Source organism: Ptychodera flava, chromosome 8 (genome assembly GCF_041260155.1).
Source record: "Ptychodera flava strain L36383 chromosome 8, AS_Pfla_20210202, whole genome shotgun sequence".
Taxonomy (NCBI): domain Eukaryota; kingdom Metazoa; phylum Hemichordata; class Enteropneusta; family Ptychoderidae; genus Ptychodera; species Ptychodera flava.
In genome coordinates, this window is record NC_091935.1 from 31,762,347 (window position 1) to 31,977,079 (window position 214,733).

The window sequence follows — 214,733 nt, forward strand, 5'->3', positions numbered from 1 at the left end:
ACTTTACACGGGTAATAAATTTGGGCTCATTCAAGATGCTGAGCAGATGACTTTCGTACAGAGGGGGATTCGAGGCGGTATCAGCCAGTGTAATATTCATTATTTACAGACAAATCATCCGGCTTACGCTGGCCCCGCCGGCGGGAATACTTACGTTAGTTACGATCCAGAGAAGCCGGTGACCGAAATAAAATATCTCGATGCAAACAATCTCTACGGCTGGGCAATGAGTCAGGCAATGCCTACGGGCGGACTTCATTGGATGACGATGGAAGAGTGGGACGAATGGGCCTCCGGCGGGGCCGAGGCGGAGCGGGGGGCGGAACGGGGGGCGGAGCCGGCGGAGCGTGGGGACCTGGTTCCACCTTTCCACCAAGTTTTCTAGAAGTAGACTTAGAATACCCAGCCGAATTACATGAAGAACACAGCGATTTGCCATTAGCACGCATCACTATGAATTTCCGAGGCAGGGCGGTCGACTGATTACAAGTGTGTTGGATAGAGAGTCCTATGTCTTACACTACAAGTTGCTGGAATTCTATCTTCGGATGGGAATGAGATTGAAAAAGATTTATCGGGTGCTTGCTTTCGATGAGGCTCCATGTCTCGCGAAATATATAGACTTTAACACTAAAATGAGGGCAAAGGGGAGGACAGATTTCGAAAAGAATTTCTATAAGCTGATGAATAATGCAATGTTCGGTAAGACAATAGAAGACGTTCGAAAGTACAGAGACTTTAAATTTGTTTCGGACTGGAACGGCACGGATAGTGGACGTAAAAAGATTCAGAAGTATAATCCAAAGATGAAACATATAACTTTCATAACTTCCGAAGAGGATGGTGATTCCTGCGACAGTGCCCTACTGGAACTGAAAACGGATGAGCATAGATATGTAAAACCAGTTTTCATCGGCGCCGCAGTACTGGAACTTTCTAAGCTGCTTATGTATGAGTCGCATTACAATTACTTTCGGGTCAAGTTCCCTGGAATACGATTAGCCTACATGGATACTGACAGTTTTGTTTACAGTGTGCCGATCCCGAACGCCTCCCGGACGGCTCACGCGTCAGCACTTTCAATGATATAGTTCGGGAAGATGTGGAAAAGAATGGTGAGAAGTCTATATATGATACTAGTGGGATGAGCGGACCCATGGTAGCCCCCGATTTCCGAAGATTATAAAAAAGTGATAGGTAAATTTAAAGATGAGTTGAATGGTGAACCTATTCTTGATTTTGTCGGCATACGCTCGAAAGTGTATGCTTTTCGAACTCCAACTTCAGAGACGAAAAAAAATAAAGGGGTGAAAGATGTTTGTGTTAGAAAACATTTGAACTTTGAAGATTATAAAGATCTGTTTGAAACTGGGAAGAAGCCGGAGCCGGCACAGTTTGTACAGTTTGTACGGAAAAAGGCTGGAGAAATCCGTAGTGAAAAGCGCAGTAAAATCATGATGGCGCCAAATGATATCAAACGTGTGCAGTTATACAATCCAGACACGGGCGAATGGCTGGCAGAAACATGGCCGATAGGACGGACGACGGGTCATGGTTATGGTTAATATTGTAAAGACATTAATCTACTATTTTCAACAGTGACCTGGGCATCACTGATAACATAAATGTGGGCAAATATATTATCATTGTGAGCGTCATCGCCACCCCACTCGGTATCTTTCTTCAGGATCTCAAGTTGAATTCCGTCCTTTGTGTTCATTACTTTAAGACCATTTCCATGAAACTCAATATCTTTAAAACTACGCAGATCGATAAACAGACAGAATTTATTCTTCAAATAATCGACCTCATCTATATCAATTTCACACCAATCTTTATCTTCAGCAAAATACCGTCGCACCTCTCGCCAAAATTGTCTTGGTATCATCTTCTGAGCGTACACTTTATTTGCAATGCCTTCGATTGATACAGACACAGATTCAATGGAGGGGTTAAAGAAAAGTTCACTGTTCAGTTCTGCCTGATTCTGATTTTTAGTGAAGAGTATAGCGATACCTCTAATGCTACGTCGTGGTACATTTATATTTTCATTGATAACCGTGTCCGATTCTTTGAATGGGATTGTTCTAAAATAATGTATATGCTCGTAAAGGTAACTTTTTCCACCGTTGTAATAACCAGCAGTTGACCTCGCGAGATTGAGGTCAGAAATTGTTTCGTATTCCATTTGAATGTTTTTAATTTATAATTGGTTGTAACAACCTGATTACTGACAAGTAATTGGGGGGCGGGTGCTAACGTAATTTCCCATTCAATATGACTCCCTAACGCTTTTGGATATGCAACTCCATGACCTGTTATTAGGGGATGAGTAAGACGAATAGCATATTTTGTTCTATATGTGTTGAGAAGTAAAATATCACCCACGACGGCAGCATCTGCATCTTTCGCAACACTTCTCAATTTTCTTAGATTTTCGTTCTGAATTCCGTACAGTGTCATGTTAGTTCTCTCCTTTTTATGTTTGAAGAGATCTCGATAACATTCAATAAGGTTATATTTATTCAAATCGAAAAGTGTCTGACCCTCAAATGTGAGTTTCATACGCTCCACCAAATTTTTTGCAACATTTTGTACTACTCGGTTATATTCATCTCCCATTACTTCGAGATCAAAAACCAGGTCGAAAGTATCTGGAACTAAGAGTACTCCGCTTTCTAACTTCGGACATCGTATGATAAGTGTCTGGCCTGGATCTGCCTCACTTGGATTATGAGCAATCACATGATGAGTTCTTTCTGACTTCGTTCCATTCGGTATTCGGTTGGTGAAAGTCGGTGATAATGTTCTATCGTACCCCATTTTTCGTGTAATGTATATAGTAGAAGAAAAAAAGAAATTACATGTTAAAAAGAAAATTAAGTTTCACTTTGTGTATATAATGACTTAGAAGAAAAAATCACATCTTTACATAAATATTTCCGTCTGACTGAAAGATAAATCGATTGCCTGTGTCGCGAATCAATCGAAGAACCCAATATTCTTGGAGATGATGAGCCTCTTGGTCATCCTCAGTATCCTGGAATACAGCTATGAATTCTAGTCGCTTAAAGAAGTTAGTCTTCTGACATTCCTTAATGAAAGCTAATATGTTATGATATAGATTATCATCTTTGAGTCGGACACCTGGATTTGCTCGAAGTATATGTCGATTTACTCGTCGGAGTTTGCACCATTCCAATTCGACAGAGAAACCAAACAGGTCTTTATTTTTAGAAAGAAACTTTGCAATATTCTTTTCACCAAACATGTTGATGCCGTAGGGAGTGTGATATATTAATACATAATTTTATTTATAATGACTAATGTTAAACCAGTTAAAAATATCCATAGCTGTTCTCCAACAAATCCGACCACCGATCCTGCTGTTTTTAATAGAAAACTGACAAGGGAGCCGATTAAACCTGGTATTGCAGCAGCACTTTTTGCGGCCAAGGTTTTTAACCATTCGCCAAATTGCTTTACAATTTCTTTCGCTTTTGTATATACTTTGGGCGGACCTGAACCAGACCCGCCAGTTCCTGCTCCTCCTCCCCCTGCTCCCGCTCCTCCCCCTCCTCCTCTAGTTACAGCCAGGGCAATTGTTGATATTGTCATTCCAAGGGCAGTCAGTATTGCAGCGATTGTAATACCATTTCGTTTAAATAACTCAGTCAGCTTCAGTCTCAGTGATAATTCTGGATCAGAAATTACATCACGAAGAGACCTAGTCGTAGCCAGACTTTCATGTGCCCCACTGATCATATCATGTTGTACTTCAATTCGATCATCAATTTTAGCTAGTCTTGTTCTGAGTTCGGGTGTAAGTTCTGTCTGCTCTAACAGATTTTCTCTTTCACTGTAAAGCTCATCAAGACGCATATTTGCTATCTTTAATTCATCAACAAAAGCTCTATATTCTGGGTTTAGATTGTTCCATTGTTCGATTTTATTTTCAAAAGCTTGTATTTTGTGTGCATTACCAGAAGCATCTCTTGCCGTAACTCTGTCAGTTTATCTTTGTATATACCCATGTCTTCTGGCGACATCTTCTCAGCCGGTATTTTATCGGTTATCACATCTTCAGAATGCAATTCACGACTCACATTTTCGGGCTCTGCTCTAGAGCGGCCCCCTAATACTTCTCTAATAAATTCATGTCCTCCTTTTTCTCTCATTAATGTGGTGAGCTTATAAAATCCACCTCCTCTATCTTTAGACAGCTTGAGGTTTTTATAATACAGCTTTCCATCCCTAACCTCAGATTCCATAGACAATACACTTAATGCATCCGGATCAGTAATTTTATTCTCCTTTAAGAATTTTTTAACCATTCTTAATTTTTCATCTGCTCTAAGTTCAGTCAAACGATCGACCTGCGGGCTCCGCGCGCTTGAGCTAGCAAGGAAAGGATCAGCTTCTGCAAGGGCATTATCATCGTCTATGAAGTATGTTTCAGCAGTAGCGTCATCATCATCATTCAAATTTGCATCATCGAAATCCTGGATGGTATATCTTCTCCTCCTTCTGCCATATTGTATTTCTATATTACTACAATTATTTTTATCATCCCTTACATATACAGTAAAAAAAAATGCACATCTCAGTTGTTGAAAGCGTTGAACAATTGGCTGATTACATAGAAAGAACAAGTGCTGCATATCGACGAAGTTATAAATTAATGGGTCGAATTGATATGGCTCTCAATATTACTAAGGGAATTCTTGTAAGCTCTGCTGTAATAGCAGCAATTCCAACAGTTCCAGTTCTTTTAGCCTTAACTCCTATACCAGGTGTTGTTATTGATGTGATACAAGGGAAAACTGGTGTAGCAAAGAGACGAGAGAAATATAAACATTATTATGTTCAATATAAACAGCTGCTTACACAAATACAAGAAAAAGCTGCAACCCTTCGGAACGAGGAGGCTCCGGGGTCAGAACTTATTCAGAACATATTTCATCAGGCGCTAGAAATTCAAAAACAAGAAGGATTTAGTCCACCTCTGGAAAGATACCTAAGACATTATGGATTAAATGGATATGAAATTTAGTTCGCCCCGATAGGAACTCCGAGTTCAACATCAGCTAGACTCCGCGACCGGCCGGCCGGACTGACAACACAGGTAAAAAAAAAGCTCCTTTATATAGGGTGATGACTCACACGGAATTTCCCACCTTCCCACCTTCGGAACGTGTATAAACATGCTCAGCAGGCCCGCTTAGTTCAGGACAATGCACTGCTGCGCAAGCTGCTGCGCCAAACCGCTGTTGCGCATGCGTGAGTTCGTATATAGGTCAGGGTTATACTTTAGTTACATGGATGGTTAATTTTTCCTTCGCTTCATGTAGATAAATGAATAAAATGGGTGTAAAAATTCTTACTTCATCCCAGTTGTCCACGCTTACTTTACTACTTTCATTAAAACCAAACAAGGAAACAGTTGAACACTACATGTATGTAAGTGTCATTTGTGCCGGAATTTCTTGTTATGTACGTTTCTTCACACACAGGTGCAAACCATCCTCAGCTTGTAGAACTACCCCTAAAATTGGTTTGACAGGTTTTTGATCATCAAGCGAAAATTCAAAGTGGTGCAGCAGTACGGAGAGGACTATCTTCATCTCGCTCATGGCAAAATTCTGGCCGATGCAGTTCCTGTTGGAAAAACAGCACAAAATTGCACTATTGAGTGGAAGCAAGATTTCCCGAGGCAGCCTGGCATAGTTTTGATCATCACTTCTTAGTTGGTTAACCACATGTCTATATATTATCTTTCTTTCATGACTTTGACTATGTTATGTGTACTGGTACTTCATCATGTACTGTTCTGCGTTCGGTCTATGCTATAACTGTAATACAACTTTTGACTTATGGTTTTTGGATAACAGATTGGTATCAGATTGCTCTTAATATAATCAGTAATGCTGGTTGTAAACTATAAATGTGTCTCGCAAGTCTAGTTAGAATACATCCGGTGCTTTTCATGAGAAATGATTGTTATGCATACACATAAAAAGCATTGTTGGCCTTTTCATCAACTGGGATGGCAGGCCATTGAAGAACCTGACAAGAGCATAAGAGCGGAGGGTTTTCCCTGTACCAGTGGTCTATGAAATCATGATACACATGAAGGGGAATACTCTTTAAAAACTTTGACAAGAAAAACCTTGGATTGTGGTTTAACGAAGCAAAGACATTCATCTTCATATTGCCTACACATTTCCTGAATCCTGCCCAACAAGTTGTAGGTCATCGGAATATCAAGTTTTTTGAAAAAATGTTTGACGTAGCCTGAAAATACTTATTCACAAGTATTTTGATACCCGCATTTAAGTGATAACGTTAAAACTTTGATACAATGAAGTCAAATTTATCCATACAATCACTCTTTCCTGAAAGTATTCCCTGTCCCGAAAACTGCCAGTGAATCCCGGAACTAACCCATAGCAACCCCGGGAATAAAAAGTAATCATTTTCGACCAAATTGAATTTTGTAGATTTATTCTGTTGAGCTCATAACGTCTTCAAAAATGTTGGAAACAAGTTTGTTGTAAACTCCTTCGGATGGTAAGATTTATCTTTGTATTTCAAACATCCATAAAAACATTATTGATAGTATAAGGACATCATAATCAAATAAACACGCATGCGGGGAAGATCGTTTGATCGGCAAGTTCGTCTCGCTTGAACACCCACGGTGAAAAGGTGAGATATCTTTCATTGAATTCAACCTGGTCACTGAAAATATAACCCCCATCCATACCCCCTCCCCAGGAGAAAAGGGCACTAACATGCCTATCGGCATCAACCTACCTTGGTCCAGCGGAAAATGGCACATAGGCGAAGGGTGACCTCTGTTCTGCGTTCTCTTGTCGAAATCTAAACGGATCGTACACTTCTGGGTCTTTCCACACGTGAACGTTTCGATGTAAAGCGAATATGTTTATCCAGATCGATATGCCTATTTAAAGAGACAGACAAAACTATGCTACTATGGTATTGAGAAAATACTACATGGAAGATGACCAAAGTGAATGAGAAAGTATGAACAATATCTCGAATACATATGAATATACATTTTTTCACGTGCGCATTAGTTATGTCAGGTTTTTTGGTTGTACACATCACGAATGCTTGTCATCCGGGTTTCACGCACTCAAAGCAATCATCAGACAAACAATCTGTAAAAAAAAATCAGTTCCTTGATAGCTAGCGTCTATAAAACTCAAGTAACAGGCACGTACATAATGTATGCAAACGTATTTTTTTCCATTTTTATACTACTTTAAGATTCTGCACTCCTCCAGGAAAGCATGCAAGTATGGTGCGCTCTCTCTCTCTCTCTCTCTCTCTCTCTCTCTCTCTCTCTCTCTCACACACACACACACACACACTGACACACATGTGGATACTAACCAATTGGAAATACTCTTCCATCTGGCAACTCCAGTGTTTTCGTTAGTTTCCTACAAATTTCGGGTACTGCTGGTGTTATGCGCAAACTTTCTTTGAGACATATTGTCAGGTACGATAAACTGTTCAGGTCCTCCCTTACAGAAAAATAACGGAACAATCAATGAAGATGGACGGTGAGCTCGCTGAAGATCACGTACGACTTTGTTGAAACGATGGGCTGCAGCCTTAATCTGTATTGAACCCTCAAGGATATCAATGTGAGATTGTCGATCTCTGATATACCTTTTACCAAAAATAGGGCCAACGTCCCTGAAGCTACTACAGACATGGATACAAAATAAAGTATTTCCTGACGTATGAAGTTATCTCACTAATGGACCTGTATACCAAATATCAAAGCTGTCTGACCAGCGCTTTTGAAAGAAAAACAAGCGACCTAACAACCGATAGACCTCCCGCTGTGTTCTGTAGAAAACAACTTTTTTGACATGTGTTGATGAAGAAGCTGGATATATTTGATTGCTCATTTCAGGATGGCCTGACCAAAAGGCAAAATTAGCTGCAAAAATACAAAATTGAAGAAATTCATCATAATTGCAATATATCACATTAAGATAAACCATAGGAAGCTGTATACCAACTATCTAAGCTATCAGATGAGTAACTTTTGAGAAAAGATTTTGACTAAAAATGGTAAAATTGACCCAAAAATACAAAATTGAAGGTTTCATCACAATTTCAATATATCGCACTAAGATAACCCCAAGGAACCTGTATACCAAATATCAAAGGTATCAGACAAGTAGTTTTTGAGAAACAAATTTTTTGACTAAAATGGCAAAAATTGCCCCAAAAGTACAAACTTATAGCTTTCATCATAATTTGAATGTATCACATTTTGATCATCCCTTTGAAGCTGCATACCAAATATCAAAATTGTAAGACAAATGATTTTTGTGAAAAAAATTTCAACCAAAAACAATTTGACTAAAAATGACAAAAATTGCCTTAAAATACAAATTTGCATATTTATACACAATTTGAACAAATCTGATATAGGTTATCCCTAGGGACCTATAACCCAAATATCAAAGCTGTATGACCAGCAGTTGTGAAGAAGACGATTTTAAAAGATTTTTTACCAAAAATGACAATAACTGCCTTAAAAATACAAATTTGCATATTTCATCACAATTTGAACGAATCCAAGTAAAGTCATGTATAGCAACCTGTATACCAAATATCAAAGCTGTCTAACCAGCGGTTATGAAGAAGAACACTTTTTTACTAAATGGCTTTTATGAGCTAATTTGCATATTTTCAACAATATCAAAAACAGAAAAGAGAGAGTTTGTCATAATCATATTTTGCATCTACATAACAAATATCACATCTGTAAGTATTGTGGTTCTCAAAATATTTGAGTGGACAGACATCCTCACAAACTGACATACATATAAAAACAGTAATATGGATATAAAACCATACGCCTCTTCCAAAGATCCATATATATTTTTGAGACAAATTAAACATTTGTGAAATCACATCGAAACAATGTTTCTAGGGTAATATGTAAGCAACAAGCAAATGGACAAACCATTCAACATCAATGCTTCCTTTCTTGAGAAAGAACTCGTCTATTTCTTGCTGGCACTTCCTCTGATGTTCTGGGTGTTTAGCCAGGTTGTATAGACACCATGATATGCCGCTAGCCGTGGTGTCGTGCCCTGCGAACATAAATGTGTCTACTTCATCCTGGATTTCCTCATCCGTCAGACCCTTGCCGTCTTCGTCCTGTCATTCGTAGAGGTAGTATAAATGGACTTTCAAGGCAGCGAAGTCATAGTGAAGTTTAGTTTACATTTTTGCAAGTTACTTATTCGCTTTCAACACTTGCTTAATATGGACACTGTGATCAAGCTATAGGGTTCGTTGATCATCGACCATTTTCCACAGTATATGCACTCATTATCCCATGATATTTTCGGGGGTTGGTGCTCTTCCTCTGTTGGCCTGTCTTTCAGCGGTAAATATACCGGTGTGGTTTTGGTTATCGAGTTAGGATGAAATAAATTATAATTAAGCAAAACAGATTTTAAGTTTTGTTTTCCGTAATCTGTACAAGTATTATCTACTCACCGATCATTAATTAATCTTAAGCAATTAAAGATAATTTTGACATGACTATTATGCGATACGATAACAGTAATATATTTGCTCACCTTAGCAGAAAGCAGGATGTCCAGAAAGTCCACATATCTTTTGTCGTTGACCTTGCCTGTTGCCCTTTCGACTTCTAGGGCTGCTTTTCTCTCTTTGATAACATTTCGCGAATAGTTGTGCAAGCATTCCAAAGAACGTCGATACTTCCTACCATTGGCTGTGAGGTTGTAGTATATGAAATCGTTGTAATGCAGAACGTTAAAATATCTCTTCACAATAAGCTCTGAAACTTCATAAACTGACGTCACATACGGGTTGAATTCTCTGTAAATGAGAATGAACACCGGGCGCATAACAAACTAAGAAGCATATCCCTACAACTTTTACATGCCTATGGCATATTTCCCATGTGAACTCCTCCATTGTGGAGGTTAGAATAATTAGCGAGAACATTCCATTTTTCACAGAGACGGTAAAACAAACGATCGCAAAACCTTAGAAGATGTTACAGAGGGGCATGAAATAACAATATAAATTGTAAGTGATTCATCAGTTGTTTACTTGGATGACCATTCCGGGTATTTCGGCATTATTGAATTTAGATTTTTCTGGTTCACGAGCAGTGTTGTTGAGGCACCACCTCCACATGACGTTAAGGTGAAGTACTACAAATAACGTCAAAATTAAGTTGTGGTGTCATTTTTTGAAACTTCGCACAAATATTCTTGGAAGCTGTGCAAGTGCAAAAATGAAATAAAAAATGGGGGTCACCACGCTCGTTTCCATGGAAACGGACGTTAAAATGGCGTCGTTAGAAATAAATAAAAATGATATCATTCACTTTAACTAAAGCAAGCAATTATGAAAACCTTAGCAAATGAGTTAATTTAATAAATACCAAGACTTATCATCAGTATCCATCGAATGTATAGTTTTCATGATGTTTGTAAATAAATTTTTACATAAGTATCGATTACAAAATGACGATATCGAAATTATATCACTACATAATTTTCGAACTTTCTTCCTGTCGCTCTGAATGGTGACATTTTGACCATACTTGGCGAATAAAATCCTGACATAATACCATTTAGTTTACACTTTTAATAAAAGGGTGTCACCACGCTACTTTTTACAATATCTCAAGGCGAATGGGTAATATGCGCCTATAAATGGGAGAGAAATGTTAATTTTTCGCTCATATTGAATAAAAACCAGCTTCCTAGGGGGTCAAAATATGACAAGGTTATAGGTCACATGTATTTCTAAGAGACTGGGTCAAAAAATGTGGTAAAAGTGCAATTTCAACAATGACAGGTGATGTTGAATACATGCGCAACAAAATAACCCATTTGCGGCTGGCTGGACTTAAATCTGCGCAGAAACGTTCTAAAGCGTGTGCGCGTCCGAATTCGTCGCCCTTCACCTTAAGCATGTACAGGAACATTTTGTTGTGTTAATGATTCACTTGTATGATTTTCGGAAAATCTTTCATGCTAAAAGTTGTCTTGCAACATCTATCTTGCCCCTATCAACCACCCTTTAACGACATCAAATTGTTTGGTTACACTACACAAAGTATCCTTTCGTAAACATTTTATCCAATATACTACCCCAAGAATTACTCAAAAGAGAGCACCGCAGAAAATAGATCATGGTGTACTGCCAGAGGTACTCAGTGTGCGTTCAATGAAGAAAAGGGAAATACCCCTCCCCTCTAAACTATTACAGTTATGCTCAACGGAAAGTAGACGATGAGATTAAATGATACCTTACTCAATAACTAATTTACATCAGACACTTTATTTCTAAAACTACACTAGTACCTCACAATATTGCTTGCGAGCGGCAAGTTCTCAAAGACAAGAATAACAAATACCAGACCTAAATGATTCCTTAACATAACAGTCGCTTGCCTGCTTCTCTGCCGACATGAGTGCCTTATCTCTTTCCACTGGTTTATTGCCGTAATCTTATACCACATACTAATTACACAGCGACAAAAAGACAACTGTAAGTTGGCTGAAGCATGAAGTAACATATGTGCCTCTCAAAGAGATATATAAAAGGCAAATAATGAAACATCTTCATCATTCATGAATCAAACGTTTTGTCTGAAAAGCTCTTGCAAAGATATCTTGAGACAGACAATAATTATATGGTTTCTCTGGTTTGGCGAGTAAATCTTGTAGAGGATTATACAAATCTGTAATTGACCCTCATCAATTTGAGCCATTGAATAACAGATAGACAAAGTCTCATTTGATTGGATATAATAAACACAAAACGTTTAAACATCCCAATCAAATGTACTTGGAAGAGTATGCATGAGAATAGTTGCACCACTGTTTGACTGCTAGAAGAGATACACAGAACAGTGGACACATAGACAGTATTTCACATTAATCATCAGTAGCTTAGGTAATTGTAAAGTTGGCGATATGGTACATAGCTAGAGACCCCCATGCGTGATAACATTGCCAAATTAAGTCAGTTTTATCCAAATGTTTTTGTCCACACTTATCTTCACTCTAGCACAAATTACAGAGTGGCAGTTGATTGTAACATTTTCACCACCATGGTTTGGCAAAATACCCATTGTTATCAATCGTAAGTGTGGACCTGTTTTACAAAGAATTAGGGGGGTTAGGTCGAGGCATTTTCATACAAAGAATTAGGGGTAATCTGTTTTAAGGCATTTTAGTGTCAAAGAAAATGAAAATTGGCAAAAGCAGAAGTCATGATTTTAAAGATTGAAAAATCCAATCTACTTGACACTTACTGAGCAGTGTCTCAACAATGTCGGCCGGTCTACCCCGGGGATGACGTTCATTTCAGCAAGAACTACAGTTGTCTTTTTGTCGCTGTGTAATTAGTATGGTGGTATAAGATTACGGCAATAAACCAGTGGAAAGAGATAAGGCACTCATGTCGGCAGAGAAGCAGGCAAGCGACTGTTATGTTAAGGAATCATTTAGGTCTGGTATTTGTTATTCTTGTCTTTGAGAACTTGCCGCTCGCAAGCAATATTGTGAGGTACTAGTGTAGTTTTAGAAATAAAGTGTCTGATGTAAATTAGTAATTGAGTAAGGTATCATTTAATCTCATCGTCTACTTTCCGTTGAGCATAACTGTAAAAGGAGTTTGTAAACAAGTATGTGAGGTGAGGATTATGTACAGCAATGAGGCATTCATATTGTGTTTTGATATCTACAAATTTCTACGATTACAGCGAGGTCCAGTCAAACTCACATCCAAAACGTGGACGGGACACATCATTAATAAAGCAGCCATGAAAATTTGCTTTCTTTCTGTATGTTAAACAGCCATTAAAGTAACATATCTGCTGACAGTCATTACTGATGCATGTTATCCCAAAGGATAAGGCTTGCCCCTATTACTCCCAAATCCACTCGGCCTCGCCAGTACCGTGTCTGGTGCACACATACATGTATTCAGCGTGGTCAAAGTAAGATTATTTCATAACACAAACAACACAATCTCATTAAATCGATGTCGTCTCATTTGACTTGTAGACAGGCGACCTTTAATTCGATAACTTATGCTCTCTTAATAAGGAATGCCGTCACTATTTATGACCTCCAGAGCACCCCAGAGCACCCACTGCAGACGCAATTTATGGCATTTTCAGTTGTTTGTATTAGATAGTACATTGTCAGTCACACGCACACAGACACAGACACAGACATATATATATATATATATATAATATATATATATATATATATATATATATATATATATATGTTACACTGTAGACTGAAAGATCCGTCGCTCGAAGACGCTCTCTGCGCTCCCTTATGAGGAGGGGAGCGTAACGCAAATACGCAAGTTGAACAAACAAAATTTATTTACGGTTTTGTCTGGCACTGGCTATCCAAACTGAATATACACTTCATCAATGAATGTAACGTCATCAATCTGATCTGCTGAGATATTTCTATTGAACCTTGGTCACAGAGACCGGACCATTTAGTCTGAAATAGAATGACGTAAAATCATCATAGTTTGTAATATTTCATGTCATATATGAGCTATTTTGATAAAAATGGTGTAATGAGTTTTCAGAATAACCTTTAATCTTATTAGTGAATACGAGTCTGTCGATTTGTTTTCAGGATGTGGAGATTGAAAGGCCAATCAGGTATTGTGTCAGCTATGTTAGTGTGTCGTCTTTTTGCGCCTAAATACTACAGTGCTGACAACGGATTACAGCGGACTACTGCCTTCCCACAGGCGCAATGTGGACTGGGAAATTTTAATAGTGTAAAGTTTATGCTATGTTCCGACGTTCTGATATGTAGACTATCCTAACAGGCTATAGTCTACGTATCAGAACGTAAGAACTTAGCATCAAGTCAGAACCATTAAAATTACTCCAGTCCACATCGCGTCTGTGTTCCTTCCTCAAGTAAGGCTGTTATTCGAAAACTTACGATCAGAATGCTCGCACTGTCGATGAATATCTTAGAATACGATTTTAAGATTTTAAAATGGAAGCCTGGTGTGAGTAGTCTACGGTTTCTCTTCCACTTGGCTCCTTTACTGATTATCAGACCGTCGCCAAGCCAGGGCTTAATAAATGCGTATGTCCAATCATCTTTAGGCTCTGTAAAATGTCATAAGATAAATATATGTATGTAAAATATGTGTACCTTTGTCTGTCTCATTCAACTTGCATGTATGTATGTATGTATGTATGTATGTATGTATGTATGTATGTGTAACGTATCTCTCTCTCTCTCTCTCCTCTCTCTCTCTCTCTCTCTCTCTCTCTTTCTGCATCAATCTATGCATCCATCTATGTATGTGTGGATACACACATACGCATAATACGTATTGCATTGGTTTACACGCAACACCCCCTCCCAATGTAATGTTAGCTAGTGCTCAATGGTGTGTGCAATGCTTGTCAACTCCAGGATTTGCCATTTTTGTTTACGTGTTCGAAGACATGAACTAATGTCGCAGCGATGTCTGTCTGTTAGTCCATCTGTCCGTCTGTCTAGTGTTGGCCCGATATCTCAAAAACGGCTCAAAAATAAGAATCAAATCTGGTACTTAGGTTCAGTTTACAAAAGGCAAGAATTGATTAGTTTAAGGTGTGTGTGGCTTGCTAACCTTTTTCTCATTTGTATAATTAATGATTTAAGAAAAAACGAATATATATTTAGAAGGACTGCACACAATTTGATGAAATTTGCTGCAAATGTTGATCACACCAAGATATATCAGCCGTGAGAGGTATTAATGGGTGACATGAAAGATAAGTGCTAATTTGCAAATTTAACTTTTCTAGTTAGGGATATATGAGAATTGGCTTGATCGAAATTGACGAAACTTGGTATGTATATTGAAGATACTATGATTTAACATTATTGAAAGTAATTAACATTGTTACTACAGACGAGTACTATTTTGCATATCTAATGAACTTTCCTAATTAGTGATAAATATCTGAATTGACTTGACCAAAACGCGATATGTATATTAAAGATACTATAATATAACACTGTTGAAAGTTATTAAGCATTTTCACTTCAGCCAGTTCCTAATTTGCATATTTAATGAACTTTCCTAATATAAGGGATATATACCGGATTTACTTGATCAAAGTTAGCGACTGCAAAATATAATAAAACACGTGAGCATTTTCAGTTCACATCTGGTATTACCTGTGGTCGATGTAATTGCCTTAACTGTGTCGGGATGAGTGCACATGAATCCTGCAGTGAATGGACCATCCCAGACAGGAAACCCATATTCATATTTGTTTGTCCAATCAACCATGACATCTAGGTATGTCTTTGGATCTAACTGATGCAGAAGTGAAAGAAAGACGCAAGTGGTTGGAATACCTTTGTGTGTTAATAGGAAGCTTCTAAAAAGTTAACTCTCGTAAGTATTTTACTGAAGTAAGTCCAAACATATAACTCTCATGTCAAGTAACACCTTTCTTCTTGTTTTAGGGATGTGTTGTAATCATCTATACGCTCTCCCAAGTGCAACTGTTTGAGAAAATAGACACAAAAAAGAAAATATATGTGATTTACACTGTAATAGCTCGCCACTGTCCAAGACAAATGCGCGGAAGAAATCGTCTCTTTCAGAAATTGAAAAATAATGTTTCAATTAAGTTGCACTCCTACCGGGACTGTAGGGCGACCTACTCTTTGACGATGAGCATAAGTGTGCATGCTTCTCAAGAGAAGACAAATACTTGGATTTTAATAAGTTGGCATATAGTTACAGCCTTCTGTTGCGTCCACCTAATTGCTGCACGTAAGGTACCGTTAGGTTTTCCCAGCGTAGGAGACAAATTCTTCTTGATACCCTCCTTTCAAACTAAAAAAATTAAAACTCTACTATAGTAACGAAAAAAGTTAATGACACCCGCCTGGCCATTTCTAGAGCAAAGTCCGGTGACTGTTGCTAAAATTGTGAAACAACGGGGTACTGTGACTATTGCACCATGAAACAGTAGCAACAAATTACCCACAATTCTCTTTAATTCGTACCATATTCTGTTCAACATAGTGACCATAAAATTAAGCAGCTAACTAATTATTTAAATGTGTCTAAAAGCAAGTAAGGATATTAAATTTAAGTTTCAACACAAAATAACAATAAAGGCCATGGTCTGCGGGTACAACAAATGCCCTACTTATTGAAAAGCAAACTATGATTAACTAAACTGGTCCTTTAGAAAGGTTAACGTGTAAATTTTCTTTCTCATTTCCATTGGAAGGAATCATTAAGGATTTGTTTGATGACACAGGTGCAACTAATCTCCCCTGCCCCATGCGGTATTCTGTATGGGCGAACACGCAATTGTTTGCAATTTTGAAGTCAGACATTTTTTTCAACATCATTTACAATGGGCATTGAGAAACCTTTACAAAATTATAAACTTAAGGCGAGAAAGGGTCAATAAACGGTAAGCACGCAAGACTTCGCTGAAGAATACCCATCACACACAAACCAATGGAAGAAGGATATCTTCAATACTGTGTGAAAACACTTTACTCTATGTTCATGTATTTCATATTTATTGAAGGTAGGATGTGCCCTGGTTTATTGGAACCATCAAGTTTTCACAATACTTTGCCGGCCCTCTGTTGTGCGCAGACTCGGAGCAACCTTAGGTGGCATTTGTTCTTGAACTCCAAATTTTTGGTGGTGACCTGCAATTTTCCTTGGCGATCAGTACGTTAAAAGAGGCTGGGTTAAAATTACCATGTGGAAAGTTTGAGTTGAATGAAAACTGTCAGTTTCCAGGCTAGTAATATCAAGGAGAAAGCATGCACGCTTAGCGTAGTGACATCGTGACATAAACATTTATGATAACTGACGATAAAAACAATGTCAAAAAGTATCATTTCGTGTTTTTATAAGTTTTATGCATCGGTTGAATAGCAATTAGTTATCATCAGTACAGCTATCCAGCAGAGCAAAGTGGGCTTCTTAACAGACGCCAGGCCGTCCTTGCACATGTGACTTGCCTAACATCAACCAAAGCGTGCCAGAAACCCATCTTTTCTCTCTGCTGGTGCAATAATGGCAGGCTGGCCTTTAGGCAGTGTTTACACACCCTCCGACTACGAAAACTGAACTGTCCCGAGTAAAATTCACAGCGACAGACATTCACTTCGGCAGCACATAGTCTCGGTTACCCAGACTGCTCTGCGGGTCTCTCACCCGGCCGCCAAACCACAGTCACTTGTGATCTATTCAGCTCTTGGACTATGCGCCCCATAGACGTGTGTACATATGTTTCTCAGGCATATATACACATGTCTATAGGGTGCATAGTCCAAGAGCTGAATAGATCACAAGTGACTGTGGCCAGACAAAGAAGGCGACCTCGAACGACGATCGGCGAGTGCGATTTTGCAGTGACTGCATGTATGCCCTGTACATTGCAGGTAAAATGCCCACCAACTGATATTTTACACATATTATGTAACTTTTGAGCTGTGTCTTTGGCATTCAGTTATCGGCAACAATATTACAGACTGGCGCGTTATGATGAGACCCTAATCGATCACTAATCCTTCACATAGGGCCTATAAAGATTCCATATTACATATACCTCCCTTTTGATGTATATATATATATATATATATATATATATATATATATATATATATATATATATATATATATATATATATATATATATATATATATATATATATATGTAGGCCTAAAAGTGTGAGAATTTACAATTAAATTTAAACTTACACTATTTAGATGCCCTAACAACCAGTGCCGAGGTTCTCCAGGAAAGCAGTTGAGTGCCTTCTCCAGCTGTCGTCTCGTCGCCATGCTCTTCAATAAAACTGACACCATCTTGACAAGGACAATGGCAACGGCAAAGGTTAATATTACCTGCATTGAGGTGGTTTCTGCCGTTACAGCTCGAAGAGACGAGAACAGATGCCGCCATGTTTCTGCAACGCCGTTCACGATCGAATGCTGGGTAGCCATTTTGCCAATCACTGATTGTACGGTTGAATGATAAACTATTTAGGCCTACCAGAAGAGAATGCACAACGCGACGTAGTACGTATTTGAACTATGATCTCATAAGACAAAGGTTACATCCAACCAACGAAACAGCATACACAACCTTATAACAAACATAGAACGGTGCTGACTCGCCACTCAGCTGGCGCTGACTCATCAGTAGCATATTAGAACACAGACAACATAAGCTTATCATGATTAGCATACATGTAAATTATAGCTCTACATGGTAGGGTATGTTACCGGCTAGAGGTGGGAGGCCTAAAGTCGGTAACACACAGCGCAGTCGCCTGTCTTCTAAAATTCTGCTCTGCGCCTAGGCGCACCATAGACGTGTGTAGACTTGCGTATCTACTCACGTCTAGGGCAGAATTTTAGAAGACGGGCGACTGTACGTGCGCTCAGCCATGCCACGCAGGGCAACATAAATCACTGCTAGACAATGACCTTATGACCGCTGTAGGCGAAGAACGATCGAGAACGGTACCACAGACTCTCCATAACTTAAAAGTGACCACTTAAATTTATTGCATGCCATTATCTGCTGACCATAATATGCAATAGAAGTATTACTCCTCAGAAATGATATTAGAGGCATAATCAGTTAGTCAAGGAAAACAAAATATGAACTGAAAATGCTCACGTGTTTCATTACATATTACATGCAGTTGTGTGTAAATTTAATCTCTGGCCATTTGCACTTCCTTGAAGGAGTTATGATCAATATATCATAAACAATATTTACCACGTTTTAATTCTGAAAGGTTATTAAATATACACATGTAATAAGTTGAAATAAAAATACTAAATGTGTTTTTCTGCCGCATTGTAGTACCACTTTATATAGCGACGTAATTACTTTTGGTCAAGTCCTTCAAGATATATATTCTAAACTGTGAAACCTTATTAGATATGTAAATTATAAATTAGCTGACATACAAGTGTTAAATGACTTTGAATAATGTTGTATCGAAGTATCTTCAATGCACAAAGCAAGTTTCGTCAACTTTGGTCGAGTCAATTCAGATGTATATCCCTAATTAGGAAAATTTATTAAATATACAAAGTAGGAATCGGCCGAAGTAAAAATGCTGGAAGACTTTCAATATATGTAGCAAGTGTCGTCAATTTTTATCAAGTCAATTCAGATGTGTATCCCTAATTAGGAAAGTTCGTTAAATATATATATATATATATATATATATATATATATATATATATATATATATATATATATATATATATATATATATTAGGAATTGGCTGAAGTGAAAATGCTTAAAGACTTTCAATCATATTAAATCATAGCATCTTCAATATATATATCAAGTTTCGTCAATTTAGATAGACTCAATTCAGATATATGTCTCTAAGTATGCAAAGTTAGCACTTATCTTTCATGTCACCCCTTTATACCTTTCGCGGCTGATATATCCTGGTGTGATCAACATTTGCAACAAATCTCATCAAATTGTGTGCAGTCGTTCTCGATGTATATCTGTTTTTCCTAAATGATTAATTATGCAAATGAGCAAAAAGTATGCAAGCCACACCAACAAAAACTATTCAGTTCATGCCTTTTGTAAACTGAATCTATGTACCAGATTTAATTCTGATCAGATACACCGTTTTTTAGATATTGGGCCCACACAGACAGACACAAAGACACACAGACATCGCTGCGACATTACTGAGCTCAGGTGTGTGAACACGTGAGCTAAAAATGACTGAAGCCATTGTTTTGGGTTTTTGGGATTACGCCATTTGTAACCTGTTGTCTTTTTATGAACATGTTTTGTGTTTTTCCTGTTCCTTTTTCGTATTTTAATGTATATATTTTACACTTTTGTTACATCTCGACACTGTGGAGAGCCTTAGGCTCAACAGTCTATCGAGTTTAAATGAAGTCTAATAATAATAAATAAATTACGAGAATTCGCGTCGGATATTCAACGATACATTAGTTATAACATCGCCGTCACTCTCCATGAAATATATTGAATACATATCGGAACTCCGAAGGGTGGACGTGTGTTAATGACAAATTATGCCATGTTTGTTTGTTTTCTTTGAAAACAATAAACCCACATTTTATAAAACGCTTTGTGTTAAGTTGAAAAAACTGTCAATAAATTGAAAGTCTATTAGAGTGTATTTTGCAGACTAGACTACACTAAAGTACACTGCAGTGCACTTCACTACATTCCCATACACTGCACTACGCCTCGCTACACTTCACTACACGCAACGCACAACACTAAACTCACTACACTCAATTTCTCTGCACTACACAATCAAAATCACAGCTGCAGAGTATGATGATCTTTCGAATCATCTCTTACGAAAATACTTTGATTTTGCCGCCCACAAACCTCATCCAGTCAGTTTGACAATAAAAGTGAAGGGAAAAAAGTGAAAATCAGTGTTATGAGACATGTTTCAAAAGATAAAAAATTTAGTATGATGGCGGAACTGTCCAGGAAATGCTCTTCATGCACGAAAGTACATTACTTTTGACTGCCTCTGACCAACATTACATTAACAACAAACACGTTGATTTTTATTTGTAGAGTTGTTATTTATTAAAGATATAATGACACCTGTTCCAATTTTGCCACAGTTACGATGGAAAGAGAAAAATCTAACCAATCACAGATTTTAAGCGGGTGGCCGCTGTTTAAAAACAGCGCCCTCACATGGGTATTTTGAATACCAAGGAACGCCCTTTTGACCATATATGGGCATATTTATTTATTTATTTATTTATTCGAAATCCTTACGGGATCAAGTCCCATTTACAGGTTCCTCAAAAGCTCAAAAGAAAACGGTTAAAAAACACTGAACAAGACAGCACCAAACAGAAAGTATTTACAAAACTAAAATCAAGTGTAGGACACACACAGACAAAGAACAAAGCAAACAACTCAACAAGAACAGCCATTAAAAAATAACTTGTCTAATGTCAGACATAAATGAGTCATTAAAAATATCAATATTATGATTGTTACTGAACAATTCATTAAAATTACTTATACATCTATTAAGAGGAGAAAATTTAAAAACATTGATACGGCTATGAGGTGGTCTGAACGTGGGACAGGTGCGCAAAAGTTTGCCAGGTGCATTAAAGCATAGCTTTGATAAAACATCTGGTAAATTATAAACTCCAGTTGCACACTTGTGTAAAAACATCATATCAAGATAACAGCGACGTTTCTCCAAAGTTGGTAAGTTGAACAAGGTACAGAGAGCTTCATACTGGTCAGCATGATATGAAATATGTGTTTTGAAACACAAGTATTTTATTAATTTACGTTGAACATTTTCAAGTAATTCCATATCTGATTTTTGCCAAGGGTTCCAGACAACAGAACCATACTCGAGACAGCTCCTTACAAGAGAACTATAAAGAGATTTAAAAGTTTGAACCTGAGTAAAATTTTGAGAGTTTCGTTTTATAAAACCCAGCATTCTAAAAGATTTATTTACAGTAAAAGAAATATGATCTGAAAAACTTAAGTTTGAGGTTAAAATAACTCCCAAATCTTTAACTTTTTGCTGCCTATTAAGAATGATATCTAAAATACAATAGTCAAAATGAATTAAAGTCCTCTTGTTGGTAAAAGAGATCACAGAACACTTTTTGACATTTAAATCGAGTTTCCAAGATCGACACCAGAAGGCTACTCTATCAACATCTTCTTGAAGTTTTAAACAATCTGAAATAGTTTTAATAGGTCTAAAGATTTTAGCATCGTCTGCATATAAGAGACATTGTGAATCTATACAAACACCTGGTAAATCATTGACATAAATACGAATAACAGTGGACCAAGTAGTGACCCCTGGGTACACCCGATGACCACATTTAGATCGCAAGTGACTGTATGACTATAAGTATACTTTTTACACTACCATGACTTGCAGAGGTAACTGATTAATGGATGATTGTTCACCTGTTTCGACACCTTTACTAGCTTGATGATAAGTAGGCAGACATAACCAATTTACATATCGCAATGCCGGACAAAATGTGCTTGTTTTAAAATATGCGAATCCATTGTGCGATTTAAAGGAAACGACTCATGCCTTTACATAGTTTGGAAACGTCTTGAACTAATTGTGACAGTTACTGTGTGTTGCAGTTTAGTCAGATCTTGCATCGATGAATATTCGTTAAATTTGAAATTAAATATGAGAACATAGATTTACGAAGAAAGGAGAAGGGAACGGACGTGACAGTATTGAAGTTCCTCTTGAGCTTACTTTGTGCAACAATATACCTTAAAACATTATATGAAGAAATGTGGTTTTATTACTGGTAACTTCAAAAATAAACAGCGAAGGAACAGACACGAAGCAAAACATACCTACATCTGACTTCACCTCAATGAGTGAAAAGAAAGCCAATAGGTCTATTTATCTGATCAGTGCCCATCATAGTAAGACTTTGAAATTCCTTCGAATATCTCTAACTTAGCTTATACCAGGCTTCTCTTAACAGTATGCAGGAAAGAAAACGATTTCTTAGTCACTTAGGTTCTACTTGTTAATTATCCACTATGTTACGCATTTGCTTCATAATTTTGAGGAAAATTCAAATAATAATTTAAGTAATTCAAATAATAAATGCTAATACAGTGCTAATGAGATCTGGGTAGTCTGTCCACTGTTGGGCTAAAATATGTCGTTTACTAGATACCGATCGCACATTCCCTCATAATAATCTTCAACTGAATAAATCAATCTAGGAGATAAATGATGTTTGTGCTTTGGCTCCAGTTTACCATACAATGATGTTCGACTTTACTGAACTGTAATTCTCTCCTTGCAGACAGTTCGCAAGTGCATGTAAACAAGAAAGACGTGGATAATGAATATATCTTCAATGTGATTATTTTCAACTATGAACGAGAGGTAAATGCAGCTTATGAATAGGAGAAAATTTGTTATTTTACAGACTTTTTATTCATTTGCGTTTCTTCACGTGTAGATGCAAACCGTCCACAGTTTGGAGGACTAAGCCCAAAAACGGTTTGACAGGTTTTTGATCATCAAGCGAAAATTCAAAGTGGTAGAGCAGCACGGAGAGAACCATCTTCATCTCGCTCATGGCAAAATTCTGGCCGATGCAGTTCCTGTTGGGAAAAAGTGGAATCTATGATAGAGAAGAGTATACAACAGAGCAAAACATCAAGGTTGCCTTGTACGCAAACTGAGAAGAACATAACAACAGACGAGTTTTTTTTTGAAAAAACAAACAAACAAAACAAGATAATAGTGCGTAAAATGCATTTTAGGCCTGTTTGGAACATTATTTATTAAAAAGATTCCTTTACGTAATTGTGGATTTGACATGTATCATTTTTTCTGTTTTAGCCACGGTGTCTATGAAGTGACAACGAGAATGAATTTTCAAACACTTTGACGAAATATTTTATCCGGCATCTATCTTGTCTCATGAGCTGAGGTTCTAGGCGATGCAAAATTCTCGACCTTTTTCAAAAAGTTTCAACCTTCACCGAAGAGTGATTTCTTCTAGCAGTCTTAAGATTCCCAGTCACATATTACCATTAAATCATCAACACTCAGACACAAGTCATTGGGATTTCTTCATGCAATTTACTACTTTCTATCCCTCCTGTCTGTATTCCTTCCATGTAAAGGCGACTCCCAGACCCTTTCATGGCAATCACCAGATAATGTGTTCAAAAACAGTAAGTTGCATGTAGTTCTTGCCTGCAGAATCAACCCACCTTGGACCCGCAGAGAAAGGCACAAAAGCGTACGGTGACTTGTTCTCTAGAGCGTCTTGGTGAAATCTTAATGGGTCGTACACCTCTGGGTCGTCCCAAACGTGGATATTTCGGTGCAAAGCGTATATGTTCAGTGAGATCTGCATGCCTGTAGACATAGAAACACAGGAACAAATAACATTACAGAGTTTATACACTGAGAAAAAACTTTATCGGAACTGACCATTTAATGAACTGTATGTTTCCTAACAACATTTATAAATGTATTGCGTTTGTGGATACGTACCAATTGGAAATACTCTTCCATCCGGCAACTCGACTGGTTTTGTTAGTTCCCGAGCTATCATCGGTACCGCGGGTGTAACACGGAGACTTTCTTTTATGCACATCGTTAAGTAAGGAAAGCTTTTCAGATCATCCCTGGTGCAGGGTGGATAGACAAGAAGATGAAGATTAGTCAAGTAATTATAACAAAGGATTGCTTGAATCGACCGTATAGCCTTACATACAGAATGCCCTATCGAACACATAAACATATTGTAGCCGGAATCTGACATTACCTCTCCATTGTGGTACCTGATCATTACACGATGAGATTTGAATAAATCGTTAAACAAAAGGGGAATTTTCAATGACATTAAACTATTCTTGAGACGAACAATGTTATATGTTGTTACACGTCAAAAGAAAATTGGCATGAAACAATATGTCTTGGCCAGTCGAGGACCATAACAAGAAAGCTGCCCCTAAATATAGGATTCGTAACCTAATGTCACCCAAGTATGGACAAACCATTCGATATGAACGCTCCCTTTATTGAGAAAGAACTCGTCTATCTCTTGCTGACACTTCCTCTGATGTTCTGGGTGTTTAGCCAGGTTGTATAGACACCATGATATGCCGCTAGCCGTGGTGTCGTGTCCTGCGAACATGAATGTGTCTACTTCATCCTGGATTTCCTCATCCGTCAGACCCTTGCCGTCTTCATCCTGCCATTCATTAGAGAAGTTAACAGGCTGTCAAGGCTGATATTCGGCAACACCGGATATATCAAGCTTCTTGCTAATCCATTGTAAATTTGCTTCGGTATATGAGCCGAATATTGATATTACGACCAAGTAGCTATTTTTTCCCATGGTCAGTCTTCAAACTTTTTGTTTTTTACAAAAATCATGCATTCATTATTCTTTTCCTGATGATCCATTCGTTTTTATCATACAGCGATATATAGATAAAACTGTGTAATTTTGTGAAGAGTTACAATAAGCATAGGCCTAATTAATGTCGTATAACCTTTGGGCGTTGTGCCAAAGAAATCTCGATATGTGTATTCATTGTGAGATCTTGTAAAAACAAAACTAAGGATGTTGTCAAAAGAATAATTTTGAAGTCGTGCAATAATATTCAAGTTCTATGGTACATGTACGTTCTCACCTTAGCAGAAAGTAGGATGTCCAAAAAATCAATATATCTTCTGTCGTTCACCTTGCCTTTTGCCTTCTCCACTTGGAGGGCCACCTTCCTCTCCTGGATTACGTTTCGGGAATAATTATGCAAGTGGTCTACTGACTTTCGAAAGTATCTACCATCTGACGTGAAGTTGTTGTATAGAAAATCATTGTAATGCAGAACGTTGAAGAATCTCTTGGATACAAGCGCTGAAACTTCATAAACTGATGTCACATATGGATTGAATTCTCTGGATGAAAAATAATTAACGAATATATATATATATATATATATATATATATATATATATATATATATATATATATATATATATATATATATATATATATATATATATATATATATATATATATATATAGGCGTGGAACTTATCGTGATTAATCGACAGACGTTTCATGCGCTTGGCAATCGTCAGGAGTGATGTTGGCGGCCGGCTCGTCGCTACTCATATATAGGGTCACGTGTATATGCAAAAGAGGCGGTTGTCTTGGGCGTTCAAGTGTTAATGAGAAGGAATTTGCTTCTGTGTCTACATTTCGAAAGAAATTCTGTATGTTTGTTTAGCAGTGTTGATTTGTCTGAGTGGATAATATGAAATTTCTCTGTGGTGCAGACGTTACAGCGTTTTGTCATGGTTGAGTAAGGCTGCTCTCTGTCAATGATAGACCATTGTTGTACTGTGTGTTGCTGTCCTTGAAATTGAGGCATTCGTCTGATGATCGCCACAGAGGACACATGTAGCGTGAAACTCTGAATAACGCCTAAGTCCTGTTCTCAACTTGTTATCAATTTTTACCGTATATATACATATATATATATATATATATATATATATATATATATATATATATATATATATATATATATATATATATATATATATATATATGTATATATTATATATATATAATATATATATATATATATATATATATATATATATATATATATATATATTTATTATGAGTTACAGATATTTACGGTTTTGTCTGGCACTGGCTATCCAAGCTGAATATACACTTCATCAATGAATGTAACGTCATCAATCTGATCTGCTGAGATATTTCTATTGAACCTTGGTCGCAGAGACCGGACCATTTAGTCTGAAATGAAGTATATGAAGAGTTTGTCAATTATTGCACATCTGATGCAAGTTGAAAAAGAACAAAATGCTGTACGAAGAGTTTTAGTAACTTTAATCTGTTTAATATATGCATGATGGTTTCTTACATACAATCTCTTCATTCGATTTTTGGGCTGATAATATATAATTCAAACTGTACCAAACCTTTTTAATTTGACGTTGTTTTCCATTTTGGTTGAATGAAGGGGCGCTGCACCCAACACAGCGTATTTTGCTCAAAATAACGCTTCCACAAATATTCATTGACTTTTAATTAATTTGTTAATCAAAGATTAAAATATTGGCTTGGTTCACCTGTTAGGTATGTCAAGCAGTCGTAAGTTGCGCGATATGAAATGTTAATTTTTGCATTTGTATGCACATCACCCTATTTACTTGCTTCTCTTTCCTCCCAATTTCAAGAATTTAACTCCTTTCTTGCTTTGTCAAATTTTCTGAAATTTTCCTTATGTTCCTATAACGCTATATAATAAAATGGCTATTTTGTTTGGTAAAAAGTTCTTACATCTTTAATAAGAGGCATTTTAACTTTGCAAATTGTGTTTTTAATCACTTTTTGCCTGCCAGTCTTTCAACCCATGTCATGTTAGAAAAAGGACAGATTATGGAAAATAAAAAAGTTGTTTATGCCCTCATATACTCTTGTTGCAAGTAAAATATTATATTTCAGAAAATGGTGTCGAGTTTTTGACTAAAATTTATTTTATCATAACTACTATAATTGAAATTTTTGACCTTTAATATAAAGACCGTCATCCTTCGAGTAAGTTATTGTTACCATACTCAACTTTAGATTCTCTGCTTTTTGAAATTATATAGTATGAGGGGGTTTCTTTGTCATCTTTGATGAGAAATATTCCATTGAAAAAAAAACTGTGTTAATAAACATGCAGCTCCGCATTAATCAGATTGATGTGAATGCAGTTTTAACCCTTTCACCACCATGGTTTGTCCCAAATCCATTGTTTTCTATGGTAAAGTTAGACCTGTACACAGGGAACTGGGGGTGAAAGGGTTAAATCTTGTACACACAACTGTTGAAAAGAGAATGACACTGTTCCCTGTAATTGCGTCTTTCCTATCTGTACTTTCAAGCAGCAGCATTTTTTTCATTACTTACCACTAAAATATTTACGCTGTCGATGAATATCTTGGCATAGGGTTTTAAAATTTGAAAGTGGAAGCCTGGTGTGAGCAGCTTCCGGTTTCTCTTCCACTTGGCTCCTTTACTGATCAACAGACCGTCGCCAAACCAGGGTGTAACGAATGCATATGCCCACTCATCTTTAGGCTCTGTGAAATAATAGTATAGAAATAATGGGCGACGCGCTGACCATTAACGTTTATTTGTGGGCAAGGGCGAGAGGAAAGCCAAAATTTAACGTTAATTTGGCTTTCCTCGAGCCCGCGCCCACAAATAAACGTTAATGGTCAGAGCGGAGTCTGTTATTTCTATTATATTATCAGCGAACCCAAGAAAACCGTCAAAATTTCCGAAAATTTCAGGAGCGAACGACAACTGGGCCCAAGAAACTGAGCATTACGCGACGCACTGTCACGCGCGCTGAAAAAAATTGGCAAATCCGGAGATGTTTTCAGAAAAAAATATCTCAACTTGACCTACAAGTGCTACATTTTATTTTGTGATTGATTAAGATTTACGTTTGAGCTGTAAGTTACGATACTTTGAGTTGTTAATCTTATTATTCATATTCACGGGCATGTAAACAAACCATTACTGTGTATTTGTGGTCAGTCACGTGGTTCAGCTCGACCAATCAAAATGCGACGGGCAGGGCACGGTAATATACACATTAATATGACAACAAATGTCAAAAGTAATATATTATTTTTACCATGAAGGTGTGCAAGTGCCTATGCACGTGCATAGCTATGAATGGATGCATGTGAATCTGTGTACGTACGTACGTACGTATTTATGTATGAATGTATGTATGTATGTAGGTAGGTATGCTCCGCAAAAACTAAAAATATAATGTCAACACACTTGTTAATTTCTCCTTTAATTACCTGAAGTCGATGTAATTGCCTTGATAGTGTCAGGATGAGTGCATTCAAATCCTCCTCGGAACGGACCATACCAGACGGGATACCCATATTTGTATTTGTTTGCCCAATCTACACTGACATCTAAGTATGTGGTCGGGTCTACCTGGAATGTACACGGTGAGAAATACGCTATGGTTAGGTGAAACTCGAAGGCAAACAGAAATTCCTGAAATTTGTGACCCTTGTACTTAAATAAGTCCAAAGATATTTGTATCGGTGTCAAATAACATGGCCCCCTTCTATGCCTCACACACAATTATTGTACCGGTAAGACCTCTTTGGAATAATAAGGATATAAAATTCGGTAAAGTACCAATTTGAATAATATACAATTACCCGCTAATCGTGTAAATAAGATCTATCGATTGGATATTTTACATGGTGTAAGGTTAAGATTTAATTTGACGCATTATAGGTGACAGAATTTGTCTGTGGGATTCAATTTTGCTGTTTTTACAGATAAATGAAATTCGCTGAATCAAATACAAATGAATTTGTTCATAACTGATATAATTGAATTTAAATCTAAGTGAAAAATGTATTGAACGCCTAAAAAGCAATGAAATTAAAACCCGGTGAGAGTTATATCAATGTTCACTCCTGTTATGACTAGGACTTTTGAGTAGGTTGCTTACCTTTCGACTCGGGTTGGGGAAAAGGATGATATCGTATTGATTGACTTTCCAGTTGCAGCCTATTACATAACATTGTAATATTTACATTGTAAATATCACAGCTATCTGACAAAGGACAACTACAGACATAGCTTGGGGGTCACAGTCAGTAGAAGCGACACGCGGTCAGACGTTTGGACAGTCTCTGAAATTTTTACACAATTCGCTTCTGGTCTACCGCTTTTGGGAGCTCATTTTCAAGCTCTTGGAGTAAACGAAGTTTTTACCATCTCAGTTCCGTGAAAATAAATAATTATTTTAGACCATGGAGTTCACATAGGGATTGCGGCCATTTTGAATTGTAAATATCAGTACACATATTGTTATGTATTTGTTTCCCCAGTACCAAAATTTGTACAGTATCCCCTGATTTGTATTCTCATCAGGAGAATAGTTGAACGTCCCATAAATCTTGTTTCTGACTACGTGGTAAAATGGCTGCCATGGAACTCCTATCACGAAGAGTTTGTGCGCCCTTGCACATTGCAAATATGGTGCTAACAATTTTCGACATTTCCAACCGGTTTGATGCTTGCTAAGGTGTGAAGGTTACAGATTGCTTTCCTCAAATACCATGCCCAAGTTTGCATGAATTTTCACAACTTACAAAATTTAGATGGCCGAATAGCCAGTGTTTAGGCTCTCCAGGAAAGCAGCTGAACGCCTTCTCCAGCTGGCGTCTCATCGCCATATTCTTCAGTAATACAGTCACCACCTTAACGACGAAAACGGTGACGGCGAATGCTAGAATTGCCTGTGTCGCAGTGGTTGCTGCCATTACAGCTGTTAGGAAGAAGAACAAGTGCCTCAGTGTTTCAACGACGCCGTTTATCAGCGAACCTAGGGCAGACATTTTCTCTTCACGTTGATCGTGCCGTGCCACTTTGAGCCATACAAGTCAAGTGCAACAAAAAACAATGTGCCGTCATATGTAAAGTACAGTTCTACATAAAGGAGGCAAAGGTTAATCCTACACAACATTAAGAGGGCAAAGGTTACCCCTACTCATGATCACAGCGTAAGTTAGACATTGATCCCTACATACCTGAGTGAGGGACAGTCGCGTTAGTCACAGTATAGCACAGACTCCTCTGAAGCAAACGGGATTCGCTTTCATCATCATCACCACAATCTCAAGGGACTATAATTTACATGAAAAGTGTCAATTTTCATAATTCAGTCATGGAATATACTATTATTAGTATAATTATTTATTTCTTAAAAGCGCACTATTTTACGTCTCAGTGCTCCGAAAAAAAGTAAAATTATAAATAACAAGGCACTATTGCTGAAGGCAATGAGTACTTGGGCCGTGATAGAGTAATTTGAGGACAATATATACTACTATTCAAATATGGTCTTGAATTTCCTCCTGTCAATGAGGCATTTGATTAACTGGTTATTAAACGAAGCAATGGCATGACAACGGCAAAATATGTCTAGCAACTTTTGTGGAGTTTGAGGCAGGGGTTCTTTATTTATAGCGGGAATTGCTTAAACTCCTTAAATATTCAAATTACAGCAAATTTCTTTTGTTCTCGATGGTAGATGTCTAATATTTAGATTTCTACCCTATAGTTATCCCTATATACCAAAAATCGGACATCCAGCTCTATTGGCTTGCTCAGAATTAGATATGCGCATAATTAATGAGGTACAATATGTGGTGTCATAAGGTGTCCCATCATACCATTTATGAAGGGTGTAGCACTTGTGGTTACTGAGTTGTGGACAAATATATATATTTGAGGTCAAAGGTCATCGAGGTCACGTGACATTTTGTCAAAATAATTGTATTGCTAAGTTATTCCTATATACCAAAAATCAGACCTCCAGCTCTATTGGCGCGCTCAAAATTATATATGCGCATAATTAATGAGGTACAATATGTGGTGTCATAAGGTGTCTTATCATACCAAATATGAAGGATGTAGCACTTGTGGTTACTGAGTTGTGGACAAATATATATATTTGAGGTCAAAGGTCATCGAGGTCACGTGACATTTTGTCAAAATAATTGTATTGCTAAGTTATCCTTATATACCAAAAATCAGACCTCCAGCTCTATTGGCGCGCTCAAAATTATATATGCGCATAATTAATGAGGTACAATATGTGGTGTCATAAGGTGTCCCATCATACCAAATATGAAGGATGTAGCACTTGTGGTTACTGAGTTGTGGACAAATATATATATTTGAGGTCAAAGGTCATTGAGGTCACGTCACATTTTGTCATAATAATTGTATTGCTAAGTTATTCCTATATACCAAAAATCAGACCTCTAGTTCTATTGGCTCGCTCAAAATAAGATATGCACATAATTAATGAGGTACAATATATGGTGTCATAAGGTGTCCTTTCATACCAAATATGAAGGGTGTAGCACTTGTGGTTACTGAGTTGTGGACAAATATGTATATTTGAGGTCAAAGGTCATTGAGGTCACGTGAAGTTTTGTCAAACAAATTATATTGTTAACTTATCCCTATATACTAGTACCAGAAATCAGACCTCTTGCTCTATTGGCTCGCTCATAATTATATATGCACATAATTAATGGGGTACAATATCTGGCGTCATAAGGTGTCCCATCATTCCAAATATGAAAGGTTTAGCACTTGTGGTTACTGAGTTATGGACAATAATGTACATTTCAGGTCAAAGGTCACCAAGGTCACATGATATTTTGTCAAAATGTCTGAGATATCTGCGTGAACCGATGGACTCACTGATGGACTCACGGACGGATATGAGCCAATCTATAAGCCCCCTGGACTTTATCCGTGGGGACAAAAAAACTGTGTCACTGCATCCTTTAGGCAATATGAATACAATGAGAAACTAAATTTTTATTTTTCTTGGCATCATACATGCGAGTCTATGGAGAACTGCCTTATACATGGGAGTCTATGGAGGTGTAAACTAAAAAGTCCTCTAACACGGCCAAATTTGATAGCATTGTGAAACAAATCGACGTGCATCTGTATGGGGTTGGGTACTAGGCGTGAACGGACGGACGGACGGACGGACATGACCAAACCTATAAGTCCCCTCGGACTTCGTCCATGGTGATTAAAAACAACGCAACAGTTATTACAGCTACACCGGCGGTAGGTTCATATCCAGAGCCCCGTACGGTCTGCCGCCGTCGCTTGAAAACAATCTCATGCACCCGGCCATATGGGCAGCTGGCCGGATGCATGACTTCCCGGAGAAGGCGAGCTGTCACGTTCAAGCTCAGGATTATTTGTCGATCAAATTTCAATAAATTTACCTTACCTAGATGAAATTTTGTCTATAGGCTGAAATTTCGCCGAAGTTTGACAAAATTACATCGATTTTTCAGGTTCATATGCGACATTTTTTAGTTTTGAGTGCAGACAGAAATAAGTTTTGAGGCAACATGGCTGCGACCCCATGTTGACCCCTAGCCCTGCGTACGATGCTATGTGCTACAGCTAACACACAGCATCGTACGCAGGGCCAGCGAGAGAGTTGCCGACATCGACGGTTATTTACGAGAAGTGAATAAAAGACTGTCATTTTTGGAAGCGATCGAGTAGCTGAGGTAGGCTGGGATACGACTTGGGCCCAAGAACGCTGAATTTCGGCAGTAATTTGGCTTTTTACGTCAAGTCCCAAAATGGATTTGAAGTCACCGACCCAACGTACGGGTCTTTGCAGGGCTGTGGTGAGCGGGGCGGTTAGCTGTAGCGGAACACACAGCATCGTACGCAGGGCTAGTTGACCCCCAAGTGAAAATGTGTTCGCGATCAAATCTTCCTATATTTTTTCAGAATTTTCAACAAAATCATTGCTTCTTACATCTTTTGTAAAATATAAAATACTAAAATAAAACTGCGATGTGCCATGTCTCCAGATTTCTAAAATATCGTTCGTTGACCGTTCGACGCAAACTTGTGACGCAGTTGAAATTCAATACTGACCGCCAAATAATCTTAATGAGACGAGATCAGTCTAGACATCCTCCAAATTATCCAACCATTCGCATTGGAGTTCAGCTCGCTTAGAGTATCATAACATTTTTCGGCCTTCTTTTAGATCGACCCTAATATCTCCCATTTAGGAAATAAATACACAAGCTACCTCGACAAAACTTCGTGCACCATCCAAGACCAAACGCACTACAAATCTGTCTTGACGTCATCATCTCCTTACATGGTAATCGGCATACCGTATTTTTTAGCAAAGGGGACACAGAATACGTCGGAGTATTCAGTTTCAAAACGTATTACATTGTGTGATGTTGTCAAAAAAAAGTCATGTTACTGCAGTGGTATAAATTACAAAACACAAAAGTTCAAATCAGTTTATTTTGGACTGGCTTTACCCAACATTTCATATTGTTTCTTATGCCAGATTTGACCACGTGCTTACTGGCGACCCCTTTTCATGCAAATTTTGTGTCAAATGATGTGTTCCCCTGGAAAAACAAACGTACGATTTCTAAATGAAGGAGGCGAAATTTGCCCTCAAGACTCGAAACCACCCCTTTGGGGTGTACCTAGCTATTTTTAACGAGCTTCTCGAATCTGCAGCTCTATTTCGAAATGATGGTCTGGTTTTCTCAGCTCAAGGATAAGTGTTCTCCATCGCTGTGGGCATTACTATTCTCAACCGGGGGTACAGTTTCCAGTCGTAATGTTTTTCATTGTGTCCGGGATATAAAACCTTTCCTTTTCAAACTTTCTCTTTGATTAACACTAATCCACATCTTGTCAGTGATTAAACATGTTTCAAGTTTAAATGTTAAATTCTGGTCTCGAGCCCTCTTGTTCGACCAAACCGAAATTACCCCTCCCACTTTGGCTCGTCCAGTGGGTGTAGCAAGGGTCGTGCCATCGCCTAGGAAACGGAGGGTGCATTAATTGTTGCATTTCGATGCACATTTTGATTATATTCAGAAGATTTTGTGGCAAAAACTCAGATAGAGAAGCATTTATATTCACATCTCACTTATTCAAGACTGGCTGAGAGCAGCACTTCCATTCAGTTAACATCATTACGCCATTTATTATGCCAAGAAAGATGAAGCCAATACATTTTGCCCTCCTGGTCTCAGCCAGAAATGGTTATACCTTACAGTTTTTTCCCACGGAATGAAAACAAATGTACTTGGGCTGAGGCCCAAGTACAATAAACGATCACAAATAGGTGGCATAACAATCTCTAAAACGACCAGTTTTCAAATAGCGTTTACAAGACGCAATCGAACGATCTCGTACAGCAATATCAAAAGGGAGTTCATTCCACAAATTGGGACAACAACGTAAAAAGCACGTGTATCTTGTATCACGCCCAGTTAAAATAATTTTATTCGATGAACGATGAGTACGACGGGGTGTCTGTATATCGATCAATAATCTCAAGAAATCTGGACAATTGCCACTCAGAAGTTTGAATGTAGGGAGGATTATTTGAAACCTAATCCCTTCCTTTCTTTTAGAGGTAACCAATGAAGTTTAAAAAGAAAAGGCGAAACATGCTCACATTTCTTTGTGCGTTTTGGCATTTTGGTATGGACTGACTTAATTTTTCTAACTTGTAATTTTGAATTCCATAAAGAAGGCTGTTGCGATAATCCAGCCTTGATGTTACAAAAGTATGTAATAATTTCTCTGTCGTTTTTTGAATCAGATATGATACGATTTTTTCACATTTTATGTAAAGCGAAAAATGTAGATTTGCAAATGCTATTAACTTGACTGGTCATGAAACCATCGGAATCAGGCATGATCCCCTGGTTTCTTACGGACGTTGATGGAATTATATCAACCGTGGTGACTCTGAGAGATTTCAGCTTTGTTCCATCTTTTCGGAACCGTGACGAAAACTTGGTTGGATATTTTCGCCATTAGTTTGATGGTTCAATATTCTTTTGAGCTCGGCCATGTCTTTCCAAAGGTCCGACCACACTGTTGTAGGGATAATTCACAGTCCATTTGAGAACAACACATGCTGTTTCCCTCATGACCAGTCAATATGAGTACTCATTTGAAAAATTGCCTTGAAGATATACATTCGCACACATATAGTTACATACTTATATATATATATATATATATATATATATATATATATATATATATATATATATATATATATATATATATATATATATATACGCACGCCACCAACCTACATATAAACTCTTTGGTGTATATATATATATATATATATATATATATATATATATATATATATATATATATATATAATATATATATATATATATATATATATATATATATATATATATATATATATATACATACATATATACATATACTATACATATATATATATATATATATATATATATATATATATATATATATATATATATATAATATATATATATATATATATACATGCCAAAGATGAGCTAAAAATTCAATAAATGCAACTTTGCGATAGTAACGCCGTATCATTTCTGAAGCAAAGTCTGCTGACTGTTGTCAAAATTGTGAAGTATTTTTGTTATCTACAGTCAAGTTGGAAAGACCTGTATTTTAAACCAAATAAAATCTGGAATTGCAAGTATTTTTTTATCCCACGTTACCTTTTTTTACGTAGACTCACACCATATTTACCGAATTCCACACTGAGTTGCCAATGGGGTAATGTGACTACTGAATCGTGAAATCAGTCAGTTCAGTAAAAAATGGCTGGTCTTTTTTTCTTGGAATTTCGCCGTTTGTTACCTGTTGTTTTTTTATGTACATTTTATTCTGTTCCCTTTTTATATTTGTATGTAAATATTTTATATTTTGTTGCATCTCGTCAGTGTTAGGGAAGAACATTTGGCTTAACAGTCTATCATGTTTAATAAAGTCTGATGGGCATACTGATAAATAAATAAATCTACAAAAATTCGTGTCGGATATTACACCATACAATAGTTATAATTCCGCTGTTACTCTCCATAACATATTCAATAGAAATCTACATATCTGAACTCAAAAGGGTGGACGTGTCTTTATCAGAAATTCTGCATTGTTTGTTTAGCCTGTTTTGAAAATAATAACCCCCACCCCACTTTTGTGAAGCATTATGTCTTAAGTTATTTTGCTAGCACAATACATCGAACAAAATGCAAATGTGTTAATGCGAAGGGGAATAGGAAAGCAATTTATTGACAATATATTACTACTGAATAACTAATTATAGCTACAGCCTTGAGCTGAAACCGCTCATAAATACGTCATGCAACTGATGACTTAGTGTATGAATTTTTCGTTCATCGACACCTTGCATAATATCGTTACTTTGAGTTCTGTGCTCAGGCGATAAGACGAAACCTCTATTACTATATCATATCAAAAATTCTGACTCTATGTTAGACTTGCAATGAATTACAGATTGCGCATTAGGTTAATATTAACTATTCACCCCAATTCAAATCAACAGGTTCAATCCTCCATTGATGGCATTTGGTTCGGGCCAAACCATAATGTGGCCAAAGTGTAAGCGTCCCAAGCAACCTTTGCCTTAACACTTATTGGGTATTCTGGAAGAGTGCCAAGTAGTTAACAATCACAATTGTTTCAATTTTACAAACAGTAAAGTAAAAAGTTACTCATTTTTAATATGGGCCTGTCGATGTCTTTGGAAGGAACTCATGGTTTTTCAGCAGCAATGTTCATGTATACCCATTTTATTACTGTATTTAGTGGCGGCACGATACATATCATTTACACTTTATTAGACTACACTTCACGACACTGTACTTGACTACACTACATTATACTGCACTGCACTGCGTACAGTGACTACACAATACACTCTTTGCACTGCACTTCACTCAATGCACTATACTAAACTCACTGCACTCCATTCCACAACACTACACGAACTAAACTACATTACACAATCAAAATCACAGATGATATTACTTTTGAATGTTCGCCTGTTTCTGACGCATTTGCTATCTTTAGTATAGGCAGACATAACTAATTCATGTACATGGTAATGCTGGATATGCCAATCTGTGAGACGATTTGAAGAGAAACCAATCATACCTTTACATAGTTTGAAAACGTATAGAATTGTGACAGTAACTGTGTTTTACGGTTTTATCAGCTTTGCATAGAAGAATATTTGTTAAATTCAAAATGGAATATGAGAAAGATAGATTTACAAAGAAAGAAGAGGGGAACAGATGTGACAGTATTGACGTTCGTCTTGAACTTACTTTGTACAAGAATATGCCTTAAAACATTCTTGGAAGAAATGTGATTTTATTACTGGTAACTTCGAGAGCTAACAGCGAAGGAACACACGGAACAAAATATACCTTCATCTGACTTCACCTCAATCAGTGAAAAGAATTGCCAATAGGACAATTTATCTGATCAGTGTCCATAGTAAGACTGAACTTCCTCCGAATTCCTTTAACTCAGCTCATATCAGACTTCTTCTAACAGTATGCCGGAAAGAAAACTATTTCTTACTCACTTAGGCTCTTTGTTAATTCCCCACTATGTTACGCATTTGCTTCATAATTTTGAGGAAAATTTAAATAAATGTTGATCCAGTGCTTCATAGATACAGGTAATGTGTCCACTGTTGTTGTTAAATATGTCATTTACTGGATACCAGCAGCACATTCCTTCATATTAATCTTCAACTGAATAAAACGGTCTACGAGACAAATGATGTTTGTGCTTTGAATTCAGTTTACCATACGATGATGTTCAGGTTTACTGAGCTGTAATTTTCTCCAAACAGATAGGTCACAAGTGTATACAAACAAGAAAGACGTGCACTGGATATGACTTCAATTTGACTTTTTTTCAACTATCAACGAGATATAAATAAAGCATATGAATGGGAAAATAGTCGTAATTTTACGATTTTTTTCCCCATTCATTTGCGTTTCTTTACGCGTAGATGCAAACCATCCACGGTTTGCAGAACTATCCCTAAAAAAGGTTTAACGGGTTTTTGATCATCAAGCGAAAATTCAAAGTGGTAGAGCAGTACGGAGAGAACTATCTTCATCTCGCTCATGGCAAAATTCTGGCCGATGCAGTTCCTGTTAGGAAAAAGTAGAGATAGGGATTAAGCAATAACAAAATACAAAGATTACCTCGCCCCCATACTGAGAAGCAGCTACCGACAGATGAGCTTTTTAAAAAGTGATAATAGTGCGTTGAAATGCATTGTTTTTCCTGTTTTGAATATTATTCATTGAAAAGATTTCTTTACGTAATAGTAGGTTGGACTTTTATCTATTTTCTGTTTTACTGGCGTGTCTATAGATGACAGAGAGGATGAACTTTCAACAAACACTTTTACGAAATATTTTGAACATTGCCTCACAGAAATAGAGATGTTTTCCGGCATCTACTTCACTGAATCTTGATTGATAAGCTGTGGTTTTGAGCGATGCAAAATTTTCGGCGATCTGCAAAATGTTCCACATTTGCCTAAGAGTGATTATTCCTCAGTCTTAAGGAATCAACCAACCTTGGTCCCGCAGAGAAAGGCACAAAGGCGTAGGGTGACATGTCCTGTAGAGCCTCTTGTCGAAATCTTAATGGGTCGTACACTTCTGGGTTGTCCCAGACGTGGATATTTCGATGCAAAGCGTACAGATTCAGTGTGATCTGCATACCTGTGGACATAGGACAATATGAACGAAAAAACATTGACTTTAAATTATCGGAGATTACCATTTGGCAAACTGTATGTTTCCTAACAAAATATTGTTTTCTAAATGTTTCCTAACATTTACATAATGTACTGAGCTTGCGGATACCTACCAGTTGGAAACACTCTTCCATCCGGCAACTCGACTGGTTTTGTTAGTTCCCGAGCTATAATCGGTACCGCGGGTGTAACACGGAGACTTTCTTTTATGCACATCGTTAAATAATAAAGGCTTTTCAGGTCATCCCTGGTGAAGGATGGATAGACAAAATAATGAAAACTGGTCAAGTAATGATAACAAAGAATTGCGAGAAAATGATTGAATCGACCGTAGCGTCACATGCTAGATTACACGGTCGAACACATACACATAAACTGGAGTCCGAAAGTACCACCCCATTGTGGTTACCTGATCATTCAAAAACGAAACTTGAATGAATCGTAAGACAAAACGGCAATTTTCAAGGATTGTTATCTGTTGTTACACGTCAAAGTAAAATTGGCATGAAACAAGATGTCCAGGACTGCCGAGGGGCATTACCAGAAAGTTGCCCCTCAATATGGAATTCATAACCTTATGTCACCAAGTATGGACAAACCATTCGATATGAACGCTCCCTTTATTGAGAAAGAACTCGTCTATCTCTTGCTGACACTTCCTCTGATGTTCTGGGTGTTTAGCCAGGTTGTATAGACACCATGATATGCCGCTAGCCGTGGTGTCGTGTCCTTCGAACATAAATGTGTCTACTTCATCCTGAATTTCCTCATCCGTCAGACCCTTGCCGTCTTCATCCTACCATTCATTAGAGGAGTTAACAGGCTGTCAAGGATGATATTCGGCAACACCGGACATATCAAGCTTCTTGCTAATCAATTGTAAATAACTTTCGGTATATTCCCCGAATATTGATATTACGACCAAATAACTATTTATGGTCAGTCTCCAAAGTTCGGGTCTTTCATGCTGTTTTTTTCTAAAATAAATCATGCATTCATTATATTTTTGATGATCCATTCCTTTTTAGCTAACGTGTTCAAACACGTGAGCTAATGTCGTAGCGATGTCTGTCTGTCTGTCTGTATGTCTGTCTGTCTGTCTGTCTGTTTATATGATATCTCAAAGACGCCAAAACGGATTCAAGTCAGATTTGGTAAACAGGTACCATATGCTAATTGCAAGAACTGATTAGATTTTGGTTAGTGTGGCTTGCATATTTCATGCTCATTTACATAATTAATGATTTTAGAAAAAACATATACATTAAAACGGCTGTAAGGAATTTGATGAGATTTGCAACAAATCTAGCTCACACAAGAATTTAACCCCCATGAAAGACAAACGTGTGACATGAAAGTTAGTGCTAATTTCCATATTTGTTGAACTTTCCTAATTAGGGATATATATTTGTATTGACTCAATCAAAATTCACAAAACCTGGTATGTATATTGAAGATACTATAAAACAACATTATTAAAAGTCATTAATTAAGCATTTTTACTTCAGGCAATTACTAATTTGCATCTTTATTCACCTTTCTCATTAGGAATATATATCTGGATTGACTTAAGGGGGCGCTGCACTCAACACAGCATAGTTTGCTCAAAAATCACTTTTCTGCAAACATTTATTCAATTTTGATTAATTTGTTAACCTAAGATTAAAATATTAGTTGGGTTCACCGTGTAGCTTGTCAAGCAGTCGAAAGTTGCGTGATAAAGAAGTGTTAATTTATGCAAATGTATGCAAATCACCCGAATTCCTGGCTTCTTTTTCCTCCCAATTTCGAAATTTTCAAAGAATTTAACTCCACTCTGACTCGGTCAAATTTTCTGAAATTTTCACATTATGTTTCTTAGATGCTATATAACAAGACTATTTTGTTTGGCAATAAAATTCTTACATTTTGAATAAGAGGCATTTTAATTTTGCGTATCATGATTTTAATCAATTTTTTTGAGTGTCAGTCTTTAAACCCTTGCCATAATAGAATGACGATAGATAAAGCCAAATAAAATAGTCGTTTTTTCTACATATACTCTTCTTTCAAGTGAAATATAACATTTCAGAAAACAGTGTCCAGTTTTTGACTTAAATTAATTGTTATCATTAATACCAAAGTTGAGTTTTTTTACCCCAAATATACACCCACTTCATCTTTTGAGTAAACTACTACTATCATACTAAACTTTAGAGTCTCTGCTTTTTGAAAATATATAGTATAAGGGGATTTCCTTGTAATCTTTGATGAGAAATATTGCTTTGAAAAAACTTTGTTGGCAACATGCAGCTCCACCTTAATCAAAATTGACAAAAACATGCCTGTATATTGAAACTATATTGACCAAGAGTCGTTGAGATTTTTAGAACATCTAATTAATAACTTGGATATTCAATGAATTTTCCCAATTACAGATATCTGGATTGCCTTACCGGTAATCAAAGTTGAAGAAACGTGCTGTGTACATGGAAGTTACTACGATATAACATTATTAAAGTCATTGAGCATTTTTCTTTAAGCTAATTACTAATTTGCGTTTTCAATAAAATTTCCTAATTAGGAATGTATAACTGGATTGACTTAACCAAAGTTGACGAAACTTGCTATGTATTGCAGATACTATGATATAATATTACAAACAGTCAGTTCTTGCTTTTGTAGAACATCTAACTTGCATATTTAACGGACTTTGCTACTCAGGGATATATCTTGATTGACTTCCATATTTTTCCATATTTCTTCAGTGTACATATAAGGTTTCATTGACTTTGATGAAGACAATTCACAGACAACTGCAATATATACTGAAACGCGTAAGCATTTTCAGTTCACATCTGGTTATCATATCGCGATATATCGAAACAACGGCATAATTCTGTTAAGAGTTCCAATGAGCATAATTAATGTCGTATACCTTTTGGCATTGTGCCGAAGAAATCTCGCTATGTGTATGCATTATGAGTTCTTGTAAAAAATTAATTTAAACTAAGGATATTGTGAAAAGAGTGATTTTGAAGGTGTGCATTAATATTCAAGCTCTATGGTACGTGTATGTGATCACCTTAGCGGAAAGCAGGATGTCCAGAAAATCTATATATCTTCTGTCGTTGACCTTTCCCTGCGCCTTTTCGACTTCGAGGGCTGATTTCCTCTCCTGGATTACATTTCGCGAATAATTGTGCAATCGGTCTACTGACTTTCGAAAGTATCTACCATCTGACGAGAAGTTGTTGTACACGAAATCATTGTAATGCAGAACATTGAAGAATCTCTTGGATACAAGCGCTGAAACTTCATAAACTGACGTCACATATGGATTGAATTCCCTGGATTAAAAATAATCATCGAATATATATATATATATATATATATATATATATATTATATATATATATATATATATATATATATATATATATATATATATATATATATATATATATATATATATATATATATATATATATATATATACCGGAGCTATCCAAGTTGGTCTTGGTTTTTGTCATCTCGTAATCAATTATTGACAAAGCATCAAGTTACTCTTTGCTATCTTTGTATATCAGAAAAGCTACATATTATCAATGCTGACAAATCTGCGTAGATTTGTCAGCATTGATAATATGTAGCTTATCTGATAGGGTGACTTTGGAAGGGATAAACGGTCAATGTCGCTGGACATTTTGGCTTCAAAATGTCGTTACCAAAACAAATATTATTTATCCAATTTAAACACCACTTACAAGGAGAATGGTACATCCCGATCATATCTATCAGAGTTTTGAGCTAAGATTCCCTTCACTTCTTCTGTCTGCAGATTGCAGGATGCATGAAACTACTTAAGTAACAGATATCATTACTTTGTACTTGAAGTAATTTGTGTTATATATATATATATATATATATATATATATATATATATATATATATATATATATATATATATGCACTGATAATGAGTTACAGATATTTACGGTTTTGTCTGGCACTGGCTATCCAAGCTGAATATACACTTCATTAATGAATGTAACGGCAGAAATCTGACTGGCTGAGATATTTCTATTGAACTTTGGTCACAGAGACCGGACCATTTATTCTGAAATGAAGTATATGAACAGATTGTCAATAATTGCACATCTGATGCAAGTTGAAATAGCACAAAATGCTGTACGAAAATTTTTAACACCCTTAATGTATGCATGATGGTTTCATATACATACGGTCTCTCGATTCGATTTTAGGACTGATGATACATAATTCAAACTGTGCCCTCACCTTTTAGATGATGTTGTTTTCCATTTTGGTTAAATTAATCAAATTGGTGTGAATGCAGTTTTAAATCTTGTACACACAACTGTTGAAGACAGAATGACATCGTTCTCTGTAGTTGCTATCTGTTCTTTCGGGCAGCATTACTATTTTCATTACTTACCACTAAAATATTTACGCTGTCGATGAATATCTTGGTATAGGGTTTTAAAATTTGAAAGTGAAAGCCAGGTGTTAGCAGCTTCCGGTTTCTCTTCCACTTGGCTCCTTTACTGATCAACAGACCGTCACCAAACCAGGGTTTTACGAATGCATATGCCCACTCATCTTTAGGCTCTGTGAAAACGTTATCATAATAAACAGTTTATGTATCTTTGAGATAGAACGCGCCTCGGGGACAGATAATCGGACCCTCAAATTTCTACGATTCTTTTCTCATCTACCCCTTGTGGGGTTTCATTTTAAAGCTCTTGGAAAAAGAAAAACTTTAACGGGCTTATTTTTTCAAAAATCCGAAATTTAATTTTCCCTCATAGAGTTAACATAGGAATGGCGGCAATTTTGAATTTCAAATATTGCAAAATGTAGGATAACTTGTTTCGCTAGTTTCAAACTTTGAACGGTATACCCGATTTTTATTCTTGATTTTGAAAGAGAATGGTTGAAAGATTCCTCAAGGAAAGTTTGAGCAAAAGTTTAAGTCTTTCAATTTCGGGGCACTTCTACCTTAATATGTAGAATTTATATGTGCTTGCGTGCGTGCAAATAACTATATTTATGTGTCTGTCTGTCTGTCTGTCTGTCTGTCTTTCTGCCTGTCTGTATTATGTGTGTATGTATGTATGTATGCATGAGACTTGCTCTGCAAAAGCTAAAAATGTAATGTCAACATAAGAGACTTGTTAGGTTCTCCTTTAATTACCTGCAGTCGATGTAATTGCCTTAACAGTGTCAGGATGAGTGCATTGAAATACTCCTCGGAACGGACCATACCAGATGGGATACCCATATTTGTATTTGTTTGCCCAATCTACAGTGACATCTAAGTATGTGGTCGGGTCTACCTGGAATGTACACGGAGAGAAATATTTTACGGTCTCTTGGATTCGAAGGTAAACTGAAATTCCTGAAATTTTTGACCTTGGAACTTACATTAGTAGAAAGATATTTGCATCTGTATCAAATAACATGGCACTTTAACCTTCTCTGCATCACACACAATCATTGTACCGGTAAGGCTGAATTCACAAACATCTCTGGAGGGGCGGGGGCGGGAGATTCCAAAAAAGTTCTCAAAGTTTTTCAAATACCCAACTAACAAACTTGCAGTGTGTTCAACTGCCCCCTCTCCTTTCTGACTTGCTATAATTTTGAAGTCCCCCAACCAAAGGAAAGCAAAATGTGGCAGATATTGTGCTTCGTCTAAAAATATCAAAATATAATACACAGGAGTCTATTGGGCAAGCTATTAACATTTTCCCATAAAAACAAGCTATATCTCTACATTTAAATGTGTGTGATAATTCATGCAAATGCACTTAGATTGAAGTGGCAGGTAAAAAGTGCTTGTGTGTACAAAAATTTTGATTTTGAATTTCATCGATAATCTTGCTTCACTATACTCATGAAAGTCTATGAGAAAACTATGAACGTGTATTTTCCAATACAAAACTAGCAATATCTGTTCATATATAGACGTTTGATAACTGATATAATTGTACTTGCTTAGAAGAGGGTGGTTACATGTGCATATGTGTACAACTGAGAAATTTAATTTTGAAATTTCGCTGAAAATGTTGATCCACTATGCATGCACGTCTATGACAAAACTTTGAATAATTTTTTCTAACTTTAAAACTTGCAATATTTCTGCATATATGAACCCTGAATAATTGACATAATTGCACTTGATTAGAAGAGGGTGGTTACGTGTGCATATGTGTACAAGTAATTTGATTTTGGAATTTCACTGAAAATATTGATTCAATATACATTGTAGGCCATGAGGAAACTACGAATTATACATAACACATAGGTTATTATCTCCCAAATTGTAAAGGTCATTTGACCTGAAGCTTCCAGTTGTTATTGATGACACCGTGCACTATTCTAAATAGTTTGTATTCTGTCAAAGTCCTCAAAAATAAAATGTACATACGGTGACATGAACGTTTGACACTGACCTAGACCCAATGTATTGTCAATGGGAGAATGTTGTCAAATAAGTTATCTCCCAAATTGTTATTGAAAGGTTAAGTTGAAATTTTTAGTCATTATAGAGGACAGTTTTGCACAACAGAGGGGTTTGGTAAGTGACAACCTAAATCTTTTGCCTAAATGTGGCTGCTTTGATCATCAATAATTTGTTTGCACGCCGAAAATGGAAATGGCAATGGTAGGAAATGGAAACGACAGAAAATGTAAGTGTCAGAAGATATTTGAAAAGGAATTTGATATTCAATAAATTTGCAAGTCCCCCTCTTTGCAATGTCAATTTTTTTTTCAGACCCCCCTGGCATGTTGTAAATTTGTTCAAGTCCCCCTGAAATCTCCCGCCCCTCCCCCTCCAGGGGTGTTTGTGAATGTAACATAAGACCTTTGGAATAATGCGATAATGTAGACATAGCGAACGTCAAGATATGGAAGTAAACATAAAATAACCCGCTAACCATGTAAATCAAATTTATCGACGATATGTTCTACATGGTATACAGTAACGATAGAGGTGCACTATAGTGAAAGAATTTGTCTGTGTGATTCAATTTCGCTGTTTTCACTGATAAATTAAGTTCGCCGAATGAAATAAAACTGAATTTGTTAATAACTGATGAAATCAAAGTGAAACATGTCAAAGTAATGAACTTAAGTCCTGACGAAAAGTATTGAGTAGCAATGTTTACTCCTGTTAGGACTTGGGACACACTTATCTGACAAAGGTCACGAAAATTGATAGGGATCATAGATGGCAGAATGCGCCTCGCGGTCAGACGCTTGGACTTTCAAATTTTTACAATTCTTTTCTGATCTATCGCTTGCAGGGGCTAAGTTTCAAGCTCTTAGAGTAAATAAGATTTTCACCGCCTCACTTTCGTGCGGGCATTTTGAATTTCAAATACCAGCTAGTACATAATACGTTATTTGCTTCCCCTGGTAGTACCAAAATTGTATAGTGAGCCCTGATGTTTATTCTATGTATGTCAAGAGAATAATTGAACGTTTTTATTTTGTAAAGCCTCGTTTCTGACTACGTGGTGAAAGCAGGCGGCAGAAGTTGCAACTGAAAAATGACCTGAGGGCAGCGCTGCCCTGAGGGCAGCTCAGAGTTGAGGAAACATGTGCACAACATTCAATGACGTCACTGATGAACTGTATATCTGCCCTGAGGGCAGCTCAGATATATTGCTGCCCTCAGGGCAGATTGGCAGATAGGATAGGAAATGTATGTCTGCCCTGAGGACAGCTCAGATATATTGCTGCCCTCAGGGCAGATTGGTAGATGGGATAGGAAATGTATGTCTGCCCTGAGGGCAGCTCTGATATATTGCTGCCCTCAGGGAAGATTAATAGATGTAAAATTATGCAATGATGTGTGAGCATAGTAAATGTGTGTCTGCCCTGAGGGCAGCTCAGATATATTGCTGCCCTCGGGGCAGATTGGTAGATAGTACAGGAAATGTATGTCTGCCCTCAGGGCAGATTGATAGATATACAATTATGCAATGATGTGTGAGCATAGGAAATGTATGTCTGCCCTGAGGGCAGCTCAGATGTATTGCTGCCCTCAGGGCAGATTGGTAGATGGGATAGGAAATGTATGTCTGCCCTAAGGGCAGCTCTAATAAATTGCTGCCCTCAGGGCAGATCGGTAGATATAGCCTATTGTAATACTTTAAGGATGGGAAATGTATGTCTGCCCTGAGGGCAGCTCTAATATATTGCTGCCCTCAGGGCAGATTGGTAGATATACCCTATGCAATACTTTCAGGATAGGAAATGTATGTCTGCCCTGAGGGCAGCTCAGACATATTGCTGCCCTCAGGGCAGCAATATATCTGAGCTGCCCTCAGGGCAGACATATTTATATATCCCATCCTTAAAGTATTGCATAGTGTAATCTACCAATCTGGACTGAGAGCAGCAATAAGTATTGCATAGGGTATATCTACCGATCTGCCCTGAGGGCAGCAATTTATTAGAGCTGCCCTTAGGGCAGACATACATTTCCTATCCTATCTGCCAATCTGCCCTGGGGGCAGCAAATTGCAATATCTGAGCTGCCCTCAGGGCTGACAAACAGTTCCTCAGTGACGTCATTGGATGTTGTGCACATGTCTACTCCGCTGAACTGCCCTAAGGGCAGCGCTGCCCTAAGGTCATTTTTCAGTAGCAACTTCTGCCGCCTGCCGTGGTGAAATGCCCGCAATGGAACTCGTAGGGTCACGAAGAGTTCGTGCACCCTATCACATTGCAAATATGGTGCTCAAAATCACGGTCCCTCCACAAAAATCTACCATTTTCAATATTTCCAACTGGTTTGTTGCTTGCAAAGGTAAAGGTAGCAGGTTGCCTTGCTCAAATACCATATCATGTTTGCATGAATTTCACAACTTACAAAATTTAGATGGCCGAATAGCCAGTGTTTAGGCTCTCCAGGAAAGCAGCTGAACGCCTTCTCCAGCTGACGTCTCATCGCCATATTCTTCAGTAATACAGTCACCACCTTAGGGACGATTCAGAATTTACTTCCAGGGGGAGGGTGGAGGATTTTCTATTTTCTGGGTGATTTTTTTCCACGGCCCCCCTAGTAAATTATAGAAAAAATCTATGGCCCCCCTCATCTTTCGTTTTTTTTTTCCATGGCCCCCCCCCCCTAATATATACATGCATGCTTATACACTATAGACATATCCAGTCTAACAAGTTGCAGGAACTGTAGTGGACATTTAATCGATGATATAACAAATCATTTCAGGGTTATGTGACAATAAAAAGAATGATTTGCAGGGACTGCAAGTGGCACACTTTGGAAAGGGTAGCAATAAACATATCTGGTTGTAAATTTCTGAAGAAAAGTTAATTACTAAATATGAATACGTTTTTCGTTATGTCTCACTGATACATATGATGCACACAAAGACAAGCAAAGATGTCAGTTAGAAATGGTGAACAGGAAATCAGAGGAGCAGATAATTGGCAAAGTGATATATATCTAGAAGTTTAATTGTACATCATTTGCAGATATCCAGATATTTCTGGAAAGTAAGATGTACCTGTACATGCACAAGTTCAGCATACATTTTCATTTGATGATGCTGAATGCAGACTCACGGTGAAAGTTTTAAACATTAGGAATTAAAATTGGTGAAAGCCAACTTGTTTTTAATTTTCTCTTTTTTTCTAATTTGGTTGTCATAAAACCAAGTAGCTGCCACGGAAAGCAACAATGCTGAGGAATATTTTAGATCATTTCTTGAACAAAACACCTTATCAAAAAATGAATTCACATGTTATTCTGCTCATTCCATTAACAATCCAATGTTCATATTAAAATGCAGATAACCCTGTGTAAGTCAAAGTTCACATTTTGTCAGCAGTATTTTTCAAAATTGACAGAGCATTCATATTTCAAATTTTTTTAACAAACTTTAATCTTAAAATAGTCATGATGCGCATGTTTCAGATGACATGAAACAATACATGTTAATTTGCTTTTTTGCCTTTTCTGCCAGCCGCCACTGAGAAATCTTTGATTATACATATCAGAATGAATGGGACACAAAAGTATTAGCATCAATACACAATGTGTAAGCCTATCCATATTTCTCCTAGCCTCACACACACTGAGATCACTTCTTGGACGACAGCAAATTTCTTGTGTACACAATATTTCAACAATCCGACACCATAGCATTGGTGCAGTGCCACATGATCTTCTGGATGCACATACAGGATTATTGGAAAATCAACCCTTTTGTAAATTTTTCACCATATATTTTTGACAGTAATACATAATATTTTTATTTTCAACATTAAAAAACTATTCGCTGAAAAGCAACTTGAAGATGAGACGGCCATAAATTTATTTTCAAAAAAGTTTATAGTAGATGTAAGCACTGTAAAAAGTTATGTAGAACATTTAAAAAATTTAGAAAGGGTAAAATTGATGAGAATGAAACATAGAAAAAGGAGCAGAAAAGAAGAGAGGATAAATAATACGAGGACTATGACTGGTTAAAGTTGCTCTTGAGTGGGAACCTTCAAAATTTAAACGTAAAAGAATTAGATAAATACCTTGATAAACATAAATTACCAAAACAAAAAAAATTAAAAGCTGAAAAAGTTCAAATTATAACCGCACATATACATGCACAACCTTCATTCAATTTAAGAAAACTGTCAGGGAAAGATGTAACAACTTATGTCACAGATGAGTCAGAGTCAGATAGCAGTGACTCTGAATTGGAAATCTCTGTCAATGGAGTCATTGAGAGTGATGATGATGGTGTTGGTTCTGAATATAATAGTGACACAGACACTGAACTGACGAAATCCCAGAGAACCAACGTGACCATGTTACTTTAAGAAGTGGCAGAGTAGCAAGTCGTTTTGTTTTGAATTAAGGTGGAGCTGCATGTTGCCAACACAGTTTTTTCAAAGCAATATTTCTCATCAAAGATGACAAGGAAACCCCTCATACCATATATTTTCAAAAAGCAGAGACTCTAAAGTTTAGTATGGTAGCAGTAGTTTACTCAAAGGATGAAGTGGGTGTATATTTGGGGTAAAAAACCTCAATTTTGGTATTAATGATAAAAATTAATTTAAGTCAAAAACTAGACAGTATTTTCTGAAATGTAATATTTCACTTGAAAGGAGAGTATATGTAGAATAAAACGACTATTTTATTTGGCATTATCCATCCTCATTTTAAAATTGTAGGGGTTTAAAGACTGACACTCTAATAATTGATTAAAATCATGATCAGCAAAATTAAAATGCCTCTTATTCAAAATGCCTCTTTTTAAAAATGTAAGAGCTTTATTGCCAAACAAAAGCAATTGATAGTCGTTTGTTATATAGCATTTAAAAAACATAATGTGAAATTTCAGAAAATTTGACCCAGTCGGAGTGGAGTTATATTCTTCGGAAATTTTGAAATTGGGAGGCAAAAGAAGCCAAGAAATCGGGTGATTTGCATACATTTGCACAAATTAACACTTCTTTATCATGCAACTTTACACTGCTTTACAAGCTACAAGGTAAACCCAACCTGATGATGCTGAATATTTGCTGTAATTTTTAGCATTTGTTCAATGTTCATCTCTGTGTATCAGCATTTGTTTGTTATTCTATCACTACATAGAACACCCAATGCTGTATTTAGCAACATACCAGTGTGAACATAAATGACCATTGTTATTGTTGATAAATGAATTCTAGCCTGGACTTGATTCGAGATCTCTTTTCAACAAAAACAACCCCGACTGTTTACTGTATGGTTTGTGTTGACATGCTAAATACTGGACATTTCATGACGCTTCAGGGAGGAGAACAAGATACTGCAGTAGATGCATAAAACAAACCACTGTGAATATTACCGAATTTGGCAGCTAAGGAGTTTAACTAAACACGTTGAGTTTATCTGTCACCCAGGTAGCATCTATGGTTCTCTTTTGTAGAGATCAGAAATTCTGGGCAAATATTGAATTGATGATTTTTTTTCCTTGCCCCCCCCCTAAAAGATTGTGGTATTTTTGTCTGGCCCCCCCTAAATTTTCTTGGGAAAAATGGGTGGCCCCCCCCCTGAAAATCCTCCCCCCCCCCCCCCCTGGAAGTATATTCTGAATCGTCCCTTAACGACGAAAACGGTGACGGCGAATGCTAGAATTGCCTGTGTCGCAGTGGTTTCTGCCATTACTGCTGTTAGGTAGAAGAACAAGTGCCTCAGCGTTTCAACGACCCCGTTTACCAGCGAACCTAGGGCAGACATTTTCTCCTCGGCCTCACGCTGATCGTGCCGTGCCACTTTCAGCCTAGCTGTGGAAACGCGGGGTTGACCTTTGACCCGCACTGCGTTTCTACAGCTACTTTCAGCCATACCAGTCAAGTGTGCAACAAGAAAACAATGTGCCGTCATATATAAAGTACAGTTCTACATAAAGGAGGCAAAGGTTAACCACGGTCCCCTTTTGGTGAAGGAACTGTGGGTTAACCCTACACAACATTAAGAGGGCAAAGGTTACCCCTGCACATGATCACAGTGTAAGTCAGACATTGATCCCCAACATACCTGAACTCAAAGGTGCCTGGGTTGCCGTCGCTTTCAAAATAAATATCCGATACGTTTTCTCTGACACATCCCAACGGAGCTACTTCGCCGTTAGCCCATTCCTTTCACAATATTTTCCCTGGCTCATTTGATAGACTTTTAAGGTTTTAAGGTCGGACTTTTTGTTGTTTAGTGTTCTTTTGGGGACTATGGGACCCACAGGACAGTTTTGTCAATGCTCTACTCGCGAGAAATTGTCCATTTTGAAAAGGTAAATGACAGTATTAAAAATTTCACCGGAACGGAAAGGTAAATTGATTTTCCTCATGCGCACCCCAACGTACTTGACACTATATTATGAAGAATTCAGTGACGTTTATTTTTAACGACAAGAGTAAATATTTAAAAAAGCATATATGAGACAACCGGTACATAGAGAGAAATGATACCTAAATGTGACTTCATCTCATACAGTGATAGAATTGCAATTTAGTGATGAAAATCTGTCAACTTTCCATGACATTCTTCTCTTTCGTCCTCCATCTTACCTAATAACAACTTACCATAGAGTTGGATAAGTAAGAGTAAGAAGCATGCAATAAACAGTGCTGACCAGTGAAAGTATACACAGGCACACATACGTCTGAGTGACTGCAGAATGAAAGCTTAAAAGGACATTAGCTGTAACTTTTGACTAATTTTTCACTACTCTGTTTCAATGTATCAACTACAGAATTTTACTATAATCCGATCATCATGACCAATGCTCGATGTCCTGTTGCCAACACGGCTTGCATATGTGAAATGACCATTGTTATTGTTGATAAATGTATTCTAGTCCGGACCTGAATACAAAATTTAAACAATAACAATGCAGATTATACTCATATAGGGTATATTTATGAGCTGAATATTAGGAATTTCTCCATGGTTTAGGGATTCAAACCAGAAACTGCAGATGATACACAGGACAAACAAAATTTTAAAAAATAACCAAAGTTACAGCTAATGAATCTTCAAATTAAAAGTCAGTTTCTCAGAACAGTGAACCACAAAGAAGTTTAACTGAAGAAATGACATCTTTAGTGACAACCCATAATAGCGGCAATGGTTTATCAGAATACTTTCTTACATACATGGCGGTAAAAATTGATATATTTATGCGAATACACTCAATGCAAATGTGTATGAGGCAAAGATGCTAAAGGTAAAGTATAGTCAACGTTTTCTCAAATAAGAAGTAATGCATGTAAAGATTAAAAAGAAAAGTAAAGTAGACATATTGGAGAAGTGATAAAGAAATTATAGGATACATTTCTGAATATAGTATTTTCTACAAAAGTGAGGAAGTTTGCAATGGTCTCATATTTGGACTCTTACATGAAGAAACGTTTTCTACAGAAACTTCAACGTACTTAGGCTTAATTAGCAATAAGCAATAACCATCCGACAACACTGTCAAATTATCGCATTTTTAAAACCAGTTTAATTGACTTACGGATAAAACGCAGTATAAAACAATGGCTACATATCGGGAAACTGCATATATATTGGATTTTTTTAAAACTCTGTACTATATTGTTAATTTACATCTCTTTCCGTCATCGGTCTTTTGCTTTAGTCTTTAATTTTTGCTTTGAATGAATCGAGTACGTGCTATTTCCCCAGCACCAGGGATCCTCAAATATGACATCCTTAGTACCAATATGGTATCAGTGGAATGATGACGAAATCTACAGTGTATGTCTGAACCCCTTGTGATAGCGACTCCAACTAAATGTACAAGATCACATTGCAGTCAGAGAAACCCTGGCCATTTTCACATCTCTGCTTCATCCGACGTCAAGCGTTTCCTGAGACACAGATGCATGCCGTCCACAGTTTGCAAAACCAACCCTAGCATCGGCTTAACGGGTCTGCAGCTGTCTAAAGACAATTCAAAATTGTGCAACACCATTGACAATACTATCTTCATCTCGCTCATGGCAAAATTCTGACCGATGCAGTTTCTGGAGGAGAATAAAAAGCATACACAGCCTAAGTCTAGTCTTGCAAAAGTCAAAAGGACCTGATATATTTGTAAGCTTATCTATGTTTTATATATATATATATATATATATATATATATATATATATATATATATATATATATATATATTTGTAAGCTTATCTATGTTTTATATATATATATATATATATATATATATATATATTACGTGTGTACTCTACGTCTGTCTGCCTGTATGTATGTATGTATGTATGTATGTATGTATGTATGTATGTATGTATGTATGTATGTATGTATGTATGTATGTATGTATGTGTGTGTGTGTAGGCGTATGGATATATCAATCATATCATGTTATTGATTGAATTTATCATTTCTCCCTTCTCTCAAACCTACCGATAATATCATATGACCGATAACAGATAGCCCGGGCGCAAACCAAGTGATATTTTTTTAACCTTCATGTGACCTGTTATCTTATCAGTCTTCTATTGATCTAAGTATTTTGTTACATTTTGTTCCATTGTTTAATAGAATTCCTCTTCTTATGTTGTTCTTCAAATATGTTCGCTGTCATCATTACATTTGTCTCAACTCTGTACAGCTTCATCATCCTGGGTTTTACTGGTTTTACTGTTGCGAACAGTATTCGTATATTGTCCAGTCCTTACCAGATATCGGAGGTACCACGTGACCGTAATACTTGTGTAATTGAAGAAGAACACGCTGGGAGCATTGAGATTGATGGCTTTATTTACAGCACGGGAACACAGCCCGAGTTACAACTTTAAGCTCTCTCATAATCATCTCTCTGAATGAATGTCATTTCTCACTTATCACAATTTTAAGTTTATTCTCTTACGTAATTTACCTTTACTCTAAAAGTAATACACATTGTATTCTATTGACACACCATCTCGTGATACAACGAAATGCTGACTCTTCATGATATGTTGACTCCGCAAACTTATAGTCATTGTCGGCAGTTTTACTGCCATCTGGATTGTCACCTTGAAACATCACGCGTTGTGCATGTGTACAATCATGTCACTTTCTTAAGTTAAGGAAGCTGACGTGTAAAATGCGTGGGAGATATTACAGCATGACCAAAATTAGAAAATCAACATATCATAAAATCCCGTTCGTGTCACCTGGTACTAGGTGGAAAATATACGTTCGGTGTGAGAAATTCAAGACTGTGACACAATTGGTTGCTAGTAGAAATAGGAAGGGGAAGGGAGGGTTCTAGCTCCAGGCCACAGCTATAAGCAATGGTGTCTTAGCCAGTTACTAACCTTGGCCCCGCAGAGAAGGGAACGAATGCATGTGGCGACCGCTTTTGGACGTTCTTTGGTGTAAATCTGGATGGATCGTATTTTTCTGGTTCATCCCACACGTGTTTATTGTGATGCAGATTGTAAATGTTGATTCCAATTGGCGTGTCTGTAAGGTATGGAATGAAAACAGTGTCAGTGTTGTTGAAAGATCTGAGCATTTGATGCTGGCTGCTAATCAATAGTAGTTGTATGCTGTATTTTTATGTCAACTACAATTTCTAATTGTTCTATTCCCGAAGCATGTTGAGATATACAGTATTCAGCTTGTCAACTCAGCTTGAACACGTGACAGGTGAATTCTGGTCCGGACTAGAATTGAAATTTACACAAAAACCAGTGCATTCTACACGTATAGACGCTGTGTGGGTAAATAAATAGCAGGTGTTTGAACATGATTTGAGGAGTAGAACTAGAGCTTACAATTGACATAAGAAACTCAAATAATGAGAAAATCATCAAAATTACAGGTACTGACCCTTAAGGTATACCAAGTAGTCAGAAAATGAAAGTTGCAGTTTTTTCTTTGTATTTTTTTCAACAAAACTCTAAAAGTATATTCTCTCACAATTCGGAAGACACGTATTCTGTCAACATGAAAACAATTTTGGATCAGACGAGACAAAATGTAACGGACATAATGCCTAAAATTTAACGATATTTAAAATTGAAACTAGTGGCGATTCTACGTGTAAACATTGCGGGTCGGAGGGGGATTAAATTTTCGATGGAAACAAATGTAAGACGGCGAAAACTTAATTGTCTACCCAGACTTAAATGAGTGCACGCAAGCTATGGATGAGCAGAATATTGTAAGATTCTGAGACCCCGAAATTCATCCTTTGGCCAAACTGTATGGCGTTACCTTTCGGGAACGTTCTACCATCAGGCAACTCTATAGGTTTTGTAACATCCCGACCAATCATTGGCACTGCTGGTGTGATGCGTAGACTCTCTTTGATGCACATCGTTAGACAAGGAAAATTGACTAAGTCATCCCTAAGGAATGAAAAATGGATCAAAAATAGGAGAAACCAGGAAAACATGTGTATGGTGCAATCACAGGCTTGCAGTAATTATTATGTTGTCGCCGTTTGAATAAAACTGTTGACGACTATATTCCGGTAACACTTTTTTGAATTTTTCAATCAATGGTAGGCTTGGCCAGCCATGCAGTAATTCAGCTGCCGAGGAAAGCCAGGCGACAGGGGTTAGTCTGAATAAATGGGTGCACGAATTTGCTCCAATAGAAACTCCGTAAGGGAGAAAGCTCACCATTTAAGGCATGTGTCCCTTTTCTTGAGAAAGAACTCGTCTATCTCTTGCTGGCACTTCTTCTGATGTTCTGGGTGTTTAGCCAGATTGTATAGACACCATGATATGCCGCTAGCCGTGGTGTCGTGCCCTTCGAACATAAATGTGTCTACTTCATCCTGAATTTCCTCATCCGTCAGACCCTTGCCGTCTTCATCCTACCCTCGGTAAGGAAGCGAAAATACATGTAAAATTGGCAAAGCAACTTAAAAATAAAGCCCTATAACTGTTGACATGCATTATTTGGTAATTTTTCCGCAATCGGTCATTTTATTCGTTATTACTTTTTTCCATTGATTACTTGGCCTTGCAATGCTTGTGTATTGCGTGCATGGATTAACATGTTTGTGATCGAGATCATCTTCTGTATCAATTTATTTCTCGTCGAGCAATCTGGATATATCTCGCAAGAGGGCGAAGTGACTGTGTGAACTTTATCCAAGTGGCGACCTCTGACTACCGGTCATTCGAGTCAAACTTTAGTGAGTTTGCCGGATACACCATTAACTTTTGGGAGGCCACAGTTTAGCACGCATCTTTCGTTAGTAGATTTCCACATTTGCAAAAGCACAAAGGCTGCAAAAATGTTGCAATTTCTGCCTTGCATGTTTTGTTTGTTGGTTCGCTTTTTACCACAACTTCCGAGATGTTATAGGTGACCACTATTTCTGAAGTGGCCGTCGTCGCTTGACCTTCTGAATACAAGACCTAGAGTGACTTTAGTTTAGACTTCGTACAAGGTCAAATATCAAGGCTTTTACCATTTCGGCAAAAACGAGACGAGCACAGAAAGAGGCAATGATTTCCTCCTACCTTGACGGACAGTAATATGTCGAGGAAATCCACATAGTTTCGCTTTGTGACCTCCCCTGTCGTCTTCCTTAACTGCAAAGTCGCCTTCCGCTCCTTGATGACAGTTTGTGAGTATTCATGGAGACATTGCAGGGATCTTTTGAACTTCTTCCCGTTCCGTGTGAAGTTATAGTAAATGAAATCTCCATGGTGGAAGACGTTGAGAAACCTCTCGGCTATCAGATGGGCGGCCTCGTTAACAGCCTGGACATACGGGTTGAACTTCCTAATACAAGAACAATCGGAATGTTTCAAATAGATAAAACGAGCGCAAGGGCAATGATGGTGTGCATAGAATGATTTTGACTCTCGCTGTTAATTATTGAAAATAATTACAAATGCTGGTCACCTAGTGCTCGGTAGTCGTTGGCTTACGTTTAGTTTGGCAGCAAAAACGGATTGACACATCATACTGGAAGAAATACTAGTAGTTCACGTGACATATTTGTAATGTGCCCCTTTATTCGATGATTACAATATACATATTCGGACATCACATTCTTTGGCCAACCAGGGGTCCGCTCCACAGTCGGGGCCTGACATCCAAATAAAACATCAGAAACAGTTTGTTGATGGTAGAATTTGCATGGAATGGTGTAGATTATTTACGGTTTTGTCTGGCACTGGTTGTCCAAGCTGAAAATACACTTCATCAATGAGTCTAGCGTCATCAATCGGATATCCTGAGAGACTTCGATGGAACCTTGATCGCAGCGGTCGGACCATTTTGTCTGAAATATATGGTAGACGATTGTGTTCGAGAATAAAATGTTACACATAATCGCGTGAATTAACTTTACATAGTTGCGTTTGACATGAATCGTCGACCGACACATACGTCATCACATACCACGCTGTCACTCATTACAAACCTTCTACACGTCCATTATCTCCTTCAAAAGAGCAACTTTAATAGCAATGGCAGTCGCAGCTGCATCGATTGTGAGTCGCTTGTCTTCCGCGCGTGCTTCTATAAGCAGGCGTTGATTGATTGATTAATTGATTGATTGATTAAATAAATTATTTAATTTCCATTGTTATAACGTTAAAAGGAGCTAAACAAATGTGTTTTTCCTTTTATTCGTAAGATAATATATTATAATATATATATATATATATATATATATATATATATATATATATATATATATACCTGTATATATATATATATATATATATACATATATATACAGACGCATGTGTAAATGCCTCTCTGTTCTTCAGACTATGTGTCTTTCTGTGTCTCTCTCTGTCTACAGGTGTATATCTCTGTCTCTATCTGTCTCTGTCTGTCTGTCTGTCTGTATGTCTGTCTGCCTCCCCTCCTCTCTCTCTCTCTCTCTCTCTCTCTCTCTCTCAATCTTCCATACTTTGTCTCACTTGCATTCAAAGAAGATGCACTTCATTTATAGTATGCCATGTTACTTACCACAAGTACTTTTGCGCAGTCGTTGAATATCTTGGCGTACGGTTTCAAAATTTCGAAATGAAATCCAGGCGTTAACAGTTTACGGTTTCTGGTCCACTTGGGTCCGTTGCTAATGAGCAAACCATCACCAAGCCAAGGTTTAACAAATCCATACGCCCACTTATCCTTCGGCTCTAGCAAGGAAAAGTACGAAAACACACGGATGGTAAACGGATTTACCTTCTATATCATGTTTGGTTTAAGTAAGTTAAACTTCTTACAAATTATTATTTTTGTCGTTCGGCCTCTTAAACAGGGCTGCTTTCCAATAATTCTCGAGTTCGACCATTCATATCAATCACTATGAGATTTTCGAGGTCAAAAGTATCCTGTGATCCCTTTTCAAGCCGATGTTTATACAGAATTTATGAAAATTACATGCACAGAGTTCCGACCACAAGCTGAAGGGATAGATGTAGGGCAAACAGGCAAAAGTTTCTAGGGGCAGTAAGTGTTACGCGATACTACGATTGCACCTCAGGGTTAGATATTCAGACTGTCAAATTTTGCAATTCGGTATTGGTTTACCGTTCGTAGGGGCTCATTTTAAGCTCGTTGTTTAAGCAAAGTTTTCATAGTTTTATGAAACTTAAAAAATATTGTTTCGCCATAGATTTAACAAAGGGATGGCAACCATTTTGAATATCACATATTGGTAAGATGTCTAGGACAAAAATTTAAACAGTGACCTCTGATTTTATTCTTGCTTTGTTAAGAGCACTGTTGAAAGTTTCGTTGGGGAGAGTTTAAGCAAAAGTTTAAGTCTTTCACTTGCGTAGTGCGTTCTACCTTAAAGCTATTTATTTACTGTATTGCTATTGTAGTCGTGAAATATCGGAATAGGCCACCTAGTCTTCCAACAGAAACTTACTGATAGATTAAAAGCGGTATTGGGATTCGAATGTAATATCTGAAGTCAACTAAACTTCGACAAATACAACGTCATAATATCTCCTGTTTCTTTGCCTTGTTCATACTTTTATGTGTTACGGTAAAAGAATACACAAGTACCCCGCTGCTCTTGTCTCACAGATTTGTAATTAGCCCAGAGCGCTCAAAATGCTTATTCCGACGACGATGTTTTTCCCAGGCCGAGAATAAATATTCCCAACACTGTTTAATTTTGACAATTGCACAACACGAAAGATTCCTCTTTTTACCTGTTGTCGACAAAAGCGCCTTTACCGTCATTGGATGGCAACACTCATATCCCGCACGCGTCGGTCCGTACCAAACTGGAAAACCGTGTACGTATTTCGCCGCCCACTCAACACCAATTCGCATGTAGGATTGTGGGTCTATCTGCATGGAAACACGATGATTAAAACTGGAGTGATCAGTTAATCGACTCTAATAACTGACTGAGTTGACTGACAGGCTTGTTGAGCAAAACACCAATTCGCATGTAGGATTGTGGGTCTATCTGCATGGAAACACGATGATTAAAACTGGAGTGATCAGTTAATCGACTCTAATAACTGACTGAGTTGACTGACAGGCTTGTTGGGTTATCAAGACTTACCTGAGTGGTTGAGATATGTCAATTTGTGATTGATTGATTGATTGAAAATTGATCGTTGGATTGATCGACACAAAACGTGTTACGATCTTTATTTTTGTGACCCTGTATCCCAGAAACTTTAATTCTAGTGCCTTAAGCTCATTTTAAATTTGAATACAACATCAAAAACAGCAAATTAACGTTATCGTACTTTTATCACTATATTCATGAGCCTATGATTCTTGCCGAATACACACTGATCTAATTTCGACTGCTCTGATACTAAAAAAGACCACTCCACATAAAAAACCTATAGATGACAGTGTAACATTTATCCACAAATGTCCTCCATCAAAAGACCATTGCTGAAATATTGAAACAAATGCATTCATCTACTCTTCTCCTAAGTTTGTTGACAATAAACAAGGTAAAAGTTTACACCGTTTACAATGGCATTGTTTGTTCACAGATGAGTCCGAGTCCTAACATGCTATTGTAAACAAAAATATTGAACATTACATATCCAGGCCGTGCTGATCGGACACTTGGCACTTGATTTTGGAAATTGAATAGGACACTTTATTTTACAAACTGAACCGAACTATCGGGAAATAGCGTCAGAATTTAAACTGCTTGCGCTTTATGAATTTCACATAAATGCGGAATGTTTTTGTGGCACTTCATTTATCACCATCAACGAGTGCAATTCAGATTTTAATGCTGTGTCTATTCTCACTAAACTCATGGAAACTTACCATGTGTAGATGTCCAAACAACCAATGTTTTGGCTCGCCCGGAAACTGTTTGAAGGCCCTCAGTAGACGTTGTCGGTTCTCCAGTTCTGCCGATAGCACAGACAATACCTTACCAAATAGGCCGAAACAGATGATCAAGAAAGTTACCCCTAGCATGAGTACGCCGTGTGACATATTGTTGGAAAACGATAGCTGACGATATACGCCGACCGTCGAGTTCAGCACATCACTCAATACCGCCATTTTTGTTCGGCAAACTCTAGACTTTGGGGACCCTATCACCAAACACCTTTGTACGTGAACAGAGTTCGTTGACCTAAACATCTTGTCGCAAACCCGCTACTTTAGTTTAATTTTGCATGCACTTATTTCAGTCATTTATTCCAGTTTGTAAACTCCTCAAATTTTGAATGGTATATAAAATGACTGGTGAATTTATCGTTTGCACAAATGAGAGCAAAGCCGATGCCCCATAATTTTGTTTTGTTCTGCCTCTGAAGCAGATAGCCCTGATTTATAATTACACCGCAGTCTCAACGTTCAGATGCAACACAACGAGGCTCTCAGAAAGTGTGTAACCCTTACAGAAAATGCGACATTGATAGTTTTTACACCAATGTTATATCAAATTTAGAAATATTACATGTAAAGGAACAAGGGACAAACAGACAAAGTGTGTCCCAGCAATCGAGGTAGTGAGCGATCGTGTAATACTTTAAAGGGGGCAGTCGTCGGATTGGGGTCCAGACACTTCGCATGAACCAAAACCAGTTCGCCCCACACAACTTCGTCCCAAAACCATTTCGACCAAAACCACCTCGTCCCAAGCACTACCTCGTCCAACGCCACTTCGCCCCAAGTACCACCTCGTACTAAAACCACTTCGCCAAAAGTATAGTACCATCAACTCGTTCTAAAACAACGATGCTACGATGTATCATAACATTGTTTTTGCTTTAATGTGTCAGGACATTTTGGCTACCACGAACCATTTATTCTTGCATGAAACCATAAACGGTATATAAGAAAAAAGAAAAACGCAAACTACTAAATGCTACAACTCATGTGCCGTGCGCGGAATTGCACGATGTCATTTTCTCAAAAGGTGTACAATTTCAACTTGATAGAAAGATGATGAAAACTTCAATGGCAGTGGTTGGTTATTTTCAGCTTTTAACGGTTGGCGATAAGTTTTGAGCGAATTGGCATTGTTTTGGGGCGAAATGGTTTTGGACGACGTGACTTTTTGGGCAAAGAGGTGTTGATACGAGGTTGTTTTGGCGCGAAGTGGTTTTGCCGCGACATGGTATTGGGCGAGATGGTATGGTGCGAAGTGTCTGGGAACCGTCGGAACTGCGCCTGAGCGGCTTTCTTATTTACAAACAATGTTTTTCATGCATGATATCTAGATGCGTCAAGTCAACCATGTTGCAACAATTAAATTTCAGGATATTCATTGCAAACAGAAATGTTTTAACTTTCATCAATCGCCAACGTACCCTAGATACATCAGTCGTAGCGGTCGTAGCGGTCCCTGGCAACCTTTGAGTAGAGTTCTGACGACTGCCTGCCATTAATTACCATGCAGTAAAACTCAAAATGCGGTGAGTGTTAGCGGGTTCACCTGTTATATCAGGGTCACCGATCGGGCGAAACACCATTTTCAGTTTAATATTGAAGTGCTGCAAGTTTGACTTTTTAAGTTGCAGAACGATTATTACGACTTTTATGACTGAAACGAAAAAGCTTAAATGATGCACAAACACTACATGCATATAAAACAGTTCTTGAAAGAAGAGCTTAAACACTCTCCATTGTGAAAACTAGGAGTGAGAATTGTAAAGCTGCATAAAGGAGCTCCGTGTCATAAGTTAGGTGACATGGTAATTGGTCATGATTGCTTTAAGTTAATTCTCTTGTTTTCTTGTTGGCTATCTAAAAGGGTGCTTCGTGGAACAAAATGTCCGCCTGAGAGAAGACATAATTGATTTTGCAGGGAAAGGGAAGAAAGGATGAGCCATTTTGTTTTTAGATTTTTCAAAGCGTTTGATTCTGTAATACATAATTTAATGTTATTGGCACTGAAGACATTTTTGGAGGAATCCTTTATAAGATGGATTGGAACAATTTACAGTGATTGTAGCAGCGCTTTTATATTATAATCAACGGATGTATTTCAAGGAAGTTAAGTAGAGACTGAAGGTCATTCGGCATGGTTGCCCTCTATCAGCACTGTTTTTTCTTGGTTTTTGCTGAAGAATTAGGACATGTTATAAGAAATGATCTAGAGTTGGAGGGTTTCATCATTACATTGTAAATCGGGGAAGTCAATAAGTCTTCAAAAATCAGAAAAATCATATGCTTGTGGAATTTTTCAACAATCTTGTGGAGAGACGTATATGTGGGAAAATATATGGTGTTTTAAGCTGAGGATTATGCTTACAAAGAAAATTGCCAAGTTTAATTATGTTACATGATAAGTTACCGAATATGTATAACTTTTGGAAACGGAAAATAATAGATCATCTTGAGTGTTAAGCATGTCATAAGAAAGGCGTTTGTGAGCATTTCCTGTTTGTGTATCACGACAATGCGATTCTGGCAAAAAGTGAATGAGATTATTAATATGGTATGGAAAACAAACTTAAAAAAATGTGGAAACTTGTAGTTTGTGGTTATAAGTTAGATTTTGATTTCATTTATTCATTTATTTATTTCGAACTCCAACACAGATATGATACAGTTAAAAACCATATACATCCGCACTTACAGGAGGATTTTAATAAAAAATACAACTAACATGATGTTACACGACAAGAAAGCAAGTTTAAACAAATGACAACAAGGGCAAAGTAAAAATTCAAAAATAAACGCTTTTAGCTTTTCTTTTAAAACTCGAAACATAAATGTTAAAAATTGGTAGACATTAATAAAAACTATTATATAGCTTTGGAATGCGATTAAAAAGTGAATTGCGAGTAAATTTAACTCTACCATCAGGTTCATGAAATGTCCGTTTCTGTCTAGTTCATCGCCAAGGAGTGTGTAAATTAAAAATTCGTTGGCAATCAAGAAGGGTATTAATTGATTTGTGAAGAAAAACAAGATCAAAATAAGTGCGCCTTTTAGACAGCATTGGCACACACACAGATCATCATATGAATAATCATCAAACCTTACTTTTACAAGATAACACAAATATTTAACAAAGTTACGCTGTACAGCGTCTAGTTTGTCTGAGTACACTTTGTCAATGCTGTTCCAAACAACTGATGCATACTCGAGTTTAGTTCTAATGAATGTTTTGTAAACCACGAGCAATGCATCCACTGACAACCGTTTGCCAAATTTTTTTAAAAATAGGGTTATGGAGATGAACATAGTTATAAATATAGCTACTTTTGCAGTATACAAGACAAAGATATTGAATGAAAAATCTACTGAACTTTTTCTAAAGGAAGAATTAATGTATTTCAAAATTACGAAGAAGAGTTCATACAAAGAACAAGTGATAAAGTATTTACGGTGGAATACTTTTGTGAATGTGGTATTTTGTGGTATTTTCTTTTTGTTCATTGTTGTTTGTATTTTTTTTTACAAATAGACTTGATTTGTTAAAGTTATGTAGAGTCAAAAAATAATAGAAATGTTTCCTAAAGTGTTAATAAAGTGTGTTTTTTTCGAAAAAAGTATATTCTCACAACTCGTCAAAGCAAATTTGTGATAACATGATTTATGCTTAACTTTACTACCATACCTGAAAACTGCACATCAACCAACGCTATAGTAGGTACCCGGAATGACTATGTCTACATTTTGTCAATCATTGTTAGAATTTACAGTTTCAAACTTTTGACAACCTTAACTTTTTCAACCCACATTTTCCATACTCTACTTACGACCACCAGTTTCGAAGGCTCACTGAAAATCTGGAATTGGATTTTCAGGTTTCCAATGTGAAAACACTCAGTCATCAATCTCCGATTTCTGTTTCATCTCCTTTTCTTGTCAGCAGACCATCTCCAAGCCATGGCTTTAGAAAGCCGTGCGTTCAACAATCCCTTCGGTTAAAGTTCAGCGAAGAGAAAATGTGAATATGGCGTTTATAAATCAGGGCCTGGTTTCATCATTGACACTTTCAAATGTTATGAACAAGCTGAGCAATTACGTTATTTTCGGGAATCCGTCAATTCAATATTTACATTTATAAAACTAGTATCACATTTCCCTAAACATTGGTTTCTTTAGTACAAGGAGTTGACGAGAACAACTTACAAATGTACATTTACATTTTGATTTATCCATTTTCTAAAGCGCCTTTTCTAACATAAGAGCTTTTCAAAACCGCTGATTATATACTGCAGATAAAATTTCAAAAACACATTAAAAGTTCATCGCACATATAGGCCTATAGTTTTCAAAGTTCCAGCAGGCAATTAAAAATCTGACATCAAGAATTGAAAAATCTTAAGTATAGACGTGCCTTCAGCATGTGCTCAGCTGTTGCAACTCGAAAAATTTCAGACGTTCGATAATAGAATTTCATAGCTAATACGGTTTAACGGAAAAGATAAATACTTTCCAACGAACCGGTAATTCCGAGATGATGCTTTCCCATCTCATGAAACTTGATTTCTATCAAAGTCTTATCGTTTCCTCCATCGATCTCTTTTCTGTCGCTCGTTCACTAAGCTTGCCGTTATCCCCTTAGGGATACAAAGAGCGCCCTCTGTTGCTGAATTGAGCGAAATCTCCCGGTAAACGATTGTTCAGTGTGATTTTGCCAGAACGAGTCACCGGTTTCGGAAGATAGTTCTTATCACGCAGGATATGATCAACTTGTGTAAAAAGATTGTTGGGTCCCTAACTGCTGTCGTTTTTGACATCTTTAAGGCCCTGGGCATATAGGCCCTAAGGGAACAAGCACAAAACGGCAGGGTGGGGCTGCAGAGAAATATTTTGTCTTTTTATCGCAAATCCTCCTTTCCACAAAGTTAACAAAAATTTTAGATTCTCGTAAGAGGGCAAGAACAATTTTGAGCCCCTCGAATACAGATGCCAACTTTAATATCCCCAAGCTGCTACAGGCCTATACACACACACACAAGCGGAAGCTAATGAAGGCTCAATATAGGCCTACACACATATGAAAATAGCAACTGCATGTATACAGATATTAAATGTAAATATACTTCACTAAATGTGGTGGTAAGAAGCGCATGTGACAAAATGATTTATAATTTCACAAAAACGTAATTTCACTATACGTGGACTTAGGCTAATCTCCCTGGGCTTAGTCTATGGGGCAAACTGTGAACAATTTTTCCACCCATACAAATTAGCTAGCTATGAATGTTATACGACAGTTATCAAAATGTATAAAGGGCTAATAGCCAAGACCCTACAGTGATTAAGCCTACTCAATGCTCAGTGATTACTCAATTCATCACAGTTTTTGATGCTGTAGAGCATGTTTAACTTTCATGTTTTGGGACTATTCTGTCTCGAATTCTTCTCATCTTCTCGGATTTGTGTCTATTAAGAACATAAGGGGATCTGGTTCAGTTTCTTCGCCTGGGGGGGGGTGATTATTTTTTGCCGACGTCAAAAAGTGGCTGACCCCCTATTCCAAATTTTGAAAACAGGGTGACCCCCTATTCCAAATTTCGAAAACAGGGTGACCCCCTATTCCAAATTTCGAAAACAGGGTGACCCCCTATTCCAAATTTCGAAAACAGGGTGACCCCCCCCCCCTGCACGCGACAACTGTAAAACAAAAGCTGGACATAAATTATATATATTATATTTTACATACATTTATATTTTAACAGATATTCTGTGTTTTAATGAAATTGTTGACATGTCAGTTGTAAGATAGGAATTTCAAAGTGTCAATCTTAAAGTTTGAATACAGTACATTTTGAATGAGCTGTGAATGTATTTCACACTTTCTATGCTTAACCAGATGTCCTGAACAGAAATGGATGTCAATCATTAATATCAAAGAGGAAAAAAGCAGTAAATCAAAATTTTGATAGGTGTTAAGACTTGCCAGCCATCCAATTTAGATCTCCTGAGCAGCCATAGAGAGGCATTTTAGCCAAATCTGGAGTGTACAGTGTCTGAGATGACCTTTTCTTGTAACATTGAAACCATAAAAGCACAGCTAATAATGACAAAAACTGCCTTTTTTAACTGTTATTTTTGTCATAAAAAAGCATCATTCTACAGAAAACCTGAGACACAAAGGAAAACAGTTGCATCAATGAGAACGAAAGATATCTTGTCATTTTTCTATCTCTAAAATAAGTCACTGTATCAAATATATATTGTGAAATATTTGTGCATGTTGCTTTCTCATACTGAATTCTCATAGAGACAACAGAAAAGTATCAGGAATTTGTCATGCTTTTCATATGAAATGCAGATTTCATAACGGTACACTTTCACTTAGCAAACATCAAGATATCTCTGGCATATATCTCTGATTTATTAAAGTATGGCGCCCGAAGGGCACGGAGAAAAATATGAAACATCCTGATATCTCTGATATATATGTCTTGTATATTAAAGTCATGCACAGGAAGGGCGTGCTGAAAAATGTCTGATATATTAAAGTAATGCTGCTCGAAGAGCACGCTGAAAAATATTGAACATACAGATATCTCTGATATAGGCTATGTAGGCCTATGCCTGATATGTAAAAGTTGGGCGTGCTGAAAAACATGTCTGATTATTAAAGTTACGCGCCCCAAAGGGCGCGCCGAAAAATGCAACTGAATGATGAAATTGTGGCTGACACGATGCATTTTAGGAATGATGAGCCTGTGTCGAAATTCAAAAACACTCTGACCCCCCCCCCATTGGGCATTTCAAAAACATGGTGACCCCCCCTATCACCAAAGTCAAAAACAGGGTGACCCCCAGGAATCCAACCCCCCCCCCCAGGCCGAAGACACTGACCAGTCCCCTAAATGCCTTCTTTTTCTCGAAACATGCACTACTGCCCCCGAAACACTAATTCCGGGATGAAAAAGCGAAACAAACAGCAACTGACCGGATATGTGCAGTATAAGCTTACATGAGTAGGTTAAATTCGTATCTACATTTTCTATTTCTTCTCGTAGTTTGTTCTTGATGTTCAGTTTTCCTTAAACTCCGTTTTCATAACTCCCGTTCAGGGAAGCCAGGATAAACAAAAAAAACAAAAACAAACAAAAACCAAGTTATCAATGTAAAACAACAAACCAATAGGCCCTAAGTTTAAAATAAACTAACAAAAACCAAACACGCACACACAAATTAGGCCTAATGAAAGAATGAACAAACAAATAAATAAGATAAAAAAACAATGAATGAGAATTTAAATAATTGACCGAACGACACATGCAACATACAGTATTCAAGATGCGACTTCATTAGTAGGAGTTACTCCGGGAGTTTACTAAGCAGTTAAACTGCCAATAGTCGGCTAAGCTTGCGTGTAAGCTTAGGCCAACTGACGTCGTCGCATCTTGATTATGTTCCATCCGTGCTTGCGTTCGTTCAATTCTTATTAAATCTATTGTTTTCTCTCATACGAATTTCTTTGCTTGGCGTTTTCTCTTATATTTATTTATTGTTGTCTTTGTTTATGATAGCTTCCCCTGTGTTCATGCAAGTAACTGAAGTAAACGATATACGGGGGAGGAGGCTGCCGGAAGTTCAAGGCAAAAGTAGGTTCGTTGTTACTCACCTCCACAGCATTTTGCGAAACGAAAGTGTAGCTGGTTGGTTACCGTCGTGTGCATACCGTCCAGTTTCCCAGCCTTTCAGAGGTGAGATACGCTTACATCGTTCTTAAATACGTATTTCTCAGTAAACTTCGGTGACTTCCATCCCAGAAAACAATTGTTGTGATCGCGCTGGACCCATTATGATGTCAATTCACAACTCCGTGATCGCGATAACGTAACCTGTAGCTTGGATGTGTGTTCACAGTCGCTTTGTGTCTCCTTGTGCTTTCGCTCACATAAAGTTGACATGGTTACGTTTGACGCGTTTGTCAAGTGTAGACCTAAACCCGTGCCGGTCTTTCATTCCAGGTTTAACCGTTCGTAGAATGTTTTATTTATTGGTGTGAGTTTGTATTTTGTCGTCGGCATCCAAAAGTTGGTGCAGAACTGTTTCAGAATCGTGTGAATGACCAGTAGATTTTTGGCATGGTAGATCATGCAAATATCGTAAAGTGCTATCTCATCCACAGGTAATCGACCACAGACAGTAGCTCTACTGTCTATGATTCGAGTCAATGCAAGCAAACCGTCATGCAACCAGTAAGAAAATTCTTAGTCGTTGCATCAGTGACGGTTTGCTTGCATTGAGTCGAATGCCTGTGATATTTTCCTTTGAAGTTCGAGCGGTCAGCGCGTACACGATCGTGACGATGCGTACGTACACAGTCCCTCGATCCACGGGACTGCGGTACGTATGTATCTTCTGAGGTAAACACCTCCATTATCCATGCTAATCTTACATGTGAACTGTGTCGCCTGTCAGTGGGTCCGGTCTGCTGCTACATTCATGATCTGTTGCAATTCTCGCACAGAATAATAGTATTAACTCAACTTCACAGCTATAGACCTAGGCCACAGTGGAGGGACCGTGTCCAGGCCCACAGTCTCTCAGATTGTTCAGTTAGCTAAGTACCCTACAGTCCAAGGCCCCCCCCCCCCCCCACCACACACACACCATGCAGGATCGGGTATAAACGACATGCTCAACTGGTGATCCACAAATTTGCGACTGTTTGGGACCCACCAGCAGTTGCATTGCAGACATCTCTCTATTACATAAATCACATTTTCAGAAGGTAGAAAAGCTGATAAGCAGACGGTTGCAGCAGTGTTATAATAAATAAACATTTTGAACACTCGGAATCGGAGAAGGGAAGTGAGCCATTTGTGGATAGCTTCTGTAACATTTTTATGTCAGACTTCCCTCTTTCCTGAAAGATCGAATCAAAAATGTTTTATTTCGACTACAATGATTTAGTAATGCGATACACCATATGTTGTTAAAGTTCTGTCCAGAACAGTTTGTTTGTTTTGTGTCAAGTGAGCTGTCAAAGCCATGTAGTGACACTTTTGTCAGGTTGGTTAGTGATTGTTTAGAGTGTCACTTTAACGGAGCAGGTTTCCAGCCAAATTGAATCACTGTGCACAAATTCAAAGGAAAACAAAAAAAAAAAATCACATTAAACAGTCAAAGTCAACGACCACTAATGAAAAAACCAAGGATTGAAAATTGACCCCCAACCCTAATCCTGCCAAGTTCATATATCACCATCACTCAGGTCAAGATGGTTAAAACTAGTGAAGCACAACACATCCCATATGGTGCATTTTAAAAAATATTGAACATTTGAAGACGTTTGAAAACAGAGACACTGTAAACATGATTTTTACAGTGGGGAAGTTATACTGTCTGGCAGTAAGAGGGTTAAAGGTGAATATTTCCTTCAGTGGTATTCACTCCATGTATATTCACAGGTTTGGTTCACCATGGGTTGTGGGTCCTCGCATAACTACAACTACAGTGTGTCGGAAACATGGGAAGAAGTCCACAAAACATGCTCTGTCAAGAAAAGATCTCCTGGTGACAAGCCGGTTATCAAAAGGTCAGGATGGAAAACTATCCGCATATTTGTATCGTCAACTTTCCGGGACTTTTTTGCAGAAAGAGAACTTCTAATAAAACAGGTGAGAATTGCTCAATTACACAACATCCAGTCAAGTTATTATTATTATTATTATTATTTATTTCTTAAAAGCGCACTCCACTTCGTCTCAGTGCTCTGTACATTCTACAATAAAAGGAGGTAAATAAAATCACAGATCACAAAACATACTATAACAATCTCTAAAAAGACAAGTTTTCAAGTATCGTTTAAATGTGTCAATTGAAAACTCTAGGACAGAAACATCTAAAGACAGATCATTCCATAAAATCGGGGAAGCCACTGAAAAAGCCCTAAGACCATAGTTTGTAGTAGTGTACCTGGTATCATGCCTAGTTAAAAGAACTTTATTCGACGAGCGAAGATTGCGATGAGGTACTTGGATATCTATCAATGACGTAAGGTAATCTGGACAGTTGCCAATGAGTATTTTGAAAGTAAGGAGGTTAATTTTGAACTTAATCCTTTCCCTTACTGGCAACCAATGAAGTCTAAATAATACAGGTGTAATATGTTCAAATTTCTTTGTACGAGTAACCAGTCGTGCTGCAGCATTTTGAACAGACTGAATTTTGTCGAGGTGATAATTTTGAATACCATAAAGAAGGCCGTTACAATAGTCTAATTTCGATGTGACAAAAGCATGGACCAATTTCTCTGTCGTAATTGCATCAATCAAGGAACGAATTTTACCTAATTTATACAAGGCAAAAAAGGCCGATTTACATAAGTTATTTACATGACTAGACATAAAACCGTCAGAGTCAAGTAACACTCCTAGGTTTCTAACTGATGTTGATGGAATGATATCACATGAGCCGACGCTCAAAGATTCAAGTTTTGTGCTATCCTTGCGAAAACGTGATGAAAATTGTATGACTTCGGTCTTATTATCATTTAAAAACAACATATTTGACGTCATCCATTGACGAATATTCGCTACACACTGTTCAAGATCTAACCTAACGTCCTCAGGACTCTTACAAACAACATAAATCTGGGAATCGTCTGCGTAAAACATATACTCTAAACCCTGAGCGGAAATAATGTCATCTAAAGGAGTAGTGTACAAAGTGAAAAGGATGGGCCCAGTACAGAACATTGGGGAACACCATACCTTAAAACAGCACATTCTGAAATAGTTGAATTAAGAGAAATACGCTGAACCCGGTCTGTCAAATACGATCTCAGCCACTGAATCACTAGACCGGATATTCCAAACTGAAACTGAAGTGTAGATTTACAACTGTCAATATCATCGCTATTTATTGTATTGAAACAAAGCATTGTATGACAATAATAACATCTTTTGTATTTTAATCATGACGTCGACAGTTCCTTGCTGATTAGTGATTACTGTGATGTAATTACCATGACTAAGACGTGACGTGACGTAATGACCATCACATAATGACTGTGTCACCTTTCATCCTTTGCTGAATGAAGAAAAATATTAGGAAATAATGCGAAGGAAAAGCGGAGGAAATGTTAGGAAATAATATCTAATTTTACCATAACTAAGAATGCATTTACCAATGTAAGTCATAGAGTACACGTATGTACATGAACCATTCAAATTGGAGCCCAGTGTCACTGATGCTATTTTTCAGATTTGAATATTTCCCAAATTGAAATGATAATAATTGCTAGTATTATGTGCAACGTTGATGACAATAAGCTGAACCAATCAGGTCTCTTTCTCTTGTGCATACGTCACAGTATAGTTTATTTAGCCGTACTTTTCATGTAATCAGGGAAATTCATTCCGCCATTTTGAGGTCATCTTGTTACCTCTCTGTTGTGCTTACCCTCCTCCCATCCATCAGGTCTGAAGTTTAGGATTTTGGCTTCCATAAGCTCTTGATGTTTAAGGGTGTGATGCATTTGTTCTTTTGTACACCCGTATCTACCATAAAAAGCCAAGGTTAAATATATAATCTGACAAAAAAAATACATACAATTTGATAGTCTTAACTATTTGCACAATATCTGAAGTATTGCTGATTGAATTAAAATGAAATTCATGACACAGGTGCCTGAAAAATGACCAGAAAATGTAACTTTTAACAAGCATGGTTTTGCACAACTGCCAGGTGCAATGAATTGTAATTTGAAACATGTTAGAAATGAGGGAGAGACTGCACTGCATCGTAAATTTACATTTTATTTACCAATTTATTAAACCTCTGCACTTAAACAGTATATCTTTAGAAGTGTTAGGCCAAAGGGCATCCCATTTGACATAAAGTAGCTTACTTATACATGTGCAAGTTCCATTTTATAGTAGTGTTGTTTATGGTCATCAGTGATGTTTTGGGTGATTTGCTGATTGTAATTAATTGTTTATAGATTATACCACTACATTTATAATTGCGTCGGCTTGACACATGACCTGGTTACTCTGGTAGCATTCCTCTATTGATTCAACCACAAGACTTGGCTGATTTTGTTTTATAAGGATCCTTTGTACTCTACCCACCAAACTTTGTTGTACCCTTGCCAAAAACTGAACATACCATGAAAATTTTTCTGACCGGAACTTTGAACTATAAAAATGTAAGGGTACCTCACTTGGTCAGTAGTCAACCAATTTTGCTCTTTTAATTTATTTCATGACTTATCATGTAACAATTCAAATAAGTAACTTTTTAGTTCACATGTTTCATTTGTTTTGCTGCATGTTTTTAGTGTAATCTTTAAAACTTATGGTATTGAATCCTCCTTGTTCCTGACATCTTGTTCACCTTTTAAAGAAGATGCGCCTTCAAACATTCCTCAAAGAAATTTTCAACCTTTCTCTTTCATAATCAAGAATAAAACTCAGGGGTCACTGTGCAAATCTTGGTACTATGGAAACAAATTACCCTAAATTTACCAATATTTGAAATTTAAATTGGCTGCCATTCCCATGTTAAGTCTATGTGAGAAAATATAATTTTTGATTTTCATAGCAAGGAACATGATGAATAAGTGTACTTTAATACTCCAAGAGCTTCAACATGAGCACACACAAGTGGTAGATCAGAAAAGTATTAAAATATTTGAGAGTTGGAATATCTGTCCCAGTGGTACATTCAACCTTAAGTTAAAATGGAAATTCGAAAGTATACCCATGAACTGTCTGAAATACAAATAAAAAATAAACTCCTTTTATTTTGATTCACCCAGCTTTAATTGGCAGCATTTATTGTTACATCAAAAGCCAGACTTTTCATCATACAGACCAGTCATTTCCGCTATGATAACCATATGGTTTTAACAAATTCTTCCAAAAGAAAAGTCGGAAATGGGTTTCACAGATCCACGTCATAAGTTACATGGTTACGAATGGCAAACTATGTGACCTACAGTGCACTTTAATGCCAGAAAGTTCAGTTTTCAGGAGAGCATGATTTCTAAAATGCTGCAGGAATGAAAGCTCAAGCAATAATCCTACCACACTCATATTGTCCTTGTAATCTTTCAGATATTTCCTGACCTCAGGACATGGTGTGAAAAGAGGAGGTTGCACTTGGTGGACTGTGATCTAAGATGGGTAAGCATGCAAAGTTCCTATAAAACTACACCTTCAAGTACTTTTGAATGCTTTCGTGAAACTATGATATGATTGACAAGAAGAAAAAGCTGTTCTTGAGTTATTTTTTTACTGTCCAAATGATTGCATTGTTGGGCCAAGCAGAATCTAAATTGTATGACAAAGCTTGAAAAATTTATTTTACTAATACTTAGATTCTGTTTTGCTGTTTCGTCCTTCTTGACATTAAAACAATAACATCTATCAAAAGTCACCATGGTTTGACCCAACCCAATTGTTTCAATTGTGATCGTTGCTGTAATCGTTCCCTCCAAAATTTTAGTGCAACACTTTTACCAATTTTTATTTTTTGTAAATTTTTCTGTATTTTTTTGACAATTTTGGACCTATCGGACATCACATTTCATTGGGTACAGTTTATTATCAAAATTTTGACAAAAATCTGAAAAATATTGTTTGGAGTATATTTTCTAAAGGTGACAAAAATTGACTTTGGCGCTCAAAGGGTTAAATGACATGGTCATCTCCGTGTAAAATAGATAGGTTGATATTACTTTCAACAGCGCAGTTAGATTTCCAATTTAACTTAGACACAAAGTCCTGATTGCTATTTGCTTTCTATCACATGGGTAGCAGTGTGTATAGTATGTTTTTGCAACATGGCATTTCAAGTATTTTCAGTCTTTGTTTTACAGTGGCATGTACATCTCTGTATTGTCTTCTTGAAAACACTGGATTTTGCCCAGTGTCAATGACTAAATGTGATGTTAAAGCTGTGAGAAAAGTTTGGTCAAGGTGTCCTTTTGTTTGAAGCTCCAATAATGTTTGCCAGTTTCAGTATTAAGTTTCGATTCAGTGTTTGCTGCTGGATAGTAGACAATGCATTATATCACGTTATTGAGTTGATACTACCGTTCGGTGATCACCACCTCCTGGCACGGGTCTTCTTCTGAGATCAGTGTGTGTGTGTGTGAATCTGCCCAAGTGCCCTATGGCACTGGGCAACCAACTTCAAACAAAGATCAACAGAATCTGAAGTCAGCTTGGATTGAAATGCCATCGTTGACTACAAAGCACCAAAGATCGTATGTCAGTGAGTGATTAATCACAAAAAATCAAGTAGACACACTTCACATGTAAATATCTTTCAAAATGAATTATTGAATGCTGGACAGATGACCATGCCAGGGCAAACAAATGATGCCTTGCTCACACAAAATAAAAAATTATTTTTGTTTGTAGAAGCATGCTTTCAAAAATTAGGGTAGGTACTAAGGTCAGAAAAATTTTTTTATTTTGTTTGCGGAAACCCATAAAATGTGGTAAAATTTACAGAATTCACTTGAATTTTCTTTTGAAAATGCGAAAAAAAAATGTAGGGTTGACAGGCTTTTCTAGGGTCGGTCATGTTACAAGAAACACACATTTTTCGTTTGGCCTAAAACAAATCTGCTTTTGTCTGTCAAAAATATAAAATCTTTGATACTTTTGAAACCATGGAAAAAGAGACATGCTAAAATATCTATTTTTGTAGCCATTAACAAAGTATCCAAAGAGGAGCGCATGTAAGCAGACACAACTGGTCAAAATGTTTCAAATATTTTGTCCTGACATTTATGATGTTGTAATTATTAATGTTTTGGGCATTATCTATGCTGTTTTGGTAATGAACAATATAAATACTTGATAAATCAAATTAAGAGAAAGAAATTCAGAATCAATTTCAATTAATGTACAAGATATGAGTGATCAAAACATAGGTAATACCAGTATGGACTCAAAATACACAATTAGTAAAAATACTAAGTTATGTAATTGGTCCAGTTAATCATTTCATTTTCATTAGATAAGTATCTATTAAGCCAAAACAATTACAGGTACTTAGTGATTCACTGGTTGCTAGGAAACCAAATGCTACTAGTCAAACGTTTTCATTAGTCTGGAGGTCATGAATATGCAAGCTGTAATTTTTCACATTTCATTCAGAAGAGTCATCACATCATAATCACAATTTTACAAATGTAATAGATCTTCTGATCTGTAAAGGTTGTTTCAATCCCATGAAAAGGCTCTCGCAAAGTCTTAAGAATGGCATTGTATTATAGTTGTCCTTTATGTAATTCTTTTACAATAAATTTTCTTTGAAATGTGCTGGTAAAATACTGTCAGATTAGCAATGATGGCATGTAAATGAAACTGTGTTTTTATCGGTATCCAAGTTGTAAACATCTTATTTGATAGATGCCTGGCTGGAGTGAAACATCCCTACATCCCTTTATTTTGAAATTAAATCTCTTTCTGCCAAGTAGAAGCATAGTGTTGTTTTCTGTTTATGCCAAAATATGACAAATTTACATATTGCAAATTCAACTCTCAATTGTAATTTTGATATTTCCAAAATCAATTCCAAGGCAATTGAACAGACCACATCCTCTCAATTCACACTGAACTTGCCTGCAAAAGTCTGCACTGCATCATCATAAAAGTTATGCAGTCAGATATATTGAAATCCGTAATGCATTACACCATTGGGAGAAAGTGGTTCATAAAAATACCCTTTTCATGTCCAAAAACATTTACTGTCTAGATCTTGGACTCCTATCACAATCCATAGATCAGTTCTTAATGAAATTTATTAAAATATTTCCACATCTTCCATAAACAGGGTGTTCCAAAAGATACAACATCAGAAGAAACGCTGAGAATCTGCCTGGTGAGATTGACAGATGCTACACAGATAACATTATGCCATTCTTCCTGAATCTCACAAGGTAATAAAGTGTGACTTGTCCATTTTCTATTCTGTCCTTCAAACCACACATCGCACCAGATGTGGCTGTCGTTTCCTCTGAAAGAAAATCTTCCGTCAAGCATGATTATGCATTGCTTTTGAAGGACTAAAATTGTATTTTTAGCGAGTTTGATAGGAGTCTGTAACGTTTAAAATTGACAATTTTCTGCAAGCTGTATGGATGGGTGCTTTGTGAAAGGTTGTCTTTCTTGTAGCTATGGAGGTAGTAGGAGCTTGTAGCTATGCAATTGCGTAACATAATTCACCTGGTGTGTCGTGCAGACTATTCATTATGCAAACATCCCGTCACTTGGGCATTGTTGTCTGTGAAGTCAGAGGTTTTCAGTATGTGCATTGTCAAGTGTGTTACGTCATTCTACTGTACACTGAACCTCAAGAAAATCAATAAACTCCAAGTCGGGAAGTCAGGAACACAAGCAGTTGCTTTTTGAAATAAAAACCAATTTATTGAACCAACCAAGTTCCTCGTAACTGCTATGACCAACTGAACTAGAAAACAGAATGTAAAATTTCTTCAGAACTTCCAACCAAGAATGACTTTAACAACCTTTCACTACCCTGGTTTGCTCAAACCATGGATGTACAAAAATAGTCTATTTTTGTATATCCATGCCCAAAACCTACTGTTTACACAAATGGTGAGTGAGGACCTGTTAGTAGGGAATAGGAACGATCAGGTGACTGCAAGTCATACTATACATAAACTCATCCCTTACAGACACTGCCGTGGGATAATATCCTTGATCTTTGTTATTTAAAGTAGAACATTTGAAGTATTTCGTCCATTTACTGTGCTCTTTGAAATAACTAGTTTGCATTGAAATGGATTACCCACCCATACTTGTGTTCCAAAGCTAACCAATGCCAGCTATTGAAATTCAAATAAACAGTGTGTTGCCTGGCAACAATCTTGGGTCCTGCTTGGGTCATCAGGGGGCATTTCTCGACAATTGAATGAATGAAAGCTGTCTCCTTAACAATCTCTCAGATTTGTCCCCGTTTAAAAATTAGGTCAATTTGTTCTCCGGAATGTGTACCACTGTAAATTTATCATTGAGAAAAATTTGCCATGTGTGTAGAAATAAATTTATGCACAGGGAAATTAGATTCAGTAATAAATCATATGCTTGATTGATTTACAAATCATATGATATCTTTGCTGCGCGTTATTAGACGTCAAACCTTTTTCATCAAAACCTGAATCTGATGTAAATGGTGGTTCCTGTAAACTTTAAGATATATAAAGTACTTCAAAAAAATGACAAATAAATAAATAAATGTATAGGAGGTAGAATTTTTTAAGTAATCTGGGCACATGGTACCTGTACATAGAGGGTGTATCAAGTATACAGTAATATATTATCATATACCCATGCCCATATACATTGTATCTTCATCCTTACGTTTACCATATAATATCAGCTGTGATATTTTATATGAACGTCGAGATATGCATGGTAAACATCATCAAATTTGGAGCGTTCCCAACAACATTTGCAATTTGAGAGCTGAGAGCTCACACATATGCCAGCCGTGGTATATTGCCAATATACCGCAGTTCTTTTTGCGTCTCGACCAATCAGATTGCTGTATTTGCGCCATCAATATGATATAATATCCAATATCGCCACTTCTCTGCATCATATCAGCATTTGAGTAATCTGTGCTACGAAACAAAGTCGCTCGCATCACAAATAACACCCATGCTGGTGATATTGGGTAACAACCTCTAAATACAGTATATTAAGTCACATCTGAAAGTAATTGTAGACTGTATACCCACTTTAGAATTTATGTCAATGAATTTATAAAATATAGCATTAAATGAGAAGCACAGTATCCAGCAACCGAGAAGGTGTAATCCAAACAAAATCAACCACATTACATGTAGAGCCCTATATAGCTCTGTGTCTTTGCATTTTGCTTACCATTTGATCTTTGGAGGGATGTTTTTGATTCCAGTTATAAAGACATTGTCATTTGGAAATGTCACTATTTCAGTGCTTGGCAAAGGCAGTGGATTCAGTCAATTGTACAGTTTTGTCTGTAGTTGCTCATGACAGCTCCATTTGACTTGCAAGTCGAAAATTATAAAGTCATTAAAACCTATGCTGTGTATTCATCACCAATGTACTGTATTTCTACATGTTGCAGTATTAAAAGGGGTCATCCATTAATCTTTGAAGTAGTTGTAATTTTCCCTTGCTTTCTGCGCATTCTAATTCCTTTTTATGGTGTCATGGGAAAGCAATATTAATATTAGATATCAAATGGAATTAACAGGCATGGAAAATCGAAAATGTAACACCCAGTTTAGTCTGAAATTACAGTCTATTAATATCCAAGCAACTGTGATCAGTACAGCGTGTGAAATTTGAAAATTTACAAGATTCAAGAAATTTCTTCATTTTGTTTTCACTTCTTGCTAATTTATTTTCAGGTTGTTTTTCAAATGCGGAATCTAATTTGAACACTGTCAGTGAACTGTAAATTATAAATTCATGATAAAAATACATTTTGACTTTGGAATGTGTGAATTTAGCAATATTTGTAGATTTTCTTGTTGAAAGTGCTTGAGTGATTGTTTGAATATACTGGTACATATAGTTATATTTTTGAACATTAGTGGTATGTATCCATGATCATTAATTTTTCTAAAGGAAGTACACGCCTCAAAAATTGAAAGGCTTAATCTTTTGATTTAACTTTCAGCAAGGAAACTTATAGCCCTTCCCTTTCAAAATCAAGAAAAATTCAAATTCAAGAAAAGAAATCAGGGGTCACCATGCAAAAAATTTTGTACTATAGAAAGAAATTACCTAATATTTACGGACACATGGAATTTTGAAATGGCTGCAATCCCTTTGGTAACTATATGGAGAAAAATTAAGTTAAAAAATAAGTTGGTAAAAGCTATATTTACTCCATGAGCATCGAAATGAGGCCCCATAAATGGCAGGACCATAAAATTCTTTAAAAGTTTTAGAGCCCAAATATCTGTCCCGAATGTGCATTCTACATTTAATTATACTCCTATTGCCAAATTCTTATACCCTGGTACCTATGGTAATTGTAATTCTGTTATCAAAAGTTTTCTTTTGTGACACTGTATCTTTATGAAGGCCATCTTTATTGTCATTATGTATAGATACTACATTGATACTTGTTTTCGATCGTTTTGTTTTATTAATTTGTACTCGAATCATTAGTCAGCATGCTGTTGTGTTATTACAAATTTTTCACCAACGGCTCATTTTCTACAGTGCAAGATGTGGCTGGATTCCATCCAATGCTGAGGTTCCGTCATCACTGGCCAAGGAATACAAATGGATCAATGGACTGTCCGTCACTGAGATGGAAATCATGCACGGAGCATATCGTATTGACAATCCAAACTGTGAGTTTAAGTGATTAAGTGTCAATCACAAATATATATGTTGTTGTCAAAGGGACTTGTAGAGGTTAAGGTTCTAAAACTCAGGGCTTTGCCTAAATTTTCAACCATAAATACATGTAAGCCTTTCAACTTTTTATCATGCAACAAAATTTGAAAGCCATATGCCCTCTGTGTGTTCAAATCAACGCTTACCAGTATGACAGCTCTAGGAATCTGATGAACAGACTTTAATCAAATCTTAATGCCTTTTATTTTCAGCTTTGTTCTTGATAAGGCAAGATGATTTCCTGAACACCATCCCGGAAGAGCATCAGAAAGACTTTGTAGACCCCAATCCTGTAGCTCCTGAGAAGATGAAGATCCTCAAAGATATGTTGAAAAAGAGATTGGTAAGTTTGTATCCATTGGTTAGCGTCTATTAAAGTGTCTTTCAGAGATTTGAAAGTGTGTGTCAGTCTATTAGATGTGAGAAAAGATTGACAAGTGTGCATGAATTGGTAAGTGTGTGAGTGTCTATCAGACATCAGAGATTTGTATGTGTGTAAATATAATGTCCATCAAACGTAAGAGATTTATAGTCAGTGTATCAAATTATATTTGTGAGTCTATCAAACCTAAGAGTTTGGTATGTGTGTATGACTTGGTAAGTATGTTAGTGTTTATCAGTCAAGAGATTGGTGTGTGTGTAAGTTTCCATCACACAGGGATTGGTAGGTGTGTTTTAGTTTATCAGACATCAGAAGAGCTCGGTCATTGTGTGTCTAGGAATCAAATGACAAGATTCGGTTAGCTATACCGGTACTGTATAAGTAAATCAAAAGAGATTGGTAACTTGGTTTGAGTTTATCAGACTTCACCGGGATTGGTTAGTACGTATGACTCTTGTTACACTTCATGAAAGAGTGAAAAACGGATTGTAAGTGTGTCAGATAATAAATTGATGATAAATTCCTGTAGAGCAATCACATACATATGCAGAAGATGAAACGTTTTTGATTGTTTTCATGTGGCCCTTCTTGCTATCTGTCCTTTTAGCAACAGAGTACTCGAAATCAGGCTCTCTGTGGAGATACTTTCATTACATCCATGGCAACGCGTACTGGTCTGTACCCTCCAATGGCACTGAAATCTTCCCGGCAAAGTCATGACCCTCTGGTCAAAGGTCAATATGTTGTATCACAGATCTACATTTATACATCTTTGTTATTGTTCTCCCTCTTGCATTGATATATTGTTTATTGGCATCAGTGCTGAATACAAACTTTCCATGTTACAGGGCTCCCGGGTGAAGTGGTACAACTGCCAGTTTGATGGACTCAGAGATGATGGAACAGTCCGTCTCAAGGGATTGGACGGTACATTTACCAGTAATGTAAGTTACACAAGAGATCAACATATAGCAAATGAAAAAAGCACAGGTTCAAATTTTATTATCAAACTGTATGCCTTGTCTAAATCCAGCCATAGGATTAGCCCATGCCAGGGTTTACATTTCAAACAACTAGGAGAGTTGAGCCATGCGTGGTGAATAACAAACGTATTAAACTGGAATCTAAGCATTTGATTATACGTGTAGCAAATGTTGGCAAATTCCTATCAGCATCAACATCAAAATCAAAATTCAGCATCAAAATCAAAATTCAAAATTCAACATCAATAAATCAAAGTCCTATTAGCATCGAAATTCTGATAGTTCAATACTCAACACTGCTGGTTGATCCATCATCAAATACCTTCACAAGCTGTTTACAGCCTCTTATTTCACAAAACTACCGGGTACACGTCAATTATAAAAGATTACTTGGATGTGTGTAGAAATTGTATCACATTTGTAAATGTATAATCAACTAAATCTATCATTTTAAAGGAAATAATTGTAAGTGAAAAGTAAAACACTACATACAAGACTAGCTGTATGTTTACTGAGAGAAAAGACAAATACATGTAAAACTATATGCAATTCGAAATTTATTAACACTTATACAAATCTCTCTCTGATGAACATATGTGTGGTTTTTTTTGTCATTTCAGGTGCTAGAATTCTACAAGAAAAGGATTGGTGAGCAGTACCCACTGGATAACACTGAACTTGATCCATATCAACAGGCCAGGGAAGCTCATGAGGTAAGCTGACCAGCAACAGGCTGTCGACCCAATCACTGATGTGCAAGATGTGGTATATTAACGGGAAAAACATTCGGTACATTGCTTGCTCACATTTGTGGCTTGTGGTACTTGCTTTAAATAATTGTGAACATAAGGATATTATTTAAAACCATGAAAAAGTCAAGTATTGTTCCTTAAATTACTGTATCTGCTACTTATTGAATAAAGGATCAACTTTTAGTTCTTCTGCAGTGCTTTTCTTTCTGTCTTTCAGTGGGCAATCTCATTTCATAACACAGAAACAATCGTGAAACAACAACCAATAATTAATTTTCATGTCAATATCATTATGTTTGTTAGTTCTAGTGGCAACATCTTCAGTGGAAATTTAATCGCTAATCTGCAAAAACGATTTCACTTGTTCCTTTGCTATCATGCCAAGAAAAATTTGAGGAACAAATTCATATCCTTTTTGTCCTAAGTACTTGTAAGCATTCTTACCATCTATTTTTCTTCTGCTTGGCTGTAAACTGTATACACATCATGTTTTTTTACCATCTTGTAGTCGTTCATGAAGAGTCGCTGTGTTATGGTTCTTGGAAGGGATAGCATCCTACAGCAGATAGAAGACTATGTGGTCGGTGTGGCGGAAGACAAGGCCTTTGTGTTGCTAGGAGGGCCAGGTGTCGGCAAGTCTTCCCTCATGGCCAGAACAGCTGATGTGGCATGCAGCAAAGCAATCACCAAGGAAATACCTGGGTATTTATGATACAAGTATCCATCTTTTTGGGGAGGGGGTGTATGAGTGACATCAAAACTTGCATGTCGGATATATGTAGAAAATTAAATTGTTGTGGGGGAAATGGATCACTGTAACTTGTGCATAACAAGCTTAACTCATCGCAGTAAGGAAGGTTGGCTCAATTTTGATCTCCATCTGCAAATCTGCACTAAACTACAAACTATACGGAAATCATGTATATGCATGATACTCTACTGCTTGGATTTTTTTTCTTTTAACGTTTGTTATTCAAAAGCCTATCAGTAATTTAAACTTCCAACAACCTATATCAGCAGTCTATTGTGTTTTTGTGTGGGGATGGGGTTAGGGGTGAGGGGTTCAGAGACAATAACTTTGCATTTGAATTTGTTCACTTCCAAACCTTCATAATGGAGTTATTATTGTCCATGCTGTTTTACTTTGGTTATGTGGATTTTGATTTCACCACGAAAGGTTTCTATCCCACAAATCAATTTTATTATTGGAAGAATTAACATTCAAAAAAATAGAAATGCGCATTTTTCAGTTCAACCTCAGTTGATGGAAACTTGAAAATGTGTTTGTAACTGCTCATAATATCTGATTGACCATCATTTGATTAATAATGATGATAGGGGTTTCAATAGGGTTAGGGGAGTTTGGAAGAAATTTTAGGAACTGTATATTTTTTTAATCCTACAATGAACTTTTTACTTAGCATCATGCAATTTTAATTGTGTACCTAGAATCTATAATGGATGTTTACATACTGTCAATGTTAGCTTGTGCCATTGTTTTAAAGGATAAAGTCAAAAAGCCGTGCTGAGGTCGATTTCCAAAATGAAATGGCATTCTATGTAGTACTTTACCTATAACAAATACTGCTGTCTTTCAGTGGTGGAGACAAGGGTTGGTATGTGTTCTATCACTTTGTTGGTGCCATACCTGGATCCACTGACTTAGAGAAATGCCTGAAGAGACTTCTCAAAGAAATTGGAGCAGTTACTGTGAGTACTTGCCCACCAACAATGTAATGGTTCCTCTGTGTTTCCATACTAGTGTCAGGTTCTTTGTGCGCTACATCTACTATTATTGTTCCTCTGTGTATTGAAAATGAAATTGCTGTAATCTTTGGTCCTTTTAACCCTATTATTACAATTGCTTGTCTGTCTATGATACATCAGAGCTGCCCTAAGTTTCACTGTTTATGAAAGGGCCAGACATATTTTCTATGTAAATATGCATTCAACTGTATTAAGATGGATTTTTGTGGTCTGTCATAAAAAATGGAAAATTAGCAATTAGTGGCACCTAATGCAGACTTATGAAAGTTTGAGTAAATTTGATGAATTGCACTCAATTCTACCAGACTTTATGCGAAAATTAGTGATTGTATTCTTTATTTATTTTCTCTCTCAGGATAACACAATGCCTACAGATTTAGAGTCAACTTGTCAGTTGGTTGGCAGTGCACTGACCAACACTAACACCAGACCAACGATCATTGTCATAGATGCTGTCAACCAGGTAGGTCATGTGACCAACAAGTGATCAGGTTACTCGGTAATTTAGGGCATGTTCATTTAGAGTGATTATGATCATGATTGGCCAGCCATAGTGATGATTCTGTGTTTGAATTCGCCCAGTGACAATGATGATCAATGATCACAGCAGAGTCATGACGTAAAGACACACCCATTTTGACCTGACCTTGAACCCCTGATCAGAGGAGATTACAATAGGGCAAATGCTAAACCAGCCTGTTTGAAGAGAACAGTATGCAACTGGGTAAACACAAAATCTCAGTATATCCCCAGTTATTTCGGTACACTCAACCAAAAATGAATACTAGTCGCTGTGTAACAGTTTTGATTTCCAAGCCAAGCATATCTGCTCCAAAATACCAACTTTTCATATACACACATGCAGACCTGTGGAGGCAGTGTTCTATTAAGATGTGAGTATGGAGATAAATGATTGGGCTAACACCTATGTTTATTGTTCTCCCACAATAAGACTACATCAATATACCAAGGGGAACCCTGGTAACATGACTTCTTGTTCAGAACCCAGTAAAGAATTGATTATTGCACTTCAGAAAGAAAGTTAGTCAGTACCTAGACATGCAAACACGATGTTTTGTAGTTTGCTTTATAGGATACCAGTAAAGCCATCGAGGGAATTATGATCATGGGTGTGCAATCAAATCCACTCCTGTCAGTGCTGTTGAAATACACATTGTCAACTTTGATAACATTACATGTTGCATACCTGGTATTGTCGGGTCATTTAGGGCTAATATTCCTGTGACTTATCATTTCCAGTTTGACGAAGACCACCAATCCAAAGCAGTCAGTTGGTTGCCAAAGAAACTAGCTCCCCAAATCCGTGTCATCCTGTCGATGATCGACAACTCGGCTCCACATAAACTCCTCAAGGCGAGGACAACACAACAGACTGAAGTACCGGTGACACCTTTGGATATGCAATCCAGAACTGTGAGTGAGATGATACAGTTTAGTCTGGGTTAGACTTGAAGGTGGAAAATAGACATTGTCTTGGCTTTTAGTTAGTCCCCACGGACACCGTCCGGGGGGACTTGTAGGTTTGGTCATGTCCGTGCGTGCGTCCGTCCGTGCGTCCGCCTGTTCACGCAGATATCTCAGAGATGCCTGGAGCGATTTTATTCAAACTTGGTACAAGGATTACTTCATATGTCATACAGATGCATGTTGATTTGTTTGTGATATGATCCAATATGGCTGCCAGGCGGCCATTTTATTACAATTTTTTCATGTACAGAGCACATAACTCAGGCATGGTTCATCTGATTGTATTCAAAGATGGTACAAGGACATTGACCAATGTCATAGATATGCACTTCAATTTGTTTTGGTGATACAATCCAATATGGCCGCCGTGCGGCCATTTTGTTATGATTTTTTCATGTCAGAGCCATAACTCAGGCATATCTCAACGATTTTATTCAAACTTGGTACAAGGACATTGACCTATGTCATACATATGCACATTGATTTGTTTTGTGATACGATCCAATATGGCCACCGTGTGGCCATTTTATTACGTTTTTTCATGTCCAGAACCATAACTCAGACATGTATCAAGCGAATTTTTCAAAGTTGGTACAAGAAAGATTGACCAATGTCATACATATGCATGTAAATTTGTTTGTGATACGATCCAATATGGCTGCTGTGCGGCCATTTTGTTATGATTTTTTCATGTACAAAGCCATAAGTCAGGCATATTTCAACCAATTTTAATCAAAGTTGGTACAAGGACATTGACCTGTGTCATACATATGCACATTGATTTGTTTTGTGATTCGATGCAATATGGCCACCATGTGGCCATTTTATTACGATTTTTTCATCTCCTGAACTACAACTCAGACATAGTATAAAGAATTTATTCAAAAGTATTTTTATCACAGACCTAATGAAGAGGACTCTATCCTCTCTGAGGACCTGTAATCAAAGTACCCATTAACAAGTGGGGACTGTGTCATCAACGATGACTTGTTTTTGGTATATAGGGATAACTTAGCAATACAATTTTTTTGACAAAATGCCACGTGACCTCGGTGACCTTTGACCTCAAATATACATATTTGTCCATAACTCAGTAACCACAAGTGCTACACCCTTGGTATGATGGGACAGCTTATGATGCCACATATTGTACCTCATTATTATTAATTATGTGCATATCTAATTTTGAGCGAGCCAATAGAGCTAGAGGTCTGATTTTTGGTATATAGGGATAACTTAGCAATACAATTTTTTTGACAAAATGTCACATGACCTCGGTGACCTTTGACCTCAAATATACATATTTGTGCATAACTCAGTAACCACAAGTGGTACACCCTTCATATATGGTATGATGGGAGACCTTATGATGCTTCATACTCTACCTCATTAATTATGCGTACATCTAATTCTGAGCAAGCCCATAGAGCTGGATGTCTGTTTTTTGATATAGGGATAACTATAGGATAGAAATTTTTGACCAAATGTCATGTGACCTCGATGACCTTTGACCTGAAATATACGTTTATGTCGATAAATACGCAACACAAGAGCTATGTCCTTTATATATGGTAGGGTGGGAGACCTTATGACAATACACGCTTTACCTCATTAATTATGCACACATCTAATTCTGGGCAAGCGAATAGAGCTAGAGGTCTGATTTTTTGGCATATAGGGATTAATTAGCAATATAATTTTTTTTTCAAAATGTCACGTGACCTTATGACCTTTGACCTTGATTATACATATATATGCATAACTCAGTAACCACAAGTTCTATACCCTCCAATTCTGATAGGATATTAGACCTTAAGATGTCACATCTTGTACCTCATTATTATGCGCATATGTATTTCTTGGCTGGCCAATACAGCTAGAGGTCTGATCTTCTTTCCCGATTTAGAACCATAACTTAGACATGCCTCATGTGTTTCAAATTGGGAACAATGACATAGACCTATGTGCCCATAGATCTCAACATATACACTCCAGTGATACTTCTTAATGACTATATTTCCCTGCCCCATCAAGACTAATACTCCCCTATTACAAGTGGCGACTATGTCATTGTCAATGACTTGTTTTTCATGTACTGAGCGATGCCATAAACTTCCTTTATATATACAAATTTAATTTATCAACCAAATTGGAACACAAATTATCAATGCTTTGCGCAGTTGTAGTACTTCCTCACCTTTCTATGAAATTCAACAAAATGTTTTCATATTTAAACATGTATTATTGGAAAGCTGTAGACTTTTGAGTAGTTTTGCTGTGAAGTTTTTTCACTTGAAAATTTTCACTGCAATGATCACGTACCAATTATGCATAATGCTTGTGAAAGTTTCAGAACTGAATTTTAAGAGATGCAAAACGTTTTCAGATCAAACCTGCGGTTAAGCAAACTGTTGGCAAGAGATATTTCATTCTGAGTAAAACTCAGAATGTACGGTAAATAGATGGCAGTAAAAAACCAAAATTGTATGTCAGAAAAAGCGTACATGTAGAAATCAAAATTTTGTCACACGCATTTATGTTTTCCACCACTTTATTTCTTTTGTATACTATGTCAGTAGAACAGCATAGTGTATACAATTGACAGCATATATTCTTACGCAAAGTCTTATTTTATGATCATCTTCATTGCCACGTAGGAAATCGTCAAAGGAATGCTGGGTAAATACAACAAGAGATTGGATGCTGAACAGATGAACAATCTTCTATCAAAGGAGTCTTCCCAGAATCCTTTGTGGTTAGCTATTGCCTGTGAAGAGCTGAGAGTATATGGTCTCTTCCATAAAATCAACGATAAAATCAACACGCTAGCCGACGGCTTATTGGAGTAAGTTGTCAAAATTGTATATATTTAAAAAAAGCAGCACTCTCACCCGTAAAAATAAATAGGATAGCCACCAGTAAATTTCTGTGTACAATTTTGAGCAAAGCTCAAAAGTATCAAACCAAACAGTTCCAGATTGACTTTGTTGGAAAGATCCAGACCTGTCTGTCAACTATCTATGTTATTCTCACCCTGTCAAAGATGATATCTGTTTTACGTACTTCACCTGCTTCTGGTAACTATGAACTGTCAGACAGCATGATACTGGTCAGAAGCATCAATATTGGGATTGTATTAATACAAGATCTTTTCTTCCAAAACATACACTTTCATTTACACTTTCATTGACATATTCAGTTTGCTGGCTCAAGTGTTGGCCAGATTTGAGGAAGAGAACGGTGGCCAGTTGCTGGTTGCCACCTTGAGTTTGCTGGAGTGCTCGGCTACCGGTCTTCTGGAGACTGAACTACTGCTCATACTTGGTGATGAAGACAGCCTGATGCCTCAAGACCAGAACGACCAGGAAAAAGGTCAGTCACGGGTACAAATCCAGTGAGAAGGTCTTTATATACGATTCTCATTCTGTTTCATGACATAACGTGTCACAACATATGTCTACATGTAATACACTGTTTTCCAGTGGCTTGAAAAGTTCAAGTTTGAAGATTTATCATGGTGGGTGAGTCGAAAAGAAGTTGAAAGAAAAATTCAGCAGAGATTCTGGATAATATATATGTGTAACATTGCTAAACTTATAGCAATATCAGTGTTCTCCCCAGGCATTTTAGCGTAGCGGCCCCGCTACGCTTTCGCTTCTCCCCGCTATGCTTTGATTCTCCCCGCTACGCTTTAAAATATTCCCGCCATCCTTTAGTTACACACGCTCTGCGTAGCTACCAGCTGTTGCATGCATTGTCTACACATTGCGCTCACTGCAACTTTCAACCTGGTGAAAGAGTGGAAGGTGTGAAGTATGGTATGCGTCAGATAAGTTGTCCGGAAGTGTTGAGAGGAACGTTAAAACAATAGAAGAATCGGCTGGGTTGTTCACAAATTTTCATTCTACAACGACTATTACGACCAACAAAGACAGTATCATCGCGGACAGTGTTCACAGAGGTAGGCGGTGTAGCACTAGCAGGGCCTTTGATCACATCCCATGCTTTGATCAACAAAATGGACCGCAAAAGAAACAAGAGAAGCAGTTGACTAGTGAGGTTGATTATGATTTTACAACGATGATCTTTTTTTTGTCCGAGTACAATCACGATCGCGATCGAGTTCACATTGCATAAATTTCAATATGGCGGCGGCCATGTTGGCCGTCGTGTTTATCATGTTGACATTGATCCTGCGATGGCGTCAGTGTGGTTCCACTCTGACACGTTCTCTGAAAGATTTTACACCTGATTTTCGAGTGATTCTAGTCGTACTTAGTTCATGTCTTGTGATCATCTTGGTGGTATTTTTTAAAATCAAGAATCGAACGACGATGTTCAGTGGCAGTGGCAATGGTAGTTACGTGGGGGGGGGGGAGGGATGGTCGAAATCGATCCCCGTGATGAAAAATTATTCGCGGTGTTTGTCGTTCGAAAATGATATAAAACTCAATTGCATTTGAATGGTGTAAAGCTTAAACTTGTCAATTTTCCTCTTTGTTGGCAATTTTTGACAATTTTATTTGCAATCTATGTTTAATGAAACTCCAATCAGACGAACCATTGCTTGCTTTCAATCTGAACTTGCTGTTACTGTTTGAATCTTCTGTTTTAATTGCAAAATACTGTGATGATTTATTTAAGTGTAATAAATAAAGAGTTTCCATGATGTTCAAACTGCATACTTGTGTGTTACCGTTGCATTTTGTAGTGAGTGTACATGAATGTGGGGTGCATGTGCAAGCTTATATTCGTATGCAAATATAAATTAATGATATGCAAATGATTATGCAAATTAGCCGCTATGCTTTGGCTGGATCTGGGGAGAAACATGAATATGCCGTCTAATGTAAATGATGTTTGTAAACTTTTTGAGTCACATTTCTTGAAATTTCCTTGAGTAAACCCTGTACAAACCCTGTATGTGAATTGCAAGTTCTTATTCTACTCCACATAGCATGATGAAATACCCACTGTTCAGCTTGTCAATGCAGTGCTGTTATCGTTGACACTTGAATTCCAGTCCGGACTAGATACTTAATTTTTGTCAACTTTTTTTTCCTACCATAACTAGGAGCAAGTGGAAAGGAGAGCAAAGGCCAGTTTGATAAACTCCTACCGCCATTCAAGTGGGCTGCTGTCTACAGAGCACTGAAGCCATTCCTGAGACCATTTGGTGACAGTGGAGAGGGCAGACTTGACTTTTACCACAGATCACTCAGCAAGGCTGTCAGACACAAGTAAGTGTACAACTCATTTTGATTCCCTACCTATAGAGGGCGCTGTGCCATTTGTCACTTGCAGGCAACAGCTTTAGCTGATAAAGCATCATTACGTCACAAGAGCTTACGACTTTGAAAGTGACACAATATTACTTTTCGGTTTGTTTGGACAGATAGATGGCCGACTGTACCGTATAAATATCTTTGGATCCAGTATTTTCTTTTACCTCTAGTGAATTTCATCCAATAGTGAATTCATTGTGATTATAATGCATGTACTTTGCACTCTGTAAATGTCAAACCCATGCCCAGGGTTTTTCTATTAATGGTGTTTCACTCCATTCATTGCCTTTCATCGAAGGAAAAATTCTATCTCTGTAGCAGTCATTCATTACTGTATAGTTTCTGTAGCTACTTTGGAATTTTTGTGGTGGGGTTTAGGATACCAATTCTATCCTTGGTGGACGCTGACTTTCCATCGAACCATGCATTACTCAGTATTTCCAAGGATGCTTCTTGGACATTCTGCAATATTCTGCAATACTTGTCTCAAATTTCATAGCAGTGAGAACATCTGAAATGCCAAACATAAAAAATCTGGCCATACATTCTTGCACTGATTTTGTCATCAAAACTGCTCTGGTCTAAAAGTTTAATAAACAACAATGTATGTCACCAGCAATCCACAGGTGGCTGTTAGAATTGAATAAATATGATCAGTTTGTAGGCTCACACCCTGTGTGTCAAAGATTGAAACTGGTGTATCCATTGCCTCATCTTCAAATCTCATGTCTTTGCAGTTTACAAAGTTTTCAATTCATTTACATTTAGATATTTCCTGAACGACGATGATAACGAGACAGATGATGACAGTAAAGATGTTTATTACTGGTGGCACAAGAAGCTGGCCGATTTCTTTGAGCAAATGGAGTACCTAGACAGGAAACTTGAGGTACAGATAGTGGCATAACAATAATTTATGCTGTATAAATTCAGTTTGACCCCATCACCACTATGGTTTAACACAAACCAATGGTTACTGATGGTGATTGTGGACTTTTTTACAAGGAGTTGGTTGAGAGTATGTTTTAAAGGCCAGTCGCTGTAAGTTTGATGATTTTTATTACTCTGCCTCTTTGTTTTTAATGTTAACTATACTTTGTTGGTCTACTCCACAAAGCATATTGAGATATGTAGTGTTCAGCGAGACAACTCAGACTGTACATGCGTAAACTGTATTGTTATTGTTGACAAGTTAATTCTTATCTGGACTAGAATTCATAGGTAAACAAAAACAGTGCATTTTACATGTATAGATGCTGTGTTACCAAGCTGAATAGTTTGTGTTTCAACATGCTTGGGGAGTAGACCAGAACTTACAATTGACATTGAAAAAAACATGTAGTGAAAAAATTATCAAACGCTACAGCTACTGAACCTTTAAATTTATTCTGATTCTAAGATGAACAGACAAAGTGATAAATAGAAACAGTGTAAGAGAATACAGACGTAACATTAGACTCTCCAAAGGTTGCCATGCATGTTGATACCATCTTTTCAGGTGAGGGCAAATAGACATCTTACTTTAGGGTGTCTGAATGGTCTCAGTTAATATGATGTTATACCGGTATATCCCGTCCAAAAATTCCATGGATGAAAGAAAAATCATAGTACCGGTAGTATCGCTGGAGTGACAGGGTTTACTGAAATTGGCATGACTTTCAAGATTTGCACTGCGTCTATGAAGTGTTGCACAGAGCACACTGATGTGAATATTCATACTGTAATCTCAGGGCAAAACTGAGTGCAAAGTTATCTTGTTCATCATGGCCCTGCCTTATGTACACTGATGGGAAATTTCCCTTGTGTATTTTTTTGCCAGGAGTATCCACAGCATCTCATCAAGATAAATGACACCAAGAGGCTGAAGGAATTCCTCACAGAGTGGAGAATTTTTGATAAACTGTACCATGAAGAGTACAGCTCCAAGCTGCTAGCATTCTGGAGAAAGGTAGGTCTTGAAACTTAACTTGAAATGAACACAGTTTTCAATGGCGTGTATTAAAAAATTGTACTATTTTCTGTGTGTAAACATTAACAATCCATTTCAGTGTACATAAATGGAAGTGGGGGCCTTCTACCTACCCTGCCCTGTTGGGCTCTCAACTAACTGCCCCTCCAGTCTTGGGAAATCCCATTCAAAAATCTCTAAGTGGGATGGCACTACCAGGACAAGAGTGATGCGTACTTAGAGCAACTGATTGATGATGTCATCATTATATTTTAAGACAAAGCCACAGAATATGTTGCTTCATGGGGATGCAAAAGTGGCTTTCCATGTGCCTCTTGAGTTATGTCCTACAATACAACTGACCCACCATTTTAATGTCATAGTTCACACTCACTTCTAAGTTTGGACTTCAAAAAGCCACCTCTACATAACCTTGAACATGTTGAAGCTATATTTTCTGTGACATTGTCTCAAAACATAATAATTACATCATAGATTAGTTGCTCCCAGGATGCATTGTTCTTGTCCGTGTCACTCCATCTTACTGGGAGATTTTTGAACAGGATTTCCCCAGACTGTGTTAGGGGGCAGACAGATTAGAGCACCAGAGTACAGTCTGGGTAACCGAGACTAGATCCCTTCTGAGCTGTAGTCAAACTGCCATAATATCACATGACCACTTCTGACCATTCACAAGCCGCCATTCCATACACACACTACTTGGTAATCTGATTGTCTCTATCTTGCTCACTGTGTACCCCCTAGGCTGGTGGTTATGCAGAGATGGAAACCCAATATCAGAACTGTCTTCAAGAGGTGGAAAATGATCCCCATGCTGACAGGGACTTCTTAGCATTGAGATGTGAACACATAGCAAGAGTCTTGTAAGTTTATTGTTACTTTTTTGAACCCTGACTCATGCTGACCTATGACATTATGCAGAGATGTTTCTTGTCTTTTTCCATCTCCCTTCCGAAAGATTTTTGTTTGATTTCAATAAATGAAACCAAATATAGCCTAGAGGTTTCAGTTTAGATATACCGGTATTCTACAATTACCCCTCTTTGATCCCAGGCATTATCAAAGACATTGGTATATGATATCAGCTATCTTTATTTATGTGTGTTCAAACTTCCTCAAACAAGAGAGATGTTCATAAATTTTCCAAACAGATGGCAAAGTGTAATTTATAGGCACTGAAGGCAGGCAACTCACACTCTATCAGTTTATTTCTGCTAATGGAAGGGAAAACTTTAATTAGACCGTAGCTGGCCAGAATTGGTGAATAGACAAACAGTTAGCCTGTTGCCTGGCAAAATATGAACATGTTTACAAATTACAGTCAACATCTTCAGTGCAGATTAGCTACATGTTGAATAAATTGATGAACTTTCTTCTTCTTATCTGCATACCTGTATATGATCGTACCAATCTATATTTTCACACAGCATGCAAGCTGGCCGACACGAGAAGACGTTAGAAGTCCTCCGAAAGGCAATGGACATTGAGGAAAACGAACTTGGTGGACGACCAGAACGGATGGTGGAGCTCTACGACATCTGTGCCAGAACTTACAGTGAGGTAGTTGAGACATGATAATATCTTGAATGTCTGTGCCATTGGTTTCCCGTTTCATCATCAATATTCGGCACCACTTCTATATTAAGGGAATGTAGTACACAATTCCTGACAAAAATGTACAGCTATTATAAATCAACAATGTTGTGAAGCATACGGGTATCCTGAATGGCAGTGCTGGTGGAACAGTGACATTGTCAGTGATAAGGTTTGTGATAGTGGCTACAGTTTTATACATTTCAATACTTTACGTCCTTGAAATACCATAAATAAATTGCCACAAATAACCTAAATGTATGCCTAATTTTACTCACGTCTTACGTGATTTTGTTACAGATCCTGAAGCTGTACAGTTTCATAGAACGTAGGCAAATGAATGAACTGAGACCCGCTATTGAGTATGGTCAAAAAGCAATCAGAATTCGAGAGACCTTACCCCCTGAGCAGCACAAGGTAAGCGAAATGTGATAAATTTACCAAGTGTGGCGCAAATGTGAATGTGAACTTCCTTTGAAGTGTGATAAGTACAGTTTTGTTTTTGCACTTGTTGCAGGCAGTCAACGCTTTGTGAAAATCTTGTGATCGTATGTTTGTTCCTGAAACTGAACGATACAGGTGTGAATGGGTGCTCGGCTACCTCTGACCCTAACCATAACTAAAGTTGTTGAATATCCATTCTCCAACAAAAATCATGTCTGAACCAATCATATTGTACAGTTGAGTTTATTGACAGCATGTTGGAGAAAGGAGGACCGCCCACATGACTCCTGCATAGATGATAAAACTCTTTGTTATTATGCATTCCTTGTTATTGTGCAACCCTACTTTATAACTGTCGAAATTGGGCTGAACTTCATTTTGCATGTTTCATAAGCAGCGACTGTGTCAGACGCGTGTGATACTTCATTTTATTGAGTTCAATCTACGCTGCGTCTTCAGTTGTTGTTTGGGTTGGTGTTGGTGGAGTACCCACACACAACTAAATCTTTCAGTTAAGTTTGTTCTTAAAAACAGAGAAAAAAAACTGCAAGTCAGTATTACTGTTACAGTAAAAGTGTCACAGATCACAACAGTAAAATTGTAGTCAGTAACAGGTAATCGATGATTTATAAAAATCGGACGTGTGATTGTATGTGTTTGTTCCTTAAATTAGAAAAAATACTGTATGATCAAACACATTAACTGCCCCACTGTGTCCTTCAATTATTGCAGTAAAAGTATAGTGACATCATGTTCATGAGTTTTTTTTTCTCTCTCCAGTTTAAGATGGGTTTATCATTGATGTTGTTGGCATTTAATCAAGAATCCTGGCACGGTCTGGGTGGAGACTCCACCCTCTCAAGTGCAGAGGCTTTGAAACAGGGAAAGAAGAATATAGAGGAAGCAATCAAAATCTTCAAAGAGGTCTGTCTAGTTCAGTGTTTTGTAAAACTTTTGTCTCTTGTTTTTAGCTTATTGTCTTCATATAGACTCGGACAGAGACAGTATTCCAGGTTTTGAAGGGATCGGGAAACAAATACTTTTATTCAGATGGCTGCAAAGAAAATTTCATAGAGGGAGTTATTACAACCACTTTACGTACTGAAATAGCTGTTAAAATTTGTGTACAAGAAGTATCAGTTGTTGTGAAGATATGATATTTCTCTAAAAAATGATTCATTTGTTTGATGTTTTGTTATTGTAGCTTGGCGATGATGGCCATGTTGCTGAAGCCATCATGACAAAAGGTGTGTTGCATCAAAGAGGAAGTATAGAACAATTGAAGGTAAGTGTTTTGTTTTCTTCTTATCCAATCGTTATTCATGTTCAAAATGTTGCTAACAGTTATGTTTTTTAGCGTCCATTTTGCCATGTCTATATGGCTATGGAAGTTATTTATATAGGCTAGAAAAACGTCTGTCGTCTCTATCTGTCGTCTCTATGTTTTAAATTTTCAAAAGTCACACACCCACTATAGAAATCTCACAGTTCACAAGCAAATTTTTGGATCAGAATAGAAAGTTAAGTTAGTGTGCACCTCAAAATTGAAAGACTATCTTTTGCTCAAACTTTCAGTAAGTAACCTTATAACCCTTTCACCCCTGTTTTCCTCTCTTGAGGTCCAACCTTACCATAGAAAACTATGGGATTGGTTCATACCACTGTGGTGAAAGGGTTCCCTTTCAAAATCAAGAATAAAAATGAGGGACCACCATGCAAAATTTGGTACTATAGAAACAAGTTACCCAATATTTACTGACCCTTTTAATTCAAAATGGCTACAACCCTTGTGTTAACTCTATTGAGTAAAATAAAAATGTTGATTTTCACAAAAATAAATTGGTGAAAACTTTATTTATTCCATTAGCTTCAAAATGAGCCCCCACTAGTAGTAGACCAAACAAAGTATTGTAACAGTTTGATAGTCAGAGTATCTGTCCCAGGGACACATTCTACCTTAACATTGGTTTGCCAACACTTTGAATTCAAAATGATCACCATTCTTTATGGTAACTTTATTGGCAACGTTATTCTTTTTATTTTCCCAAAAGCAAAATGGTGAAATCAATTATCTTTTAATGAACCCACATAAGGAAAGGATCAACAGGGAATGTTGTGATTTTTAGATAAAACATCTATCCCCAAACTCCAAACTGTATTCCGCTTGATATGAAACTAGAGTTTAATACATTTTTTTCCATTGATGTATGCAGGACTATGAAGATGCAATGGACCTATGTATACAGACCTATGGTGAATACCATGTATTGGTTTCAAGACTATTGCTGAATACTGGTATCTATTATGAAGATAGCGGAGACTATTACACGGCTTATAAATACTTTAAGAGATGGCGTCACACCACAGAGGAGGTTAGTTGTCATTCAAAGTAAAGTTACAAATAGAAAAAGTGTCAAGAGTTTCATATCTCACCAGAATGCCAATTTTGTGTGTTTTGTTTCCAAAGCATGATTGATATTGTCTTCCTCTCAGTCTGTGTGTAGGCATTTTTTAGCAAATATGTGTATGTATGTGTGGGTCTTTTAAGGTGTTGATATTGGTGGGTGTTGGCATAGATGGGTGCAGATGGGTTTTGGCATGAATGGGTGTGGGCATAAATGGGTATGAATGCGGATGGGCTTGGATGTCAATGGCAGTAGGTATGAATGGGTGTAGGCATGAATGGGTATGAATGTTGATGTGTGTGGGTATGAATAGGTATTAATATGTATGGGTGGACGTGAATGGGTTTTTGGTGTGTATTGATTGAGCTGTAGATACATGTTGTTTGGTTGATGTGAGTGAATTTCAAATGGCTACATACTAGCTTCCATATTAGTACAGTTATGTGTCCTATTAAGATGATTATTAAACCCAACCCTTTTCTTTTTCAAAAACAAACATTCATTTCTTTGTTTTTTACAGGTGTTTGGTCTAGAACACCCCAAGACAAAACGTGCAATTGACACTCTGGAGGAGCCCATGTACAGCAGAATTGCAAGAGAGCTTGGTGATCGATAAAAACTGTCAGAGACATTGTATTGAAATCAGGGATCACACACGGTGACATGACAAGGTTTTCTTACCGCACAAGAAATATACCATTCTACACATACCTACAGACACTGTCACACTGAATATAAATACAAAATTTTTTAGAATACAAATCTTAAATAAGCACTTCTGAAGATTTTAAATGACAAAGATACTATCTTTTTACAACATTGTGAATATTAGAAGACCTTTCATGGCATCAGAAAAAAAAATTTAGATTTCTGTTCTGTTCATGAAGTGCTGTTTATATTATTGTTGACTTTATTGGCAATCAGTTTTCTGTTACACTATCATCAGAAATTGGATGTACTGAATGCAGTCTGACATACGTCACATGCCCTTTTGTTTTGTTACAACAGAGCGTTGAGAAATAATGTGTCAAATATTAGGATGCCCACTTAATCTTAAGAATGGTGAGATGTCAAGATGAAACCTTAAAACTTAGAGAAAACCTTGAAATATATATGTGTAATTGTACGACTTGTAATTGTACGCCTACCACATTTGAATGTTGACAGAAAGTTCAGTTCAAGCAAGTGAAAGCCAGGTTGAGCTGTCTTAGACCCTGAGATACAGACAAAATATACAATTATGTGCGTGTATAATTTACCTAATATACATGTTTTCTGATATTTCCTGAAAATGTTTCAATTTTTAAATCAATAGATCTTGCAATTTTTTTGTATGTAAAGGAGAAGTCACATTTACACAATATTATATAACATAATATTTACTGGAATTTACTTTATATTTTCTGTAACTTTTTAAATGTTTTGTCTTTTGAAATTTTGTAGCTTTGTAGTTGATAATGAAAATAGTCTGGAAAGAAATTGAGAAGTAAAATTGTAGAGCTTTGGAAAAATCTGTTAAGTTTTTTAAGAATGTGCAACATCTACAAAAATCATGGCAGGTGATAGCAAAGATGTATTGTTGTGGCTGTGACAAAAGTTGCTGTGATTATAATATCCAAATTGTTGCTGTGGCAAAAGTGGCTGTGATATCCAAATTGTTGTGACAGAGTAAATTCCATGCGAACTGCTGTTACAATTCCACCACAATGGCCAAATATGGAAATCTGTTGTTTCTCATCCTTGCATACATTGATCAAGATAAGATCACCAATGTCAATTTTTTTCACATTATATTATTAGTTTTATGTCATATAAACATTATGTTAATTTTATAATCTTTTAAAATGTTTACATGTTCACCAACCTGGACAACTGGTTGGTATGAGAGAAAGTTCTCTGTTAATGCTCTGTGCAGGCTTAATCTATTGAATCAACACAATGACAGTATAGTTTGTGTGAACCTCCACATGTGCAAAACATTTGCAGTTAAGTGCAAACTACTATGTTGCATTAATATCCCTGAGTTAATGTTTACTGTCTTTCAAACCTTTCATATTTTCATCAAAATTCATGCTCTGTATGAATAAGAGATCAGACTACATATTGTTTTCAAAGAACTGTAGAAAATGTGGTATATCTGAAAACTAATCTGAATCTGAAAATTTGCATGAATCTGAATGTTAGTCTGAATCTGACAGCATAAAACAAAGATCACAGGTTTTACTGTACATCCACCGTCCATTTTTTCTGTGGAAATATTTGAAATTGTTACAAAAATTCACAGAACGAATCATGTCAGGTAAACGTCAAATGCTTGAGATAGTGCCTTTCTGGAGAACTGTGAAAGAGCTTGAAGTGTAAATGTTGAAATTGTATTCTCAGGAATTAGAACATTTTCATTTTGTTTCTCTTTGTAAGATATGTAGTCTAAGCTTTAATTATCTTCGTGGAAGTCTGTTCTGTATATATTTATGAAATTATTGTGTGGGGTTTTGTAAATAAATATAATGGTTGCTTTTCAACAAAAGTTTTGATGTGGCAAATTGAAATCAATACAAAAACTTTGTACGTTTGTACTGAGGAAAACAAACAGAAACAGTACACCAAAAAGTCTCTTAACTTATTTTTCTCTGTCATTATAGCACATATCTCATTGTTTCTGTCATGCCCTGTGCAATGCATCCAGTGTACTGAGCTTTCATCAGTGAGCTGACAGGCTCAGTAATAACTTAATCATCATCTAGGTCGGACACACAATTTTCCCCAAATTTTCTAGTTGTATGAAATGTCGTCTCTCAAAGTGAATGCTCATTACAACTTTTATCTGGGTACAGTGAAAATAGTTCCTCAACACTCATCTGTAGCTGTCTGGAAATGTACAGACATGGATGCATTTGCATGCCTGTCAATATTCTCAGAAGCAGACCACTGTCATAGGAAACTTTTGACCCCTCTTTTGCCTCCAAGACGATTTTTAACCCTCATTTGAAAGAAAATTCGAAGTTTGACACCAGCATTTGGGTCAGAACTTAGACTTTGAGGAAAATTATAGAGTTTGTCCTTTAGATACGGTAGTTTAAAATGTTCAGGGTGCAGATTGGGTTGAATGGACCCCCCCCCCCGAAAAGCTACTTTGATGTTCCATGAGTGAACATGACTGGCACCCCTCTTTTACCATATACAGACAAAAACAGATTTGTACAAAGATGTGCCATTCAAATAGCTTCATACTGCAGGAATGTTGTTTACAAAGCACCTCCCTATAAGAATTACAACTGAAACTGCCCATGCTCAAAGATGGTACATAGTGAGTAGTTGTATTTGGCTCAGAAGGGGTTTAGTTTTCAGAAGAGCCAACACTTTTACAACATTGCAACATTTTAACAAAATGAAAACAAGCAATAATGTAGACAACAGTATTTTGGGAAAACGAAAAAGGGTTCGACAAGGACAAAAGAGAAAGTTATGTAGGTTATGTTTACCTCACTTCTTTAGTTCGTGGAGTGACTGTGCTAGAGTGTGTTGTTGACCAATTAAGTGATCGATTGTAACAATGAAGTAAAAAAACAAACAAAACTGAAAAGCATGTCAAGAACAGTAACCATAGAGATAATGTGTATGTATTTGAGTATACATACATACATACATACATACCTTACACTTGCGTATGTACCAGTATATATATGTAGGCCCATTTATAAGCACAAATCAGTCATTTTCAAGAAATTTCTCTTTTGCCATGTTTACACGCCATTTGATATCTCACTTTATAACCAAAATTAAACACACTCCCATGCAGTTCTCTGAACGCACGGTTTTTCCCCCTTTTTAGAGTATTAAGTTAGCCAGCCAACATGCAGCTGTCTCGACCTCTGGGTACCACCTGTTGATTTGCTTCGTCGGTAAAATAGTTGAGGGCGCTGTTTGACCTAATGTGACCCTTACGCCGCGAAGTTGCTACTGACTACCGACCCAACAATGCAATGGCCATGTAATCACGGGGGTTTGAGCAGGCTGTCAGCTGTAAAGCACGCATTGGCAAACAATTTGCATACTAACAGACGTCCTCATTGACGTCCATTAAACACAACACAAGCATACCAGCACGACGAATCAAACCTCGCGCGAGAGAACAGGTACACAGATTGCACAATTGTTGTCTCATAGCCGGCTCACACCGATATCAAACAACACTAATGTTGTAATTTTAAGTGTGGGATCATTCTATGTCATCGACGATGGACATTTACTGGCGTACGATATGTGGACATGCCTGAAACCACCATACATCACGGATATACTTGTGTGCGCTTTACTGTGTGCGAATGGCCGACAGGTAAGCAGCATGGAGCACATAAATACCATTGACTGCGTAATTCCGTGTATTATTTCGTTTTATTACCAATCAAAATATTTATTGATACCGTCGCCTCTAGCTTGTTTTAAACTGATAAGCAGGGCATGTCACATGTGCAAGATATATTTTTGCATTTGTTCAACAGTTAAACCACAATTAGGCCTAAGTAAATCCTATTTAGGCTTAGGCTAACTAAGTTAACACTATCTCGAACAACCTTAATTTCACCACATGGCAAACCACGGGTCCATACGTAGTTCCTGAGGTCGGTAAGCTTACTATTAATATTTCTCGACATGCACCCGAAGTAAACGCAAACGTTGTTTCGATATATGAAAAATGATCACGTGGAAAATAGAATAGAAAAAAACAAATCGGCGTTGTTTATACGAAACGATTGTCGTCTGCTAGGACAGTGCAAAGTCTGTCAATAATAATGTAGTTATACAAACGTTGTTGTTGTCTTGAATACAACAACGTTTAAAGTGAGACTCTCTCTCTCTCTCTCTTTCTCTCTCTCTCTCTCTCTCTCTCTCTCTCTCTCTCTCTCTCTCTCTATATATATATATATATATAGGCCTATATATATATATATATATATACATACATACATACATACATACATACATACATACATACATACATACATACATACATACATACATACATATATATGTATACATACATATATATATATATATATATATATATATATATATATATATATATATATATATATATATAGGTCTATATATATATATATATATATATATATATATATATATATATATATATATATATAGATATATATATTTATATATATTATATATATATACACATATATATGCTTACAATCCGACTATTTAAATCCCTCAAAGAGTCTTCATGGCAAACAACTGATGAACCCCTATATATATTCTTTCCAAGTTGTATATCATTCTTGCAGCGTATTGTGCTGTCCTTACTAACCTTTGTACTGTACTGATTGTCCTTCTCATTACGATGCGTTATTCTATCTATACTATTTGCCTGAGCCTTCACACTGACACGCTTTTAGTTCTTATTCTTAGACTACTGTCTGATGCCTTTCTAATTATTAAGTCAACATTTCCGAATCAGTACAGTGTAAACATCGATCCCCTCCCATTGTATACGCAGGTTTCGTTGGATAGGCTGTCTACCACAGTGCTGCATGCAAAATCGATCGATACCGTATTGTCCGCAGATGCCGGGGACTTTTTGTGACCTTTTCAGGTCACCATAATTATCATTGTTTACACTTCCTCTTTGCAAATCAGTGCCCGAAATGTTCATTTCATTTGATACGCTTTGTCAACTGATGCCGTACGCCTCGTTGTGGCTCTACTTAAAATCGGCGTATTGGAGCCAGGGCATGGGGCGACACTCAGACCCAGTATCTGTGGTTAAAAATACAAATTTTTGAATGGAATTAGTCCGAAAGAAAATCACTGTAATAGAATTTCATTTAAATAGTTGAGGATGAAGTGTCCATATACCTCTGAGAAAAATGGGAGGCTATAAAAAAAATAAAAGTGCATTAGCTTTCGTGTCATGTCTTCTCAGTTCGCGAGAAAGAGTCGCCTCATGCACTAACGGCGTTGTTACATTTTTATGTAGGACTGGAGTAGCTGAACTCGAACCCATGTGGTTTTTCACGGAACTAACAGTGCATGCAGCAAGTGAATGAGCTCAATGTACGACCACTATGGGCTGTGGAGCGTCAAATATCACAGAGGTGAAGCCCCTATCCATTCAGCAGAGGCGGACAGACTCACGAGCGACGACCAGAATTCGAAATATTTCCGCTGTGGAAAATGGCACCCCGATAGGTCTGCAGTTTTCGGACCCGTACTCCTCTATGATGCCGGACTTTCACACACCGGTGGAGACGCTCGGCACGAACTGGAATTGCGACGACGAAGCAGTGTCGATGATCTCAGAGGTATTCAGGAAATATGAACACACAGAATTCTTTATGAAATACAAAGAACCGCAACGTGTACGTATATGTCCTTCTCATGTCGGTGAAATACATCTCAGTGTAGCTTACAGTAACGCCAACCCCTTCCCGAAAATAACTATTATAAAATGTATACATTTATTTTAAGATTACTTTAAAAATTTTAGTTTTTGTTGGTTCATGTAATTCGTCATTTTTGTGTTTCGAGGAAAGAATGTGTTCACTGAAGAGACACTACTATAAGCTTGATACGCCAATTTTTTAATCAACACGATTGAAACTAATTTGGGATAGTTGGATAGTGAAGTAATGTTGATTTAATCTACAAATGTTATCTCATCTGCTTTTCTTTTTATATTACACACTTGTTTTTATGAGTAATTTACGATATTGCAATATTCAGCTATATGGCACCTAACACTTTTGGGAAATTTACAAAATATGAAAATCCAATTATCTCAAATTAGTTCCCATCGTGTTAATTGCAATACCTTCTGCAGTATGAAGATTTTCAGAGATTACGAACGTGTCCTAAAACTGTGTTATAAAAAAGTGACGACCATACTATTACTTTGTAAGGTTCTGGAAGTGTGTAAAAATTTCTGCCGGACGTACTCTAGCAAAACTGTGGTCTCTGATATGTGACCATCATAAGTATTTGTTAGAGAACAAATTTATTTTCTAAGGCGCTTGACTGGGAACTTCGTCTCCTCAATAACTGTCTAAACTTTCGCTACCACTTCTGTCCTGCTATTACATTCTACATCGATCTGACTCATTTCCAGCCACCAAATCGTGACAAAATTTACTGTCTTTATAAATTGGTAAAGCAACCATACAAAATATATATAAGAAAAGACTATATGCATTTAGACGGAGAGTCATTGGTACACCAGTTTCACATTAACACTTTGAGTGCTGTAAATTTTCCGGCAAAAAAATCAGTGCAAAGTTTTGAACATTTTCATAATTTTTTGTGATTTTTTTGCAAAATTTTGATCAAATGGACTTCACTTTTTATTGGTTACCGTTTTTGATCAATTTTTTGAAAAAAAACTAAAAAAAAAATTGTCTGACTTACATTAATAAAGGCAGCAAAAATTGACTTTAGGCTCAATCGGCATTTCCTTTCTCAGAGCTTTATTACGCAGCTGTCAGAAGAGGTCGTCGGAAGAGATTCCGTCCTTTCCGCCATCAGGAGTTATATCAGCGACACCAATCCACTGTCACAAGTCCCTTTACTTCTTCACAGCGAGGCCGGACGGGGGAAGACAGCTGTGCTGGCTAAATTGGTCACAACGACAGCAACGGAAATTCTACAAAGAATGCAGTCTAGGTGAAAATTTTGTTCTTTTTAGTCCGAGCTGTATAATATATGCTATTTGTATAGTGTCCACTTATACCCTTGAAAGTCGAACACTGAGGTTAGAGGGAAAAGAGTAACTGTTTGTTTCTGCATGGTCAGCGCACGCGTCACTTGAAAGTCTTCGCGTCAACTCTCTTTTCTGTTTTGTGAAACAGAGTTCGACGATAGAGAAAATGAAGTATTAAAGTCTCAAGTGGTATGCTTTTTATCACAAACTACCTCTTTCCCTACCATTTAAATAACCAGAATTCAATACAACACATTTAAAATATCTATTAAATATATGTTCAGAATGTTGAGCAGACTGACTGGCCGGAAACAAAAAAAGTATTTTTTTTTTAATGTGCATAAGCGCATCCTTTTTGGAAAGAAGCCATAACCAGAAACAATGTCTTTTGCCTTATATAATGATCTGAGTGACCTATTCTCTCGTGATTTAAAAACAGTGTGACACTGTGTAGCAGAAGTATTCCCCAAAATTTTAGTTCAATCGGAATTTATGTGTAATTGCTGATGGACAAAAATTCAACTGATACAAACATTTTTCTGGACGCCATCACTAATGAATCCATTCAAAGAGTTTACGGAATTCTTGAAGCAAAAAAAAAGAATAAAGTGAGAAGGTATTGGAACTGTACTGAATTTTACCATTTCACTCTCGTCAAATCTCCAATTTTACTGAGCAGAAACGACAGTGCTATCGTTGTTATTTGATTATGTATGCAAGAGCGAAAAGAATAAACCCCAGGCATTACTGGGGTTTTTTTGAAACTGTTATTGTACCAATGTTTTATCTTCACCTCACTGTCTTTTTTGCAGTTCTTCCGATGGCACCAAGTGGTATCTATTCCATTATTTCGTGCGGTCTGTTCCCAAGTCTTCCAATCTGGAGCATATGCTTCGTTGCCTTCTCATCGAAATTGGTGCAGTCAATGTACGTAGTGTGTCGCATTCCCTGTCTATTACTTTCATTCAACTCGCAAACTACGCTGTTTGACTTTAGTAATTTCCTGTGTGAAGCTAACAGCAAAAGCGAAAGTAAAGAGACATATTTCAAAAAACACAGATGGTAAAAATTGTGTAATTATACTCACCGTGCAATCATATTTTCTTGCATTTACGAGAATAAATTATACATACACTCAGTCAAGCTGGATGTGATAATTCGATAGATAAAGTTTATACACAAGCAAAAATGTATAAACCTGATATTTCTATCATAAAATACACTTGTAATGATATTGAATCTATAAAACAAGTGAATCTTTGATCTGTTCATGATCAAAGTAAGATTATCATGCGAATCCGATGGAATAAAATATAATATAAATATAATCTGAAAGACCTCACAATAAAACTAAAAAAATCGGATGTTAAGACAAAAGATAATTTGTTGGATTCATCATGTTCTCGTTCCAGGAATTTACATTACCGCGAACTTTGACCTCGTTGGTACAACTCACATATGCAATATTATCTCACCCCCATTGTCGACCTATTATCATCATTATCGATTCGCTTGATCAAGTGAGTAACGTTTCACCTCGACTTTTTCTTTCCTTTAATAGTTTCTCGATCACACAATGCACGTGATTAAACCATCACATCACATATTTTTGTGGAGCTTTTGAAACGCCTATAATTTTTATGTTTGTGAATTTTCTCTTCTCAGTAAATTTCACAATTTACACGAATCATGTAAAAGTTCCAATACTCTGAAATTCAGAATTCATCTTCGAGTAAACATCAAATACAAATTATCGTTGTCACTCCTCGTTTTTCAGAATATTAAAGTTTTGCACCGGAAAAAACTCAGAATCTGAATAATACAAGTGAACTAGCTCGAAACAGAATTGTAAATTATGCGAACATGTCCATTTCAGTTCGACGAAGTCTTTGAAGATGACGTCATCAGGTGGATTCCGCGCCGGTTATCGGGTCAAATCAGACTGATATTCTCCATGGAAACCGGTAGCAAGGTGCAATGGCAACTCAAAGACAAAATATCCGCCGTCAAGGAGATGGCACTTCCCAGTCTCAGTAGCAACGATATCAAGGTTGGTTGATGTGCACAACCTCATATATTTTATGCAGTATAGCGAAAGAAATTCAGTGTTTCAGTGTTTCTCATAATGTTAAATGCCATTCATGTTGCAATTTAGACGATGTTCTACCTCAGAGTCTGATGGGCGGACACATCGCATACTTGAGTAGACACGATACTTAGACGTCAACCATTATTACGTAATTTTTTTCGAACTGAAAATGTGTGTTGTTGAAACTTTTCGATTTGAATATTCTAAGCAAAACAAAGCAAGCGATTTTTCTCAAATTATGCCCTAAAATGTCAAATATGTAAATATTGGGTTGTACATACCTTAAAGGGACAGCAGCTGTGATGTTTAGACAATGTTTTCATCATTTTTGTTCCGGCAAAAAAAGGGTACGATAATTACTTGTTCTTTTCCCTAAAATTATGGTGAACTACAAACTACAGTAGCTTTGCATCTTTACGTAACAAATTGTGTACAGTGTACAATTTTGTTCTCGACGTATAAATTCAAGTCCGTACTGAAATTCCGGATGTCAACAATAACATCAGACTTCACATACTAACAGTCAGCGGGCGGCGTTGGAAAGCTGAACACTTGGCATTTCAACACGATTTTTGAGGTAGAAAGACAAATTAGGTTTCACAAACCGAACGAAAAAACATCAAAAGTCAAGAGTAAACGGACCTTTACACACCTTTCATTTGCAAACTTTTCTTTTGAGAAGATCGACAAGATACAAAATCTTGGCTGAAATAGCTTTACTGTGATATTTTTGTGTCATATTTCTTCCAGAAAATAGCAACGAGAAAGTTGCAGCGACACGGGAAGGAACTCAACAAAACTCAGGAGAAATATCTACTCGCAAGGAAATCCTCGGAAAATTTGGCGTGGCTCAACATCGCGTGCGATTATCTCGGCTTCCTTGAAGACGGTGATGAAATCAATAGCCAACTCGAAAGGATGCCCAACAATGTTGACAAGTGAGTAAGAACCCCGGGGGTGAGTGTCCTAGACATAGCACAATACTAACCAAAGTCCAAGCAGTGGGCGGCTCTCGAAGAACGGCACACACAACTGGTGACATGAAAAAACAAAGACGCTCGAACATTTCCGATTGGTGCCTCCCGGTCTACAGGTTTTTATGATACATACCATATTGAAAATTTTCTTTTTTATATAAAATATTTGAAAACAATTTTTTTATATCAGCAAAATTATCGTGTACGTTGAAAAATTGTTGAACAAAGGTCATGTGGTAAGCGTCAACGCTGCAAGTATAATGGCTAGTGGCGGCCGATCCAGCGAGGCGTCATTGCTCGATTTGTATAACTGGTATAATACAATCAAGTTGAGTTTGGTCACGCATTGAAATACCATATTCTAGATTTTCTTAGCGGTTACAAGAGTAGCGTGCATGGCTAATCATCCACACTCGTATTTGAAAAAACTATTTGGCCTAAGACGATGTATAAATGTATATGTACAACCTCGTTGTTTATTAAAGAGGTTCATATTAAGCAGGTTCACATCGCTTTTCTAGGGTAGAACGGCACAATCATCGTTAAATTGTTTATAATTATTTCGCATGACTAGCATTTTTAGGTGTTACACACATAATATTTTCTGGCGAACATTTCACAGTTGTCATATTATTTTTGACCATAACTCCGAGATATCGTACAGTCGTCTTCACCCCATGCCCACAGTAAGTGAGGCTACCCACAATTCTCCATGATCTGTACACACGGAGATCACTCACTGAACTGAAGCAAATTTCTTCTGTACAGAGAACAACTCGGTCCATATTTCAAAATTCTGGCAACATAGTTCTGATCACTATAATTTTCTGATTTCTCACTGTGAATAATGAGAAGATCAACCCCTTTTCCGCGGAGGAGATAGCAATTTTGTAATTTTGTCGACACAGATTTTTGACAGCCATACACAATATTTTCAAGTAAACTAAGGGAATAAGTTGCATCTGTGTTGGCAAAAGAAAGGGTATTGATTTTTTTTAATGTTCGTAACAAAGGAAATTTGCATGTCTGACAGGTGGTATGATGAGACCATCTTAGTTGCTGATAACTTTATCTTGACAAGTGTGCAATTTTTAGCACCTCCAAACATCGACTTCTCAGTCAATTTACTCTTGAATTTTAAGCATAATCAAACATTTTGGAACATAGTTTTAACAAATAATCCTGAACTTAAATTGTAAGTTAAAATTGTTAAGAAACTGATAAAATGAAAAAGCCTTTAGCAAAAAATGTCTGAGTGAACAAATCAAGGGGAATTGTGGGTAGCCTCACTTACTGTGATGCCTTGTGAGTGCAGTGCAATTACTATATTTATGTAAATCATTCAAACATAATGAGTGAGCATCAAACAATTTTGGCAAGTAAAACAAAAGATTTTGTTATTTAAGGTAATGAATCTTATACACTTATGAAAAAAGAAACCGTTTCCTTGCGTTTCAGGTTATTAACTGACGTTATCTCGCGTTTCGAAGACCTTAAGGGAAGACCAGATCGTCTGCTGGCCGGGTTTCTCTTCTTACTTCGGTTTTCAAAAGACGGAATGAAAAACTCGGAATTGAGATGGATACTGGGTGACCAGGAAACCATCTTCCCTATTTACATAGCAGGTCTTGGAGACATCAAAATAAGTAAGACACTCTTTGTTAAAACAATATAAAAAACCTAGATCATATGATTTAGGATGACCAATCATTTATTGAAGACTACGTGACGTGCCGTCAACGTCATCTACTATCTGCGTCGGTATTCTCATGGCCTTCATTGCGAACAATTTCACATTTTATAGGCTGCCATATTGTAAATAAACGGATAAGTAGGCCTAATGATAACCTAAAGTGCTTTGATAAATTTGCAGTGTTCCACAGCAGCTTGTGTCAGCAGATTTACGTTACGCACGCGCACTGGTGGTGTCAAGCTTTGTCATTTGGTTTTGGTCCCACTCGAACACAAGTATTTCGAAATAAAAACGTCAAAAAATCAAGGACACTAAAAAATCGTTTTCTGAAAAAAGTGACGGATAGCCGTCTTCAATAGCAGTTAACATTTTGAATACATTTTCAGCATTTAATAGATTATACGAGCAACTTGCCGACGAGCCGTGGGAGATCATTTTCCGAGCTATGCTTCCATTCATAAGAGAAGTCAAATCAAATGAAGACGACAATGACGACCCCAGATATGTGTTCAAACACCATATTATAGGAAACGCCGTCCAGCAAATGTAAGAACTAAGTTATATTTTCGAGAAGTCAACATTTTACCGTTACTGCACGTTACGTTCATATAAAGATAACACAATATTCCAATGGAAAATATATTGTTCATGGTTCCAAGAATCAAAGGAGATAGTGAAATATAGTCACTTTGGAACGGTCTTTTTGAAACAGTTGCGACGTTTCGATCCGACTACAACGGAGCTTGATCACGCAATGATGTTAATTATTCAGCGTTAATATGTCTCTGTAACTGGCGGAATAATATGTCCGTAAATCAAGCTAATGGAGTTCTGTCTGAAAACCACGTACTTTGTGTACGATGGGACATTCTACCAACAAACCCATGGAGCTGCCATTGGGTCACCTGTGTCGCCTATTGTAGCGAATTTATACATGGAGTATTTCGAAGACCGTGCTATCTCTACAGCTCCCTACCCTCCATCATTGTGGCTGCGATACGTGGACGACACATTTGTGAACACAGAAGAAACAGCTGTAGACTCACTGACACAACATATAAACAGCATAGATCCACATATTCAATTCACCATAGAGCCGGAATCAGACCACAAACTTCCTTTCCTCGACCTCTGTATTATCATGATGTAAATGATGACACTTCCACCAAAATTACGATATACAGAAAACCAACCCACACCGACCAATATTTGAACTTTCAGTCCCATCATCCCCTGATCCACAAGAGATCTGTGGTCCGCACGCTGACCAACCGCGCACTCCAGTAGGTCACTACATCTGACGATAAAAGAGCTGAACTGCAACATATCCATGACGCTCTGAGAGCCAATGGCTACGAGGAGTGGGCACTTGACATACCTACTTATAAGAACAAAACTCCAGCTAAGAATTCAAATATAAACCGTTATGGCAATCCAGCTACCCGCATCTCAGTTGGCCTACCATACCTAAGTGGGTTATCGGAACAGCTGTTCAGGGTATTCCAGTCATATGGCGTTAACTTGTACCACCAACCTAGCAATACCATGCGCAGTATCCTGGTGCATCCCAAAGACAAAACACCGAAGGAAAAACTATGTGGTACAATATACCACATCACCTGTGACCAGGACAGTAGTCACACATACATTGGAGAGTCAAAACGTCCATTGTGTGTCCGCTTTAAAGAACACACCAACAGGGAAAAGACTACTGGAATTGGGGAGCACTGCAACGCCACTGGTCATAGCGTTTCCTGGCATAATACCAAGGTCCTAGCCAGGGAACAGGACTGGTTGAAACGTAAAGTAAAAGAAGCCATCTACATAAAACAACGGAGGCCAATCATGAATAGAGACCAAGGATATCAATTACCATCAATTTACGGACATATTATTCCGCCAGCTACAGAGACATGTTAACGCTGAATAATTAATATCATTGCGTGATCAAGCTCCGTTGTAGCATAGACCCTAAAAACGGAGGGTCTATGGTTGTAGTCGGATCGAAACGTCGCAACTGTTTCAGAATATTCCAAGTTTATGCACTTTCGAGATATATATGAGAACACTAGTTTTCCATATTTAAAAATTTTCTGCATCCCCAGCATCGAATCTCTGGTATGGTGAGAACATGATGACCTTTTCTTCCTGAAGATTGTTCAAGAATGCAAAATATACTTTTTTCCCGTTCATCTTATCTGGCCAAGTCTACTTCATAGTTTAGGCTTGAACTAAGCTGAAGTGAAGCTTTCCGCTTCCATACATGAACATCGGTACATTACTGAAAATTGTATTTTGCAAATAAGGATACGTCTAGGTTAGTGTTGAACCAGTACGATATTTAATTTCATTGAGTCGAAGTTAATTTCATAAATTTTCAAAGCTTATCTATGGTCAACTTTCTGAAATGGTTTCCAGGTCATTTTTGGACGGCGAAGAGGATAAAGTCAACGATGACGAAAGAGAAGAGAACACAAACTGGTGGCATTCGAAACTGGCCGATTACTTCGAACTCGAAAGCAATTTTAAACGTAAAATTGAGGTACGAATGCTTTTGATCTGTTTAGAAACTTCTCAGTGCTCCTTTAAATTGGTATATTTATATTTGTCACTTCGTGCGTAAGGGACCCATATATGCTAATCGCATTTTTGTCAGATGGGTAAGTTACGTTTTTAGTGTCAAAATACACTGCTGGTATTATATGTTGACCTGTATTGTGTAAAAGTCACACAAACGGGTCCGCAAGATTTCAAATGCACACCTCTGTGTCGAACAGCGCCATGGATCAAAGTATGGAAAATATGAGTACGCTGTTGGGATCGTTATGACGTCACGGGTTTAGCTGGCAGACGGGCGGTTTTTAAAACGCTCATCTTAGTCAAAACTTAGTATATACAGTTACTTCAGCTTCAAATAAACATAAAAAAATACGGTATAGTATTTAAACAGCACAGAAGAGCAAGTGACATGTAGGAGTTTTCCTGATTTTGTAATGTCTTTTAGGAGTATCCGTTCCATGTCGCCGAAGTCGGTAACCAAGCTGGCGGCGTATTCAAGTGTTTCACAAACTGGCAGATTTTCCAAGAACTGCTTCAAGAAAATTTACCATGGTTGCTGGCCGTCTGGGACAAGGTATCTGGTTATTCTATTAATCCCTGAAATATTATGCAAATGCAATTGTTGTCGTCACTTAATGTTATTACAGCGTGGTCGTACCATGGCAACAGATATCGATCGATGAGTATGATATTTGGTTTCCTACCAAAATGGAGAAGGCCGTATACAGCTATGCACGCTAGAGACTGTATTTGCAGAATATCTTTATCGATCTACATAACGTTTTTTGAACGCATGCATTGATGCTCGTTCGTGCATATATTCAGAAGTTCGGACGTACATAATTGGTATGCGCACGCTTACAAATCAAAACAACTTTTTATAAATTTTTCGCAGATTTTGACGTAATTTGACCAATATGAAGATTTTCATTCCTTAAAAGACTGAACCTTTTTGTCTTTCTGTGAAGCTGGATAAGAGTGATGATCTGATGCATACTTTTGCATACTTTCTTGTCCACAGACTTGCACTACAGATTATATGGTAGAAATCTACAAAGACGCGCTGCATGATCTTGAAGTGGAAGAGAGCAACAGTCAAGTTGTAGCTACTCGCTATGGCCAAGTTGCTGAGTTCATGTGAGTTGAAAAAAGACAGACATTACAGTTACTTTCCTGCCCGCTGCTTCAGTATTTTTCGGAAACACTGGATATTTGTCTAATTTCACTTAAAATTGGTTTCTTTACGTGGCGATACTATGAGCTCTCACCTTAAATCGGTTACGTTTATTTTCTTGCGTATAGTCATTTCAAAGCTTAAAGAAATCTTTATCGAAGTGTCCGCTAGAATGTTGGGTGAGGGACTATAACATTGATTGACATGACAATAACAAGAATTGCCATGCAAAGAATAGCAATTCTTGCTAGTACTGGTGTAAATACTATTCATATATCAAAGATGCTGGCTAGTACCAAGACACTTCATGAGTTTGGTCACCTAAATGACACCAATGTGAACCTCAATTATGACAACAAATAATTAGACGCAAAAGACTTACAATAAACTTATACCAAAACTTTCCTCAGTGCAACTTTCAATCACTTTCTTCCCAAATCAAGCTAAAAATTAAGGGTCAACGAGCAAAGTTCGGTACGCGAGAAACAAATTATAATTACCTAACATTTACTGATATTTGAAACTTAAAACGGCCGCCATCCTGTGTTAACTCAAAAGGTAAAAACAAAATTTCGAGTTTCGAAAAACTAAAAAGGTAAATATTTCTCTTACTCCCAGAGCTTTAAAATGAGCCCCTATAAGTGGTAGACCAGAAAGCAATTGGAAAAATTTGAGAGTCCGAATATCTGTCCACATGATTTTAGCACAGGAAATGCATGTCCTTCTCTACATGTCTCGTACACGCTGGGCGTATAACTCGTTCCACTAAAATAGCTCCCCTTGATATTCTTAGACGTGATTTCGAATCTCTTTTGGCTTTGACGTCACAGGTTCTATGCAGGAGAGTATGACACTGCAAAGGAATTCATCGCCAAGGCAATCAAGAGTCATCCGGACAACGAAGATTTGGTGCGAATGTACACCCTGGCTGGCGATATATTCCACGAAGTAAGAGACGTAGCCAAAATGTTGTCAAGCAGGAGAAGGGGTTTCACACAATGTTGGGAATCATGTTCTCAATTTTCATTCAAACATTTTCTTTGTAATAGAGCCTTGCATAGAACTGAATATTAGAACATGGGTAAATTATTGATAGAACCTCTTTCAAGTGAATGTTAGCGGCTCGTCAGAATACAAATCAAACGTGATCTTTGCATTCCTGTATCCGTTGAAATATGCAACTTTAACCGAACTTTTAAGTCTCATGATTAACTTTTGCAAACAATGCCATTAAAAGCTTTGAAAAAAATAAACTTTTAAGCGACTGTTTCGTTTTGCTCATCACAAACTAACTCCCATTTCCCGATAAAAATAATCGAGTTAGTGAATTGTCAATGACACAGTGTCTGAATATTTATTCAGTTAGTCAAGTTCAAGTACAGTTGGCCTGGATGGTATTTATCAAGCAGTTGTTCGTTAGACCGTTCGTACCACACAGTATCACTATAGAATTCCACATTTATTTCAGCACTTAGTGTCGATGTCCGATTGTTTAAAACACGATTACAAAGAAGAGTTGAGGGAATTACTGAGGTGCTACAAGAAAGCCATCAAAATTCGACAACGTAATTATCTGGCAGAGGACAAACACAAGGTGAGAAATACTTCAAATTCTATTGCAAAGGTATGGATTTCGTCGAGCAGCGGTGTTACTTTATATTGTGCCAGTAAAGTTAATCTGCTTCTGATTCATTTCATAGTTGGCAAGTAAGCTGAATAAATGGAGCAAGCCGCATATTTATATTTTAAAAATCACCCTGCTTGCATTTTAACCGTAAAGTTACATTTATATGCTCACACTTTCAGAGAGAGAGAGAGAGAGAGAGAGAGAGAGAGAGAGAGAGAAACGATAACAACAAACTTCATGCATTATGCCAATAATCTCGGGCTAAAAGCTAAATGGCACTTATCAACGTTTCGGTACACATTTTCCTACTTTTGATGTATTCTTCAATAAGCATAAACTCGATGACAGACACAGAAATTCAGCACACTGAAGTAGTCAGAGTTTTTCATAACGAACGTTTATTGCAACATTACAGACGGCCAATTCCTTTTCTGTCTCTTTCAGTACTTACTAGTCAGCACTTTGTGCAAGTATGTGGAGAATTTACATCTTTGGTTGGTGATTTTCGACAGTGAACATTCATTTAATGCCAATGAACTACGACAAGAGGCTGACGAGCATATAGCAGAAGCTATTAGAATCAGTAAAGAGGTCAGTTTTTATCATGACACGAGATGAATATCTTTATTATAACAGCCATACGTTTGTGATTCTTTTTAATAGTACCCCAGCATAAGAATAACATTTCCATGTCTGTTGATATAAACTGCCCGTCCGCAAGCCAAGAAACCGCATACGTACAACGTTTTTTTTTGCGAACTTCTGTTTAGCGTCCCCGCGTTTTCTAACAACAATTGATGAGCAAACTGTGGAGCGAGATTTACTTCGTGCGTATCAATTACTCCACCAGGTGAGGAACTACGGAATGTTGGCCGAAGCTTTCACAACCAAAGCATTGCTGAAAAATGAGCTGAAGGTATGTAGGTCAGAGCCAGCCCTTTTGTACTCACAAAGGCGGTTAAGATTACCCCGTGAAACATAAGTATCAAAGTTTCTCGGAACAAAATAAGTTGAAGGTAGAGATTTCGCTGTTATCATTAGGCAGAATAAAATTGACGGAGGCGAAACGATCACCTTTGGAATATTAATATATTTTCTTCGTCCTTTTTCACAGCTATATGCCGAAGCGGTGGAGAGCTGTTTGAGAGCGTATGGTGAGAATCATCCACTTACAGCAAAACTTAATGGCCATATAGCACAGTATTACGAGAGCAGCCATGATTGGAAGAGAGCGGCCAGGCACTACTTACTTCAACTCAGGATACTAACAGAGGTAAGAAACAACAAACAAACTGAGGTAACACAAATTAACAAACCACCTGCTTCATTAATGGCGCATTTTTAAAAAATGGAAGAAACAACAAGCATATTTACAAAAGGATAAAACATGGCCGTAGTAAAGTGATTATTATGCAACAAAACAGAAATAATATTTTTTTTGTAAATAGATTATTTTTGATAAGCTGTTCTGCATTGACTTTTCAGATATACGGGGTTGATCATACAGTTACTAAAGCAACAAAGGAGAAGTTACAACACCCAAGAATTGCAAAATACGTCAAAAAAAGGTAGCAAAACTTGGACATGGACAGTACTCCAAGTCCAAAAACGAAGCTCTGTCACAATACTGAAGTCACAGCCCCAGATCAAACTGAAGGCCATTTTCACAGTCTGGTGTCATGTGAGGAGGGGAGTGTATGGAGCGACCAATCGTTTAGTCTAGTGTTCATGTGAAGATCAAGGTCCATGGGTGTTATAATAACTCTTCCAACCCATTGACAGCACAGTTAGTTGTCCAACTCTTCCCTAGAAAGTGATTTGGCTGTGCAAAAATTGCAATCACGAAAAGCCACATAAGCAACCAAACTTTGTCGAGTTTTGACCTTTTCTAAAAACTCACAAAAACATTGTGGTTTTACATGTACTACATTAAGATTTCCAGGGGGCTATAAACAAGGCTTCTACGATTAACTTTTATCTGTGTTCCAAAAATGTCGTATAGGGCAAGATGCCTCTGACTAAATGTAACTTTAAGCTGTGTCAGTACTATCACATGAGAAATCAAAAGCCAGTTGATTATCTTTGTTCAACAGCTATTCAGCTGACTGGAGGTTGAATGGGTTAAACATTGTCGGAAAAACTGTGACTTGTCCAAATTAAAACTTTCTCTTTGCTGTACTTCCTATCACACAAAGCAATACACCATTTAGTGTATATAACTCAGGAGGAGGAGGGTCACTTGTGAGTCCAATCTTCATTTTCAGAAGTAATGCGCCTGCCCAATGGAGCCTTTTGTAATTAATGAATAGCAACATACACCCCTTAGACACTGTTGATTATTGTAATAGAGATAGTTGTACTTTTGATATTTTCACACATTAACTTTTGTTTCATAAAACATGTACATTGTCTTCTTCCTCTCCCTGGATTATGTTCAACGATAAAGCAACAGTCGCACAAACACAAACGCATCATATACAGTATACAAATGTTGCTGATAACTTGATACAAGTCTAGATTAATTTCCGGTTGCCAACAATAATATTTGATGTTACACATACACACAGAGTGTGGTACATTTTCACAGGAATTTGGGAGTAGAACAATAAGATGCATTAAATGTCACAGCTAATGCTCCTCACACAGTTACTAGGTGACTGCAAATTTGCATATTTCCATATATGGTAAAAGAGGCTGGTGAGTTCTATATACATATGGAATTTTCAGAAGTGCCATACAGTTTTGATGGTGCACTTTTTCTCATGAATCATCCAAGTGAAAATCAGTGATTGTCTGTGATGATACAGTTGACAAAATTCCTTTTCATGAACTCAGTATCCCATTGTTTTTCTGCAACCTTGACTTAACACTTGTTTCTTTGTATATGTATGGTAGTTGCATTTCACATCCCATCATACCCTGGTTTACAGATAAAACAGTACTATGGTAACTAACTCTAATATTGATCTTGTCATGTTTGTGAGGCAATGTGTATATCTAAATATTGATATTATAAATTTCATTTGGAGAATGTATATTTAATGTCTACTTTATATTATATATTTGCGTGCCATTTTAATTTGAGTTTTTGATGTTGTGAGTACTATAGCAGTGTGGATTTCAGAGAATGTTGAACTTATGAAGTATGTGCCAAACTGAAAATCCTTCCATCTTTAAGCCCCATGAGCTGTATCTTTTTGCATATTTTTTAAAGACAGTTTGAAATCAAATGAAACTTATGTAAAAATGCTTACCGAAGTGAGACCGAAGAACATTGTTCAAACACCAATGATGAAAGCACAACTTAGATTTTAACAATGACATAATTTTCAAGCTGCATTTCAAATATGGCTGCTGCGCATACATACATACAGGTAAGCATGAGAATTTAATGGACAAAATCTAGCACTATGATGGAAATGGTAACATTTTCAAAGACAGCAAGGCTTAATAACAGGGATCCAAAATATCTCTCTCAAGATTGGATTGTATTTTTTTGTAAATAAATGCAACAAGATACAGCTAATGGAGCTATACAGTTTATATACCTAAATAGCAGGCTGTGTTTGGTTGGTGTCTAAGAAAACACAATTCACTGTACCACCTTCCTAAAATTGTAGACATGCTTTTTATGGTCATGAGGCATCTAACCATCAATGCAGATGTATCTTATGCCTGATATTTACATTTTTTGACAGAGGAAAATTCTTGGAGAGTGGGGGGATTAAGATTACTATGCTGGTTGTATGTTCATCAGTGCACTATATTTTCACTTTTCTATGATATGAGGCCTTCTGAGATTTAGGAAACAACAGAAACATTTACAGTTTTTTCTGAATGCTAAAAGAAACAAAATTGTTAATAATCATGACACAATATAATCAAGAGATACCAGATGCAACCCTTGACATTTTTCTCAGACATTTTATTGTATCCTTAAAGCAAGGTTACTGTAATTTGTGTAGACCTTACAGATAACTTGCTCTCAGTAGTGCAAATAAGGCATTCACATTGGAGCGATTTAAGTCTTAATTTTAACATTTGGGTTGTTGTTCATTTCATGCAAATGCAATTGACATAAACCTTGTATCACTTTGCTTCATAGTCAATGATAAACCTCCTACCCTTACCAAACAGTCACTACTGATATACTATCTCATTGTCAACCTTGTGCCTGATCCTATTATTTCAATTGTGGTATTTTGACTAGTACACTGGGCAATGAGGGGTGGAGGGGTTACACTAAGTTGCCATATGAGAAACGAATACTCGCTGTTCTGTTATTGTCACAGCTATTGGCACTTCCAGAGTATCATTAATTTCATACAAGGATGTTCAGAGTATCAGGGTAAGTTGTCAACAATAGGGCTAAAATGTGAGGTTTTGTCATGTGACTTTATGGATATCAGGTAAATATTTCTCTTTAAGTTTTTATATGCCTCATAAGTGAAAGACTGAAACTTTTGCTCAAATGTGAGGTTTACTATGCTGGTTGTTTTAGCATTCACACCAACCAACTTTTGCTCAAACTTTCCTCAATGAAACTTTCAACCAAATCAAGAATAAACATCTAGGGTCACCATACGTAGTTTGGTATTACAGAAAAATTTGAAATTCAAAATGGCCAACACCCCTTTGTTAACTCTATGAGGAAAAATTGAATTTTCGATTTTTGATAAAGAGACTGAAAATTTTCCTTACTCCAAAGGCTTTAAAATGAACCCCCACAAGTGGTAGATCAGAAAAGAATTGTAAAAATTTGGGAGTGAATATCTGTCCCCAAGGCGCATTCTACCTTAATTGCTAGCACGAGTATCAGATAAATGTATACAGTTCATGGGAGGCTTACATAAATTACGGTAGAATGCACCTCGGGGACAGATATTCGGACTCTCAAACTTTTACAATTCTCTTCTGATATACCACTTGTGGGGGTTCATTTTAAAGCTCTTGGTGTAAGAAAAATTTTCACTGGCTTAGTTTTTCGAAATTTGAAAGTTCATCTTTTTCTCCATAGAGTTAACACAGGGATGGCAGCCATTTTGAATTTCAAATATTGGTAAATCTTGGGTTATTTGTTTCTCTAGTACCAAAATTTGCACGGTGACCCCCGATTTTTATTCCTGATTTTGAAAGACAATGGTTGAAAGATTCCTCACGGAAAGTTTGAGCAAAAGTTAAAGTCTTTCACTTTCGAGGTGCATACTACCTTAACAGCCATAGCTTGTGATATACTAAGGTGCCAAAACTTGTCCAGGAATGTAATATCACTTAATCTGTGTGTACAACTCAAACAGTATTTTACATAATTTTTAAGAGGTTACATTTAATTTTGAACTATCACCTACAAATTCTGTCAACTCAAAGTTCTCATGTCTAAAAAAGTTTTTAAAATAAGACGAACTGTTGGGTGAGCAATCTTGGAGATTTTTATTTTGTACTGTTACAAGTAAAAATGTTTTTATACAGATCTTTTGAAGAATAAAATGTTGACATTTTGGAAGTACTGACATTAGTTTGTGAATTTTTTCAGATATTCATCACGGAATTGAGTCTGTGAAACCAGTAGGATAAAATGTGGGTTGCCTGCTACCACAAGATACCTGTCAAATGAATAACAACAAAAAATATTACTGGTTTAAACTCTTGTGTCACAGAGAAATGGACTTAAAGTATACAGCATCATAATTTATTTCATTCCAAATTCACCGTCTAAATTCAAGAGAAATCTCACTCTAGTTTCTTGAAAAAATAAATTTTCAGATATTTCATTCATAATATAAAATCTATCATTGTGAAAATGTGGACAACAAAATATGCATATAAGCAATGCACAATTGATATGCAAGTCACACATTTCATACAAATTTTTTCTGACCAATTTTCAGCTCGCTTCAAATGTATGGGAAATTTTGACTAATGTCCTCCTTGCACTGCAATCTAATTACTGGAATGCCCAAATTTACATGAAAGAACAATGACTGATCTCTGTCAATACTGTAATCATATGCTGGAAATGAACTGGTAAAGGGCTGAATCAATACTGGTACGTACTACATATGTTAATTAAAGGCAAGGAGTTTGTTTGAAGTTGCCATGGTGATGTGTACCATTCTGGACCAATTAAATTGCTCTGTGTTATAGGCCCCTTACTGGGGTAATATCATATTCCCTCTACCTGTGTCATATCCAATGCGAAGGGTTCAATGTAATATCTTTATCCTGTGATAATTTACCTGGGATCTGACAAGGTTTCAGCAAGAGTTGCATTCATGGAGACACTGTGCAGCACCCTCTTGTCCATTTCTTCAAAGTATATCTACAAAGAAACCAAAAGTTGACATATTGGAGCAGGGAAGACACACCTGAAACACAATGTACTGGTATTTGTCATTGCTTTACCATATCTATGGCAACAGAAATGACATCAGAGCTACTGATAATTATTGGCTTGAAAAAGTTGTTCAAGCCCTCCATTTCAATGTACTGTGCAGCAGAACGGCATCAAATAAATTCACCTGGAAATATTTCCATGATAATAGCGTGTATAATATTACGATTGCACCCTCTTTTTTCAAAGTGGAAATTTATGTAGGCTATGCAAATAGAATTGTAATCTTGATATCATACACACATCTCTAGTAGATGAGACTGCAAATAATTATTTACCTCTAAATTCTCAGGCTTGTATGTCCTTTCTTCGTCCCATGGAGCAACACTGTCACCTCCAAACATGACATTGACATGATCAATGAATCTGAAATAAACAAGAGAGATGCACCATTAGCTAGATGCCATTCTTCCTTCAACAGTTTACTCTTTCAACCCACTTCCATGTGTAGAGTTCCAACTTTACCATGGAAAACAATGGGGTTGTGTACAAATATTTAGGGTTGTACCAATATTTTGGGGTGAAAGAGTTGAATAGGTGTTAAATGACTTGCACTGGAAATTTTCAAATTCAACTTCCTCTTCAAAAAGAAACACAAAATCACAATTTTTCAGTGATTGGATGTAAACTTTTTCAACTTCTTTGGATTCACTGAAAATTTTATTTTCATTTATGTAGAATTGAGAACAATTGTATCCAATCAGCGGCCTCCTACATCCATTTTTTCTCTGGAAATACAACAGCTAGCTTCTTCTGTGAGTGGGCTAATATATATATTTTCTTGTACAATATGAATTTATCCACTGACAGTGAAAAAGATGATGCTTAAAACAACAAACCTATCATTTTCGTTGAAGTCATTGATCATATCTGTCTGTCCATACTCAGGATACATAAACAAAACTGGCCAATGCAGCACCCCGCTGTCGTCCAGGTAAACTTTATGACCAGTAGGAACACTGCCCTCTATGCTGGACAATGACAATGGATCTTGAGTTGATGGTTCCGCATCTGGGTCTTCTGGAACTGGTGGACTTGCTAGTGTTATTTTCCTTGCCTGTCATGCCGGAAAAAAGGAGTATGGAATGGAAATTGTTTTAAATATTTTTTCCATGTGACCTGACTATGCATGATAGTTCCCTTTCGTTTGATTCAAAAGATACTTTGAGGTGTACACTGTTGACTGAAAATTTGACATCAATTGTCAACTCCAAATCATGGATTTACTTGGATACGGTGTTATGTTTACGAAAGATGTCACACATTTTGTATTGGTACGCTATTTTGACCCACAAAGAAATTGACATACTAAAGTACTCAGCTCACATACATGTAATTCTAATGAAGAATAGACACTTCACTGCACTGCCGTCTAACTTCTAAAGTCTTTTTGACAGAATGTCAATAACTCATTATAATGGCTTGACTTTGATTAAAGCGGAAGTATATCAAGTTTGATGAATTTCTAAAGACTAACTGATCAAATAAAATTCAAATCTAATCATAGTAATCTCACTTTTATTGCAGCTATTAGAGCTTCCTGTTTGGCTTTCTCTTTCTTCTCTGCCACTTTCTGTTTCCTCTTGTCCCGTTCAGCTGTCCTCTGCAAATAAACGATAACATGATCAGACAAGTGGTGATATGATCAGATATACAATTACAATTCACATAGATCAATGCATCTGGCACAAAGATGTATTGAAACATTATTACAAGTCCACCTGATTCCATCTGATTGAAATCTACAGTTGAATTATGAAGTCGATGAATATCAAAATTTTGCAAAGCTGCATCATGTACTTACTTTTTCTTTATCTGCCTTTGCTCTGATGTCGAGAACTTTTTTCTCTGAGGGAGATACGTGCTTACCGTCAAGGAACAAACATTTGAGATTTCAAAAAACATACCGGTAACAGCATTTGTAAGTTAAGCACAGACCAGCTGAACTAGATAACTCGATTCCAATTTAGGAATATTTATATAATGTGTGTTAGAAAGTGATACATATCATTTTACTGGAGATTAAGAAATGACTGTTTTGTCACTCTACCTTGGTATTGTTAAAGAACGTATCAGTGAAAGACAACATACAGCTGTGTATATGACAGCATAATGTACTGAACTTAAATGGATAATTTTTACAACATTTGTTACATTAGGGGGTCCTCTTCATCACATATCATATTAGAGACTATCATTTTAACATGTACAAGTTTTCGAATATTCAAGTCTTCATTGAAATGCAACAAATGGGACATGTTATCCCTCACTGGTTTTCAACCAAGTTGACCTTGATGGTGAAATATGAACAGGGTAGTACAAGGGTCATTTTAAAGCCTTTTGATGTTTCATCAAAAGAAATACTTTCATTCAGCAAAACTGCAAATCTTTCAATGACTGACAGTGGTCTTGGATGTTCAGTTAATTAAAATCGGCCATGTTGATGAATTTTGTTTGATACGAGATACTACTTATATTGTTTGACATGTTGAAAGATACTGAATGAATGGGTGACCACGCATACATTCAACCCTGATTTTAGACAAATTAAATGAAAATTAATGGTCATGACCACTAATTCATTTTTCGCGATGGTTTCATTTATCATGTCTAAAATCGGGGTCGAATATATGCATTGTCACCCATTCATTCAGTATCTTTCAACATGTCAAACAATATAAGTAGTATCCTATATCAAACAAAATTTATGAAAAATGGCCAACTTTGTCCCTTGAACCCTTTGAGCACCAAAGTCAATTTTTGTCGCTCTAATAAAATATATACCAGTCAAATTTTTGTCAGATTTTTGACAAAATTTTCATAAAAAGCTGTAGTCAATGAAATGTGATGTCCTTTTGGTCCAAAATTATCAAAACAATTACAGAAAAATTCATAAAAAATTGGTAAAATGTTGCACCAAAATTGTGGTGGGTAAAAATTACAGCACCCAAAGAGTAAACATTATGCACTTTTATCACATTACTGTGCTAGATCAATTTTTTACAGAATTGAAAACACAAAGGATATTTTCAATGCTTCATCACACCAGGTCATGGCCTCTTCAAAATTTGATAATTTCATACAGCATTCTGCTCCACGGATCAATGCCTTCAGATGATCTGGTTTCAATTTCTTAGCTTCTTTGACGTCATTTAATGAGGATCTGTAATTACCTGAGAAAAAAGTTTCATATCATTGTCCTGTTACCAATTTAAAGATCAACTGAATAAAGACTTTCAAAGTGTTACATTCAACAGCAGTCATGCATGACTGGTGTTTGAAACATAATTGGGTTAATTGAGTTGACAGCTCGTGGACAGATCGGCCCTGAGGCTGTCTTTCACCCAGTCAGGTGATGTATACATTGCTCTGATAAAGATTTTGTGCGATGTGTGATATTGAGTATGTGAGTGCTTCATGAACTCCACAGTGTGTGGATTGGTTGCAGTCAGAATAATTGTAACAATTTAGCTCAGTTAACAAACCACTCTTTTTTTAAAGGTTGGGATTTGGCCGAGTGGTTTTGACTGAGATGTATTTGCCAGATGACTACATGTAGGTGCCGAACATTGTGAGTTGGAATCTGATCGAAAATCTACTGAATTGTAACTAATCAGGTTTTGTTTCCATACTCCTAAATACAATGACAAAATTTGCTGAACCTTGAGAGAACTCTGACTTTTCAATTTTGCAGACTTCACTGGTCTGGCCTATTTACCAGCCTGTCATATATTTTTCTTATATTCATTGAAACTATTGTCAAGAGACTGAACAGAAATTATCAACTCAGATAAAAAGATGGTAAGCCATAATTACTTATTGTCCTTTTGTTTATCAGTATTTGCAGTAACATTTCCCACGTACATTCTAAGCAGAATGCACTCCTGTATCTGGTTTTTGAACCCTGGATATCCTTCATTTCTTTGCTGGTCCACACTGAAGAGAACGCATTTTGAAAGTGAGGAGGAAACTACTTTTTCTCGCCTTGTTTTGTGAAAGTGGAACATTTTACTTTTTTGCACAGGGTTTACACAGATAAAGGCAGCCATTTTTTAAATTTCAAACACTGGTAATACCCAGTACTCCTCTCTTGAGTTACACTTTTTTCATTTTGAGCTCTAATTTTCATTCTTGATGGTGAATAAGAATAGTTTAATGTTGTCTCGGCAAAGAACAAAGTACTGCTGAAAATTTCCGTTTTTGATGAGCAAATCTGACACTTGTTACAACTATTTATCATAGGTGTTCTAGTTTTTTCATTTTTAACCCTTTACCTGCCAGACAGTATCACTTCCCCATCTGCCAAGTCAGTAAAAAGCGGTATTGAGCCAAAACCATTTTTTCACCCACTTGGCTTGGTATGTTGTAGCAGCTTGTCTGTAAAAATCATGTTTACACTTACAGTATCTCTGTCTTCAGAGACCTTCAAATCTTCAAGTCTTTGTAAAAATGCACCATACGGGACATGTTTTACTTTACTAATGTTAACCAGCCTGACCTAATGGGGAAATATGAACTTGGCAGGAAAAGGGTTAAATACAAGCTCAGATGGTTTACCTCCAACTCACCTATGTAGAACTGTGCAGCTGCCCTGTTAGTGAACAGAATGGCATTGAGTTTGACATCGCTGCATTTTTGTTTTATTCCCTCCGTGTAGGCTATAATGGCTTGCTTGTATTTCTTCTTCTTGAAATAATCATTGCCATCTTCTTTGAAATTTGCAGCTTTTTCTAAAGAAACCAAAGACAGGAATCAATGCGTTTATAATCGCAAGTATTATTGCAATGGTTCACATTGTTTTCTGCATCTCTAACACGTTGTTCTTCAGTTTGTTCTTCTTCAGGGTTCTCCATATAAAGATTTTCAGGGCTGGGCCATTGGTCTGTTTTTTCCAGCAGTCTATTCTGATTCATATGTTAATAAGCATATAGAAAAATACACTTTCACAACAAAACATTTTGCAAATTATGTATTGCTGTGTAAATAAGAACCCCTTTGTTTCCAAAGCTGTGGAGAACACTGGTTCTTTCTCAATCCCCCTTAACATTTCTCCTGCTCAGTAAAAATCTCAAGAAAAACTTCAGTAAAAACTGAAAATTATTCCATCTATAAAACTCTAAAACCAAATTGGGTTGATTGCTGAATTTGTGAAGATAAATGGATGATCCTTGTTACAAAATACATTATTTCGCGTTTAGACTTTTTAAATAAAGAGGTACAATACGTCAAGATCATGTCAGCTTTCTTAAACAGTCAGAATAGGTGGTTTGCTGCCTGTAGCTGAGACACACTGCCATTTTCATTAAAGCTTACCCTCTGGGGGCGCTGTCTCTTCATGTTTGATAGCTTGTAGTGCAGCTAATGTAGGATTGTTGGCTATCTCGTCTTCTGTTGGCGCTGTTGTCATGAACGCTGGTATTTGCTCTATTTCCTTCATGAAAGTGAAGAATGAAAGCTATTACATGTAAATGGTAAGGAGAAGATATTCTGGCTGCAGGAATTGCAACCACTTTTGTTAAAAATATTCAAATATTAACATATCATATTAAGGGACACCTTGAAAATCAGACATGATGTGGTATGTTGTGATTCAGGAAGATTGTCTGTACGCGATAAAGGGAAGTTGTTACTGCAAGTTCACCAGTTAAGTCTGTCAGTTTAGCTGTTGCAATGGTACATCAGAAACATTCTGCACACACACACATATACATACATACATACATACATACATACATACATACATACATACATACATACATACATACACACCATATGTGAGCTAAAAATTGGTGAGGTTACAAGAATTATTTTACACGATCTTTTTTAACTCTAACTCTTCCTTTTGCCAAATTTAACAATAAACTCTCTCCCGAGAAGAATTTTGTTTTATCCTCTATTGAACTTTTTTATAATAAGCAAGTTTTTTAGCCAGTGTGAAAACCAACCAAGGGTCCACACACTAAAAGTCACTTAAAATTCAATTACTTTTTCAGAAATTTTCAAGGGCTTCTTGAGATCCAAACTATCAAATAGTATCATTTCCCTGAATCTCAGGTACCAGTAAATTCTCGATAAGATTGGAACTCTCAACGTATGGCACCCAGTCACCCGGTCCAGCAATAGTAGGTGCAGTACTGTAGCTTGAGGTTTTGATTACCTGGCAAAACATCGAGCTGCAGTACCCCTCCCCCTACTAGCTGCAAAATTGTAGCTCTACGGTGAGGCGGTCGGTGAGTTTTGGTTTTTGCGACATCGCTCACCAGTAGAGCTACAATGCCGAAGGCCCTGAAGCATGCAAAACAAGTCATTGTCAATGACATAGTCCGCACTTGTAAAAGGAGTATTAGTCTTGATGGGGCAGGGAAATGTGGCCATTAAAAAGTATCGCTGGAGTGTATAAGTTCACATCTATGGGCACATAGGTTTATGTCATTTTTCCCAATTTATAACAAGAGGCATGTCTAAGTTATGGTTCTAAATCGGGAAAAAAGATCAGACCTCTAGCTGTGTTGGCCAGCCAAGAAATACATATGTGCATAATAAATGAGGTACGAGATGTGAAATCTGAAGGTCTAATATCCAGTGTTTCATCTAGGATGCTACACCAGGGGGGGGGGGATTGGTCCCCCTCTACTGTAATTTTTGAGGGGGATTTTAAAATTTTGGGGGGGATTTAACTAAAACATATAATGGCATCTTATATGTAAGTTGTAATGTTGCAGTGATGTTACTTGTGTTATACATACTACAAGCCATAAATAACTTGCTTACACAATCCAAGCTGCTGGCTGCAAACACCATCTTCTATAAGATTTTTTCAAAAGTCAACAAATTTGCGTATCACTGTTGTGAATGTATAGGGCTTCCAAGAGTGGCAGACAGCTCATTAATATTCATAAGCATTACTATTCCTAAAAAAATTGAAGCATATTCTGTATGCTAAATTATTCTGTTTGTTCGTACATATTCTGTATGTTTGCTTTCTTAGGGCTTAATGTACATTCAAACATAAAAGTTAACAATTATAGTTAGCCATTCCCACTGTACTTTCAAGGGATTTTTTTCATTTTTCACTGAACTGTCTGCACTACAAAAAGCAAGAAAAAACTCTTTTGTAGTTATAAAGGAATGTTTTGTAGCTTCTGAAAAAAATAGTGTACTTGTTTGTCACGTTTTTACAGTGCTTATATCATCCCTCACTACTGTAAGTTTGGATCAACATTGCCCTATACAAACCAGTTAGCTGTATTTTTCTAGTGACCTAGCTGGTCTTGTAATTTTGTGCGCAGACTCAGTAGAATTAAAACGAACAACTTAGAGGGTGGAACCTTAGTAAGCCATGCGGAGTTTCTTGATGTCAGATTCGCTCCAGTTGCTTTTTGTCAGTCATTTTAGAACGGGAAAATAACAAACAGAAAGGTTGGTTGTCACCGACAGTTAACTTTAGGGTTTATTTGCCCCGAAAAATAAGTCAGTGTCTGTTCAATGAACTCAAAAACCGGACCCATTGACACCACAGCATGCTTTAATTGCTTGTGACTTTCATTGCATGCAGTCTGCACTGAACACGTTCCTGTGACAGTAAAGTCCAAATTTTCGTGTCAATTTTGTTATCAGAATTATTTTCAGAGTGTTATGGACATCCATACGATGCATAAAAACTTCAGTTTGTGTCCTTTTCTCAATCGTACAGAGATAATGTGACACAGAAACCTTATCGGGCTAGGGCAATGAACTTTTGTGAACGTAACTCTCAACTGGCTGACAGGCTTTCATATCCAAAATCAGCGTACGGAAATTTACGTGTGGTATTGTTTCAACAGCAATTTATTGAAGCAGTTCAAAAAGTATCAAAATCGAACTAAAATTAGTCCCTTCCATGTAAATGTTCTTGCAACACTATACAATGCCCGTTACCACAGGTGCCGATAATGGGTCAAATGCATCGAAGTGTGACACCCATGATAGCAGCCATTCCAGCCAGCTCAGTGCAGTGCGCGATGGGTTGCCCCTTCTACCTGTGATTGGCGGCGCGCAGCACACAAAAGAGGGGGAATCGCGCAATCGCGCAGCCTAGATGAAACACTGCAATATCCATATCAAAATTGAAGCTTATAGAACTTGTGGTTACTGAGTTATGCATATATATGTATAATCAGGGTCTAAGGTCATCAAGGTCACGTGACATTTTGAAAAAAAATTGTATCGCTAAGTTATCCCTATATACCAAAAATCAGACCTCTAGCTCTATTGGCTCGCTCAAAATTAGATATACACATAATTGATGAGGTACAATATGTGGCGTCATAAGGTGTCCCATCATACCATATATGAAAGGTTTGGCACTTGTGGTTACTGAGTTGTGGACAAATATGTATATTTGAGGTCAAAGGTCACCAAGGTCACATGACATTTTGAAAAAAAATTGTATTGCTAAGTTATCCCTATATACCAAAAATCAGACCTCTAGCTCTATTGGCTCGCTCAAAATTAGATATGTGCATAATTAATGAGGTACAATATGTGGCGTCATAAAGTGTCCCATCATACCATACATGAAGGGTGTAGCACTTGTGGTTACTGAGTTATGGACAAATATATATATTTGAGGTCCAAGATCACCGAGGTCACTGACATTTTGTCAAAAAAATGTATTGCAAAGTTATCCCTATATACCAAAATCAGACCTCTAGCTCGATTGGCTTGCTCAAAATTAGATATGTGCATAATGAATGAGGTACAATATGTGGCGTCATAAGCTGTCCCATCATACCATACAATAAGAAGGGTGTAGCACTTGTGGTTACTGAGCTATGGACAAATATGTATATTTGAGGTCAAAGGTCACCAAGGTCATGTGACATTTTGTCAAAAAAAATGTATTGCTAAATTATCCCTATATACCAAAAATCAGACCTCTAGCTCGATTGGCTAGCTCAAAATTAGATATGTGCATAATTAATAAGGTACAATATGTGGCGTCATAAGCTGTCCCATCATACCATATATGAAGGGTGTAGCACTTGTGGTTACTGAGTTATGGACAAATATATATATTTGAGGTCAAAGGTCACCAAGGTCACGTGACATTTTGTCAAAATATCTGAGATATCTGCGTGAACGGATGGACTCACGGACGGACATGACCCAATCTATAAGCCCCCTGGACTTCATCCATGGGGACTAAAAAACTGTGTCACTGCATCCTTTTTGCAATATGAATACGATGAGAAACTAAATTTTTCTTGGCCTTATACATGGGAGTCTATGGACTGCCTTATACATGGGAGTCTATGGTCTGCCTTATACATGGGAGTCTATGGAGACTGCCTTATACATAGGAGTCTATGGAGATGAAAACTAAAAAGTCCTCTAACACGGCCAAATTTGATCGCATTGTGAAACAAATCGACGTGCATCTGTATGGGGTAGGGTACTATCCTTGTGCAAAGTTTGAAAGAAATTGACCTGGGCATGTCTGAGATATCTGCGCGTGAACGAACGGACGGACGCACACGGACGGACATGACCAAACCTATAAGTCCCCCCGGACGGTGTCCGTGGGGACTAATAAGCACGCTGCACATGGCACGGCATTTTGATGTAAAATCTCATATATTTATTGTGCATTGGTCATACTGATTTATCACTGCTGAAGATTAAACACTATACTACACTAACCTTGTCGTGTATGGGGTTTGGTATTTGTTCAAATACGTCGATCACGTTCCAAAAACATTTCTTGGAGCCGCCATTACCAACTTCTGGTAATGGCCCAGAGACACGCTCAATGTTTATGGAACGCGATCGACGTGTCTGTGCTAATACCAAACCCCATAAACAACAAGGTTAGTGTAGTATAGTGTTTAGTCTTCAGTAGTGATAAATCAGTACGACCAAATGCGGTAAATATGTGGGATTTTACATGAAAATGCCGCGCCATGTGTTGTTGTTGTTGTTGTTGTAAGTGAGATCCCTCCTTTAGATAGAAGCACCCTCAGTCGAGGTAATGTTGTTCTGGTCGTCTGCAGCCATGGATCGTGTACGCAGAACATGGCAATCAAAAATAAAACGTCTAGAGATTAGTTCAATGAAGAAATTAGATTAATCCGGTGCAATGGAAAGCAGGCAGAGGCATCAAGAAGCAGCTGTAACATTTCAATGGGTGAGTCACGGAAACGAGCAATGGACGAGGATACATGTGTGGCGCGCTTATTTTGTATGCTACAGGGCCTCGGCATTGTAGCTCTACTGGTGAGCGATGTCGCAAAAAACCAAAACTCACCGACCGCCTCACCGTAGAGCTACAGTTTTGCAGCTACCCCTCCCCCTACAAGCTGTAGAGTTCATGAGGCAATCACACACATGTAGTATGGCAATACTTTGCTGCGAAAACGAGCCCTGCCACTCCTTGACGTGTTCTGCTACCACTCCAATGACCAACCTACCCGAGTGGCAGAGGCTACGGATTCGCAGTAAGGCAATACTATTCTTAGCTGCAGTATAGTAGCTCGAGGTTTTGCCTGGGTATTTGGGTTGGACGGCAATCTGGTTTTGCCGTCCAACCCAAATACCCAGGCAAAACCTCGAGCTACTGTACTGCAGCTATACTAATACTATTCTATCTTTCAAAACAATAACCCATCGCGCCGCTGAACTTAGACAGCCTCAGGGGCAATAAACGTATTTTTCGATATATTTTGGTACACATACTTCCCGCCAATTTTCCTCTGAAAGCCCATCTTTATATTTAGTCCTTGGTAGCTTGTCTATATAGTCGTCAAGCTGTTGGTCGAGACGTTTTGCAAGTTCCTCCGCATCCTCTCTGCTCGCCGCCATGTTCACAACCTTTAACCCTCGGAGTCACGTGTCTATTCTCATATCCTGATTATTTTTATGGTTGTAAAACTAATATCAACTTGATGCATAGTAGTATTTATGAGGAAAAAAATAAATGTGATTAAATGTGAATTAGACAACTAAATACTAAAGTCACAATATATAAACACTGCAAGGAGGAACACGTGACACTGAAAGTGAAAGGTCAAATTTGAAAAGTATGGCGTCCATCGACAGAGGTACCAGACCAACCCAACAGAGCAAATCCGTCAATTTATACATTCCAACACCAGATCCTCCTGGTCCTCATGTCGACTTTGATCACATTGCAAAGATGCCCGTGTGGGATGAGAATGGGGACATGATTCCATTCGAATATTTATACAGTAAGGAAAAAGCCATAATAGTATTCTTGAGGGTAAGTCGCCGACCTGAGCTGTCACACTGTGTTTGTTTAAAATCTCTGTTTGTTTACTCGTGATTTCGTTTGCCGTCGTTACCATAACAGAAATGCCAAATGTGGCCTGTGTGGGCAAGTAAATGTCTTTCATAAGACTTCATTGCATTGCTCAAAATTGTACATAGTAAACCGACGATATTATTCAGCCGTTGTCCTGGCAACGAGAATAGTTGGTTGATGCTTTGGATAATGTGATTACATAACTAGGCTGGGACCAAACCTGTTGACATTAATACTAATACCAACAAGTATGCAAATTTACAAATGTTATACAACAAAGACGTAGTTTCAATATTTTGACAAAATCATCCTTTTTTTCTACAGTTTTTCCAGTGTTATACATCAATTGAATATGCACAGGGTATGTGGCAATAACTTCTTACTTTTCAACTCAGAACTGCAATATTCACTTTGTTTCTCAAAACCTTGTTTCTCATAACCAGCAACATATGACACTTTAAATAAAATTCTTGTTTGCCGCCCCCTTACTGTTACTAAGGTTTTCAGAGAAAAATAAGAAAGCAAACACGATGTTAACACTATTACACATAAAAATATTATTTTTCCAAATGAAACCAAACAAATTCGAGCTGATATTAATACACTTGTGTCTTTGTCTGTGTTTTTTTTTTCCTGGCTGGCTGGTAGATTTTTCATAAATCCAAGGGCGGCAAACAAATTATTTAAATGGCCTATAATGTTATAATTTTGATATTGACCTTTGTAGTATGCCCTCTGCCAGTTGTTGAAATTGATATTGCAGTGTAAACATATTACCTTGTTTACAGTTTGGTCACAGTAACACAATAATAATCATAAATTTACAACATCAGATGAATGTAAGTGCACACTACAGAGCATTACCTATTCAGATTTGTTGGAGAGCACCTTCATGTTTCAGAGGAAACACAATGGTGAAGATTGAACATTGAACAGACACAATGGTGCTGAATAAGCATCTGGATACACTTGTTCCCAGACTCATAAGTTCATACAATCATATTGCTTGTAACAAAAACATTTTTTTTTTAACTTTCTCACAGATTTAGCTAAAATACCAGTCAATTACTTGAAGGTAAGTGGATAATGCAATTTGTATATAATTCTTTGAAGTAATTTTACATATTCGCATTTTGCACCGAACACTTTAATTCCCTGAGAAGACACCTGTAAGTTTTGTGGTGTGTGTGTGTGTACATAGCCATTACTTGCATTTCATACATATATTAATAGATATAGAAATAATTTTTTTCAATCAAAATCTTGTTATGCAGGAAGCTGGCGTCAGACTTATCGTGATCGGATGTATTCCGTGGAATTATATTAAGGTCAGTGCAAAAAGAGAATGAAACTTACATCAGTGAATCAATGTAAGGTCTGCAAAAATCTTATGATGTCAAAGCTGTACATTGTAATTTTGCTTTTGATATTAAATTAAAGGGCCAGTAATGTTAACTTTTGATAATTTTTTCACCATTTTTGTTTTGAATGTGAACCATAATTCTTTGTTCTATGAATTTGAACCATAATTCCTTGTTCTACTCCACAAGGTATGTTGCTATACACAGTGTTCAGCTTGTCAACTAAGCCCACATGTGTGTAAACTTCATCTTCTGGTCTGGACTAGAAGTCAAATGTAAACAATAACAATGCATTTTACACATAAAGGCGCTAAGTTGACTAGGTAAGTAGTGGGAGTTTCAACATTCTTTTGGGAGTAGAACAAGAAGGTGGATTAATATATAAAATAAACATAATGAAAAAATCATCAAAGTTAGTATTAGTGGCCCTTTAATGTATTTTCTTTTCTAAGTTTTTTGATTTCTTTTATTTACTCAGTCTTTCAAAGGTGATGTCCAGTTTCCCCATGAAGTGTACGTTGATCAAGAGAAAAACATTTACAAAGCATTGAAGCTGCGGACAAGATCTACTGAAGGAGGTCAGGGAAACTTACTTACGCCAGCTTATTATACTGAACTACAGTGGCTGTACCTTTGATATCTTCATTATTTTTTTTCAGTGAAACAAGCTTACTTTCGTCTTGACCCATAGTATGTTGCTCAAATACAAAGTGTCTGTCTTAAAATGTAACACACTGCATACAATAAGCACTGTTATTGTTGACAAAATAACTGAAGTTCATATGAGAATTCAGTTGTCTAAAACAAGACGCAAAGAAGAAAAGTTTTGCATCAGCCTTTCCTTTATCATGTTCACTTAGAAAACTTATAGGGATTCCCTGGAAAAATTACATTTGTTATGCAAAGCAGGAATATAGCATTTATTGTTAGTAAGATCTTGTGCACAGAATGTAGTTCTGAACAATAAAGTTATCACTGTCATCATGCAGTATGTCAGATATACCATTGCATGTAAACATTCCCGATTTGGTTTCTTTTCATTGGTTACCGTATTAGATTCCTGGGCTAAAAAAAACCAAAAACAAATACCAGAAATAAACTGAAAAACCCGTTATTTTTTAAGCCTAACATTGAATCTGGAAATCACACAGTGAACATAGGGAATACCAATATGATTTTTTTAAATAGAGAACAACAAAGGTATTCTGCAGACAGCAGAATTCTGGAAAGAATATTGCAGCAAATAGAGCTTAAAGCTATCACTAAAATACTACAACTTGTCCTATTCCTGATGCAATTCCAGTGCTTTCTATTTAATTCTTATTACTTCCTATCAGGGCCCATGGTCAAGGATGTATGGTAGTTTTAAAGCCTTGTGCATGTTTCTCCTTCTAGCATGATAGCCAAGCTTCTGACAATCGATAGAAAAGGTTGATATTAGATCAACTATTTGTCACAGATACTGAGAGGGCAAGTCTAAAAACATAATATATGAGTGTTTAGAAATGAGCTCTTAACCAGCAAGAAAATGGGAAGTTTTATTTTTACTCTGTTCCTTACTATTTTACTGAAATCTTGCTGTGTGTTACATTAGGCCTTTTTAAATCTTATTTACCAGGTAGCCAAAGCAGCCCTCACGTGAAGTCATCCATTCTGGGTGGAATATTCAAGAGTACATGGAAAATTATGCGGTTCAATAGTTTTAAACCTGATATTAATCAATTAGGGGGTCAGCTAATACTGGGACCAGGTAAGTGTTTCAATACAAGAGAAGGGAGTTTTCAACTTGGGTTTGCTGTTGACAACATACAGCATCTTGGAAAGGAGAGTGTGTCAGCTGGTTGTTGACTCATTGCCAAGGAAAACAACAAAATGGTATTGCTGTGTGCATAGACCATAGTTGGTGTCAAAGTTTGACAACTATTTGGACTGAGCTGCAATTAAGAAAACTAAGAATGCCGTCTGTTTTATGACATTTCTAATCTCATAAAGTCAGTATAGGAATTTCTTGAAATTTCGTTGCATCAACCAGTATACGTTCTTGAGTAAAAGAGAACTCCCCTGAGTCAGTAACATGTCAGTTTGTCTGAGAGGGCACACTGTATGTTTGTCCATTCAAATCAAGTCAATTAGTTTCAGCTGGAATCAAGTGGTCAGTTTTTGAGGAGAGCAGTGTGTTTGTAAATGTTAGCAGAAGGGCAGTTTGTTGGTAAATGTAAGGAGAGTAGCCTAATCATTTCAGTAACCTTTCACCGAGGTTTCTGTTTGGGAATGTTAGAACTATACCTTTGGTTCTAGATTGTATGTGCTCCACAACTGCAGCAAAGCCACAGTTGTTTGCATCAAATACAGTGAACTAAGGGGCCTTCTGCATCTTAGCCTGTGTATTTCAACAGTTTGAAAAACTAGTGAGGTTGTAGATCAGTTGTTTTGGGTGTAAAGATATTTGAAATGTTTAGGAACTTCATCAATATTAATTAGAAGGATGTGTTTTCTCTACATGCCTACAAATGATTTTTTGTGCCATGGAGATCAAATGACTCTTGCTGTTCTACCATCATTGTTTTCTCTATCCAATCTCAGGTCAAGTTGAGAGTTTCTATCATATTGATCGCAACATGCTGGACCACACACCAATCAACAGACTCCTGGCCATTGCAGGTGTACAGCAAGTCAACTTTGACAAGCACAAGAGGATTCTACAACTTTAGATGTGGCTGAAGTAACAGTGACAAATGGATATATCATGCCTTTTCACGACAGGTGAAAAAATTTGAACAATGTACCTAAATCCCAATGGCAAAAGAAAATTTTAAAGAGGCTTATGCACACAAAGATGGGTGTACAAATAGTTGTATGAGATTACCAAATACATGTAATAATTTTCTATTCAGGGTTCTGCAACAAGGAGCATTACAGTATTAATAATTAAAATGATAATTCACACACATTTTCTTCCAAAATTTCAAAAAGGCATATGTCAGTGATAAGTATATATTTCTATTATATTGTCTTTTCCTTGGACTCCCATCGTGAGGTCTATTATTTAACAAGTTAAAGCAACCAGTGGCAGTTTGTATTGTATTCTACAGAGCTGAAAAATTTATGAAACACTGAATACAAAATATGTGTGGCATCATCTCACTGTCCATGTTTTCTCAGAATTTATGTACTGACATCTTGTGCAATTTTTAATTTTCAATTTCTTGACTTTCTGTTTCCTTCATAATTTTCTTATATATAAGATACAAGTACATGATTTTGTGACTGCATACACAGTATGTGAAGGCTGAATCTTATTCTTATATAAGCTAACACAAAATTTTAGCACTTTTGCGTCTTTCATTTAGAGTTTTTGGACAATGACAGTAATGTCTTAACTCTTTCACCAGTAACTGAATTATATATTTGACTGATATGTATTGTATTCCAATGCAAATTTCAATTGTAGATATGTATAGTTTTTTGGTGTATTCAAATTTTATTGAAAATCGGATAATCTGTGTTTACATGAAAGATGGGAAGTCTACAGTCTCCAACCCTGTTCTAATATATAACTTCAGTGTGTGTCAGTGACCGCATCTTGTTTTTTAATATTTATGTAACGGTTTTGATAAAACATATGCAGTCATTTCTACTATTTAATCATAGTATTATCCCAATTCATCAATTCTTATTCACTTTCAAGAAGAAATATTCAATTTTTAAATCTTTGCAAATTTTCCATTTATATTTTCAGTGCTAGATTTAACAATATTTACATTTCTACTGATAAAAGAAATGACAGTTGAAAAACTTGTATGGAATTCTGTGTATCTCAGGCTAAAGGAAAAGAAATTATAGGAATGATAATAAATTGATTGCTAAATTCCTGGTTATAATAAATTTAATCAAGATTGTTTCTGCAATAAATTTCCCCTGCAATTTATTGCTTGCATTTGTTTTGTATTGTCTGTCATGTGGCTGTGTTCATAGTGGAACAAAGTGCTCTGCCAGAAACCCCGTGTACAAATCTCAAGTGTGAAAGACTTCCACAACTGCAGCAATTTCTCACAAAATGACACTAGATTTTAAAAACTACTGTATCAACTCTCGCCCACCATGATCTATTTTAGCAGGGTCTTGGATTTGACAACTGTGAGGTACAGTGCTGTGATAGAGCGCCCCCATACTATGAGATTGTCTTTGACTTTTCAGTTGTGACGTTATACACAGTTTATGTACACACGTCGATGGAGCGCGTAGGAGCAAAGCGGAATTGTAGAAAACAAATAACCGTGCCCGATACTATTAAAAAAAGATGAATGTGTTGAAATATTGATCTCTTGTACAACTACAACCCTTTGCAAGAGCAATGTGTAGCGTATTCATAACGCTAGAACCGCGGCCCGTCTTTCCGTGGGCAATATGACAGCTCAACGAATTCGTACCAAGCACCAAAGCTACTGCACAGTGCGTTGGTTGGATCGATGTTACACGCTTTCAGCAACCTAAACGACACTTCATCGAATGTTGTGTCTATAGGAGGACGCCCGCAGCCCATCTCCCCGGAGTCCTACCTCAGCAAGGCACACTAGACCACAGGGACGCGTTATCTTTCGAATGTAGTCATGCCATGCGCTTCATGAATTGTCACGAGTGTTGGTACTATGAGTACCAATTTTCGAACATTATGACTCGATCTTTTGCAACATTTCCGTGTTCGCTTGTTCATAATAACATATTAATTATTAATAACTATTTATATTTCCATCTGATCGTAAAAATAGTATTTTCAAGATAAAGTGCATTGCCGCTGTTCTTATATAAAACACCAAGGGTGGACACAAACCGGACACCTGAAAGAAAACTACTCTGTACGTCAATCAAATTCAAACAGCAACTGTCATTGGACAGCTGGTGCGTGTTTCATCGGAACGCGTACGGTCTGTACGTTACCGTGTACGACTCGCGCTCCAACCTTAGTAAAAATCACTGAAATATGAAAAAAAATGACCAAAAAGATATTCCACACTTCTCATATTGTTAGACAGGCACTAGGTTTAATTAGTTGTACGCATACGCCTTTCTTTAATGCCATGAAACAGTCGAAAACTGTTCGAGATCCATACTTCCGGGTTGAAACTATGGGACGCCGTTTGCAATGTTTATATTTGCACATACTTACGTCATAGGAAAGCGGACACTTCATAGCCAATCAGTACTCGAGAAATCTATAGTGACGTCGCGATGTGCAATTTGCATACAGAGCAGTTTTCCCTTCGTTCAAGCGGCGAAATTACACTCTGTTTCAAATGACAGACGCACTACTTGGTAAAAATACTTGGAAAATGTTTTATTTGACGTAAGAAATAGCCATAACTATTGGTTTTGTTGGCATATAAGCCGTTACAATGTAGATTTTCCCAAACCGTCTAGTTCGGTGTCCACCCTTGGATTTTCTTATGAGTGAGAGTGTGTGTACAACTATTCATAGTACCCACATTCGCCAGAGGTTGCAGCGTGCGCTCGGTAAATAACGCGTCCCTGTGCACTAGACCAAAAAAAAAGGGGGGGGGGGGGTTCCTTCCCATCGGGAGAAAAATTGACCTCCTGATTAATAAGTGTACCAGTATATTCATTATCAAATTTGAGGGCGGGTTTACCTTTGCTGTGAAAAAGTTCATCATTGCTTTGCTTATTTTCACATTTATTCAATAATAGTGATACCCCTCTGTAGCAAAGACATATAGCAAATTGTCACTTACATGAAAAATGTATTTCCGCAGTGTAAATTAACTCATTAACTCAATACTCCATTTGAACTCAAAGTCATGTCCCGCAATTCATTCATTCTTGAACACTTTGAAACTATCATTTTCGAGAAAAACTGCCATCACTGTGTCATCGAATAGCTGCATCAAAATACATGTAACATTTCTAGGAAGTCTCCCGATAGGGAGAGAATCCCCCTTTTTGTCCGGTGTGTCTTTCTGTGTTCGGTGCTACCTCACAAAACAAGACAACTTAATTCTTCTTAAGATTTCCCAAAATTTTGATCAAAAACTGTAGCCAATGAAAGTGATGTCCATCTGGTCCAAAATGATCAATAAAATTACAGAAAAATTTGGAAAAATTGGAAAACCTTTGCATGAAAAATTTGGTGGGAAAAATTACAGCACTCAAAGGGTTAATAATCAGATTCAAATTACAGATAACTTCACTTAAATTATTGAAATTTTTTTTGCTGAAATTACTGTATAAAGTCATGTTGCAAAAGTTTACACGAATAGGCCGCAGCCAGTGGCTTCTTTAGTTCTTATTTACCATGTTTGTATATAAGTGATGGTTTGTATCTCCTTTTTTATAATATATATTCTGTGATCAGAATCTCAAAGACCTGTCAACGTCAAACAAATCTAACGCCCCTTTATGGCTGGATAACCTCACATTATTGGCTTGAATATGACTCAATTGTAAAACTGCCACGGTAAACCGCAACACAGAAGCCTAAATGCGGCGTGTTGCGTTCTTCAATTTCCTAATATAAAGTATTTCAATCTTTCAATATACGGAATGAATGAATGAAAAGTTAATTTTACATCAAGACTGCGATGGTGTATCAATAATACTATAAGTCGTACATGATACATACATATTACAATTTTTATTTACACTATTTTTGATTGTCGTCGATCTCCATCACACAATCAGCGTTGTACTTTTACAATTACTTTGTTGGTAGATGGAGATATTGAGAGAAAGAAAGGGAAGGTGAAGAAAGAGAGACCGAAAGGAATAACGAAGAACAGACAGACATGGATAAAAACAAACAAACAAGTGAATAGATAAAAATATGATGTGATCCGAAAGGACAAAATTGTACCCAGTAAGTTAATTGGTGAAGATGACCCCGATATCAAAACATGCATACCAGTAAATAAACAAACAAACAAACAAACAAATCAGACAAATGTACATAAAATTTAACAAATTGAAAATCGTGATTCGAATGAAAAACATAGCACAGTATGAAATTTGTTACAGTGATTCATTTATTTTTCAATTGTAAAAGTACGAGCTATTGTCATCGGCAACACCCCGGGCATTAAAAACTTATGAACAGAACGGGTACGTATACCCAAAAGTATTTACTTTGACATGTAAATAGACGCATTGTGTATAAAATCAGCTGTCACGTTGTCATCAACCTTCCTTTGAAGATCAGTCTCACCGTAACAGTCCTAAAACCTTGGAAGAATGTGGAACTGTCGTCGATATACACAATTGAAATACTTTATTGGCCATAATTTCAAAAAGAGACACTTAAACCAACTACGTAACCGCGAGTATTTGTGAATTGAATCACTCATGTGGTTTCACTGTAAATGAAGAAGCGATATACAAATGACGTCACCAATTAACAATACTTCCAGGTCCACTATAGAAATTAGGGGTACATAGAGGATTGGTGGACGTTCTGTTTATTTTCGTCTGCAAAGCATCGATGGTGATTTTAAAAATTTTGGTTGTAGAATGATGTCCAAAGTCCTTCACATCTTTTTTATCATCAATGCAAGAAGAAGTTACTCCGCAATATGTTTTTCTGGTGCATCCCCTAGATACAAAAATGGTCAGGTCCAAAATAGTGTTACTATTTGCCGATGACAACACATTCACACGTAGACAATTTGCATATTCCCGTGACAACGAATTGAAACTCATTTCCCATTGGCTACAAGGTGACACATGACCTGCAACCAGCCCTGTTTTCGAATGCTCTAAAGAAATATGGCCGTTCTAGCTGTCGTCTAAAGTTTACGTTCTTTGGTAAATTTTATTCTCGAATTTTAAGCATTATCAATCAGTAACAGCCTGCATAAACAGCTGGATCGACAAGGGGATTACACTGTTTTCGCACATGTTATTGTAATAGTGGATTCATCGAAATAAGAAATAGGAAGGTACCTTTAACTGACGTGAGTGTAGTCGTGCTTGAACGGGGGAAGTTTCGTGCCCAAGCTAGTGGGCCAGATCGGTACATGGATAATCGCAGTATTTTGGATATGGCGGAAGAAAACGAGTTACTATGCGCATCTGAAATTATCAAAGGTAAGTGTCACTGTCGGTGTATACCGAGTTATTTATGCTTTAGTCTCTTAGCTTGACACCCACCTTGTGTTCGACTGTGTAAGTGTTATATTTATGACTGCCGACAAACCTCCCGTAACTGAAGTGTACACAGATACCATACGGGTGCAATAACATGAATAAGTTAGGACCAAGGGTCCGAAAACAGTTCCGCTAACCCTTCCGTGTCTCTCCCTAACAGATCGTCTGTATTTTGCAACTCTACGAAATAAGCCCAGAAGTACAACAAACACACACTATTTCAGTATCGACGATGAGTTGATATATGAAAAGTAAGTAGAATTTTCCTCTCTATTCAGCCAGTTTTGAATTTATGCAATTTCTTCCATTTCTGAAACCTTTCAACGGGAAAAGCTAAAGATTGCGAGTCTCCAATATCATTAAATGAATGCATGGAGGTTTTTGACAGTTATCTACTCTTTTTGCTTCGCAGTTTTTATGCGGACTTCGGACCGCTGAATCTAGCTATGCTCTACAGGTACTGCTGTAAGCTCAATAAGAAACTAAAGGTAAGAGGAAATAGTGCATACCAAACATAAAGTTTCGACACCAGAATCGCCCTCCGCCAGTGGCCATGGTTGCTAGTTATAAACCAAATAATTACGCCATGGGTGTTTTAATATATTTAGGGGTTACCAGACTCACTTTAATTGTCACTAATCACTCTTAGTCATGAGTAAGTCAATTTTGCTCCGATAAACTAACAAAAAACAAAGGCACTCTTTACTGTACTAACAAGGTCAAATCTCTCTCTGAATCAGTCATCCAGTGAATGATGGCACCTGTTGTAGCTGTCTGTATGAGCTCATATTGTTACAGACTTTCAGTTTCCTTGAAGCTCCTGTTGTTTTTGACAGCTTTTGAAATTTTCTTTCATTATCTTTGATTTTATCCTTCAGCTATTCAGTAATGCAACAAAGTATTTGGTTTACACATTTGTAAAGGAATGCAGTGCGTAAGAAAGGATAGAAGGCAACCAATAATTTTGCAACACCACTATCATGAATACTATTGACTGTATGCGTAAAATCATCATCTTCATGTGATTCACTTTACATGTAACTGTGGTATTTCCATGAATCTTTAGCTAGTTTTGTATGATTACACAGATACATATCTTTAGATGGTATCAACTTGATAATGAATCGGGTGATATATGGTATGAACAGCAAGACCAGTATCACGTGGCTACTTAAATTTTAAATATTGCCAACCAGGGCAGAGGTACATGTATGAAAAATTATTTGCTTCATCAGTTTTGGATTTTTTTGTTGTGTCATTGCCAAATTCGTTTTTACTTGAGTATTTTCCATTACCTAAAAATGGTAGACATTGAAAGCCTGTGCAATACAGCATGCAATGAAGTAATCATTATTTTTCACAAACAGTAAAGGCAGTATCTGTCTACTCAGAGAAATTTGCCTTTAATAATGACAAGTGATGGTACTCGGACGATGCATGGTAATTGATGTTTAAAGGTTAGCTGCATAAACTTGCGATAAGATACTAAAGCAAATGGGAAAAGTTCCATTATGAAGTTTGGTAACTGTTCCACAATCAGGTGATTGTAGTACAGCATATGACCAGTGTCAATTCAGATGATATGCTGAGAATTGAAATACAGACAGGCACTGCAGGGAAGAATTCGGTGAGAGATTGTCAGTTTTGAAGACACCCTTAGAATTCATGCGTTCATCTATATCCAGCCCATTTTAGGATTCAGTAACATTGACATGATTCTAGTTGAGTGTCAGCTATGTATATGAACCAAATAAACAGCCTGAAAGTAGATTGTAATTCTTGAATGTATAATTTGTTGTGACTTTTGCCTTCTGATTCGTGCCAAGTAACCCTATATGTGAACACAAATGTTGTGTATTAGTACTGTTACACAGTCGCAGTGGCAAAACAGAGTCTGTTTGATAACAGGAAATGGTATGTGCTGGACCACAACATCCTGGATTGAAAGTTTTGAATCTCATCATGGTTTCATGCCTGGCCGTTGTATCCATGCTAGCTTTATTGTATCATGGCTCAATAAATTCAGAGTCAGGTCAGGATAATAAATGTCAAATTCTGCACCAACTATAAATTTTTAACTTTTTGTTAGTTTCTGTTGATTAAGTCTAAGGCAGTGTATTTTAGAGATTTTTAAGTATTAACATTGTTGACGTTATATTGTGTAATACAATAATGACTATTAATTATATTAAATTTTATGAGTTCACATTGTCAAAACAACATTGCAGGAATCAAAAGAAAAGCTCCAAAAGTTATAGACTCTATGTCCGGTTCATATACGAGATGATACAGACCATATGAAATGTCAAAATGCACTTCCAGTGTTCAGTGCAAACCTTTGAACAAACACACACAGAAGGGTAGTAACAACTCAGTAGTTGCATGTGAAAATCCAAGGAATGTTACACAGTAGTCAACCATACAAAGCTGTTGGGTAGTATTCTGTGTATTTACTAATACCAGCCACTGGTTCAGAAAATTCACTCAGGACAGCTGGCTAATTCTATAGACAATATAGTGACAGGATGAAAATTGCTACAAGAGTGATGATATTAGTGCTGACGCTCTTGACAAATCCTCTCTGTCTTCCTTCCATTCTCCATTCCGTAGGCATTTACTTTCAGGGATGAGAACTGTTGGAGTCATGTAAGCTGCATCTATCTTTCACTCTTTCTGTACCTTGATTGCCCCATGCTCCTCTGGTCAATGGACTAATCCATAGAGAGAAAAATGGGTTGTTCCATGATCAAGGAACAAAGGGGTGACAGGCTACTAAAAAGTGATGCATGACCCTGTAAACTTCAACTAACTCTTGTCTTGTTCCTCTCCCTCTATGCTACTGATTAGATGCTCACCTAACAATAACATTAGTTTTCTTTTTATCCTGCAAACTTTTCTCTGCATAAATAGAAGTTAGTTGGTGCATGTGCTACCTGTTTAGGCCAGTCATTTGAATTACTGTGATCCTGGTAACATTTGTCACCCAAACTGTGCATGACTAGACCAAATTGACTGTATGTCCATGTTGGCTGCTAAGTTGAAACTGGTCAGAAAAAGTTTAAAGTTCAAGAAGTGATAACCATGAGATTCATGTAGCAAGATCACAATGTATTAAAGAAGAGGTCTTCTATTTCAACTTCTGAAATTTGTCTCATACAAATAACTGTGTGAAATTTACATATTTATATAATTGTTGAATTTTTTTAGCTGTACATGTAGTTTCCTCAGTGAATTTCTGTATATGTGTGTGTGCAGATGTTATAATGCATCAGTTTTGTTAATTACTAACTCCTGTATGTACAAGTTGTCAAAAATAACAGTCATAGTTACAGTAGCATGTAGAGTATAGTGATTTTTGATATTGAAGTCCAAACAATGAATTACATGTATATGTTTACAACGAAGGAAGAAGGATAGCCCAGTGTTATCTTTTTTGTATCAGTGTGCAATACCTATGATGATGTAATTTCTTATAAGGGTTGGGTGTAGTTTTAGTGGGAGTTTTGGTAAGGAGATTTCAAGAAAGATGTACATTTTTAGTGTTGAATCGTTGCACATCCAGGCAATCCGTAACAAATCACCTCTGCATGTGATAATTAGCATGTGTAAGTCCAAGCATGGCACACTGTCACACTAGAAACGTATGCGAGAAAACAAGGGACAAGAGGAAGTGGTAATAAGACTTCAGTAACAGTTACATTCAATCTTATTTCTTTCTCACCAGTGTGCCCTCTCTGAGACAGATTTGTGCGCCATTTTTTGTCAGTTGAAATTTCTGTGAACAGTCCTACAACCCCTCTCACATCCAACCCCTCCAAAATTTTGTGAATTGTTTTATAACCCCCACACCCCACCCATATTAATAAAGCCAAAAAAAAATTGATTTGTGTCTGGTCACTGCCCGAATCACTTCAAAGTGTGCATGTCAACTCTTTATTTTCCTGTTTTTCATTTGCTCCAATGGAAAAAAGGGAAAATGTATCAAAATATTTATCAATATTTATCAAAAATAATTGAAAAAAATCACGTCGCCACATCATTTTTGCCACATGTCGGTGACCAGAAACAGACCTATTAATTTGTTTTGGCCTAACGATATCTTTCTATGTGGGAAAATCTTGTATATCATTATCAGGGATGCATATTATCGTCTTGGAAGGCATACTGTTGAGATACATATACCTCCCTATCCAATAGTTTCTGTCCAATATGTTTAAAACAATTTTATCCAGAGGAGTTATGTGTAATTTATAAAGGTTAATCATTTTGAAATTATGTGTGCAGGCATCAGTATGATTTCAGTGAAAAAGTATTTCGTTGATATTATCTAACATAAAAATTGTTGGGTAATGATATTCAAAAATATTACTACATAGTTGTTATTCATCCATATTATTATCATGTCATGGATGATTATGGTGATTATTTCTCAGTACTTGTAGGGCTTACATTGTACACTTCTTTATTTCAGTCTTTTTCTCTCGCAAAAAAGAAGATAGTTCACTTTACAAGTTTTGATGCTAGGAAACGTGCCAATGCAGCTTTTCTTATAGGAGCCTATTCAGTAAGTACACATATTTATGTTAAAAGATTCAATTTGATGTGATCAGCTCCTGAAATGTGACACGTTCATGTAGTCCTCATGTTATTGATCTGATGCTGTGGTTTGCTGTTGATAACGTTTCACTGCTGTGTTGGGCTAGGCTACTGCACTATAGCAGAAGTATTTATAGACAACTTGATGGAGTGACTATTTCTGTACACATCAGGCATCACATTGGATATTGTCTTGCAAATAGCATCCAAAGCATGCAGCTTACTTATTTAGGAGGACTGTCTGGTCCATGTAAACAAGATTGCACAGCATGGTGTGTCAGATTACGTTGCCTTGTTTGAGGTGACAGATGACGGCCAATGAAATGCAGTGTATGGCATTTGTCATTGATAGGCATCTCAGTCAGTGAGTTACAAGGTCACTTACGGCTAGTGTTTGATTTTGTACAAATTGATCGGTTGACTTCACCAGCAGTCCATGTCCAAGTTTGGATTGTAGGTAGTTCGGTACAACTCTTTCCACACCAGCCATCCTGGAATGAGAAACCGCATACAAACCACAGGTTCCACTCAGGTGCCTGTGTTGACAGCTCAGTTGCCCATATTGACATAACAGGATTAACTGTTCAAATTTTTGGATTACTTACAGAAACAAACTCCCTAAAAAATATACTGATGATTGAAATTCAAAATGGCTGCTCCTCCCTGTGTTTACTCGATAGGGAAACTTGAATTTTAAATTTTCTCAAAGGAGAGACCGAAACATCATTTGCTCCACAGGCTTGAAAATTGAATTCACACCAAAAGCAGACCAGCAAAGTGATGTAAAAATTTGAGTATCAAAGATCTCTCCTCTGAAGGGCACTTTTCCTCAAAGGTTTCAACAAAAAATGGAAGAAAAAAGGAAATTATGTTGTGCTATGCCATTGAGCAAAATTTCTGAGAAAAATAGAATTCACTATAAAAAGTTCCTAAAATTCCAAGGGTTTGATTTACATGTTTATGGTATGAACGTGCCACAAGAATGATGAATTATTTGTTTTCCCGTCAGTAGTTTCCTCTGAGAAGTGATGGATAATGTTCACACCATATTGTTTCAATTGAAAAAGGAGAGGCGGATTAGTAGCGGAGGGATGTTGATTTATTAATAGCCATCCCCCTTGATAGATTCAGTCTGTTATCGTGTATCGCCCTAGTACTCATGAATTTCCTATTAACCTGCAAATCCTCAGACTACAAGATAAATACTACTTTTGCACTATCGCTGACATTTGATTATGTGAAATTTTTCGCCGTAAGCAGAACTGATTCTTTGGCACTGTGAACTTTCCAAATTGCCAACATGACGAATATGCCATATGTCATTTCAAAAGAGTGCTTTCACTGGCAGTGTGTTTGTTTGTTGTGCATATTGACATATTGACGGTAACCTATATATGGATCCATGGGATATGTTCATGTGTAGCATGCAAGGTGTTCATCTCTGTATTAATGTAATAGGTGAATATACGTCTTTACATATATGATGGCTGTACATATCTGATAGTGAGCAGTAGAGATATCTACGGTGTTTTTGCTTTGAATACATGAATGCTCCAGCTGCAAAAAGAAGATAACGGACAGCCATCATTACCCATCAGGTGTCAGTTAGTGTCACCATAGACGGTGATAACAGTCTAGTGACTGTGGATATATGTGCTGTATTTTTTTAACCAAACAATACAACACTGTGCCAATTCCAACATGTATTTTTCTTCTCTGTTGTTCAAGATGGCCTGATATTAATTATCCGGTGGAGACAGACAGCATGACAAAATATTTTCAGAAATGACAATTATTTTACTGCTGTTAGCTCATACAGAGTGACCAAAAGAGAGCGATTCCAGTTCATGTATCCGCAGACCACAATTTTTTACCCCAAAAAAATAGAATTTGTGTATTTTCTTCAATTTTTGCGAATTTATTCTTGTCATTTTCTTCAGTACGTATTTAATTATTTATTAATATAATGAATATAATTCAGTCATTCCAAGGGAATCTATGTGACATTTGCTGCCACTGTTCAGTTACAAAAGGTTAAACTAAGGCATTTTATACAGGTTTGCTCCGACTCTCACTACATGGTGTGCATTTTATTTTTGCAAGTTAGTTAGAACGTACTTATTTTATGACAATGCCTTCCAATTATTGCAACGTTCTGAATGTCAATTCTACGAAAACCTTAATCCATATATGAGAAAATTTCCTCCATCTATTTCATCAAATTGTGTGGCTTGCGATCAAAAATTGAATGCTATTGTTAGAGGCAAACCAAACATTTCATTGCTTCATTTAATGTGCAACTCATTTCGTAGTATTATCGATTCAATTTACAGTATTTGATTGAGTTCATGGTCAAGTTCATGGGGTTATTCACCATGGTTGGTTTGCATATGCAATAAACAAACACACGGTTAAGGTAGATCATGGAACCTCTTGGTTTATTGAAGCCCATCTTGATGCACTGACCCTCACATCCCTATTTCCGCATTATAGCCTGTGCCAAGACAATACAATCAGTAGGATTATACCAAAGCAAAGGGGCAGGTGGTTGGAAAAAATATCCATGATCTCGGGTGACAGCATGGAATATCACACAGTACATATTTTCAGTCACCAGTTCAGCTCATGGAGATTCTGTCTTATTGAATCCATAAATTTTGTAATGTGATTATAACTGTCAAGTAGACTTCCCAATTGAATTACGGGGAAGTATGACTTAATCAAAAAGTTTGGATCAATAAAATGTGTGTGAATTCTTAATGTAAATGGATACATTTTTAAATGGTATGTGGGCATAATATAATGTTCAAATGTGGCATATAGCGTAGGCCCCAGTGGAGGGTGGGGAGGGGGTTGAGGAGGATGTAGCTAACAGGCTTGCCTCCTGCCAGTTTTATGAAGTCAATGGTGGCTGTCCTGTATGGTTTTATATATCAAGTGTGTTTTATGTAATTTTGTTTGATCAGCACAAAAGATTTGGTTAATCTCAGCCTGTGTTTTTGTTAACAGGTACAAATTCTTTATCTCATGTTCGTCTTGATTTTTTTGTCACTTCTTATTTTTTACTTCAAATACAACGATGGTGTTATCTGAGGTTTACTTGTATATGCGAACCTAATGCCTCATTATTCTCAATTACAAAAAGGCCAGTGACGCAGGTACTGGCCTTTTCATTGCAAAGGCTATTCGCCACACATTGTCTATTTGTATTTTACACTGGAACAACCGTTTGCATCGCCATACCTGATGAGTCTCAAACCAAGAATATCTACTCTGCTTTTTCCTTCTTTTTTCTATCCCAAAGATAATCACAACATTCACTGACCTTTTCTTTTCGAGTGCATTAAAATATGTGTTGGCTGTCAAAAATCTAGGTATACGTTATTTCATTTTGTACAACTTTGGTTTGCTTGGTATTATGTTTCCATGATGTAAAATTAGTCAAATATATACCATCATAACCCCCTCCCCTCCCTTTGAAAAAACAAAAAACAAAATAAAACAATAAAAGGAATGGTATACATGTATAATGTTTGTATAGCTTTTTGTTGTTAAAAAAGAATGAGGTAGTTCAGATGTTTAAATTGTATAATCAAGTGTACAGTGATACTAAACTTCCATTGGTTACCATGGTTACAGTGTATGTTTTCAGTTGACGCTCTTTTTCTGTGTAAGTGGCAGAGTGTGTTGAACTGCAGAAGGAATGGAAATAATAATTTCCAATGGCTATTCACGCCCACTGAAGAGAGACCACTTTGATTCATCTGCAATAAGAAAAGAAAGGGAGTGCTGTGACCCTAGCGTTGCCCTCTCCCTAGGAGCTCTATAGAGTTGGGGAATTCAGTGAAGCAGCTGGAACCATAGGCTGGTCCATTTAGCGGCCTGTGTGCGTGCCGTCTATTGTCTGTGCATAGGAATCCATGGACATTGAACCATTTGAACAAAGCTGTCCACAGTGCATATGTCAAGATACACTGGCATTTAAGTTTGAGCAGTATACTGAACTGGATTTCTCACATTTCAAAGCGTTAAATGTAACTTCCATTGGACTTCCAGACAACTATTCATCTGTATACAAGAACTTTCTTTAAAGTTTCTTTCATTTGGGCCAACAGCTGCTCTTTGCGATTGTTCTGAAACTTACTGTACATATACTTTCAGGCCTGAAAAAACAAACCTTTAATATGTCCCTTTAAGGGAAAAACAAATAATGCAAGTTTTAGACAGACAGACGTACATGTAACTGATAGTATTGGAACATTTTAGTATCTTTGCTATTACAAAGGAAAATAACACAGTGCAGTATTCTTTAAAAAATGTAGGTATCAGTCTGATTATTTCAACATTGATACAACTTGTGCTATCCAAGATTATTTTTCACACATGGATGTAAATAAGGAATGCAGGTGTTCAAAGTGAATTCGGGCATCCATGTTGTGTAGTGGTGTTTATGTAAAGCACAGTAGCAAATGGCCAGGAAAGATCGAAAGATCGGCACAAAGCAAATATTGGAAGTGATGCAGTGTCTCAGCAGATATGGCAACTGTGCAATGCTGTGTTTGCCAATCTTATAACCATGAAATGACCATCTGGGTATGCAGTATTGGAACTGACGATGTTCTCTGAGTGAAGCTTGACATTGCAGTACATGCAAAGGCATGTACTTGCACATGTATGATCTATATAATGTTATGAATATTTGAAAGTAAGGCCAAAGATAATGTGAATAATGAATTCAAGGTGATGTTTACTTTCATACCTCACTGTGATTTAGCAACAAAGAACAGGTATTTGTGTGACTTGCACAATGTGCATCATCGTATGCTGTGATATCGTCAATGCCAAAACAACTCACACCTGTGCTCATTACACCTCACTCATTACATTGAGTTGAAATAAACAGATTGACAAAGGTTCATTTTAACCATGATGTTTATACACTGCTATATTTACTGAATATGTTTGTTTATTCATTTTCATTTTATTTGTATTGCAGATTATTTATTTAAAGAGAACTCCTGAAGAAGCATATCGGCCACTTGTAGCTGGCAATAATCCTCCATATTTACCGTTCAGGTAGGTTTGTTAGTGTAACATGTTACCCAGTGTACATAGTCTGCATTGACAATTTTCAGTTGTGTTGTGCTGATGGATGTGGTATCGTTCATATTTTGCCGTGAGTTTATATTTTGTGTTTACCAACAGACATACTGCTACGTGGCTTCATGAACTCTGTTCCACTGTGTAAAGTGTCAGCCTCAATTAGTTTTATCTTGACCAGTGTTCTCTTGCTACATGCGTAGGAAGTATGTTTTGTAATTTGAAACCTGGGAAAGATATCTACAGGGTCGGCGGCTGACCTCTCTCCTGTAGATTTTTAGGCTGTTTGCTATTGAATTGAACGGCTGGTTATGTAAAATGCAGTGTTGATTCTCAGCCTATGAATTTACCCTTGAAGTTGGGTGTCATTGCCCGTTGAAAGATGTGATATTTACACCATGTCCAAGTCCCACTGTAAACAGACCATAGACTTTTTGAATCCAAAAACATGTGTATTTGTGCTGTAAGAGACCTTCCAAACCTTGTAAAATTATACAGTTGTTTTAGCCAGTTAAATATTGACAGTTAGCCCAATGTTCAATTACTTGACAAGGATATTTTAGTCTGTCATTTTGGAAGAAAAAATTTCATGCATTTTTTCAAGTACCTTACCTTATACTGTACAATGTACATCATGTGGAAGATAAGTTGGTCAAGTCATTGGTTTCATAGTTGTAGAGACAGTTTCCTGAATGAGGTTCATATTGTCAGTTTAAAATTATTTTCTTCCAGTTGGCAACTAACATATGTCCCAGAAATACAATTCAAATAGTAGTGGTATTTATTGCATGGTGATGCTGTAATGGTCTTACATTTGACAAATCTTCATGACAGCCTTGTGTAAGATCCATATGTATCTTTGAACATATGGAAGTCACCTGTATTGGATACTCTGACAACTTAGTGAACAATTCCATAATCCCCGTTCCCCTGTATATTTCATAAAGTAGTGGCTTGTATTCCTGTGGCCATGGTGAATTGGCGTCAGTTTAAAGCAACAGACAGCACTAACAGACTGGAGGATGTAATAAGTGTTGAAGAGGAAGTCACCTGACCTCCCTGAAGGAAGGCGAGAAATGAAAATAACACCTCTTGATTTGTACAATGACACTGAAGGGTTGCATAGCCTAGCAACACAAGCTGTTGCAGTGATCGCCAGTAACCTGATTTAATAAAAGCACTTAATTGAAGGGTTTCCCATTTTCTGTAAATACTTGGGGCTGATTTGTACAGGTTCCAAGCTGTCAGCCTGTGGTACATGTATTTTAAATTATTTTCTTGAATGGGCTGGTTGGAGTGGGACAGTCTGCCGTTTGCTGAGTTGATTTCAGTTTTATCAGAAACTCTTTATTCCCTTGCTGCTGTTGTTATTCATCCTAGTGGAAAAAATTAGGTCATGTTGATTTGTCATATCTGATAGAGAGAAGATTGAATGCTGTATCCTATCAGAGGTAGCATGGGTACTTTTTTTTTTACAATCATCCAAGCTTGGTTTTGGCAAGGTTCAGCTGTGTGTGTACAAACATGTTCACCGATGGAAATATACGTATTTAAATTGATGTTGCTGTGATATCATTGGAAATGTGCCTCATCCTGCTTCCTTCCTAGATTCTCTGATGTACCTTTCACCCCAGTCACCCTAGCCCTCCCACTCATTGCAATACTCCCTTAAAAAAACAAACAAACAAAAACAAAAAGACAATCATCGTTACAATAGAGGTTTTATATGCACAATCAACAATAATAGAGCTTTAATCAAGCGTGTAACACTGTGTACCTCTTGCACTGTAATTTGTAAATGTCTGGTGAAAAGGAATGGTCACATTTCAGTGGAACATGTGTACTGGTATACCGGTATGTACATGGACATGGTGCAATACACTGAGAGTACGTAACACAGTATTCTGTTTCGCATGCTTGTTTGTTGCGTAGAGCACTGCAAATACCAACAACTTGAAGCCAATATCACACAACAGTCTCATTACTTTTAATTAATTGTTATCAGATTATGTCGGTTTTGATTTGCACTGGATTTCAATGTGGATGTGGGTGTATATCTTACCAACAAGTGAAAAACACAGAAAAAAAGCGGCAATTTCTAATGCAAATATTGATGTAACCTTAAGCATACATGTGGCAAGTAAACCCATCATAAACATTCCTGACATTTTGCTGGATTTTTTTGATGGGATAGTGGTAGAGCAGGTACAGTTTTCAAACTTTGTCGTCTGATTAATCCTAGTAGCTTATAATGGCGGTTGCTAATGCTCCTTCATATCTTGGAGACTGGCTGAGCACTCTGGAGAGAGAGCGGTGGTGTTGATTTACTCTTAGTGTAACGTGATGGGATTACCTTCCTTGGCTTCCTGATCTTGAAGTGGAGGGTTTCAAAGAAACCTGTTAGAAGTATCGAATAGCTAAAGCTTACTTGAATGCCACCAGTGTGTGGTGAAATAGCTACTGTACACAAGTACTATGTGGACCTGTTATCATTAGGGGAAATTTTCATGATAAAAACAGGTGTTTGAAGGAAGAATCCAAATTTTGAGTGCTATTTAATGTACGTGAACCATTTGCTTTCTGATGTCTTGCTTCAGGGAACATGGGTTTTGTAGTTGAATTATTTTAGTCAATACATGTACCTCTGTGTAGCTTTGTGATAACACTTTTCGTGGTTTGCCATTAAAACCCACAGGAAAATCAGGAGAGAAACATCAATACTGTGTGTGCAGACGTGCTTGTAGAGAACACAACCGAAGGCTATATTTTATTATCCTGTAGGTGTTAATACCTTTTACATGTAGCATCTGATCGAGCTGTCTTTTCATTGGTCGCATCCAAACTGCAGATTCATATCAGAGCTGCCAGGTTTTACTAGCTGAAAAACAGCAATTTAGAGTGTCATTCTGAATCCGAGCCCAGATTTCATATCAGTGTGTGTGGGGCCTAGCTGCATCTTATGATCTCAGAGAGCAGCTCTGCATGTCAGAGTAGGGAGGTCATGTGTCAAATGATAAAATGTGTAGGCACAGTATTGATGAATACCAAACGTCAGCACGTGGGAGTTGTAGCTGCACTTTCTTTGATGCAGTTTTCACAACACAATACACTCGCCAAGCTGATGAATAGGCCCGTTGAAAAAGTCACTGTACCCCAGGGTTGGTTACTTCATTCTTGTTTTGATCTTGGTTTTTCCCCTGCCACAGACATTGTGTCTTCAAGGTGTAGTCTGACATTTGTCATGCACATGTGTGTCAGTGTGTCTTGACACAAGACGTTAACCAATGGAGTCATTGTCCCATGTACTTGAAACTGCAAGGTCAGACTTGTACTGTATGCATGGGAAGTGAGATTGAACTTGAAGGCAACAGCTAGAGCCACTGTCGCTTCACTCAGTACAGTTTAATTAAAGTAACTTTTTTGTGACTTCACTGACTCGGGCCATCTTGTCAAACTCTAAGCAGCTACACTGCTGCCCTTTGCAGGGAAATAATTAGAATATTTCAGTGATGTTATTTATGCAGTCACTGAACTGTGTGATGTTGTGTTTATGGGCACATTATGCATGACAGCTATGTTCAAGAGGCATCCCATTGCAGAAAAATAGACTAGATTCTGCCTCAGTGCAGTGAAAGGGATCTTTCAGTGAAAGTTAAAAAAAATGTCCATAATTTCAGTAAACAAACAGTGTTTCTATATATGAAAGACTCCAAGTTATTTAGGCAAAGAAAAGGGAAAATTTGACGCTGACTTTGTACCAGATGTTGTATACCGGTATCAGCGAAAGAAACACTTGGTTGTATTAATGTTCTCAACTTATTTCAAAAGTCGGCAAGTACTCAGACGTAAAAATAAACACTATGTAAACTGCAAGGGGTTACTTGCCGTAAGCAGTTTTATTACTGTTGTCAAAGATACTCAAGTAACATTTACAAATCATGCCAACAGAGTTTACATGTACAAATGGTAATGATTCATTTTCATAGAATTTTTTTTTAGCTTTTGAGAAATAAACCAATACTGGTAGTAGATGGATGGAAACGTATTTCTGTTTTCGGAATTTTATGGTGCTACTTGTCTGTCAGTTTTGTAGAAGGAGATGTTACAGCTCAGCATTATTTGAACAGGAGATATATATTTAGATTGTGACAGTGAAACTCTTGTCTGTTTGCATGTTTAGTGTATTTGTTGATATGATGAAAAAGTCGTCATTTAATAATTTTACAACTCTATGTGCTGAAAGAAGTGAAAAGTGCTATTGCACATGCCTGAATGAATTTATTACAGTCCTTTCCATCAAATACAAGTCTTTCCAGCTGTCTGTTTCTATGGCAGGCCTGTCTGATAAAGTATCCATGCCATATCTTTTTGGTATTTCATGGACCATAAATTCTAGTGAAATGTGTTGTATCACATAGAGCTCTCAATTTTATGAGTTTTACACGTTTTATATATCTTCTGATTGACTTGATATTTCCATTCCAAAATGCTGCAAGTTATTGGACATTATGAGTTTAGTTTAAATAAAGGAGGGTTTAACTAGATAACTGCTGATATCATGTGCTTCAGTTTGTCGCCCACTGAAGAAATTGATTTCGCCTTTGGTCTCTGAGAATGTTTATGTATGGGGATGTAACAGTGTATCCTTGTCTGCCAAGGGTGGGGGCACCTATAAGTTAAGGACTTGATAAAGACACAAAATATTGGAAACACTTCATTTTGGAACTCCGTGATTGCAAATTGACTCTTTCTTTCTAGTTCGTCTTGTGAAGAAAAGAGGAAAAAACACTAATGCAAAATAAGTAATTTTCTGTATAGTTCAGTCACATAAGGGCCGTTCACATTAGCCAAAAAAGACTAGGCCCTTGTCCTAGCCAGGTTCGTGGCCGACCAAAAAAACAGGTGTGAACGGTTCTGGCGGCCACTGTCCGGACAATTTCTGTCCTAGTCGAGAGCGGTGGTTTGTGGCCGACCCAGGTCTCTGGCCGAGCAGTAAACAGCGTATGTGAACGCGTTTTGTCCGACTCAGGTCCCAGTTGACGCCCTCTGTAGTTGACATGCAGTGTAGTCTTTGACCTATTTGACGATTCAGTATCCTTTTAGGGCACACAGTCCATGTAGCCGACAATGAGATGCAAATGATATGCGGTTAAGGTCTCCTCGACTAACTTTCAGCTGGTTGTTCACTTTCTACTATTTTTATAGTATTTTTTACAAAGGCACAGACTTATTCTACCCGCAACTTAAAAGTGACGGTGATTTTGTAGCTCATTCTTTACTATTTTTCATAGTTTTTGGTAGCCGCTCACAGACACTTCGTGTTCGTGTCGGCTACATGGACGATCTGCCCATTTTAGACATGGCGAGTCGAGGAGTCAACTGGGCTACGGAAGAAATCAAGTGTCTTTTAGGCATTTGGAACGAAGATATGGTGAAAAATCTGATGGACGGCACGTCAAGGGATCGAATCGCCTACAATATCATCTCACAGCGTTTGTCAGAGCATGGGTTTGATCGTAGCTCAGATCAATGCAAACGTAACTGGTTCACCAGTATACCAGATACCTCGTTTTTGCGATCGATGGGTCAAATTGTCCCGTCTCAATCGCAAAAATCGTAAAAACAACCAGAACAGGACGAACATGGTCCTGTTGTCGAAGACAGCCATTGTGACCTGTATAAGCTCAAAGGTTGACTAGACGCTACCAAATGATCTAGGCTAGGACAGCGTTGAACGTAATGTGAACGCGGACAAAAGATTAGCTTATCTTCTCACATTCTGCCGGATTAGTTCTGGCCGGCCCTGGGCCTAGATGTGAACCCCATAATAATCTTAACCAACCCACTTCTCTAACAGTGCATGAAATGTTTATCTTCTTAACATATTTAGAACAAATCAATTCTGTCTAATTTGAACAGATTTTGATTTTAATGTGTAATCGTCCTGACATTTAACCCAACATACGGTACATAGGTAAAATTGTAACATTTTGTAAGGGCGTGTACCGAGCTTTCACATGCTGCAATATTGTAATTGGTACTGATTCTTAGCAAGTGGTGTTCTGACATGCATCAACATTTTAAATCTAGACCACATCAACGGTAGAACGCTTGCTTGGAATTGTCTTCTCTGAGCGTAAATATATTTCGTACTGTTCATTCAGTACCAGAAGCAATATACCCGGTATGACAAAAGATGCATGGTAAATTCTGTAGTGCTTCTGTGAAGCTAGACACAAATATCTGTTCTGCTAGCGCTGATCTAGACTGATGAATTTGAGAATTGACTACAATAGTCTAGACTACACTGCTAATCCTCACAACTCTACGGGTAGATTAGATCCCAGAATACACACCACTCCCACAGGAGTGTTGACCAAATCAAATATGAAATGTTCGGTTTGTTTAGCTGAGTGTCTCAAGAAAAAACATGAACATGGTTCTTCCACTGACATGCACTCAGTAAAGGTTATCCGTGAATGCAGTGGCAGACAATAGAAAGAACTTTGGTGTTGAATTACTGGCTGTCGTAAACAACAGTATCCATAGGTGATAGTCGTACTAGCAGACAATCTAGCTACCTTTGTCAATTATTTATAATTCAGGGTAATGTTCTTTTTTTCACCGGTTTGAAATCTTCTGTATTTTATTTACAGAGTTTAACCACAAATGGTAATGTAAATAATTATTCACACTAGTGCCCATTAAGTATATTTATTTACAGTTCTCAACCATGATGTTTTGTAAATTTTTTCAAAGTTTTCTAAATTTCAAGTGTGCACTTCTAAGTTTTGTAGCGTTATGTTGTATATACGTGCTAAATATTTAACATAGCAGTAATTGTTTGTCTTATTATTGTATCGGCATTTTGGCTTTTTGTCAGTGGTAACAATTTATATGCACAGAGTGACATCAGCAACCGCTATCAGCACCATAACTTAGAGGTTGCCACAGGTCACTTCACTTTCTGCCCCATGCAAACCAGCCTGTGATAGGCAGAGCGTGACCTGACTGTGGGGTCAAGGCATGAATCAGCCAGTCAACTGCCTTCTTGTATATGGCGACCCAGTCATACCAGAGGCAGTGATCGTTACCAAGTGATGGCAGCATAAGAGGCAGAGATGTCAAAACTTTTATCATGCAAAGTAGGCAGCTTTTGTTGTAGTCCACCCCACCTCGCCCATCAGTATTTCACAAATTTTAATAAACAAGTTTTGCAAGGCCTTGTTTCTAATTCACTGAATTGTTTCAAATTCAAATATCAAGGTCGTTGTTTGATAACCTTGGACTACTTACAAACCCTCTCTGATGACCGATCTTTTGAAGTTTCTTTTGCTTTAAAACGCCATGAGACATTTATCAATAAGTCAGACGGACATTAAAGGTCTTGGCAGCTGTCCAGGTAACTCTGTGGCTCTTGAAAATCAATTGAACCTTGTACAGTGTATCATAATGCATGGAGGCCCATCATCGACCATGCACAGCAATTTATACTCGATGACAACTTGCTCTTGTATTTCAGCACTTCCACTATATAAAACGAAACAAAAAAGGAAGTAAAAAATAAGGAAGGAAGGTAAACCCAAAGTAGTCACTGGTGATGGAGGGCTCTTTGAATGGCAATTGATCAGAGAGTTGACTACGGTAGTACCATAAAGATATCGTTTGTCTCTCTCATCACTGAAAAGTCGGCTACCAGGAGAATGCCAGCACTAGGTATTGAGAATGTGCACCTACCAGTCTGGTTTGTATTCAGGGATATTGTGTTTAGATTTACCATGTTCCATTATCAATGCAGGTAACCTAGTGCCCTCTGTACATACCAAAGTTGTTACATCATCGAATAGAGGAGTCAAATATTATAAAAAGTCTCAGCCAAAGTGAAATATCGGTACTACATGTACCGTATGATTATGTGTTGATAAGCAATCAATATGATATTTAAAATTTCTCATGGATTTTTATATTCCAAAAGAGTTAAATGAGTACCATCACAAAGCAAAGTGAATTGAAAGAATTGGTGGAAGAAATTGGATGTACGTGTATCAAGCCTTGTTTAGACTCACAGGGTTTCAATATATGACAATATATTTCCAGAAATTGTTAAATTGATTTGAGGATTTCAAAAATGTTGACACTCAGAGGACACTCTGTATGTGTGACTTTTGTATGCCCAATGGAAAAGGTACTATTGCCTCATAATTTTTTTCTGACAAATCTTACTAATGCGGAATTGAAGTGAAATGTGCCAATGTTATATTTGATGAAAACCTAAAAATAGCCTGATTTTTTTGTAAAAAGTTGCTCTGGTTATGAATAGCAAGCAAGATTTACTGAGATTTGTGTGTCGTAATCATCTTCGCAAGTTATGAACTGACCTAACAAAATTGCGCAATATTTTTGCAAATTATGTATTGGTCTGTCATACTTACATCAGAAAAAGATCCACTGTATCCATTGCATGAAGAATTTTTATTGAAGCCTTATACATGCAAGTGTTTGTGAGTCAATTTCAGAAATGATCGATATAAACTTGGTAAAATATTTCAAGAGAATTTCAAAAGTTGCATTCCACCTTCTTGATGAAAATCACAATTTCAATATTGCTTGGTCAGCGAAATGGACCTTTCACTTAGATCTGATATCCTCTATGGAATCAACTGATAATGCTAAAAATAGAAAATTGATAATAACTTCAATTTATTGAACCTTTTTAATATGATGACGTCAGCTGTTGTTGTGAAGTCCGATGTATTAAAACCAGTTAGCTCTTGACTTAATGCATTGGAAGTGGGTGGGGGAGCAATACTGTTTCGTCATAGGGTTTGAAAGGTATTGAAGTGTGATCATATTTTGCTTGCTAGGAAGCCACGTAGGGTTTTCTGGAATGCTATTGTCATCCTCCATTCAAGCATTGCTCTCATACCGCAATCACTATTTGTCCTTGCCAAGTTGCTCAGTGATAACACAATATCTATGCTTTGTTTGTTTCATCCCTGGGTGGTCCATACTCATTTTCTTTTCTTTTTGTTCGTCTTTTATCAATTTCTGAATCATCCATTGACCCCTGTGGTGAAGGGAACTCAAAGTGTCAAATAATTTTTTTTTAACACAAATTATTTAACATTTGTGAGAGAAATTTGAAAGTTTTTTTAAATTGTAAATGGAACACAGTATAGCATAGAAATAATTTGCAACTTCTGGTCCACTCAAAATGTCAGTGTTAATGTTACTGGAATGTGCAAATTTCCTTACACTGGTTGAAGGAAATAAAAATTGGAGAAAATGTTGAATGGTATGGAATACAAGCCTGGCATCTAGCACAGATAATAATTCATTGTATCGTAAGTTTCAGTCCTCTCCAATGTACATGTAGATTGTACTACATTCCTTGATTGTATAAGAACCACACAATTTTAAAATGAATTGCCAATGACAATGGCCCTTCAAGTCTCTTTTCCACTTGACTTTGGTTCATCCCGTTGTTTTCAATTGAGTGGTTGGGTCTATACATACATGTATACTCAGGCAAACTGAACAATTGAAATCTCATAAAGTCCAACTTTGATGTACAGCACGCCAATAGCAGTACCAATAGTTTTATCAATAGGCACATGGCCACTGAGCAAAAGTTTTTGTTTTTTTCAATAAAATTACGGTATAATATCATCATATGTATATGGAATTTTGATATGACAGTACTGGACAATACTGGTTAGAAGGATCAAAAACCCTTTCTTTTCTATTGTGAAATTATGTTGTCATTTATTTCTGCTCTCAAAACACCCTGAAAAAATTCACCCACCAAATGTGACCGAAATAACAAACCCTGTAACCATTCATGGTTTGATAAAATTAAGTCACACGTACATGCAAATAAAACTGTCACAAATATGAGTCCTGGATAGAAAGCATTACCAGAAGCATTATATCATATGTTACAACAGCCTGAATAATAGAGAACTACATTCATTCTGACACAGCTGGTAGAAATTTTATCATATCATCATTCATATTCTAATAACTGATCTCTATAACAATAAAGGCAATATAAATTATGTCATAGCAATTTTAAAATACCTAATAAACTGACAGTGACACACACAAAAGTACTAAGCAGCTGCATCACGACAAATTTTCATTACACTTTTTTTTAAATGACTTAAATTAAAACGCAGAAGCACAATGAAAAATATACTAGGTACAGGTCCCAATCAAATTCATGTGGTTAAAGATCCAAACATTTCACCACAAAAAGGCATGAAAGTCAGCAGGATTCTTGCTGTCTAGCCCTTGTTAATGATAATGTAACCAGTTTTGTATATGCATATATCTTTGACAAAGAAGAAAGTTGCACATGCAACAGGAGACAGTTGCCCGTACAGAGAGCTATAAAATAGAAAAATTACTGTTGTTAGGCCATCAGGTATGTAATACAAACACATATATGAGGACAGTCAGAAAGGAATCATTGCTAAATTTCCCATTGTTTATCTACAATGGAAGAAGAATGAAATATTTGCAGTCTTTTTATGCATGACTTGCTAAATGAGTTATGTGTGGGACACTTTCTGCCAAATTAGATTGCAGTATCAGAGGACTCTGATATTGGTTCTGTTGTGGCCGTAAGATGTGCAGTGCAGGGCAGCGTACAGCTCTATATTAATTTGACAGGGATGACTTGGCAAAATGCACCAATTCAGTTTGTTCTGTGGGCGCATTGGCAATTAGATGATGACAAACTGCAATTTAATCAATCATATTCGGAAAGGTTAATGACAAAGTACATTGTGAGCTCAATGAAAAATTGCTTGACATGTACAGTCGTAGGGTCTTCCTATGATGTGCAGCATAATAGAAGTTTAAAATAACTGACAAATAGAGTTAAATAACATTTCCTGTTTGAAGCACATTTAAAAATAAGTAAATAAAAATATGGCATTTCTACAAGAGGAAAGTAAATATTAATTTTTATGTGTACACACACACACACACACATGATGCCGTCACAATCATAAATTAGTAATAGAAAACCCAAAATACTTTTTATTACACTGCTGGTATGATTGTGTTTATCTGTATATCTACCTTTGTTAATGGTTAAATATAAATAATAATATCAATGATTAGTAGCATCAGTCTTTTGCTGTTGATGTACGCTGATTGAAATATGATACAAACCTGAATGTAATCTTTTGTGCAATATGTACTTATGATAGAAATCAGTATAAACATACATGTATATGTTTCAGTGTAGTATGTTACCGAATTACCTTGGGTGGAATTGTAGGTGGAATTCTTTGACAAAATCACCACGGTGCTATTTCACTGCTGTTATTCACAGTATGGCAATTGCATTGCTGAGAATACTGTGATACACCACTGGTATGTGAGTAACACCAGTGAAAATACCAGTATATTTCACTGTACTGCCAATTACGCTGGAACAGCTTTCCCACATTCAGCAACACAACCACCTATCTACTTCCTGGGTATTGAATTACAGAGTGGAAAATGCACCAGATATTTTTTTTATTAAAGTCACTGGTTTCATTCAGACTTGAAATTGAATCAAGACAGATTGTATGCATTAGTTATCAGCACCTTGCAGTGTATGTCGTTAACGTGACCAAGGGAGGCGAAACCACAGAAAGTACTTTGTGATTGTCCATGAGGCAAACATGTTCATTTGAAACGTGTGTATACATTCTGTAACACTATCCCTTTTTACACATACCGGTACATGTATCATTGAAAATTGTGCAGCGTTTGTCAGTACAGTATGCTGCCACTTGATTTCATGATCAGGTTGAATAGACTACTGGTACATACACTTGAAGATAGCCTCTGAGTGGAACTATCACGATCAGTACCTGCAGGGTTTTTAACTGAAAATTGAACCTTTCTCCATCAGTGAAATGGATCAGCTGAATTTCATGTAATGAGTTGTGAGTCATGCAGTATGTCTCCTTCCATCACCATCCCCCTTTTCCAAGAATTTGTCCCTCACTGAGACATCATAGACAGCTACTGTAGAATGTATAATCAAATAGTCTATAATTCTCTTCACATCAAAGCATACTAGAGGCAAATATGGTCCATTATAAAATACTGAGTTTTACATAATCGGAAATGTGTTGATACTGGTACTTTTTGTTGTGTCACACAAATCCACATCTGTGAAATTCACTCATCTCTGTTTACTGGAGTGTCACGTCAGGTATTGAACTGTTGTGTAGCATTATTCAGGATAAATGCATATGGAGTCAATTGAAATGATATCATTAAAAAGCAGTTCTGCTTAAAAGGTGTCAATACAAAGGATTTAATGAGTGATAATTGATACGATACAATAATGGTGATAAAAATAACCAAAGGAGAGTAAATGTCAAAGGAAATTCAAACATTTTACATTCTGTAATATTCACATATTTGTCAAGCAATAATATTTAGCATAACATTTTCCACTCCATAGTCTTGATGTTGTTAAGGACTGTAATAATATGACAGAACAGTCAGCTGATGAAAGCTTTGGTTGTCAGGAAACCAGTGTCTTTTAATGATATGCAGGTTTGCGTGTTTGGGTACAGGTTGTTGTTAATTAAAATTCACGATACAGCTTCAGTGTGCTTGTATCAGGTGTTTTACCAACTCTGCTGTTGACTATAAAGTCTAAATAATGACATATGTCTTTGACTACATTTTTATGGCACAAGGCACTCCAAATATACCTATAATTTTCATGCTTCTTGTAATCTGTTAAATTTCTGTCCATATGGACATAAAACATGTGGGCCTATGGTATTGGAGTTTTGTAGGTATATTGTCTGTATCAAAATGCAGTCATTGCTCATTTTTTTCGAGTTATAACAATATTTTTTTCGCTCTTTTATTTTATTTTTCTCTATATCACAGGGATGCCTCATTTGGTACCTGTTCATACAACCTGACACTTCTAGACTGTCTCAAGGCAATAGCTAAAGCTTTAGAACTTGGTTTCTTTCACTTTGATACATTCGATGTAGAGGAATATGAACACTATGAGGTAAGTGTCATTCCATTCGTTTCCTTCCCAACCGTGTACATAGTGGAAAAGCCATGTGGTCATTACAAAACTGTTAAGGGAAAATTAATGAACGATGGGAGCAATTTCAGTGTTTCATATAGAATACACACAGGAGGTTGTCATATTATGTGTGTGTGTTTCACCCTTCACAAGATGTTGCCTGACAACCCAAATGTTTTTGTCAACTTCTGAAACTTTCACAATTGAAATCTAAATACACCACTAGCACAATGATCGATTCCATTGAGAAAGCTAATATTTGCGTGATAACAAGCGCATGCTGTGTTTAATGTTGGCATATTGATTTCAGTGACACTTCACTCAAATTATCAATGTTTCGCAACTCACAGCTCTTTTGAGCAAAAATAACATCTTAAGGTCTTCACACATTTCTATATAAAACTTGATAGTTGACACAATCAATGATTTAGACTAAGGGTTTGACTTTTGAAAAAATCTCATCTAAACACATGAAGTGGAACGTAGTATTTCAGCGTTATTGGAAGTGTGAGAACACAATGTATGGAGCTTTCATTTGAGGAAACACACTTGTTAAAGCACTTGGAAGAATTCAATGTCTTCTTGCAGTGCATGGTGATCAATTAAGCAAACGCTCATTAAAGTAGAAATTCATTGATTGAAAAGCAAATATGTTACTATCTCCATGGCAACTGGTGGGGGAATTTTTTCTCTGTTACTCACAGAAAATTTAATGATGGTGTTTAAACTCACCGCAAAGGTTATTTTTATTTGCCCAACATTTTAAATTCTTGTAAATTTGATTTGTTTTAATTGGCCGGAAGCGATTTCTCACGTCAGCGAAATGTGAACTTTTCAAGTGCTTAGTGATTCTTTTTTTATTGGAAAGCTTAAGCTTATATCTCACAGGCAATTATTTGTTTCCCAAATACATACTTACAGATGAACTCCTAGATCCACATCACTCTGACATTTACATGCTACAGATATAGGAAAATATATAACGTTTTACATGCTGCATTGTACATGCTACATAGGTGCTCTTATGTGTACATACATGCTCATGTATCGAAATGTTCATAGGCGAATACATAACATTGTCTATAATTAAACATCTACATTGATATAATACCTGTATTTATAACAGTAGATCTATACATTCCTATACATCAGTCTATCCGTATGTATATACATGTACTTTTGTATGTATAGGTATACACGTGTTGGTATAATACACACACACAAGATTCATTCAAATATGCACATACCTGTACATACATGCATATTACATTCATTTATACATATACAGTGTATTTCTACACATATACATATGAATCTATATACATAAACACTGTATATGCATGCGTTCATATTTACATACAATACATACACAGATATTTATATAAAATAGATATTTGTCTAATAACATACCGGTATATACACATGGATGTTCTCGTCAAAACTATTATACCAATCGAAGTGCTAATTTTTATAAAAAAATAAAGAAATTATAAAGAAATCCATTTTGCTATTTGAATGACAACTCTTTCAACATCATGGTTACTTTCTGAATCGCAATGTGAAATGAACAAAGCATTTCAAAAATGTGAATTATATAAAATAAAGGAGAGCATCAGGGAATGTTTTCAGAATTGACCATTTCACATCGTTTCTCTTTTGATGCAAAGCACATAAACTACACAGAACAGCGGTCCATTCAACTATAAAATGCATAGTTATTTTGATGTAAAAATTACACATGTGAAATTGACGCAGCAATGAAATATATATTAGGAGTCATTTATGCAGTTGATTAAACAGTCACTTTACATTTGTCATGGCAACAATCGATGAAAATTTCTGTAGCATTTCATTCAACGGACGATTATCGTAATGTGTTACCATAGGAATGGCTTTTAATGAAGGCATTGTTTGAATCCAAGCGGTAATAATGCATCGCTGCAGGCCTTAACCCCCTAGGGATTTCCTCAGCGTAATTAGGATTGTACGTTCTGTAGGCAAGGCTCTTTTCCAAAGAGTAAGCCTTATTGAGCCAACTGAAAATGGTTGATTTTGATGTAATTACTTTACCGAGCAGCATACTGGCACCATCGTAGCAGGTGGTTTGAGTGACTTTGAAAAAAGAAAGAAAGAAAGACCCAGATTTCAGGTGATTTTCATTCATCTGTGATTTGAAAATAATTGAAAGCAGCCATGACGTGGTAGACAGGCACTCTACATGAAAGCCAAGGCGTTCATACCTTTCCACAGTTGCATATGGGAAGGAAGTAGTTCCAAGCAATGAAATGACTTGTGTCAGCTTTGTAACCCCTTTATGACCAAGTGCATCAAATCACGCAATGATGGAGCTGTTACAAATAGTGAAAGGGTTTTATAGTCCAGCAGTAATTATTTCCTTTGATATCTAATCACGCAGCATTTGCCTGTATTCATATCTTTGAAATGGTAAATCCATCAAGAGGTGAATTGTCAATCTGGTTAAATGAGGCAGCTTTTTTCCAGAGGTATCAGGTTGATGTGACTGTAGATTGAGTATTGTATACTGTGGATGCTGACAAAATAGTACATATTTGCCAAGGTGATAGTGCAGTTCTATGCAAATAACCATATGAAATGCAGACCATTTATATACCGGGGGTATACTGGTAGAAGTATGTATCTAATAAACATACTTCAGCCATACATACTTGAGTAGAAGATGTATTTTAATTCATGTATTAATGCTTTTACATGAAATTACATGTGTTATCTGTCAGCTAATATACATGTGTGATCTAAAGAAAGCAAGTCTGTACATAAGTGTTAGATTGATCTTTACAATTTCTGATTTTAATTTCAGCGTGTTGAAAACGGAGATTTCAACTGGATCATTCCTGACAAGTTCCTGGCATTCAGCGGACCCCATAACAAGAGTAAAATAGAAAACGGTGAGTGAAATTTTGATAACAAACTTTTGTAGTACTGAAGAAAAAATGGTGTGTGAAGTTTACATTCTGGCCATTTCTCTTAAGATGATATTCACCTCATGATTGAAAGTGTAAAATAGCGGCTATCAACATGTTAACTCAGTGGGGAAAATTCGATGTTCGATTTTCACACAAAATAGGAATGTAAAAATTTCATTAGGTACTCAGGAACTTCAGAATGAGTTGCGCAAGCAGCATCAATATATTGTAAAAAATTTAGTGTTGTCATACCTGTATTTATCCCCGAGGCACATTCTTTCTTGATATTGAGCAAGCCTTCACTGAGAGACACAATCATTTCCATCTTAGTTTTCTTACTCAGCAATAATGATTGAGTAGAACCAAGTATTGATATTACGGGAAAACAAACTGTTGATTTATCTTGGTTGCATAAAGAGATGTCTGCTAAACAGGAAACAATGTGATGAATAAATAATTCAGTCTGTAATATTAACTTGATAATAGGAAATTGTCTCAGTTTGACAATGGTATTTTGTTTGCTAATGTTATTATTTGGGAGATAGCAATGCAAACTGTATCGTGTACTTTACTGTGGTCATCAATACCTTCATTGTGTGCTTTAGTGTGCATACTTCAGAAAATGTAGATATTACAAAACAAAACAACTGGTACACAGGTACATTTTGACAGCTTATTGTCTTTTGCTTACATCAGAGTTGTTATTTACGTTTTGCATGTACGTTTGTTCCAGTGGTAATATACAACTGTATGTTACCAAGTAGGTGCCAGAATTTGCTTCAGTTTATTTTCTTCTAATGATGTTAGACCTGTGTAGAAAGAAAAATTAAAGGAGGGTTTAACTTTTTCGATAGTTGACTAAATGATCACTGACAGAACAAGGAAACTAAGGAAAACAGTGTATATTATGTAAATTATTTAAGATCTTTGGAACATATCTATATTTCATCTATAGAACATTTACATAGGTACCATTGTTAAGCTGAGAAATTTAATACAGCGCATCTGTTTTGTAATCAGCAGTCTCTTTCAGTATTCAGAGTGGTCCTTTTGTTTTGTTAGCTTCATCATCAGTTTAAATTTATCCTATTTGTGGTAAACTATATTTTTTAGGACGCAAGCTTATCGTGTTTCTGGTTTTTTATTTTGCAACCCAGGTTATCCACTGCATGCACCGGAAGCTTACTTCCCCTATTTCAGGAAGCACAACGTCACGGTGGTTGTGCGGCTCAACAAGAAAATCTATGATGCAAAAAGATTTACAGATGCCGGCTTTGATCATCACGATCTGTTCTTCGTGGATGGCAGCGTTCCAAGCGACGCCCATGTACAGAAATTCTTGTCGCTGTGCGAGAATGCAGAAGGAGCGATTGCTGTACACTGTAAAGGTAGAGTCTGAGGTTTTGTAAATATAAATCATAAGGGAATGTGGCTTGTTAGTTGATATAGAAAGCAGTGTAATAACCTGTGCACCCCAATTTCCTGTGAACAGGTCCACAATCACAATAGATAACAAATTGGGTTTAGGCTTAACCATGGTGGTGAAAGGCTGGTAAAACAGTCTATTATAGTGAATTTTGCTGGTGAACCAGATGAATTTAGGAAACTGTATGTGAATCTTAGGGGCTTAGACAGTGAGATCCTTCAGTGGAGTAAATCAGCTTTATTAAATGATTACTTCCTCATTGTCAGAAAAAATTCATTTTAATATTTTTTATTAAATCAACAGCTGGTCTTGGACGTACGGGGACACTTATAGCATGTTACATGATGAAACACTACAGATTTACAGCAGCCGAGTGTATAGCCTGGCTCCGGACATGTAGACCAGGCTCTGTCATCGGACCCCAGCAGCACTTTCTAGAAGAGTAAGTGTCGCTGTCCTAAAGCACATTTCAGAAAGCTTTCACTGCTCCAGACTTTTTTACGATGAAAAGCACTCTGTTATTTGTAAACTCACATATGGTCATGATGGACAGAATGATATGAGTAGACTTTCCTGGTAAGAACACATGGTGGCGCTTTATTGTTGAGTGTATTATGGCTGTGTGAGTTGAATTTCTTTTCCTCTGTAAGTCAGACTGTAATAGCCTTCGTAGTATTGCCAATATATCTATTCCCCAATAGCAGGAACTTTATCATAAGAAATTGATACTCGCTAAAAATTTTCAGTGGAAGAGAACAGACTGAACAACATTCAAATACCTGTCATCAGTTTGAACAAGTACAAATGTGAAAACCAGGCACTGAGGACTGGCTTTTTAACAATGGCTCATTCCCACATCTGCAGGAAACAGGCAAGCATGTGGGTTCAGGGAGACATTTACAGAAAGAAGCAGAAGGAAGGCAGGCTAACGAACAAATCTAGTGTCACAAATATCTTGTCTGCAGTGGATGATATCTCCATAGAGGATACTGACAGAGGCTACTCCAAAATGGAGGTAGGTACAGTTCAGGTTAATTCAAAACCAGACCCATTCATGACTTAAAAAGCTTTTTAAAACTTTTTCAGCTGTTACAATATGACAGAGTGATTTCCCTTAATGTTTTTGAAAATTTGGAATTGGTACTACCTGTATAGTACATTTTTCTTTTACATAGCCTGATAGGCCTGTGGTGAAGGGCTGGCATGTAGTGACATACCGGCCAACCTTCATTATGTTTCGTAATTTCACTTTTATCAGCAATTGTTACATGACATAGCATCATTGATCTTTATTTTAATTGCTGATATCACAAAAACCTTTTGTGTTCACCAAAGTCAGCTTTATTGCTTTGAACTTTCAACTTTGAAACTGTTAAAGTGATACTGTAATTACTGATGTTACAGCCAGTTCAAACAAAAACATTTGAGAAGGGTTTGTCACCGTGTCAAACACAATCCACAACCTGCATTTCAAAACTCATTAATGTGGCACTCGAATACTGTATTAACATAAAACATTTTTTCGGTGAAACCTTTTACGGTCACTTTCGGGAATTGATGTCCAAATTCATCCCAGAAAAAAAGAGTTTACCAAAATTTTGGTCACGGAAAGGTTGGACTGAGATGAAAAAGCTTTGTACAAAGTTGTGGACAAATTCACAATGAATGGAGTTATTTTTCCAATTATGGTGACAGACTTTCTCATGTAATATGAGGGTACTTTGGTTGGTTCATTGAAGTGTTTTATGTTTGTAACTTTGGTGGCATAGGCCAACAGCTGAGCTACAGTGTTGATCAACTGTGCTCAGTGACTGCTATACCAACCAAAGTTTCATACATTTAAGCGTGGGAGAAATTCTCATTTGCCACCTTGTTTTTAGCTTGAGGATGTGAGCTAAGCAATTCAGAACACACATAGCATTTTCCGTGTTTGAGGGGGTAAAGATACAACAGCAACATTTTTTAGCCACTGATTGTTATTTTCTCTGCAGATACCATCTCAGAAATAAAGGTTTATTAGACAGTTATGTCCATGTTATTTGTTAATGCATACAGCATTTAATTGAGTCATGCAGTGAAGAAGTCTCTCAAACCACAAAAAGCTATGTTTGATTGAGATGGTATCTTGCAGGCTTAGGCTACCAGTGTAGTTATTGAAAAATGGAAAAACATCAGCGAAAGTGAGCCACTCATGCTTAACAGCTGCATGACATGTCTATTTCAAATATAGCTGACAGAAGTTGATTTCATTTGTCTTGTATCTGGCCGTCATTTAAGTTTAAAATGAGGACTAGATACCAGAATATGATTTCATCAGTCAGTGACTGTTTTTAAAAACTGATGACATTGAAGCTCACACTCTGATTGGGTGACCTAGTCAGGTGGCAGATGATTGACACTTTGTCTGTGAAACACTGTAGCAATTTGCTATTCTATACCTTGTTACAGGATGAGAGTGATGCAAACACAGCAGACAGTGATGCTAACCATAATGACCTGTATACATTAGATAAATATCAGGTAAAAAAATGCTTTGCCCACCCCAAACCAACATGAATGTTCAGATCTTTTTTGAAAAATTTTAGGTGAGCTTGGTTTGTGTAGTAGTAGGATAGTCTAGGGGTGTAGGGATAGTGTGGTATCTAAAATAAAAAAATACTAAAAAGGGCAGATGTATAGACTTTACGGGTAGTAATAGAGTGGTGCCATGCTTCTATATGCATGTGTTCTATGGGTATCCTCTCGTTGTGTTTTCTGTGTAGAAACTGCGCAATGTTTGTATGACTGTTGTGTCTTGTGTACATGTTTCATACATTTCCCTGTCTGTGTTTGTTGCAATGAGTTGATGACAACTAATCGTGCAGTGTGCCTTGTAATATATCTTGTACAGACCAAAATGAACACTGAACGTAATGTGAATTTTTGATATTTTAAAAGCCTTTGCACTCAGCTGGAATTATAGATTAAGCAAGGTGGTTTCAATGATGGGGTCTATTTGTAGCATCAAAGAATGTTCATTTCATAGTTTTTCCATCATTTGTTGTTATCACAGGAGGACAGCAAGTCCAAGTTCAAATAGCTGTGTGTGTCAATTTGCTGCATTTTAGCACAATCATTGCCGACATGGCCCAGCATAGTTTGTGACAGTAGAGTCTTTGAACAGGGTATATCATGGAAGTTAGTATCCTGTAAGCATTTGGCAAAAAAATTGAAGGAAAAAGCCTGATAAAATGTCAGAAAATTATTATTCAGTAAACTCAGCTTCTACCACCAAATATTCAGACAAAACATTCCATGTTGTCTGCTTGTTGCAATCATTGAAATGACTGTTACAAACATCCAAACCACAATGAGACACTGAAATATGTACATCCTCATAATATGACAATAAAGGCCATATTGATTGAGACAGGTCAGCAGTGTTGTAGAATGGTATCAATTTGCTTTTATTAGTCTGATGTTCCAACTCTGCCAGTACCCGATGGTTAAATTCCCATAAAAGTATCCATGTCAGGAAACCCTTGTCAGTACATCAGCTCATTTGCTTTGATGTGTGCATGTGTGACCTTTGTCTTTGTCATGTGTTGCTCTCATAGCTTGGTGTGGCATTGGCAAAAAAAAACATTCTGTAACACATAGAAATAATGTGTTTTACTAACATCAGCATTTGTATTGAGCTGTTAAATCAATGAATTTTATGGTGATTCATTTTATTAGAAAGGTAGACTGTAATGCAGGGAAGTGTGCTTGCAAACATCCCCCTCCCCCTCCCACATCCCACTACGCTAAAGGGATGCACAGAGATACTTTTCATTTTCCATTAACTTGGGACATCCAAGTAATGCACTATTTATGCATAACTGTCAAATTTCATTGTGACTTCCATTGTGTAATGTTATCAATAGCATCATTTGTGACTTGCAGCATGATTGTAACAAATTTTGGTGACATTCAACCAATGAAAATGCAGTCTTTCTTAATTCACAGTGCATGGTAACTCTAATGATTGTGTGAGTCATGTGATGCAAATCAACCAATCACCATGTAGATTTCTACGATACTCACACACGAAAGCAGCTTGTACCTGGAAATTGAAAGACTTATTATAAACTTTGCCCAAGCTTTCCTCTATGAAACTTTAAACCAATGTCCCTTGAGATCAAGAATGAAAATCGGAGGTCATTACACAAACTTTAATACTAGAGAAAAAAAAATTACTCAATATTTACTGACTCTTGAAATTCAAAATGGCTACCGTCCCTGTGTTAATTCAGCTTGAGAAAATGAAATTGTCAATTGTCACAATAATAAGCTGGTGAAAACTTTATTTACTACAGGAGCTCAAATGAGCCCACGAGAAGTCGGAGACCAAAAATGCATTTTAAATATTTTTGAGTCCAAATATACCTTAATTTGGACAGATGATGTTCTTTTGCTTGTTAGATCCGTCAGGGCTGGTAACTGAAAGTATGGTACCATAGAAAGCATTACAGCTATATTTCTGTAGAAGGGCTTCGTGTGTGGTTTTGAATAACAACAAATGTGTGTTTTGAAGCCACTAACAACATAACATGTGAATTTCAAGTCTGGCTTACATGTATCATTGTGTGATTTTAAGTTACTCATTTGTTGCTTTATACTGTGATGTGAAAACTCTTCATTTCATTTCACTTCTCTTACCTTCCTCAAACATTTAATGTGTTACATTTTCTGTTCGTTCATTTTTTTCTATTTATGTAATTCTCTATTGTTTCCAAACAATGGCTTTGTTTTCACTTCAGGATTTAATTAACTGTTTACTGTCATACATGTTATATCATGTTTACATCATCAGTGTCATTGGTAATGTTATTCTAGTCAGCCACTATCCTCAGCTGTCTGTGTCCATTTCTTGTAACGGTACAAATTTTCCATTACCACTTAGTTTGTTTTGGCCTCCTGTTATGTGTGTAGCTTCATCTTTTTGAGTTTGGGTGCCATCTTGTGGCATCACGACTCGTTTCATTGTATAGCTCATGCTACATAATGCATGATATGAATCTCATTGCTCATTCCAAGCCTTTTGTAATCTCTAAGTGTTGCATCCAATTACACATAACTGGCCAGTCTGGTCATCTCACTTGTCAGATTAGGAAGAAATGTTCAAATCATGGTTTATCTCGCCATGATTAGTTACCTTCATGTTAAGTATATGCTGACAGATCCTTCTTGTACTGCAGAATTATTCACTGTATCTGTGACCAGATCATTGTATATGATACAGAGGAACACACCACATCTTTCCAATCCACTAACTACTGCTAGCTCCATCAAGTCTAGACTGGGCAATTGCTCTCAAGTTGGTCATCTGACTTCACTTCTGCTTTGATTCAGTGTGGGAATGTAATAGAACCCTGACCATCTATACACTTACAAAGGATAATTACCACCCCCCCCCATCCATCCCCCCTCCCCCAATTCCTGATAATCCAAATATTTTTACATTATGTCTGATGAGGAATCTCATTTAATCTCATTTGTGGCAACCCTTCCCCTAGACATATCACTGTGACAAAACAGTGCAGTATAAACAATGTAGTTTTAGCATATCTTTATCCATTCATGGACTCTACCAGTACTATTGCTATGCACGCCTTCACCTTACTGTTTCTACTTTAGTATGCAGCAGCTACAACAGCTGTATCTGTTTATACTCCATATTTGCCCATGTTTGTCTTTCAGGTGGCTCTTTCCTTCCCATAACAGCTATTTATTCTTCCATACACATCATAACTACATGTACTCTCTCTCTCTACTACATGCCATTGCCTTGCTTGAAAGATGGCATCCCCTTGACATACAGTGTTGTCCGTTTGTAAGTTGCAAATTTCAATACAAACAGTTTTCATGTGTAGACCCCAGGCTCACATTTTAATTGTTGTGAAATTCTCTGTGCCTTTTACAGCCTGACTATGACGGAAGGTCAAGAAGGGGTCAACAAGCCATCTGGACCCAGGGTGACAAACTAAGACAGTTGAAATTGGCGAGGAAACCCAGATCGGCAACTACGGGAGCTCTCAAGTGAGTGAAAAGGCTATGTGCATTGTGAAGTACTATGTAAAACCTCTGAACCGTGACTCATAGTGTGACCTATGACATCATGTGGAGGTTCATCCACGAGCCTGGGTTCAAAGGTTTAATGTGACTTAGTACTGATGGAATGATAGTGTAGATGTACATATTAGAATAATTAGTCTCAGCATTTCGTGTAAAAAAACGCTGGTAACGCAGAACTTTTACACGGTCAAATATACGTGTACTGTGCTGAATTTAAAACATCGTGGCATGGACTGAAGACACATGAACACCAGACATCACATTACAAATAGATATTTCATAGGAGAGCATGATAGCTCATCCCAACTGGACAAGCAAAAGAACAACTGTACAGCAGTTTTTTTGCAACAACTTGTTTGATCAGTCTTTTACACCGAGATACATGCAGTCGCAAACAACACTGTCATGTCTCCCAAGTTATTTTCTTGTTACCCAATCCTGGCAAAAAAAGGACTGTACAGGCAAGATGCAGTTTGCGGTGCAAGCCACAAAATAATGCAAATACAGGATATCTTTCAACACAAAGCTCTTTCACGGAACATAAACTCAGGTCACTATATACAGTGAAGAAGTAAATAACGGAAAGATACCTTTTCTCAATTTTATTAGGCTAGAAGATGGTAAAATTCATTCCAGGTCACCCTCTCAGCCATTCAGGTAAGCAATCACTATGACTAGTCTCTTCAAAGCCTTGTGATAGGAATTCTGATACAAGTATCGGAAATTTCGCACTTTGCCTGTTTCCTGTACACTCTTAGATTATACTGTCATCTTTCATAAAAACATGGACTTTTGTTTGAAAGCTGATGTCTGACTTTTTGTTGTGATATATGCATTTTGCTTGCCTTTTTTGGTATCATGTTAATCATTCATAGCTTTATATGAATACTTAAGCACCACTGGTAAATTCCCCAAAGGGCAAAGAATGAGAAAATATGTTTGGTTTACAATAGCTTCTGTGCATCAGTGAAATGTACAGAGCTACACGTTTAATCTACCAAGACAACATTCTATAGCTCCAAGTACTATAAACTCTTGGTGGCAGAACAAAAGAAAAAAAATGTTTGGTTTCTTCATGCTGTAAGGGTTTCTGTAACAGAATAGCATGCAAACTTAGAGAATGTCCACATCGGTGTACCTTCATGGAATATTCTGAAGACTATGATCTACCATAATTTTAACTCTCTAATGTAATCTGTAACAGTAGATCTGCCTTTCCTAGCTATAATTACTCTGGTATTCTAGGCTAAAGCCGAAAAAAAAGGAAATCAAATTATGAATCTGAATGCACTTAATTGTCTATTTCACTCTTCTACAGTGGCAATGCACTGAAAAGCCTTTTAAGGTAATCTTGTAGGATCACAATGCATCAAAATTTACTTTTCCTGTCTATTAGCTTTATCTTTATTTTTATTTGCATGGATTTCTGTTTGTTTTTGTTTTTTACATGCTCTTACACTTCTCTGCGTTTCATGTTTGGGTTTGCGGAGCATGGAGTATGTTCTTTTACTAAAATATAATTACGATCAGTCAATTTTAGTGTGTTTTTCCCCGTCCGTTCTGAGATTTTGATGTATGTTTTACTCTGTCAGTGCGAGTCTTTATCTCCATGTAGAGCAGGCTTCCCTGTTAAGATATTGAATTATGAACACAAATGAAGATTGTTGAAAATTTATCTACAACAAATATCAGCAGCAAACTTTTCCATAGTTCAAAGCAGGATAATGGTGTAAAATTAAATGATCATGATGTTGAAAGTACGCTCGTTTATACCCTAAAGTGATCCGAAGCTCAGTGTCCCAACATTGCAGTGGGGTTTGAGAAATTGAAAATGATTTAGTTTCTCCAATAAGTTGAGGCTATGAATGCTGGGAAAGGTTACAAAAGGGTCACAGCTTTGCTTGGGCACTGACAGAGTATACAAGAGAAGTACAATGAGTCACTCAGAATCCAACATTCCCATTGCATATACACTTCCGTTCCCCATGCAACCTAGGTAGGCCTCCTTGTTTTTCAGTAGCCAAGTCAAAGATTTTTGTCGAGTCATATGCTGGGAAAGTGCCAAAACCCAAACCAGAGATACTTTTGTCAGAAAACATACACTGCCTTGGGACAGATGTGATTGTGCAGAAATTTTTAGGGCCTTTTGCTTGTCAGTAGTCTCTTCTGAAAATTATCAATTTTATGATTCTGTCATTTATCACCGATATGACTACTGCAGGACTTTATGAAATGTTAATGCTCATGTTGTATTGGACGTTTTTTCTACTTGGTCATCTAGGTTGCATAAATTTACCTGCCTGCCGCACACTTTTGGTCGATCGATAACAGTGACTGTTAGACAAGAATTGCAGTCTTACTGACTATTACACCATGGCACTGTGTAGCAAACTCTCTGACTAAAAAATACAATAAATGTCTGCTGATTCAATGACTATGTAACATCTTTGATAGAATGGCTGTCACTAACTTGTAACGCCGAGTTTCTCTGGATTTGGAGTTTGTATATTCATAAAAATTAACAAAGTCTTCATTGAGTTCATATACCTGATGCCTTTTTACAGTCAAAAGTTCAGTCAGAAGTTTGTTCAAACTTGTACTTTTATTTTCAAAGTTTTAATACTTCGTTTTGAATTGCTCAAACAGACTTGGAGCATGCAAAAATTGTACAACCTAAGAGTACTTCAAAGTCAACTTACTTAATTTATGCAGAGTGGTATTTTATACATAATAGCATGACTTACATTGTTTGAAAAAGAAAAAGTCAATATTTACGATTAATTATTGCCATATGGGATCAGTTTTATGAGTTGGTCCACACGACACTTTGCTGCATATGGCTGTGTTGCAATCACCATGTACGACTGCCAGTTTGTCTATTTTTCACATCAAAAGAGTTAACATTTCCTCCTCTTCCTTTCCTGAAACAAAACACACAAAAAAACCAAATCACCTTTGCTGTTGATCCACCAGGACCAGAGCATCCAAAAAGTAAGCACATGAATATTCATGTGACCTTTCACCTCTCACCCCATTTTACTTCTTTGTTTCTCATCTTCTCACCCTTGACCTAGTCTTTCCTTACAAGAACCGCAAAGAACATTTCAACTCAGAATAAAATCTGCAAATCTGAAACATGCTTCATGTTCATATGAGAAAGGCAAATCAATACAACAACTAGAGAGAAAGTTTTCTGTTGCTGCCAATAAAAATAAAATGGTCACAGGGTGTATCTAGAACTTTCCATTGATAAGCAAATATGCAAATGAAGTGTAAACCGTATGGTATTATGGGATGAAAAGTCAAAGGTCATGAGAATGGTCATAGTTCTTATGAATGTTTACTTTTTAATAAGATAAAAAATATCTCTGTTTGGATATTTGAGAAACTCGGGAGCTTTATAGGTGTGCAGTGTTATATCTTGGTATAGCTTTCATTCCACATCAAAGTCAAATAATTGTACAGTTCTGCTATATGCTATGGTACAGGTGAATCTATGTATAATGGATAGGAGGAGAAAACCTGCATGTTGATTCATATTTTGATAGTTTCACCATAATCTAACACTAGCCTTAGGCTGCCATTTCCAGCAAGGGAAGGCTTTAGCAACATGTCATTCACACAGAGTATCAAAATAATTAACACATGACAGCTGGGTTTTCTGCTTTTTTTCCTGTCTCTAATGTTAGTTATCAACAATTAGGCCAACTTTCCCCGGATTAGTAGCGTTATATCTTTTTTGTGACATAGTCATATATGTGAATGTCATCTTGAATTTGTTTAATCCCTTGAGTCTGTGATACTGATACTTTTACAATTAAACTCTTGCACCTTCAATTTTGTGTGTGGTACACTATTTCAATAAAGCACTTATTGATGTGTTCAGTGACATGCTGGTAAAAGAGAAACCAGAATTTACAAATGTTTTGTAATGGCCATGTCTTTGGGAAACTGTGTGAAGTTTTCCAAGGAATTCCATGTGATACGTTAGTTATATGTTCAACATTGCGTATGTCATAAAATATTGAATGGGTTAGTGGATGAGTGTATTGAATGAATAATCGAAAATGATCAATCTTATGATTTAATGACAGTATTGTGACCGCTTAGAGTGCCAAAAAACTGATTTCTTGTTATGCCGATATCATGAATCAAGGAGTTTGTCTAATGATAATTTAAACACAGCTGACAAGTGTATTCCTTGTTTAAGAAATCAGTTAATAGAGTTCCAAGACACTGCTCAGCTGGCTGAAGCATAATTCTGACATTGCGTCAAAACTGTTGTTAGGGCATTACAGAAACTGTAAATATTAATTTCTTCACTGAGATTACAATACCACTTTCAACACCATCTCTTGGTCCAGTATCATCTCTTGGTTCAACCCATGTGACTCCCCAAACCCCCTTTACCGGTGGTACAGTTGAATGCGTGAATGTGTACTGAGTAGGAAAGGGTTGACTTTTCAATCATCTCGGGGGTTTTCTTTCATGCTGCGCTCATTTTATCCATAATGTACAGTATTTTTATCCACTCCTTCTCACTGCTGTAAACATTAGTAATTTGTGATATGCTTATAGTGTAAACAATTATGACGAAAACACCATTACAGCTTTATCTTTGAGTATCATCATTAATATCAGTTAGTGCTTTTCGTCGTACGCATCCCTCAAGCCTTGCCATCCATCATCGCTATCGTAAACTTTTTCACTGCTTCTTTATTTGTTGACCCAATTATCAGTGGCTGGACCTGGTAACTGGTTGCTTTTGGTGGAAAAGGGCTGTATGTGTAACAACATTGCCTTGTTCTCATAACCCATGCCTCAGTCCCAATAATCATGCAGCCTGCAATATACTAGTACCCATTATTTTGTTACCATCGACGAGCTTGTTCATGTCAGCAAAGTAGTTAAAATCTTATCAACCTTGTTTTCCTTGTGGCGGGGAATTTGTGTTAACATTTAAATCTGTCTACATTTTAAACAAGAGAGAGAAAACATGCTAGGTTTGAAGTTGGGAACTGTGTGTGCTGGTGTTTAGTTATAGTGTTACTGGTGTCTAGCAGTGGCTGTAGCTGCTAAGATTAGCTTGCTTCATCTGGTATGATATGCTGTGGTGGGGAATTTTTCGATAATTTCCTTTGTTTGCTTTGTGTGCTGTGAACATCATTTTGCCCATTTACTTGTGGTATACAAGCAATCATGTGGGGCTTTGTTAGCGCAGTAGGAATAAAACTCACCCAGGTACACTGGGCTTACATATGCTTTCAAAGGGATATCCAGTCATGTGTTATTTTATAAAAGATATTGAAAGTATATGAAAGTATATTGACATTATGTACCACTTGATTCACACTCACAGATTGACAGCCTCCACAGCGACGCAGAGCACCATGTCACCTCTCAAGTCTTCCAAAGTGACCAGTACTGGTGTACATGTCGGTACCTCGAAGAGATCTACTCGACACAGTCATGGCGGCGCCAGTAACGCTGCACTCAGAAGGTAAGGATAGCTCTGGCCCCTGTTTGCATTCGGGCATCTTTGGGCGTCGGTGTAGGCTGCGGTTTTTACGACAAGTTATCAGGATGCAGTGTTCAGGGTTACTGCTATATATTACCCAGAATGCCTCCCCCAAAATGGCTGTATTAGGTTGCCCAGAATATACTGACCGTCTCAAACTCCTTGCTATACCACAGGCACAGAATTAATGAATTGAATATTGGTTTTAGATTTGATTTGAAAAAAATTTAAAAATAAATTTAAGCTGTGTAATTGCAAATGAAGTAAAAATTTATTGCTGGAGTTAGAACTTTGTTTCTAAATGAACTTTGATAGTGTAAAATGGAATGTGAATATAACCATTATGGACAAATTTAAAGTGTAATTATCTACAAAAGTAAAGTTAATGTCAGACCAAAGTTCAGTTTTAGTTCTCTAGTGGAGATTGTGAAAGCTTTTCAAAATATTCAGTGGACAAAGTCACCGGTCAGTATCGACTGTGTGTGTTATGAAGCATCTTCTGAAAATAGACCATGACATCAAAAATGGCAATTGTATACCATATCACATGGTTTACATCTTGTGAAAGGACGCGTTTTTCTAATCAGCACCTAATTTCTGGCAGTTTCTCCATCTGACCTGTCTTTGATGAGGAAAATATTTGTCATTCACTCTATTGACATGCAAGGTTCTAACCAACACAACTGACTTCTAAACTAAAATACAGTTGATGACAGTAATGCCAAAAAATGGTAACTTTGGTCCTTTAAAAGTAAAGTCGTTGGTCATGAAAAGTTAGAAAAAGCCTATTGTGGACATTATTGTGTGCCGTGTGCTTTACAGTATTGCTGGCGGTATATGGAGTGTGAAGCTAGCAATAAATGAGTGAAATTGCAAAAGTTAAACTCTTACAGCAAGTACTATTACATTTTAGATGAGTGTACATGGTGTTAAAGGCCCTTCTGCAGTAATTCTGTGTCTTATAGAAAAATCTTAATTTCTAAAAGCAAAATATCTGAGGTGAATTCTAGGAGTAATGCTTGCTTGCTTTGCATGCTTGACTGAGAGAGAAATTTTTATAAGACGTTTGAGCACATGTATTTCGGTATAACCAGCACACCTCTTACTCCGATCATTTCCTTGGCAACTACTAAGTTTCCAAATCGGTGATCACACTCAAGGTGAAGGGGTTATGCGGCTTGTCTCACATATTACCACTCTCATGATCCACCCTTACTGTCTCAGCTGTACTGCGTCGGGTTTCATGGTACATACACACTTCACGTTACACATTAAAACGTGTTTATCAACCTGATCCATTGTTTCTCGTTGCCATTATATCATATTATTGTATTATTTTTGTCTTCTTTTTTGTATCTTCTTTCTCTCTCTTCTTCTTCTCATTCAGCTCATTGCGGCTTAGCAAAGAATATAATTCCTCTGTCAACACAGACAGTGCATACAGTTCCCCAACAGCTGTTCCAGTCAAATATCACACTAGGTCTACACCAGTAAGTTCTTAACTATATTCCTCATAACTATGTTTTTTTTTTCATTTCATTAAGTTTTGTTACTTGTTTTTAACCTGAAGGTTTCTGCATCACAAAGTCTTGCTTTGATTTTGCCGTGGTGTGATGCCGCTCATACTAATACATTAACTGTGAATTTTTTGTTTTTTGGCCGCATTGCTTTATCGTGACGTTGTAATGCATGCTGATTAATCACAAAGCCACTTTGAACTCACACTGTTATATTACTGCCAAATCTCTACTGTACCTCTCTTACTGATCCCACCCTACCCTTGGTGAGGGACAGTCTTCCATCACTTGAAGTTTTCCCCACTCTGTGGTCGATGCCATCCCTTGACAACCCAACAATCTCCTGGTGAAGTAAAAAGGGAACTATCGGATCTTTTGCAGTGTTACATTAAAAACAACACAAGCTCTCTAACTGTGGCGCAAAGCGCATCACAAAAATTACCTTCACTCATAAGACAGTACAGAGCATGAGTAGTCACCTCTCATAGATCATATAGTTCGGTTCTTGGTGTGAATGATATGCCAGTAGGTTACAGCGCTCCTTTTTGTGTAGAAAACTGCAGCAGGTGCTCAAAAATATAACTCTAAAACTTGTAAAGTTTTGGTTGAACATAATTATATTCCTTGATGACGTGAATGTATGTGAGACATACTATAGATTGCATGTACTGGGAAAATGTTGACTTTACTGTGTGAAGGCATTGAGATGTGTTTGGCAGATGTGTTTGGCAAAGTATTTGGTCAAAGTAATAAGGGTCAAAGGAAGATGTCTTGAAAATACATTGGCCTTCTTGGGACTGACAACCCTTCACAGCATGTTCAGTTAACGGCAGGTCTTTCTATAATGCACTTACATACACCGTAAACATCTTAAATCATCATAAACTTCTGTCTTCATCAATTCCAGACTCTGTTCGGATTTCTTTTCACCCTTCAAAAACAGAATGTCTGTATTCTGAGAAATTAACAGCACCTAGTTAAAACTCCACTATGATAATTTGAATTAACATTGGTTAACCACTAATATGTGAGAGTTTTAAAAGTTGCTAGTAACATCTAACCACAAAATTAAATCACCATGTTTCCATCACTCTTTTAAGTTAAAAGCCACTATATTGACAAAAAAAAACACATCACACCTTTTCAAACTCTGTGAAAAGGTCCCTGCATTGTAAAATGAACACAGAGATTCATTGCCATCTCAAAACTTAATGTCAGACATCATGTTAATTCAGAGTTTACATAAAATATTTGATAAGAGCATTTTGAACGGTGAACCATTATTTCAGAATGTTGTAAATTATTGCAAGCGAAAGCACCAACCATTTGATAATTGTATAATGTACCTGTCAAAGTTTTCAAAACGTTATATTTATACCATCTCTAGCAAGAATGAATGTAATCATACACACAGACTGATGATAATGATGATCACAATGATAATGATATCATAATCTTTCGTAGCCATGGAAATGGATAAAAGTACAAATATATACCAAGCCGAATCACAAACTAATCTAATTTATATCATTAGGTAATTCAAGATCTTTATGGGGAATATGATTATTTGTATCAAGATCGTCGGTGAGTTCCCTTCCCTTCCCTTCCCTAGACTGCTCCATTATCTGTCTCTCTGTGTTTTTACCCATCAGTGACTGTCCCCTTCACCCATCTGTTTGGATAACTCACATGCGTGTGATGTGTTTATATTGTTCTGCCTAGGCAGCGTACTACAACTGTGCCTTTTGCCACGAGGTATTGACCGTTTGAACGCCAAGCTCCAGAGGGGGTAGTTCTCTGATCACGCAGTGCACGCGCACGCGACAGCAGTGCTCAGTGCATTGACGCTTCATCTTACACTAACATCAAGCTCTTATATTCAGAACTGGGCCTCTGTTGTTGCTGTCTCATATTTCTGTATCGTCAGTCCACATTAACAAATCTGTGATTTGGTCATTGTTTAGAAGAAGCTAAACCATACATCAGTTACTTACAGCAAGAATGAAATTGTATGTAAATTTGACAGAACGGGAATGGTTAACCCATGGAATGAGCTGGAAATCCTTTGCATGAATTTGCCACTGAATACAAACACACATCTGCATGGATTTTACCCACAGAGGACTAGCATTCACTGATTTCTGAATTTCATTCCCGACAACCATTTGTATCCAGTGAGCTTTCCTTCCATATTAAGGAATGGAGTACAAGAACGTTACATGAGGAAGCACTGAATAATTTACGTGTGTTTTCACCTGTAATATATTAGATGTCATTTTTGATTCATTTGCATACATTTCTTCCTCCTCCTCCCTATGAAGTATTGTTGTGTATTCAGTGTAATGACTAGACTCAGATATGTGTTATAAATGTATAAATTGTAAATTTAATCCTTTGAGTGCTGTAATTTTTTCCTGTCAAAAGTTTAAGTACAGCATTTTACCAATTTTTATGAATTTTTCTGTATTTGTTTGATAATTTTGGACCAAATGGACATGACGTTTCATTTGCTACAGTTCTTTATCAAAACTTTGGCAAAATTTTCAAGCTATATTTTATAGAGGTGATAAAAATTGACTTTGGCACTCAAAGGGTTAACAGACTATCTCATCATTACACAGATAGTTCCCCTTTGCTGGTCCCCTTTGCTGGTTTCTTACCCAAGTATAGGGACAAAGTTTTCATCTTAAAATATCATTTTGGCGATGTCTTTTCATGTGAGACTTTTTTCACAATTTTTTTCCCCTATTGAAAGAAACATGACGATTTTCAAATGTCTGCTCAAGCGAGTGCAGTCATAACTTTTGAATGCTGGAATGACATAATTTCCTGTATACATTAACTTCTGTTACACACCACTGCAGGAAAGATATCATCGAAGTATTTCCTGTATGTATCTTATCTACAAGGAGAGTAGCACCAGGCTCTTTTCATGGCAGCTACCAAAGCATACTTCAGTCAGGAGAAAGCGGCAGAAAAAATTTTTAATGAAGAAAAACAATAGTAACATAAATGCTACCAGATATTTACTCCATCTTCCTATTACAAGTTTCAGTCATGTTCAGACACTGTATAACTGATATTACTAGTCACAACTCTATTTGGCAAAAGTTAAAAAGCTAATTTATTCTATAAAGTTACTTTAAAGTCCCTGTAGCTGTAACTCTTAAAATTTGTTTACCTGAAAAAGGCTCTGATTTCTTTAAATTCTACAAATTTAAAGGATATAGTCCTTTACTACTGAAAAATTGGACAACTAAATTTGAATTTTAACCGTTATTTTGATTTCCCGCCATTTTAAAAATCTGGTAATATTACAAAGCATATGATGTCCCAGTGGAAAACTTTCAGCACTATGTATTATATTGGACTACTCTGTCGTTTCTGTGAAGATTCAAATGCATATATTCATGACATACAATGTTTTTGCTTAACTTGCATGAGGGCGCCATTTTATGTTTGGGCAAACATTTATTATTTATCTTGCTCAAAATTGCACATGCAGTCCCAGTGGACAGTTTATTCTACCTGTATAAACACCCCTGAATGAGTTCATTCCCATGAACTTGGTTCAGTTTGGAAGTAAAATCACAAAAATAATGCTAAAAGATACAGCTATTGGGCCTTTAATCATGGGCTCACTGAATGCAAATGGTTGTAGAATGAAGGATATTCTTGATGTAACATTTAAGTCTTCCACACGATGACCAAGTCTCTATACATTGTCATCTTTTTTTTACAGATATATTTCTACTACACTTCACTCTAATCGTTATCTTGTCACCAGATAGCGTCCTTCACCATTTCTCCAATAGGTATCCATAGATATGCATGTTGAATGTACCATCAACTTGCAGTGTGGAGATCATGTACATGTGTCTGTTTGGCATTTTGGTGTGTTGTTTGCATCGACAGTGTGTATGCAGTGTAAGATAGAGAGTTTGGCCAAATCGCTGCCCCAGTGACTTGTGTGTCAGTTTTGTGTGGTCATGCCTCAACTACTTTAGCAAATGTCACAACAACACTGAAGATTTTCTAAGAATTTTTCTATCTCTATGCTGATGGGGTGACTTTTCAGTATGAAATTGTGTATTTGCATTTAAAAAAACTACAGTAACATTTTCTGATGTTGTCTCAGCCTGGTTACAGTACATTTGTACATAAAATCATAGACTGGCCCTGATCGTTTGGCTTTTCTCGGCTGGCCAAGCATTCTATGCAACAGCCTATAACTAATGTGACAATATGCTGAAGTTTATTCCTTCAATTGACTCTGTTTTGGTATTTACACACCCACAGACTTGGAGCAAGTGTTACCATAATGTGACCGTGGATGCTTTGAAACCATAAAATGACCACACAAGTTACTCTGAGGCTTTGGTTTGACACTGATCTGTCTTACAAGATGGTGAATGCTGTGAAGTATTTATATGATGTCTTGATATCTCACAATCTTCATCTTTTTGTTTCTCAAAGATGATAGCATCCCCAATTATGATTGTACTGCATGCACAGTTTTGTAATCATACATATCTTTAAACATCATAGCATGGGGTTCACAATTGCATATCTCTGCATGGTCTTGTTTCCAAGTTCATCATCAGACATGCTTGGTTTGTACGGTGACTTTCAGTTTGGAGTGGCTGATCTGACTTTAATGTTCTATACACTAACATTTTAGCAGCTTTGTGATATTTATTTTATGTTCAGAGTTTCAAGCAGGGAATACAACATACAAATTTGATATCGGTCAACACAGTGCATGTGCTTTGGATCAATCCTGCGCTATCCTATTCAAGATTGAAAATAAACAAACAACCAAAATTCAAATGTTGTGAAGTCATCACTGCTCTGAGATAAAGTTTAACACCAGAAATCATTGGAAGTGAACCATGCTATACCAAAAATTAGTGTTGACGGCATGAAATTCAAATGAACTCTGCTAATTTCAAACAATGTCACATTTCTGTCGTTAATATGCCCATATCCAAAATGTTTCACAAGACAAATGGAAATTTTGGGAATGTTGTTGGCATGAAATTCAAGTGAACTTGGCCTATTTTAAACAAGAATGACAAAACTGATACTTTGGTGTATTACCACATCACATATCGGGGGCCGGCTGCAACTGCAAACAGCAACAGTAAATATCAGCGCAAAAATAGACAAACTATGTCTGCAGCTTACTATACCCAGGATGCAAAATGTGGTTAGAGATCAACAGCTGTGATTTTTTTTAAAAAGTAGGGGTTTGTTGTCTCAGAGATATCGCAGTAACTATTGTTGAATATAGCATTTCATCTCCAAGAAATTAGCAAGAAAGGATTGTCACACTTTTGAAGACATGCTCATATTGGTGAAGGTATCACACTACTGTACGGCACAACTATGGTCCTAGTTCTTGCCAGTTTTGTTACTGTCTTTGGACTCTATGATGCATTCTTACAAGGGATAGGTTCTGAATTGACAAATGCTAGTGTATCCTCCAGCCCAAAGTGTGTTGTTTGGTTCACACGGAAAAATGAAATCCCTCAACACTGGCAAAAACCATGAACATGAATGATTTCTTGCGAACATAATGATGTGATAGACACTTGAAGATACAACATACATCTGGCTTGTAAGCAACGTACAACATTGATATTACATCATCATACACAAGAGACACGCACAGAAAGAGACCCTATCCTTGCTACAGGCAATCTTTGCTAACCTTTCACCAATGTGTTCGTATTTCAGTCGTACTACACGTATGCTTACCAATAAATCCATGGTCCAGTCGTGAAGTGTTCAGTAAGATTTAAAGACAAAAAAGGGCAGGTTCCCAGCCACCAATCAGATGTAAGGAATTTGAAAACAGAAGACGGGACAGCAACTCTCTTACAGAAATCATTTCCTCATTCACTATTAGATGAAGAGTCTTGTTGAACTCACTGTATGGAACTTGCTCCCCTGCATTGATCATGGCAGATTTGCTCTCACAAATGACCAAGCTATACTGGTCATAGAAAAAAAATTCCAGTGCCAGGTTTACAAGACTCCCTTTGAAGCCTGTATTTGCTCTTCTCCACAGTGAACTCTTTCATATTGGCTACGTTCATAGACTAGAACTATTTCAAAGTGCACATTTGATCCTATCGGCAGCTGTGCGTACAAATTTACCAGTATACGGACATCATCTTCAGTGGTTTATACTACACTGGCGCAGTATAAAGCCTTAGTGCTGGCTATTGTGTCGGAAGAATTCATTTACGATTACATGAACGCAAGATTACTTGAAATAGTTTAGTCTGAGATAGGATATTGTAGTGGTCGAACAAATTGATGCCAATTGAATATGCTCATTTCTGTATTGTTTATCACGTATATTTCAAACTAGATTATCTGCTTCATAAGGCCAATTGTAAAAACAATTTTATAAGAAACTAAGGGCTAGATGGGGCGGTACAAAAATCACTTGAATTACTGAAGACATATAAGAAATGGATGTATTGATTAGATTTTGAAATTTTATCATGGAATTCTTTTATGGGAGGGGAATGTGTGATCAAAGTGATACGGAAAAAATTTTAAAGAACAAAGGGGCAAAAATTGTCAGTACTGATGAAAAGAATTAACATGAAAGGTTTTTAATGAGACCAATTGTAAAGAGGTGATTACGTAAAGAAATGGGAAGTGATATTGAACTACAAGCAATAATATTCACCACTTAGTGCCACAAATAAAATCTTAAAATCTCTATCGTTTTTAAACAAAATTGTGTAATATATGTGATTTTCATTCTTTTCTCATTTGTCATGACTGTTGTGTTATAGAGGGCGCCATTACTGCAAACGGTCATTCCTTACTTCCTAGGATTCTCACTACAGCTTTTCTTTGTCTTCCTGACTGTGTAGGGATTCCGATTTTATGTAACGCATTCACCCCATTCCCTGCATCATGGTCTGATCCTATGCCATATGTAAGCTAACGGGTGAAACCAAATCATGGATGTGAATGGGTGAAATCATCACTCTGTCTTTACATGAATTTTTGTTGATCAATTTACATGATAATGTTGATTACAATGTAGTGGTTTGTGATTTAATGTTTACAAAAACAAAATTATTTCATGTTTACATTTTACTGGCAATTTCTATTTTACTGACCAGAAAGATAGGGACAGTTACATAGCTATTGATCCCTGGGACTCTTTTGCAGTGATGTGTTAGTTTGTTTGTGTGCTGTTTCCTCGATGATTCAAGGTTGTTATCCCCAGAATTCATGGTTACAGCATAGACTCTCCAGAATTCATGGTTACAGTAACTTCATTTTTCTCGGTAAGATATTTTTCTCCAAAGAGCAAGTCGAGTAGGATTTCGTGTCATGAGAGATTTCAAGTATTGTGGTGTTTTTATCTTCACAGTTTGATTGTACACCAACCTTTTAATCAGGTAAAACCTGTTTGGTATGTAGTGTTCAACAATTTGAGTCCCCTCCAAAATAATGTTCATTGAAAATTTGTTTAAGATTGGAATTGTTGTAAAATAATTTTTAACCTTCGTGTAGGTGATTCAATTGCCCTGTGACATTAGTTTATCTCTTCTGACAGTTGAAGTTTTTTCTGTTATAATCACATATTGCTTGAACTACTACCCTAGCGTAACTGTAGTGGGCCAGTGGAAAAGAACAATAGCACACTATTGTTTACTAGCTTCGATAGTTTCCAAGAAAAGCTCATTTTACTGCAGATTTGTATATTTTTTTCTGTGAATAATTTTATTTTCATAATTCAGTATTTGATCAGATGAATTTTTGTTTTTAGCCAGACATGTAAATCATGCATTTTTCTTTCATCCAGGTTGTAGCTTTTTTAGGGACAATTGAGCCATCTGTTGGCATTGCCAATCCCAGGTTTCAGTCTTTTTTTTAAGTTACTGGCTCAGCTTCAGCAGCTTTACCAAAGTTATATTTTTTGCTGATGTTGTTTTTTCATCATCGATTACCCGCAGTGAATTTTATCCTGACCCAGCAGGTTTTGTTTTTGACCTTCACCATTGTAAGTCTGTAATATTTTTGGATGTACATTTTGTACAGTTTGTTTGAATCCATAACTCTGGTATATGTAGAAGTTCATTCTTTTTGAAACCGCTGTTTAATGTTTTTAATGAGAATCAGTTTGATTTGTGCCAAGTCTGTATGTGAAAAAAAAAGAAAGATATAGGGGAAAAAAAATAATCTCACATGTAATCTGTTCATATGATTTTGTTTTCACATAACAGCGCAAGCTTGTTTTCAATCATGAAAGTGATTTTTTAAACTGAAATTTACATGATGAAAGTTCATGCAAAGAACGTGTGCCTTTTTTTTTTCAGGAAGAGGGAATTGAGAAGGGGAGGGTGTGCTGGAAGACTGGAGGGGGGGGGGGAAGAGGGGATTATTCTACCTCAAAGATGGGCTTCTGAGATTGTCTGCAGAAGTAGTGTGGTAACCAGTGCACTACAGGGCAGCATCTTGGCTAAAGTTGTTTCTAAACACTGACGTGGCATCTTGATTTGCATGGACTTTTTGAGTGAAAAACCTAGTTATATTTTTCAAAAAAATGTTCTTTCTTTTATTCCTGTGGATATGTGTAAAAGTGTATACATATTGATCCTTTTTAGCGCTGCAGAAGATTTTAAAGCCAAGATGTATTCGGCGAGATCTTTAGATCATGACTACCGTACTTTGCCGTAAAATTATTGAAAAGTAAATGTGAGCTTTAAAACATAGATGTTTTCAGTGGCAAAAGGCAAGTTTTCAGTGTCCTGTAGCTTGAAGAAAAGTTGTCAATTATGTCACATGCACGATTTGAGTTTGCCTAGACGAGCTATTAAAAAATTTCAAAGGACACTAAATATTGTACATGAAACACGTACCACTATGTCTGATTGAGGCTCACACTATCTCTTACTGATTTCACGGTGTATATTCTATAGATTTATATTTTCTGTAAACATAACACTATGAAAGCAAGCTTTGATGGATTTTTTCTTCAATAAATCTTGCACAGTATAAAGTATTATGAATTGTTGATAAATGAAGATTAGGACCAAAAAAAAAGGGAGGGGTAATTTTTTTCATTAGATCTGTATAATATTACAATTGTAAAATAGCACAAGACATGATGTCTTTTTTTTCTCAAGCTGAGCTTTATTTTCTCAGTGTGTTGTAAATGTCTGAAAAGTGTGTATAAAATGAAGAATTTTTATGTTTTTTTCCCCAAAACTACTGATATTTTTCTGTAATTACTCATTCTGGGGTATTTTATACGATATGAGCTGTTCAGTCTGACATTCACAAATGAAGTTTTTGATAGAGAGGACCTGATATTCTTCAGTCTTCTAACTCTAGTTTGATACTGGTGTTTTACTCAATAACTCATATTTTAATATCTTGAAATCAATAAAATGCAGTAAAGATAACTGTTTTGTATGGCTGATTGTTTATTGTTTCAGAGCTCAGACTATTGAGGGCACCATTTCACCTTGGATTCTCACAAACTGATCCCTTGATACACAGCCCCTCTATGAACTGTGCTTGATGTACTTTGTACTGATGTCTGCTACATGTAGGCTGTGTTATTTTCGAATCCTGACTAGTGAGGGCGCCATTTCACACCAAACCTCACTAACACTCATTACCAACACTTTTACTTAAATTCAATCATGGAAAGAGTGTGTAAAGTGGCAAAGTAAAAAAGCTGAAAAACCTACACCTTCCAATTCCAACTTTCATTGTAAAAGAACATGTTTTACTTCAGCTCTGGGTATCACATGAATATTTGACACATGACTATTTCCATCACCAAATTCAGGTGTATGTTTGTAATTTCTACCACTTCATGTACCCTGCTCCGAAAACAGTTGATTGGCAAGGAAAAACAAGATGATGAGAATGGCCATAAAAGAACGCTTCTTTCCTATTTCCAGATGCACATCCCAGAGGACTACTGTCATTTTCATCTGACTAATATAACATAGTTATATCAAGTCGTCTTGCTTTTTAGGAATACATTTTTTGAATAGTCAAAAGATTTTCATGAGACTAAATAGGTTTACTTTAATGAAATTTTTTGGGGGGATGAGAGGAATTCACAGAAAGTACATTCCTTTCATGAACAAGAAATGCTTTTACTGGTAAACATTTTGCTGGAATTGGTGAACAGTGGGTCAATTTGTCCAGTAATTATTATTAACACTGATTATTCTGGAAATATCACACAATTTTAGTTCCATTCCCAGTGGTTTCAGGGTCTCCATGTTCGACCTTTGACCTCTGTTCATCTGCTTCTCCATATATCATCTCTTGCACTATCCTGTGACACCCAAAGTCCATCTCCTTGGCAACAGCCAAGAAGCACTCTTCGGCTAGTTTTTTCTCTCTTGGTTTCTCAGCAACCATGAGCTCCCCGTACAGATACACACCCATTGCCTGAAAGAAATTTCATCAGATAAACCATACATAAGAATTGAAAGTTTCCTCTGCACTGGTGCTGTGATCAGTCTAAACCAGACACTGTTGCTGAACTGAATTTGTCTTATAGTTTGTTTACTAATTAAACTACTCACAGGGGCCTCAGTTGCAAATTTTGTTGTTCATGATGAATAACAAATCCAAGATATATTTTTTATTGTTTATGTTTGTTGTTTCAGTGTTGTTATTGCGCGTACATGCGCAATTGGCCTGAACATTAAGCTTATTATTTGGCTTCTGAACACAACTTAGTTCTGAACACACAAATGGATTTGCTGTGACTGAAAGCACTAACCTGGTCTTCTATCAGGAATTGCCTGACATCTCTGTACCTGAGTCTGTGTTGGTGTTTGACGAGCAATTCACACCATCGATGCCTCACATCTGCATTACTGTCATTGACATTGTAAACTCGGTCAAGTTCATTAAGAGTAGCCACGGGTATCATGTCAAGTTCAAGCAGCTTTTCCAGGAGTAGTACAAGCTGGTCTGGTATCAGCTGAAAAGTATTACAGTAAAAAGTCACATAAGCACTTTCACACACTCTAATCCAATTTGACGGTTTCATTTTTTTTTTGGGGGGGGAGGGTTTGAGGTTAGGTTTTTTATAGTATCTCCTGTTTATTGTTTCCAAAAGACAACAGAGTGTTAGCTACCCTACACTTGAAACAGTGCCTGTGTGGCTTACAAGGTATATAGTGCAGATAATTGCAATGATAACTATATGATGAACTGTACCGATATGATGATGATGACAGTGACAATATTAATGTAAAGACAGCCTAGGAATGGATGACAAAAGTGATCTAAATGTCATCACACTTGCATTTAGGTAAATTTCATTGTCCATTCTTAAGCGGTTTTTACTGAAATAATGTGGATGACAGTGATAATATTCATTATACAAAAATCATGATGATGGTGATGATGGAGGTGATATCATTATCACTTCAACATTTCAAAAGGTAATAATTTACACCTACTTTCTTGTGTTCTATGTCTTTAGACAATTTCATCTTCTTTCTCGGTGATCTCTTCAACTTCTGGTTAAATGAGTTGATTTCTAACCACTTCTCAAACTGTCATGAAAAGGACGAACAATTTTGTCATGCTATATGGACCAGAAGAATGAAGGACAGCTCGTGATTCTAAAGGTGTGCTTCAATGCAAGATCAGTGTGAAAACATCAGTGTGAAAACATGTGGATGGCTGAGTTGTGAACATGTCTCATGTTTTGAAACTCTTCTACAGACAAGTGTAATGTGAAGGCATCCACCTTTTAGCCTATTGATACAATACACTTACTGACTTCTGTATATCACAGAAAAAATGCAGGCAATTTAATAACACATTTCAAGCAAGACTGAAAATTATTGGACACAGATAATACATAGTCACAGACTCCCGTGGAAAACCTTTTGTAGTTCATATTGCATGCATCCACTATCTTTACTCAAGATACATTCTTTCTGGTCAATACTTTCATTTTAACATACCTCTGAGTTGACTTCATCAACAAGCCAGTTACTTTGTTTGAATTCCTCTGGATTCAAATCTTTGGGCATCCCTGGATGGTCCAACCAGTCCTTGTATATGGTTTCCATGGTGATACCTTGATCCCTGTGGGACACATAAATTCATCTTTTATGGAACATAACATTTACCTCATCTGTTAATGCTTTCTTAACAACCCTACCTTCACATCGATCATCTAAACTTTCATGAAGCCCATCCTCATTTTAAGAAAGCCACTTTAAGACAATAACTGCAAACTGCAAACTTTGTGAAAATGATAGGTTTGTGAGCATGTTGATGTGACATTACGCACTGCAAACCATACTATTTATCCTCTTATCTATGTTTCTGTATATGGAGGTTTAACTTTGCCAATGAAAACTGTATGGGTGTACAAAATTTATTATGAAATAATCTGGCGGTGAAAGAGGTAGATTAGCAACCTACACTCTGCAAAAGACGTACATTACCAAGGCACCATTTATCCCCTTTAGTTTCACTGTATGAATTTTCACCACCAAAGTATGGTACAACCCTATTGTTTTCAATGTCAGAGTTGGAACTCTACATTTAGAAATAGGAGTGAAGGGGTTGTATCATGAAGTTATCATTTTCCATCACACTGTCACTTTTAAAATTTTCATGCATACACCATCTTTATGTGATCACTCTCATCAAATTTCTGATCTCAAACCCCCATCCCCCCCCCCCCCCCATGAACCAATAAAACAAAATGAACAACATTGAGAAAAACCCAAGTGCAGCAATTTTTACCTGAGATGCGGAAATGCATCAAAGTAGAGAGTGAATAATTCCTGAGACAAGACTTGCTGACAGTGAAACTTCAACACATACTGTTTAATCACTTCATCAAAGTTCCTCTGACCAACTAGATTGGCCAGGTATCTCAGCAAGAAATAACCCTGTGAAGAAAGAGACAGAAAAAATAGCATTGGTACCCTGGAATTGTTCTCTATATCACTTTGTTTGGAAGTTTCTTGTCATAATCACCACAATATCCCTCTAGCTTTTCAACAATTTTGGAGTAAAAATCTTGAAGTACTTTTGATAGTGAAAAGTTGAAAATCTGGTGGTAATATTTCAGTAGAAGCATAAGCCTCCTGCTGAAACAGCTGTGGAGTTATTTTTCAAAGAAAATTATAACCAACAATTTACCAATTATTCCTAAGCTGTAAATACCTGACAATATTTTGGTATGTGTTTTTAATCTGATTATAAGTGATCAGTTACAGTGAATGTTGCTTATATAGTCTAGGGCCAATCAGTATAATAGACAGTTGATCGTTTGAGTGTTGGTTGACAGTTTGGCAATGCATTTGGGAGTGTGTCATCGCTTTGCAGGGGTCGTGTGTTGTCAGTTTGGAAATGACCTGTTAGTCAGAGTGTGTGTTATAAGCCTGGATGCACATTGTAATCTTGGGTATCAATTGCGTTGACAACGCTGGCATGTTTGGTCAACCTGCATATGGTGTGTGATGTCACTCTGGGCATTGTCAATTTCAGCATGTATTGTCAGGCTTGCTGCATGTCATCAGTATTAGTGTGTATTGTCGAAGTATAGGTTATCAGTCTTCTAACGGAAATTACTTTTCTTGTGATAATGCTTTTCTTTCTTCTTGCCATAAATACATAGATATGCATTTGAGGTACCAAATGAAAATCTCAATAATGCGTTAACATACAGTGGTCAGTGTACTCATAATTTGCCCAATTTTCCCATTTTGTGCACAAAGTGATTATTCTATGCAGAATGACAAAATCATGGTAACTTATGACATTTTCAACTTGGTCTTCTTAACTGGTTTCCAAGCATAAGTATAATTTTACTGTAGAAATTGTTTGGGTCATCATATGATGGTAGGATCTGGGAAGGTCAAGTGATGACCTCACTGGAGAGAGGTCGTCATTGCTTACCTTGATGTAGTGAACCTGCATAAATCCTTTTTCATGATTCAATCCATTCTTGACAAATGTCACTTCACCATCCAAGCTTTCACTACCCCTGGTATCGTCTCCCCTGGGTCTCAGGGTTTGAAGCTCTTCTTCTGTGTTTTCTAATTCAGCTTTCAGTGCTCGATACCGTAACAATGATCTCAGATCTGAATGGGCTTTCTGCTCCGCTGGAGTCCACTATTATTCAAAGACAAATCCAAAATGTCCTTCAGAGATTGGTGTATTTGATATCAAGCATTTCAGGACAATTTTCTCTTTGGCAACATAATTCTCATTATACATGTCTCAACTTTAGAGAAACTTCTGGCAGTCAAATCATTGGAGTTCATCTTTAGCAATGCATTGGATACATTAGAATGTTGTGAAACATTTGTAAAACTGACTGGTGGGTAGTGTGTTTCAAGTCTGAAATTTGATTTCAGTCTGAACTGATATTCCAGGTAAACGACTGATGATATTTCAATGTATACTTCATGTTCACCCCCATTTCCATGTAAACAGGTCCACATTCACCATTAAAAACAATGGGTTTGGGTTAAACTATGGCGGTGACAGGGTTACATATTAAACCAAGTATTACCATTGAAGCATTTCATCAATCACTCAACTTTGGCTAATTACTCTAGAAATGCCAATTTTTATAGTGAGAATAAAAGAAAAATTTTAAGTTGTACAAAATATACATGCTTTCGTAAATAAATATTTTGTACATCATTGCCAGAGAAACTATCAAACATACGGTAGATACCAGCCGATGTAAATGCATTCACCTTGTACTGGCATTCAAGGTATCTTTGACCTGAAAAGAACTATTTAAATCTTCACTGTTACCTTCTTGGCTTTAGCATGGATCAAATCTTCCATGTACGTGGCAAATCCTTCACTCATCCACTCTTCCGTCCAATCCCTGGCTCCGATGATCAGACCAAACCAGGAATGACTGATTTCATGGGCAAGTCGGATGCACATGCTGTGATCTCCAGACAGCAGAGACTGTGACAGGAATATGATGCTGGGACTGAAACGAGTTCAAAAAATTTGCAGTCATGATAAAATTACAAGTAACAGGCATGGTTTTCTCTGATTACAACCACTTGGAAGGCCTATAGTAAATTATAGTATATATTTCAATGTTGTTGCATTTATTCTCGATATAAATATTTATTGTTCATGTGTTTATCAAATGTTTATGAATATGATACATTAAGCCAAATCATGATATTTTGGTATATATTTAGTAAACATATTAACATATTTAAACTGAAAATAAAACAACAACATATGATGTGAAATAAAGATGCACCACAGAACCATAGATGTATAGACTATTAACTTGACTTTCCCTCAATACACACTCATAGAAAAACACACACTCATAGAAACAGTATGGCAAAACCCCAAACCATAAGAATGTGGTAAAAACTCTACTATTTTAAGTGTGGGCTTTAGCTATGTCATTTGCTCATTTGAAATTATTATGTACAACAACACTGTTAGCTTAAGCATACACAATTACAATTCAAACTAGACTGTGTGGACAGCTGCCTGTTCTGTTTTAACAGTATTTTATTTCACTAGCAATTGGAATTGAAATTCAGAGAAAGCACTAGAAAAACCTTGGGCATTCAGATATGGAAAATAGGCTACATACTGAGATGAAGTCCAATGGACTTGCCTATATATCATATTGTTCTCGCTAATCATGGTGTGACAGGCAGCTAGTGCATGCCAGTTAAACTTAAAGAAAAATGTGTACTATAGGGATGGTCAGTCTAAAATTGAAACACTACCTTGCCATTCCGAGACTTGAGAAACACCTTGGCACAACGAGTACATCCAATCTACAAAATGGATGAGGACCAAGCAGCTCAAAGACTGCTTCCAAGTACATTGGAAGACATTCGCCAAACTCATCCACTGCCTTTTCAATGAGTGACGGTGGTGCATATATACAAGAAGGCAGCGTAGGCTGATCGTAGCGCTGTACTCGACATGGCCACTTTGGGTTGTGTTGGCATTCAAATGGCAGCTCCATCCTAAAACAGAGATATTTCAATAAATTTTATGATCAAAGAGTGGAAATAAATTAATTATCTTGCTGCTCCTGACTGGCTACCTACGGAGCTATCCACTTTTCAGTACATTGATCAGAATGAGTTTACTCCTGTTGCCAGATTAATTGGCTGAGTTAGACTATTGTAACCAATGCCGTTTCAAGTAAATTTTTGATTGGGTGACTTGATTGGTCATTCTATAACAAATTTGCATATGCACATACCTGGTAAATATAATTTTTCTTCAAACCATTGCAACGCAATGCAAGTCTAAATATTTTACTAAACTATATTTAAAAAAGTCTTTCATACTACTTTCTTGCATTTTTGTCTTAATACAAGTTTTACTGCCATAAAACTAAAAAGCGTATGGAAAAATAGATTACAATCTAAACTGAGAAGACAACAGTGATTGTGTTGAATAAATCAAGAATTGAAACTGGATATGGAAACAAGTCAAACGGAGCCACACCTACATTTGCTTTGTTTCTGATTTCACAGGATTCCAACCTGGGTTTGTTCGGTAACACCGCCACTGTCCAATAGCTATTGCAAGCATTGAACAAGGTATGGGTACATCGACTGCATAGTAATGACTGCAAGTGCCTATGATGTATAGGAAAGAAATAACTAACCTGTGAGAACTACTACTGTTGGTGTTCAGGGTTTGTCCAATTTCTGTTATAGTCACTTTACTCCACTGTCCGATGGCAACAGTCAATGTTGAAGAGGGAGCAGGCACATTGATATGGTAGATGAACTCTGTGCTTCCTTGTAGAGGCATAAAAGAGCAATGGAGGAATGGCAATCAATATTGTAATATTCTCTACAAGTGATACAACCCTAAAACTAGTTTGGAGTGTGGGAATTGCTTGAGATCAAAGAAACTCCTTTCATTGCTGAAATTTAAGATAATCAGATAGATCAAAGTTTTATACAGATTTGAATGTTTCCTGTTGACGCTGAAAATTGATAGCTGGCTTTCAGAATAATCTGAACAACTTGTGCTTTCTCTGCCTGGCTGAAGCCTGACAATTTCTCACTTATGCATTGATCACAAACAAGAGAGCTATTAGAAAAAAAGATAAAATCATAAATGTTTCATTTCAGACAAAACATGTCTGATCTGAATATTGTACCTACCATCATCCTGTTGCTTAGTAACTGCTTCCTCATCACCACTCATCAGTACGACATATTCTGGTGGTGCATGGATGATTGCCTGCCATGTGGACATGGCAGTTGGTGGTTCTTGGCAGGGAAACAATGCACGGTTGTTTATCCATGTCCCTTGGGTAAATGCACATAGACTACAGCAAAAGAAGAGACAAAAGCGACAATAAGAACTTTCTTTTTTCACTTGTAAATACTGATGTATGTTGGTGATCAATAAGTATGTCTGCAGATGTGTATATCATCAATAAATTAAATTTGAAAATCACATTACTGTTCATTCTAAATTTGTTCATTTGACCATAGACAGTCGAGAAACAGGATCCTGAGATATGCTTGGGAATGACTTGCAAAGACGATAGGTAAGGTAGAACTCAAATAGATGTTGTCATTAATTAATTGTACAAAATTAGTGAATGTAAGAGAGAAGAAAAGAAATTGACTAATAAGCAGTTTGAGGTTTGTATGATTCCATCTTAATTCTAAACTTATTCTTACTTGTTGTCTTGGTCATGTGCCCAACTTACTGAGGTCCCTTCATGGTTGCTATGGTAATATATTCTCACTATTGGAGGAAAGTCTTTGACGTTGTAAACTCCATCTTTCCATATTTTAATGCTCCAGGGATCAATGGAAAATTCAGTGATTTTCCTGGATTGTCTCTACAATTCCAGAATGCATCGTTCCTAGCTTTGCAGTCAAATCCATCAAATCCAAGGATATCCTCGAGAAGATGTGGCTTCCCATGGCCGTCGAGGGCGCCCTGGTAGCGATTGCTGCATGACGTACCCATTAAAGGTTGCTCTGTCGTAATAGTGCCATCCTCTGGAATTGTCTCACCTTCAAGTTGCTTGTCTGTCATAACTTCTTCCACAGCATGAACTGTGATATTACAACAATCAAGCACAAAGCAGAATGGTTTCGCTTTATAATGTTCATCAGACCTTAATACATCATGCAAATGTGTACCGCTTGAATGCCGATGTTCACTTTCATTGGATGCGGATGGCCCACCCCCGGTACCAGTGACAACACTGCTGCATTGAGTCTCACTCGATGTCCCTGGGGATAAATTGCCTTCCAAATGTGCATCACTCTTATCAATTATACTAGTCTGTGATCTTTGCGAACAATTTGTACGATGCGAAATATTTCCTTCGACAACCAAGCCGTCTTCAGAAGGGGTATTCACATCATCATGCCCCTTCGCTGTTTCTGTGGCAATGGAACATTTCCTTCGGTTGCTGGGTTCAGTAAACAGGATGATATTTCCAGCAAACCTTTTTTCTTTGAAACTAACTTTAAGATCAAGTATGAAGTGTCTTACGAGGATATCAGCTGTATTTGCCATTAACGGCAAATCTTTGCCAGGGTCCAGACCGCCAGGATCCACTGTGCACGGATCCATCGTCGCATCTACATGAATACTTTCTCTGTTCTCAACAGGGCACTATGTACAAATGCGTGTACTCAGGTCAACACCAGGTCAACTTGCTTTTGAGGTCAAAGATTCAAAGGTTAGAGTTTGCAATGTAAGCCCAGGCGCAGGCGCGAAAGAAGTTATTTCAAAGAATTGTACCCATACTTAATTGAAAACGTTTTGAGATCTTATTTCTTATGTGTGGTATTCTTGTCATATTTTTGTAAAGTGCAGATATTTTTATAATGTGTTAATGACAATTATCAAACCGTTCAATAACTATGTTTACGTAGATTCTTATTTCACATTGTTTAATATTCTCCACCTCCGGGAGTAAGGGAAATGGTTGGAACAGCGGTTACCACCATTAGTTTACGGAAGTCGTTGCTATAGTCAGCAAAGCAGGCCCGGCGTCTGCAATAACTTCCTATCGACAAAGTTGAAGTTATTCTTTGGTGTTCGCAGTCCTAGGACCAGGGAACCATGGCAAATGAACAGTTTATGAAAGGGGACATAACCCTGTTTGCCAAAGAGATGAGAAAATTGATAAACCAGAAAGAAATGAGGTAGGCTGTTAAAATTTCGTACGGAGACCGTTATAAAGTTATTATTTTTGTTTCACGTGTATCGGAAAAAATACCCAAAACAGGACTGAACGTCCTTCATACTTTAGGTCTACTTGCCTACAAATACCCTTAACTTAGTTTTTCGTCTCCGTGAAGACATCGTTTTTATCAGATGAGCGATCCAAAACATTACCTCAAATCCAATCTGTGCGCCTCAGCCCCCCTGAACAGACATGCATAGATCGTATACGTATAGCTACGGCGCCACCATGAGATTTCATGAGGAGCCTGGGGTACATAGGAGTACTACCGTAGTTATTCCCTCTCGTACAAAAAATATCATGTCATATGTTGAGATGACAGCTTTTATGAAGCATTTTCCAATTTGTTTAGTCGCTGATTTCAGTATTACCACTTTGCAAACAAATGTTTGTGTTGTTACCTATTTCCAGTGATGTCAAGTTTGTTATTGGTGAAACAAGGCGGACAATTTATGCTCATCGCTGCATCTTGTCCTCAAGGTGTGAGGTGTTCAGGGCGATGTTTTCAGACCAGGCAGCATCCGGTGAAGATTCTACAGTGCCATTTGTACTTTCAGATGTCGACTCAGAAATCTTTCTAGCTGTCCTAGAATTCATTTACACAAACTGTGTGACACTAAACAGTAAAATTGTAAGTTCATATTCAACCAGAAGTGTTTTCACATCTGGTAAACGAACACTTATTTATTCATTTATTTATCAGTTAGATTTTTATTTGAAACAATTCCTTAATGTTCTTGTACATTTTTTGTTTGGACTTAATGTGTTTTCAGGTAACCTAATCACTACTGCAATCCATTCGGGGATGTAGAAAATTTTGGTTACAGGTGGCAAAAATAAAAGTACAGGCGGTTACAAGTAGTGTATGTGCATAGTAAGTTTGTGCAAAATATCCTGATTTTTTACTGAAACTTCATTTTTATAGCCGGCAAATTTTAGGCGACAGCCGGTGACTGCCTGCTATTTTCTACATCCCTGCCATTTAAAAAAACAAATAGGAAGTTCCTTGGAGTTAAAGAGGTGCCTCTCCATGCATTAGTTTTGGGATGATGAAGGGTTTAAGAAAGTGTTGCCTTTTTGAAATTTATATCTCCTGACTGGCATAGAAGAAAACTGTCATTTTTTGAATGTCACAGGAGAGTGCAGAATGGTTTTTTTTATAAAAGGACATTTGAAAAGAAAGTTTCATTTACTCAGGATCCATTTCATGGTTGCTAGGGTGACCAACATCAGCAACAAGACATCTGTTGCCCTTTTGACCAACCAAGTTCAACTTTGTAAATATCCCCCCCCCCAAAAAAAACATATGCATATCTAAGGCCCTAATACAACAGTAAAACCTATAATAAGGAAGCGAGAGTCGCAAAGTAGAAAATAATGAAATTTGTCAAGTGGCCAGTATCAGTGCTAATGCTGTTGGTATTAGCAGCATCCAATAACTCAGTGCAGAATAGATGAACGTGAAACCAAAGGTTTTGATAAGGTTTGTGGGACATCGATAAATCATAATTTCATACCCATGGAAGTTATATGTATACCATATCAGTGGACACCTTAAAACTACATACCCTCACAATCAGAACTTAAATCACAAGGACTAGCCGTGGGTCCATAGCTGTGGTGTTTTCGGATGGGATTTTGTCTTTTTCCTGCTGGTTTTGACTTTTACGTTAATAACCCTGCCACCAAATTCAAAACCAGCACGTAAAAGGCAGAAATCCCGTCCGAAAACACTACAGCTGTGGACCCACAGCTAAAGGACTATATATTCTGATTACAAAGGGAACGTATTACCATTGAATTTGGTACTGAGCCAAACTCTGTCTGAAATGAATGGGTGCACAAGTATAGTGAGAAATGTTTGTTTAAATTATGAATTTTATGGTATTTCTTTTTCTATTGCACATTGGCCAAGCGGTTTTGATTGCTAATATCTTTACTAGGTGAATACCACTAGGTGAATACCATAGTCGTTGTAGATTCAAATTGGATCAAGAATTTACTGAATTAACAAGGTTAGATATCAAGTCATACACAATTTAGCATACCCTACCATGTAGTTTTCAAGTGATTATTATGAGAGGCACCCTGAGACTTCAAAACAAAACGCATTACTCGTAACACATGAAGAAGATTGCAACCACCGTTCTTCTGATATGCCACATTTTCATCCGTATGGCTGGAAGAGGGAGATATAATATCACATCGTGTTTGAGGGGAAAACACCCTCCCCTCCCCCCCCATCTTCAAAATCCAAATAGTCTTCATGTAATCAAGACTCCACACCTATTGTTCCCTCCAGGCAATTGATGTACTAGCATCATCAATAGAATATGGCCTAGATGAACTCAGAAGATTGTGCAATGACTATTTGGTGGACACACTGGCCGTCAACAACGCATGTGAAGCCATGCAAGCAGCAGTCACGTATGGCCAAGATCAACTCAGAGAAACTTGTTTAGGGTTCATTGAAAATAACACAAAGGTAAGCTATAATTGTTAACTTTTTATTTCTGGCTAACTTTCAAGAGAGGCCAAGCAAATGCTGTTGTACAACTCTACTTTGCATGCTTGCAGAAAACATGAGTAGCATGTTCACAGCTTAATTGATATGCCACCCATGCATGTATAACCATAGAAATTCTCCCAGACTTCAGAAAAGTTTTTAAAAATTAAGTGTCCTGATATTGGGCTTACTCAAAGAATTTTGCAAAAACTCCAAAGAATCGTGAAAGTTAGAGGGCACATGGAAAATCTTGCTCAAACTTTTGATGAGATTGATCATCATCTTAATCATTGACAAAATGTTGTATGAGAGCCCTGACACTGAATATTCATGTGTAGAAAGGCAAGTGACAGATAGCTTCATATTCAGTCAATGATTGGTCACTGTCGGTAACATTTCCCAAATTAAGAGTGGGAATTTTATATGTTTAAATGAAGTATGACATTGTTCCTTTCAGACCGTGTTCAAAACCAAAGGATTCCACGAGATGTCCGAAGAAGCCTTGTGTGTTGTCTTAGAGAGTGATAAATTATTATTAGATGAACTGGAAATACTGGCCTGCATCAAAGAATGGGCAACTGTCAATTCTGTAAGTACACATGGGTATAGCTAGTCTTGCCTCAAAATGGTATGATTATGAAGGTGCATGCCGCAGCACGCTGATATTGATATAGATGTGATGATGCCAATCTTACAGTCCTGCCTTTTCAGGCTATACTAGCTCAATTTCTGTTTTAATCCTGGCACGTTTTGAGTTTTATACAGTGTGTTACGTGTAGAGAAAACGAACAAAAGGGTGAACTCAGCAGTTAATGTTTAACCAAATTTATTACAAAAATAAAACTAATTGCTAAGTCAGGGATAGAGTACAAGCTTTAAAAGTGTACAGACTACTTATCTCAGCTGGGACGGCAAAGCTCCAGTCTCAGAGTTGTAACAGTCAGTCGGATGAATGAACAGTCCTTTGGCTTGCAGGCTTGAAGCTGTACAAAGTCCACAGTATAAATCCAGCGTTGACAGTGAAGGTCTTGAAAAGTCTTGAGAATGACTACTGCTGGAGTTTAGTAACACACAAGAGACACGATCCCAAAAGTCTGACTGGAAGCTGTGCACGTCCCTTTTATAAAGGCATATAAGAACAATCTAGAACTTTTATTGACATGCTAATTACTGTTCTAAAATTATCTCCCTTACACAACTAATCAACTTTCCAGAACATTCCAAACATGACTAATTGAATTCAAGGTTGTGAGGTCATCAAGGGCAGTGACCTTGAGAATGTTCTAGACTAATTGAACTCAGGTCATGATGAGTGTGGGGTAAATGACCTACATAACAAGTGCATGCTTTAACCTAACTGTCCTATGATGCAGCATGATCTCTCATGGAACTCTACTCTAACTTTATGACGCTGCAGAAAGAAACTACCGTACTGCCAGTTAAGCAAGTGACAAAGAGAGTGACAATTTCCTGCTATCACAAATTTAGTGATATAGTTATATCATATGTTAGAAGTTATAAATTAATGCAAGTTACCACATTGAGTATATTTGTGGTTTAAACAATGATATGCATCTCTTTGCTGATTATCACAACAAAGGAAATAATGGGTAAATGTCCTTCAAGTTCTTTGTAAAGTATGTAAAGTACATATACTGGTGTGTGTGTCAAATATCACAGAGAATGAAGCCACAAAAATGTCCTGTGTATACATATACATCCTTAGGGCCAGGTTGTTCATCAGCTTTATCTGAAAGCAAATTGATTAAGTACAGAATTTTCAAAGGAAAGCAATAGACTAATGCCTTGTAGTAACCAATGTCAACAAGAACTAATGTGAAAGCCACTGGGATTGAAGACTTCCACTTTAAAAAAATGAAAGCAAAATGAAAATTTGATTGCATAATTTCTGTCCTAAAAAGAATCACTCTATGTCTTTGATCATTGTTAAAGTTTACATGTGAAAAATTAAAATAGCCTTTATAATAAAAAATGTTACAGCTCAAATTCTAATAAAAAATATTACAGCTCAACGATCATAAAGCATTGAGAGAAAGAACAATGTACATTAAAAATTAAATGTCATATCCCATTTAAGAGATAGAAACTAGAATTTCAGAAACAAGTGGAACCCTGCTGTTGTTCATGAATACTTCCTGAAATGGATCATTTGAAAGATTACCATCTGTTGTATCAGTTCCACACTCAGAGGCCAAATTTTAGGCGGCGGTGATCAAGTTTCATAAGGAGGGAAAAAAATAGACTGCAGGAAATTTTTTTAAAAATCAGGAAAGTTCATTCAAAATTTTCTTATCTATGTCATGTGAAGTCTTGCTAATGACAAAATAAGGTCACTTCCATTTTCCAAGGAACTGTAATCCTTGACAAACTTATTATTCTTTCAGTCCTATGCTGTACTGATGAAGATAATTGTCTGCTTGGCTTGTGTGTTTTTCAGTTGGAATTTTTTTTATGAAGTTACAATTATAGGGTGCATTGTATAGCACTGTTTTTGTTGATGTCAGGAAGTTTTTAAATGTTAATTAGATTGCCCATACAATCTTGGGTTCCAGTGGATGTTTGAAATGTCGCTTGGTGCCCAAACCATTTACCCTATCTTTCTAACGTACTGAAGCCATCCTCCACAAACTTTTTGATCAACTCTATATTGTTTCTGTGCCAAAATTAATCCCTTCAGAGGAAAAATGGGGATGGAGGGGGAGTTGAGTTTATTACTTTTGTTTGTGTTGGAAAAACAATACTGCTTTATAAAGTCAGTGACTCTGTCACACAAGTAATTGGTAAATATAGCATTTTCAAAAAACATGTAACTTGACATTTGTAAAGATCACAAATACAAGGCAGAGTTTTATAATAAAAGTGATTGACAATACTCCTAGGCATATGACATCTCATAGGTGAAGTTGAGTTTGAGTGCAAAGATAAGGTATTCAAATTAGTTTTCAGATTTGCCTCGGGGCCGGGCTCCATTGCTTATTACTGTTTATGTATTTGCAGTAATCATTTTCGGTATTTATATTCTAAATTGAATTGCCTGATATTGTTCCACTATTGAGCTTATAGTCATGGTACTGTTTCAGTGTTATATGGTGGATGATTATAGTACTCAACTGTATTATTGGAGAAATCAAAGTAATACGCTAAAATTCCAGCAGGTCATTTGAACTATTATGAGTTCAGTGATACAGTTGCACTCGGTAGTGAGAACAAGAGCATTAGATGCACTTGGTACTATGCATAAATAACATTGTCAAATACATACATTTATTGACAGATACAAATGCAGAGAGAGTTACCTACCGGTATACAGTGGTTTGATGCAAAGTATTTTTAATCTACTTGCAAATTTTACCTGGTGTAGAATGTCAATTGATAAAATTTATCAGTTTTACAACATCAGTGTTTGACTTAAATATGACATCATCTTATTCCATGATAAAATACCAAGATCAAACTACAGTTCTCAAAGTGGCAATCTTCACCCTGTGGCTGTTAAAACGGCCAAATTTTCCATGAGAGAAGAAAGGTATATGCAGAAGTTTTATGATGAATGGGTTGAGAAATCAGACTGTTGCTGTTTAACTTTAAGTTATGGTTTTGAATCTCCAGAAGAAGTGTTGAGTAACATGTGAAAATAGCACAAGGAGAGTGGGCGGTGGGTGCAAAGTTGGAAGTACAGGATGTGATGTCAAATACACTAGTTGATACACCCGTGCTTCTGAAATGAAAATCAAACTTTAATATGCTGATTTAAGGACAAGGAAAAGAAGAAAGGAAAATTGTTCATTTTAATGGGGCTCATCAAAAACTCATTACTTATGGTAGTTCTTACTGCAGTGGCAACATCTTTGTAGGAAATACTGCCCTTTTTTTGATAGAATAGAGAAATTAAACCTCAAGAGGGCTAGCTGCCATGACCAGACAATATAATGTAATAGGCAGTTGGTTTCGCCTATTACAGGCTCAAAAAGTTTTACATTCTATCTATTAAAAAAACAAGTTCTCCTTTGAAAATGGAGTGTTCATGTGTTGAAATACATAAAAACAAAATGTAAGTACTTCCACCTGATGGCTTTTAGCTTTCAATGTCAGGGAAGTGTGCCTGACTTTTTTTGGTAGAGAATGAAACTGGTTTCTGCTTGTGATATTTCTGTTCAAAGTGAATTTTGACAAAACTGGTCTATGTTGTCCTTTACAGAGATGATACCTTCCATGCAAGTGTCATCTCATTATCGTACAGTCTATGTATAACTTGAAATCATGATTTCAAGACTTGGAGCAGAAAAATATTTTTTTCAATAGTAAATCTGGTTTTATTGCAGACTTTGAAATACGGCAGCGATTTCATATTAAATATACTCTGCCCACTGCAAGGTGTGAGTGCAGTATATGACACCTCAGTTAAATATCCCCCTTTCATCCTTCCTCTTTCCAGGTTGTGTTGGGCAGGAAGATTGAGCCGGTGGCGGAAAACGTCATTACCCATGTCAGAATTCCTTTGTTGTCAGCAGAAGAAATCAAGAAAATTGAACAAAATAACAAGAAGGAACCTTTCGTACCTGTAAGTATCTTTATGTTCACTGTTACAATGTACTTGCGACCTGGCTTTGCTGTGATCTCGTTTTGACCTGTTAGTAGTTTCTTGTGTGTACCATCCCCGTTCAAGTGATGGTTTGTCATATTGTGTGGCATTCCACTATATTTTTATATAATCAACTTTTCTGAAATAATCAATGAAGTACATTATACCAGTCCAAAACTGGGCTGGTATAATGTAGTTACTTGATTATTTCAGAAAAGTTGCACTCTGTCTGAATAATTTGCTGATGATATACCGTATATGAAATTTCGCCTCCATCTTTCTTTTGAAAGTTCGGTGGATTCCTGGCACTTTTTTCAACGGGTGGTCCTTCCGCCACACAATGAACCTCTTCCTGCTCTGGTCACTAGTTGAAAAAACATATCATTTGTTACCGGTAGTCATCATTCAAAAATGTTTACATTGCAGGTATCGATGATATCCTTTGCCTGGAAGTACCATGCATTAAGACAAGGCGAGGAAGGAAACCCACAAACCAAGCTCAGAAGGGGAACCTCATCCAGGGATACACACAACGGTATGATGGAATGGGATGACTGAATCTCTTAGACCTTATGGAACACAAGTTGTCTGTTTTCATTTTGACGGTCTTTGACACTTTGTAAGCACAGTGACTGCAAACCCACCATATACTGTATATATAGAGGATATTCCAGACACAGTGCACACCATATGGAGAAAGCAACCAGAATCATCATGCACTGTGGCAGTTTGGCAATACACCGCAGGAATGTTCAGTGAAACTTTTGTGGTTGGAAAGACTTGCATCAAGGAAGCATTAGCTTGACAAAACCTGATCACAAATGAGATGTCACATACTAGTATACTCAGACCGATCCGTTTCAATAATGCAGAACTCCCTCCCTAGACTTTCAAAGACTGAGTCCATGAACCCTAGTAACAAACACACTCTTTGAGAATTGCTAAGGGTGTACAGCCCCTCAGAAAAGAAAGAATCTCTCTGCAGAACACTGAAGCAAACCAGTTAATCACCTATACATACAGGACTGAAATTTCCCCTCACAGGGTACAGCTACTAATGTAAAAGATATATCGTAATCTCTCATTGCATAATGCTGAGAACCGATATTCTTATTCTTTATGCATATCTATATGTGCAGCAACTATTACTGTCAGTCATGTAGAAGAGTACAGATATAAGGCATATTCAGCAGACTCCGGTTATTTGATTTGATCAATATCACTCCAGCAATCTGGCAGTCTGCAGCTTGCATACCGTGTTTTCATCATTATGTATCCCAAGATTAAGTGTTTGTTGACAATAAGGCAACAGAATCAGTCCATTGTCATGTGATAATATGATGGCCTATTCAATATTAGCATACAAAGAGCGTAGGCCTTGCAATTCCATTTGATCAAGGTTTTTTCACTGAGCTCAATTTTATATAGAGCAAATACTACGATGCTGTATATCATGAAAATCAAATTTTCAGTGTGATACCATACCTTTCTTTGATTATCAGTAATTCTTGAAGATAAATTTCAATATGATAGCATATTGGCTGAGAGCTGTCATTTGTCAATATGTGTGTATTCAAAATTAAGGAAGTGGTGAGATAATATTGACCAGTCCATCAAGAAACATGGCCTTTGTAACCTGTTGCCTATTATCGATCTTACAGTACCTGACTGCCTTAGCATGCTCCCTGAGCCACACCTAAGAGAATAATGTTTGACATCCGCTCAGTGTAGAATACATGTATGGTGTGATGTTAAGAGATCCTGAGAAGAGATCAGACAGGCACACAATGAGAGAAATGGCAGGTTTAATAGACTAGGAAATTTGTATACTCAATTAGTAGTACATCTGGTGAAATGGTAGTTATCACTTTATTATAGTCATCCTTGCAATGAAGATACACGTGTGTAGGGCATATTACAGATGCCCATCCTTATCACCAGTGTTAAAATATTGATCAATAGCTCATGAATATTAATGTCTGAAACATATCCCAGGCTCTGGTCACATGACCTGAGGGTAGATTGTTTTCTAATAGTGAGCCCCATGATAGTTTGTTTAGTGATGTTTTGACAGGCCATGGCAGACTCTGTTACACTTTTGTGTGCTTAGGTTCCTGCATATGGTTGTGAGCTGCTGATTACAGATTAGATTACAAGATCCTTTCACAGCTATTACCAACCTCATGCAATCTAATTAGGCTCCCAGACTGTAGTATACTGGTGCCTGCAAGGTCACAGTACTGATAATCAAATGATAACTGTGTTGCAACCTGTATTGCTCTCTGCAATCGGCCAGGGTGGACATCAGCAATATGTCAGCTGATTTCACACAACAAGTAAACACATAGCGCAAGCAAAATGTCAATGATAATTTCACTGATATTGTCATGCCAATGTCCTTTGCTGAACGTTTGAAAAAAAAAAGATATTTTCTAACATTTTGCTTCAGATGATGTTGTATGATCTTCAACATCATATGGAAAGTAGAAAACCAAAGACAAGAACTTATTAAAATACTGGTCTTTTGCAAAGTGAGATTGCCCTGCACATGGGTTTATCAGTGTACATCAGGTAGACAAGTACATCCACCATGGTCAGCAAAGAAAGCTTGTAACCCATCATAAATGTACCAGGACATATGCCATCCTAGGCTCAAAAGGCAATTATATAGGCATAGTTTGGTTATGTTGAGATCCCTTACCATAACAAATTATGCCATATAGCCATATTCCTTTCAAAATCTAGCATGCTTCAGATATGTTTTACAGGATATTTGAATGCAACAACTGTAAATTTATTAATTTTGCAAACATAATTTTATGAGAAACAAACAACCCTGTTGATTGGTTACTTTATTAATGATGTTCTTATTTCATAAATATTCAGTAGACTCTTCCGAATAATTTCTTAAAGATGAAATAGGACAAGTGAGCCTGTATGATGCAAGATAAATTCAGCAAGACATTGACACAGATAACTCAGGTCATTGACACTACAGAAGTATTTATCATGCTCAACATGACTTTCCCATCATCACGTTTTCATTCCAAGGTCATTTTTGCTTTTTGATGAAAATGTACTTCAAAGATCTTTTTTTACCCAAACATTTTCCGCGTTCCGTGTAAAAGGACACAGACTGTGTTTGTTGTATGAAAGCAAAAGCCAAACAAACAAAACAAAGTCTTCAATGTATTTAATCTCAGATAGAGACAGATAAATTTTGTATGTACATTTAGAAAGTACTTGAATAGCTTTATCAAGGTCAGACGCATCAACAGTTCTCAGCATTGCATCACAAATTTATATTTCAAGCTCGCACAGCAGATTTATTAAAGAAAATATAGTACTTACATGACTTACAATGTTTGCACAAAAGGTTTTAATAATAAAATAATCATTTATCTGATGTAGGTGCATATTTATTGTATATATGTATATTGATTCACAATGTGCCATTTGATTTTGTAATTGTGCAAATAGTGATTTACACAAAGAAGGAGCTCGATACTGAATTTCATAGCTAATTCAACTTTTAAATGAAATAAATTATTTTAACATGGATTAATGAAGTGTTGGTGAGCTTTTTTGAAATCTTCATTGGATATGTGTCTCATAGATGTTGCTGGAAAAATCTTTTCAACTGTTTCAGGCAGCATCAAGATCCAAAAGACAGTGATGGAAGAAAATTATGATACGTCACTATGACAACAATGAACTCTGGGCACGCTATTGTTGCTGCTACTAAACGGAGGGTATTGATGTCCGGTCCTACATAAGAGTGAAAACTGATAGAGATTTTTATTTTGTCATATTTATAATGATTCATCAACAGTCAACAAAAAAACATTGGCAGAGGATAGGGTGACTAAAATGGATGAAAATCAACTTAACCAGACTCAACTTTTCCAAGATGTCCACCATTGCTTCTGATTGAATCCTCTGTGAGTGAAATTTCTGTCATCAGTGACCTGAGAATCTTCTCTTAATCATTGGATATTACATTCAGTGTCTAAGGCTGACTTAAAGATGTTATTCAGAAATTCCTGAATCGATTCAAAAAGTTCAGAAATGTTATTAGATGAGGGCACACTCAGGCTTCTGATGTTGTGCCAATTATACTTGATTGCAGGATGAAAACAATCCTAGAGTTTTGCTTTGAGAACTTTTTCTTTCATTCTACTTAAGAAGCTGTTGCTGCAAAGTAATTAATAAATATAATCAGCATGATTGATAATTGTGAAAGATTCATAATATACTGTTATTCATAATCTAATAGAATGAACTATTCTGTCAAGCAAATATAACAGCCATTCCAAGAATAAAAACAAATTTCAAATGTTTGTTAAATACGTAAATTACCAATCACCTGACATGGAACTGCATTATGTCTTTTCAATTCAATCAAATGGTGTTTATAAGCAATGTATGGACCATTAGATTCATCAAATTTCTTACAGTCACTATTGTTACATACCATAGTTCCATATGGAAATATTTTCAAATATGCAAATTTGCAATTAGCTGACATCAAAACTACTGGTCGAATTTCACTGTTGTCGTATCTATTACCGTATCTTCAAACTTTGGAGAAATATTCTTCAACATTGGTCAAGTTCTTACAGATATTATCTTTCTCAATTGTGAAAGTTTGTCAGGTATGCAAATTAGTTAAAGGTGGCGTTGCACACAACACAGTGTATTTTGTTCCAAATCACTTTTTGCGAGGAATCATTGAATGTTCATTAAATTGCTAACCACAGATTAAATTGTTGGTTGAGTTCACCTTTTAGCATGGCAAGCAGTTGTAAGTTGAGTGAGAAAGAAGTGTAAATTTATGCAAAATTTATGCAAATCAGATTTCCTAGCTTTATTTTTCTCCCGTTTTCATCATTTCGAAAATAGTTCCACTCGGCAGGGTCAAATTTGATGACATTTTCACGTAGTGTTCTTTAAATACCATATAACAAAAGAATTATTGTGTTTGGCAATGAAGTTTTTACATTTTGAATATGAATGATTTGCCCATCATGATTTTAATTACTTCTTTTGAATGTCAATCTTTCAATCCTGCCATTTAGAAATGAGAATAGACAATGCAAAACAAAATTGTGAATTTTTTCAACATGTACTTCAGTATGAGGTATTAACTTTCATACAGAAGCATAACATTTTTGACCTAAATTATTGTTTATCATCAATACCAAACTTGAGGTTTTCTACACCATCTATGTACTCCTTCATCCTTCGAGTAGACTATTGCTACCATACTAAACTTTAGATTCTCTGCTTTTTGAAAATATATAGTATATGAGGGGGTTTTCATGTCATCTTTGATAAGAAACGTTGCTTTGAAAAAAGTGTTTGTCACGTGCAATGCCACCTTAAATGACTTAGAAAACAGTAATATTGAAGTTAGTACAATCCGTGTCTGTAGAAAGACTTGATCATTCTGAGATCATTCTGAGAATATCTCACTTCTGCATAATTAATTATGCAAATTAGAATTAATCATGCATGCAAGATCCACCACCAAAACTAGTCAACTCTTCCCACATACTGAACAAAATGTGTGCCAGTTTTGATATTACTCTTATTAGCTATTCTTGAGATATCTGGCTAGCATTAACGGGTAGACACAGAGACATTCATACAGGTATTGGTACAAGAACAGCCTCTGAGTAAACAGTGAGTTAAAACCCAGTCGTAGTTTATTTTACTTAAATAATAATGTGATATTGCAATGTCTGATGTGCCATTTTTTGTGAAATATAGTCTCAACTTTTTTTGGTTAAATATTGATCAATTAGTTATGAACTTT

The 214,733-nt window shown here is 36.9% G+C and overlaps 11 protein-coding genes across 45 annotated transcripts; 5 read left to right on the forward strand and 6 right to left on the reverse strand.

Moving 5' to 3' along the window:
- Positions 1-5,379: 5,379 nt before the first annotated feature.
- Positions 5,380-18,093, reverse strand: LOC139139074 (cytochrome P450 4F12-like). Its single transcript, XM_070707808.1, has 9 exons — positions 17,848-18,093; positions 15,279-15,420; positions 14,040-14,212; positions 13,459-13,580; positions 9,642-9,906; positions 9,017-9,213; positions 7,420-7,553; positions 6,817-6,964; positions 5,380-5,658 (listed from the first exon to the last, which is right to left on the reverse strand). The coding sequence occupies exons 1-9, from the start codon at positions 18,091-18,093 to the stop codon at positions 5,490-5,492; spliced, it is 1,596 nt and encodes a 531-aa protein (XP_070563909.1). The 3' UTR covers positions 5,380-5,489.
- A 2,596-nt stretch (positions 18,094-20,689) lies between these two features.
- Positions 20,690-30,354, reverse strand: LOC139139072 (cytochrome P450 4F2-like). 2 transcript variants are annotated; one of them, XM_070707807.1, is made up of 9 exons: positions 29,854-30,354; positions 28,534-28,675; positions 27,623-27,795; positions 26,340-26,461; positions 25,374-25,587; positions 24,681-24,877; positions 24,175-24,308; positions 23,889-24,036; positions 20,690-23,270 (listed from the first exon to the last, which is right to left on the reverse strand). In XM_070707807.1, exons 1-9 carry the CDS (start codon positions 30,097-30,099, stop codon positions 23,102-23,104), a joined length of 1,545 nt encoding a protein of 514 aa, XP_070563908.1. In that variant the 5' UTR covers positions 30,100-30,354; the 3' UTR covers positions 20,690-23,101. The 2 variants fall into 2 exon arrangements, with proteins under 2 accessions (XP_070563908.1, XP_070563907.1); XM_070707806.1 differs by having other exon boundaries at positions 25,323-25,587; positions 29,854-30,302.
- A 7,136-nt stretch (positions 30,355-37,490) lies between these two features.
- Positions 37,491-47,921, reverse strand: LOC139139076 (cytochrome P450 4F2-like). The gene is made up of 9 exons (XM_070707811.1): positions 47,809-47,921; positions 44,119-44,260; positions 43,360-43,532; positions 42,902-43,023; positions 41,989-42,253; positions 39,524-39,720; positions 39,038-39,171; positions 38,742-38,889; positions 37,491-38,307 (listed from the first exon to the last, which is right to left on the reverse strand). Exons 1-9 carry the CDS (start codon positions 47,890-47,892, stop codon positions 38,139-38,141), a joined length of 1,434 nt encoding a protein of 477 aa, XP_070563912.1. The 5' UTR covers positions 47,893-47,921; the 3' UTR covers positions 37,491-38,138.
- Positions 47,922-52,654: 4,733 nt separating this feature from the next.
- LOC139139077 (cytochrome P450 4F2-like) lies at positions 52,655-64,829 on the reverse strand. Of its 3 annotated transcripts, none has more exons than XM_070707814.1 (10): positions 64,597-64,829; positions 60,698-60,783; positions 59,602-59,743; positions 58,403-58,575; positions 57,583-57,704; positions 56,935-57,199; positions 56,083-56,279; positions 55,673-55,806; positions 54,769-54,916; positions 52,655-53,474 (listed from the first exon to the last, which is right to left on the reverse strand). In XM_070707814.1, the coding sequence occupies exons 2-10, from the start codon at positions 60,698-60,700 to the stop codon at positions 53,285-53,287; spliced, it is 1,374 nt and encodes a 457-aa protein (XP_070563915.1). In that variant the 5' UTR covers positions 60,701-60,783; positions 64,597-64,829; the 3' UTR covers positions 52,655-53,284. The 3 variants fall into 3 exon arrangements, with proteins under 3 accessions (XP_070563915.1, XP_070563914.1, XP_070563913.1); XM_070707813.1 differs by lacking the exon at positions 64,597-64,829 and adding an exon at positions 62,197-62,350; XM_070707812.1 differs by lacking the exon at positions 64,597-64,829 and having other exon boundaries at positions 60,698-61,065.
- Positions 64,830-68,380: 3,551 nt separating this feature from the next.
- On the forward strand, positions 68,381-99,800 carry LOC139139078 (TPR repeat-containing protein DDB_G0287407-like). The gene is made up of 24 exons (XM_070707815.1): positions 68,381-68,514; positions 70,228-70,437; positions 73,882-73,950; positions 76,616-76,721; positions 80,026-80,159; positions 80,418-80,548; positions 81,436-81,531; positions 82,191-82,283; positions 82,831-83,024; positions 83,921-84,032; positions 84,445-84,552; positions 85,350-85,523; positions 88,235-88,422; positions 88,777-88,949; positions 90,652-90,817; positions 91,631-91,751; positions 92,682-92,810; positions 93,576-93,694; positions 94,259-94,391; positions 94,725-94,841; positions 95,649-95,792; positions 96,073-96,153; positions 97,082-97,240; positions 97,794-99,800. Exons 3-24 carry the CDS (start codon positions 73,947-73,949, stop codon positions 97,887-97,889), a joined length of 2,778 nt encoding a protein of 925 aa, XP_070563916.1. The 5' UTR covers positions 68,381-68,514; positions 70,228-70,437; positions 73,882-73,946; the 3' UTR covers positions 97,890-99,800.
- A 1,542-nt stretch (positions 99,801-101,342) lies between these two features.
- Positions 101,343-120,609, forward strand: LOC139139079 (TPR repeat-containing protein DDB_G0287407-like). The gene is made up of 18 exons (XM_070707816.1): positions 101,343-101,609; positions 103,269-103,650; positions 104,748-104,947; positions 105,797-105,911; positions 106,397-106,504; positions 106,861-107,034; positions 107,824-108,011; positions 109,509-109,696; positions 110,130-110,289; positions 112,162-112,285; positions 112,748-112,876; positions 113,324-113,439; positions 114,307-114,424; positions 114,945-115,070; positions 115,548-115,694; positions 115,954-116,019; positions 116,218-116,376; positions 116,589-120,609. The coding sequence occupies exons 2-18, from the start codon at positions 103,357-103,359 to the stop codon at positions 116,673-116,675; spliced, it is 2,499 nt and encodes an 832-aa protein (XP_070563917.1). The 5' UTR covers positions 101,343-101,609; positions 103,269-103,356; the 3' UTR covers positions 116,676-120,609.
- On the reverse strand, positions 119,008-132,362 carry LOC139139080 (tetratricopeptide repeat protein 4-like). Of its 2 annotated transcripts, XR_011553721.1 has the most exons (11): positions 132,208-132,362; positions 126,808-126,925; positions 126,063-126,224; positions 124,522-124,667; positions 123,299-123,355; positions 123,011-123,097; positions 122,334-122,551; positions 121,773-121,860; positions 121,340-121,422; positions 119,612-120,706; positions 119,008-119,557 (listed from the first exon to the last, which is right to left on the reverse strand). XR_011553721.1 is itself a non-coding variant. In XM_070707817.1 (10 exons), the coding sequence occupies exons 1-10, from the start codon at positions 132,331-132,333 to the stop codon at positions 120,616-120,618; spliced, it is 1,176 nt and encodes a 391-aa protein (XP_070563918.1). In that variant the 5' UTR covers positions 132,334-132,362; the 3' UTR covers positions 119,008-120,615. The 2 variants fall into 2 exon arrangements, 1 of the variants encoding a protein (XP_070563918.1); XM_070707817.1 differs by having other exon boundaries at positions 119,008-120,706.
- Positions 132,363-132,527: 165 nt separating this feature from the next.
- LOC139139082 (peroxiredoxin-like 2C) lies at positions 132,528-138,082 on the forward strand. The gene is made up of 7 exons (XM_070707818.1): positions 132,528-132,751; positions 133,118-133,154; positions 133,837-133,868; positions 134,068-134,121; positions 134,633-134,732; positions 135,773-135,904; positions 136,738-138,082. The coding sequence occupies exons 1-7, from the start codon at positions 132,554-132,556 to the stop codon at positions 136,863-136,865; spliced, it is 681 nt and encodes a 226-aa protein (XP_070563919.1). The 5' UTR covers positions 132,528-132,553; the 3' UTR covers positions 136,866-138,082.
- A 3,774-nt stretch (positions 138,083-141,856) lies between these two features.
- LOC139139083 (dual specificity protein phosphatase CDC14AB-like) lies at positions 141,857-192,012 on the forward strand. Of its 30 annotated transcripts, XM_070707819.1 has the most exons (20): positions 141,921-142,245; positions 142,466-142,556; positions 142,718-142,793; positions 144,916-144,951; positions 146,777-146,869; positions 151,898-151,977; positions 164,917-165,046; positions 167,907-167,994; positions 169,170-169,400; positions 169,742-169,880; positions 170,303-170,453; positions 171,887-171,958; positions 175,383-175,498; positions 176,144-176,191; positions 176,853-176,879; positions 178,508-178,525; positions 180,894-181,034; positions 182,440-182,542; positions 184,104-184,153; positions 188,309-192,012. In XM_070707819.1, exons 1-20 carry the CDS (start codon positions 142,176-142,178, stop codon positions 188,352-188,354), a joined length of 1,806 nt encoding a protein of 601 aa, XP_070563920.1. In that variant the 5' UTR covers positions 141,921-142,175; the 3' UTR covers positions 188,355-192,012. The 30 variants fall into 30 exon arrangements, with proteins under 30 accessions (XP_070563927.1, XP_070563942.1, XP_070563932.1 ...); XM_070707826.1 differs by lacking the exon at positions 171,887-171,958 and having other exon boundaries at positions 141,857-142,245; XM_070707821.1 differs by lacking the exon at positions 144,916-144,951 and having other exon boundaries at positions 141,902-142,245.
- LOC139139085 (aminopeptidase O-like) lies at positions 191,217-201,239 on the reverse strand. 2 transcript variants are annotated; one of them, XM_070707853.1, is made up of 11 exons: positions 200,278-201,239; positions 199,750-199,916; positions 199,083-199,212; positions 198,343-198,588; positions 197,384-197,570; positions 196,514-196,729; positions 195,353-195,501; positions 194,560-194,683; positions 194,047-194,142; positions 193,359-193,562; positions 191,217-193,021 (listed from the first exon to the last, which is right to left on the reverse strand). In XM_070707853.1, the coding sequence occupies exons 2-11, from the start codon at positions 199,841-199,843 to the stop codon at positions 192,806-192,808; spliced, it is 1,662 nt and encodes a 553-aa protein (XP_070563954.1). In that variant the 5' UTR covers positions 199,844-199,916; positions 200,278-201,239; the 3' UTR covers positions 191,217-192,805. The 2 variants fall into 2 exon arrangements, with proteins under 2 accessions (XP_070563954.1, XP_070563953.1); XM_070707852.1 differs by lacking the exon at positions 199,083-199,212 and adding an exon at positions 199,242-199,377.
- A 322-nt stretch (positions 201,240-201,561) lies between these two features.
- On the forward strand, positions 201,562-212,476 carry LOC139139086 (BTB/POZ domain-containing protein 19-like). The gene is made up of 6 exons (XM_070707854.1): positions 201,562-201,765; positions 202,218-202,437; positions 204,109-204,291; positions 204,770-204,901; positions 208,769-208,894; positions 209,342-212,476. Exons 1-6 carry the CDS (start codon positions 201,683-201,685, stop codon positions 209,471-209,473), a joined length of 876 nt encoding a protein of 291 aa, XP_070563955.1. The 5' UTR covers positions 201,562-201,682; the 3' UTR covers positions 209,474-212,476.
- Positions 212,477-214,733: the final 2,257 nt, after the last annotated feature.

What these genes read in the sequence shown, in the direction of transcription:
- LOC139139074 (XM_070707808.1), bottom strand. Translation starts at nt 18,093, where the DNA reads ATGGCTACCCAGCATTCGATCGTGAACGGCGTTGCAGAAACATGGCGG. An exon ending in ACAGTGCGAGCATTCTGATC is followed by an intron (nt 13,581 to 14,039) that starts GTAAGTTTTCGA and finishes ATTCTATTTCAG; the next exon opens with ACTAAATGGTCCGGTCTCTG. An exon ending in GGAAGCATTGATGTTGAATG is followed by an intron (nt 7,554 to 9,016) that starts GTTTGTCCATTT and finishes TTTTTCTGTAAG; the next exon opens with GGAGGACCTGAACAGTTTAT.
- LOC139139072 (XM_070707806.1), bottom strand. Translation starts at nt 30,099, where the DNA reads ATGTCTGCCCTAGGTTCGCTGATAAACGGCGTCGTTGAAACACTGAGG. An exon ending in ACAGCGTAAATATTTTAGTG is followed by an intron (nt 26,462 to 27,622) that starts GTAAGTAATGAA and finishes ACTTCATTTCAG; the next exon opens with ACTAAATGGTCCGGTCTCTG. An exon ending in CCTTTCTCTGCGGGTCCAAG is followed by an intron (nt 23,271 to 23,888) that starts GTGGGTTGATTC and finishes TTTTCCCAACAG; the next exon opens with GAACTGCATCGGCCAGAATT.
- LOC139139076 (XM_070707811.1), bottom strand. Translation starts at nt 47,892, where the DNA reads ATGGCGATGAGACGTCAGCTGGAGAAGGCGTTCAGCTGCTTTCCTGGA. An exon ending in TATTCGGCCATCTAAATTTT is followed by an intron (nt 44,261 to 47,808) that starts GTAAGTTGTGAA and finishes TGTACATTCCAG; the next exon opens with GTAGACCCGACCACATACTT. An exon ending in GGCAATTACATCGACTGCAG is followed by an intron (nt 43,533 to 44,118) that starts GTAATTAAAGGA and finishes ACGTTTTCACAG; the next exon opens with AGCCTAAAGATGAGTGGGCA.
- LOC139139077 (XM_070707812.1), bottom strand. Translation starts at nt 61,021, where the DNA reads ATGTTTAGGTCAACGAACTCTGTTCACGTACAAAGGTGTTTGGTGATA. An exon ending in AACCAGTGCCAGACAAAACC is followed by an intron (nt 57,200 to 57,582) that starts GTAAATAATCTA and finishes TTCTTGTATTAG; the next exon opens with GAAGTTCAACCCGTATGTCC. An exon ending in TGGTAGAACGTTCCCGAAAG is followed by an intron (nt 54,917 to 55,672) that starts GTAACGCCATAC and finishes CATACCTTACAG; the next exon opens with ACACGCCAATTGGAATCAAC.
- LOC139139078 (XM_070707815.1), top strand. An exon ending in ATCACCAAGGAAATACCTGG is followed by an intron (nt 83,025 to 83,920) that starts GTATTTATGATA and finishes GCTGTCTTTCAG; the next exon opens with TGGTGGAGACAAGGGTTGGT. An exon ending in CCAGAACGACCAGGAAAAAG is followed by an intron (nt 88,950 to 90,651) that starts GTCAGTCACGGG and finishes TACCATAACTAG; the next exon opens with GAGCAAGTGGAAAGGAGAGC.
- LOC139139079 (XM_070707816.1), top strand. Translation starts at nt 103,357, where the DNA reads ATGGGCTGTGGAGCGTCAAATATCACAGAGGTGAAGCCCCTATCCATT. An exon ending in CTACAAAGAATGCAGTCTAG is followed by an intron (nt 104,948 to 105,796) that starts GTGAAAATTTTG and finishes TCTTTTTTGCAG; the next exon opens with TTCTTCCGATGGCACCAAGT. An exon ending in CTGGCGATATATTCCACGAA is followed by an intron (nt 114,425 to 114,944) that starts GTAAGAGACGTA and finishes CATTTATTTCAG; the next exon opens with CACTTAGTGTCGATGTCCGA.
- LOC139139080 (XM_070707817.1), bottom strand. Translation starts at nt 132,333, where the DNA reads ATGGCGGCGAGCAGAGAGGATGCGGAGGAACTTGCAAAACGTCTCGAC. An exon ending in CAGAGGAAAATTGGCGGGAA is followed by an intron (nt 126,926 to 132,207) that starts GTATGTGTACCA and finishes ACTTTCATGAAG; the next exon opens with GAAATAGAGCAAATACCAGC. An exon ending in CAAAGGCAGATAAAGAAAAA is followed by an intron (nt 123,098 to 123,298) that starts GTAAGTACATGA and finishes GTTTATTTGCAG; the next exon opens with AGGACAGCTGAACGGGACAA.
- LOC139139082 (XM_070707818.1), top strand. Translation starts at nt 132,554, where the DNA reads ATGGCGTCCATCGACAGAGGTACCAGACCAACCCAACAGAGCAAATCC. An exon ending in CCATAATAGTATTCTTGAGG is followed by an intron (nt 132,752 to 133,117) that starts GTAAGTCGCCGA and finishes TTTTTTCTACAG; the next exon opens with TTTTTCCAGTGTTATACATC. An exon ending in ATCAATTGAATATGCACAGG is followed by an intron (nt 133,155 to 133,836) that starts GTATGTGGCAAT and finishes ACTTTCTCACAG; the next exon opens with ATTTAGCTAAAATACCAGTC.
- LOC139139083 (XM_070707819.1), top strand. Translation starts at nt 142,176, where the DNA reads ATGGATAATCGCAGTATTTTGGATATGGCGGAAGAAAACGAGTTACTA. An exon ending in AGCTCAATAAGAAACTAAAG is followed by an intron (nt 142,794 to 144,915) that starts GTAAGAGGAAAT and finishes TCCATTCCGTAG; the next exon opens with GCATTTACTTTCAGGGATGA. An exon ending in ATACATTAGATAAATATCAG is followed by an intron (nt 171,959 to 175,382) that starts GTAAAAAAATGC and finishes TGCCTTTTACAG; the next exon opens with CCTGACTATGACGGAAGGTC.
- LOC139139085 (XM_070707852.1), bottom strand. Translation starts at nt 199,843, where the DNA reads ATGTCCACATGGCAGGCAATCATCCATGCACCACCAGAATATGTCGTA. An exon ending in TCCATGCTAAAGCCAAGAAG is followed by an intron (nt 196,730 to 197,383) that starts GTAACAGTGAAG and finishes TTTGAATAATAG; the next exon opens with TGGACTCCAGCGGAGCAGAA. An exon ending in TTGATGAAGTCAACTCAGAG is followed by an intron (nt 194,143 to 194,559) that starts GTATGTTAAAAT and finishes TTTTCATGACAG; the next exon opens with TTTGAGAAGTGGTTAGAAAT.
- LOC139139086 (XM_070707854.1), top strand. Translation starts at nt 201,683, where the DNA reads ATGGCAAATGAACAGTTTATGAAAGGGGACATAACCCTGTTTGCCAAA. An exon ending in ATAAACCAGAAAGAAATGAG is followed by an intron (nt 201,766 to 202,217) that starts GTAGGCTGTTAA and finishes ACCTATTTCCAG; the next exon opens with TGATGTCAAGTTTGTTATTG. An exon ending in AATGGGCAACTGTCAATTCT is followed by an intron (nt 204,902 to 208,768) that starts GTAAGTACACAT and finishes TCCTCTTTCCAG; the next exon opens with GTTGTGTTGGGCAGGAAGAT.